The 220,787-nt window shown below is 42.4% G+C and overlaps 6 protein-coding genes, 1 non-coding gene and 1 pseudogene across 14 annotated transcripts; 5 read left to right on the top strand and 3 right to left on the bottom strand.

The window, feature by feature from the left end:
- Positions 1 to 24,408: 24,408 nt before the first annotated feature.
- LOC109874521 (nuclear receptor subfamily 2 group F member 6) lies at positions 24,409 to 46,383 on the bottom strand. Of its 4 annotated transcripts, none has more exons than XM_031810040.1 (5): positions 45,577 to 46,383; positions 44,025 to 44,785; positions 37,414 to 37,508; positions 31,238 to 31,813; positions 24,409 to 26,794 (listed from the first exon to the last, which is right to left on the bottom strand). In XM_031810040.1, the coding sequence occupies exons 2-5, from the start codon at positions 44,291 to 44,293 to the stop codon at positions 26,520 to 26,522; spliced, it is 1,215 nt and encodes a 404-aa protein (XP_031665900.1). In that variant the 5' UTR covers positions 44,294 to 44,785; positions 45,577 to 46,383; the 3' UTR covers positions 24,409 to 26,519. The 4 variants fall into 4 exon arrangements, with proteins under 4 accessions (XP_031665900.1, XP_031665899.1, XP_020322043.2 ...); XM_031810039.1 differs by having other exon boundaries at positions 31,238 to 31,816; positions 45,577 to 46,382; XM_020466454.2 differs by having other exon boundaries at positions 31,238 to 31,816; positions 45,687 to 46,374.
- Positions 46,384 to 69,951: 23,568 nt separating this feature from the next.
- Positions 69,952 to 75,756, top strand: plvapa (plasmalemma vesicle associated protein a). Of its 2 annotated transcripts, XR_002252735.2 has the most exons (7): positions 69,952 to 70,597; positions 71,065 to 71,155; positions 71,696 to 72,417; positions 74,247 to 74,565; positions 74,667 to 74,727; positions 74,921 to 75,011; positions 75,363 to 75,756. XR_002252735.2 is itself a non-coding variant. In XM_020466716.2 (6 exons), the coding sequence occupies exons 1-6, from the start codon at positions 70,208 to 70,210 to the stop codon at positions 74,931 to 74,933; spliced, it is 1,596 nt and encodes a 531-aa protein (XP_020322305.1). In that variant the 5' UTR covers positions 69,952 to 70,207; the 3' UTR covers positions 74,934 to 75,756. The 2 variants fall into 2 exon arrangements, 1 of the variants encoding a protein (XP_020322305.1); XM_020466716.2 differs by having other exon boundaries at positions 74,921 to 75,756.
- Positions 75,757 to 86,939: 11,183 nt separating this feature from the next.
- Positions 86,940 to 119,598, top strand: LOC109875330 (anoctamin-8). 2 transcript variants are annotated; one of them, XM_020467651.2, is made up of 17 exons: positions 86,940 to 87,479; positions 93,175 to 93,285; positions 94,232 to 94,364; positions 98,661 to 98,799; positions 100,071 to 100,167; positions 100,414 to 100,530; positions 100,716 to 100,843; positions 101,401 to 101,562; positions 102,707 to 102,859; positions 103,446 to 103,572; positions 105,858 to 105,913; positions 106,063 to 106,137; positions 106,247 to 106,903; positions 107,142 to 107,333; positions 110,645 to 110,776; positions 113,185 to 113,295; positions 118,310 to 119,598. In XM_020467651.2, the coding sequence occupies exons 1-17, from the start codon at positions 87,401 to 87,403 to the stop codon at positions 118,940 to 118,942; spliced, it is 3,102 nt and encodes a 1,033-aa protein (XP_020323240.1). In that variant the 5' UTR covers positions 86,940 to 87,400; the 3' UTR covers positions 118,943 to 119,598. The 2 variants fall into 2 exon arrangements, with proteins under 2 accessions (XP_020323240.1, XP_020323239.1); XM_020467650.2 differs by having other exon boundaries at positions 110,621 to 110,776.
- On the top strand, positions 102,275 to 102,347 carry trnak-cuu (transfer RNA lysine (anticodon CUU)). Its single transcript has one exon. It is a non-coding gene; the product is annotated as a tRNA-Lys (tRNA).
- A 1,607-nt stretch (positions 119,599 to 121,205) lies between the features above and the next one.
- On the bottom strand, positions 121,206 to 126,754 carry LOC109874922 (DET1- and DDB1-associated protein 1-like). Of its 2 annotated transcripts, none has more exons than XM_031809975.1 (5): positions 126,624 to 126,754; positions 125,690 to 125,770; positions 125,432 to 125,483; positions 123,413 to 123,474; positions 121,206 to 123,288 (listed from the first exon to the last, which is right to left on the bottom strand). In XM_031809975.1, exons 1-5 carry the CDS (start codon positions 126,651 to 126,653, stop codon positions 123,184 to 123,186), a joined length of 330 nt encoding a protein of 109 aa, XP_031665835.1. In that variant the 5' UTR covers positions 126,654 to 126,754; the 3' UTR covers positions 121,206 to 123,183. The 2 variants fall into 2 exon arrangements, with proteins under 2 accessions (XP_031665835.1, XP_020322577.1); XM_020466988.2 differs by having other exon boundaries at positions 121,211 to 123,288; positions 126,176 to 126,712.
- On the bottom strand, positions 121,212 to 129,904 carry LOC109875317 (uncharacterized; annotated as a pseudogene). The gene is made up of 5 exons (XR_004206271.1): positions 126,669 to 129,904; positions 125,690 to 125,770; positions 125,432 to 125,483; positions 123,413 to 123,474; positions 121,212 to 123,288 (listed from the first exon to the last, which is right to left on the bottom strand). The product of XR_004206271.1 is annotated as an uncharacterized LOC109875317 (transcript).
- A 16,295-nt stretch (positions 129,905 to 146,199) lies between these two features.
- Positions 146,200 to 167,731, top strand: LOC109875194 (protein ABHD8-like). The gene is made up of 6 exons (XM_020467426.2): positions 146,200 to 146,570; positions 155,243 to 155,294; positions 157,515 to 158,311; positions 158,952 to 159,122; positions 164,667 to 164,883; positions 165,115 to 167,731. Exons 3-6 carry the CDS (start codon positions 157,524 to 157,526, stop codon positions 165,328 to 165,330), a joined length of 1,392 nt encoding a protein of 463 aa, XP_020323015.1. The 5' UTR covers positions 146,200 to 146,570; positions 155,243 to 155,294; positions 157,515 to 157,523; the 3' UTR covers positions 165,331 to 167,731.
- A 6,583-nt stretch (positions 167,732 to 174,314) lies between these two features.
- Positions 174,315 to 208,565, top strand: LOC109874540 (lysine-specific demethylase 4A). The gene is made up of 22 exons (XM_020466492.2): positions 174,315 to 174,753; positions 180,021 to 180,177; positions 180,282 to 180,457; positions 180,776 to 180,890; positions 181,187 to 181,380; positions 181,602 to 181,651; positions 181,786 to 181,889; positions 181,989 to 182,126; positions 185,609 to 185,832; positions 185,974 to 186,125; positions 186,528 to 187,192; positions 187,426 to 187,690; positions 190,051 to 190,229; positions 190,429 to 190,648; positions 191,674 to 191,750; positions 194,108 to 194,163; positions 196,787 to 196,895; positions 197,921 to 198,109; positions 201,848 to 202,018; positions 202,699 to 202,818; positions 203,278 to 203,370; positions 206,696 to 208,565. The coding sequence occupies exons 2-22, from the start codon at positions 180,037 to 180,039 to the stop codon at positions 206,834 to 206,836; spliced, it is 3,579 nt and encodes a 1,192-aa protein (XP_020322081.2). The 5' UTR covers positions 174,315 to 174,753; positions 180,021 to 180,036; the 3' UTR covers positions 206,837 to 208,565.
- The last annotated feature ends 12,222 nt before the right edge of the window (positions 208,566 to 220,787 follow it).

The raw sequence follows: 220,787 nt of genomic DNA, 5'->3' as shown, positions 1-220,787 counted from the left end.
GTGTGATTCTATACTTCGTTTGACATGTTTCTACGAACTGTAATATAACTTTTCGTCTGAACTTTCGCATGGACTTGCCTGAGCATCGTGATTTTGGATTGTGTACTAAACGCGCAAAGAAAAAGAAGGTATTTGGACATAAATGAGGGGCTTTATCGAACAAATCAAACATTTATTGTGGAACTGGGATTCCTGGGAGTGCATTCTGATGAAGATCATCAAAGGGAAGTGAATATATATAATGCTATTCTGACTTCTGTTGACTGCACAACATGGCAGATATCTGTTTGGCTGTTTTGTTGTCCCAGCGCTATACTCAGATTATTGCAGGGTGTGCTGGGTAAAGCTTTTTTGAAATCTGACACAGCAGTTGCATTAAGGAGAAGTTTATCTAAAGTTCCATGTATAACACTTGTATTTTCATCAACATTTATGATGAGTATTTCTGTAAATTGATGTGGCTCTCTGCAAAATCACCGAATGTTTTGGAACTACTGAACCTAACACGCCAATGTAAGCTCAGATTTTTGGATATAAATATGAACTTTATCGAACAAAACATACATGTATTGTGTAACATGAAGTCCTATGAGTGTCATCTGATGAAGATCATCAAAGGTTAGTGATTAATTGTATCTCTATTTCTGCTTTTTGTGACACCTCTCTTTGGCTGGAAAAATGCCTGTGTTTTTCTGTGACTAGGTGCTGACCTAACATAATCGTTTGGTGTGCTTTCGCCGTAAAGTCTATTTCAAATCAAACACTGTGGTGGGATTAACGAGAAGTTTGTCTTTAAAATGGTGTAAAATACTTGTATGCTTGAGGAATGTTAATTATGAGATTTCTGTTGTTTTGAATTTGGCGCCCTGCACTTTCACTTGCTGTTGTTGAGGTGGGACGCTACCGTTCCGAATATCACAGAGAGGCTAAGGACAGATCAATGAGGTAAGATCACAACTATAAATTTTCACCAGAGAGTGTCACTTTGTTTTTACATTGCTATTTGGGACAGGCATGGTCCTCAGAGGCATCACTGTGATGTGCTAGACCTTTTTGTATGGCTGAGCCATGATATTTTTACTTGTATCATATAAGGATGCTGTTTTTTAAATTTACTGGTTTTGAGCTCCAGGCTCACGTTTGCCTTCATGTGAGAAATCGAATATAGGAATAGCGACGCAGGAAGTGTAGCTCCACTACAGGTGAGATTTGTGCTGGACGCGTTCAAGAACAACACCGGGGGGAAAAAGGGAACAGATTGTTTTGTTTTCTTTATGTTACAGTAATGTTTTCTGAGAGACGTTTGCTTTATATTATGTATTTGACTACAGGCTCACTGAAAATAGGCAAAAGAATATCCGACACCCTTATTGGACATATTCCTGGCTAAGACAGTAAATCATACATCATTGAAAGTTAATGGACTGAATGGACCTGTTAAATGAAAATGAGTGCTTATGTACTTGAAAAAGCTAAAGACTGATGTTGCGTTTATATAAGAAACACATCTAACAGGTGTAGAACATAATGGAGCAAACTGGAAACCACATATCCCGAGGCCGCATTTATTGTAGCTGGGGATTTTAACAAAGCAAATCTGAGGAAAACGCTACAGAAGTTCTACCAACACATTGACTGTAGTACTCGCATTGGAAAAATATTGGACCACTGCTACTCAACTTTTTGAAATACCTACAAGGCCCTCCCCGCCCTCCCTTTGGCAAATCTAATCAGAACTCTATTTTGCTCCTCCCTTCCTATAGGCAGAAACTCAAACAGGAAGTACCCGTGCTAAGGTCTATTCAACGCTGATCTGACCAATCGGAATCCATGCTTTAAGATTGTTTTGATCACGTGGACCGGGTAGCCTCTTAGAATAACATCGACGAATACACGGATACCGTGACTGAGTTCATCAGGAAGTGTGTAGGAGATGTTGTACCCAATGTGACTATTAAATGACTATTGCCCCATAGCACTCACATCTGTCATCTTAAAGTGCTTTGAGACGCTAGTTAAGGATCATATCACCTCTACCTTACCTGACACCCTAGACTCACTTCAATTTGCTTATCGCCTCATTAGATCCACAGACGATGCAATCACCATCGCATTGCACACTACCCTGTCCCATCAGGACAAGAGGAATACCTATGTAAGAACGCTGTTCATTGACTACAGCTCAGCATTCAACATCATAGTACCCTCCAAGCTCATCATTAAGCTTGGGACCATGGGTCTGAACCCTGTCCTGTGCAACTGGGTCCTGAACTACCTGACGGGCCGCCCCCAGCTGGTGAAGGTAGGAAACAACACCTCCACTTTAATGATGTTGAAATAATGTTTACATACTGCTATACTCTTATCATCTGTATATACTGTATTCTATTCTACGGTATTTTAGTCAATGTCACTCCGACATTGCTCTATCTAATATTAATATATTTCTTAATTCCGTTCTTTTACTTTTAGATTTGTGTGTATTGTTGTGAATTTTTAGATACTACTGCACTGTTGGAGCTAGGAACACAAGCATTTCGCTACTCCCGCATTTCTGCCAAATATGTGTATGTGACCAATAACATTTTATTTTATTTAGTTAAGTTAAAGAGGGAATGCATGGGACAGGTCTTTGCCTCTTCATTTAACACGAAGACACAGGGAGTAGCTGTGTTTATCAATAAGAATGTACCCTTCTGTGTACCGAAAACAACTATTGATCCACTGGGATGTTATATAGTAGTCCATGGCAGAATGTAGTCTGACCTTGCTAAATTTATAAGCACCTAATTATGATGAGCATATTTTCAGTCAAGATATATTAGCAGAATTTCAGGGAACACTCTTAGCTGGGGACGACTTTCATTTTCGTCTGTATCCGATTCTGGATAGATCCTAAAGCAACCTCATTGACTAAGTCATCCAAATATACTTTATAATTATGAAAGGCTTCCATTTGATAGACACATGGAGAAAGCTCCACCTGCAAGATAGAGATTACTCATTCTACTCCTGCCCTAATAATTCTCATGCCCGGATTGATCATTTTCTCCTATCAGCACAGTTAACCCATAGTTGTGGAAACTGAGTATTTATCCAGAGCTATCTCAGATCATTCTCTCCTCACGCTTTCTGTTTGGATGCCGGATGGAGTTCAAGGGACCTGTATATGGTGCCTAAACAAACTCTTTTGAAACAGACAGAATTTTGTCAATTTATCAGAGACCAAATTAAGTTTTTCTGTGAAACAAACTGTCCGTCCTCTCGCAATAGTTTTGTACTCTGGGATACATTGAAGGCCTTTCTTAGTGGTCAAATAATTTCCTATAGCAAAGGTCTCAAAAAGAAATACACTGCTGAATTGAATGAATTAGAGAACAAAATCCTATTACTACAAAAGGAACACCATAAATCTGGCTCTAAAGAAACACACCACTCATTGGTGAATAAAAAACTAAAATATAATAGCCTAAGTACTTACAAAACTGAAAAGGCTACTCTTAGAACTAGGCAAAGATATTTTGAATTGGGGGAGAAAGCAGATAAAAACTGAGGAGAATTTGAGAACCATCAACTCTATCGAAACTCAAAACGGTCAAGTGACTCACAACCCGGAAGAGATTAATGAGTAATTTAAACAATACTATTCTATACACTTCTGATGGAACAGAACAACAATGATAGACACAATTCTGTCTACTAATGAACTACCGCACCTCACACAGGAAGACCAAAACGAACTAGATCATCCCTTAACAAAAACAGAAATCGAAAAGGCAATTTCCTCTCTACAATCCGGCAAATCACCAGGAGACAATAGCTTTCCCCCAGAGTTTTAGAAGGGGTTTAAGGATTTGCTTATTACCCTCTTGATGGATGTTCTAAATTTAGCTGCTGTGACACAGAGCCTAACGGACTCCTTTTTCACGGCTATTATAAAAGTTATAAATAAGAAAAATAAATACCCCCTACAATGCTCTTCTTATAGGCTGATCTTGCTCCTCAATGCTGACTATAAATCGATTTCTAAGGCGATTGCGAATAGATTAGGCCAATAGTTGACTAAACCTGACCAACACCAATTAAACAGGCTTTATACAGAAAAGATCCTCCACCAATAATTTGCGCAGATTATTCAACGTAATTCACATGGCCAGTGTGAGGAGCGATCCTAGTACAGTATAGCAGCAGATACTCTCGATGCTGAAAAAGCCTTTGATAGGCTGGAGTGGCAGTACCTATTCTAGGTCCTTGCTAAGTTTAATTTTGGTCCTTCATTTGTCAACTGGGTTAAGATTTTATACTATGAACTGCAAACCAAGCTCACCACTAATGTCATGATGTCAGCCACTTTCCCAGTCTTTAGAGGTTGTAGACAAGGCTGTTCACTTTCCCCGCTCCTTTTTGTGCTAGCCATAGAACCCCTGGCGGAGGCCATAAGAACAGATCCTGGCATAAAGGGCTTTCAGATTAAAACATTTACAGTGGGTAGAAGAAGTATTTGGTACACTGTCGATTTAGCATTTTATTGCATGACATAAGTATTTGATCGCCTACCAACCAGTAAGAATTCCGGCTCTCACAGACCTGTTCGTTTTTCTTTAAGAAGCCCTCCTGTTCTCCACTCATTACCTGTATTAACTGCATCTGTTTGAACTCGTTACCTGTATAAAAGACACCTGTCCACACACTCAATAAAACAGACTCCAACCTCTCCACAATGGCCAAGACCAGAGAGGGTGTAAGGACATAAGAGAGGGTGTAAGGATAAAATTGTAGACCTGCACAAGGCTGGGATGGGCTACAGGACAATAGGCAAGCAGCTTGGTGAGAAGGGAACAACTGTTGGCGCACTTATTAGAAAATGGAAGAAGTTCAAGATGACGGTCAATCACCCTCGGTCTGGGGCTCCATGCAAAATCTCACCTCGTGGGGCATCAATGATCATGAGGAAGGTGAGGGATCAGCCCAGAACTACACGGCAGGACCTGGTCAATGACCTGAAGAGAGCTGGGACCACAGTCTAAAAAAAAACATTAGTAACACACTACGTCGTCATGGATTAAAATCCTGCAGTGCATGCAAGGTCCCCTTGCTCAAGACAGCGCATGTCCAGGCCCGTCTGAAGTTTGCCAATGACCATTTGGATGATCCAGAGGAGGAATGGGAGAAGGTCATGTGGTCTGATGAGACAAAAATAGAGCTTTTTGGTCTAAACTCCACTCGCCGTGTTTGGAGGAAGAAGAAGGATGAGTACAACCCCAAGAACACCATCCCAACCGTGAAGTATGGAGGTGGAAACATCATTCTTTGGGGATGCTTTTCTGCCAAGGGGACTTGACGACTGCACCGTATTGAGGGGAGGATGGATGGGGCCATGTATCGCAAGATCCTGGCCAACAACCTCCTTCCATCAGTAAGAGCATTGAAGATGGGTCGTGGCTGGGTCTTCCAGCATGACAACACCCGAAACACACAGCCATGGCAACTATGGAGTGGCTCCGTAAGAAGCATCTCAAGGTCCTGGAGTGGCCTAGCCAGTCTCCAGACCTGAACTCAATAGAAATTCTTTGGAGGGAGCTGAAAGTCCGTATTGCCCAGCGACAGCCCCGAAACCTGAAGGATCTGGAGAAGGTCTGTATGGAGGAGTGGGCCAAAATCCCTGCTGCAAGTGTGTGCAAACCTGGTCAAGAACTACAGGAAACGTATGATCTCTGTAATTGCAAACAAAGGTTTCTGTACCAAATATTAAGTTCTGCTTTTCTGATGTATCAAATACTTATGTCATTGCAATAAAATGCAAATTAATTACTTAAAAATCATACAATGTGATTTTCTGGATTTTAGATTCCGTCTCTCACAGTTGAAGTATACCTATGATAAAAAATGACAGACCTCTACATGCGTTGTACGTAGGAAAACCTGCAAAATCGGCAGTGTATCAAATATTTGTTCTCCCCACTGTATGTGGAAATTGATCAAAGTAGAAAGGTCACTGGTTTGAATACTTGAGCCGACAAGGTGAAAAATCTGTATGTGCCCTTGAGCAAGGTACTTAACTCTAGTTTGCTCCAGGGGTGCCATACTATTATGGCTGACCCTGTAAAACAACACATTTCACTGCACCTATCGGCGAATGTGACAGTAAAACATCTTTATTATTTGTGTAAATGTAAGGTTTGTTTACCTGCAATCATTGGTTTTTGTTTGACATACATTTTAAATAAAAACACCTGAGTCTCAGCATCACTCTGTTACCATGGAATTGCCTCAATGCTATAATTCTGCATGTAATACGTTTTAGAGATTGACTTCATAAGCACTACATAAATTGGCCACCAATGATTTATAACCGTATTTAATGCTCTGTAGAGGATTAATAAATGTGAAAAAATAAATGAATGGTTATGTCACACAGTTATGCCACATTATGAATCTTTATAGAGCATGATATATAGTTATAGATGATTTGTGAAGCTTCTATGTAGTGTTTATGAAGCCTTACTGAAAGCTTTATAAAGCCTTTATAAGATGTACTTCAAATGATGCAGGACCGGTATTTGTTTCATTAGTCGATTTTTGATATAGTCCCAAAATGTTTTGCATGTCAGCAGTCAAGTTTTCAAGATATACAACATAAAAAAATATAGAAAACAGCCGGTATGATGCGTTTTGCATCATATGATAATTTGTTAAGTTTCACCTCATTTTTTATTAAAAATCTATATACATCTGACCAGGAGTGCAGCTTTGGTTTTAGAAGTGGGGGGGACATAATATTATTATAATAATTTTAAAAAATCCAGTCGGATAAACATTCCAAACAGCCTACCCGACTGCTCGGAGGCGTCCGCATGGCCCTTAAGCACGCCGTTGCCTCGTTTGGTATCCAATTCCAACTGGGGGGGGGGGGGACAAAGATGCAATTTCAGTATGTGAGGGGGACATTAATGTTTTTAACCACTAAAGTTTTGCTTCATTACACGCTCCAATGCTTTGACTGGTGCAGCTAGAAAGCACAAATGTCTATCCTATAATGAAAAGTCACCCGCAAAAGAAATTCAAAGAACTTGTTTATCTATTGCGTTGTGTTGTTGTTACATTTGTATTCGTATTTTGTGTCCAACGCCCTCGGGGTGTTGATATCATTTGTTGCATGCGTCATGATCAATATGGAGGACCAAACCTGATCGAACATCTCTGGAGAGACATGAAAATAGCTGTGCAGCGATGCTCCCCATCCACCCTGACAGAGCTTGAAAAGGTTCTGCAGAGAAGAATGGGAGAAATACAGGTGTCCCAAGCTTGTAGCATCATACCCAAAAAGACTTGAAGCTGTAATCGCTGCCAAAGGTGCTTCAACAAAGTACTGAGTAAAGGGTCTGAATACTTATGTAAATGTCATATCATTATTATATTTTTTTTTTAAATAAATGTGCAAAAATGTCTAAAAACCTGTTTTTTCTTTGTCATTGTGGGGTATTGTGTGTAGATTGATGAGGGAAAAGGGAGGCGGTGGGGTGCTGAGGAGTATGTCTGTAATAAAGCCCTTTTGTGAGAAAAAAATTTTTTCTGATTGGCTGGGCCTGGCTCCCCAGTGGCTCCGTCCATGCCCAATCATGTGAAATCCATAGATTAGGGCCTAATGAATTTATTTAAATTGACTGATTTCCTTTTATGAACTGAAACTCAGTAAAATGTTTTAAATTGTTGCATGTTGCGTTGATATTTTAGCTATAGTGTAAAGACCAGCTAGTTACTGAATATTCAACAGTCTAAGTCAAACTACTTTGTTCCCCTGCCTGTTTACTGGTGACTGAACGTTGGCAAGAGAAATGCCCCTCCTAATTTCACTGCAAATAGGCTGTGTTGTTTTCAGACAATTTAGCTGATTAGACTTGTGCACATTTACATGTGTGTTTCATTACCTAATTATCTACGTTACCGAGTAAGATAATTCTTATTCATGTTTTTGTTGTATTTCAGGTGGAGTGGCATTGCTGACAGGCCAGCATGCTGATAAGCCAAGGCCCATATTCACAAAGAAGTACTGATTTTAAGATCTGTTTTTCCTTCACACTGAGTACAATTACATTGACAAGGGGGAGGTTATCCTAGATCACTATCCCTACTCTGAGACAGTTTGTGAATATGGGCCCTGGAAGAAAGCTGTTGCCCAATACTTTTCACAACAGTTGCGACACCACAAGACCCACAAGGAGGAGTAGGCAACCCTGTTCCTGGAATGCCGCAGGTACTGCAAGATTTTGTTCCAACCACGCCCTAAAATAGGGGTGCATTCAGTTCGTTTGAACGTTATCTATGTTGCGGAACGGTTTATACTGATTGACACACTTTCTCAAAACGTTCTTGAATAGACTTTTAGCTCCGTTTGCTCCGTTCAGTGGGTGTGTGGGGTGTGGCTTGAATCATCGAGTGACGTATTTTAAAGGGCACTGGTTCATTTTGAACCCACAACCCAACACTTCCCCATTTTCCAACTGGTCATTCACTACAGCACCACTTCCGTTCAATTGAACGTTCTATTGCTGAGCTAATTGATCAGTTCAGTGATAGCCTAAATTCAGCACACCTGGTCTTCCAAGTCTTAAATCAAAAACATGAAGCACTCCAGGACCAGGGTTGCCTACCCCTATTAGTAAATGCTAATGAACTGAATATTGTTTGTGAATTTCCATATTTCTATAACGTTTCAAGTAAGACCCAAATGTTTATTACAGCAACATGGGCAGGCAAACGACAGGTCAATGCAGGCAGGGGTCGATAATCCAGAGTGGTGGGGCAAAGGTACAGGATGGCAGGCAGGCTCAAGGTCAGGTCAGGCAGAGTGTTCAGGCAGGCAGGCTCAGAGTCCAGACAGGCAAGGGTCAAAACCAGGAGGGTGAGAAAAAGAGAGACTAGGGAAAGCAGGAGCTGAGAAAAATGCTGGTTGACTTGATAAGCAAGACGAACTGGCAACAAACATACAGAGAACACAGGTATAAATACACAGGGTAAAATGGGCGACACCTGGAGGGGGTGAGACAGGTGAAACCGATCAGGGCGTGACAATATCAATGATGCTAATATCAATGAGTTGAATTGTTCAACATGTGCAGTAAAAGTTAATACAGCATTGGTGATGAAAGGTACATAATGCATTGCCATCAGGCCACTGCATGCTGTGATATGTGCCTGGATGGTGACACATCTTCAAGGTTCCTGATTGAATACTGTGGCCTTCGGTGGTACCGGAAGGAAGGGCCTTACCTGGGAGTACAGCAACACACTCTCTCTCTCTCTCTGACTCACAGCCATTCTGTCAACCACAGGAGGTTGGTGGCACCTTAATTGGGGAGAACGGGCTCGCAATGGCTGGTGTGGTATAAGTGCAATGGTATCAAATACATCAAACACATGGTTTCCATGTGTTTGATGCCATTCCATTCGCTCTATTCTAGTCATTATTATGAGCCGTTCTCCCCTCAGAAGCCTCAACTGCTGTTAACATGTATTGTATGTAACAGCTCAAATTCATACAAACTGATACGGACACAATCACTGACTTATATTCACTTATCCCATTCACTTATTCCATTCACTCTTGTCTGGGATATACAGTATATATATACAGTGCCCATCCAAGAAGGCTCAAGGTCACAAATAAAATGATGTCAAATTACGTTATATCTATAGTAGCTTTGATTGGATTGATCATGTCAACATCACACTTTCAAAATCTTAGCTAGCAGTCATAATCATGAATCAAGCCGACAATCTACTGGCAAATCCTTTTTAATCCTTGTCATATGAAGAGAAATAATGAAGAGAAATGATAGATAAAACGTATCGGTGCTCATCGGCCATTAGACATAAACATTACACAAGTTGGAAATTGCAGATTCAACAATAAGTGGGTGTGTGGTCCCAATTCTTGGTTGAATAGGATCTGCTTTCCAAGTTTAAAATTATAAACATTCAACATTGGCCATGCTGTCAATCCAGCATGATGTCTGCTGCACTCAAAACAACTGTTAACACAGAACTGGGATATCTGACTTCAGTTAGTTCAAGACAACTGGGAACTCAGGAAAAAACGATCTCCGACTGGGAAAATACATTTTGAACAGTCATCCAACTCGAAACTCGAAACAACAGAGTTCTCAGTTGTCATGAAAATATCATGAATCCAGAGAATGCCAGACTTTGATGACAAAGTTTGCTGGCAAATTTGCCCACGAAGGACCGCCGCACCACCTTCCTGTTCAAGTGAGCACAACACAACAAGGTGAGTCCAAAAATGTATTGTATGCTGTTGCATAAATTATGTAATATGCCAGGGAGATATGTATACTGTAGCTAAGAAAGTAATACTAAGTGTATGTTGTGTAGTAAGCTGTTAGTAGCCCATGTGCCTCACCCTAATAATTTGGTATATTTTCCCCTCTTAATTTTGCCTAATGTTCTGACTTGGTGGTGCACATGTAGCCTATAACCTGTTATAAGAGCTTTCATTGTCTGCTTATATGCCCCCTTTATTTATCCTACGTCTGACTTGGTGTACAGGGAGAACACTGTAAGAACGGCCCATATTCTGAATTCTGTCGCTGTATATTTAAAAAGTGCTGTACAAATAGGTATATTGACTACATCTGCCCTAGCTCGCTCATTAATGTCTTAATCAAAATTACAGATTGCCTCTTATCCTTATGCCATAGTTTGTACATCTGAATTGTCAGTAGAAACCACATTTGTTTAAGCAAGTTAGCCATATCAGAGCTCACAAGTGGCACACCAGTCTAAGGCACTACATCTCAGTGCTAGAGGCGTCACTACAGAATCTGCTTTGATCCCGGCTGAAACACAACCGGCCGTGATCGGGAGTCCCATAGGGGCAGTGCACAATTGGCCCAGCGCCGTCCGGGTTAGGGGAGGGTTTAGTAGACCGTAATTGTAAAATAAGAATTTGTTCTCAACTGACTTGCCTTGTTAAATAAAAAGAATATCTGCTATGTTTTTAAAAAAGGCAATAAATGAGGCTGAATAAACTGTTTCGCTGCCAGACAAGGCTCCGCTGAATACTTATGTAAATAAAATAATAAAAAATAGTTTATAAAATTGCAGAAATGTCTAAAAACCTGTTTTAGCTTTGTCATTATGGGTTATTGTGTGTACAATGATAGGAAAAAATGTATTCTATACATTTTAGAATAAGTCTGTAACGTAATAAAATGTGGAAAAGGGAAGGCGTCTGAATACTTTCCGAATGCACTGTATTGGTGCATTTATTTATTTATAATTATGGCAGATTTGGTCATCCATAGAGCAAAGTCATTGTAGCATATCATTTCACTTGCCCTGTGAGAACCATAAGCATGGGCTGGCTTGGCTTTGCTGTACCGTGTCCATATAATGTAGAAAAATGTCTCTCTATCCCAAACCGTTCAATAGTTCTAAGTGTTCAAAGCGTTCAAAGTGTTCAAATTAACTTGATTGAGGTGTTTGCATAGCTCTACTGTAGCGTAATGCTCAACACCTACAGTGTAAAACATAACACTTAGAGCAAACTGGACTTTGAGTGTAAGAAATGAACACCTGAATTGTTTCAGTAAAAAAATGTGGGTGTTGTTTTAACGCTGTATGGTGTAAAGCCTAATTTGCACATTTCCCAGCATGCCTTTTGAATTGTAGAATTACTACCCATGACTGTATTTGTTGTGACAGAGACATGGTTATTAAATCATTTCCTTTTAAAGGCCTGTGGTAAATGCTATCATTAAATGTAAGCTCTATGTTGTCCCACATAGTGCAAACTAGATTAGATGGCGTATCACTGCAGAATGCTGTGGTAGCCATGCTGGTTAAGTGTGGCTTGAATTCTAAATAAATCACAGACAGTGTCATCAGAAAAGCACCCCCACACCATCACACCTCCTCCTTCATGCTTCCCGGTGGGAACCACACATGTTCACCTACTCTGCGTCTCACAAATACACGGCGGTTGGAACCAATAATCTCAAATTTGGACACATCAGACCAACAGACAGATTTCCTAAGCAAGTCTCTTCTTCTTATTGATGTCCTTTAGTAATGGTTTCTTTGCAGCAATTTGACCATGAAGGCCTGATTCCCTCAGTCTCCTCTGAACAGTTGATGTTGAGATGTGTGAAGCATTTATTTGGGCTGCAATTTCTGAGGCTCTAATGAACTTATCCTCTGCAGCAGAAGTAACTATGGGTCTACCTTTCCTGTGGCGATTCTCATGAGAGCCAATTTCCTCTGAGTGCTTGATGTTTTTTGAGACTGCACATGAAGAAACTTTCAAAGTTATTTTATGGAACTGTCGTTTCTCTTTGCTTATTTGAGCTGTTCTTGCCATAATATGGACTTGGTCTTTTACCAAATTTGTCTATCTTCTGTATACCACCCCTATCTTGTCACAACACAACTGATTGGCTCAAATGCAGTAAAAAGGAAAGAGATTCAGCATATTAACTTTTAAAAAGGAAAACCTGTTAATTGAAAGGCATTCCAGGTGACTACCTCATGAAGCTGGTTTAGAGAATGCCAAGAGTGTGCAAAGCTGTCATCAATGCAAAGGGTGACTACTTTGAAGAATCTCAAATATAAAATATATTTTGGTTATATACAATTAGAAAATATACAAATTAGGTGATCTCATTAAATAGGTGCATATTTGCAAATCACGCAAATACTTTTTCTGGAAGCTGGATAAAGTCAGCCTAAATATTTTGGTTTCATTTTGTTAAGATATTCCAAACTTACAAACTTGGAAAAATACTTTTTTTCCCCATCTTTCTATCTGTAAAATACTAAAGAAAACATAACAACAATTTTGGAGAATATGTCTAAGGACAACCACATGCAATTTGATGAATGCAGATGCTTCTGAGGCTGAGAAAAATTGGTTGGCATGTGGAAAGAGTCTGACTTTCAGGAAATGGCAGTTAAAGACAAGGACACTGAATGTTAGACTACCAAACTTCAAACACCTATTTAGACCCAATCACCATCTCTTCAAAGTAAGTTACTACATATAGTCCAGTTTGTAACATTCTCTATGAAATGTGTGGTTCAATGTAGTGAGTTTTGAAATTACAGATGTATGTCCATTTAAAAGGGATTCAAATGTATAACATTTGGATGAAGGTAGTATGATGAACTAATGAAAATATACATTTTCATTACCCTTTTGACATTTTACTTTTTACTTTTTGAAAATAATAATATTAATGGAACAAAATACTCCATGCAAAACTGTAATTTTGCAAAACTGTTTGTCTGTGGTGCCTGGCTTTAATTCCTTTTAGGTCTCAACCTATCACCTGGATAGTTAAATAGATAGAAAATGGATGAAGTCACGGTTGGGGGATAACATAAAGGTGAAATCAGCTCTCAAGATAGTGGTTTGAAGAATGAACATGGCCTTGTGTTGTGATCATTGAGTGGCTGTAGTTTATGGAGAGTCACATGACTTATTTTCATTGTCTCTCGGTTGTTTGTCTATGGCACAGTTGGTTTCACTCGGATTGAACATTAACCAGCCAACGGATAACAGGCATTTTGTTGACCCATATAGGATCTGGGGTCCTATTGTGATGTGAGACATATCATTGATAAAGTCCATTCGTAATATCATGGCTGTGTTATCACTAAATGGTTTCGGCCAATCCTGGCACTGAGTTGTTTAAACAGTTAAATGGCACCCATTGACCATATGGACATTAAATTAAAAGAGCCATTGACAGTTTGTGAAACACAAATCCAAACAGAAAGATGAAAACAGAGGAATGAAAAAAAATTCCCCTTATTCAGACATTCTATTTCTAGCACTAACAATTCACAGAGATACTATAAGCTCATAGCTCAGCATACGGTAGCAATATCTCCTTGTGAGGAGGAGCTGGTTTCATAAGTGACATGGGTAACACTTAATTTAATAACTATTGAAGTTGATTGTAATAACTCAAAGTTACCAAGTAACGAATGCTTGTTACCATACTTGTTATAAATCTGCAAGTTTCCACTAATTTAGTGTTCTGTTTCTTCTCAGCTGCATTCGATACAGTAACCAACTGTCACAAGGTTGTCATCTCTCGTGGACAGATGTGCGGGGTTCAAGATTACAAAGGTTGGAGTCTCAATAGACTCTAATTACCTCCTTGCGAATGCGCTCTTCAAAATCTCCCCTCAATGTTGTAACTAGCACTTGCCCCCAAAAAAGTGTACCATCTGGGTTAACTTGAGTGTACAGAAACAGTTTAGATAGTTTAGATAGTTTAGATATAGGTCAACCTCATACAGGTGTCATCCCAAATAACTCAGAATTAATGTGTATGTTACCCATTATGACAACCTGAACCTCATTGCCATCCAAGTGGCACAATTACTTGTAATTCATGTGTACTTATATATAGTACATTACCCATGCTGACAACCTGGTCCTCATTTGAAGGTTTCCGAAAGTACCATCCAAGTGGGAGGATGAACACACTAGTACAACACAGAGAACATGTAATATCTGCCTAAGTACAATGCAATTTCTAGGTACACAGGATTTAACTAGCTAAAATGAAGTGTATCTTGAGGGGTGCTTATTTGTAATTAATGCGTACTTATATGTACATTAACCATCCTAATTTCCTAGCCCTTATTTGAAAGTTTCTGGAAGCACTATCCAAGTGGGAGGAAAAAAACACTAGTACAACACAGAGTATATGTTATATCTGCCTAAGTAAAATGCAAATATTAGGTGTTACACAGGATTTAGCTAGTTGTAATGAAGTGCATCTTGAGGGCTTTTTGTAATTATTGTGTACCTACAGTACATAGTATGTTACCGAAATAAATAGTTACCTATGAGCAATTACCATATACTTACTGCTCACTCAGTGAAAACTCCTCAGAGGAGGAAGGGGAGGAACATCCTCCTCAGTGAATTTCATACAAATAAAAGTAGTGAAGCATAACAAAAGTTATCTTTTTTAGATAAGACTATACAAAATATATTCAGGTTACCAAATAATTATTCAGAACACATTGTTTTGGAATGAAGGTCTACAGCATCATGTAGCACCATCGTGTAGCCGGAGGACAGCTGATTTCCACCCTCCTCTGGGTACATTGACTTCAATAGAAAGCCTAGAAGGCCCATGGTTCTCACCCCCTTTCATAGACTTGCACAATAATTATGACAACTTCTGGAGGACGTCCTCCAACCTATCAGAGCTCTTGCAGCATGAACTGACATGTTGTCCACCGAATGAAAGGATCAGAGAATGAATCTAGTACTGAAAGCATAAGCTACAGCTAGCTAGCACTGCAGTGCATAACATGTGGTGAGTAGTTGACTCAAAGAGAGAGAAAGACAACAGTTTTGAATAAATTAATTTCTTTAAAAATGAATGACAAGCAAAAGAGAGAGATATTTTGTATCTTTTTCACTTTCACTTTAACTTAGCTAGCGAATGCAGCTAGCTAGTTTATCCTACTCAAACACCTGGCTCAAACAGAGAGGGATGCCATGTTAGCTAGCTGGCTATGGCTATCCAACACTGGAACTCTTCCAAGTCAAGGTAAGCTTTGGTTTTATTAATTCATTGCCACAGGGACCTGCTGCTAAACTGCTTGCTGATTGTACACTGTACTGCATGATTGTAGCAGGTTTACTAACCTCTTAGTTCTAGTATCTTTGTTGACTATGACGTTAACTACTATGGTGACAATGATGTAGGCTGTGTGTAGCGGTTAGCGGTCATGATATGAAGGTTTGGCTTGGAAAGGCCTGATTACAGACAACTGATGTGTATTGTGCTCTGAAGTCCACAGGCTAAGGGAAAAGGTGAGAGGAGGAGAGCACATAGATGCAAGAAGGAATTATACAATGAGAAAAATGACCATGCTGACCATGCTGAAGTGAATTGTGTTTGTGTGTGATCAGGGGTGTATTCATTCCGACGATTCTATTGAAAAACGTTCCTTAAATGGAAGCAAATGGATCGAAACGGGGATAAACATACCTGAATTTGTCCAAGAGAAACTCGTTTGTAAATGTTGGACTAATAATTACACCCTAGATCAGCTAGATGCAGGCAAGAGCGTTCAAGGCGCTATTGAATGTGTCACTGTCTGTCATCTTGATTATTCACATTTTTCTCTTGACCTATGCACCTACGTTGTAAGCTTTCATTCATAGGCTAGTTTGTAATAACCTCATGATGGGGTAAAGGGAAAATCTGAGTATCATGTAGCAGCCTAAACCAATTGACGCTACATTGAGCTGGGTGAATGGAATATGAATGACAGTCATCCAATATGCTGTAATACTCATTATAAAAAATTGTCCTCTGTCATCTTAAATGGCACCGACCACCACTGTACTCATCATTACCAATACCTACAAACAAAAGACGAGCTTCTACTTTCGTCAACTTTATTGCAGCATGTAAAAATACTTTACATTTTTTACTAAATAATATTGATTTGTATTGTTGGAATAATAATTAAATTAAACAAAGATATAGGCCTACTCAATAAGTGCTTACATATTTTGTATGTTAACTATGTATTTTTAGTGTGCTTTGTAACTTTCCCCAGGTCATTGCTATAAATGAGAATGTATTCTCTGTTAACTCACCTGGTAAAATAAGGAATAGATACAAAAATTCATACATTTTCTTTTAAATAACTACTTTAGGGGTGACTCAAATCTGCAGCCTATAGTATGGTGAGTAGCCTAGCTAGCTAGCTAATTAAGATAAAACAGTATTGTCTTTTTCTCACGTTTTTAGCATTTCAAGTAACGATGGAAATCGACAACATGATCTGTTTCTTTCTTGTAAGCATTTTCCCATCCTGGAGTCTGAGATCTTGTGGGAATCTGTGGTAAAGAAGAAGAATATATGACAATTTAGCAAAGACACTCTATTATTAGCCTACTAGCTAGCTATGAAGGTACCACGTTCATCTGTACAAACAATAGAGATGAACATACTTTGGTGTGAAAAGTGCAAATCAATCCCAGAAGAACAGCAAAAGACCTTGTGAAGATGCTTGAGGAAACCGGTCCAATAGTATCTACACTGCTCCAAAAAATAAAGGGAACACTTAAACAACACAATGTAACTCCAAGTCAATCACACTTCTGTGAAATCAAACTGTCCACTTAGGAAGCAACACTGAATGACAATAAATTCCACATGCTGTTGTGCAAATGGAATAGACAACAGGTGGAAGTTATAGGCAATTAGCAAGACACCCCCAATAAAGGAGTGGTTCTGCAGGTGGTGACCACAGACCACTTCTCAGTTCCTATGCTTTCTGGCTGATGTTTTGGTCACTTTTGAATGCTGGCGGTGCTTTCACTCTAATGGTAGCATGAGACGGAGTCTACAACCCACACAAGTGGCTCAGGTAGTGCAGCTCATCCAGGATGGCACATCAATGCGAGCTGTGGCAAGAAGGTTTGCTGTGTCTGTCAGCGTAGTGTCTAGAGCATGGAGGCGCTACCAGGAGACAGGCCAGTAAATCAGGAGACGTGGAGGAGTCCGTAGGAGTGCAACAACCCAGCAGCAGGACCGCTACCTCCGCCTTTGTGCAAGGAGGAGCAGGAGGAGCACTGCCAGAGCCCTGCAAAATTACCTCCAGCAGGCCACAAATGTGCATGTGTCTGCTCAAACGGTCAGAAACAGACTCCATGAGGGTGGTATGAGGGCCCGACGTCCACAGGTGGGGGTTGGGCTTACAGCCCAACACCGTGCAGGACGTTTGGCATTTGCCAGAGAACACCAAGATTGGCAAATTCGCCACTGGCGCCCTGTGCTCTTCACAGATGAAAGCAGGTTCACACTCAGCACATGTGACAGACGTGACAGAGTCTGAAGACACCGTGGAGAACGTTCTGCTGCCTGCAACATCCTCCAGCATGACCGGTTTGGCGGTGGGTTAGTCATGGTGTGGGGAGGCATTTCTTTGGGGGGCCGCACAGCCCTCCATGTGCTCGCCAAAGGTATCCTGACTGCCATTAGGTACCGAGATGAGATCCTCAGACCCCTTGTGAGACCATATGCTGGTGCGGTTGGCCCTGGGTTCCTCCTAATGCAAGACAATGCTAGACCTCATGTGGCTGGAGTATGTCAGCAGTTCCTGCAAGAGGAAGGCATTGATGCTATGGACTGGCCCGCCCGTTCCCCAGACCTGAATCCAATTGAGCACATCTGGGACATCATGTCTCACTCCATCCACCAACGCCACGTTGCATCACAGACTGTCCGCCACCTCATCAGGAGCATGCCCAGGCGTTGTAGGGAGGTCATACAGGCACGTGGAGGCCACACATACTACTAATTTTGACTTGTTTTAAGGACATTACATCAAAGTTGGATCAGCCTGTAGTGTGGTTTTCCACTTTAATTTTGAGTGTGACTCCAAATCCAGACCTCCATGGGTTGATAAATTTGATTTCCATTGATAATTTTTGTGTGATTTTGTTGTCAGCACATTCAACTATGTAAAGAAAAAAGTATTTAATAAGAATATTTCATTCATTCAGATCTAGGATGTGTTATTTTAGTGTTCCCTTTATTTTTTTGAGAACTGTATATCCACAACTAAACAAGTCCTATATCGACATAACCTGAAAGGCCGCTCAGCAAATAAGAAGCAACTGCTCCAAAACTGCCATAAAAAAGCCAGACTATGGTTTGCAACTGCACATGGGAACAGAAATCGTACTTTTTGGAGAAATGTCCTCTGGTCTGATGAAACAAAAATAGAACTGTTTGGCCATAATGACCATCCTTATGTTTGGAGGAAAAAGGGGGAGGCTTGCAAGCCGAAGAACACTATCCCAACCGTGAAGCACGGGGGTGGCAATATCATGCTCTGGGGGTGCTTTGCTGCAGGAGGGACTGGTGCACTTCACAAAATAGATGGCATCATGAGGAAAGAAAATTATGTGGATATATTGAAGCAACATCTCAAGACATCAGTCAGGAAGTTAAAGCTTGGTCACGAATGGGTCTTCCAAATGGACAATGCATAGTTCCAAAGTTGTGGCAAAATGGCTTAAGGACAATAAGGTCAAGGTATTGGAGTGGCCATCACAAAGCCCTGACCTCGATCCCATAGAAAGTTTGTGGGCAGACCTGAAAAAGTGTGTGCAAGCAAAGAGGCCTACAAACCTGATTCAGTTACACCAGCTCTGTCAGGAGGAATGGGCCAAAAATCACCCAACTTATTGTGGGAAGCTTGTGGAAGGCTACCCGAAACGTTTGACCCAAGTAAAACAATTTAAAGGCAATGCTACCAAATACTAATTGAGTGTATGTAAACTTCTGACCCACTGGGAATGTGATGAAAGAATAAAAGCTTAAATAAATAATTCTCTCTACTATTATTCTGACATTTCACATTCTTAAAATAAAGTGGTGATCCTAACTGACCTAAGACAGGGAATTTGAACTAGGATTAAATGTCAGGAATTGTGAAAAACTGAGTTGAAATTTATTTGGCTAAGTTGTACGTAAACTTCCGACTTCAACTGTACCTATTGTTCACCTAATACCTTTTTTGCATTGTTCGTTAGAGCCTGTAAGTAAGCATTTCACTGTAAAGTCTACACCTGTTGTATTCGGCGCACTTGACAAATAATCTTTGATTTGATATACTTCGTATTCTATCCATATATTGTCCATATTGTCTATGAATTCCATCACATATATATTTATACTCCGGACTCAGACATTGCTCGTCCTAGTATTTCTATATTTCTTAGTTCCATTCTTTTACTTTTTAGATTTGTATTGTTAGATATCACTGCACTGTTGGAGCTAGGAACACTAGCATTTCGCTACATCCGCAATAACATCTGCTAATATGTTTATGCGACCAATACAATTTGATTGGATTTCTTTCACTAGACAGTGCCTTTGAGGTTTTACACATATCCCTGTTGGGAACAGTAATGACACACAGCCCATCGGATCCATGTCACAGACTCCAAGTCTCAACAGACTGTTCAGTCTATCTGCTCCAAGTGATTATGTTTAAGAGAAGTAGGTTGTTGCTGGAAGTGTGTGATGTTGGGTTGTGGCATCCAAGGACAACTCTGGTGGACATTATGAATCTATTTGACAGCCTTTCTGAATTTATTAAAGGTTACTATAAGAAGCCTTGACCTTCAGCTCTTATGACTGCTTATAGCACATCTTAGAAGGTACTGTCTATAAAGCATGATACACAGGCTTTTCAAAAAAAAAAGTGTTATCAGAAAGTCATGTTGTATTTGTTCATTTTATCAGATACATTGGGTTGATGCTCTTCCGTGCTTACGCTTACTCAGTGGTTCTGGGCAACTCCAAAAATAGTTTCAACTTCACTTCTCTCTGCCCCTGGTGATGCAGAAAGACACTCTCCCTTTATCGCTCACATGACCCTTCCACCCATGCAGAAAGCAGTTCAGGGAATTTCCAACCCAGGTTTCTGTGCATCACCTTCCCCCTGAGTGCCTGTGACTGTGACTTCCCTTCTAAGAATAGGAGGAAAGAGAGACACTGATCATCCCAGACAACTGGAGGAAGATACTTTTGGCCCCTGAGTTTGATGGATGTGGGAGTTCATTTTCAGTCAGAATGTCTCACTTTGACTTGGGCTGTTTTGGGAAGTTGTGTGTGCATGTCCGTGTTCGTGTTTTCATTGAAAAGGGCTTGTGTTGTGTGTTCAGTGTACTGTTGAACATCCATTCAAAAAACAAGTTACCTTGAATGCCCTACTCTCCAGTTCTACTCTCTACTGCTCATGTGGTGTATAAGTGGTGCACAGGCTTTAGACCTGAGACATAAGACCTCATGAGACCCTTGACATTATGGTCAAGATGCATTTGCATGTCTACTGAGTCGTTCTGTCTCACAGCGTTCATGTTGAACAAAACACCCTCACAAGCACAAAAACGAATATGTATGAAATATTTAAACCATTACCAATGATATTGTGTTGGTTCAGGTGGACTGTGTTGCAGAGAACTACTGTGGTCCTATCAGAGAAGGCCGTCCCTGACCTTAGGACAGAGAACAGTGTTGTCTCTGACGGAGCCGAAACAGTCAGCATCTACAGTGAGGAGACCTACAATGGCAATGCGTGAGTAAAAAGGCTTGATACTGTATATACTGAACAAAAATATAAACGCAACATGTAAAGTGTTGGTTCCATGTTTCACGAGCGGAAATAAAGATCCCAGAAGTGTTCCATACACAAAAGCCTATTTCTCTCAAATTTTGTGCACAAATTTGTTTACAGTCCTGTTAGTGAGAATTTCTCCTTTGCCAAGATAGTCTATCCACCTGAAAGATGTGGCATATCAAGAAGCTGATTAAACAGCATGATGAAGACACAGATGCACCTTGTGCTGGGTACAATAAAAGATCACGTGTAACCACGCCAGTCCAGGACCTCCACATCCCGCTTATTCACCTGCGGGATCGCCTGAGACCAGCCACCTGGAAAGCTGATGAAACTAAGGAGTATTTCCATCTGTAATAAAGCCCTTTCGTGTGGTGAAACTCATTCTGATTGGCTGGGCCTGGCTCCCCAGTGGGTAGGCCTGGCTCCCAAGTGGGTGGGCCTATGTCCTCCAAGGCCCCCGCACAGTCATGTGAAATCCACAAAATAGGACCTAATGAATTTCAATTGATTGATTTCCTTATATGAACTGTAACTCAGTGAAATTGTTGTATGTTGCATTTATATTTTTGTTCAGTGTAGTTTAATTACAGTTACCTACAGACCTAAAATGAATAGTCCAGTCCAGGTAAATAGGCTAGTCTGGGGAGAATAGTCTCGGCCCAAAGTGACCCATAGTCTTGATGTAGAGTGGATAGTCTCTAATGGGGTTACCATAGTGTCTACCTACAGCGGATAGCTTCAACCCGGGGTGAATTGCCTCAGCTTAGGCTGAATAGTCTTGGCCTAGTCAAATAGACCAAAGTTGTATAGTCAATAGTATTGGTAACAATAATATTAGCCCAACCCTAGTGCTCATCCACAGCTGTAAAGTTTGATTAGAAACAGGAAAACTCTTTTATTTCAAACCAGTTCATAACAGTTTGAAAATGAATTCATGAATGAATCATTTTGAGATGTTCCAGTTCCATGTGTAACACGGGACCGATAGGTGTGCTAAGAAGTCCTGTGAATAACCATATAAATGCCAGCATACTCAAAGTAAAGTTCAACTAAACAATATCAAAACGCCCCGACCTCTGTTTTTATACGCATAAATAATCAAACGTAAAGAGGGACGTTAAAAAAGTTAACGACTTTAGTGACAGTTTGACATTATCTCCAGTTACTATGATAACACCAATGACCTACGGAGGCAGAGAGCCTGGGGAAGACCCCATTCACAGGGAGAGGGAACAGGACCCTACCCCCCTTTCACAGGAGGAGACCCAATGTGAGACCGGTTACACCACCGGTGGGGATCCTGGTAATGAACTGGACCAAGACCAAAATGACCACTTGCATAGGTGGGCCATATTTGATGGGTGGGGGGGGGATGGATGGAACAAGGGATTGAGCGATAGATTAAACATTAAAACAGCAAGACAGACAGCATTCCATATCTGCTGTGTGTGCTGTTTCAGCAATGTCACATGCTAGTGGGAAAGCATGACAGAAAGCCATTTTGTTCTACATTCAAGATAACATTCAAGAAAATTGCACTATTGATCCAAATGGCATTTCCTGTGTCTCTTTTTTTCCCTGTGTAATGTGTCTCTTCAGTACCCTGAGATAACATCAGACAGGCAGACAGAATATGAAAGAGTTCTACCTGGCGAGCGACAAGAGCCTGTGTGCCGAGATCGATGACATCAGCGACCAGGCTCAAAAACTGAGCCGAGAGCTGGACATCCTGGAGGATGGGACGATGAATTACCAGGTGCGGTGAGCACGAAAAAGCATCTGCTATTAGATTTTTGGCCAGAAAGAATATGGTTATTTTTTTGTCTTTACAGTCCACTATTCTGATACTTGTGTAGAAATGTGAAAAGTAACTTTTTTGTGATTCATTGAAACAAGCACCGTTACAGCACACACACACACACACACACACACACACACACACACACACACACACACATGCACACAGGCTTACTTTAAAAATATATTTGTAACTACCTTTTGAGTACAAAATTAGATGATAAAAATAAAACAGTAAAATGAGTCAATATTTTCACCTAGAATTTGTACTACTAAGGAGCAGGGGGTATTTTAACCTTTCTCTTTAGCTTTAGGAATCAGCTAAATGATACGCAAATAATAAAAAGCCCCGGTCACCAGCCCTATGAGTTCGAACATTTATTTGTGTGATGTTTCCTCTACAATTGTGGAAAAACTGTCTAACTTTTATGAATAACACCCTTTTGAGTACACTCTTGGAAAAAAAAGGTGCTATCTAAAAACCTAAAAATGTTCTTCAGCTGTCCCCATAGGAAATCCCTTTGAAAACTAGTTTTTGATTCCTGGTAGAACCCTTTTGGTTCCAGGTAGAACCCTATTGGATTCCATGTAGAACCCTTACCCCAGAGGCTTCTACGTGGAACCCAAAAGAGTTCTACCTGGAACCAAAAAGGGTTCTCCTATGGGGACAGCCAAAGAAGCCTTTTGGAACCTTTTTTTCTAAGATTGTAGTAGTATGTTTTAGCATTCTCCTCTACATCTCAGGGAGCGGCTGATGAATACAACCGGACTAAAGGACCTGAAGCGGGTGAGTGAAAACTGCGTTAGGGGGGCATACCTCATGTTACTGTAAAATCAAGGATAAAACACTACCCTATATTTTCCAGCAGCTCGACAAAAAGACACCAACTCATGCTCTCATGGAATATCGTATGATGGTGACAACAGGTAAAGAGCACGAACAGTTGTAACAGTTTGTCTGATGTCGCCTCACGCCGGTGCAAGATGCAACAGTGTAATGGTTCTTTCTTGGGAAATGATTTACAATAGGTAGATTGAAATGAGGAGGCTGTTTTCACCTATTCTACAAAATGTGTGCATTACCTTTTGCACGTTATTGTGCTGTCTAATATTCTCTCTTTAATGTTTTTAATGAAGAATAACAATTAACATGTTTTTTGTAATTAAATATTCTAAATTATTCTAGAATATAATGTTTTGCAATGTGATCATGCAACACATTCTTTCCCGACATTTGTAAAAAAACAACAACATATACAGTAGTTTTTCTTTGATGAAAGCCTATACATACGTACTGGTACTCCCCAGTAGGAGCAGTCCTCCATAGGAATGAATGGAATTCTACATGTTTCAATGACAAAATTACATATAGTTAAGTATTGTTTGTTCTAGTAGGGATGGTAACATTAGTCATCTCAAAAAATTATACACAATTTTTATTTTATTTTTGCTTACCTCACATAATATAATTTAAAAGCATGAATTAAGGTGTTTGTAATGGAATCAATGTGGCAAAAATGAACGTAGACATTAATAAATGCATTTCTATAGCTTCCAAAATATTTTTTTACAAGGTGGGGGAGTGCCAAGATGGAGGCACGGTGGCTTCAAAACATCACCCCAAAACTCATCTAGTGTATATACAAATCACTCATTTCATCTCTTATTAGCTTGTGAGTACAAAACATATTGCCCACATCTAACTGACATTCTTATGGCGGTAACTGACACACCTATGGAAAGAAACGATCCACACACTCACCGTGTCATTTTGGCTGCAGCAGTCACATCACCAAACAGCCATTACAACAAACTCCCATATTGCCTAAGTGTTCTGCATTGAGCTAGTGGAATGCATTGCTTTGTGGTGGCAACACAATTGGCTTAGGGGTAGCCTCTTGTTCTGCACCAGTGTAGTGTCATTTTCACCGCTATGGAGAATCGCATCTTTTTGACACATCTCGAGGAATGGTAGAGGTATTTTCACATGAAAATGTTCATGTTTTAAAAAAGAAACTGTTGACTCAACATAAAAAAAAGAACTTTACCTTCTAATCCCATTTCGTAGAGATGAAACACAGATCAATAACTAAATTGTGACATGCAGCAGGACAACCTTTGGTTCCCTAAATCTACAGTATATACACTTCTTAACACTTCAAATTAGTTTTGATGCGATTTCTCTGCATTTTGAAAGTACCAACTGTATATGCTCTTTGTTTTCAGCATGGTCGCAGGTCATAGGTGAACCGTTTGGCCACAACCTTTCAGCATGGTGATATGTCACAGGGAAACCATTTGGCCACAACCTTTTTGATTAAATACTTTTTTTTGTCACTTGAGAACAGCCTTGTTTCAACAATCAGCCTGTCACTCACATCAGCTGCATTCATCATCTTCAGGTGTAGTTTAAATATCAGTCCGTATATTAAAAAAAAACTGCATTAATCTTAAAGAATATGTCCAGTTGAATAATCTACTCAAACTGCAGTGTCCGAATTCATATTGAAAAGGCAGTTGTTGAAAAGAAGGCAGTCTGTGGTGAACAACTGTACAATGACAGAGAGGTTGCCTTTAGAAGAAATCCGTCCATAGCATTCTGCTGTCTTGTGAGGTATCGATCCATATTTGTGTGACTGTGGAGTTTGAAAAGTTGCCCAGTACAACAAGTAAGAGCCCTATGAGTGGTACATGGAAACTATCATTGAGTCCCTCTGTAAGTCTTTCCACTTTATCTGCCTGGCTGATTTAGTAGTTCAAATGTCATATCTATAACCTCTTTAAAGCTAGAATCCTTCATTGAAACAATAACAAAGCAGGCACCCCGCCTCTGTTTTGGTAAAAAGCTGCGGAATGGGCTTGGAGATACTGTAGGTACATTTAACAATGTAGTTTAAACGATGGTTTGAGACTATAAGTTATTTATAAGTTATATTCTTCAATAATAAATGGGTATATATAATTTATTTATAAGTCCAAAAATGGATGTAGCAAGTAAGGATTCTAGCTTTAAGGACAATTACGTTTTGAGTGAAATTTCAGTGGACGATGAAGATTCGGGTGAAATGTCTTGTCCCAGTTCCATTTCCTCTACCACTTCTGTGTTTGCATATATAAAGCTTTTCTACCAGAATTCTCCAGAATTTCACCAAGAGTGATCTCTGTCTTGGTTTGATGTTGATGTTGAAAGTCTTTGCACCAAAGGCAATGAGATGTGGAAAATGAGGCATGGTTCCAGTGACCTCTATTGGCAGGACATTAACGTGTGTATGTAAGTCACTATGGCATGCGGATGGCATAGCTGACTCAGGTTGCCATAATGGTGCACAGTAGGTGTGTTGGCACCAGTGTGCTGGCAATAGACCCAGCTGGCGCTAGGCTGGTATGGAGAGCTCAGTTCATGGAGGCAGTGCAACTTGTATGATGTCCAGCTGGTGCTAGCATAGGATCACACAGATGGATGAGTCAGAGGAACCTGTGGTCCTTGTCGTCACTGCCCAGACGGAGACTTCCTTTCGGGGTTACTGTCCAGGGACGTAGGGCCAGCTGATAGAGCTTCCGGAGAGCTGCATGTCGCGGATGAGAGTCTCGATGGGCGTCTTGCCCACCAGACGCATGAAGAAGAGCTGGGAGATGAGGTTGGCGGGCACCGCGCGGAGGGCGGGCAGGCGGAGGAGCAGGCGGCCAAATCGCTGGGGCTGACCTGGGTACTGCATCCGCTCGTACTCTGTCAGAGCCACCTGGGCCTTCTCCTGCAGAGACTCCACATGGGCTGGGTCTGTCAGGCCACACGCATCTGAGATGGAAGAAGGGAGGAAGAGATTGTTGAGGTGAGGACAAAGTGGGAGGGAGCAGTACTTTATTGAGACGGGACCCTAAATAAAGATGAAGGGTTGCTTTCGTTTTGCACCAACAAGAAAAAGATTCTAACCGACAACTAAAAAGGTTAGGTTGTACACCTAGAATTTTATTCTCTTCTGTTTTCCTGTTTTTTACACATTGTATCATTTCTATCTTTTGTTTATGTGTTTTTGATTTTGGTCATTGAAGCATGATAGTGCAAAATTGTTTCATTTACATGTCAAAATGTAAAAGTGTATTTGTCACACGCACCGAATACAACAGGTGTAGACCTTACAGTGAAATGTTTACTTACAGGCTCTAACCAATAGTGCAAAATATGGTATGGGGTGAACAATAGGTAAGTAAAGAAACAAAAACAGTAAAAAGACAGTGAAAAACAGTAGCGAGGCTAGATACAGACACCGGTTAGTCAGGCTGATTGAGGTAGTATGTACATGTAGATATGGTTAAATTGACTATGCATATATGATGAACCGAGAGTAGCAGTAATGTAAAAGAGGGGTTGGTGGGTGGTGGGTGGTGGGTGGCGGGACACAATGCAGATTGCACGGTTAGCCAATGTGTGGGAGCAGTGGTTGGTCGGGCCTATTGAGGTAGTATGTACATATGTACATGAATGTATAGTTAAAGTGACTGTGCATATATGATAAACAGAGAGTAGCAGCAGTGTAAAAGTGGGGTTGGGGAGGGGGCACACAATGCAAATAGTCCGGATAGCCATTTGATTACCTGTTCAGGAGTCTTATGGCTTGGCGGTAAAAAGTGTTGAGAAGCCTTTTTGTCCTAGACTTGGCACTCCGGTACCGCTTGCCATACGGTAGTAGAGAGAACAGTCTATGACTGGGGTGGCTGGGGTCTTTGACAATTTTTAGGGCCTTCCTCTGACACTGCCTGTTGTAGAGGTCCTGGGTGGTAGGCAGCTTATCCCCAGTGATGTACTGGGCCGTACACACTACCCTCTGTAGTGCCTTGCGGTTGGAGGCAGAGCAATTGCCGTACCAGGCAGTGATGCAACCATGCTCTCAATGTTTAAGCTATAGAACCTTTTGAGGATCTCAGGACCCATGACAAATCTTTTTAGTTTCCTGAGGGGGAATAGCCTTTATCGTGCCCTCTTCACGACTGTCTTAGTGTGTTTGGACCATTCTAGTTGTTGGTGATGTGGACGCCAAGGAACTTGAAGCTCTCAACCTGCTATACTACAGCCCTGTCGATGAGAATGGGGGAATGCTCAGTCCTCCTTTTCCTGTAGTCCACAATCATCTCCTTAGTCTTGGTTACGTTGAGGGATAGGTTGTTATTCTGGTACCACTCGGCCAGGTCTCTGACCTCCACCCTATAGGCTGTCTCGTCGTTGATCAGGCCTACCACTGTTGTGTCGTCTGCAAACTTAATGATGGTGTTGGCGTCGTGCCTGGCAATGCAGTCGTGGGTGAACAGGGAGTACAGGAGGGGACTGAGCACGCACCCCTGGGGGGGCTCTAGTGTTGAGGATCAGCGTGGCAGATGTGTTGCTACCTACCCTCGCCACTTGGGTGCGGTCCGTCAGGATGTCCAGGATCCAGTTGCAGAGGGAGGTGTTTAGTCCCCGAATCCTTAGCTTAGTGATGAGCTTTGAGGGTACTATGGTGTTGAATGCTGAGCTGCAGTCAATGAATAGCATTCATTCTCACATAACTGTTCCTTTGTCCAGGTGGGAAATGGCAGTGTGGAGTGCAATAGAGATTGCATCATCTGTGGATCTGTTTGGGCTGTATGCAAATTGGAGTGGGTCTAGGGTTTCTGGGATAATGGTGTTGATGTGAGCCATTACCAGCCTTTCATAGATCTTCATGGCAATGGACGTGAGTGCTACGGGTCTGTAGTCATTTAGGCAGGTTACCTTCGTGTTCTTGGGCACAGGGACTATGGTGGTCTGCTTGAGACATGTTGCTATTACAGACTCAATCAGGGATATGTTGAAAATGTCAGTAAAGACACCTGCCAGTTGGTCAGCACATGCCCAGAGCACACGTCCTGGTAATCCGTCTGGCCACGCAGCCTTGTGAATGTTGACCTGTTTAAAGGTCTTACTCACGTCAGCTACGGAGAGCGTTATCACATTCTCAGGGTAAGTGTGCAGGGCAGATCTTTCAATTACAATATCAACCACAACAGTTTTTTTTCTCATCTCGTCCTTGAGCACCCCCAAAAGTACACATTTTTATTTTAAAAAATGGGGCGCCCGATTCAACTCGTCAACTAATCATCAAATCCTCGATCAGGTGTTTTTGTTCGGGGGCTGAAATAAAATGTGTGCTGTCGGGTAGACTCCTCGAGGGCCGGAGTTGAAAAACACCACACTACCATACATCTACATAAGGCCTGTGATTGTACTCTGCACTTGTATTGTGGTGCCAGGAGAGGGTACCACACTCCTCAAGTCTACCAGTATAACCGGGTTCAGAATTTGTCCTAGTGATTTCAGTCAACAGGTGCTTGGTTACCGTTAGATAACGTAGCACAGTGCTCTCCAACACAGTTCCTGGAGAGAAACCCTCTCGTAGGTTTTTACTCCAACCCCAGTTGTACCTAATCTGATTCAGTTTATAAACCAGCTAATTATTAGAATTGGGTGCGTTATATAAGGGGAAGAGCAAAATGTATTGGACTGTACTGTAGCTCTCCAGGAAAAGGGTTTGGAAAGCCCTGATATAGAGTGATATGCTTTCCCATTAGAAATACACTACATATACAAAAGTATGTGGACACGCCTTCAAATGACTGGATTCAGCTATTTCAGCCACACCCATTTCTGACAGGTGTATAAAATTGAGCACACAGCCATGTAATCTCCATAGACAAACAATGGCAGTAGAATGGCCTTCCTAAAGAGCTCAGTGTCTTTCAACGTGGCACCGGCATAGGATGCCACCTTTCTAACAAGTCAGTTTGTCAAATTTGGGCCCTGCTAGAATGGCCCCAATAAACTGTAAGTGCTGTTATTGTGAAGTGGAAATGTCTAGGAGCAACGACGGCTCAGCCGCGAAGTGGTAGGCCACACAAGCTCACAGAATGGGACCGTCGAATGCTGAAGTGCGTGGTGCGTAAAAATAATCTGTCCTCGGTTGCAACACTCACTACCGAGTTCCAAACTGCCTGTGGAAACAACATCAACACAAGAACTGTTCGTCGGAAGCTTCATGAAATGGGTTTCCACGGCCGAGCAGCCGCACACAAGCCTAAGATCACCATGTGTTATGCTAAGCATCAGCTGGAGTGGTGTAAAGCTCGCCGCCATTGGACTCTGGAGCAGTGGAAACATTATCTGGAGTGATGAATCCCGGTCCCATTCCGTGCTTCTCCACCTGCATTGCTTGCTGTTTGGGGTTTTAGGCTGGGTTTCTGTACAGCACTTTGAGATATCAGCTGATGTACGAAGGGCTATATAAATAAATTTGATTTGATTTGATATGAATCACGCTTCACCATCTGTCAGAATCTGGGTTTGGCGGATGCCAGGGGAACTCTACCTCAATACATAGTGCCAACTGTAAAGTTTGTTGGAGGAAAAGTGGTCTGGGGCTATTATTCATGGTTCGGGCTAGGCCCCTTAGTTCTAGTGAAGGGAAATCGTAACGCTACAGCATTCAACAACATTCTAGACAATTTTGTGCTTCCAACTTTGTGGCAACAGTTTGGGGAAGGCCCTTTACTGTTTCAGCATGACAATATCCTCGGGCACAAAAAGAGATCCATACAGAAATAGTTTTTCAAGATCGGTGTGGAAGAACTTCACTGGCCTGCACAAAGCCCTGTCCTCAACCCCATTGAACACCTTTGGGATGAATTGGAACGCCAAATGTGAGACAGGCATAATCGCCCGACATCCGTGCCTGACCTCACTAATGCTCTTGTGGCTGAATGGAAGCAAGTCCCTGTAGCAATGTTCCAACATTTAGTGGAAAGCCTTCCCAGAAGAGTGGAGGCTTTTTATAGCAGCAAAGGGGGGACCAACTCCATATTAATGCCCATGATTTTGGAATGAGATGTTTGACAAGCAGGTGTCCACATACTTTTGATCATGTAGTGCATGTGTTAAAGTCTCAGCATGTTAGTAAAAATTCACAGTATGCAAGTCAATAGTTTGAATATGTACAGTAGTCAAAGGTCTCAAAATGTATCAGGTCAACATATAGGTCATCAAGTCGGACATGCATGCCAAAAAGTATCCGAATGTAGGTCGAAAAGTCTGACATGCATGCCAAAAAGTATCCGAATGTAGGTTGAAAAGTCTGACATGCATGTCAAAAAGTATCTGCATGTCAAAACAAATCTCAACAGACACAATCCGCATACAGTACAAGGTGGGAATAAAATAAAACGGACATCTCACCTGGCGAGAAGAGGACGATGGCCTTAAGACAGCTGTACTCGGCAGAGTCCACCTGGAGCCGGCTCAGCTTTTCCACCTGGTTCTGGAACACCCTCACCTGGTCCATGAAGGACACCACCCGCTCGGCCGACATGGGTGAGGAGTGGAAACCCGCAGCGGCCAGCAGTGGGGCCATGTGGAGGGGCAGGGCGGACTGGGCTGCGTTCAGGATGAACAACTCGCTCCAGCTCAACCTGAGGAGAGCTACCTGCTCTGACACAGGCAGCTCTGGGAAGTAGGGGATGTTCCTGGCCCACTCAATGGTGCTGAAGAGCAGCCTAGCTGCCAGCTCGCAGATGTTGTCGATGCCCATGACGGCCCCGCCTGCGCCGGTGGCCTGGCCCTGTTGGTTGTACTGGTGGCCGTAGCGGCTGCTGGGGTAGGGCTCGGCACGCAGCAGCTGGGAGATTAGCTCTGACACGGGCTGCCCACCATTGTTGTTGTAGAAATCAGCCCCTCCTACGCCACTACCGCCACCTACTGGGGTGCCCGTGGGGCTGAGGCTGGAGTGTGAGGGGGGGATACGTCCGCGCTGAACTGCTGGGGTGGGGATGGGGGCACAAAGGGAGGTTGGGGGGGAAGTTAAGAAGGGGCAGGGAAATGGGGAGGATGAAAGGGATTAGGATTTGGGTTGAAAAGTAGGGAGGGCAGGGGGGAGAAGTTGAAAGTGAGTCGGGCATGCTCTCTCACAGAAGGTGGTTTGGCAGATTAACAACAGACGGTCTTGACCAGATAAGGACCATCTAATTCCTGAGTGAAGCTGACACAAAGGGGCGCAGACAGATTCCTCAATAAAAGAGGGCAAAATGGAGGACTTGCATTCTTCGAGAATCCTCCAATTGAAGGTTATCCCGAAGAATAAAACAAAAGACAGCAGAATTATCCATTACAATTAAATTTCCTCCAATTAATTATCTCCTGGAGTTCATTTTTTACTATGTAAAGATTTGTATTACCAAAAGTGGGATAAAATATGACATTATGGCCTTTGTTTTCAGATTGATTGCTCTCAGGAAGAAAATGAAATTATTTTGCTTCTTTGTAAGGATGAAATAGAGCGTGGCTATATCAAATACTGCTATAATGCTCCCAACCATAGTTAATGTATTAAGCCATTGGGTGAGTCATTTAACCTTGAGAAACCTTGACTCATTTCAGGAAACTAGGCGCACTACTTCACAGTAGCACCATTTGAGCGTAACCTTTTTTTAAATCAAAATGCAGGGGCAGAAATGCCTTCTGGAACATGTGAACTTTCATGAGCCTTAATAACAAACTCGTACGCAATCTGTAAATACGAATAACATTTTTAAATTAAGAGCCTAGTTGGTTTAGCCACGGAAAAAGTTGGTTTAGCCACGGAAAAAGTCAGAAACCTTCCCGCTAGCCATGATTGGCTGAGATAATGAGTTGGTAGGACATGCCGAGAGATGAGATCGGATTGGTCTGCCATGTAGCGCGCTTCTGTCTATAACATGAGCTGGTCAGTATGTGTATGTAATCCTTTCTAACACCGATTTTTTTTAAAGATATCACATAGTAGAACTGCATCAGGGTTGCTCTCCACTTTCTGGAGGACCGAGTTTTGAAATCAGTGGAATTAGTGTATGATAGCTAAAGAGATGAAGTTCTGGGGTTTGATTACAAATATGCAGACGGAGTTGAAAAGAGAACACACAGAAGGCTGTTGTATAAAACACCTGTCTCCGGAATACATCTTCAAACTAAGGGCAACCATGACATCTGTGACAGAGAGGGAGAAGCGTCCATCCATGTATACAGGTAAGAAGGTCTACCTAGCTACATTTTCAGATGTTACACGTTTCTAATTTTGTCAGAAAGTTGTTTTCATTTCAAGTTAAAGTGTACTGTTAGCTAGCTAGCTAACGTTAACTGGCTAGCTAGCTAACATTGTGTGTATGATCTCTGCAGTAATATTATTCGTATCTCAGAGCCATTTGCATTGCTCGTTATAACCTAATATTAGCTAGCTAACATTGAACCTGGTTGGTTAGGTACCTGAAAATGCATGCAGGATAGTACCGTTATGAGTTGGGATTATGGTTCATTGTTTAGCTAGTTAGCTAGCTACATATCTAAACAAAAGATTTCATTATGCAAGTAACTATTTCAATAGAATGTTTATGTCACTGCAACAACTGTTGAGAGACGTAGCAGGTAAATTCACTCTGGCTATATACTCCAATTTCAGAGCACTCTTGTCTGAGTGTGCGAGAGCACAGAATAACGGATGAATTTATGAACGCTCAACACCTGTTGAATATGGCCGGTGTCAGTAAACGTTAAAAAACAGTAAAAAACGCGTTATTAAATTGTTGCCAGCAGCAGTACAGTTGCAGTCACCAATGCTCTGGATATCATAAAAACAGACTAACCAGCTCTGCTAGGGTGAGTAAAATGGTCAGTGAGCTGTTCTCTCATTTGTGTCTGGAAGTAGCTAGCAAGCTAGCCAATGTTAGCTTGGGTGCTTGACTGCTGTTAGGTCAGAACGCTCAGATCAACCCTACTCCTTGGCCAGAGTGTCCAGTGTGCGCTCTGAACGCTCCGAGAGCGAAGCGCCCTGAATTTACGAACTGACAACGCTCTGAGTTTACGAATGCCCAGAGCACAGGGTGTAGACAAAGAAGAGCTCTCCAGTAGGTATCAAAACATTCAAGGGCCATTTTCAGAAAAGTGAGGTGACAAGTTTATCAACTTTCAAAGCATAATTACTTTCCCATTGTTCCTCAACTGTTGTGTATGTTATACCATTCTCTAGCTAGAGTCTCTACTTTTACCCAATGTAAAAATAAAAAAACGCACAATTTCTAATGTTGCTACATAAGACCAAATCGAGCCAGTCGGTCACAGATAACGGAAGGCAAAGTCATCTATATTAGACTGAAGCATTTAGAGTTAAATTCCTCTACATTTTCTGCAACAGCTCAAGTAAATCATTGTGGGCTATATCACTCTGACCCTTTACCTTAGGCTACAATAATGCCTCATATCAACGACATAGGGATACTGTATTTTACTTAGGACTTCATTAGGCTATAGTATAAGATGGCATATAACCATGGTAACGGTGGAACAATCACTACCGGTACTACCAGACAGATAGAATGTTATACACAGTACCAGTCAAAACTTTGGACACACCTACTCATTCAAGGGTTTTTCTTTATTTGTACTATGTTCTACATTGTAGAATAATAGTGAAGATATCAAAACTATGAAATACCACATAAGGAATCATGTAGTAACCCAAAAAAGTATTAAACAAATCAAAATATATTTTATATTTGAGATAATTAAAAGTAGCCACTGTTTGCCTTGATGACAGCTTTGCACACTCTTGGCATTCTCTCAACCAGCTTCATGAGGAATGCTTTTCCAACAGTTTTGAAGGAGTTCCCACATATGCTGAGCACTTGTTGGCTGCTTTCCTTCACTCTGCGGTCCAACTCATCCCAAACCATCTCAATTGGGTTGAGGATGAGTGATTGTGGCCAGGTCATCTGATGCCGCACTCCATCACCCTCCTTGGTCAAATAGCCCTTACACAGCCTGGAGGTGTGTTTTGGGTCATTGTACTGTTGAAAAACAAATTATAGTCCCACTAAGCGCAAACCAGATGGGATGGTGTATCACTGCAGAATCCTGTGGTAGCCATGCTGGTTAAGAGTGCCTTGAATTCTAAATAAATCACTGACAGTGTCACCAGCAAAGCACCCCTACACCATCACACATCCTCCTTCATGCTTCATGGTGAGAACCACACATGCGAAGATCATCCGTTCACCTACTCTGGGTGTTATGCCTGCTCCGGTTCTTCCTCCCTGGCACTCAAGGGCGCCAGGCTGCCCTGCATTACGCACTCCTGCCACCATCATTTACGCACACCTGCCTTCCCTCGTCATGCGCATCAGCGATATTGGCCTCACTCAATCTCCTGTTTATTACCTCCCCTGTATTTGTCAGGTCCCCAGCTCTGTTCCCCACTGCTGCATTGTTTGCCGTCTGTCTTTGTGTTTCCCAGTTCTGACGCTGTTCCTGTCCTGTTGCATATCCGTTCCTAATTAAATGTCAACTCCCCGTACCTGCTTCTATTCTCCAGCGTCATTCTTTACACTGGGTCTCACAAAGACAAGGCAGTTGGAACCAAAAATCTCAAATTTGGACTCATCAGACCAAAAGGACAGATTTCTACCGGTTTAATGTCCATTGCTCGTGTTTCTTGGCCCAAGCAAGTCTCTTCTTATTATTGGTGTCCTTTAGTAGTGGTTTCTTTGCAGCAATTCGACCATGAAAGCCTGATTCACGCAGTCTCCTCTGAACAGTTGATGTAGAGATGTGTCTGTTACTTGAACTCTGTGAAGCATTAATTTGAGCTGCAATCTGAGGTGAAGTTAACTCTAATGAACTTGTCCTCTGCATCAGAGGTAACTCTGGGTCTTCCTCTCCTGTGGCGGTCCTCATGAGAGCCAGTTTCATCATTGCTCTTCATGGTTATTGTGAATCCACTTGAAGAAAGTTCTTGAAATGTTCCTCTGTCATTTCTCTTTGCTTATTTGAGCTGTTCTTGCCATAATATGGACCTGGTCTTTTACCAAATAAGGCTATCTTCTGTATACCACCTATACCTTGTCACAACACAACTGATTGGCCCAACTGATTGGCCCAAACGCATTAAGAAGGAAAGAAATTCCACAAATTAACTTTTAACAAGGCCCACCTGCTAATCGAAATGCATTCCAGGTGACTACCTCATGAAGCTGGTTGATAGAATGCCAAGAGTGTGCAAAGCTGTCGTCAAGGCAAAGGGTGGCTACTTTGAAGAATCTCAAATATAAAATATATTTATTTGTTTAACAGTTTTGGATACTACATGTTTCCATATGGGTTATATCATACAGTAGTTTTGATGTCTTCACTATTATTCTACAATGTAGAAAATAGTTTAAAAAAAGAAAGAAAGAAAAACCATTGAATGAATAGGTGTGTCCAAACTTTTGACTGGTACTGTATATTCAAATCACTATGGGGCTATAGTTACAGTTGAGATACAGACAGTGATGTGCGTGAATGACTGGTGCTCCGGGGCGCAGGTGGCTTGCTCCTGTATCCCTCTCATTCACTAGATTTGATGACAAAGTGCATGGCATCAAGACTGTACCCATGGCAAGCTTAGCTATGATAGGGCCAGGGTAGTTATTTGTGACATGGACTATGGCCCACATGAAAAAATACTATAGTATACTATGGTATAAATACTATAGTATTCACTGTATTTTTTTTGCGTACTAAAGTCTGCGGATACTGTAGTACTTACAGTTAACTATAGTATAAATACTGTAGTAAAATAAAACTGTAGTATTTACTATAGTAATTCAGGTAGTGTTTTTGCAGATTATGGTATACTGTAGAATTTACTGTTATGTTTTTATGGAAATTACTGCACAATTTAATATAGTGTGTTCGTTTTATTATCTTTGACACAGAAGTGAAGACTTTCTCCTTGAGAAACCTACTGGCAAAATACTAAAAGAGCTAATTTTCCATAACCTGCAGGTAGGTCTGCACTCCTGCTCTATTCTACAACCTGTAGGGAACACAATATATGATCTATACTTGGCATGTACAGTATGTTCCTCACTTATGGGTGGCACAACGTGTGATATGGGGGAGGGGAATAGGTATGTTAAAGTTAAAAGTAAAAAAAAAAAAAAATGGTTTCTACAGTCATTTCTGTAGTATTTACTATAGTGTTTTTTGGGGAGGATAATACTGTAGTATTTACTATAGTATTCTACAGTATACAACACATTCCTTAGTAAGTACTACACATATTAGAGGGATACTGCAGTGTGTAGCATAGTATTCTACTGTATACTACAGGTTACTATATAATTATATAGTAAGTACTGTAGTATTCTATAATAAACTGTAGTATTTTTTCATGTGGGGGGCCATGTAATGGTAAAAAAAAGTTGTTTTTTGGGGGCAGAAATCTATGGATAGTCCCTTCTTGACTGGAGTTCATGTCTCTTAAGTCAACATAAACATATTCTGCATGAATTTACACAGAAATATGGGTATGCAGGTGTTCTATTGTATGTGGACAGGAAAAGTACCTTCTTTGCGCATTCCTACACGAAAGCACTTCTCCAGGCGACAGTACTGGCACTGGTTACGATGATGTTGGTCGATCTGGCACTCTCGATTTGACCTGAAATATAGATCAAAACATGTGCTATGCCATACACAAATGATGAGGACATTTAGCTTAGCTGACACTTAGAATAGCTACATAACCCTTGGTAGAAATCTATAGTAGCATATACAGTATGTGTAATATCACTTTAATGGAGGAAGGTCACTTCAACGTGATGTAAAACATTTCCAGGCAGTTGTGAGTTACCACACCATATCTAAATGATTGCATAACATTACTAGAGGGTATAGGTAAAAAGCTGAAGCATAAAACACGATGTGACACAAAATAAGCTTCTATTTAAATATATTATAGATATAAGCTGGTTTACAGAACCCGGTTATATAACTGCACAGCAAATTCTCCACTTTAAATCAACACTGAGTTAAACTTAACACGGGGCCAATGTCAACAGGGGTCCACACTTTTCAGTGTTAAGTTAACACTGAAAAGTGTGCTGATTACACTACAATCGTGCTGGAGAAGAAGGCAGACGTTTTACGTGTCCCCAACCGATAGTATTTTTGATTGTTTATTTGCGTTTTTGTAACTTATTTTTTAACCTATTTTATACACAATGTTGCCGCTACCATCTCTTATAACCGAAAATAACTTCTAGACATAAGGACTGCGATTACTCACCAAGGACTGGCAGAATCCTTTTTTTCCTTTAACGAGTTTGACGAGCCAGACACAAATGATATACTGCTTTCTCGGGAACAGGCCCAGATCCCCGTGATTTGCGTGAAGAGGAGGTGGAGAAAAAGGGGCCAGTTGCAGGCTGCCTTCTGAGAATTTGTAGGTGATCTAATGAAACCCCACTTCCTTTCATTCTGCTAGCAAACGTGCAATCTTTGGAGAATAAAATCGATGACCTACGCGCAAGATTAAAGTACCTACAGGACATTGAAAACTGTAATATCTTATGCTTCACGGAGTCGTGGCTGAACGACAACACTATCAACATACAGCTGGCTGGTTATACGCTGCACCGGCAGGATAGAACAGCGGCGTCTGGTAAGACAAGGAGCGGCGGACTATGTATTTTTGTAAATAACAGCTGGTGCACGACATCTAAGGAAGTCTCGAGCTATTGCTCGCCTGAGGTAGAGTATCTCATGATAAGCTGTAGACCACACTATCTACCTAGAGAGTTTTCATCTGTATTTGTCGTAGCTGTTTACATACCACCACAGTCAAAGGCTGGCACTAAAACAGCATTGAAAGAGCTGTATTCTGCCATAAGCAAACAAGAAAACACTCACCCAGAGGCGACGCTCCTAGTAGCCGGGGACTTTAATGCAGGGAAACTTAAATCTGTCTTACCAAATTTATATCAGCATGTTAAATGTGCAACCAGAGGGAAAAAAACTCTGGACCATCTTTACTCCTCACACAGAGACGCATACAAAGCTCTCCCTCACCCTCTATTTGGCAAATCTGACCATAATTCTATCCTCCTGATTCCTGCTTACAAGAAAAAATGTAAGCAGGAAGCACCAGTGACTAGATTTTAAAAAAGGTGGTCAGATGAAGCAGATGCTAAACTACAGGACTGTTTTGCTAGCACAGACTGGAATATGGTCCGGGATTCCTACGATGGCATTGAGGAGTACACCACATCAGTCATTGGCTTCATCAATAAGTGCATCGATGATGTCATTCCCACAGTGACCATACGTACATACCCCAACCAGAAGCCATGGATTACAGGCATCACCCACACTGAGCTAAAGGCTAGAGCTGCAGCTTTCAAGGAGCTGGACTTTAACCCAGAAGCTTATAAGAAATCCCGCTATGCCCTCCGACGAACCATCAAACAGGCAAAATGTCAATACAGGACTAAGATCGAATCATACTACACCAGCTCTGAAGCTCGTCGGATGTGGCAGGGCTTGCAAACCATTACAGACTACAAAGGGAAGCACAGCCACGAGCTTCCCAGTGACACGAGCTAAACAGACGAGCTAAACTACTTCTATGCTCGCTTCTAGGCAAATAACAATGAAACATGCATGAGAGCACAAGCTGTTCCGGAAGACTGTGCGATCATGCTCTCCGCAGCCGATGTGAGTAAGACTTTTAAACAGGTCAAGATTCACCAGACGGATTACCCGGATGTGTACTGCAAGCGTGCGCTGATCAACTGGCAAGTGTCTTCACTGACATTTTCAACATGTCCCTGTCCGAGTCTGTAATACCAACATATTTTAAGTAGACCACCATAGTGACTGTGCCCAAAAACACTAAGGTAACCTGCCTAAATGACTACCGACCCATAGCACTCACGTCCGTAGCCATGAAGTGCTTTGAAAGGCTGGTCATGGCTCACATCAACACCATTATTCCAGAAACCCTAGACCCACTCCTATTTGCATACAGCCCCACAGATCCCAGATGACGCAATCTCTATTGCACTCCACACTGCCCTTTCCCACCTGGACAAAGGAACACCTATGTGAGAATGCTATTCATTGACTACAGTTCAGCATTCAACACCATAGTGCCCTCAAAGCTCATCAATAAGCTAAGGATCTTGGGACTAAACACCTTCCTCTTCAACTGGATCCTGGACTTCCTAACAGGCCACACTCAGATAGTAAGGGTAGGTAACAACACTGGAGCCCCCTCACAGGGCTGTGTGCTCATGCCCCTCCTGTACTCCCGGTTCACTCATGACTGCACGGCCAGGCACGACTCCAACACCATCATTAAGTCTGCCAATGACACAACAGTGGTAGGCCTGATCACCGACAACAACGAGACAGCCTATAGGGAGGAGGTTTGTTGTTTTTTTGTTGGGCCAACTACGCTAGCTAGCAGTCTTCTGCCTGTTTTGATTTTTGAAAATGTCAGAATTTTATAAAATGCATAGAAAAATTCAGAATAAAAATATGCTAGCAAGCAAGCTAGCTAGCTAGTTACCAATACATAATATACTTTCCATGCAATCTCTTGAGTTTGGGATTAGCTAGCTAGGTAGATAGTTTTTTAACCTTGACAAGCTAGCTACCTACCTAAAGCTGGCAAATATGCTATGGTCACTACTCACTAGCTAACCAGCGAGATAATGCCATCAATAATGCCAGCGTTTAAGAAATATATTACCTTCAACAGTGTTATCTTGTGAACAAGCCATCAATGTTTTGTGATTATTGGTGTCGTAAAAACACCAACAGCAATTAGGGTTAGCAATTATCATGTTTGACATTTCAGTGGAAATACAACTATCAGCTTTTTGATAAGCGGTTTAGCAAAAAAATACGTCACTTATTATCGGCATACTGAGTGCTGGTGGCAGGGAAGTAAGGCGCGGGAGAATGAACTTGGTATAAACTGAGCTGTCAAAGTATTTAAGTTTTCAAAACCCCCGAAAACCAAAATGTACAAAATAAAATAAGAGGGTGCAAAACCCGTTGCACACCAGAACATAACTAGCACACATACATACAACAAACAATCACTGACAAAGGCATGAGGGGAAACAGAGGGTTAAATACACAACATGTAATTGATGGGATTGAAACCAGGTGTGATGGAAGACAAGACAAAACCAATGGAAAATGAAAAATGGATCAGTGACCCGAACAAGGAGAGGTACCAACTTCGGCGGAAGTCGTGACACATACGGTTCCCCGTTATTGGCCACCTTACTATTTTGTTCAATTACAAGATATAGCCGTTTAATTTTGCACAATTGGTGGCTGACTAAAGGGCAGCCCTAAAGGGCAGCCCATACTCTGTGGCCTTTCAAAACAGGTGTATATATACTGAGATCATGTGACAGATCATGTGACACTTAAAGTGCACACAGGTGGACTTTATTTAACTAATTATGTGACTTCTGAAGGTAATTGGTTGCACCAGATCTTATTTAGGGGCTTCTTAGCAAAGGTTGAATGCACCACTTTTCCATTTTTTAAACAACATATTTGTTTCATTTCACGTCACCAATCTGGACTATTTTGTGTATGTCCATTACATGAAATCCAAATAAAAATCCATTTAAATTACAGGTTGTAATGCAACAAAATAGGAAAAACGCCAAGGGGGTGAATACTTTTGCAAGGCACTATGTATATGTATATATATTTGTTTAATCTAAGTAATACAATTATTAATATAACAATAAAATCCTTATTATTTTGAAAGACATGTAAGGTCTTTCTACATGTCGCAATAAAGTTGACTAAAGTAGGGGCTCTTTTTTTGTTTGTACGTATTTTCACTTGGTAATGAGTAATAAGTAATTATATAGAAATTGCTCACATGTAACTATAAAGTTACACCTCCCTTTAAATAGCTAAATCCTGTGTAAGAACTATCGACAACCTTGTACTTATTCAGATATTACAGATATGCACTAGTGTGTTTATTTTCTCATTTGGATGGCGCTTTCAGAAGCTGATGATTAGATCGCCAGAATGGGTAACGTACTATATAGGTACACATTTTAACTAGCTAAATCCTGTGTAACACCCAGTAATTACATTGTAATATGCAGATATTACAATTACATTGAGTGTAGATTTTGAAGACTGCGTATTTACGGGTAGGTAATTAGAGCCTTTTGAACTTCCAACCTTTGTAATCTCAGACACCCAGTGCATCTGTCCACAAAAGATTGCATCCTTGTGACAGTTATTACGGATATTATATGCAGCTGAGAAGAAACTAAACATTAAATTGGTGAATTTACTTGAAACCATTTCTAACAAGCATGGTAACATGCATTTGTTGTTACGCCTCTGTAATTACAAACCGCAATTACAACCAGTTACATGTTGTTATTACAGTATAACTATGAGTTATTACAATTAACTACAATACTTGTTACAGTATAATTACACATGTAATGACACTGTAATAAGGACTCCTTAAAATGAAGTGTTACCAAAAAAAAATCTACCTGCAGTAGAGCATGCTGGGAAATCTGATAGTGAGGGGTGTGGTTTTGAAAGGAATGTTTTACTCTCCACATAGTAAAACTGACACAATCACACTCAATACTGGTTATTAACACCAACACTGGGGTTATTTTACATCACTGAGTGTTATTTTCACAGAGTTAATTTACCTTCTGAATCAACACTAGAAATGTTACACTGAAAAATCAACACTAGGTAACACTGCCAATTTGCTGTGTATATACTGTATGACCCAATCCCTCTCTTTCCTTAGATGATCCATGGCATTAAATATTGCATCTTGCTCATGGATCTTTCATATGGGCAGAGTGGCTGATGTAAGAATGACAAAATCTCAGTGAGGAAGAAATTCAATCATCTGACTTCAAGGCCAGTTTTGTGGAAGCAAACATATGAATTTGTATGATATCTTCTGGGAGATGGGGAAAACAATGTAAATCAATAAATAGCATACCGCAAAACATCACAGTACATTACAAAATATCACAATATAGAGTTGAACAATACAATTAAATGCAATAGAGGTGTATATTCAACCCTCAATTTTTGCATATTGTTGTCTACCAATAATATGGACAATCAAAACATCTGCCAATAAACAATGGTGTGTAATACATTGTTTAATTCAGCTATTCTCTTCAGAGCCCTTTCATGTCATGAAAGGCTCTCACTTAAAGGAAAATACCACTCAAAAACTGTCTTTTGGTATTTGATTCATTAGTCCACTGTTGATACAGTCCCAAAATGTTTTGCATGTCAGCACTCAAGTTTTCAAGACATAGAACTTTCAAAACGCATCGTACTGTGACACTTTCTGTATTTTGAAAGTTCTATATCTTGACAACTTAGCTGACATATCAAAAATTTTGGGACTGTATCAACAGTGGACTAATGAAACAAATTCCCCAAATATCCCTTTAAGTGAGGGATGACTCAAATGCATTATGCGCACTGCTGTGGGAAATTGTAACAGCTCTGCACAGTCAACAATGTATTAATGCATGACTCATTCTAGCTATTTGCATCCATTTGCTTTGTACAAATGGGATATCAAGGATAAGGACAAACTAAGAGATCAAAAATAAAGGCTCAGTGACAAAGCTTTTACCCAGGTGTATGCTACAGTTTGGTGGAGAAAGAGGTGAATTCTCCTCTTACATTGTAAATCGCTTTGAGCACTTTAAAGATGCACTATGCAGAAATCGCTCCGACCACTTCCTGTTTGCTAAAATTCGAATAGTTGGCCTAATTTCAGTTTATGTGACATAACAAACAAGTATAGTCTAGAGAATTATTGTACTATTTAAACCGTTAAATATATTTTCCATAACCAAAAATATTGTATTTTCAGCTGTTTGAAGCTGGTGTACAAAACAGAAAGTAAAACACTCAAAAGGGAAACTTAAGAACAGGAAGCATAGAAATAGGGCACATAGAACATATCTACCACTTCTTAGACTTGCTTTCAATGAGAATGACATATCTATAACCCACATTTCTAGGGTTGGGTCTCCCAAAAAGTTACACATGCAGCTCTGTTATAATTATCCATCCACTTTGAGAATCCATAATTAAATCATCACAAATATTAATTAAGTCTCACCTGCAGGTATAGTTGAGGTTGCGACGGATGCTTCTCTTGAAGAAGCTCTTGCAGCCCTCGCAGGTGAACACACCGTAGTGCTTCCCACTGGACTTGTCCCCACACACCACACAGTCCACCACACATGCCTTGTCCTCGTCCCCAGCCTCCATGTCACTGCCCCCTGCCTGGGGCGAACCGTCCTCCTCCTCTCCCCTCAGATAGCCCTTCTCCCCCAGCCCGTTGGTGCCCCCATTGGGATCTCCCCAGCCCCCACTCACCATGGCCATTGTTTGATTAGCAGACCACAGAAGGAATGGGAGACAGCCAAAGCTTTCGGTAGCTGCCGTCTAAACTTTCTGACTTTCTTTTGTGCTCCGCTGTTCAGAGTTTAATATTTGAAGGTTCTCTGTCTTCTCATTTAATCATTTGTTTGGCTTTTTGGTCCTTAAAGTGTGTTGGAAACTAAAACAGTCTGTCTGAAAAATACCCACACCCTCTTTTAATTTATAGAACAGTATAAATGGTGTAGAATGTTTGTCCTCCCCCCAAAAAACAATAGAGCTGTTTTGTCTCCTCCCCTTACACTATGATCCGGAAATAGTTAAGCCTTTCACTTTAGAAACTTTTGTTTTGCATGCCTGTGGCTTCCAATGGCCCCTGTTTTTCTTTCTCCTTTTTCAGTTATTCACTCTTTTTGTGTGTTTTTTCCTTTGGCCCATGTCCTCCGACGGCTGTCTTATAGAAGTCGAATTGTTACCGCTTCAGCCACGAAACAGAACCTTTCACAGGAAACAATGAATCAAACACAAACTTTCAACAACGGACCAAAACACACCCCATTCTCTAGCTCTCGAAAACCCTTATTATCCGTAGGGTTTTTACTGGTAAGCTTCGCCCACGGTTGGCTGCGTGTGAACTGCAATTCAGACACTGTGTTTTAACGTTTAGAAACGTCAATAATCATGACTTGCGAAGCGGTTTTCGAAACATATGATATGCCCCTTATCTTTCATATCAGCAAGAAAGAATCTTTCAAATAAAAACAGATACACTTAACAGTAGCAGTTTCTCACACATCCATATGATGTGCGTGCCTCCAGTTGACGAAATATACTTCCTCCCCAGTTAACGCTTACACACAGGTGTTCTGAGCACGCCAGTCCTTATGTTTCCAAAACCTTACCGCAAGCGATGCGTTTTAACGTTCAGAACGAGCGTTGAAGCTCTTAAAAAAACTCCCAGGGAACAGAAGATACTATCTTCAATAGTCGCTGAAGGTAGTTGGCGTCTATGAACGAGTTACGCATTCACTAGCACTTTGCACATGATTAAAGAGGGAAATTCTCTCTCACTCCCTTCTCTCTTTGGCAAGAATAATGGCTGAAAAAGAAACCTTGCTAGTCCTTAGCACATGCCTGGAGACGAAGCAGTGGCCACCCCTCATAAAACAGTCATGCCGTTTGCTGTTCTGATAGTGTTCATGTAGAGACCTAGTCCTGCTGCCTTTCCGGAATATATTACTTATATCCTGGCATCAGAGAGAAATAATACAAAAGCCTTGTATGCTTACCTTGGGAAGTACACTCATATAAAATGTCAATGTCTTGTTTTTGCTAGATCACTCTTACAGCCACGGCGGGAGTGAGGGTACAGACAGAGCGAGGCAAGAGACGGGCTTACCAGCCATCCTCAGAGCACCAACAACGTTCTGGTTGACAAAGAGCTCTTCCAGGTCACCATTAGCAAAACAACTTGATGTTTCCAGCTCACTGTGTGGCAATATTATCAAGGCACACAGAAAACCACTATCACGTCTCAGCTGTGGTTACATCTACCCCCTCTGTTTAACTAAATCAACCAGTCTCTCTGGCGCTCTTCAAAATGATCTTTAGCTCAAGGAAGTGCCCTCTCTTCCTTGTTTGTTGTTGCAGAGGGCTAGGCTGTAGCAATATCATCGGTCGTTGTGGCTAGACCAGTCTCTGATTCAGACCCTCCAAAATTAGAGAGCACAGATGAGGTAGAAATCCAAAAAAGCCTCCTTTCCACCCCTCAGAAGTCAGTGGAGCTACTCTAAGCACTCACTCCAGTCTTTTGTCAGTTCTTTCCCACCGAGCACTAATGACTTGTGGCCTAGCCCTGTGCTCAGTCCGTGTGGGTGCTTCCCGTGGCTGAGGCAAGGGGGAAGGGACAGGGCTTTCTCTCCTCCCTTTGGCTGCAGAGTCCACAAATTTAATTAAGATTAAAAAAAATAAAAAAAGAAGGCTAGGCTCTAGACAGTGTTGCAAGCCGCCACACTGACCATCCTCTCTCTCTCTCTCTGTGTCTCTCCTGCTCCCTCAGTTTTCTTCAGCCTGTGTGTGTGTGTGTGTGTGAGTGAGAGTGAGAGTGAGAGTGAGAGTGAGAGTGAGAGTGAGAGAGAGAGAGAGAGAGAGAGAGAGAGAGAGAGAGAGAGAGAACAAGGGGGAGCAAAAGAGAGAGGGAGGGAGAGGGGGTCATGTGTGTGCTCAGGGATTTGACACTGCTATTCAAGCCCTACGGTTGCCATGGCACCAGCTGCCTTACATGGACATTGGAGTCAAAGAGCAGAGAGTGTGCTGTGGGGCTGACACACACACAGAAAAATAACGTGGAGGTTCGCTCTCCTTGGAGAGAGGCATGACCCCAAGGCCTGACTCTAAGCACACGGCAAGAGTTACCCCCGACCACGCCAAACAACTCGAAGCCATCCGACAAATAAACAAGACTACTCTTATCATGGCTCTGTATAAGCTCCCAACACATTGTGTGGGCTTTTTATGGCAAAATGTTAACCTACTTGTTTGTTTACTCTGTTCCCACAGGCAGGTTATGCAATAGGCTATATTACATTTTTACATTTCATAGCTGAAACAAAACACAGATTCCTCTACAAACATTGACTTCAGTAATATGAAGTAGTCCTACAAATGTTTTCTAAGTGTAATGCATTAACCCTGCAAATGATATTGCCTGCACTTTGATCTTAGCCCCTAGCCCATGAATAGACAGCTTAAGACCCATCTCATTGTGCAACAACAACAGCAAAAAAACGGCACATTTTTGGTCATCGCCGTTTCACAAAGGTTCTCTGTTCCGTAAGCTCCCTTGCTTTGTGAAGCGCCTGGTGATTTGTGTCTGAGGTTAGCCCCAAAGGTCACGCTGACTTTCACACCCCTGCCTGGCGAAACCCAGGGTCATCCTAGATAAAGAAACAAGGGCAGGAGAGAAGAAAAACTATCCTGGCTAAGAGTGCAGAAAAACATGTCATGAATCTGATCAGGCATATTACTATGATGTTATTTGAGAAATGTATATTTTACCGCTATAGAAAGACATTCTTAAGTACCTAAAAAAGTGTCACCAACATCACTTTTTTCCTTGTTCAGATCCAGATAATGTGTAGCATAATAAGGACAGTGTAGCATAATAAGGACAGTGTAGCATAATAAGGACAGTGTAGCATAATAAGGACAGTGTAGCATAATAAGGACAGTGTAGCATAATAAGGACAGTGTAGCATAATAATTCAAAGAAATTCCTGAGCCCAAACCCTTCCCCCTGGCAGTGTGTGTGTGTGTGTGTGTGTGTGTGTGTGTGTGTGTGTGTGTGTGTGTGTGTGTGTGTGTGTGTGTGTGTGTGTGTCTCACTGGGACAGTGTAGCATTGTCCTGGCAATTGTGTGGCTAATGGATCATCAGCGATGTGTCAAGCTGAATGAAAGTCCCTTTAATTAAGCCTGTGTGTCTGTTGATTGTCACCTCTATTGTTGGTCAAGACTATCCTCCCCAAATAATGGCCCCTTGTGAATGTGTGTGGAAGTGAATGTGTGTGGGAGTGGATATGTGTGGGAGTGGATAATGTGTGGGATTGTGTGTGGAGGGGGATGGGGGCGGCGAAGATATTGAAAGTGTTGACCTTCCTTTTCTTCCACAACATTTTCAAGATCCGCTATTACGACCAATCCTTTTGAGATGAATTCCTTCATGAAATAACAATCATTTATTCAAATCTGGCATATATTTTACATTAGCAAAAGCCTATTAAAACCACTATTCTTGGCTTCAACCTCCACAGCAACAGTTTGTCCAGCCAAGGTACTACTAACAGCCTGCTACCATAGCAAGGGCGTGGTAAAGTAATGCTGAAGAGATACATTTAGCCTTTACTTGATGTTTGGTATGTCTCTGGTGTTTGAGTTAGTGTGTGTCTGCACTCATGTGGTTTGTTTGTGTGTTTGCGTGTTTGTTTGCGTGTGTGTTTGCGTGTGTGTGTGTGTGTGCGCGCGTGCTTCAGAGTGTGAATCTATTTAGTCCTCACATGCTTTGTGTGTGCATGTGAGTGAGTGTGAGCGCCTGCATGTGTGTGTGTGTGTGTGTGTGTGTGTGTGTGTGTGTGTGTGTGTGTGTGTGTGTGTGTGTGTGTGTGTGTGTGTGTGTGTGTGTGTGTGTGCATTGGGGGTGGGGTGCTTTGGCCTTTGAACTGCCAGTCAGGAATGTGGTTGCTCTCTGCTAGGGGTCCAGTAAGGCAAGTCTGCAACGATATCTGCCCAGCTCCACTGACACTGAACCGACAGCCAGGCGTAAACATCACACGCACACATGCACGCACGCACGCACGCACATACACACAGAGTGCTTACCCAGTGGTAGTAGTATGGCCAAGTTACCTATTACATTGCTTTCCAGCTAATTGTAACCTGATATTAGTAATTCATGCAGGTTATTATAGTACTATTGAGAGTAGTACTATAATAATCCATACATTTGATCTGTGTCATTTGAGATACAGAGTAGCATGGCGGCTTCATTCCATTATTGCAGATCAAACCACTGACTGATCATTAGCTGAAGAAAGAGGACAGAACTGACTGAAGTTTCCTTCCAGAAATAGTTTGCTCCATTTGTTGTAAGGCGAGCTCTACATTGTTTTGACATATGAGAAACTCTTCACACAAAATAGCTTACTTGATGTTGTTGTAGGTGTGTGGGGAGGCCAGGGGTGTGTTGGTGGGGATTCAGATTACGTGGGTTCTGCTCACTCCCACAACAAACCAGGACACCCCTGTAAATGTTGTAAATAGCAACACTGGTCCAGCCTAAGGCACTCCCAATAGTCAATGTGATATTCGAACCCTGGGTGTTGGCGACGGTGAACTCAAGCATAGCGGCATATGGAAAGTACTAGGTTTTAACATAAACTGATCATGGACGTCACAGTGGTTACACGAGAGGGGCATTTTCATCGCGCTCCAATGATTGTCAAACCGTTTGACCTGCAGGGACAGCTTCTCTCTGAGACCGGCTTCACCTTTGAACCCAAAGGAATGGGCAAGCCTGGTAACAAATACAGGGCCTTTTGTCTGCGTCAAAGGAAAACATATGCTGGATTGAGGAAAGATGAAGTATTTTCTCTCACAGAAGACACTCCGATGAGAGTTAATAAGATGTTTGGAGGGAACCAATCCTGCCATTACAGATTTCAAAGCCCCATGGCTTAAAATGCATGGTTTGAAATATGAAATCTGCATACTGTATTCAAAATACCTCAAGTCCCTATGAACACAGTGTTCTTATCACAATCCTACAGAAGGCTGGCGCTTACCACAGCAAGTCATTTATTTTCAAATAGAATTTGGTCTGAACAAGTGGCCGTGGCCGTCAAAGCCTGATAGTTTCATTTTAAAAAGTATTTCTATTTTTTTACATTTTGAAATCACTCATGCTTTGATATCGCAGACTAATAATTCATGAATAGATATTCTCCAGACTCAACAATGGTACCATATCACAGAATGCAAATCCCATAATATATGTATAAAAATAAGGTATAAGCTATAGGACCAGCCTTGTTGTTGGCCAACGTCCTTTAGATTAAAGTGTGTTTTAGAGCACGATGACACACAAAAGGCAGACTCAAAAATTGCATTTTGTGGGGGGACGTGTAAAGCACAGACTTCCCGTACACACACACACACACACACACACACACACACACACACACACACACACACACACACACACACACACACACACACACACACACGTATTTAGCACCGCATTGTTTATTTGTCTCGGGAGGGGTAAAACAAGAGTCTGCTAACCAGTGTCATAACTCTCCTGTGACGATCTGAAGGATCAGGTTACAGGGGGGTCCGCTCTACAGCGTGCTCTCTCTCTCTCGTAGAGGGGGAGAGCGGGAAGTCAACTGTTTTATGGTCGGTCATAAAATACGCTGGCCCTACGCTCTGTAGTGTTCGAGGTTGGAATGTAAAACTGTGGAACACAGAGAGACCCTTGGATGTCTAAAGTTAAATTATTTAAACAACGTTTCTATTTTTGAGAATGCGGGAATGGTCCGTGGATACTTAAGGGATAGTCATGTCGAGTGTGTTTCATTCGGTGATCTCATACAGGACAGGAAACACACATAACAGTATCTTTTAAAATGTACATTTCCCAGCTGTCAGGTTTACATCTAAATATTGTGAAACGTATGTGATTAAACAAAAGATGTAATGTGATGTTAACCTAAATGAGAGTATGGATTTTCAAATAAAGATTAACTAGTCAGTGGCCACACCCCTGTGAACCCAGGCATCACATTAGGTGTCATAGAACCGCCCCTTCTTCCACAGAGTATACTGTATAAACTAATTCCTACAAAATATACATTAAATCAGAAAACGCCGGATGGAGTCCCCACGTTGGAATGGCTACAATTCTATAGGCCACAGAGCCCGGGTGGGTATAATTTGTGGAACGGTCCAACGGGAATCTGATCCAAAAACTTTTTAAAGTACAAGGATGCCAACAAACAACGCATACAAAGTAGCATGATCAATTCACCTAGTTAGCTAGCTCCCGAATAGGCATCAACTGTGAGGACAGACATTTTTCAAAATAAACATGGTGAGTGAGAAACGCAATTAAATTGCCCACTCCCTACCCGGTATCTTAATCTGCCGCCATACAACTTTGTTGCGTTGTTTGTTGGCAACCTTGTTATTTAAGAAGTTTTTGGAACAGATTCCGTGTTGGCTACACGGCTGGAAATGGTTCAACTCTGAGACTATCGATGACTACAGAATAAGAGCAAATCCTAGACGTAGAACTACTAGTCTGCAGCTAGAAATGACGTAAACCTAGGACAAGAATACTGACAACCGACAAAACATATTTAAAAAAATATATATTTATATATCTATATATATATATTATTTATGTGACACCCAACGTCTATCACGTTTAACAAGTGGTTACTTACAATCTCAACTGATTGGATATCAATGTCTCATTCAATTGAACTAAGAAGTTAAAATTGCATAACAAATCTTTTCAGGCGGATCTTTTAGATAATATCCAAAGTGATTGGTTTCTACAAATGAGACAATTGAAACTATTCCACATGAACCTAGATCAACAATGTTGTCAGTTTAATTCAAGTTGAATTCCCAAATAGCCTATACAGGTTTCATTTATCATTAACATTTGTGTTTAAAAGCATTTACCCCCACTCCCACATTACTGACCAGTATTGATGGAAGTCCCACCTTCGTGAGAATCCCATGTGGTTTCAGCCCTCAGGGATAAGTAACCCCTGGTGGTACAGAATCATGAATTTTTTATTTTTTTACAAATATTCCATTGAGGTCCACCGTTGTCCCAGTGTCAACAAGTGATATCCAGCCAATCTCAACTGATTGGATATCGATGCCTCATTCAATTGAACTCATAAGTGAAATTGCCAGACTTACCTTTTTCAAATGCAATTTTAATATCCAAATTGATTGGTTTCTACAAATGAGACAATTTGTACTTTTCCACATTAACCTTGATACAGCTACGCTCTCAGGTTAATTACAGTTTAATTCCCAAATAGCCTATACAGATTTGATTTATCATTAACATTGATTAATCAGTCAAATTTGCTTTTGCAAAGCTCATTCAGGACTACACAGTACTGAAGGAAGTCCCGCCTCCAGCGGGAATCCCACGTGGCTCCGGCCTTAGGCATAAGTGACCCAAGTGGTGAATGTACCCTTACATTTGAACTACTGGTTACACTTATGATAATCCAGACAATCTCAATTGACTGGATATCATTGTCTCATTCAATTTAATAAGTTAAATTATCAAACATACCTTTTCAGGTTCTTCCACTTAAATGATACATTTTAAACTTTCCCATATTAACCTAGATGAACCAACTTTTCAGGTTAATTCAAGTTTAAATCCCAGCCTATCCAGGTATGATTAATCATGATCATTGATTAATCAATTCAATTTGCTTTTGCAAATTCATTCACGTCCAATTCCCACATTACTGATGGTTCATTAACGTCTATAAATAGATTAAATTCATCTTTGTAGCTTCCAACGTATTCCAAAACCAAACTTTGAAATCAAACTTTGGGAAAAAAAGAAGAAAAAAAAGTCTCCTCTCAAATGTATCAGAGGGAGTGGTCTGCACTCCCCCGCTAATTATTGAACCCTCACCCATAAAAGGATTGATCGCTGACCTCAACAGTGATACCAACCCTTTTATTTTTTATTTTTTTATTTCACCTTTATTTAACCAGGTAGGCTAGTTGAGAACAAGTTCTCATTTACAACTGCGACCTGGCCAAGATAAAGCATAGCAGTGTGAACAGACAACAACACAGAGTTACACATGGAGTAAACAATAAACAAGTCAATAACACAGTAGAAAAAAAAATGAAAGAAGAGTCTATATACATTGTGTGCAAAAGGCATGAGGAGGTAGGCGAATAATTACAATTTTGCAGATTAAGGGCAGTTTTATTTCAAATGTAGTACCCATCGTTAGGTTAAGTTAACCAAAAGTGGACACGCTCCAATCAGTTTCTAGAGAACAATTGCCCAGACTTTGTAGACAGTTTAATAATGCTTAAACCTCATCTTTATCAAATTATCCATTAAAGATACCAACTCAAACCCTACGTACGTCTACGTATGGGTGGTTTAAATTATATCTAATTATATTCCCAGTATTAGTAATCGATTATACACACATACAATTTATCATATTTTCATATATTCACAGAATCCATATAAAACGTAAGAAATTCTTACAGGCTGACTACACCGCTCGCGTCGCAAAATAAATGTAGAAGTCTGTCACGCCTTGGTCATTGTATTTTGTGTTTTCGTTATATATTTGGTCTGGCCAGGGTGTGACAGGGGTTTATGTTATTGTATTTCGTATTGGGGTTTGTAGTATTTGGGATCGCGGCTGATTAGGGGTGTTGTATAGGCTTGGCTGCCTGAGGCGGTTCTCAATCAGGAGTCAGGTGATTCACGTTGTCTCTGATTGGGAACCGTATTTAGGTAGCCTGAGTTCGCTTTGTATTTCGTGGGTGATTGTTCCTGTCTCTGTGTAGTGTTCACCAGATAGGTTGTAATAAGTTTCACGTTCCGTTTGTTGTTTTTGTATTTATAAGTTCTTTCATGTATCGCCGTTTTCTTCATTAAATATCATGATTAACCACCACGCTGCATTTCGGTCCGACTCTCCTTCAACAAACGAAGAACGCCGTTACAGAATCACCCACCACACTCGGACCGAGCAGCGTGTTAACAGGAAGCAGCGAAAGGAGGACGTTATGGACAGCAATGGCACGGAGTATACGACGTGGGAAGAAATCGACAGGTGGGCGGCCGACCCAGAGAGAGTGCAGGAGCCCGCCTGGGATTCGCTAGTTCAGTGCGAAGAAGGCTATAGGCGAATGGAGTTGGAGAAACAGACACGGCGGCGCAGAGCGAAGCCCGAAAAGCAGCCCCAAAAATGTATTGGGGGGTGGCTCAGAGGGAGAGTGGCTGAGTCAGGAGATAGACCTGAGCCAACTCTCCCTGTTTATCGTGAAGAGCCAAGGAGGAGACCAGAACCAGAGCCGGTGTTGGAGGTGAGCGAAACAGAGACTGTGAAGGAGTTAATGGGGAAATTGGAGGAGAGAGAAATGAGGGAGTTGCTGTGTTGGTGCTTTTTGCATGGAATTCGCCCGACGGAACGTGTTGGGGATTTGATGGCACCTGGGTTAGCGCTCCATACTCGTCCTGAGGTGTGTGTTAGTCGGCTGGTGAAGTTGGTGCCAGCCTCACGCACCAGGCCTCCTGTGCACACCCCTAGCCTTGCACGTCCTGTGCCAGCACTGCTCTCAAGATCTCCAGTACGCCTTCACGGTCTAGCCCATCCTGTGCCACCTCCACACTCCAGCCCTCCGGTAGCAGCTCGCCGCACCAGGCTTCCTGTGCGTGTCCTCGGTCCAGTAACACCAGTACCAGCACCACGCACCAGGCCTTCAGTGCGCCCCGCCTGTTCAGCGCTGCCAGAGCTTTCCTCCTCTACAGCGCTGCTGGATTCTCCCGCCTGTTTAGCGCAGCCAGAGCCTTCCTCCTCTCCTGCGCTGCCGGAGTCTCCCGCCTGTTTAACGCAGCTAGAGCCTTTCTCCTCTCCTGCGCTGCCGGAGTCTCCCGCCTGTTCAGCGCAGCCAGCGCTTTTCTCCTCTCCTGCACTGCTGGAGTCTCCCGCCTGTTTAGCGCAGCCAGAACCTTTCTCCTCTACAGCGCTGCCGGAGTCTCCCGCCTGTTTAGCGCAGACAGAGCTGCCAGCCTGCAGGGAGCAGCCAGAGCTGTCAGTCTGCATGGAGCAGCTGGAGCTGCCAGCCTGCATGGAGAAGCCAGAGCTGCCAGCCTGCATGGAGCAGCCTGAGCTGTCAGTCTGCATGGAGCAGCCTGAGCTGTCAGTCTGCATGGAGCAGCCAGAGATGTCAGTCTGCATGGAGCAGCCAGAGCTGTCAGTCTGCATGGAGCAGCCAGAGTTGTCAGTCTGCATGGAGCAGCCAGAGCTGTCAGTCTGCATGGAGCAGCCAGAGCTGTCAGTCTACATGAAGCAGCCCGAGCTGCCAGTCTGCATGAAGCAGCCAGTCTACATGGAGCTGCCAGAGCAGTCAGTCTGCATGAAGCAGCCAGAGATGTCAGTCTGCATAGAGCAGCCAGAGCTGCCAGTCTACAAGGAGCTGCCAGTCTGCAAGGAGCTGCCAGTCTGAAAGGAGCTGTCAGTCTGCATGGAGCAGCCAGAGAAGTCAGTCTGCATGAAGCAGCCCGAGCTGTCAGTCTGCAAGGAGCTGTCAGTCTGCAAGGAGCTGTCAGTCTGCACGGAGCTGTCAGTCTGCATGGAGCTGTCAGTCTGCAAGGAGCTGTCAGTCTGCAAGGAGCTGTCAGTCTGTAAGGAGCTGCCAGTCTGCAAGGAGCTGCCAGTCAGCACGGAGCCGCCAGAGCTGTCAGTCTGTAAGAAGCCGCCAGAGCTGTTAGCCTATATGGAGCAGCCAGTGCTGCCAGTCTGCCCAGCGCCGCCAGTGCTCCCAGTCTGCCCAGCGTCGCCAGTCTGCCCAGCGTCGCCAGTCTGCCCAGCGTCGCCAGTCTGCCCAGCGTCGCCAGTCTGCCCAGCGCCGCCAGTCTGCCCAGCGTCGCCAGTCTGTCAGGATCAGTTAGATCCACCAGTCAGCCAGGATCCACCAGTCTGCCAGGATCCGCCAGAACTGCCAGTCAACCAGAATCTTCCAGATCTGCTAGTCAACCAGAATCTTCCAGATCTGCTAGTCAACCAGAATCTTCCAGATCTGCTAGTCAACCTGAATCTTCCAGATCCGCCAGCCAGGATCTACCGGAGCCTACTACCTACCTGGGCTTCCTCTCAGTACTGGGCTTCCTCTCAGTACTGGGCTTCCTCTCAGTACTGGGCTTCCCCTCAGTTCCGGGCTGCCCCTCAGTTCCGGGCTGCCCCTCAGTTCCGGGCTGCCCCTCAGTCCCGAGCTGCCCCTCAGTCCCGAGCTGCCCCTCAGTCCCGAGCTGCCCCTCAGTCCCGAGCTGCCCCTCAGTCACGAGCTTCCCCTCAGTCCTGAGCTGCCTCAGTCCCGAGCTGCCCCTCAGTCACGAGCTGCCCCTCAGTCACGAGCTGCCCCTCAGTCCAGTGGGGTTCTGGGTGAGGACTATTAGGCCATGGTCGGCGGCGAGGGTGGATTATCCCAGGACGCGAAGGGGAGGAACAAGGACATTAATGGAGTGGGGTCCACGTCCCGAGCCGGAACCGCCACCATGGACAGACGCCCACCCGGTCCCTCCCTATGGTTTTGAGGTGCGTCCGGGAGTCCGCACCTTAGGGGGGGGGGGGTTCTGTCACGCCTTGGTCATTGTATTTTGTGTTTTCGTTATATATTTGGTCTGGCCAGGGTGTGACAGGGGTTTATGTTATTGTATTTCGTATTGGGGTTTGTAGTATTTGGGATCGCGGCTGATTAGGGGTGTTGTATAGGCTTGGCTGCCTGAGGCGGTTCTCAATCAGGAGTCAGGTGATTCACGTTGTCTCTGATTGGGAACCGTATTTAGGTAGCCTGAGTTCGCTTTGTATTTCGTGGGTGATTGTTCCTGTCTCTGTGTAGTGTTCACCAGATAGGCTGTAATAAGTTTCACGTTCCGTTTGTTGTTTTTGTATTTATAAGTTCTTTCATGTATCGTCGTTTTCTTCATTAAATATCATGATTAACCACCACGCTGCATTTCGGTCCGACTCTCCTTCAACAAACGAAGAACGCCGTTACAAAGTCTATATTATTCAATCATTGTACCCACACTGCTCACGCGCGCCAATGAGCGTCTGCGTTGCCAATCACTAAAATAGAAGTCAGTTCTATTTGTTACGCAGATCGCGCTGCAAGCCTCTTCCATCTCCTCATTGGTTTATAAAAGCAGGTATCCACATGCCATCTCCTCATTGGTTATACCCACATGGGTGACTGAAAGATGAACGAGGTCAGTGGCGGTCATGCACCTAATTTATGAAAGTTGCCAATCACAGTATAAAGTCAAGAAGAGAAAAAGCCTGGAAGGAGGAGAGATGACTAGAAACGATTCGGTTGACCGTTTTATGTGTGGATTAATTGGTGGAGTAGAGGACCTTGTGCATTTCAGGTAAAATAACAACTCAATGTTCATATCCCAGGACAAATTAGCTAGCAACAGCAAGCTAGCTAAATAGGACAAATTAGCTAGCAAGTGCAAGCTAGCTAGCTAAATTGCCATAAATGTTTAATGCTTTCGACCTGTCCCCAAATGAAATGGTTCAGAGTTTGTTTTGATATTTTAACCTGCATGTCGTGATTGCATTTGGTGTGGGGAGACAAAATACATTTATGCACGATGGTGCACGATGGCGCACGAGCGGAGCCGGTTTGGGTTCCGTGTTAGGTACTCACACAACTTTAATGATCACCCACACAGGATTGGTCAGATGCTCACACAAAACTGGTCAGATGCTCACACAGAACTGGTCAGATGACCACACAGAACATCAGCACATAATTGAAAGGTTACCCACACAGAGTCAACCTACCGCGCCCAAACAGAACGCTCCTACAAAGATTACCCACACAGGATTTCAAACCCTGTCTATATGACCAGGGAAACCCTGTAAATGTTATCAAAATATTACCTAGTGGTCTAAAAACAAAACACTCACACAGAGTAACCAAGGGCATACCTGGCTAGCACATTTTAAATAATTGGATATCACCACATCTGAGGATCACTTAGAAGGTCTCACAGACACTTTTCAGAATGAGGTTCTTCTTCCAATAGGGTTTCACCAGGTACCATGTTTCACACAGAACCCACAGTCACCCTGGCCCCTCGCCTCTACAGACCGCACCAATCCCCACTGTGATCAATTCAGTGTCAGGACGGCTCTAGGTCGCCCGCAACCGACCAAAGTGTCTTTGAGTCTAATAGCTCTCAGATCATCCTCCACTGACTCTGCCCTGTTTACGCCTCCAAGGTGCCCCCCTAAAAACTTGACTTCACGTGTTTCGCTCACTTCTTAATTTATTTTAAAATTAAGTTCAAGATGTGGTATCCACTCGGCTCGCTGCCTCTCAGATCAAAGGTGGGTCCATCTGCTTCGTTCCCGAAGTGTGGTCTCCCTGAGATCCCAAGTTTGAGGGATCCCTTGTGCATTCTTTTTAGTTGCAAATTCGGCCTACAGTATTGTCTTTTTAGTGGAAGACATGCTCATTTGGATTTATACATACCAGTAGCTCTTTCTTTTGCTCTTAAGTCAGTATGCCTTACATATAGGATACAAATACTGAATATACTTATAAAAAGATAATCACACCATGATTTGTGCAATTCAATGTGGATGAAACATTTCTAAGCATACACAACTGTGTTCTTACTCTTGAGAACTAAACTCAAGCTAAATTGATATTTACTTATTTCTTTAAGAAGTCCTTTCATTCAGTCATTCCATAATAAGTCAATTTCTGAAATTCTTTCTGATGTAGATTGGTTGGAGGGAAAGTTGGTTTCAGGACTTGCTGTCACCGCTAGGTAGTAGTTTGTGTTATGGACATGAGTGGTTCCATTCTATTTCAATAATAATCCATGTTTTTGATCCTGTCCTTGTCGACTCACCCCGAGATCTGAAAGCCGTAAGCCCCGTTTCCCCTGGCATTTAAAATGAGGACAAAATAGCCTCCTGAGTGGTGCAGCCATCTAAGGCAATGCATTGCAGTGCTAGAGGTGTCACTACATACCCGAGTGCGATCCCAGACTGTGTCACAGCCGTGACTGGGAGACCCATGAAGCGGTGCACAATTGGCCCAGCATCGTCTGGGTTAGGGGAGTGTTTGGTCTGCCGGGATTTCCTTTTGCTCTAGCGAATCCTTTTGGTGGGCCAGGGAACTGCAAGCTGACTTCGGTTGCCAGCTGGACGGCGTTTCCTCTGAGACATTGGTGCCGGCTGGCTTCCTGAAGCAATGCAGCTTGGCAGGGTTGTGTTTTTCGGAGGACACATTGGCTCTCGACCTTCGCCTTTTCCGAGTCTGTAGAGGAGTTGCAGGGATGGGACAAGATTATAACTAACAATTAGATATCACAATAAAGGAGTAAAAGTACAAAAAAATATATAATTAGGGACAAATTTGAGCTGGCTCGAATGGAATCCAAAAATTAGAGCTGGGTCGAGGGAAACCCGGGTCAGCGCAGCCCAGTTTCACAACTGCTGCTAGCTCGATTGGAATTTGAGCTGGTGACACAAAGCTAGCTCATCTGGGCTTGTTTTTGTTGGCTAGCACATGGACAAGCAGTACTCAGACATGACACGAATTACCACCAAAGCTGGATCCTTCATTTATTTTTTGCACTACACCGTAAGCTGGTAGGAGAACAGTCAGCTCTCAAATGCTAGCTACCTAATGTTAGCTAGCAAATCAGAGTTGAAACAAGATAGCAGACATTTTAGCTGGCCAGGTTGTATTGAAAGCTAGTTAGCTACTACATCATATCAAATCTGTCATCTGGTTGGGTTGGTTAGCTAGCTAATAGCCAATGCATTGGCAAGCAAGCTAGCTAGCCTGTTATGCTAGCGATGACACTAACCATTTAGCTAGCTTAACGTCAGCAAGCTAAATATATGGCTTTGAGTCTGACGGGCACTGGCAGGAGTATGGGGTAACGTTACTTAAAGCATGGTGAGGGTGAATTAAATTCTTCAACATTTTGCTAGCTAGCTAGCAACATTGGTGAAGTCAGCTGTTGTCACATATTGGCTATCTAGCAACATGACATAATTCTAATTCTAATTTCTGGAGGTTCTAATTTCTGGAGGTAGTAGAAATGCAATTTGAGCTAGCCCACCAAGGCCAGCCCAACCTGGGTTGACTTCAAAGAGCCAAGAGCTGTGGTCATCATTAATGTATTACATTAAATAGATACAGTGCCTTGGGAAAATATTCAGACCACTTGACTTATTTCACATTTTGTTAGGTTACAGTCTTGTTTTACAAATTGATTAAATCGTTTTTTCCCATCATCAATCTACAGTACACACAATACCCCTTAATGATAAAGCAAAAACAGGTTTTTAGACATTTTTGCTAATTTATACTTTTAAAAACTATATAATTTACTTAAGGAAATATACAACGGGGTTTGCAACTATGTTTGGCCTCCAGCCAATTTGTTCCCGCACTTGTAGCTAGTTGGCGGGCCAGAACATAAGTAGTCTATTAGAAAATAGCCTACTAGCTACCCAATTCATAGCCCTACATTACACATTTAACACAAAGGGTTAGTGGGATAATCAATTCAATGACGCAATAATATAGATCTGATTACAATGTCTCTATTAATAAGGCTACCTAGGCTACTTTATTATTATAAGATATTTCTCCAAATGCCAAACCAGTGTGTTGTGTTTGCAACGAAACTGTTGCTGCATGCAAAGAATTCAATCCGAGATGTCAACTATGCCCATGGTACTTTCAGTAGATTTTCCACCCCAAACATGAGGCTCTGGTCCGACACATGAAGGAGGTAGGCCTATTAGGGGCTCCCGAGTGGCACAGTGGTCTAAGACGCTGCATCTCAGTGCAAGAGGTGTCAGTGCAGTACCTTGTTTCAAATCCAGGCTGCATCATATCTGGCTGTGATAGGGAGTCCCATAGGGCGGCGCGTAATTGGCCCAGCGTCGTCTAAGTTTGGCCAGGGTAGGCCGTCATTGTAAATATGAAATTGTTCTTAATTGACTTGCCTTGTTAAATGAAGGTTAAGGAATGCATGGTGACAGTATTGGAGGAAATGGCTGTACTGACAAAAATATGTGGATTATGTAATTGCGTCTGTCAAACATGTAAGCCTACCTTTTATTTCTTAGTGCTCCAACAAAACCCTCTTATTTGTACATTTACATTCGGCGATGTCCGTCTCGATTTTAGAAGTGGAGATCCACACGCGAGTGGTGGCTGCAACTCAACTAATCTTTTATCTAATTTATCCAATTATATTCCATTCTCTTGTTTTTATCATGGACATATTCCCACTAAAATTGTAATTTGGCTTTCACATGTGTGTTTTACACTTTCTATCAAGCTGTGGTGCTTGCTTCGATACATTTCCGCCGAACAATTTGACCTCTGTAGGTTGAGATTCTTGTTTCGTAATGGTATTCAATTACAATGTGTGTGTGACTCACATGAGTGTTTGAGTCTGGATTGAGAAGGAGTGCAACGTATAAATGAGAGAAAGAAGCCAATCAATCTAATCATAGAAGTTATTTTCAGTTTATGAGCTATCACTCCTTATGCCATGAAGGAGAAAATAATACCAGCATTAAACTTTGATTCATTGATGGAATTAAACGATATTGATGCATTTGAATCATGACGGTCATATGATGGAAAATGGAAAACAACATTTTGATTCAGATTCACGTTTGTCCTTCAAGAAGAAATCTTAGCTCTTCTCACATATCCAATGGGCCTAAACAAAACAGGCATATAGAAAACCCAGCAGGAAACAAAGAATAGGAAGTCAGACAAATACCTTTCCAACTCCCCCATGGCACCCCACCCCATACCTGCACTGTAAACCACAAGTATCTGAAATACTTCTAGTAAGTTGTACTCAAAGTCAATGAAAAGTCTTTATTATGTGACACACACAAATATGTATGGTCATATTTTTATGTTTTATTTAGTTTGCTATTTTATGGGCCATCCCTTTTATAATTTTCTAGGCCTTCTAGGTATTTGCTTTTAAATTAATGTAATATGAGTACTGCCACTAGGCGGAGCTGTGATGTCAAATGGGAGCGTTAGTAAGATTGTGAGATCTTGGAGGTTTCTTCTTAAATCTTGGAGGTTTCTTCTTAAATCTTGGAGAATGCCTACTACTGAACACCACTAACGTTTCTCCGTCTCATCATTTTATCCTGTTAAATCATGCATGTAATGTGCAAAAGTGCAATATGACTCTCAAAATATTGAAGCAACATGGTTAATTACATAATCCAGGAGTTTGGTGACGTTTGAAGGTTTTAATAGAGTGAAAAACTTGTTGGTATTTTCCCCATTATAAGTAATGGAGGTTGGCTAGGTTGCTCATGTTTTATGTGTAAGAGAAGGGATTAAGATGGCGTCCAAACTTTTTGTACTTGTTTTAAACAACATTTTAGCTGCTATTTGTTTTCTTTCCTATGAACGAAGGCTCAGTTTACTGTAGTTCGGGGAATATATGTAAATATGCCAGGTGATGATAAAATGTGTTAAAGTGTTAATATTTGTACAAGAACATGACTTTTAACAGTTCGCTAGCTTGATGCTAAACGAATTTAGCTTGGTTGGACACTAGCTAGCTCTAGGCTAGTTAGTTTGGTCAATGTTAGCTTACATTTTGGTGGTTTAGTGTAATTGTTATGGCATTGTTTAGCACCGGCCTCCAGTAATTTACTACTTTTCAAGATTGACACTGATAGTACATTAAGTTATATATAATGTGAATAGGTTGAAGAATGGTTGTAGGTTTTTTTGAACCTCAGACCTTTTGTTTTTTTGGAAACTGGAATATGGAATGGGGAGATTTAATACGACAATAGAATTGTCATGCATAATTGATTTTGACAACAACAAAATAAAGATGAAGAAAAGATAATATTTTAATCTTGGAGAATGCCTACTACTGACCACCACTAACGTTTTCTCCATCTCATCATTTTCACCTGTTAATTCAGGTTTATTTATCTGCCTGACACGTCTCAATCCGAGGCGTGTAACAATTACTGACAATGTGTATGTGGTAACGTTACTGACTCGAAACTAAACGAGAAGTCACACCAACAATTATTTTAAAAGATATGATACCTAATTCACTTTTTATGATTTATTTTCTAAACTAATCCAATTATTGAATTATTGTGCACATTACTGAAGTGGTTGTTCCAGTTTAAATGACTTAGGTAGTTTCCTCCCACTGTTCTTAACCCTGGCAGTCATGAATGCAGGTTGCAGGTGAATAAAATATTTATCTGTTGGATAGCCAAACGCTGGCTAGATTCCAATAGAAATTACACCTCACTTTACAAGCCAGCATAATGTCATTTATGGTTAGGGTTTCAAATTCCAGGTACATTTTCCAGAAATCCTGGTTGGAAAAAAATGTGCTAACAAAATTGCAGGCCTGATGTGGCTTGCAAACTATGAGTTTATGGCCACTGTATAAGGCCTTATTATAGACGTGATGGTTCAATTATAATGTTAATAATCACTTAGGGACACACCTGGTGAAGGCCACAGGACTAAAAATTTCATTAACAAATACAGTCATGGGTGGTAACTCTACAAGTCAATCGAAAAGGCAAGGCGCACTGGGAGATGATTGGAGGCGTGGCTTAGTGGGGCTGTTAAATTCATGTACACATACACAAAAAACTGCATTTGTATTACTCATATGAAGGTTGTACTGCTCACTTCAGCTATTTAAGTTTCTTGAGGATCCGCCCCTTTTTTTCCATTTTCGCCTAAAATGACATACCCAAATCTAACTACCTGTTGCTCAGGACCTGAAGCAAGGATAGGCATATTCTTGATAGCATTTGAAAAGAAACACTTTGATGTTTGTGGAAATGTGAATTGAATGTAGGAGAACATAACACATTAGATCTGGTAAAAGATAATACAAAGAAAAAACAATGTGTTTTTTTTATACCATCAGCTTTGACATGCAAGAGAAAGGCCATAATGTACTATTCCAGCCCAGGTGCAATTTAGATTTTGGCCACTAGATGGCAGCACTCGATGTGCAAAGTTTTAGACTATTCCAATTAACCATTGCATTTCTGTTCAAAAGTTTGTATCAAGACTGCCCAAATGTGCCTAATTGGTTTATTAATAACTTTTCAAGTTCATAACTGTGCACTCTCAAACAATAGCACGGTATTATTTCACTGTAATAGCTACTGTAAATTTTTCCTTTCCTAACCTTTCTGCCAATATCAGATATGTCTATGTCCTGGAAAATGTTCTTGTTACTTACAACCTCATGCTAATCACATTATCCTACGGACCCACTGAACCTGTAGAGGATAACTTGTTTTTTTTAGGTAATCGGTTTCTTCAAAAATGTGCGCATCTTGTCAAAGGTTTGAGTAGCCAGACCCTATCCAGTTTTAAAGTATGCCAAAATGGGGGGTTGTTCATAATAATCATAGCCCATGGGATGAAACTCCTCCCGAAGCACACACTGCGTGCCATTTAATTGACTGATTTCGCTGACCTGATGGGCGATCAGAGCAGTGGTGGAGTCAGTGGTCTAGATTGGAGTTCATGTGGCGGGCTTTGTGCTGTATAGCATGTTCGTTCAGTACGTCTGGGGGATCCAATCAGTTTAGATGCGATGAAAAGTGAAATAGTAGGCTTCATAGCCTATGCACTTTATTTTTATACAAACCTTTAGAAGCAGTAATATGTCTAACAACATCACTACCAAATTACACCGATGTTAGATCTTTAAAAAAAAAATTGCTATTGAAGTTGCACATCAAAATATTTAGAGTCATATGACGGTCTTCTCTGCCATTCCTCCCCTTCACACACTAGGACTGCAAAGAATATAAGGTTGCTATAGACTTAAATGGGAAAAGAATGGACCTGTGAAAAAAACTATAAAATAGCTCCCCACTACCATCAGAAAGTATTCATACCCCTTTACTTATTTCACATGTTGTTGTTTTACAGCCTTAGACCCATCTACACACAATACCCCATGAGGACGAAGTGAAAACATGTTTTTAGACATTTTAGCAGGTTTATTGCAAATGAAAAACAGAAATATCGCATTTACATAAGTATTCTTCACACCCCTTAGTCAATACATGTTAGACTCAATGTTTATTAATTATGAAATTATTAAAGATATTAATAACATTCTACCCATGAGGCCACTAGAGGGTGCTTCTGGTCATTCTACAACAGGTAAGGGATACTATGTGAAAACTGTAACTAGGCCATTCAAACATTCAATGTCATGTTGGTAAGAAACTCCAGTGTATATTTGGCCTTGTGTTTTAAGTTATTGTCCTGCTGAAAGGTGAATTCCTCTCCTAATTTCTGGTGGAAAGCAGACTGAACTAGGTTTTCCTCTAGGATTTTGCCTGTGCTTAGTTCTATTCTGTTTTTTTTTATCCTGAAAGATTACCTAGTCCTTAATGATTACAAGCATGCCCATAATATGATGCCGCCACCAGTATGCTGACAATATGGAAAGTGGTACTCATTAATGCATTGTATTGGATTTGCCCCAAACATAACACTTTGTATATTTAGGACAAAAAGTTAATTGTTTGACACATTTTTTGCAGTATTATTTTAGTGCCTAGTTGGAACAGGATGCATGTTTTAGTTTCTTTCTTTTCCCTCTGTCAATTAGGTTGGTATTGTGGAGTAACTACATTGTTGTTGATCCATTCTCAGTTTCCTCCTATCACAGCCATTAAACTCTGTAACTGTTTTAAAGTCACCATTGGCCTCATGGTGAAATCCCTGAGCGTTTTCCTTTCTTTCCAGCAACTGAGTTAGGAAGGACGCCTGCATCTTTGTAGTGACTGGGTGTATTGATACAACATCCAAAGTGTAATTCATGACTTCACCATGCTCGAAGGTGTATTCAATGTCTGCTCTTAAACCTTGTGACACTTCTGGTGCACGTTTACTGTGAACACAGAGGCTGTACCCACTTTAATTTACTGTTTTAACAGTGTCCAATCAGGCTACTCTGGCTATTTGATCATAATGTAGGCATACCAGAGTGGCCTACCATAAAAAAACTATGGAGAAAATGCTTCACATAACATTTTAATATGGAAATAGTGGTTATATCCTTCAGCCTACGGTAGCAACCAATGTGTGGTGTTCAATGTAGGCCTGCATTCCAGGAGACTTTGAAAAAACATGTAGGGCTTGACATGAACCTGTTTATCCACTTGTCCTTCAGATGAGCTGACTGAAAATTTTGTAGTGTTGTCTGATGTAAGAAACCATACAAAATGAAATTCATTATTATTCCAATACCATTTTTTTTTTTACAGAGAATCAGACACATTATGCTACAATCTACCTATGGCTACTTAGTTTATTCAAGCCTGTCTCAAAATACAACACTGCCCCCTTTAATAAGACATAAAAGAGCTCTTTACCTGGGTCGCTTTTCAATGATGGCTAGAAATGTAAACGTCTTGTTCTCTTCTAGGAAGCAATCACTCTCACATTGCTAACTACAAATTAGCTATAACTGCGCAAAATAATTTGAACGAATGTGCATACGTGGCAACATGCAGCTCTCGCTTTGATCGCAAAACAAGCGCATAATAATCGCCACCGCTCATGCTGTAAAACAGTCCACTTCAAAGTGAAAGGCACAAATCGATACATGGCAATGGTTTATTTACAGCTCTGATCGGTTATGGCACACCGGTCTGTGTAGAGTAGAGGCCTGAGTCATGCCTGTCAATGCAATTACAATCAGGGGCGCAACTTTGGTTTTAGAAGTGGGGGGGACATAACCTGGCAGGGGGTCCTCCCTCACAATTTTTTGGAGCATCTAAAGCTAATTTCCTGCATTTCTACTAGGGCTTACCCCGACAAAAAAAGATCTCTGCCCAAGAGTAGTATTTCAACCAATTGATTGGTCAAAATTTGAAAACATGTATTTTTCCGTATACTGTATAGATAGATACATTCTATGTGTTGTAATAAAACCATCTGTATGTACTGAACTTGTCTTATGCTTTATGCATGCTGTTTTATTAAATACTGAAGACAAACAAGTGACTCAAGAGGGAGCCAGAGATCAAGATAGCCTAATCAGAAGAAACAAAATCTGTTCCCTACCCTCCTACCACTACTGCTAGCCTTTGCAGATTCTGCCGTTATCCTCCTGAAGTTGCTGGTAATAGGTTACAACTGCGGTCTGCAACCTTTTTTATTTGCAGTGACAATTCATCTTACCATTTATACCAATCTGCATGCCACAAATTATTTTCATATGTAAATCTTCGTGGAACAGTTTTATTTAATTTATAATAGTCTTTGTATCTGAAAACCATTGTCAGAGGTTAATCTACATTCTATCTAAATCTAAATGAAAATGATACAAATCTAAAAGTAACTTTGTAATAATGTAACAATAACCTAAATAAAGCCAACACATAAAAACATTGCAGCCTGCAGGTAGAAAATACTTATCACTGGATCAGATCATTACATTTTTAATGCTGAGTGGTTATCGAAAGGGAGAGAGCTGGAAATATTGTTAAAATACTTTGAGGAACTATTGTCATTCTGAATTGATTCTAAAAACAGACTTCGATTACTTGCTGTTTGAGGTGAAGAATGGTGGTGAGTTAAGAAAATCAGAAATACTATCAGACATCCCCAAATGGGCACATTTATGGGCATACAGTTGCGTGCTTGCCAGGTAGACTAGTGCTACGTCTATATTCGTAATCAGGTGTGTGTCCTTGCTCAACATTGTGTTTCAAACAAAAGATGATGAATAAATTGACAAAACTCGGATGTGCTCTGCCTACAACTGTGAGGACAGACGCTGGAGATGAGAAACAGGTACAGGGTGTGAACATTTAAAGAAACACGGACAGAAACAGAATCTGGAAAACAAAAACGACAAAAATGCAGACACGGTTAACCAACGGAGGAACAGACAGACATAGATGGGGCAATCAACAAGGTGAAGAAGTCCAGGTGAGTCCAATGAGCGCTGATGCGTTAATGATGGTGACAGATGTGCATAATGAAGGGCAGCCTGACACCCTCGAGCACCAGAGAGCGGGAGCAGGCATGACAACAACAAAAACTCTTGCATACTAAGTCTTGCATCATTTGTTTTGTTTTGTTATGTTGCTTTGAAAGTGGATAATATTGCATTGATTTGATCACAATTCCCACAGTAAAGGGAAAAGTTGATAGTGGTAACTAACGATGAAAACTCTAAAAAGTGAAATTCAATCTCGAGCTTCTCTGTGTAACTGGGCTTGAACCAGGGACCCTCTGCACACATCGACAACAGTCACCCTCGAAGCACCGTTACCCATCACTCGACAAAAGTCACAGCCCTTGGAGAGCAAGGGAAACAACTACTTCAAAGTCTCAGAGCAAGTGACATAAACAATATTAGCACACACCCTGCTAACTAGCTAGCCATTTCACACAGGTTACACTCACCCCCCCTTTGATCTCCTCCTTTTCTACAGCAACCAGTGACCTGGGTCACTGCACCAATGTAACAGTGTTGCTTCCGTCCCTCTCCTCGCTGGGCTTGAACCAGCGAGAACTCTGCACACATCGACAACAGTCGCCCTCAAAGCACCTTTACCCATCGCTCCACAACAGCCATGGCAGAGCAAGGGAAACAACTACTTCAAGATCTCCGAGCGAGTGACATCACCGATTGAAACACTATTAGCGTGTACCCTGCTAACTAGCTAGCCATTTCACACCGGTTACATCTGCACAGGCTGATTTTTTCTGAGCCAGTCACGTGGGAGCAGGGCCACGTGCCACTTAGAGGAAACATTTGGGTGTGAATACTTTCTGCAGGCACTGCATATATTTAATGTATTAATTGAATAGTGACCACAGCCCTTCCGAAAATACATTTCAATTGTGTTTTAATGAAAAAAAATTCTCTGTACTCCTAGGTGGAAACTATAGGCTGAAAACTACACCAGTACCACGTTCTGTCATAGTCCATCTACAACAGTAGAGTGAAGGAGTTGAGTCGCCAGAATAGAATTCTAGGAGACAGGTACCCAAGGGGATGCACGTTTTTATTACACGTGTGGTTCGAACCACAATTTTATTCTGACAACATTTACCAGAATACCGGTTGTTTATGCTCCAAATAAACAACCCAATTCCTTCTCAATATTCAACATTTTGTGTGTACTTCTGTGTTTGTCCCTGATATCCTGCTTTTGTTCCCAAGCTTTATCTGTGATCTGTCCTGATGGTAAAAACTCGGAAATGGCCAATTCTAATACCTTGGTGAATTACTGCTTCCTCTAAAGACGGGGGTTGGCACAGCAACAATGGCTGCCCACGTCAGCAAGTTGGGTTGAGACGCACAGCATCAAAGAGTTGCTGGCTCTGATACTCTGTGGAACAACGTGTAGGCCTACTATTGTCCTGCCACTTAACTAGTGGAGCCATGCACAGGAAACCATGTTCATCATGGGGGGGGGGGGAAATTAGGTCTTTACAATGTGTCATTTTGAGAAAGGCAGTTATAGAGGAAGATAATATATACAGATCAAATCTTCAGAACAAATAATATCTTCAGAACAATGGTCAGCACAAAGGTCAGCACAAAGGTCAGAACAATTGTTAATGGATCATATACCTGTCAAGAGTGTGAACATGCATGTACCTACCTATGCTAAATACTTGTCAACAATAACCTCTCTGAACCTTACAACTAATCAGAGAGCGGGTAAGGGTTTAGATCGCTCAAGGAAAATGAAAGACCATTATATATGATGCCTACAAAAACCATCACATTTAAGTGTCCCTAATACCTATGTAATACATATTAGGTACATATACCGGTACAGTTTAGGTACACCTTGTTAAATAGTACTTAGGACTGTTATACCCAAAGACTTTTCCTAAGATTATTATCTCTTTCCCTCTTCGGAGCATGGAATTTCAGGATCACTATCTCTTGTCACGTGTGCTGACATGTTGTCAAACAAAGGGGTGGCTGACACCGTAGGGGGCCAGGGGTAAAAAAACAGTATGTTTTCATGTGTGCATGATGTTATATGTATGTGTGCGTGCGTGCGTATATGTGTGTACTTGATGGTGTGTGTGTGTGTGTGTGTGTGTGTGTGTGTGTGTGTGTGTGTGTGTGTGTGTGTGTGTGTGTGTGTGTGTGTGTGTGTGTGTGTGTAATGTTATGTTAACCTCTGACATGATGTCCAGGGGTGGGGAGGGGGTCAGGAAGGTGTTCCCAGAATGGGAAGTGTGGTGAGGTGTTTATAAAACTCATGACGATGTTTACACAATCCTGTCTTCTCACTCTCAGACAATGCTCAGGAGAGGAAACGGCTAGAACTTTACTGTTTGGACTGCCACTGTGCGCTACTTTAAGTCAGAAGGGGGATACTAATCGCCGAACCACACCAGTACCAGGGACTGAGTTTTCTATTTATTTGGTATTTCATTTGGTCCTCAAGAAGTAGTTCTGTCTGGGCTTGGCTGTAGTAAGGGTGTTCTGTACTGTACTGTACTGTACTGTACTGTGCATCTGAGGCTGAGCACCCATGTACAACAGTAGCTACTCCCAGGCCAAGTTTGGCTTGGAGGCCAGGAGGAAGATCCAGAAGCCCAGTGGGAAGAGCTGTGGCTACTACATGAGGGTTGTCTTCTTCTTCTCCTCTCTGATCCAGTCGCTCATCATCGTCAGTCTCGTTCTCTTCCTGGTCTACGGGAGGTCCCCGGACGCGGCAGCCGAGAGCCGGGTCCGAGACCTGGAGAAGAGCTTCAACCGCCTCTCCGTTGACAACATGAACCTCCGGCAGCAGAAAAAGAATCTGACGCTTCTCCTGAATGCCACTCAGACCGACAAGATGCGCAACAACAAGGAAATGATAAATCTGCGTCAAATGGCAAACAAATCTGTCATATTCATCACCCATCTCAGAGACCAAGCGGTAAGTGCTGAGACTGGTTCAGTGGTCAATGCTAGAGGGTTGCGGTGGATGTTTTTTGATATTTTGAAATACTTTAGAGAATAGTTTGTTTTTTATATTCAACACAACGACATCAGTACAGTACATACAGTGGATGGTTTATTGAATATTACAATGTCAGGTTAGTTGTATTAGTGGATAGACATTTTTTATGTGGTAACGGATTTAGATTTTAGTGTAATTGAACATGACATAACACACCTAACAACAAACACACCACATTCAGGTACATTATGTATATTATATGCATTATTATTTCAGCAAATGTATAACTGAAAAGGTTCAAACAGTGTTATTTCATAAACATTAGCAATCACTAGTTACGTTCAGATTTAAGTTTGTCAGTTGTATGAAATATATGTATAAAACAACTGTCAACAATAATTAGCTGACAAAATGTGATGCATATCTGTTATCAATATCCACAGAATCAATGCGATAACGATAAGAGAAGCTGTCTGATTCAACTTAACCTGAACCGATGCCCCAGAGCCATGACACCAATGATAACACTAAATGGTAAGACAATTGAACTTTAAGACAAACCAATGCTTTCATTGCTCTGCTCTGCACTAGTGTTACATATGTTCAAACGTCCACACAGAATCTCATCCTTGTAATTCACAGATGAGCTTTCCTATTCCTACTAGGTTTCCTAACTTTCCTAACTGGTATTTCTTTGGACAAGAATAAGCAAGTAGCAAATTACAACTTGGCAATGATATTTTGTCTTCACAGTTTTAGGAAAATGCTTGCTGTTGTAGTACCTAAGTATGAACAGAAATCGTGAAAATTGTGATTTATTCGCCGTTTTGAATGAACTTAAAACCAACACAGGGCTGGGGTTCAACCCAAGCCGCCTTGTAGCGTGCTTGGTTTAGAGGGAATTTTCTGTTGAGCCCAAATCTGCAGTGTTTACTGTGAATATTATATCCGCAACACAGGAACATTGTCGACAGCGCTCCTCAGATTGAATCCAGGACAAAATCTGATAGTGGTTCAGAAGTATTAACACAAAACATGTTTCTTTCTTTTTTTCTTCCTCAAAAACATTTCCAGGCAACAACAACAATATACATGAAAACCAGGTCCAGCGGCTAGAGCAATTGTTAAAGCTAGTGAGCTCCAACTTCAGTCAGACGGTGCAGTTCATGAGGATTGAGATAGAGAACACAGCCAAGGACCGGGACACCCTCACCTTGGATGCCATCTCCCTCCGGAGGGACAAGACCTCCCTGCTGAAACAGCTGGAGAGCTACAGGAAGAAGTGCAAGGAGGACTTCGTCCAATCCCTCGATGGTATCTCCAACGTCTCCAAAGCCTTCCTGTTGAAGATCGACACCCTCCTGCCCAAAGTCAGCCCCTTCCTGCTCACCTGTGAGAAGCAGCGCGACCACCTGGACCAGATCCGCAACAACTGCTCCAGTCTGTCCCGCGAGGTGGAGACCAAGTTCCAGCACTACCTGGACAACGTAGGCTCCCAGGTGTCGGAGATCCAGGGCCGTAGCGCCAGGCTGCAGGCGGAGAAAGACCAGCTAGCCGAGGACCACAAATGGTGCAGCCATAACCGCAGCGCCATGGCCCTGGAGCACCAAGAAAAGTTGCAGAAGACCCAGGAGAAATACGACCGAGAGATGGAGAAGCTGCTGACGGGCCGCATGAGGCTGCAGGGGGACAAGGACCTGGGGGAGACAGCGATGAAGGTGAAGGAGGGCGAGATCAAAATCCTCAACGACAAGATCCGGAGCCTCAACGCCTCCCTGGCCAACTGTGGCTCCAGGGTAAAGGAAGATATGTTCTGTGGTTTAGTACTGGGCTTTCATCCAGGTCAGAGATAAGGGGCGTTTAAATATAGACAGAAAATGATTTAGAAGTCAAACTTAGGCCAGAAATTGTTTCCGTCTTGCTGTAGGGATAGAGTTGAGACACTGGTCAAAAGATCTAATCATGTTAGATGGGATTTACGAAGATAATTATCTCTAGGAAAAGACTTTAGTTGAAAATGAAAGCTATGGGAAAGTCAAAAATGTATCCAGGTGGGGGGGGGGGGGGGGGGGGGGGGGGGGGGGGGGGGTCCAGAATAGGGGAGGGTTGTCTAACTTTAGTTTTTTCTTTGCGGAGGGTTGTGTGTTTTTTTATTGGACACAGGGAGGGTAGTGCATCTTTTCCCTGGTCTACATTCACACTTTTGCAGGTTTTACTATGTAATTTCTTCCATCCTAACTACATTTCTGCATCTGCTTGAATGCGCATCCCTGATATCAAGGTGTTTTGTTACTTCCCCTATGCACTACGCTTTTCTGCTCCCTAGCTATACCACAGCTCCCTAGCTATCTATACATAACAATATTCATGAGAGAAGAAGGGCTCTCCCAGCCAATGCAAAATGAAATATTTGAAAACATGGTAGGATACAGAAAGGCCAAGGGCTGTAATAGCAGAATTGAAATAGTACTACAAATGTGTTGGGGACACATGGGACAGACTACGATAGAGTCACAGCAGAAGAGCGCAGTGCATGACAAGTGTATGGCTCAAGGTATAATGTGTAGGCTTATAGTGCCAGTGCCCCTCCCACATGCCCACTGTTTGATAAATGGGCGATGCGTTTTCAGAGAAGTTGTGTGACCTACACAGATCATTCCTTGGAAACAGAGGGAAGATCACCTAGGACCATTTAACTGCTATCTCACCTTTCACACAGGACTCCACCTTATGTTGTGTCCTTTTGAGGGTGCGCTCCAAGCCTTCACCCCATCACATAGGACAGTCTATTGTGTTTCTTTTTTTTTGCCACAGGAAAGCACCCACTTTTCTGTCTACCCTACGCCTGCAAAGCGAGTGTGTGGGTTGCAAGTGCTGTCAGCCCCCCCCCCCCCCCCTCCCCCTGTTCGTGCTTCCAGTTTGCCCCGGGGTCCTCCTGGGTACCTTGGAACCCAAACTCTGCCTGTATGCCTGGGGTCAGCGGCAAACTGTGTTGTCTCTCCCTGGAGCTTGTGGTTACACCCGCTTCTCCAACATTTGTGTCTAGCATGCGCCTTGAGCATTTGATTGGATGAAAGCGAGAGTATTGCACGAGAGAGCGACAACAACTCCTGCATTTTTGGGGGGCACCTCCCTGGAAGAGAGGCCCCCTAACTAGCTAATGGCTATCTTTGGATGGTGGAGGCTATTGTATTGCAAAATATAATAGCAAAGCTTTACAGCCCAGAAAGGGTCGTTCCACCAGAAGTATCTGAGGAATCAAAGGGGTGCACATTTTTCAAATGAGCAACTCATAATCCTTTAGATACATTTAAAAAAATTGTATTTGAGTCATTCAGCATACACTTTTCCAGAGTGACTTACAGGTACAATTAGGGTTAAATTCCTTGCTCAAGGCCAGATCTACAGATTTTCCCCCTAGTTGCCTTGACTTTTCAGTTACTGGCCGAATGAATCAGGCCTGTCATGCCAATGCAAAAATAAAAAGGTGCATCCCTATGTGTCCCCAGCACCAGGATTGAGAACCACTGCCACAGTGAGATAGCTCACATACATTCTCATAGAACTATATTTAATGTCAGTATTTTCACCTAACATCATTCTCTTTTGTCTTATTATGTTTCAGACCGGAATGGGTAGCCCGGGTGCAGCCGGTAACACAGGGGTGGGCTGGGTAGGGCCGAGTACAACGGGGCAAGGTAACCGAGGGTCAACTGCTGGAACAGGATCGATGGCAGGAATAGGTGGGTGGGGCGCATCTGCATCTTCAACAGGAAACGGTAATACAGTGTTTGGCAACACAGGAATGGGCGGGCCAGGGTCAAGTGCAACAGGAGTGGGTACTAGGGGATCAGGAGGGACTGGACTGAGTGGTGCCGGGTCACCATCAGGTGTTGCAAAGAAAATTGGACCAGGCTTGGGTAGCCCCAACAGTTACAGTTTAGGTAAGACATACTAGTGCCAAGGCTTGATATAAACATCACTTCTTATTAAGACCGATATGCTATGGGTGATGGCTAATGACGTCGTTCTGTTGTTTCCACAGCAAATATCAATCAATACTTACGCGAGCTGCAGCAGTATTCCAAGCCCAACTCCGGCTCAGAGTGAGTTCAAACCCCTTGTACAGCAAAGTGACCCGTAAATAAATGTGTTTGTGCCAGAAATGACCGTGTTTCTAGACTTTTTAATTCAACACGGCTGAGAGAACGTTTAATGATTACGTTTAAATGTGATCTGCTGCCTGCAGTAGACACAATGAACTGAATAAATATTTATATTGTTTCTTCTTGTCTGCAGAGTATCTGGGTAATCCATGGCATCTCAGAGGAAAATGGAGAAGGAATAGGATCCTCTGCTATAAAACCCAGTCTCCTGATATTGAGTTATGGTATGTTAATACACTGAGTGCACAAAACATTAAGGACACCCGCTCTTTCCATGACACAGACTGACCAGGTGAATCCAGGTGAAATCTCTGATCCCTTATTGATGTCACTTGTTAAATCCACTTCAATCCATGTAGATTAAGGGGAGGGGACAGGTTAGAGAAGGATTTTTGAGCCTTGAGACAATCTAGACACGGATTGTGTATGTGTGCCATTCAGAGGGTGAAGGGGCAAAACAAAAGATGTAAGTGCCTTTGAATGGGGTATGGTAGTAGGTACCGGTTTGTGTCAACAACTGCAAAGCTTCTGGATTATTCACCCTCAACAGTTTCCTGTGTGTATCAACTTCACAGAACTGTGGGAAGCATTGGAGTCAACATGGGCTAGCATGCCTGTGGAATGCTACCTACACCTTATAGAGTCCACGCCCTGAAGAATTGAGGCTGGGGATGCAACTCAGTGCTGGGAAGGTGTCCTTAATGTTTTGTACACCCAGTGTATGTATAATACCATTTCTATCAGCAGCAGCTGCATTGTAATATATCATAAAAGAAGGTCTGTTGCTTCTGTGACATGTATTCAACTTTTTTGCACTTTTTGGGGGCTTGAATGTCATTGGTAAACAAATACGAATGCATATTATTTGAATATGTTGATTTATTCAGGAAAAAGGCGTGAAAGTCATAAATAATCTGTTTTTAATGTACTGTATATACTTTTATTAAAACAAAAGGGTAGGTATTGTAACTCCGGTTCTATGAATGATGCGTGACGACATCAGTGTTTAAGGCACGACTTTGAATTCCACACCGCTGATTTCAGAAACATGTACCCCATCCAAGACGGATATGAATTGTTTGTCCCCATTTGCGTCACCCATTGTGAGGATAATAGTCCCACGGCTGACAGTCCCTCCCCTTTGTCACGTTACAGACATCACTTACTGGAAGACAATTTTATCCGACCAAGATGTTTATGTTCATGTCTGCCAACCTGTCAGACCAATTGGAGCGGATGGGAGGGAAAGGTACAAACACTGGTGTATACAAAAACCCCAACACCAACAATACCCCCTGGGCTGGCTACAGACTATATATTTCCATACACTTAAACAACTCTTATAAAAAAAACTTTGAGAAACGGAAGGATAAAGTTATCCATCAAATCTTCAGTATGTTCTTTCCCCAAAACCAGCCCCTAAAATAGCCTTGGACACCAAGCAATGTTTTATTTTGTTATTGCTGTGTCTATGGGATATATAAACTATTGGAAATAGTATCCCAGCAACCCCTTGTCCAATAATACAAAACACTAACTGTATCAGTCTATAACAGCATTCTTGCCTCAATGGGAAAGTATCATGCTTAACTGACATCTAGGAACATGCCAACCCAGATATTATACAGTATGCCATTAGGCCAACAGCTTCTATCCAAAGCAATTTACAGTTACACATGCATACATTTTTTTTTTATGTATAGGTGGCCCTGGGAATCAAACTCACTATCCTAGCATTGCAAGAACCATGCTCTACCAACAGAGCTACAGAGGATCATCCATTGTGTACCACAGCTCCATTTCAATTTGTCTCAACGGAATCTCGAAAGCGTCCCATAAACCATTTGCACGGCGTTATTCTATTAAATTAGCACATCCTGTTCCATTTCTGAATCAAAGTCTATCTGGCACACCATCTGGCCTACATTTAAGCACAATTAAAGTAGAACAGTAGAACGACTGAGAAATGTTGGTGGCAAAAACCCCGTTGGAAACAATGCCCAACTGTTAATTCAAACAATTTAAATACGTAAAGTGGTTTGACTGTTTGCCAACTAATGTATGGTATAGTTCAGGACGGGAGACCTCTATCCTGTCTAAAGGAAATCCTTTGTTTAATTAACATCAAGTGTTTTTCCAGTCAGGACGATTGGACCTCCAATTCACATTGAGAGAAGCCATATGAGGAGATTGTATGTCTGTGTTCTGATCGGATTCCACTTGAGCACACTCTGCCAAACTGGACCACATAGTCTCTTAGACTCAATCCCATGGAAAATACCTGAGATAGAGACATCAACGCTGCAGATGTTGCTGATTTTAAATGAATAAATGAAACTCATCAAAAGTGCACTGACTTTAAATTTTCCATGTAATAGAGTGGGTTCAAACAGGGGTGCGCTATGCATTGTGCAAATTACACTACGGGTTACAGTACAAGCAGGCTTGAATATGAAGTGGATACGTCACAATCAACACAATGTTCATGAAGCAGTGTGACTGGTATCTAGCAAAAGAGTGTAGGAGTGGTATCTAACCTGGTTGACTGTATTTAAAAAAAATTTTAAATAACTCAAGCTACCTAGCTGGCTAACTTGACTAACTTTGGGGTGGAAATGTCCACTTACTTACAGGTAGCCCTGTCCAGCCCTGCCCAGAGGTGCGCTAGTAGACAGATGCTGCTGAAACTAACCAACAACAACCAGAATATGGACTTTAAAACTGGGTCAATCAACAACAACCAACAAAAGATTAGAAAATCTTTTATCCCTTTAAACCTGTGTCTAATCGTCTTAATTTGATATACAGTTGAAGTCGGAAGTTTACATACACCTTAGGCAACTACATTTAAACTCCGTTATTCACAATTCTTGACATTTACTCTGAGTAAAAATTCCCTGTTTTACATCAGTTAGGATCACCATTTTATTTTAGCTTTTATTTATTTCATCACATTCCCAGTGGGTCAGAAGTTTACATACAATTAGTATTTGGTAGCATTACCTTTAAATTGTTTAACTTGGGTCAAATAGCCTTCCACAAGCTTCCTACAATAAGTTGGGTGAATTTTGGCCCATTCCTCCTGACAGAGCTGGTGTAACTGAGTTAGGTTTGTAGGCCTCCTTGCTTGCACGCGCTTTTTCAGTTCTGCCCACAAATTTTCTATAGGATCGAGGTCAGGGCTTTGTGATGGCCACTCCAATACCTTGACTCTGTTGTCCTTAAGCCATTTTGCCACAACATTTTTAAGTATGCTTGGGGTCATTGTCCTTCTGGAAGACCCATTTGTGACCAAGCTTTAACTTCTTGATTGATGTCTTGAAATGTTACTTCAATATATCCATATAATTTTCTTTCCTCATGATGCCATCTATTTTGTGAAGTGCACCAGTCCATCCTGCAGCAATGCACCCCTACAACATGATGCTGCCACCCCCGTGCTTCGCGGTTGGGATGGTGTTCTTCGACTTGCAAGCCTCCCCCTTTTTCCTCCAAACATAAGGATGGTCATTATGGCCAAACAGTTCTATTTTTGTTTCATCAGACCAAAAGTACGATCTTTGTCCCCATGTGCAGTTGCAAACCGTAGTCTGGCTGTTTTATGGTGGTTTTGGAGCAGTGGCTTCTTCCTTGCTGAGCAGCCTTTCAGGTTATGTCGATATAGGACTCGTTTTACTGTGGATATAGATACTTTTGTACCTGTTTCCTCCAGCATCTTCACACGGTCCTTTGCTGTTATTCTGGGATTGATTTGCACTTTTCGACCCCAAAGTACGTTCATCTCTAGGAGACAGAACGCATTTCCTTCCTGAGCGGTCTGACGGCTGCGTGGTCCCATAGTGTATATACTTGCTTACTATTGTTTGTACAGATACAGATGAACGTGGTACCTTCAGGCGTTTGGAAATTGCTCCAGACTTGTGGAGGTCTACAATTTTTTTCTCTGAGGTCTTGGCTGATTTCTTTAGATTTTCCCATGATGTAAAGCAAAGAGGCACTGAGTTTGAAGGTAGGCCTTGAAAAACATCCACAGGTACACCTCCAATTGACTCAAATTATATCAATTAGCCTATCAGAAGCTTCTAAAGCCATGACATCATTTTCTGGAATTTTCCAAGCTGTTTAAATGCACAGTCAACTTAGTGTATGTAAACTTCTGACCCACTGGAATTGTGATACAGTGAATTATAGGTGAAATAATCTGCCTGTAAACAATTATTGGAAAAATGTCCTAACCGACATGCCAAAACTATAGTTTGTTTTAACAAGAAATTTGTGGAGTGGTTGAAAAACAAGTTTTAATGACTCCAACCTAAGTGAATGTAACCTTCCGACTTCAACTGCATGAAGAATTGCCTGCTTATCCCTCTGTAGTGTTGTAGGTTCAGTAACATGAAAGCATGATGGGTAGTATTCACAATAACCTTTTTAGGTTATCTCTGCTTGTCTTCTACTGCCGCGGGTCGTTTGCTATTGGGCGTCCCAAAGTATCTGAGGCCAATTAGGTCAAAACCCTTCTAGATGACGCAGATTGGTGTCACAATGGTGTCTGAGAATACTGGGTTCGCTCAGGTCTGGGAGACTTTAGGGGCCATTTGGAGCCCAGAAAGGCCTAGGGCGCCAAGTCTCCCCACTCCGCCCAAACTGCAGGAAAGGAATGGCCGCTTATTATTGCTACCTCCTTCCTACCCGGGGTTGCAGAACTCTGACCCCTTTTGTCTCTGGCTACTAACGTTCCCTCTTGACCATGATTGCTAATTACACTTCCTGTTTGGCTGGCCCCTTCAGTCCCGTGGCTGCCAGACTGGTAAAAACATTAGAGGGCAAAACCTTTCTCTTGTTGATAGTCGAGGCTGTGGTAAACAGTGGAAGCAGTTGGAAGGAAACAATGAGCCTCGATGGCGTCCCTGGATCTGTCCAACATAACCTAAGCTCACCTTGGCCTCTTATGCCAGGTCAAGCACTTGTCATTGCATTACTATCAGTTACATCGGCACATTTCCTTGTAGAAGACCCAGTCATCTATGTTTTTTTTTTGGGGGGGGGGGGGCCTTCATTCCTGTAGCGCTGCTCGGAAGTCTAGTATCTTTCCATATCTAATCGTAAAGTTATTGTAAGCAATTGAAAATGTATACTGGATTTCTCACTTGTATTTCAAAATAAATGTTTCCAATCCTATTCAAACTAAGACGAAACGGAAATGTACAATGAATACTAAATACACGATTGAAACCTTTTCCCCGGTACATAGACTCATGGCCTCTCCTCAACAAAAGGCTAATAAGACCATCAATAATCCTCAATGGCAATTCTGCTCAATTTTAGCATGTCGCCAGACTAGATTTACTGTAATCTATCGACCCCATTGATTATCCATCAAACTGAGAGACCCAATTGTATTCTGCTAGAGCAGGGAGAGACAGTGGACTACAGATAATTTACTCAGCAGAGCCAGTCAGATACTGCCCCATATCTGGGCCCGTTGCTGATCTAGGATCAGTTGAACCTTTTAGACCATAATTAATAAGATTATGTGGACATGGGGACCTGATCCTAGATCAGTACTCCGACTCTAAAACCCTTTATGCATACCGGCCCAGGTCCTTCACCCAGTGTTCCCTGGAAGAGGTTAGGGGCTCAAGGTAGCAAGCAGCCTGGCACCTCATCTGGGTGTTCTGTCTCTTGCCCTGTGTACAACCAATAAGAAGTGTATCTGCCTTTAGGCATCCGCATACTAAGTTCAGTTTGCTCCTAACAAAACGTGCCCAGGCAAAGTGAACATTTTTTTGCCACGCATACTCCTTTAATGGACCTTTGCTTGAAAAACTAGAGAAAAATAGTACTGTTTGTCCATCTTGAGATGCCGTAGCCAGTATACACTTCTTCAAGATAACTCAAGAAATCTGTGATTTTTGACATTTTTGCAGAGTGGATCTTAGTCAAGCAATTTTACACCTGGCTAATATGTTTGGTGCAGTATTTCTCAAGTGAAAAAATGTGCATGAAAAGTAGTTGTCTCTTGTTGAATGACAACAAACACTTAATTGAAGAATTCCTACTGTTGACCCATCACCGTAGAAAGGCCGTAGACTTGGGCTAACAAAAACATGTTGTGTGCACAAACAGCCCAAAAGGACCTTGCCAAACACCAAAACAAACAAAAATGTCACAACATGTCGTCATAATATATGCACAAACTGTTTTGGATGGGAAACATGCCTTTTCTCACACTTCAACACAACATCTCTCTAGCGGCTATTATATCTTAATGGAGGATCTGAAATACGGTATCTGATGGAATTGAGAAGTAGGATCTTCTACAAAGTGGTGCCTCCAATGGATTTCAGAGGAACTTTTTAAACACAAGCTATATCTATTGCAAAGACCGGTTTCTCATTGCCAATTGGTAAGTCCAAAGACTCACATGGTGAGCATTTATAATAATGACTTGCAGATCACAACATCAGCTCATGCTCACTATTTTCTGTTATGCACAATAGTTATGACAGGGTAGCCTTTTTGATGTGAGGTAAGGGGTCCTTTTGACATAAAAGTACTCTGAATGGCTCATGTTCTTTCTTATCTTACAGTTCAATACAAACGCGGTTGGTTTGAGTAAAATATATATATATACATTGGGGCAAAAAAGTATTTAGTCAGCCACCAATTGTGCAAGTTCTCCCACTTAAAAAGATGAGAGAGGCCTGTAATTTTCATCATAGGTACACTTCAACTATGACAGACAAAATGAGAAAAAAAATCCATAAAATCACACTGTAGGATTTTTTATGAATTTATTTGCAAATTATGGTGGAAAATAAGTATTTGCCCAATAACAAAAGTTTATCTCAATACTTTGTTATATACCCTTTGTTGGCAATGACAGAGGTCAAACGTTTTCTGTAAGTCGTCACAAGGTTTTCACACACTGTTGCTGGTATTTTGGCACATTCCTCCATGCAGATCTCCTCTAGAGCAGTGATGTTTTGGGGATGTTGCTGGGCAACACGGACTTTCAACTCCCTCCAAAGATTTTCTACGGGGTTGAGATCTGGAGACAGGCTAGGCCACTCCAGGACCTTGAAATGCTTCTTACGAAGCCACTCCTTTGTTGCCCGGGCGTTGTGTTTGGATCATTGTCATGCTGAAAGACCCAGCCACGTTTCATCTTCAATGCCCTTGCTGATGGAAGGAGGTTTTCACTCAAAATCTCACGATACATAGCCCCATTCATTCTTTCCTTTACACGGATCTGTCGTCCTGGTCCCTTTGCAGAAAAACAGCCCCAAAGCATGATGTTTCCACCCCCATGATTCACAGTAGGTATGGTGTTCTTTGGATGCAACTCAGCATTCTTTGTCCTCCAAACACGACGAGTTGAGTTTTAACCAAAAAGTTATATTTTGGTTTCATCTGACCATATGACATTCTCACAATCTTCTTCTGGATCATCCAAATGCTCTCTAGCAAACTTCAGACGGGCCTGGACATGTACTGGCTTAAGCAGGGGGACACATCTGGCACTGCAGGATTTGAGTCCCTGGCGGCATAGTGTGTTACTGATGGTAGGCTTTGTTACTTTGGTCCCAGCTCTCTGCAGGTCATTCACTTTGGTCTTGGCCATAGTGGAGTTTGGAGTGTGTCTGTTTGAGGTTGTGGACAGGTGTCTTTTACACTGATAACAAGTTCAAACAGGTGCTATTAATACAGGTAACGAGTGGAGGACAGAGGAGCCTCTTAAAGAAGAAGTTACAGGTCTGTGAGAGCCATAAATCTTGCTTGTTTGTAGGTGACCAAATACTTATTTTCCACCATAATTTGCAAATAAATTCATAAAAAATCCTACAATGTGATTTTCTGGATTTTCTTTTCTCATTTTGTCTGTCATAGTTGAAGTGTACCTATGATGAAAATTACAGGCCTCTCTCATATTTTTAAGTGGGAGAACATGCACAATTGGTGGCTGACTAAATACTTTTTTGCCCCACTGTATATCTCAATCGACATTAAAATTACTAAAACCAAATGGAAACTGTATAGAAATAATAATGGACACATTTATGGTCTTACTCTGTCCAGCTTGCTAAGAGTCAGCGAGCATCGAAAATTCCAAAGGTGATAGATAGACTATAGAGGATCATTTTCTGAAAATGATGACAATGAGGAAATAATCATTTAAGTGCGGCCCTCCGAATGTGGCCCGCAGGGAAAATGAGTTTGACCCCCCTGTTCTACATAGTAGGGGAGACCGCAGAACAAATTAACACTTCCAGTCGTTTGCTTATTTGTGAAAAGATTATTTGAGTTAGGTTTAATGATATGTTTATACCTTACAGAGAGCATATCCAACTTACAATCTCTTACAAGAGAATATAAACTATCACAACCAATAGTTAAAAAGAAAGTTGGATTATAACTAACAAAATTACAATTAATGAACATTTACACTTAATCCAGTATAAACAAATGTATAGAATGTATTATACAAGAGAGTAAATTCCCAAATTCTACAGCACAACGGCAGAGTAATGTCTTAAGTGTAAAACTAATAACACTTTAACTGAAAAGAGATAAAAACATGCAATTGCATGTGAAAACGTGTGATCACGTGAAGTTAAAAAATATATTTAGAAGTGAAGTGTTCCAGAAACACATATTTTTGCATGTGAAATGTGACGTGAAGTATTCCAAAAACATGTTTTCACATGTGAAATGTCACTTGAAGTGTTCCAAAAACAAAGTGTTTTCACATGATTTCACATGTGACATGTCGTTTTCACATGTCATGTGAAACAATGTGATTTGGTTTAATATGTGACAACATGTGTGCTTATCCAAATTATGGTTTGTGTGTACTGTATTGATGCAAAAACAAAACAAAAATTTAAGAGTTTTGCAAGAATTGTTTGCTTTTGCAAGAGATTTATCATGTTTTGCTGGCTTGGTGTAAGGTTTTGTGGTTAGTGTGTAGGGTTTTGCAAAAAATTGCCTATAATTTCAAAGATAGTGCCTAAGCAATCAGAAAAAAAACTGTAATTAATGTCAAGGACGCCTTTTAAAGTAAAGTATTCAAAATTACATTTGACTCCTCAGCTTTCACATGTGCTCAGATGTTTTCACATTTAATTTCATGGTATCGCATGTTGATAATAGGCTGAATCTACCACACACCCAAATCTTGAAGCAAAAGGCAAAACTGGAGAAACAGAAAAAAGTCTCTGCACACTTCCAGTTAGATGCAAATGTATTTTAATTATAGCTGAGCTTTCATCAGAGCATATCACCACAAACAATAGTGGGGACAGATATGTCCACACAGTGAGCCAGATGTAATTGTAGACGCCTGTGGTAATCTAAGGTACCCAAAAGGGCCACTAGATGTCGTAACATGAGATAGAAATACAGGATAGAATAGAACATGTTATAGATGTACAGTATTACTGCTAGAACAAAACACACAAACACAGGGGTATGTGGTGTTAGTATAAGGAACCCATTCTCTCAAAGAGCAATAAAGTCAAAAAAGCAACAAAAGAAAAGAAAGAAAAGGAAAACTTAGCTGCAATCTGAGGTGCAGTTAACTCTAATGAACTGATTCTCTGCAGCAGAGGTAACTCTGGGTTCTTCCTCTCCTGTGGCGGTCCTCATGAGAGCCAGTTTCATCGTAGCGCTTGATGGTTTTTGCGACTGCACTTGAAGTAACTTTCAAAGTTCAAAGATTGACTGACCTTCATGTCTTAAAGTAATGATGGATTGTCGTTTCTCTTTGCTTTTTGAGCTGTCCTTCCCATAATATGGACTTGGTCTTTAACCAAATAGGGCTATCTTCTGTATGCTACCTCTACCTTGTCTTAACACAACTGATTGGCTCAAACGCATTAAGGAAAGAAATTCCACAAATGCACTTATAACGAGGCACATTTGTTAATTGAAATGGATTCCTGGTGACTACCTCATGAAGCTGGTTGAGAGAATGCCAAGAGTGTGCAAAGCTGTCATCAAGGCAAAGGGTGGCTACTTTGAAGAATCTCAAAACTCAAATATATGCTGATTTGTTTAACACTTTCTTTGGTTACTACATGATTGTTATTTCATAGTTTTGATATCTTCACTATTATTCTACAATGTAGAAAATATGAAAATAAAGAACAACCTGTATCTAGACCTCGGGTGTCAGAACTGAGACTTTTTCGGTTCTGTTGCACTGAGCACAATTGCCATAAGGGTAGTTTACATCTCTCGGTGGAGTAAGGACGGTTTGTTTAGAGTCCATGTTGAAGCTGGCTCTGACTAGTCTACTGCGAAGATTGGGGCCCCGTTTGTAGACAATTAAAGGGGGTTCCTTGAATTCCTGGCCGAGCTCTGGGTCTGAGGTGAGCATATGCCAGTGCTTCATTACTATGTTTTTAATCAAACAGGCTTTGGGGGTGAATGTAGATATGCAAGTAGTAGAACTCCTTAGAAGTTTTAACACATTTTTTTTGTATATCCTGGCCAGGTTTAAGAGAGCGAAATTCGGTACGCATCTTCCGCACAAATGGGTGGAGTAACCCCTGTCCAGAAAACGTTTGTTTCACGTTGACAGCATTATCAATCAAGTCCTTTGTCGAATGACACACAAGTCTGGGCCTATAGAACTGGCTCTTGGGTAACCCTCTTTCAAGGGCACTAAAATGAGCGCTACTTGCTAGGAGAAAAGTGTAACTGCCAGTCTCTTTCTGATATAGAGTGGCGATAAAGTTCCCAATTAGCAACCTCTATCCACATGTTCAAGAAATGGACCCGCTTGTGGTCATATTCAATAGAGAACTTCGGGTCAGAGTTCATGCTGTTCAAAAAGGAAGTGAATTCATGGAGTTCTTGTTCAGTGCCAATCCACACAGAGAGAATATCATCAATATACCTGAATCATTTGAGGATCATGGAGAAGTAAGGGATCCTGGTCTCATCACAGATAAACTTTTGCTCAAAATAGCACACATATAACACATAATTAGGGGCAAAGGTGGAGCCCATAGCATTTCCACTAACTTGAAGGAAAAAGTGTTTTTCAAAGGCAAAGTAGTTGAGCTTGAGAACTTGAGAAGCCAATTCACTGATCTGAGGAAGGGTACACATTTCTGCAGCATTGAAGGTCCCCAAGAACACTGTGGCCTCCATCATTCTTAAATGGAAGAAGTTTGGAACCACCAAGACTCTTCCTAGAGCTGGCCGCCCGGCCAAACTGAGCAATGGGGGAGAAGGGCCTTGGTCAGGGAACTGTGGGGATGTTTTTCAGCGGCAGGGACTGGGATACTAGTCAGGATAGAGGGAAAGATGAACGGACTAAAGTACAGAGAGATCCTTGATTTAAAACCTGCTTCGGAGCGCTCAGGACCTCAGATTGGGGGCGAAGGTTCGCCTTTGACCCTAAGCACAGAGCCAAGACAATGCAGGGGTGGTTTCGGGACAAGTCTCTGAATGTCCTTGAGTGGCCCAGTGAGAGCCTGGACTTGAAACCGATCGAACATCTTTGTATAGATCTGAAAATAGCTGTGCAGCGACGCTCCCCATCCAAAGATCTGAAGAGAAAAATGGGATAAACTCCCCAAATACAGGTGTGCCAAGCTTGTAGCGTCACACCCAAGAGGACTTGAGGCTGTAATTTCTGTCAAAGGTATTTCAAGAAAGTACTGAGTAAAGGGTCTGAATACTTATGTAAATGTGATATTTCCGGGTGGGGGGGGGGGGGGGGGTTATACATTTGCAAAAATGTCTAAAAACCTGCTTTTCCTTCGTCATTGTGAGGTATTGTGTGTAGATTGGTGAGTGGAAAAAAAAAACGATTTAATCCATTTTAGAATAAGACAAAATGTGGAAAAAGTCAATGGGTCAGGAATACTTTCCTGAATGCACTGTACATACAGAATGTTCAATAAGTAGCAAATTGTCTGTGACGCATGAATCAAATACCTGAATGTAGGCTACAACACAGATAAAACTCCACAGTGCTTCCAGGATTGTTTTGTCTGATTAGCCTTTTATGTTATGTCTAGCCTACATGATGGATGGAGTCGCAATAGAAGATGCCCTTTTATAGCCCTTTCATGTCACAAAACCACCTCACATAATGTTTTACTGCACTCCAATGGAAGGTAGCAGATATTGATATATTTGTTATCACTGCATCATTGACGACAGATATTGCAAAGCAAGAAGAGATCCACCTTTGCTGTAGCTCTACCATCAGTTGTCTTCTAGCCCGAGGTCCGGCGCGCTATCGACTGCCGCAAAAGCATGCTCATGCGGCAGGGTCGATTTCCGCGCTTATAAACCCAGGGTCGTTACACTATATTGGACGGGACTTCGTGTCGACCTCCTAACTCCTTATTCACTGCTCATTCAAGGAAGACTGGCGTGTGCAGTCCATCATCAGGTAGGGTAGGCGGGTATCCCCAAATTTGTTCATACATGGAACATCATGTTCCATAGTTGCAGTGCTGTCTTTCCAGCACAGGACCTGCACTTGACAGTGAATTCATGCACCATACTTATGACGTGAGCGTGCGGCACCTAATATCGCCGCGTCTGTAAACACAACTGCACCGCAGACAGCGACAGTGCAGGGGAGAGGATGGAGAAGACAGTGCCCACCGAAGAGGACAAGATAACTAAGCAAGAGCAAATATCTTCAATGTCGTCAGGTGTACTGGGTAAGTGTCTTGAGGAACACAGCATTTTGTCTTCGTGACAGGGTGCGTAAATTCGAGATCGATGGTTACATAGAGGATTATTATCAATGATGATATTTGTGGTGGTAAACTATGATGCCGTATTCTCATACATTCACGAAACATGCAATTGACCCCAGCCTTCGAGGTTAATCCTATAGTTTAGCCTTCACCCTTCATCTTTCATGCCACATGTTTTATTGATTTGGTAGTGCATCGTGACCTATAACATTGTGCGCATTCCAATGAGAATGAGAAGGGCCAAGTTAAGGCTGGCTTTTGTACAACCGCATTTCCATTCATTATATTGTTTTAATGTAGCCTTTGTATTTTGATAAATGTTAGATGTTAATGATTTATTTCAGTGGTCTAGCTGTCAAAGTGGTAAAGTAATTGTCCAGTAAAAATCTCACTTTTAAAAGTTCAGATTCTGTTAAATCATACACAAATAATGTTGTTGACTCATCCTATACTCCTATTTGTGGCCAAAGCATAAATGTGAGTGGAAAAACACTTCAAAAGCCCAACCTCAAACTTGTATCTCAAACAGACTGTTTAAAAATGCTTGATATTTCCTCACAAAGGATGATGTCATCCTCCTAAGGAGCTGGCCAATCAGTGCTCTAATTGCATGAATATTTTTAATGACCGGTATACGCCCACACCATTCTGTTGTTGGAGTATGCCCACACCATTCTAACACAGAAAAATTGGAAGGAAAAATAATTTCACACATATTGTAATTAATTATAGGTCATATTTCATAGAAATCTGGAAACACTGGACAGTTCCTTTAAACAGAAACTGTAAGATTAAAAACTAAATATTTAATGTTGGATTTTAGTAGCCTACAGTGGTTATTTTATTACAACTTTGTTCTTCTGAAAAAGTGCATTGTGCATAACATTAAGCAACCACACACATGTCTTCCAAGTCCACATTTTTGTAGGCCTATACTTAAAGCTGCCATATCCAGGACAGAGTTTGGGGAACACTGTTGTACACTATACTTGCTTGTTTTGTCACATAAACTGAAATTAGGCAAACTATTAGAATTTTAGCAACCAGGAAATTATATAGCGATTCCTGCATAGTGCATCTTTAACGTTTACATTAAACTGAAACAACCGAACACACAGCCTACTCTGCATGTGTTTACTGTGGCGGCAGGTAGCCTACTGGTTAGCTAGGCTACCTACCGAGCTGACAAGGTAAAAATCTGTCGTTCTGCCCCTGAGCAAGGCAGTTTAACCCACTGTTCCCCAGGCACCAAAGACGTGGATGTCGATTAAGACAGCCCTCCGCACCTCTCTGATTCAGAGGGGTTGGATTAAATGCAGAAGACATTTCAGTTGAATACATTCAGTTGGACAAGTGACTAGGTATCCCCCTTACCCCATTCCCCTCTACCAGTGAACATGCTTAGCCTACTTTGCATGTGTTTACTCTACCAGTGAACACACACAGCCTAATCTTCAAGTGTTTACAGTACCAGTGAACATATACTCAGGACACAATTGGTGACATATCATGAAGATGTCAAGGCGAGAACATCACAGACACATTTTACTGCACTTCCTTTTGTTTAGCATATTCTGTCACAACTATGTGGTGGAGGTGAGAGCTGACTGACTGGTATTTCTTGCAATGGTTGAAGAAAGTCCTCAAAGAGCAGCAGAGGAAAACAGTATAGCACAGGATTTGGCCTTTCTGTGAATTTGGAGATGGAGGTCGATAGATAAGAATCCAATCATCTATAATCGAAGATATTATATTCTTGAAGTGTTCTGCTGCCAATGCCTAGCTGTCACTGTTATCTAGCAATGTGGGGGAAGCCTATGTGCAATGAGGTAATTGAAAATAATTACTGGGGTGATGAGGGTTAATGAGGTGATGCTCAGAGCTTGTATTCATAAAGCATCTCGGAGTAGGATCACTGATCTAGGATATGAATAGGGGCCCAATGTGCTATTGGATGAGGGGACAGCCCATTTAGAGGCTTTGGGCTGCATTTGTAAAAAATGTTACTGTTAGACTAAAGTATTCTCCATTCAGTCCACACACACACACACACACACACTTACACACATACAATTATCAAAATTGGGCAAAATTGAATTGGTCTTCAAATTATAGCTTTGGTTAGGAACATAACACCATAGTCAAGGCAGTAGGTACTAGGGCTGACCCCATTTAGTCGACTGATCAATTGTTAGGTCGATAGGCTGTTGGTCGACCAAGATTTCTTTAGTCGAGCAGTAGCAAAAAATAATAATTTCATGGTGTACAAGACATCTGTCTGATTCGCACCTGGACTAATCCATTGAGGAGGCCGTGGGGATGCCACAGTCCATTACTAAGACATGTCAACTGAAATTGTATATGGTTATATTACATAAGAACAATGGTGCAACACTAATAAAAATAATATATATATATTTTAACTTTATTTAACTAGGCAAGTCAGTTAAGAACAAATTCTTAATTTCAATGACGGCCTACGAACAGTGGGTTGTTCGTAGGCCGTCGTTCTGCCTGTTCAGGGGAAGAACGACAGATTTGACCTTGTCAGCTTGGGGATTTGAACTTGCAACCTTTCGGTTTCTAGTCCAACGCTCTAACCACTTGGCTACCATATAACAAATTCATTTTCTCCCGCGTTGGATATAGGTCGCTGTCCGCAGTTCTGAACCATCAGAGCGCAGTAGAATTGGCGCCTTTTCCTAGACCATGTTGCTATGTGCATAATAGCAACGTTAACCTGCATATACTGTTGAGAACAATGCAGCGGAGGCAGCAGCGGAGTTAGGAGACGAGAAAACAGCACTTGCCTTAATTGTCTAAGAAAAGTGAGAGGAGAAAGGAAACGCCAACTTAATTAGATGTATAATCAATGCCTAACTGTTAAATGTATCTGGCTTTATAAATCATACATATATATCTACAGAAATAAGACAGATCCTGCTTCTGATTGAGTGTTTGTTTAATAGCCTACTGATTCCGTGAGCACCAAGACTCACGCACCCACACACAACATGTCGGATAAACAATTTCACAAATTCGTCTGTTTTTAATCTTTGAAATGCTGTAATAAAGGCTTTACACATTTTTTTTCCATTAGAACAGCCTCTATGGTATTACTTAGAATGTATTTAGTGTTGTTTACACTCTTCCAAATAGTCAGAAAAAGTATTTTTATAATAATAACATTCCTTTTTCTTGATCTCCTTCTTATTGTTGTTACTACTATTATGACTGTCATTATAATAATAAGTCATGTCATTATCATTAGGCTTAGTATAGGCCAAAGAGCGCATCGTGTTTAGTCTTTATATCGTAACTTACTTACGCCTATATTTCAATACTTATATAGGCTACTGTGTAAATCAGTCATTCCTTCGTTCGTGTCATCACACACCATATGAGTCATTCCATATTTGAGATAAAATCATGCATTTTAGTTTGAAAATAAAATAAATAGACCCTTGAATAATTTGCGTAAATAATAAATAAACCGTTCCATTTCGGAAATTGCATTCAACTGTTTTTAGGTTTTGCTGTAATAAAGGTTAAAAAAAACATTTTGTAAAAACATTACAACAGACTCTCTGGTGCGCTTATCATATTTATAGTGTTGTTTACATTGGCCCAGCGTCTCCCGGGTTAGGGGAGGGTTTGGTCGGTAGGGATGTTCTTGTCCCATCGCGCTCTATCGACTCCGGTGGCAGGCCGTGCGCAATGCACGCTGACACCGTAGCAAGGTATATGGTGTTTCCTCCGACACATTGGTGCGGCTGGCTTCCGGGTTATTAAACTGGTGTTGTGCCAAGAAGCAATGCGGCTTGGCCGTGTTGTGTTTCGGGAGACGCACGGCGCCTGACCATCGCCTCTCCCGAGTTCGTACGGTAGTTGCAGTGATGAGACAAGACTAACTACCAATTGGATACCACAAAAATGGGGAGAAAAAGGGGGTAAAAGTATTTTTTAAAACACACACAGAAAAACACAAAAAAAACACATAGGATATGTCTATATACGGAAAAATACACGTTTTAACATTTCGACCAATCGTTTGGTTGAAAGAACAGACGACTCTAGGTCGACCTTTTTTTTTTTAGTTGGGGACAGCCCTAGTAGGTACAATCACAAAGTTACGTTTTCTATATTTTCTGATAGATGCATTTTACGTGCTGCTACTATACTGAACACAAATATAAATGCAACATGCAACAATTTACAGGTCATATGAGGAAATCAGCAAATTGAAATAAATTCATTGGGCCCTACAGATTTCTCATGACTGGGAATACAGATATGCATCTGTTGGTCACGTATACCATAAAAAAACATGGTCTGCGGTTGGATGTACTGCCAAATTCTCTAAAACTATGTTTGAGGCGACTTATGGTAGAGAAATTAACATTAAATTCTCTGGCAACAGCTCTGGTGGACATTCCTGCAGTCAGCATGCCAATTGCACACCCACTCAAAACTTTAGACATCTGTGGCATTGTGTTGTGTGACAAAACTGCACATTTTAGAACGGCCTTTTATTGTCCCCAGCACAAGCTGCACCTGTGTAATGCTCCTGCTGTTTAATCAGGTTCTTGATATGCCACACCTGTCAGATGGATGGATTATCTTGGCAAAGGAGAAATGCTCACTAACTGGGAAGTAAACAAATTTGTGCACAAAATTTGAGAGAAATAAGCTTTTTGTGCATCTGGAACATTTCTGTGATCTTTTATTTCAGCTCATGAAATATGGGACCAACACTTTACATGTTGCGTTTATATTTTTTGTTCAGTGTAGTGTAGCTATTAGTCCCTTAACAGTCCCAGCACTAGAAGTCCTGGGTATGGAGCTGTCATTGGTTTAAACATTGTAACTTGGCAGTGAAGATAAAAGTATAAGATGTGGTTGTGCAAGAAAGGGGAAGGATCGAGTACTGTATGTTGTTCAGAACACAAGCCCTTACAGTGGCGCCCTGTTAGAGTGACAAGATGCATTTCACTGCACAAGCTAAACACAAGGCTCACCCACTGCAGCCCAGTGGTGTTTGTGGGTGTCTGTATGCGTGTGAGAGAGAACAGGAGAGAGGGAAGGGGCGAGGAAGGTTAGAGGACTACTTCTCATGCCAGTAGTAGGTGACGTATGAGTGAGATCCCACTTCAGTGGGTAAATGCACTGACAGTAGCATTCCAGATTCTCATTGTTATCCTGTCCTTTGACCTGATTAAGTTGGAGCCTGTGGTTTGTACCTCCCACGTGGTGGTTGGTTTTCAAGAGCAGTTTTCAAAAGCTACCCTACAAGTACTGCAGCTTAGTGGAGTAAACACTTGTTTGGTGTTTATGTAATGGTGAGCCTCGTGTTCTGTTGCGCAGGAAGCTGCTTGAATTGCACAAGCCCTGTGCAATGTAGAAAAATGTCATTTCTGTGGCAATTTCAAATTGTCTGAGGAGAAAAAGGAGTAACAAACTGCTTTGGCCTTGTTGACGAGTAGAAAAGTGACAGAGCTGGCCGTGAGGATTTAGCACTTTGGCAGAATCCTCCGTCTCTCCCTCTGTCACCTCTTTCCCCACTACACGGCACTGATGAGAACTGTTCTTACCCTCCATCTGTCTATGCATCCCCCCTTTGCCCTCTCTCTCCTCCCTTCTACCTCTCCCCCTTTAGACAAATTGTTTGGGAAACGCCTCTCGCAGGCCAGACGGTACATCATGTCCCATAAATCCTGGCTGAAAATGGTTCCCACGGAAGACTGTGATATCCTAATGACATTCTCAGGTACACTTAATCGCCACATTCATCTTCTATGGTTCAGTCCCCTCAATCACGATGGGAAATGTAGATGGGAATCTTATTAGCCGTTGTGGGCAATGAGCCAATCACTCGGAGACGTGACATGAAACAGTTCACGTGGAATACTGAATCACATCCATTACCTCAGGGCTGCCCAACCCTCTTCCTGGAGATCTAACTTCCTGTGGTTTTTCAGCCCAACGTTAATTTAACACACCTGATTCTACTAATTAGCTGACCAACAAGACCTTAAATAGCTGAATCAGATATGCTAAATTAGGGATGGACTGAAAACCTACAGGACAGTAGATCTTAAGTAAGAGGGTTGGACTGAAAACCTACAGGACAGTAGATCTCCAATAAGAGGGTTGGACTGAAGACCTACAGGACAGTAGATCTCCAGGAAGAGGGTTGGACTGAAGACCTACAGGACAGTAGATCTCCAGGAAGATGGTTGGGCAGCCCTGCATTACCTGTATGTTTATTACAGAGTAAGGTACTCTAGGATTCTGCACATGCTGTGGGAATGCATGCTACACATGGATAAATTTCAGTAATCAAAGTCAAAATTGGATATTAATTATTGCACTGATTCCTGCTAGAAGGGATGACATTAATGCAGTGGTGCCTTGCCTCCATACACTCTCAGGTGTGTACCTTATTTGATTGGATTGACCTTTCCACGGCTCCGTCCTCCCACGGTTACTGCTGCTACTTCTGCCAAGCTCTGGAGAATGTCGTTGTTTCAACATCCTTATGTGAATACACTCATTAAGAGGCTCCAAGAGTGTCTGATGAATGACAAGAATATAAAGTGTAAAAAAAATGGTCACGCAATTGCGACAGGTTCAATATTAATGCATGGAAATTGGCTCCTACATAAAATGAATGCAAAAGCTAATCTAGAAACTGACTTTTTTTTTTTTTGTAGACACCATAGATGACCACACCTTGCTGTGGCTGCTGAACCATATCCGACTGGGAATCCCACAAGCGAAAATCCAGATCAGACAGCATCAACACACACAGGGATATGCGTTCTGCATTACAAGCACATTCGAGAAGTAAGATATCCCACTTCTGACCTGACATTTTTGTCAAAAATGAAATGGTTATATGTTAACTATCTGAGCTGACCCTTTTGCACGGTCTCTTTGCACACTTACAGAACTCTACACACTCTTGCACACTGACACTCCAACGCACACAAAACATGCACACCCATTTATATTGACACACGCACACGCACTCACATACTATCACATTTCAGGAGAAGACCCAGATGCAGACAGTGTCGAAGTAACAAAAGTGTATTACTAGAACAGGGGGCAGGCAAAATGACAGTTCAAGGGCAGGCAGAGGTCAGTAATCCAGATCAGAGTCCATAAGGTATAGAACCTTGGGAGAGGTGAGTGCAGACAGGGGAAAAGCCAGGGTGCTGTAACCCCGGAAAAAGCGGCGATAAAAGTTGGCAAATCCCAGGAAACATTGCAGTTGCACTCTGGATGTAGGCTGGGGCCAATCCGCCACTGCACGCTCCTTCCCGGGATCCATCTGTACACTCCCTGCAGCGATGATGTAACCCAAGAAGGGGATGGTGGAGCGATGGAATTCGCACTTCTCTGCTTTCACAAAAAGCTGGTTCTCCGGTTGGCGTTGGAGAACCTGTCGGATGTGGAGCACGTGTTCATGGGAGGAGCGGGAGAAAACGAGGATGTCGTCGAGGTAGATGAAGACAAACCTGATCAACATGTCACAGAGAACATCATTCACCAGAGCCTGGAACACAGCAAGGGCGTTGATAAGGCCAAATGGCATGATCAGATACTCGTAGTGACCGCTGGTCGTGTTGAAGGCAGTCTTTCACTCGTCCCCTTCCCGTATCCTCACCAGGTGGTAGGCGTTCTGTCGGTCCAGCTTGGAGAACATGGTGGCCCCCTGATGAGATGAGTGGTAGCGGGTAGCGGTTTTTCAAGTGATGTTGTTGAGGCCCTGGTAGTCGATGCACAGGTGCAGGGTTTTGTCCTTCTTTCCCACAAAGAAGAACCCTGCACCGGCGGGGGAGGCAGAAAGACGGATGAACCCTGCAGCTAGGGAGTCCTCAATGTAGGTCTCCATAGCCAGAGAATACAGTCGTCCCCTGAGCAGAGTGGTGCCAGGGAGAAGGTCGATCCTTACCGAACACCTCCGAGAGGTCCTGGTACTCCGCGGGAATGGCGGAGACGTCCGGGGCAACTTCCGAGCCGCCAGGAAGACGTCCCGTGGGCAGGCTGCGCTGACAACAGGCAATGAGAGTGGCAGGATGGGCTCCAGCCCATGTTGGCACCAGCAGAGGGATTGTGTCGCTGAAGCCAAGAGAATCCCAATACAATGGGAACATGAGGAGACTTAAGCAGAAATTGGATTCTCTCGCTGTGGTTCCCTGACACACGTAGGTTGATGGGGTGGTATTGTGGGTGACCCGGCCTATAGAGTGCCCGTCCAACGTTCTAATGTCCATGGGAATGGAGAGGGGCTGAGTGGGAATTCCCAGCTCGGATGCCATGGTAGCGTCCACAAAGCTCTCATCGGCTCCAGAGTTGATGAGTACCCGGAGAGACTTGGGCTGGTTCCCCCACAGCAAGATGGCATGAATCAATTTTACAATAAGGCTGTAACTTAACAAAATGTGGAAAAAGTCAAGGGGTCTGAATACTTACCGAAGGCACTGTATACATGCCCCTGCGCCCCTATGGGCATGACGCTTCTGAGTGGCAGCGAGGACTTGCAGTGTTTAAGCAATGCCACTTTAAATAATGGCACTTTAATAATGTTTACATATCTTACATTATTCATATCACATGTTTATACTGTATTTTATACCATCGACTGCACCTTGACTATGCCGCTCGGCCATCGCTCATCCATATACTTACAGTTGAAGTCGGAAGTTTACGTACACTTAGCTCATTTTTCAACCACTCCACAAATTTGTTGTTAACAAACTATAGTTTTGGCACGTCGGTTAGGACATCTACTTTGTGCATGACACAAGCAATTTTTCCAACAATTGTTAACAGACAGATTATTCCACTTGTAATTCACTGTATCACAATTCCACTGGGTCAGAAGTTTACATATGCTAAATTGACTGTGCCTTTAAACAGCTTGGAAAATTCCAGAAAATGATGTCATGGCTTTAGAAGCTTCTGATAAGCTAATTGACATCATTTGAGTCAATTGGTAGTGTACCAGTGGATGTATTTCAAGGCCTACCTTCAAACTCAGTGCCTCTTTGCTTGACATCATGGGAAAATCTAAAGAAATCAGCCAAGACCTCAGAGAAAATATTATAGACCTCCACAACTCTGGTTCATCCTTGGGAGCAATTTCCAAAGGCCTGCGGGTACCACGTTCATCTGTACAAACAATAGTACGCAAGTATAAACACCATGGGACCACGCAGCCGTCAGACCGCTCAGGAAGGAGACGCATTCTGTCTCCTAGAGATGAACGCACTTTGGTGCGAAAAGTGTGAATCAATCCCAGAACAACAGCAAAGGACCTTGTGAAGGTGCTGGAGGAAATAGGTACAAGAGTATCTATATCCACAGTAAAACGAGGCCAATATCGACATAACCTGAAAGGCCGCTCAGCAAGGAAGAAGCCACTTCTCCAAAACCGCCATAAAAAAGCCAGACTACGGTTTGCAACTGCACATGGGGACAAAGATTTTACTTTTTTGAGAAATGTCCTCTGGTCTGATGAAACAAAAATAGAACTGTTTGGCCATGATGACCATTGTTATGTTTGGAGGAAAAAGGGGGAGGCTTGCAAGTCAAAGAACACCATCCCAACCGTGAAGCACGGGGGTGGCAGCATCATGTTGTGGGGGTGCTTTACTGCAGGAGGGACTGGTGCACTTCACAAAATAGATGGCCTCATGAGGGAGGAAAATTAAGTGGACATATTGAAGCATCATCTCAAGACATCAGTCAGGAAGTTAAAGCTTGGTCGCAAATGGGTCTTCCAAATGGACAATGACCCCAAGCATACTTCCAAAGATGTGGCAAAATGGCTTAAAGACAACAGAGTCAAGGTATTGGAGTGGCCATCACAAAGCCCTGACCTCAATCCTATAGAAAATGTGTGGGCAGAACTGAAAAAGCGTGTGCGAGCAAGGCTTACAAACCTGACTCAGTTACACCAGCTCTGTCTGGAGGAATGGGCCAAAATTCACCCAACTTATTGTGGGAAGCTTGTGGAAGGCTACCTGAAATGTTTGACCCAAGTTAACCAATTTAAAGGCAACGCTACCAAATACTAATTGAGTGTATGTAAACTTCTGACCCACTGGGAATGTGATGAAAGAAATAAAAGCTTAAATAAATTATTCTCTCTACTATTATTCTGACATTTCACATTCTTAAAATGATCCTAACTGACCTAAGACAGGGATTTTTTACTAGAATTTTTACTAGAATTAAATGTCAGGAATTGTGAAAAACTGCCTATTTGGCTAAGGTGTATGTAAACTTCCGACTTCAACTGTATATGTATATATTCTCATTCACCCATGTGTGTGTATTAGGTATTTGTTGGGGAATTGTTATATTACTGCACTGTCGGAACTGGAAGCACAAGCATTTCGCTACACTCGCAATAACATCTGCTAACCATGTGTATGTGACCAATTTGATTTGATTTGATTTTGTGTCGCCTGCTGAATTGAATTGAAAGCCGTTTCGCCTCAGAGAATCATCTGGCCCCTGTATCTGTGAGACACGGTGCTGGTCTGCTAACTCACAGGGTCTCTTCGTGAATCGTTCTGAATACTTTCAGAAGGCACTGTATAGTATGCCCCTGTGCCCCTATGGGCATACTGTATAGTATGCTTACTTACTTTCTCATGTTCTTCTCATTTCTTCTTTTTTTTCTCTCGTGTGTTCTACTGTATGTAATTTTTAGTGCTACATTGATATTGATTACTGCATTGTTGGGGTTAGCTTGCAAGAAAGGCATTTCACTGTACTTGTGCATATGACATTAAAACTTGAAAACTTGATAATGACCTAATAAGTACTATTTTGTTTCTGTGTAATTGTTTGAAACAAGCACCACTATTTGGCAGCCGACGTACTCACATTGTTACCACATCATTCGTAAACATCAAATTCGTAAATAGTGACCTGGTTCCAGGTATTTTTGTTCTGTGTCGCAACGTTTGGTATCACAATGACCATAGGAGGAGTTGGCAAGACAAGCAAAGTCAGATATGAGATCAGGCTCGGTAAATAGAGACTGAAACAGGACTGTTAATTAAAGGCAATATCTGACCCGCTGAAATCCTAATCCCCCCCCCATCCTCCATTTCTCCTCAGCTTGCTGCGTGGTGCAGAGCTGTTGGGAATGCACAAAGTGGTGAAACCACAGTACGGAGGCGGAACACGCAGGTTTTCCTGTGAGGAAGATAACATCTATGAGAACATAGAGAGCGAATTGATCTTTTTCACCTCACAGGTTTGTATCCGTTATGGCCATAATCTCCAAACATATTTAAACATCTCTGATATACACTTAACATCCAAAAGTATGTGGACACCTGCTCGTTGAACATCTCATTCCAAAATCATGGGCATTAATATGTAGTTGTTCCCCCCATTGCTGCTACAGCAGCCTCCACTCTTCTGGGAAGGCTTTCCACTAGATGTTGGAACATTGCTGCGGGGACTTGCTTCCATTCAGCCATAAGAGCATTAGTGAGGTCGGGCACTGATGTTGGGCAATTAGGCCTGGCTCGCAGTCGGTGTTCCAATTCTTCCCAAAGGTGTTCGATAGGGTTGAGGTCACGGTTCTGTGCAGGCAAGTCAAGTTCTTCCACAACGATCTCAACAACCATTTCTGTATGGACCTTGCTTTGTGCACGGGGGCATTGTCATGCTGAAACAGGAAAGGGCCTTCCCCAAACTGTTGCCACAAAGTTGGAAGCACAGAATCGTCTAGAATGTAATTTTTTTCCTTTACTGGAACTAAGGGGCCCGAACCATGAAAAACAGCCCCAGACTATTATTCCTCCATCACCAAACTTTACAGTTGGCACTGCATTCGGGCAGGTAGCGTTCTCAGATTCGTCCATCAGACCGGCATATGGTGAAGTGTGATTCATCACTCCAGAGAACGTTTGACCACTGCTCCAGAGTCCAATGGTGGCGAGCTTTACACCACTCCAGCCGACGCTTGGCATTGTGTATGGTAATCTTCCATTTCATGAAGCCTCCGACAAACAGTTCTTGTGCAACATTGCTTCCAGAGTCAGTTTGGAACTCGGTAGTGAGTGCTGCCACAGAGGAGAGATGATTTTTACGTGCTAGGCGCTTCAGCACTCGGCGGTCCGGTTCTGTGAGCTTGTCTGGCCTACCTACCACTTCATTGTTGCTCCTACATGATTCCACTTCACAATAACAGCACTTACAGTTGACCACGGCAGCTCTAGCAGGGCAGAAATTTGACAAACTGACTGGTTGGAAAGGTGGCATCCTTTGACAGTGCCACGTTGATAGTCACTGAGCTCTTCAGTTAGGCCATTCTACTGTCAATGTTTGTCTATGGAGATTGCATGGCTGTGTGCTTGATTGTATACACCTGTCAGCAACGGGTGTGACTGAAATAGCCGAATCCACTAATTTCTAGGGGTGTCCACATACTTTTGCATATATAGTGTATGTCCTGTTGCTGACTTTTACCTTGTTACCTTAATCTATGTGGTTGTTCCACTCTTACCTTGTCTTTAGGAGCGTCAGAGTATCATCAAGTACTGGCTGGATAACCTACGTGCCAAACCAGGGGCGGTCCTTCACAACATCCACTTCCTGGAGGGACAACCAATCAGTAAACTGTTATTTTTGTATTTCATCAATCCCTTTCTCTACAGCATGACAACATATACAGTAAGACTGCTTCATTATTGACTGATAACTATGTTGATTGATCTCAAACGTTTAAATATCCTTGGAGAGTATGGACATGAATAATGTATTCCTCTATTGCTCAGTTGGTAGAGTTTGTAACATCAGGATAGGGAGCTCTGACCACACATACGTTAAAAAAGTGAATGGCATTCACTTTTTATTATAGTTCCAGAATTGGTGGCCAGAGGAGTAATCTGTCAAGTGTTTCCTCTACACGAGCAACGGATCCTCAGTCAGCTGATGACGTCATGGGTCCAAGCTGTCTGTGAGAGACAGCCTTTGGGTGAGCAGCAACTGTTGAGACAACACAGCATTACTTATTGTTACAATTATCTGCACTACAAATGCAATATCAATGGAAAGATGCACATTTCTTCAAATGATCATTCACTAGCTGAAACCAATAACCCATTTTGTCTGTCTTTTGTCCATGTTGTTGGTCCGTGCCTGCTGATCCTTGTGTGTTAGATGACGTCTGTGATTACTTTGGGGTGAAAATCGGCATGTACTTTGCCTGGCTGGGCTTCTACACCAACTCCATGCTGTACCCTGCCGTCGTTGGCTTCCTGATGTGGATCCTGGCAGAGGCTGACCAGGTAGGTGATCCAGCATCACATGCCTCAATGGAGACCACACACTGGCCAATCAACCTGTCAATATACGGTAACTAATGTATCATACACAATGTAGTTCAGCCTACTACCTAATCTGCCAGTGACAGTGACGTAGGAGTTGGCAAGATAGCACAAACAGATCGTGGATTAGGCTAAATGTAGCTAACATACACAATGGGATTTCACAGTTACACAATACAAATGACTCACCTATTGTGGGAATATGTGTAGGTGTTTCTTTTCACAATCACTGCATGAAACAGCATGTAACAAAACATGGATGTGTTGGGCCTATACTTCAAAAATGTATCCCCCGCCACAGCTCTTAATTCCCCAAGCCGACAAGGTGACAAAATCTGTCGACGTACCCTTGAGCAAGGCACTTGACCCTAATTGCTCATCTCATTCGCTCTGGATTAAGAGCGTCTGCGAAATGACTTCAATGTAAAATGATACAGTCGCCTTTGTTCTTTTGAGTTACTGTACAAAGGTCCCTGTGTTTTGTATGTATCTCATGTGGCTCACCCACTCCCTAACAGACCAGCCAGGACATCTGCTGTGTAGTGTTTGCCCTTTTCAACGTGGTGTGGGCGACGCTCTTCCTGGAGAGATGGAAGCGGAGAGAGGCCGAGCTGGCATACATGTGGGGAACACTGGACACCCCCGCCGAGCCCCTTGAGGAACCCCGTCGCCAGTTTCGGGTGAGTGTCCTATTATTGCATCCTATTCATTTCAGAGTTGAGATGAATCTCTCATGGACAGATCTATGTAAACATAACTGGTACCGTAGAATCTGTCGGGAAGGAATGTGGGCTAACGAGCAGCAGTCACTGGTTATTTAGACATATCATGATTTCAAAGGTGTTAGAATCTTTCGAATTTGGGAAGGGGGTGGAACATTCGGGATGTAACGTGCAAAGAGAGAGGGTGGAGCTCCTTGTTCTAGCATCTCTTCATCTCTTCTCTTAAAATGTTTGGACCCAGAACTTGATCGAGCAGCGGGCCAATTACGCAATACTTTAGATCTGGAGATTAGTCCGAGGTTCGTGATGGCGTGTTGTAGAGCCATTGACATTTAAAGGTACTTTCCGATTGAGCCGACATCTGCTGTGGGAACATTGCATTTAAAAGACGTATTGTCGATAGCGCTCTACAACACACCTTAGCTTGAATCCCAGCCTTAGATTACTACCAGAGCTGTTTGGTTCCTTCAGGACTATGGCCAGAGTACAAATTCCATCACCAGCCTCAAGTAGCTTTTCCAGGGTTGTTCCAGGGCCAGAGTTTACGGGTCTACAGTGATAAGTAATATGAGCTCGAGGCTTGGAGAGTGTTGTGTGAATTCCAAGGGTTGGGGCAGGGAGACATGCCCCCTGAGATTTCTAAACGGGCAGTTGTTACTGTTGCTATCAGGCCCGGCTAGCTCAGTCGGTAGAGCATGAGACTCTTAATCTCAGGGTCGTGGGTTTGAGCCCCACGTTGGGCATAAATGTTTTAGCTGGCGGTCCTGATCTTCTCAACTACCATTGTGTCTTTGGGGGGGACACATGCCTCCTGTGGTTTCTAAACAGGCCGTTGTCACTGTTGCTATCAGGCCTGGCTAGCTCGTGTGGGACTCATCTCAGGGTTGTTGGTTTGAGCCCCACGTTGTGCTGTAATCTGTTAGCCGCTTCTCAACTACTGTCTTATATTTTGGGGGACACATGCCTCCTGTGGTTTATAAAGGCGGAGCTAGCTCACTCAGTAAAGCATGCGACTCTTAGTCTCAGGGTCGTGGGTTCAAGCCCCAGTTTGGGCGCAAGCATTTTAGTTGGTGCTCGACCAAGTCTGTATCTCTGTGTGCAGGGTGTGAAGCAGTGCAGTCCAATAACAGGCTGTGAGGAGTTATACTACCCACCCTGGAAGAGGACAATGTTCAGGTGGATGGTCAGCCTCCCCATCTGTCTCCTCTGTCTCTGCTTCGTCTTCTTGGCCATGCTCGTCTGTCTGGAGATGCAGGTAAGAGACAGCTAAGTCAACAGGAAATAGCCTCATCCGACATATTCCCAAAAGTCATGATCATCAAACACGGTCCGGTATTGCAAGAAGGTTCAGGGTGGCAGCTTAATTCCCGTTAATAATATGTATTGCTGACACGTTTAGAGGGGAGCTCCTTTCGTCAAAGCACTTGGTAGTGTTAATGTCAGGTACGATTAGTGTTTTAAAAAATTTTTTACAGAGATTTTTTTTATTTTAACGAGGCAAGTCAGTTAAGAACAAATTCTTATTTACAATGACAGCCTAGGAACAGTGGGTCAACTGCCTTGTTCATGGGCAGAATGACAGATTTTTTTTACCTTGTCAGCTCAGGGATTCAATCTAGCAACCTTTCAGTTACTGGCCCAATGCTCTAACCACTAGGCTACCTGCCGTCCCAACACTCTAACCACTAGGCTACCTGCCATCCCATTTAAATCACATGTAAACCAATTCACTTTTGAGGAGTAGGCACTTTTAAGATAAAAGAGAATGGCTACAGTGTTAATTAACCTGTCTTTCTGTAATTCAATATGCCGATGTTGTGGTTTATCTCCTTTTTTTATAGGAGTTTGTGATGGAAATTAAGGAGTTACCCAGTATCACAAGATTCATTCCTAAAATGTTGCTGGCCATCGTTGTGACTGTATGTGATGAGGTGTATAGGAAGATCGCCCATTGGCTCAATTATATGGGTAAGCTGTGCAGCTGAGATTCATTAATATCAGCACCAGGTGAGGAATGATTGGAACAGTGAGCACCCATCTCAGAATAGAAGTACGGATCAGGTCCCTCCCTGTCCATGTAATCTTATTCATTATGATATGCAAGGCAAAACTGATCCTAGATCAGCACTCTTAGTCTGAGATGCTTTAAGAACACTGGCTTTGATCTCATCAGTGGGGTATACTACGATGCAAGCTAGATCTACTCAGGGTTTTCAAAAGATAGCCAGCTTCAGTTAGCTTTTCATCCATATTACGACTGTGGACAATGGTGTAGTGGAGGCTATACGCAGGTATACGCCATATACCCACTCTTTTTTCAGTCGGCATTGCATATACTAATTTCTTAATCTCCACTGATGGGTATCAAATTAGTGATGTGGAGGTACACGGCGTTTAAATGAATAAAGCTGATGGAAAAGATCTGAATGTTTCGCTTAGAATTGGGATAAAAATAGTCTTTTTTCACATTTTAAGTGCAGCAATGTGCACATGGTGGTACTGTAGGCCTACACGTGAATAGGAAAACACTGTTCTAAAATGCTCACCGCAAGCAAGCGGTTTCATGGACAGAGATGAAAATATCTGTTTGAATTTTAGAAAGGGGGAGATCTAAAGATGCAACAACTATCATGGTTTGCTAATACTGTGTGACTAGGATAATGCCTTTGGCTGCTAGACAATAGACAAGAAAGTTGATATGAACAGGAGAGCGCATATGAGGAAGTGTTTTTTTTTTTTTAAATCCCTCAACATTCCTATGATCGGTTTTTGGCTTGGCTACATTGAAACAAGGTAGGACATGCCTCACAATATGAAGTAAAATGTCCATGTTTCAAACAATTAAGGAACAGGACAAATATATTGGCGCTAATGATAGGAGTAACCGTCTTCTGGTAGATGGAAAGGCTTTCCCAAAAATCTTCTCAGTTAAAGAGCTATAAAGTAGCCTATGCCTACCTGGCAGAATAATATCTTGATTATTTGCATCAATACAGTGGCCATTTGTTTTGCAAACTCCATTTCATGTGCGCTACTGAAACACGGCTACCCAAACAACAGTGCTAGGTGCCAGCACACTTGAATAAAATGTAACAAAACACAAAAAAAATTAATATCTCAGATTTTTCCCAGACCTCAAAAGTGGTCACCTGATGTGGTTTAAGCATTGTTGTGGACTTAGAACATGCAATTTGTTGTTTTTCTATGAATAAAAGTGTGACTTTGAGAGCGAAAACCAGAAGGAAAAAAAAAAAGTGAATTTCTGACTCAGTTGACAGCCTCATTTATCTATTTCAATAGTGGGCCTACTATTAGCCTTCTTGCTCAGTACAGCTTGGGTTGGCCTGACTGTGAAACACCAATATGGAATTTATCATTTTAGATCATTCAGAGTATGTCACGGTTTCTCCGAATTTTTCACACAGGGCGCCTTTCCTTCACCGGGCTGGCCGTTTGGATTTCTTTAAGCAAAATTTGAGTATACACACTTCTCCAGGCACCGCTACGCCACTGACGGTGAATATTGCTCGTCCACCTGCCACTAACTCTAGCAGACTTGAAACTGTGCGTGCATGTCGCACGTGGCTAGTCGAATGCCGAACTCTTCATTGTGACAATGCTGAAACATCCATAGGCGATTCAGTGCCACATTTTCATTTGTGCCGAAGTCCAAATTTAACAAAAGTGATCTTGCAGATTTAGCAGGCTATGGTGTGAAATCGGCTTTTACAAGTCCCGTCTTTATTTTATTACTTATTGTTAATGTCGTCTTTGGTGTGCTTATTAATATGTGCTTTTATTCCCCCATTCCTATCGATAAAAATATTTTCATTTAGTATTTTAACATTACTATTTCTTAAACACACACAGAAACAATATTTAAATCAGTCGTTTTCCTCAAATGAAGATGTCTATGACGCAATCTTTGTCAAAGGGGAGGAAATCTGTTTCAATTGGTCCTCAACTTGCAGCTCAGGCATTTCATTCATGATTAGTAGAGTTAGCCCTGAGTTAGCCTGCCCTGGAGCAGGTTAGTTCTGAAGGAATCGTTAAATGTAAATGTACCTGTCTAAAATGTGAGCCACTTCTGTAGCCCCGGTTATCCCGAGTTGAACTCAAAAATTGACCAAAATCAACTCGCTAACTCCTCAAACCAGGTACGTAGTGTTGTACAAAGTGATCACACAGGTTTGTTCAGTAATCAGTATCAAATGGAGCAATGTCTTTTGATGATTGGTATTATTTTCTTACAGAGAACTACAGACTTCAGAGTGCCTATGAGAATAATCTCATCATTAAAATGGTTTTTGTAAGTTAGATATTTCTTCTTCTTTTTTTTTTCGACCATACTAACCACTGTTATTCACGGGGGTGTATTATTGACTAACACTTTTGTAAATATATGTTTAGAAATGCCATGTCTGAGTCTGATTTAAAGTCCTTCTCTTCATTTTGCAGTTTGAGTTTATCAATTCTTACCTTAGCCTTTTCTACATCGGATTCTACCTCAAGGACATGGAGCGACTGAAGGAGGTAAAATCTGTCAATTAGATTTGGATAATGGAAAACATGATTGAACAAACAAACAAACAAAAATCCCCCAAGGAATAGCAACTGAATCACTCACACTGTCTCCTCACAGACGCTAGCCACTCTCCTGATCTTCCGCCAGTTCCTCCAGAACATCAAGGAAGTGCTCCAGCCTTATCTGTACGAGCATCACAAACTAGGAGTATTTACCCCCAAGGTCGTGTGGGAGATTCTCCAGGCCATAGTGCTCAAATACAGCCGCCTGGCTCTAGGAAAGTCCCAGGCTTCATGGACTATCCAGTCCCTGCTAAGCCCCAAAGGCCCTGCCACACTTCCTGGACAGACAGAACAGAAGAAGAGAGGAGATCTAAAAGCTGGCTATAGGTTTACAGAGGAAGAGTGGGACATAAATTACACACTGAGGCAACGGAAGATTAGCTTCAATGAGAAGGTGCATGTTGCCAGGGACATTGCCTTGGCGACCCAGCCAGAGGACAGCTTCTTGGAGGACAGTCCCACGTTGGTGGAGGAGGGCATGGATCCTTCCAGCATCTTTGAGATAGTCTCTGACATTGTCACCTATGAGTCCTCTGAGACCAAGGAGACTAGTGTCTCCCCACCAAATGGCTATGACACGCTAGTATGTCAGAGATGGAAGAGTCCAATCCCAGAGAAAAAGGCCACAAAGTCCTGGATTGACCCGCCTGATGAGCCCAAGTCTGTCATTCTCAGCCAAGCAGAGGTTGAGAGCTGCATGCAGACATATGAGGTGTGTCTTAGTCATCAGATCTGTTGTTATGCACTTGACCTGCTGTCAGTTTATATTGGATACGTGTTTAGTTTAATTTAATGGACTTGGAGAGTATTTCTGGCTAGTGTTAGTAGCTGGTACATGCAGCAGTACATTCAAATTTAAAGTAAAAAGTTATTTGAAACACCAATGCTATTCCATGTGACTTTGTGATTATGTGACTTTGACCTCATACCTTTGACCTCTGACCCAACAGGACACCCTGCAGGACTACCAGGAGATGTTCATCCAGTTTGGCTACGTGGTGCTCTTCTCCTCCGCCTTCCCGCTGGCTGCCATGTGGGCCCTCATCAACAACATCATCGAAATCCGGAGTGACGCCTTGAAGCTCTGCACAGGCCTGCAGAGGCCCTTTGGCCAGAGGGTGGAGAGCATTGGACAGTGGCAGGTCATTGGTCGCTCACATCTGGGCCCGTATTCAAAATATGTTTCATAGTAGGAGTGTTGATCTAGAATCAGGCCCCCCTTGTTCATATAATCCTATTCATTATGATCTAAATGGCAAAAATCATCCTAGGTCAGCACTCCTACTCTCCAATATGAGTTTATCCTGGAATAACCCAGGACATACAGTATATTCACATAATTTAGACATACAGTATATAGATTTACACTGAGTGTACAAAACATTAATAACACCTTCCAAATTATGAATTGCACCCTCTCTGAACAGCCTCAATTAATCTGGGCATGGACTCTACAAGGTGTCGAAAGCATTCCACAGGGATGCTGGCCCATGTTGACTCCAATGCTTCCCACAGTCGCGTCAAGTTGGCTGGTGGACAGTTGAGTGTGAAAAATCCAGCAGCGTTGCAGTTCTTGATACAAACATGTGCGCCTGGCACCAACTACGGTACCCCGTTCAAAGGCACTTAAAAAAAAAATGTGTGTTGCCTTTCACCCTCTGAATAGCGCACATACACAATCCATGTCTCAATTGTCTCAAGGCTTAAAAATCCTTCTTTAACCTGTTGTCTCCTCCCCTTCATCTACAATGATTGAAGTGGATTTAACAAATGACATCAATACACTCCATGTAAATCTATATACTGTATGTTTAAATTATGTGAATATACTGAAAAACAAGATGGCGCCGACAGAGATGATCGCCTCGCTTCGAGTACTTAGGAAACTATGCAGTATTTTTTTTTTTTTATGCATTATTTCTTACATTGTTACCCCAGGAAATCTTAAGTCTTATTACATACTGCCGGGAAGAACTATTGGATATAAGAGCGACGTCAACTTACCAACATTACGTCCAGGAATATGACTTTCCCGAAGCGGATGCTCTGTTCGGACCACCACCCAGGACAATGGACATAATCCCAGAAGCTGACCTAAAACAACGGCGCCGCAGATGGAGCGACCTCCAGGTCAGGCTCCGTAGACGTGCACATCGCCCACCGCTCCTGAGTATACTACTCGCAAATATCCGGTCTCTTGACAACAAGGTAGATGAAATTCGAGCAAGGGTTGCCTTCCAGAGAGACATCAGAGATTGTAACATTCTCTGTTTCATGGAAACATGGCTCTCTCGGGATCAGTTCAACCACCGGGCATCTCCATGCATCGCGCCAACAGAGTTAAACTCCTCTCTGGGAAGATGGTGTAATAATAACAACATACAGGAACTCAAGTCTTTCTGCTCACCCGACCTATAATTCCTTACAACCAATTGCCGGCTATATTATCTCCCAAGAGAATCCTCATCAGTTATCGTCACAGCTGTGTACATTCCCCCTCAAGCAGACACCAAGACGGCCCTCAAGGAACTTCACTAGACTCTATGTAAACTGGAACCATATATCCTGAGGCTGCATTTATTGTAGCTGAGGATTTTAATAGAGCAAATTTGAGAGCAAGGCTACCTAAATTCTATCAGCATATTGATTGCACTATGCACAGGTGTAATACACTCGATCACTGCTACTCTAACTCCTGTGATGCATACAAATCCCTCCCCCACCCTTCGGAAAATCCGACCACGACGCCATCTTGCTCCTACCGTCTTATAAGCAGAAACTCAAACAGGATGAACCAGTGACTAGAAACATTCAACGCTGGTCTGACCAATCGGAATCCACGCTTCAAGATTGTTTTGATCACGCGGTCTGGGATATGTTCCGGTCTGCCTCAGATAACAACATCGATCTATACGCTGACTCTGTGAGTGAGTTTATAAAGAAGTTCATTGGAGATGTTGTACCCACTGTGACTATTAAAACCTACCCTAACCAGAAACCGTGGATGGATGGTGGCAAACCACTGCATTTAACCATGGAAAGAGGTCTGAGAATATGGCTGAATATAAACAGTGTAGTTATCCCCTCCGCAAGGCAAACAAATAAGCGAAATGCCGGTACAGGGACAAAGTGGAGTCGCAATTCAACGGCTCAGACACAAGACGTATGCGACAGGTTTTACAGGAAATCACGGACTACAAAAAGAAAACCAGGACACCGACGTCAAGCTTCCAGACAAACTAAACACCTTCTTTGCCAGTTTTGAGGATAATACAGTGCCGCCGTCACGGCCCACTAACAAGGACTGCGCCCACCCCTCTCCTTCTCTGTGGCCGACGTGAGTAAAACATTTAAACGTGTTAACCCTCGCAAGGCTGCTGGCCCAGACGGCATCCCTAGCTGCGTGCAGACCAGCTGGCTGGTGTGTTGTGCTTACATATTAAATTGCTCCCTATCCCAGTCTGCTGTCCCCACATGCTTCAAGATGGCCACCATTGTTCCTGTACCAAAGAAGAGGTGCAATAGCGCCTCTTCAACCTCAGGAGGCTGAAGAAATGTGGCTTGTCACCCAAAACCCTGACAAACCTTTAAAGATGCACAATCGAGAGCATCCTGTCAGGTTATATCACGCAACTGCACCGCCCTCAACCACAAGGCTCTCCAGAGGGTGGTGCGGTCTGCACAATGCATCACCGGGGCAAACTACCTGCCCTCCATGACACCTACAGCATCCAATGTCACAGAAAGGCCAAAAAGATAATCAAGGACAACCACCCGAGCCACTGCCTGTTCACACCGCTATCTTCCAGAAGGCGAGGTCAGTACAGGTGCATCAAAGCTGGGACCGAGAGACTTAAAAACAACTTCTATCTCAAGGCCATAAGACTGCTAATCAGCAATCACTAACTCAGAGAGGCTTCTGCCTACATTGAGACCCAATCACTGGCCACTTAATAAATGGATCACTAGTCACTTTAAACAATGCTACTTTAAATAATGCCACTTTAATAATGTTTACTGTATTTATACCATCTATTGCACCTTGCCTATGCCGCTCGGCCATCGCTCATTCATATATTTATATATTCTCATTCACCCCTTTAGATTTGTGTGTATTAGGTAGTTGTTGGTCAATTGTTAGGTCCCTTGTTAGATATTACTGCACTGTCGGAACTAGAAGCACAAGCATTTTGCTACACTTGCATTAACATTGATTTGATTTGAATAAGGGATCATAACTTTCATCTGGATTCACCTGGTCAGTGTATATCTTGGAAAGAACAGGTGTTCATAATGATTTGTACACTCAGTGTATATTTACCCCACCTGCAATTAAGGTCAGAGAACCATTTTAGAATCATACATTTCAAGCATCTCTGCAAAAAAGCATGCTAACTGTTATTTATTTCATAAAGTTCTTTTTCCTCAGAGATTTCACTCTCTCTGTGTGCAGACAGCAATGGAGGCCATGGGCTTGATAGCCATTATGGTGAACTGTTATCTCATTGGCCAGTGTGGTCAGCTGCAGCGACTCTTCCCCTGGCTGAGCCCTGAGATGGTCATCATCTCCATCGTGGTACTGGAGGTAAAACGTAGCCAGCCATTGTGTCTTCACTCTGTGACACCTAGTGGATCAATGCCACAAATACAGACAACAATCGTAGCAATTGTAGTACTTTTTATATACTACCTTTATCAAAACCAAGGACACTGTACATAGATCCACAAAGATTACAGAATATAAAACAATGGACTATAGCAAAAAAAGGAGGAGGTGTTGTCTAAACACAAGTAAATAGCCTTCACTCAAAGATGACATCTTGTTTTGAATATCAATTGCAGCATTGTACAAGAGGTTAGATCCACATTGTGCTGTCTTCAAAATGAAAAAGGAAAGGACAGGTAACTGAGAAACTATTGCTACAGTGCTTGTGCCCAATGTGCAGCTCAAGCCCATGACCCTGAGAGTAAGAGTCTGACGCTTCACCGGCTGATCTAGCCCAGGCTTGAGAAGAGCAAGCAGCTCCCTCTACACACCACACCCAGCATTGCAACATCACACATACTCTATCCACTCTGGTATAGGTTAAGATCACATTATTCATCAATTGTGCGCAAGGTCTATCCAAAATTTGACATCCACTTTATCCCAAACCCTCCGTAAGACACACATACATACAGTGCCTTGCGAAAGTATTCAGCCCCCTTGAACTTTGCGACCTTTTGCCACATTTCAGGCTTCAAACATAAAGATATAAAACTGTATTTTTTTTGTGAGGAATGAACAACAAGTGGGACACAATCATGAAGTGGAACGAAATTTATTGGATATTTCAAACTTTTTTAACAAATCAAAAACTGAAAAATTGGGCGTGCAAAATTATTCAGCCCCTTTACTTTCAGTGCAGCAAACTCTCTCCAGAAGTTCAGTGAGGATCTCTGAATGATCCAATGTTGACCTAAATGACTAATGATGATAAATACAATCCACCTGTGTGTAATCAAGTCTCCGTATAAATGCACCTGCACTTTGATAGTCTCAGAGGTCCGTTAAAAGCGCAGAGAGCATCATGAAGAACAAGGAACACACCAGGCAGGTCCGAGATACTGTTGTGAAGAAGTTTAAAGCCGGATTTGGATACAAAAATATTTCCCAAGCTTTAAACATCCCAAGGAGCACTGTGCAAGCGATAATATTGAAATGGAAGGAGTATCAGACCACTGCAAATCTACCAAGACCTGGCCGTCCCTCTAAACTTTCAGCTCATACAAGGAGAAGACTGATCAGAGATGCAGCCAAGAGGCCCATGATCACTCTGGATGAACTGCAGAGATCTACAGCTGAGGTGGGAGACTCTGCCCATAGGACAACAATCAGTCGTATATTGCACAAATCTGGTCTTTATGGAAGAGTGGCAAGAAGAAAGCCATTTCTTAAAGATATCCATAAAAAGTGTCATTTAAAGTTTGCCACAAGCCACCTGCGGAGACACACCAAACATGTGGAAGAAGGTGCTCTGGTCAGATGAAACCAAAATTGAACAATGCAAAACGTTATGTTTGGCGTAAAAGCAACACCGCTCATCACCCTGAACATACCATCCCCACTGTCAAACATGGTGGTGGCAGCATCATGGTTTGGGCCTGCTTTTCTTCAGCAGGGACAGGGAAGATGGTTAAAATTGATGGGAAGATGGATGGAGCCAAATACAGGACCATTCTGGAAGAACACCTGATGGAGTCTGCAAAAGACATGAGACTGGGACGGAGATTTGTCTTCCAACAAGGCAATGATCCAAAACATAAAGCAAAATCTACACTGGAATGGTTCAAAAATAAACATATCCAGGTGTTAGAATGGCCAAGTCAAAGTCCAGACCTTAATCCAATCGAGAATCTGTGGAAAGAACTGAAAACTGCTGTTCACAAATGCTCTCCATCCAACCTCGCTGAGCTCGAGCTGTTTTGCAGGGAGGAATGGGAAAAAAATTCAGTCTCTCGATGTGCAAAACTGATAGAGACATACCCCAAGCGACTTACAGCTGTAATCGCAGCAAAAGGTGGCGCTACAAAGTATTAACTTAAGGGGGCTGAATAATTTTGCACGCCCAATTTTTCAGTTTTTGATTTGTTAAAAAAGTTTGAAATATCCAATAAATGTCGTTCCACTTCATGATTGTGTCCCACTTGTTGTTGATTCTTCACAAAAAAATACATTTTTATATCTTTATGTTTGAAGCCTGAAATGTGGCAAAAGGTCGCAAAGTTCAAGGGGGCCGAATACTTTCGCAAGGCACTGTACGTAGGTTGGAGAGGTTGGAGCAAGGGGCTGCCACATTGGATGCCCGCAGAGCAGTTGTTGTGGAGGGGTTTAAGTGCCTTGCTCAAGGGCACAACGGCAGGCAATGGCATCTAGGATTTGATACCAGCAATCTATACTTTTCTGTGTTCTCATGTCAGTGTTTGTTTCCTTTCTTGTTTTGGGATATACAGCATTTTGCCATCCTCCTCAAATACGTCATCCATGTGGCCATCCCTGATATTCCTGGATGGGTCGCAGACGAGATGGCCAAACTAGAGTACCGTCGAAGGGAGGCTTTCAAGGTACAGTCGCATAGCTCTAAACACTTTTGGCTAAATCCACAGAGCATATAATGTACTTCGCATCTCACCCTTGTCAATCACTAACATCCTCCAAGTTTGTGTCCTTTTGGTGGATTTTCTTTGCATTTTCTGATACATATAGCCACTGAAGGGCATCCTTTTGTACTGAGAAAAGTATGTATGAAACTTGAAATTTCGACCCCTCTGGTAACGTTGGCCTTCATAATAACATAATGCTGTCATAATGTCATGACATAACATATTTCATACAGTCATGAAAGCTGATGTCAGCATATGGCATCTAACTTTACACAGTCATGAAACAAACCAAAGCTGTTCACAAGCTAGGTTTCCATCCAATTGGTGACAGATTTGCATGCGAATATTCTAGAATCTGCATAAAGAAAATATGTACATTTCCCCACCAGTGGTATGTTTCCACCAAAAATATATTTTTTTAAACAGTGCGTGATGATATAGTGTACACAAAATGTACTTTTTCGCGTAAGTTTACAGTATCAGTCAAAAGTTGACACTCCTACTCATTCCAGGATTTTTCTTTATTTTTACAATTTTCTACATTGTAGAATAATAGTGAAGACATCAAAACTATGAAATAACTCATATGGAATCATGTAGTAACCAAAAAAGTAAAATAAAAAATATAAATATATTTTATATTTGAGATTCTTCAAAGTAAGCAACCCTTTGCCTTGGTGCCAACTTTGCACACTCTTGGCATTCTCCTAACCAGCTTCAGGAGGTAGTCACCTGGAATGCATTTCAATTAACAGGTGTACCTTGTTAAAAGTGAATTTGTGGAATGTCTTTTCTTAATGTGTTTGAGCCAATCAGTTTTGTTCTGACAAGGTAGGGTTGGTATACAGAAGATAGCCCAATTTAGTAAAAGACCAAGTCCATATTATGGCAAGAACAGGTCAAAATAGCCAAGAGAAACAACAGTCCATCATTATTTTAAGACATGAAGGTCAAGAAAGGAAGACTCAGAGTTATCTCTGCTGCAGAGGTTAAGTTCATTAGAGTTTCCAGCCTCAGAAATTGTCAATGAACTGCACCTCAGATTGCAGCCCAAATAAATGCTTCACAGAGTTCAAGTAAAAGACACATCTAATCATCAACTGTTCAGAGACTGCGTGAATCAGGCCTTCATGGTCGAATTGCTGCAAAGAAACCACTACTTAACGGAACCAATAAGAAGAAGAGACTTGCTTAGGTCAAGAAACACGAGCAGTGGACATTAGGACGGTAGAAATCTGTCCTTTGGTCTGATGATTCCAAAAATTTGAATTTTGCTTCCAACCGCGGCTTTGTGAGACGCAGGGTAGGTGAACGGATGATCTCCGCATGTGTGGTTCCCACCGTGAAGCATGGAGGTGTGATGGTGAGAGGGTGCTTTGCTGGTGACACTGTCTCTGATTTATTTATAATTCAAGGCACTCATGGCAGCATGGCTACCACAGCATTCTGCAGCGATATGCCATCCCATCTGGTTTGCGATATGCCATCCCATAGTGGGAATATCATGTTTTTCAACCGGACAATGACCCAAAACACACCTCCAAGATGTGTAAGGACTATTTGACCAAGAAGGAGAGTGATGGAGTGCTGCATCAGATGACCTGGCCTCCACATTCATCCGAACTCAACCCAATTGAGATGGTTTGGGATGAGTTGGACCGCAGAGTGAAGGAAAAGCATCCAACAAGTGCTCAGCGTATGTGGCAACTCCTTCAAGACTGTTGGAATAGCATTCCAGGTGACTACCTCATGAAGCTGGTTAATAAAATCCCTTGTAGTAGGCTATCTTATCACATGCAGTCATAAGGAAGCATTCTGCGGCAGGGCCAAGAGTGGCAACAAATCATTTTGTTTTGTACAGTTATCTGTACAAAACAGCGCTTCAAGGCAAGATGTCGTGCTGCTCTTTTTGACAATTTAGTTGATCAAATTTGATCAGCGGAGAACAAACACTCTACTCTAACATGCTGACCAGACCGCTCGCGCGCATGTTGATTTTGTCCACCTACACCAGACGTGATCAGGACACGCAGGTTGAAATATCAAACCAAACTATGAACCAACTATATTAATTTGGGGACAGGTCGAAATGCATTAAAGATTCATGGTAATTTAGCTAGCTAACTTGCTGTTGCTAGCTAATTTGTCCTGGGATATGAACATTAGGGTGTTATTTTACCTGAAATGCACAAGGTCCTTTTTGTCCAAGATATTTGTAGAATTTTGACCCATTTTGAGTCAAAATTGTGTGTTTTTTACTCCAACAGTTAATCCACTGGAAAAAGGGGACATTTTGTTAGTTTCTAATAATCTCTCCTCCTTCAGACGTCTTCTGTGGACTTTATAGGTGCATTGCCACCACCAACTGGACTAGAGTATGGACCTCAGTTCAGCTTTCAATCACCCACATGGGTATATGCTCCTTAAATCAACGAGGAGTTGGTAGAGGCGGGACTTGCAGCGAGGCGGAACTTGCAGTGTGTCAAGCGTCAAAAATAGAACCAAGTTATATTGTAGCGCCTGGCTGTGCAGACGCTTGCGAGCAGTTTGGATGAAATTGTTGAATAACATGTATTGTGTACATTTATTTTGCAATGCTCGCACACGTAATGAGAGTGGTGTGGTCAGCATGTTATGGGGATGTTTTCACGCACCACTGATGTTTGTCCAAAAATCCGCCGAAATTCAAAGTTTGAAGTAGGAAAGACGTCAAGAGCAGCTGTCGAGAGGAAATCACGGCTCTCGATGTAAAGTCCAGAGCAGACGGAAGTGCATGCATGTAATGTCATATGACTTGTTCAGAATGAGAAGTAAAATGTTGCTAATCCATGGATAAAAGTGGACTAAATGGTGAATGATATCCAAGGCCTAAGAAGAAGACTTTCTTGGGCTGTTGTGTTTTTGAAGGAAGACATGGCTGGAGTTTGGGCGTGGAAGAGTGAGTCGGAAATGGCAGCGAGTAGTGCGGACCTAACAAACTGTAGTGTAGCCTAATAAACTGTCTCCCGAGTCGTAGTGGGAGGACCACATACCATATCATCGGGTGTCTCCAAATTTACGATGATGTGATGGTTATTATATCAATATTTAAGTATAAAGGCATTTCCACCGCCATTTCCAGCAAAATACATTTTACCGACGCAAAAAGATCCCATCATGTCGAATTAACAAATTATCTGCCGGCATTTCGAAAATTACACTGAAACTTATGATATAATATACAGTGCCTTGCGAAAGTATTCGGCCCCCTTGAACTTTGCGACCTTTTGCCACATTTCAGGCTTCAAACATAAAGATATAAAACTGTATTTTTTTGTGAAGAATCAACAACAAGTGGGACACAATCATGAAGTGGAAAGACATTTATTGGATATTTCAAACTTTTTTAACAAATCAAAAACTGAAAAATTGGGCGTGCAAAATTATTCAGCCCCCTTAAGTTAATACTTTGTAGCGCCACCTTTTGCTGCGATTACAGCTGTAAGTCGCTTGGGGTATGTCTCTATCAGTTTTGCACATCGAGAGACTGACATTTTTTCCCATTCCTCCTTGAAAAACAGCTTGAGCTCAGTGAGGTTGGATGGAGAGCATTTGTGAACAGCAGTTTTCAGTTCTTTCCACAGATTCTCGATTGGATTCAGGTCTGGACTTTGACTTGGCCATTCTAACACCTGGATATGTTTATTTTTGAACCATTCCATTGTAGATTTTGCTTTATGTTTTGGATCATTGTCTTGTTGGAAGACAAATCTCCGTCCCAGTCTCAGGTCTTTTGCAGACTCCATCAGGTTTTCTTCCAGAATGGTCCTGTATTTGGCTCCATCCATCTTCCCATCAATTTTAACCATCTTCCCTGTCCCTGCTGAAGAAAAGCAGCCCCAAACAATGATGCTGCCACCACCATGTTTGACAGTGGGGATGGTATGTTCAGGGTGATGAGCTGTGTTGCTTTTACGCCAACATAACGTTTTGCATTGTTGCCAAAAAGTTCAATTTTGGTTGCATCTGACCAGAGCACCTCCTTCCACATGTTTGGTGTGTCTCCCAGGTGGCTTGTGGCAAACTTTAAACAACACTTTTTATGGATATCTTTAAGAAATGGCTTTCTTCTTGCCACTCTTCCATAAAGGCCAGATTTGTGCAATATACGACTGATTGTTGTCCTATGGACAGAGTCTCCCACCTCAGCTGTAGATCTCTGCAGTTCATCCAGAGTGATCATGGGCCTCTTGGCTGCATCTCTGATCAGTCTTCTCCTTGTATGAGCTGAAAGTTTAGAGGGACGGCCAGGTCTTGGTAGATTTGCAGTGGTCTGATACTCCTTCCATTTCAATATTATCGCTTGCACAGTGCTCCTTGGGATGTTTAAAGCTTGGGAAATATTTTTGTATCCAAATCCGGCTTTAAACTTCTTCACAACAGTATCTCGGACCTGCCTGGTGTGTTCCTTGTTCTTCATGATGCTCTCTGCGCTTTTAACGGACCTCTGAGACTATCACAGTGCAGGTGCATTTATACGGAGACTTGATTACACACAGGTGGATTGTATTTATCATCATTAGTCATTTAGGTCAACATTGGATCATTCAGAGATCCTCACTGAACTTCTGGAGAGAGTTTGCTGCACTGAAAGTAAAGGGGCTGAATAATTTTGCACGCCCAATTTTTCAGTTTTTGATTTGTTAAAAAAGTTTGAAATATCCAATAAATGTCGTTCCACTTCATGATTATGTCCCACTTGTTGTTGATTCTTCACAAAAAATACAGGTTTATATCTTTATGTTTGAAGCCTGAAATGTGGCAAAAGGTCGCAAAGTTCAAGGGGGCCGAATACTTTCGCAAGGCACTGTATGATATATGACTTTACTCGCATAAAAACTGTGGATGGGAACGTGGTTACAGATAGTGTTGCCTGCCAAGTCTGTTTTCTTTCTGCCACATATTATACATACAGTATTACCTTGTTCATATGCAGAAGCACGAGCGTCAGGCCCAGCAGCACTCCCAGCAACAGCTGAGGAGGCAGCTTGAGGAGGAGGAGCTGCAGCGTCAGGTGGAGCTCCAGGCCGAGGCCCAGCAGGAAAGCGAGTACCACAAGGCTGACAACCAGCACCACCATGAGAAGACCCAGTGGAAGCCTGTGGAAAAGCCCAAGAGAGGCAACAGCAATGTAATGAAGCTCAAGCAGATCTTCCCCCAGCAGGGGAAGTTCTCCTCAGGCACGGCCCTCTCCCCTCAGTCCCCAACCGGGGGAGAAGCCAAACTAGCAGGCTTCCTCAGCTTCAAGTTCCGGAAGTCTCCGGAGTTGAAGAAGGAGCCGTTGTCGGTAACACCAGCACCGGGGACCGTGGTGACGGCTGCGTCCGTGAACCAGGAAAGGTCCCAGTCCCCCAACAGGACCTTCAGCCCAGGGAAGCTGTTCAGCTTTAGCAGATCAGAAGGGGCAGTGGTGTGTGCGAACGGGCCTCAGCTGTCCAAACCAGGCGATGCTACCCCACAAACGACTCCTAACAGTCAGCCCACCAGGCAGGACCTGAATACAACTCCCTCAGGCGAGTTGTTACCCTCGTCTGAGAGCGAGAGGAGAGAAACAAACAAGACAATCTAACGATACTGACACTTCTGGCTCCAAGTGTTAGTCAATCATCATGGCAATATGTAAAATGTAAGAAAGGGATGCAGAGAACAATAACTTGTTATTCTTGTTAACATATCAACATGGTTTAGGTCATACTGAATAAACTAAATAAGCTAAGATGTAAGGTCAGAATGTAGGGTCAGGTTTTGGGTTCATTCTCCACCATCCAAATGATATGACAGTAAATATAGGCTATATCTGTTCTATATACTGACACCCTAAGTGTATGTACAAATTGTAACAGTTTACCCCCTTGAATGAGGCCCTCCCTAGTACCATAACTAAATGCAGTTATAAGACTGCATGACTTGTGGTTCTGATCATCGTGAAGCGATCAAATCTGGATGGCAGTTTATTCCATCCCATATTTTGTCTTTCCATTCATCAGATTTGATGTGTAAAAAGCATGGTGAAACATCTGCATGCCTGAAATAAATGTCTTATTCAGCACCTTATAAGCCAAAGACATCTTATATTCCTGCAATAGTACAGAATGAGCAAATTCACAGTGACTGAAAGATATTTTATTTTTCTTAACTTTGTTTTTCTATTAATAATTTTAGCACATGAAATAGTGAATGTACCGTCGATGCAAAACAAACTCCAATAAACTTCATGAGACCAGAGGAAATGTAATGCATCATGTTTTGAACACATTCTACCACACCAAGGATGATAAATATGATATAAAATAGAATACACTATGTATATATATACATATACAAAAGTATGTGGACACAGCCATGCAATCTCCATTGACAAACATTGGCAGTAAAATGGCCTTACTGAAGAGCACTATCATAGGAGGCCACCTTTCCAACTAGTCAGTTTATCAAATTTCTGCCCTGCTAAAGCTGCCCTGGTCAACTGTACGTGCTTTTATTGTGGAACTGTGAAGTGCAACAAGTGGAAACATCTAGGAGCAACAAAAGCTCAGCTGCGAAGTGGTAGGCCACACAAGCTCACAGAATGGGACCGCTGAGTGCTGAAGCGCTTAGCGCATAAAAATCGTCTGTCCTTGGTTGCAACACAAACTCCCGAGTTCCAAACTGCCTCTGTAAGCAACATCAGCACTATAACGGTTAGTCGGGAACTTCATGAAATGGGTTTCCATGGCCAAGCAGCCGCACACAAGATCACCATGCGCAATGCCCTACGTCGGATTGAGTGGTGTAAAGCTCACCGCCATTGTGGCAACAGTTTGGGGGGTGACCTTTCCTGTTTCAGCATGACAATGCCCCGTGCACAAAGCGAGGTCCATACAGAATTTTTGAGAGAGGTGTGTAAGAACTTGACTGGCCTGCACAGAGCCCTGACCTTAACCACATCAAACACCTATGGGATGAATTAGAACACCAACTGCGAGCCAGGCCTAATCAACCTCACTAATGCGCTACTGGCTGAATGGAAGCAAGTCTCCGCAGCAATGTTCCAACATTTAGCAGAAAGCCTTCCAAGAAGAGTGGAGGCTGTTATAGCAGCAAAGGGGGGACCAACTCTATTTTAATGCCCAAGATTTTGGAATGAGATTTTAGATGAGCAGGTGTCCACATACTTTGATCATGTAGTGTAGCTTAAAGTCTGGGTAGGAGGCAAGGCAATGGATATGTCTGCCAGAACACAAGGAGAGGGTAGCCTGATGACCTTTTATTTAATCGATTGCGCCTTTGGTCTTTGTAGGTGTAACCAGTGTGAACTGGCTAGCTAGTTAGCAGTGCGCGCTAGTAGCGTTTCAATCGGGTGACTTCTCTCACTCAGAGACCTTGAAGTAGGCCTAGTGGTTTCTCTTGCTCTGCAAGGGCCGCAGATTTTGTCAAAATGATAGGTAACGATGCTTCGAAGGTGACTGTTGTCGATGTGTGCAGAGGATCCTTGGTTCAGGCCCAGGAGAGGGACGGAAGCAATCCTGTTACAAGGGCTTCAGACGGTGTAACTGATGATTTTATAGATCTAGCGAACTGGTACTGTAGTCAATAACTCCTCTCTAGTGGTCCGTTTGGTTGAGAAAACATAATCACTGCAGACAGGTAGGAGGGGATTCGCACATATAACTCTATAACATGACCTAGCATGGCGACTTCTTTGTCATGTAGCCTGCCTATTCCTACTGTCTGTAGTTAGATTATTTACTAGCCACCTTTGTGTGTATACGAAATATGTTTCAGTGAATTCCAACATGAGAAAAAAAACATACCTCACGGATGCTCAGTAGAAATAAACATTCACAAGAAAATCAACATAATACCCAGGTAACTTTATTGAGAACATATTTTCAGAGGGTCATTTCCTTATGAATTCAGTCTAGCTGACGATCAGCTACCATTCTGTTCCTTGGTGGTGCGAGCTGTCTACGTGTTAATGTTGAATGTGTTAGTTTTTTTTATACAGTAAGATGAAGCACTCCTTCGTTCAATTCTCAATAGTAAACAGCGTGATGACCTTAATAGACATTGTGTGCTGTGATTTTAACTGTGTGAATGTGCCAGGCCCCACATCCACACAGTTTAAATCAGAGCACAATGTCTATTAAGGTTAACTTACTTTATCAAAAAATAAATAAATAAAAAACAACACTTTTCTACCTGTGGAAAGAATTCTCAACATGAACACATGTAGACAGCTAGCATCACCAAGGAACATAATGGTAGCTGATCATCAGCCAGCCTCAAGATCACCTCAAACAAGATGAGCCGACGCCACCTAAAACATATGGCCTGCAGAGTTTATACTGTACATGCTTTCAAACAAGAATTAAGTGTGACTGTTTCAGGTAAGATATGATTATCTAATGATCGAAAGGTTCTGGACACTGCGAGTCCTTAAACTATTACCTGATAATGGTCTAAGGAAACAAACCATGTATACACAGCCCATAGTTTGACAGGATTCACAACTACACTACCAGATCATTGTAAATAGCAACAGAGGGATATAGAGAGCATATCAGGAACAATACGCCCCATTTTAGTATTTACATTTGTCAAACTATGCCCCACATTAAAAGTTTAACATCAGCTGGTTACTTTTGAGACAAGATTCTATACACCTGAATGGCACATTTACCTCACATATTGACTTAAGTCCTTTTAGCAAGGCGTATCCTATAGGTTCACACAGATTGATTGAGCTAAGTTGCAACTCAGCAGCTATGCTTTTACTTGTGGAGCCATGCCATGTTAACAGTCAGGTAAGTCCACTTCCCTATACTATCCAGACACTTATCTGCATCAAGATAACTTTTCTAGATGTGACGACAATCTAGCTGCTAGTGGTAGATTGTAGCACGTCTACGGGGAAACAACGTTTATGCACATTGACAAACATCGAGCATCGTGTGTTGCTGCAAAATTGGTCTGTTTTTATACTGTCAAAGGGTTTGCCCCAATATGAACCTGTGGGAGCATCCTCCATATTCACACCATTTAATCCCCTCGTTAACTCAACAGTGTGTGTGCATTTCCTCCACTGTTGTCACAATGTAAACAGAGGGAGGGTCCCTAATTGATCAAGAAATGTTTCCATTAAGGCAATTCAATCACTCAAACTAGGAGAAGTCAAAACTTTCAGGAATGCAGCCTTCTGAGGCAGCATTCCCCATAACAACCTGAGACGAATTCAATCTTAAGTCTATACACAGTCTTCCCTTTTCAGTAACTGTAATAATTGTTGGGGATGTCACAAGCATCCTTCAGTGTTATGGTATACCGCCGTCATCATATTTATCACAAACTAAAATAAGAGGCTGTGGAGACAATATTCTATTTACTGTGGAGACAATATTCTATTTACTCCAAGCCCAGAAGGATGTACATAAAATGGTATAGAACCTAATTGATTAAATGGACATGACTGTAAATCATGCAGGTCAAAATACACATATAGTACAAGTAAACTAATGAAAGCAAACAAGGGCACTGAAAATGCTCCTCATGTAAAAACATGGTCAAGCAACAATTAAATATGAGTCCTAGGGTGGAGGAGGTAATGTTATTGTTATGAAGACAGAGCTTTTCAGCTATGTGCCAATCGAAGACTTAAAAAAGGACAGTTAAGGAAAAAGAAAAAAATGCTAAAGTAAATAAAATACAAAAGACAAAACTGTCAACATCCCAAGATCATGTTGTACGATGTAGGAAGTGGTATGTCCTGTCTGTCAAATGCAACTTTGCCTGTGTGCTTCTTTATCTGTAGTTCTGTGTGTGTACAGCACTCTATGAGTCCTCATTTAATTCCCGACTGTCGGTTCTGGCAATTTTCCGCGGGGGTGCAGTGTTCTCTCCCTCCGCTTGCTCCTGCTCCCGCTTTTTGGCCGCATTCTGTCGAGACAAAATACAGAGAGGGGTTGGAAAACTAGCTGACCTACAGTAAACCGCAATACAGTGTCTATATCGTGTGAAGAAACAATGCATTAGGAAGGTATCAACTTTCCCAATATTTTACCTTTTTGTCCCACTGTTGGTGAAGATATCTCAATAGGATATTTGTCTTCTCTGTGACAATGACTTAAGAAAAAATATCAGATCAAAAAACAATATAAATCACAAGAGAATGTACAGTAACAGTCAAAAGTTGGACACACCTACTCATTCAAATGTTTCTTTATTTTTACTATTTTCTATACTGTAATAAACTTTGCTGGGTCAGCAAATAACACATTTGAATACCGGAATTGGAATATATGCATAAAGCAGTTTTATCTGCTGATGTTCAGAATTTGTATGGCACGGATTACACAGGTGGCCATTTCAGTTACAGTACCAGTCAAAAGTTTGGACAAACCTACTCATTCTAGGGTTTTTCTTAATTTGGACTATTTTCTATATGGTGGAATAATAATGAAGACATCAAAACTATGAAATAACACATATGGCATCATGTAGTAACAACAACAAAAAACTGTTAAACAAATCAAAATATATTTATATTTGACATTCTTCAAAATAGCCACCCTTTGCCTTGATGAAAGCTTTGCACACTCTTGGCATTCTCTCAACCAGCTTCATTAGGTAGTCACCTGTAATGCATTTAAATTAACAGCTGTGCATTGTTACAAGTTCATTTGTGGAATTTCTTTCCTTCTTAATGCATTTGAGCCAATCAGTTGTGTTGTGACAACGTATGGGTGGTATACAGAAGAGAGCCCTATTTGGTAAAAGACCAAGTCCAAATTATGGCAAGAACAGCTCAAATAAGCAAAGAGAACCCCATCATTACTTGAAGACGTGAAGGTCAGTCAAATCGGAAAATGTCAAGAAAGGAGGAGATAGAGGAGGTGTGATGGTGCTTTGCTGGTGACACTGCAGGTAATTTATTTAAAATTCAAGACACACTTAACCAGCATAACTACCACAGCATTCTTCAGTGATACGCCATCCCATCTGGTTTGCGCTTAATGTGACTATAATTTGTTTTTCAACAGGATAATGACCCAAAACACACCTCCAGGCTGTGTAAGGGCAATTTGACCAAGAAGGTGTGATGCATCAGATGACCTGTCCTCCACAATCACCCGACCTCAACCCAATTGAGATGGTTTGGGATGAGTTGGACTTTGGAATGAAGGAAAAGCAGCCAACAAGTGCTCAGCATATGTGGGAACTCCTTCAAGACTGTTGAAAAAGCATTCCAGGTGAAGCTGGTTGAGAGAATGCCAAGAGTGTGCAAAGCTGTCATCAAGGCAAAGGGTGGCTACTTTGAAGAATCTCAATATATATGTTGATTTGTTTAACACTTTTTTGGTTACTACATGATTCCATGTGTGTTATTTCATAGTTGTGATGTCTTCACTATTATTCTACAATGAAGAAAATAGTTTTAAAAAAGAAGAAAAACCCTTAAATGAGTAGGTGTGTCCAAACGTTTGACAGGTACTGTATACCAATGAGCATTTAGATCAGGAAAGTATACTCTACAAGACAGAATGTTTAATAAAATGAGTTTAACTTACTTTACTGGTTGTCCATGTGGTTGGTCCTTTTGCAGGTAGGAATGAGAGACAATATATCAACAGGAAAGTATAATTAAGTTTTTCAACTTTTCAACCGCTGGTAATGTGTTCAGATTACTATCACCTGAAGCATGCATTTCAGGTGATAAAAATACATGCACGAGACACATGCATACTTTCCGAGCTCGTGCACGTGTATACATGGTTCTGCGCATGCTTCAGGTGATCGAAATCTGAACACACTGCTAGCGCTTTGAAAAGTTGATGTAGTTATACTTTCCTGTGGATATATTTTCTCACATTCATATCTGCAAAAGGACCAACCACGTGGACAACCAGTTAAGTTAAACTATCCTTCTATTGAATCCAATGCAATTCAACGTTGGGTCTTCAGGCTAATCAATAATGTTAACCTTTATCAATCAAACTACACAATATTCAGATCAGAAGTACACACTAGCACGCATATACTGTGAGAACAGAGTATTGTTTGAATCTGATGGGACACTCACTCTGTTCTGATGGATACTCCCGTGTTGGGAGATACACAGAGGGCCTCCGGTTCTGAAAGACAGACAGAAATAGGTGATGAAGTCTAAATCAAGTATGTGTCCACTAACTGACTAACCCAAACAACAGGCGAGAAATAAAGTCCAATTACAATATGCATTGTTTGGCACTAAATTCAATATCTATGTTGACCATTAGCAATTCATGCTCTCAGGTGAAATTTCTTTGACATACAGAACTAAGGGCAGGAAGACACTTACTGACGCTTTGCAGACAGAGTCTGCATGAAATCTGCTGAAATTGCTTTTGTTGTAGACAGGTAGTCCTTTTAAAAACTCTGCCTGTTTAGGAAAGATTGCAAAATGTGAGAAATTAACCTAGCTGACTAACGTTACTCTAGCTTTTTAGGATACTTAAATTCTGAACATTGGGATTGGGAAATATCTTCCTGGGTAGCCAACTAAACAATTGCTGTACCTACCTAAATGACATTGGCCTAGCTAACTAGATAATACATTAGATAAGTAGCTATCAAGGGACAACATAACGTTAAGCATATAATATTAAACTTTATTTTTTCTAGCTGTCATATTCTGTTAGCTAAGCCAGCTTGATGACGAACAAGTAAACACAGGGCCAAAATTGAACTAGTTCATAGTCAAAACAGGGTAACTTAGTTAGCTAGCAGTCAACTGTAAACATAATATTTTTTAGCTTGAAAGCTATATAAAAGAAAAAGACGTTACCTTATCCATGGTGGCTTTATACCACAGAAAGACAGACTAAAAGATGATGCGTTAGCTGATGCGCGTGGAAAATGTTAGCTACAGTAACAAGAACCTGCGTAGTTTACTAGCGTAATTAAAGCAAAATACGCTGTAATGCGTTGGCTATCTGAAATATTCAAGATTACACAAAGTACAAGGAATGTGTGCATCAATTCTTAGTCATTTACAAGGATTCTATAAGCTAGCAAGAACACCAGTTTGCTAACTAGACAACCCGTTATATATATCTAGCAACTCACTAACGTTAGCTAGCTTGCTACTAGACAGTGTTTTGTCGTAGCTAAGAAACCGCTGGTTGTTTACAAGTTCGGGTTGACTATGACACAATCAAATAATTATATATATTTTTTTTGTGAAATTAGGTTTGAGATAATCAAACTATGTTGAATCGAATAATCAAGCATACTTGATGGCTATAGAGCACGCAAGTTAGCATAACAATTCCATATACTCCATATTTGTTGCTCGTCCGTGTATGGGCGTTCCTCTTCTTCTTGACTGGTGCTCCATTGGCTACAGGAGAGGATAGACCGTCGTAAAAGAACAATGCTCACTGGGTCACTAGTTTTTACACGAGAAACCAGCACGCCAATAGGAAGAGGGGCTCCAGATCCCGTCACGTGATTTGATGGCGGAGAGGCAGTGATAAGCAGTAGCTAGCCATGGCACACAAATTCCTTGTTATTCAGTATCAAAGTTTGTGAAATTATTTTCACAAGGAGATATTAACACAGACATTGAGATATAAAATATGTTAACCATGGTTTTCTGATCTTCCATCATCTCCAACCCTACTGATTTCAACCAACAACACTCACTCATGCTAATAAAAATGGTTATTCCCCCCCTGAAACACAGTGCTTTTTTTTGAGCAACACACAAACTTGAATGACAACTGTGTATCAGCATGGTATGAAGGTCCGAAGATGTGTTTATTTTCGCAGCAACTAAATAGCTTACACAAGCAGCACAGATGCTTATATCCCACCACTTACATATTAAAAGTCCAATATTCAAATTCAGGAACTAGTTCAACCGCACCACTGCATGTTGACAGGTGCATACGTAAAACTACTTTTGTCACAGTTGATTCCCTATGCCATTTAAGCTAAATTGACTTACTGCACCAACCTACCGAGCCTTTCCAAGATTGAGTCTGAAATAGATGAGAAAGACATTGAGAATCCATTTCATGGTCAAATACATCTGCAAATTCATCTTCCTTCCAGTAGAGGCTACTCATAGGATGAAGGGAGGACCATCCTCCTCAGTGAATTTCATTAAAATAAAAACTGTAAAACATATAAAAAGTTATGCTTTTTAGATAAAATACTAAATATTTTCACATCACCAAATAATTTATTAAAACATACTGTTTCGCAATGAAGGTCTACAGTAGCCTCAACAACAATCTGTAGGATAGCACCACGGTCTAGCCGGAGGACAGCTAGCTTCCATCTTCCTCTGGGTACACTGACTTCAATACAAAACCTACGAGGCTCATGGTTCTCACCCCTTTCCATAGACTTACACAGTAATTATGACAACCTCCGGAGGACATCCTCCAACCTATCAGAGCTCTTGCAGCATGAACTGACATGTTGTTCACCCAATCAAAGGATCAGGGAATACATCTAGCACTGAAATCATAGGCTACAGCTAGCTAGCACTGCAGTGCATAACATGGTGAGTAGTTGACTCAAAGACAGAGAAAGACAATAGTTAAAACTGTTTTGAACAATGTATTTCTTCCAAAATGAAGAAGCAAGAGAGATTGTCAATTTTTTTTCTCACTTTCAATTTCACTTACTTAGCTAGAAAATGCTGCTAGCTAGTTTAGCCTACTCAAACAGTGGGATGCTACGTTAGCTAGCTGGCTATGACTATCCAACACAACTCTTCCAAGTCATGGTAAGCTTTTGGTTTGACTAATTTATTGCCACCATGGCCCACCAGTGTAAGTGCTAGACTGCTTACCTTTTCCCGTCACACTTTTCCCGTTACACTGTAACGTTACTGAATGATTGTAGCAGGTTTACTAACGTGTTAGTTCTATTAGCTATTTTGACTATGACGTTACTTTAGCTAATATGGTGACAAAGATGTAGGCTGTGTGTAGTGGTTATATGGTTTGGCTTGGAAAGGTTTTTTTCAGCTGATGTGAAGGGAAAAGGTGAGAGGAGAGTGTATAGATGAGAGAAGGAATACAACGTGGCTGCTATGAAAGTGAACTGTGTTTACGCTTGATCAGGTTGTGTATTTATTCCGCCGATTCTGTTGAAAAGCGGAAAGGGGATAAACATAACTGAATTTGTTCATTAGAAACTCGTTTGCAACTGTTGGACTAATGACTACACCCTATATCAGCTAGATGCAGGCAAGAGTGTGCAAGGTGTGTCACTGTCACGTCAAATTTTTCTCTCGATCTGTGTGCACCTACATTGTAAACTTTCATTCATAGGCTAGATTGTGCAACCTCATGATGTTTAGCCTAAAGCTATCGCTGTTACACTGAACTGGGTGAATGGAATATGAATGAGTCATTCAACATGGAGTAATAGAAATAAGGCCACGCTCATAAATTATTTGCTTCCTCCCTCATCTTAAATAGCACTGACCGCCACTGCTGCCTTCACATATCCAATAACTCAGACATCAAGCTCTACACAAAACTGTACCAACAAGTCTGCAGGTTCTTAGATTGCCTAATAAATCAGACTTTTATGTGAAATCATCACGTTTTCTTTACAAGCCAGAATGTTGAATAAAATGACATCTGAATTTACTCTACTGGTTGTCTGTGTGGTTGGTGCTTCAGCCACTCAACATTTTTGACAAAATATACATAGGAAAGTGTTGTTTACCCCACTTTTTAGAGCGCAGGTACTGCCGTTGAAATTTATATCTCCTGGAATATGCGAAAAACCATGTCAACACCTGCAGACGTTGGTTACATGCATGCATCACGTGCATGTACTTCCATCTTGTGCATGTGCCTTTGGTCATGAGCAAACAAATCTTGATTGCTACACACAGAGACTGACGTTTCGAAGTCAGGTTAATAAGACTTTCCTGTGGATATTTTGTCTAAAATTTCTAACAACACAACAGACAATCAACAGAGTAAGTTCAATTAAGTTTATTCAACATTCTTACTTGTAAAGGGACTGTTTGGAATGTTTTATTGTAAATGTGCATGGTGTTGCTTACATAATTGGAAGGCTTTGCCATGTTTCGTGCCTATTTTTTGGGGCATCTTCCACATGGTAGTAAAACCTGGGCAACTTTGCACCACAACTTCGATACGTTTACTGACAAAATAGTCCATTGGGTGGTTAGTGTGAGAGGGATTTCCGTCCTTTTAGCATCCTACGGAGAATCACCTCGATGCCACCCTGCGTGCTGATCCTCTTGATCCAGCCGTGGGTCCGCTTCCGCTTTATATTCTTGGGCTGGTACTCTGTGCCCCGCTTCCCTGTGCGAACCTGCTGGTGGTGCCAGGGGAGTTGCTGGAACACTCCTGCCCCCTCTGCCTGTGATGTGAGAGGACCACACCGAGAGGTCAGGGGAGGTACACTGGCCCAGGACAGAACCCAACCACTTAGTGATCGCGGCTGTGCGCCACTGGATCCTGGAAGCTCTAGTGCAAAATTCCTGCTGGATAATAGTATGAAATGTCAGTTTCATGATTTAACCATGTAAACTATTCAGCTGAGTGCTAAAGGCATTCAAGCTTTAGGAAAATATGACTGTTGGTTTGTGAAAGTTTATAACTTGCTAGCTTAGTTGGCTTTTTAAAGCAGACTTGGTCATAGGGGTTAGTTAGAATGTGTTCATGGATAGCTAGTTCACTCAAAGTTCAATCATTGGAAGGAAAATACAAGCAGGCAATATTTGTCTGATTTATCAGGTTGTAATTCACAATTAATTGGTATATACAGACTGAAACACTGGCATGCAAAATCATGTAAATGTACCTAACAAGCCAGAATGTTGAGAAAAATAATCATTTTAACCTACTATACCGGTTGAAATTTGAGACCAAATATCCACAGGAAAGTACTCTAGCTACAGATAGGTACACCAGATAATGTGATATAACCAAAGATTTTTGGTATCCATTACTGGAAGTTACAGGTTTGACTATACAAAACGGTGCTATAGACTTTTCAACTAACCTGTTATTGGTGATACTATATTCATTCTCGATTCAGCCAAATATGTATCTTCAAACATGTCTGTGTCAAGTTGCATTTGAATTTAGGGAGAAAAAAAATAAGAAAAAAATTGCTCCAAGAAGTAATCCAACATTGTCCATTTCAAAAGACAGGTATCATGACATGCAGCCCTTTGGAGTGGACACCCACCTGTCTCAAACAATGAGACAGGTGGGTGTTTTGAAATAGAGAAGCTGGCGGTGTGCACATCGTTAAATTACTTCATAATTTTTTTTTGTAATGGAGCAATTTCTAAATTCCAATTCACCACCTGCATCTGGACAGGCGTATTAAATGATAGTAAGTTCAAATTTACATTTTAATCAACATACTTGGCTTTTGATGAAAATGAACAGCCTGATTAAATCACACAAGCAACGTATTTAATATGGAGTGGTGGGTGTAATTAAACTAGCTTCGTTACAGTCGAAGCCACAATCAAACGCGCAAAGATAGCCTGCAACACTGCGGCAGCACCATTTAGGTACAGATATAGCCCAAGAATATACTGTTAAGGTGTACATATCCAGAGTTAGCCTAGCTAGCGCTAGTTTGCCGAGGTTGAACCTCAAAATACCTTGCCATCAAGCATTCCATTTTATATTAATTTGAAGAACGCAATTACCTAGTGGAACATATCACTCCATGAAACCGGTAAACCGACGACCTTATAGTATTCATTATATATAATATTCACGTTTTTTCACTGACATTGAAACAACATCAACGCACAGGTTCTAAACCATGAACGCAATCGAATTGCGAAATAGCCTCCTTCCATCCAGAGCTATGATTGGCTTGCGTTTTTCATCCAATCGAAATGTGTCTTACAGATACTAGCCAAATATTTCACCGGATGTATAATGTATTTTTTATTATTTTTTAATTCCGGATGTATAAATATGAAGTACCCGGTTGGCGTTTTTTATGTTATTTAATTTTTTTATTTTTTTATTATCAACACAACAAATACAAAAAAACAGACAGCGAGGGGTATTACATATCAAGATTAATTTTCAATTTGTTAAATACTTTTATGGTGCATATTGCTTTTTTTGTTATTACATTTACTGATAATTTCAAAATAATATTTCAATTATATCTTAAATAATGTGAAAAGGGGTTTGTTCTCTGCCCACTTCATTTTATGGACAAAGAATCTTCCATGAAAGATAAACAAATGAACAATGGAAGTTAAATCAGGGTCCATATAATTTGGTTCAAAATAAAACATAATATCAGAGTCTTTGAAATTAACATTAATAGTTGTTTCTTTTAAAATAAAATCTTCTAACTCACACCAAAATAAGAGCAGTCCCAAAATAAATGGTCAAGAATCTCTGGGTCACAATCAAAGTACACATTTGTTATCAATAGCTATTTTAAATCTGTGTATAATAAAGGCCTTTACGGGGTAGATTCTATGAATGAGTTTGTATGATACTTCTTTCACCTTATTAGATATGCAATATTTACCAGATAACAATGACATTTTGTTCCAGTTCACTTGCCTAGGGCTGCATTCCAGTACATTTTAGCAGAGGGAATAGTAACATATTGACATAGTTTCCTTATATACATGTTATTACATTTATAAATTTAAAATGTAAATTCCTTCTAGTTGTATTGAGGCTACATAATCCTCAACAGTTGCACTTGGAGTACTGTTATATTCTCCTAAAAGAAGAATAGCACCTTTAGGGACAGCTCTAACAACAAGTTGATACTCCTCAGGAGTGAATGTAACATTGTGTGTTCTAATAAATACTTGTCCATATAGTTGTCCATCATTATTCAATAATTGTTTAACCCAAATAATGTTGTTGGAAAAACAGTTCTGGAAAAACAAAGACTTGTTTTTGAATTTTATGTCTTTATTATTCCAGATTGAATACCTAGGTGGGGAAACATTGTGTTTGTACATGAGGTTCCAAGTTAGAAGTACATGTTTATGAAAGTTTGCAGCTTAATAGGGATTTTACCCATATCAAAGTTGCATTTGAGTAAGAATTCTAGACCACCAATTTGTTGGAATATTACATTAGGAATGATATTCCAGATGCAATCCTTATTTCTTAAATAGTTTTGTATCCATTTAAACTTAAATATTATAGTAGAGGTTTTAAAATCAAGAGCATTCAACCCTCCCTCACATTGGGTGCTACATATTATCGCTTTTCTTAAATAATGAGGTTTATTCCTCCATATGAAGTTAAATAATTTAGTATCAACCATTTTAGTTACTGACAGAGGAACATCCAAGGCAAGGGAGGTATAAACTAATCTAGACAGACCTTCAGATTGTGATAAAAGTACACATCCAGATAAAGACAGATCTCTTAATAACCAGGAGTTAAATCGCTTTCCAATTTCCTCTACAATAGGAGAGAAATTTAAGTTGGCCCTTTCTTTCTGGCCTTTGCTACCTGTAATACCAAGATATGTGATCACATCTTTTACAGGGATATTACATACTGAGTTTAAGTCACATCTTTTGAATGCAAATAATTCACCTTCCTAATATTCAGAGATTAACCTGATACATGTGTGAAGGCATTAATACACTCAATAGGTTTCTTGACTTCATTATGATCTTTCCCCAAAAAATGGTGGTGTCGTCAGCCAATTTTGAACATTTTATCTCTTTGTATTGTATCTGATACCCCTAAAACTATCCTTATTTATTATGAAGTGCCATAACTTGTGTGACCAATAAAAATAAGAAAGGAGAAATTGGGCATCCTTGTTTAATTCCACGTCTAATGTCGAATCTTTGTGAAGTTCCATGGGATAATTTAACAGAGCTGTTACTATTATTGTAAAGTGTCTTAATTACACTTTGAAAATATTGACCAAAACCAAAAAAATCGAAGAGTCTCAAAAAGATAATAATGTTCAACTGTATCAAATGCCTTGTAAAAGTCTACAAATAAAATAAAGCTAACTTCCATAATGTGCTCAATGTAGTCTATCAAGTCCAATACTAGTTGAATATTATTACATATATGTCTGCCCTTCATAAAACCAGACTGGGTATCGTCAATGATTTGGTCAATACCTTTTTTAAGTCTTTCTGCAAAGATGGATGCACGTATATTTCCATCATTGTTCATTAATGTGATTGGTCTCCAATTTTCTAACATCATAGAATCTTTGTTTGGTTTGGGTATTACAGAATATAGGCCCTGTGTCATGGAAACAGGCAGGACCCCTAAATCAATTGCCTCCTTAAAAACGTTCAATATAAATTCTATAAAATCCTCCTGAAAATATTTATAGAATTCACTGATAATGCCATCAATCCCTGGAGATTTGTTTTCTTTAACTTGCCGATGCATTTTTTTATTTAATTAATATAAATAATTTCATCACAAGACTTTTGGAAGTGTTCATCTATGAATTTTGCACAGTCTTTGACAGAGTCTAAAAAGGCAGATATGTCACTAGTAGGACAGGCATTACTGGTAAAGGTTACGATTGAATTCTGAAACTTATTTTGAAATATCTTTGGGGTTTTCATTTTCTTTGCCATCTATATTGAGTTTATGAATAGATGTAAATTCAGAATTCTTTCTTTCTTAAATTGTAAAAGTATTTTGTATTTTTTTCCACCTTCCTCCAACCATCTCCTTCTTGATCTTACAAATGCCCCTTTTGCTTTCTCTTCATACATTCGGTACATTTCTAGTTGTAAAGAGAATAACTGACCCTTTGCTTCTTCATCAAGGTCCTCCATAGAGATTAGAGAAAGTATTTCCTTAATCTTTTAAATTCAGCAATTTCTTTACCTCTCTTCATGGCTGTTTGTCTAATTTCATACTTCATTAATTCCCAATATTTCCCATAAGACTTAAAGAGTTGGGCTTTCCTCCAAATGTCTTGTATAATATCTTTGGCATCCATCTTGAAATTCTAATCTTCCAACAGTCTACTATTGAGTTTCCAATAACTCCGATTCGGTTTAACTTCAGATCCATTCATATTTAAAGATAAGAATATAATTGTATGATCAGTAAGAATTGATGTTTCAATTGATACCTTGACTAAAGAATTATCTAATGAATTAGAATACAACCAGAAGTTGGCGTTTCCACTCGCCACAAAATATGCTCCATGGTCGATGATGAAGTCAGTGTACCCAGGGTAGCTGTAAAGTGATAAGAGGAAGCCCAGTGGCAGTCAGTTGGAGAAGATGAAGCGAGATGGATTTTTGGCCGACATTCTGCAAATCTCCATACAGTTTTCTGTTTCCAACACTAGAATCTGTAACAAACAGAGTGGACTATATTTTGTAGACTTTACCCATTGCCAAAATAAAAAAGAAATGCGTTGTTTAGAAGGAATTCAAGGGCCAATTGTTATCGCACACGAGCACTTAATAAATGCTAGAACCTGCCAATATGATCTCACTAGTGCGTGCTTGGCTCTGTCCACTATGGGTGCGTTCGTAAATGTACTTCTGGCTATCTACTAACACAGCCTATGATTAATTTGAAAATCTGTATTTTCGTGAAAACGTCTGGTGCTTCCAAACGGTTTGGCCGAAAAAACTAATATGGCCACTCTATGGAAAGGGGAGACTCAGGAACCCAATGGTTTTCTCCGGACTCGTCTGAAAGTAACCCAGACAAATGAATGGAAGTATGGAGGTAGATTTGTGCCAACAAAAGTAAGGGGCTAAATAGGTGTCTGGTCTAAATATGTGTCCTGTCTGGTCCCTACACATGCTTAGGAGCCTGGGAGATCGTCACATTTTCTGTTGTCAATAACCCTTGCAAATTTACATTGTAGAATAATAGTGAAGACATCAAAACTATGAAATAACACATATGGAATCATGTGGTAACCAAAAAAGTATTAAACAATTCAATTCAAAGTACCCACCTGTTGCCTTGATGACAGTTTGCACACTCTTGGCATTCTCTCAACAGCTTCACCTGAAATGCTTTTCCAACAGTCTTGGAGTTCCAGATTCCAGGACAGATTTCCACTGGTCTAATGTCCATTTCTTGTATTTCTTGGCCCAAGCAAGTCTCTTCTTATTATTGGTGTCCTTAAGTAGTGGTTTCTTGGTAGCAATTTGACCACGAAGGCCTGATTCACGCAGCCTCCTCTGAACAGTTGATGTTGAGATGTGTCTGTTACTTGAACTCTGTAAAGCGTTTATTTGGGCTGCAATTTCTGAGGCTGGTAACTCTAATGAACTTATCCTCTGCAGCAAAGGTAACTCTGGGTCTTCCTTTGCTGTGGCGATCCTCATGAGAGCCAGTTTCATCATAGAGCTTGATGGTTTTTGCGACTGCACTTGAAGAAACTTTCAAAGTTTTTGAAAAGTTCTGCATTGACTGACCTTCATGTCTTAACCTCTTGAAGCTAGGGGGCACTATTTTTATGTTTGGAAAAATAACGTTCCCAAAGTAAACGGCCTATTTCTCAGGACCAGATGCTATAATATGCAAAAAATGTACAGATTAGGATATAAAACACACTAAAGTTTCCAAAAGTTCTGTGAGTATAACAGAACTGATATTGCAGGCAAAACCTGAGGAAAATCAAACCAGGAAGTGGCTTCTATTTTGAAAGCTCCATGTTCCATAGCCTGCCTCCGCTCCATTTAAAGGGATATCAACCAGATTCCTTTTCCTATCGCTTCCTCAAGGTGTCAACAGTCTTTAGACATAGTTTCAGGCTTTTATTTTGGAAAATGAGCAAGAAAGATAACATTGCGTCAGGTGTTCGCATGAGTTTTGCTCGTGCAACAGAGTTTGGGCAGCCATTGTGTAACGGTTTTCTAGGTGTGGTGAAGGAGAGTCGGACCAAAACGCAGCGTGTAGATTGCGATCCATGTTTAATCAAACAAACGTAACACGACTCAATACAATACACTACAAAACAAAGAACGTAACGAAAACCGAAACAGCCTATACTTGTGTAAATAAATAAAGAAATAGGAACAACCACACTAAGGACAATCACCCATGACAAACTCAAAGAATATGGCTGCCTAAATATGGTTCCCAATCAGAGACAACGATAAGCACCTGCCTCTGATTGAGAACCACTCCAGACAGCCATAGACTTTGCTAGATAACCCCACTAGCTACAATCCAAAATACATACACACCAAAACCCCAAGACAAAACACACCACAATACAAAAACTCCATGCCACACCCTGGCCTGACCCAATACATGAAGAAAAACACAAAATACTTAGACCAGGGTGTGACAGAACCCCCCCCCCTAAGGTGCGGAATCCCGAACGCACCTCAAAACAATAGGGAGGGTCCGGGTGGGCGTCTGTCCATGGTGGCGGCTCCGGCGCGGGACGTGGAACCCACTCAGTCAATGTCTTAGTCCCCTCTCCTCGCGTCCCTGGATAGACCACCCTCGCCGCCGACCATGGCCTAGTAGTCCTCACCCAGAACCCCACTGGACTGAGGAGCAGATCGGGACTGAAGGACAGCTCGGGACTGAGGCAGCTCGGGACTGAGGGGAAGCTCGGGAGTGAGGGGAAGCTCGGGAGTGAGAGAAAGCTCGGGAGTGAGAGAAAGCTCAGGGGTGAGAAGAAGCTCAGGGGTGAGAAGAAGCTCAGGAGTGAGAGAAAGCTCAGGAGTGAGAAGAAGCTCAGGCAGGTTGATGGATCTACCAGATCCTGGCTGGCTGGTGGTTCCGGCAGATCCTGGCTGACTGGCGGATCCTGGCTGACTGGCAGATCCTGGCCGACTGGCAGATCCTGGCCGACTGGCAGATCCTGGCCGACTGGCAGATCCTGGCCGACTGGCAGATCCTGGCCGACTGGCACTTCTGGCGGATCCTGGCTGACTGGTGGATCCTGGCTGACTGGCGAATCCTGGCTGACTGGCGAATCCTGGCTGACTGGCACTTCTGGCGGATCCTGGCAGACTGGTGGATCCTGGCTGACTGGTGGATCTAACTGATCCTGACAGACTGGCGACGCTGGGCAGACTGGCGGCGCTGGGCAGACTGGCGGCGCTGGGCAGACTGGCGACGCTGGGCAGACTGGCGACGCTGGGCAGACTGGCAACGCTGGGCAGACTGGGGGCACTGGCGGCGCTGGGCAGACTGGCGACGCTGGGCAGACTGGCGACGCTGGGCAGACTGGCGACGCTGGGCAGACTGGGGGCACTGGCGGCGCTGGGCAGACTGGCGGCTCCTTGCAGACTGACAGCTCCTTGCAGACTGACATCTCCTTGCAGACTGACAGCTCCTTGCAGACTGACAGCTCCTTGCAGACTGGCAGCTCCTTGCAGACTGACAGCTCTGGCTGCTTCATATAGACTGACAGCTCTGGCTGCTCCTTGCAGACTGGCAGCTCCATGCAGACTGGCAGCTCCATGCAGACTGGCAGCTCTGGCTGCTCCATGCAGACTGACAGCTCTGGCTGCTTCATGCAGACTGGCAGCTCTGGCTGCTCCATGTAGACTGACTGCTTCATGCAGACTGGCATCTCTGGCTGCTCCATGCAGACTGACAGCTCTGGCTGCTCCATGCAGACTGACATCTCTGGCTGCTTCATGCAGACTGACATCTCTGGCTGCTTCATGCAGACTGGCGGCTCTGGCTGCACCATGTAGACTGACAGCTCTGGCTGCTCCATGCAGACTGACATCTCTGGCTGCTTCATGCAGACTGACATCTCTGGCTGCTCCATGCAGACTGACAGCTCTGGCTGCTCCATGCAGACTGACAGCTCTGGCTGCTCCATGCGGACTGACAGCTCTGGCTGCTCCATGCGGACTGACAGCTCTGGCTTCTCCATGCAGGCTGGCAGCTCTGGCTGCGCTGAACAGGCGGGAGACTCCGGCAGCGCAGGAGAGGAGAAAGGCTCTGGCTGCGCTAAACAGGCGGGAGGCTCCGGCAGCGCTGTAGAGGAGGAAGGCTCTGGCTGCTTCATGCAGACTGGCGGCTCTGGCTGCACCATGTAGACTGACAGCTCTGGCTGCTCCATGCAGACTGACATCTCTGGCTGCTTCATGCAGACTGACATCTCTGGCTGCTCCATGCAGACTGACAGCTCTGGCTGCTCCATGCAGACTGACAGCTCTGGCTGCTCCATGCGGACTGACAGCTCTGGCTGCTCCATGCGGACTGACAGCTCTGGCTTCTCCATGCAGGCTGGCAGCTCTGGCTGCGCTGAACAGGCGGGAGACTCCGGCAGCGCAGGAGAGGAGAAAGGCTCTGGCTGCGCTAAACAGGCGGGAGGCTCCGGCAGCGCTGTAGAGGAGGAAGGCTCTGGCTGCGCTGAACAGGCGGGAGGCTCCGGCAGCGCTGTAGAGGAGAAAGGCTCTGGCTGCGCTAAACAGGCGGGAGACTCCAGCAGCGCAGGAGAGGAGAAAAGCGCTGGCTGCGCTGAACAGGCGAGGCGCACTGAAGGCCTGGTGCGTGGTGCTGGAACTGGTGGTACTGGATCGAGGACACGCACAGGAAGCCTGGTGCAGGGAGCTGCTACCGGAGGACTGGAGTGTGGAGGTGGCACAGGATGGGCTAGACCGTGAAGGCGTACTGGAGATCTTGAGAGCAGTGTTGGCACAGGACGTGCAAGGCTAGGGCTAGGGATTCACCAGCCGACTAACACGCACCTCAGGACGAGTATGGAGCGCTAACCCAGGTGCCATCAAATCCCCAACACGTTCCGTCGGGCGAATTGCATGCAAAAAGCACCAACACAGCAACTCCCTCATTTCTCTCTCCTCCAATTTCCCCATGAACTCCTTCACAGTCTCTGTTTCGCTCACCTCCAACACCGGCTCTGGTTCTGGTCTCCTCCTTGGCTCCTCACGATAAACAGGGAGAGTTGGCTCAGGTCTGACTCCTGACTCTGCCACACTCTCCCTGAGCCCCCCCCCCCAAGACATTTTTGGGGCTGATTCTCAGGCTTCCATCCGCTACGCCGTGCTGCCTCCTCATATCTGCGCCTCTCAGCTTTTGCCGCCTCCAGTTCTTCCTTGGGGCGGCGATATTCTCCAGGCTGAGCCCAGGGTCCTTTACCGTCCAGTTCTTCCTCCCATGTCCATTTCTCCAGGTGGTGCAGCCTCTCACACTGCAGCTGCTGCTGCTCCAGCTGCTGCTGCCTCTGTTGCCTCTCCTGTGGCTCCTGCCTGTTAACACGCTGCAGGAAACAGCAGAGGGAACACCCCCCCATCCACATCGATGGAACAGTAGTGGAGAGGGTAGCAAGTTTTAAGTTCCTCGGCATACACATCACAGACAAACTGAATTGGTCCACTCACACAGACAGCATCGTGAGGAAGGCACAGCAGCGCCTCTTCAACCTCAGGAGGCTGAAGAAATTCGGCTTGTCACCAAAAGCACTCACAAACTTCTACAGATGCACAATCGAGAGCATCCTGGCGGGCTGTATCACCGCCTGGTATGGCAACTGCACCGCCCTCAACCGTAAGGCTCTCCAGAGGGTAGTGAGGTCTGCACAACGCATCACCGGGGGCAAACTACCTGCCCTCCAGGACACCTACACCACCCGATGCTACAGGAAGGCCATAAAGATCATCAAGGACATCAACCACCCGAGCCACTGCCTGTTCACCCCGCTGTCATCTAGAAGGCGAGGTCAGTACAGGTGCATCAAAGCTGGGACCGAGAGACTGAAAAACAGCTTCTATCTCAAGGCCATCAGACTGTTAAACAGCCACCACTAACATTGAGTGGCTACTGCCAACACACTGTCAATGCCACTGACTCTACTCCAGCCACTTTAATCATGGGAATTGATGGGAAATGATGTAAATATATCACTAGCCACTTTAAACAATGCTACCTTATATAATGTTACTTACCCTACATTATTCATCTCATATGCATACGTAGATACTGTACTCTATATCATCGACTGCATCCTTATGTAATACATGTATCACTAGCCACTTTAACTATGCCACTTGGTTTACATACTCATCTCATATGTATATACTGTACTCGATATCATCTACTGTATCTTGCCTATGCTGCTCTGTACCATCACTCATTCATATATCCTTATGTACATATTCTTTATCCCCTTACACTGTGTATAAGACAGTAGTTTTTTTTGGAATTGTTAGTTAGATTACTTGTTCGTTATTACTGCATTGTCGGAACTAGAAGCACAAGCATTTCGCTACACTCGCATTAACATCTGCTAACCATGTGTATGTGACAAATAAATTTGATTTGATTTGATTTTTGATTTGATTTGATTTTGATTTGGTCCGTTGGTGGTGGGTGATTCTGTAACGGTTTTCTAGGTGTGGTGAAGGAGAGTCGGACCAAAACGCAGCGTGTAGATTGCGATCCATGTTTAATCAAACAAACGTAACACGACTCAATACAATACACTACAAAACAAAGAACGTAACGAAAACCGAAACAGCCTATACTTGTGTAAATAAAGAAAGAAAGAAAGAAAGAAATAGGAACAACAACACTAAGGACAATCACCCACGACAAACTCAAATAATATGGCTGCCTAAATATGGTTCCCAATCAGAGACAACGATAAGCACCTGCCTCTGATTGAGAACCACTCCAGACAGCCATAGACTTTGCTAGATAACCCCACTAACTACAATCCAAAATACATACACACCAAAACCCCATGACAAAACACACCACAATACAAAAACTCCATGCCACACCCGGGCCTGACCCAATACATGAAGAAAAACACAAAATACTTAGACCAGGGCGTGACACATTGCCTCTCCCTCTCCTACTGATAAAGACAGTTGCGGTTGATATATTATCTATTATATATTTAAAAAACAAGGATTGATTATAAAAAACGTGTTTCTATGGAAATTACGGATATTATTTGGAATTTATCTGCGTTGTCGTGACCGCTCTTTCCTGTGGATTCCTGAACATAACACGACAAACAAACGGAGGTATTTTGGATATAAAAATAATCTTTATGGAACAAAAGGAACATTTATTGTGTAACTGGGAGTCTCATGAGTGAAAACATCCGAAGATCGTCAAAGGTAAATGATTAATTTGATTGCTTTTCTGATTTTCGTGACCAAGCTACTTGATGCTAAGTGTACATAATGTTTTGTAGAGTGATCGATACATTTACACAAATGCTTGGATTGCTTTCACTGTAAAGCAGATTGTCAAAATCTGAGACGACAGGTGGATTAACAAAAGGCTCAGCTGTGTTTTGCAATATTGCACTTGTGATTTCATGAATATAAATATTTTTATATATTATTTGAAAGTGGCGCTATGCAATTCAGCGGTTGTTGATGACAATTATCCCGCTACAAGGATGGGTAGCGTCAAGAAGTTAAAGTAATGATGGACAGTTGTTTCTATTTGCTAATTGGAGCTGGTCTTGCCATAATATGGACTTGGTCTTTTACCAAATAGGGTTATCTTCTGTATACCACCTCTACCTTGTCACAACACAACGGCTCAAACGCATTAGGAAATAAATTCCACAAATTAACTTTTAACAAGGCGCACCTGTTAATTGAAATGACATAATACCTTGAAATGTATTCCATGGACTGTCACTTCTAACCCCGCTCCTCCCCTCCGGCATTCGACGTCGCCGGTTTACTAACCACCTGTCCTGGCATTCATCATTACGAGCACCTGGCATTCATCATTACGTGCACCTGTGCTTCATCATTAGGCACACCTGGACTCCATCACTTCACTGATTACCTCCCCTATATCTGTCACTCCATTAGTTCTAGTCCTCAGGCAGTATTGACTATGTGTTTCATGTCTGTATGATACTTGTGGTTGTTCGTTTGGGCCAGGGTCCGGTTATTATTAAATGCACCACCTGCACTTGCTTCCCGACACCCAGCGTCTATGTTCCAGAATACTGCCTCACCAAATGGAAGAAGCGGGAAATCAGGACATCTCCCAGATGGTCGACAAACAGGGATACCTACTTCGTAAGCACCATGACCAGCTAGCGCAACTGGGGACGGCTATGGAAGAGGTTCTTCAATGTCTTGGAAATGCCTGAGAGGCGTTGCCTTCCACTAGTGGAGGATACTCTGCCACCAGTTGACCCAGCACATCAGTCTGCCCAGGTCAGTGATGCCCGTGGGTCTTTCCCAGATAAAAGATTGAATTCATATGCCGTGGCTACCTACTCCAGTGCTCCCTCTATTTTGTGCATCAAATGGGAGCTGGCAGGTCATGATGACAGCCTCTCATTGGATGCACTCATCGGGATGGCCATCCGGTTGGATAATCTACTTCGGGCACGTCGGTGCCCACATCGCTTCTCTCCCTCCCTCAGTGAACACTGTAGCAGAGCCTGAACCTATGGAGGTAGGGGTCACATGCCTCCCCATGATGGAGACAGCTGAGGCTCTGTCTCTATTGTGGTCAAGGGGGGGCTTCAGCAGTGTCCGGTACGTCCCAACTTGGGATCCACAAGAGCAGAGGGACGGTCGTAGGATACTCACATCTACCCCAGGAGGTGGAAGATTACATCTTCATCAGTTTATTTTAAACCCTTTATAGTGTTGCTCACACTAGCTGGCTGTCCCTCATGTACTGTTTCTACAGCGCTAGTGGATTCTGGTGCCGTGGGGAACTTTACTGACCAGACCCTTGCCTCCTCTCTGAACATCCCCTCATACCTGCTCTCCTTTCCGGTTCAAGCCCCTGGTAATCGGCCACTTGGATCCGGAACCATCACACACACCACATCCCTCACCCTCGCCATGGAGTCCCTTCATCAGGGAAACATCCCCTTCATCACTAGTGCACCAGCTCACAAGATCATCCTCAGCCTCCCATGGCACCAACGCCATAACCCCACTATCTCATCGAGGATGAGAATCACGGACTTGTCACCTGAATGCAGGATGACCTGTTTTCCTGTTCCCTCTCATGTCATGTCCCAGACCACAGGGGTGGTCTGTAGATGTGGACATTTGCCAGGCTCTGGAGAGGGAACCCGCTCCCACTACCTGTCCTCCTGAGTGCATCTACGTTCCCATGGGGGTAAGGGAGTGACTGTTGACCTGGGCACACAGCTGTCGTCGCTGGCCATCCTCACCCGTACTATACCCGTACTATACAATCACACTCTGAAAAGTATTGGTGGCCCACCTTGGTGCAGGACGTTACTCGCTACGTCAACTCCTGTTCTGTGTGTGCCCAAACTGTCTCCCTGGCACGCTCCAGCAGGGCAACTCCTCCCCGTGCCTCAGCATCCCTTGTCTCATCTGTTCTTTGACTTTGTTACTGATCTCCCCTCTGACGGTTTCACCACCGGTGGTTGTGGAAAGATTTTCTAAATCATGCCGGTTTATTCCTCACTCTGGTCTCCATACCCCTCTCTAGGTTGCTGAGGCACTGTTCCAGCAGGTCTTCCAAAGAATATTGTCTCTGACCGTGGCCCCCCATTCACGTCACAGGTATGGAGGGCTTTCATGGAGAAATTGGGGGTCATGATCAGCCTCCCTTCTGCGTACCGGCATTAGTCCAACGGGCAGGTAGAGAGGATTAACCAGGAGCTGGGGAGGTTTCTGAGGAGTCACTACCTGGACCGGCATGGGGAGTTGGTCCTTTTTTTCTCTCTCTCCTCCTTCCCTGGGCAAAATGTGCCCAGAATTCGTTACGTCACTCCTCCATCGGGCTTATTCCCTTGTGTGTCCTGAGTTATCTGGCTGGCTCCATGGATTCTGAGCCAGACCGAGGCCCTGGCTCCATGGCTCCAAGGCCCTTGTGGTGGACGACTGGTTCGGGCATGCAGAGGTTTGGAGTGAGGCTCCAGCGTGCCGTCCGTCGCCAGAAGGAGCTGGCGGATCACCACTGCAGTGAGGCTCTCCACCAGGAACCTCTCACTCTGCCATCCCTGAAAGAAGCTGAGCCCCGGTTTGTGGGGCCTCTCAAGGTTCTCCGGAAGGTCAGTGAGGTGACGTATAAGTTACAGCATCCCAGTGACTACCGTATCTCACATTCATTTCATGTCTCCCTTCTGGTGGTTCCTGGTCCCCTGGCTGATGCTGTCCCCCATGACACCCCTTCGCTCCCCTGGACCAGTACCTGGTGGACTGGGAGTTCCGGTGGAGGACACTTTGGGCCCCAACATCTGTGATTTCCATTTTAGCCATCGTCCTGTGGCTGGAGCCATGCTTCGGGGGTGGTGGTACTTTCACGTCTACTCCTGCTCCTCCCCTCCGCCGTTCGACATCGCCGGTTTACTAACCACCAGTCATTACACGCACCTGGCATTCACCATTAGGCACACCTGGACTCCATCACTTCACTGATTACCTCCCCAATATGCCACTACCTTACCTCCATTCCCCAGGCAGTCTTGACTGTCATGTCTGTCCGCTACTCGTGTTTCTTGTTTTGTTCTGTTTATTATTAAATTCACCACCTGCACTTGCTTCCCGACTCCCAGCGTCTACGTTACAGTGACTACCTCATGAAGCTGGTTGAGAGAATGCCAAGAGTGTGTAAAGCTGTCATCAAGGCAAAGGGTGGCTACTGTAGAATAGTACAAATAAAAACCCTTGAATGAGAAGATGTGTCCAAACCTTTGACTGTATGTTAATGCATTTATGTATTACCATATATTAAAATATTTTCCATAGCCTATGACAGAGATTCTAAGATTATTTTATTAGGGCTACTATTAGCCTCATCGAGCACTTCGGGTACATGAAAACAACGAATATGGCTACGCCAGACTACTGTAGCCTATTACACATGTGTGAGCCTAGTTTATGCTAATTTAAATAAAATGTTATGCCTTTGTCTTTGAGTCATGTCTCAGAATAATTTAGGTCTGAAACGTCAGGGTGTTTCATGGCCTCCAGTAACAGTTTGACAGGCAGATGCTTTTCTAATGACTCTGAAATCTTTCGTAACATTAGAACAGACTAAGAATAATGCAATTTCATACTTTAAATCCTGCATTTCTAGTATTGTAGCCTACTTGTCAGTTTAATTTATTGTATGTGCACAGTGGATTTTTCTCATATTACACCACTAGGGTAAACTATTTGAATTCAATCACTTTTTGACCGCACCCCTTTTGATTTGAACAAAACCTTCCATATTTGCCCATTGTTAGAAGCATTCCGAAAATTGCTTTTTGGATCTGAATGCCAAAACATTCACGATTAAGGTGCTCAAAGTTTCCTTGGTCTCCCCTGCTACAAGGCTACTTCGAAGGAGTGCATGTTTCCACCAGTGGTCAGCACATCACCATAGGCTGCTGCAGTGGGGCCTATACCAGAAGCATTCCATCCTGAGGGGCCACAGAGCTTACAAGCAGCTCTCTAGGGGAGATGGAGGGAACCCCAGATGTTTTGGTGTCGATGCTGCTTATGGAAGTGAATCACTTGTCAAGGTCATCTAGGTTGAAGGTTAAAGAAAACTCTCCACCCCCTAAGTCTGGACTGAAAGAAACACCATGGCAACACATAAACAAAAAACTGAAAGAAACACCATGGCAACACATAAACAAAAAACTGATTTTGGCGTTACAAACCAAGAATATTATCATCCATTACTTTTTTCTTTCAGATATCAATAAAAAAGTATTGATGCATATAAGGCTACATTCAAAGTTTTGCATTTGTATTCTAGCCTATTTGGTACAGTTAAATTGCTTGGTAACACACACACGGTATGGGAATCTGTGACCTTACCCACTCGGGTTTAGCAACTGGAATACAAGAAATCCTATTGGCTTTCGTAGGACTAAGGTTTGTAGCCTATTCGCTATCTTTCTGGTCATTCAAATGTAGAAGGAAGTTGACAGGAAAATTCCGAAGATGCTGAGTACAACCAGAATACAACAAGACCAAAAGGGTTGGTAGAATCTCGCCCGTGTGCGCAACGCCGAACGATGTTGATCAAAAGAGCATTAATCTATCATCAGCATGGGCATTTTCAAATTTAAATGGGCACACCTACCTAGTGTGCTTTAATTCGATTTAAAGCCTTATTATATTTGTTGATTAGTAAGATGTAAACCATCTGCAGATGCCCAATTATCATATTGCAGATTGCGTTTGAATTATACCAATGCAACAGATTTTCAACTGCAGTTAATTATTATCAACCTATTGACTAGCGTATTATGGGAGAGGAGCATCCTATTTCTCATCCTTAATCATCAGTAAGGTAAGGATTTGGTTAGAAAATAGGCATATGCATCAGCAAACGTTGTATGGCAATTACTGGGTATGGGGTTTTATGTTGATACCATACCTAAAACAGAATATTTGAGATTTCATAATGGGAATTCAGATAAATAGACGTCATAATAATAATAATCATAATCATAATGCGTTGGCATTGTGACATACATTGCGCAACACACCCACTCAATATTGATTTATGTTGTTGGCATATATATATATATCACGTCCCATAGGCAAGTAGTATCCAGTCCAGCTTGCAAATGGTTAAATCTTTCATAACAGTTTTGAAAAAATATTGTATACATGCTCATTTGGCTAAGACTTAATTTGTCTGCTCTGAATGGTACATTATGTCATTTCTGATGTCTACAGGTAGTGTTATGCCCTAGTACCAACATAATTCAACTAGTTATGAATTACACATTTGTATTTTGAATACTGTACATATATGTATCAGAATGTATTGATGTACTGTGTGGGTGGAAAAGTAGAGCACATAGTGTACCAAATGTTTGTTAAACATGACGCTTGGATAATCAACCTAATTCTGCATTGCAGATCAAATAGTAAAATGGCTGAATAACATGGTTGAGAGCATTTAGGGCAGTCCACTGGAAAACTCAATCATATTCAATTCTCATTTTCATATTCAACCTTAATATGACAGTGGAATTTATATGGCAAGGAACGTTGAGTCGGATGGCCTTTTGCATTTTAATCTCTGGTTGTGGAGTAATGTAGTGATCTTGGAGGGTAGTGCAAGTCTCCTCTCAGTTTAGCAGTCATGCGCTGGTTCATTGCAAGAGGGGCCACCTCATCCCCTGGAGGGAAGTCCACCTCCAACATACTTTCTGTTCAGGCTTATATCAAACCTTATATGATTGGATGATGATAACCTCAATATGATATTGGTTATTACATGAGATAGATACAGTATCTGTGTATAGACATATATGCCTGTAGGTCATGTCTGGGCTTTCATAGTGCTTACACACATATATCCAGTATCCTGACCCCTAAACGTATTGCAATGATTTAGAGGCCAGCTGTGTCTAATGAATATTGTGATGGTAGCATTTGATCGTATGATTAATGACGTCCTCACTGCTCATAGAGGCCCACCATTTTGATCCACCAAGGAAGGGACATCTCAAAATTCACTTGGTTCATGAAACAGGATAGTACAGGATGCACCGACCTTCACAACATTCTCAGTAAATTCTCTCTCTCTCTCCCCTCCCTCCCTCCCTTTTTCCTTCTCTCCTTGTTCTACCCCTCTCAGCCAGACATTGATCCCTGTGTGCCATTTCAATACGTTAATGAGCTCCCCTGTGTGTGTGGATGCATAGAAACAGTGAGCAGTAAACTGCACCTCATGCAGAGGCATCATTTACCAGGATCAATGCCCCCTCCTCTCTCCCCATTACCATGACCTGCTTTCCGATTTCCCATATGTGTGTTAAAATGAACTTCGTTAACTTTCCTTTGCTCACTTGCCTGTGCACCTAATTTTCATAGTTTTTCTCGATTGTGTACAAGCATTTTCTGGAACAATGTTGTCGATTTTCTGAACAAAGTGCACAAGACACAGGGCTCTGTGGCCTTTTGCCAAATAGCAAATGCGCTATGATGAAACTGTTTCTCATGAGGATCGCCACAGGAAAGGAAGACCCAGAGTTACCTCTGCTGCAGAGGATAAGTTCATGAGAGTTACCAGCCATGTACCCTAGTTACCAGAAATTGCAGCCCAAATAAATGCTTCACAGAGTTCAAGTAACAGACGCATCTCAACATCAACTGTTCAGAGGAGACTGCGTGAATCAGGCTTTCATGGCCGAATTGCTGCAAAGAAACCACTACACCAATAATAAGAAGAGGCTTGATTGAGCCAAGAAACACGAGCAGTGGACATTAGACCAGTGCAAATATGTCCTTTGGTCTGATAAGTCAAAATTTTAGATTTCTGGTTCCAAACTACCGTGTCTTTGTGAGACGCAGAGTAGGTGAACGGATTATCTCCGCATGTGTGGTTCCCACCATGAAGCATGAAGGAGGTGGTGTGATGGTGTGGGGTGCTTTGCTGGTGACCCTGTCTGATTTATTTAGAATTCAAGGCACAAGTAATCAGCATGGCTATCACAGCATTCTGCAGCAACACGCCATCCCATCTGGTTTGCGTTTAGTGGGACTATCATTTGTTTTTCAACAGGACAATGACCCAACACACCTCCAGGCTGTGTAAGGGCTATTTGACCAAGAAGGAGAGAGAGTAATTGGGTGCTGCATCAGATGACCTGCCCTCCACAATCACCTGACCTCAACCCAATTGAGATGGTTTGGGATGAGTTGGACGAAGTGAAGGAAAAGCAACCAACAAGTGCTCAGCATATGTGGGAACTCCTTCAAGACTGTTGGAAAAGCATTCCAGGTGAAGCTGGTTGAGAGAATGCCAAGAGTGTGCAAAGCTGTCATCAAGGCTAAGGTTTGCTACTTTGAAGAATATAAAATATATTTTGATTTGTTTAATGCTTTTTTAGTTACTACATGATTCCATGTGTTATTTCATAGTTTTGATGTCTTCACTATTTTTCTACAATGTAGAAAATATAAAAATGTAAAATTTTCTTTTAATGAGTACCCAGTGACTGGTAGTGTAGATGTGTAGAGATCAATGAGACTTAAAGGCTCTGCATGGCCAATCTGATGTCTGCACTAGCCGTACTGCATTTAGTGCGATGCAGAAGTCAGAGCAAACCTACTTTTTGCTCTTCACGTAGCAGAGTTGTTGTGAAAGAAGTATTCAAGGAAGTGAATTTATGTTTATACAGGACCTCTCTCCCCCACCTACCGTCAAACAGTCATGTCAATGTGGAGCTATACGGAGCCCTCCACATTATTAAAACATTATGGGATGCTCACGGCAATGCGGTACGGAGCTCGATTATGCCTCCGCAAGCCTCCAGAGGCTCCACAATTGCGTCACACTATTCGTGAGGAGGCTCCGGATCACATTCTCAGAGTAAGCATACAATTAAAGTCGGAAGTGTACCTTACTCAAATACATTTAAACTAAGTTTTTCACAATTCCTGACATTTAATCCTAGTAAAAATTCCCTGTTTTAGGTCAGTTAGGATCACCACTTTATTTTAAGAATGTGAAATGTCAGAATAATAGCAGAGAGAACGATTTATTTCATATTTTATTTATTTCATCACATTCCCAGTTGGTCAGAAGTTTACATACACTCAATTAGTATTTGGTAGCATTGCTTATAAATTGTTTAACTTGGGTAAAACATTTCGGGTAGCCTTCCACAATCTTCCCACAATAATTTGGGTGAATTTTGGCCCATTCCTCCTGACAGAGCTGGTGTAACTGAGTCAGGTTTGTATGCCTCCTTGCTTGCACACACTTTTTCAGTTCTGCCCACACATTTTCTATAGGATTGAGGTCATGGCTTTGTGATGGCCACTCTGTTCCTTGACTTTGTTGTCTTTAAGCCATTTTGCCACATCTTTGGAAGTATGCTTGGGGTCATTGTCCATTTGGAAGACCCATTTGCGACCAAGCTTTAACTTCCTGACTGATGTCTTGAGATGTTGCTTCAATATATCCACATAATTTTCCTACCTCATGATGCCATATATTTTGGGAAGTGCACCAGTCCCTCCTGCAGCAAAGCACCCCCACAACATGATGCTGCCACCCCGTGCTTTGCAGTTGGGATGGTCTTCTTCGGCTTGCAAGCCTCCCTCTTTTTCCTACAAACATAACAATGGTCATTTTGGCCAAACAGTTCTATTTTTGTTTCGTCAGACCAGAGGACATTTATCCAAAAAGTATGATTTTTGTCCCCATGTAGTTGCAAACTGTAGTCTGGCTTTTTTATGGCGTTTTTGGAGCAGTGGTTTCTTCCTTGCTGAGCGGCCTTTCAGGTAATCTCGATATAGGACTTGTTTTACTGTGGATATACTGTAGATACTTTTGTACCTGTTTCATCCAGCATCTTCACAAGGTCCTTTGCTGTTGTTCTAGGATTGATTTGCACTTTTCACACAAACGTACGTTCAGAATGCGTCTCCTTCCTGAGCGGTATGATGGCTGCGTGGTCTCATGGTGTTTATACTTGCGTACTATCGTTTGTACAGATGAACATGGTACCTTTCCAAGCTGTTTTTAAAGGTACAGCCAATTTAGTGTATGTAAATTTCTGACCCACTGGAATTGTGATACAGTGAATGATAAGTGATATTATCTGTCTGTAAACAGTTGTTGGAAAAATGACTTGTGTCATGCACAAAGTAGATGTCCTAACCGACTTGCCAAAACTATAGTTTGTTAACAAGAAATTTGTGGAGTGGTTGAAAAATTTGTTTTAATGACTCCAGCCTAAGTGTATGAAACTTCCGACTTTAATTGTATATAGAATTTTTTTCTATTTCAAAAGAAAAAGCGAATATTAATAATTGCAAGATGGCGCTGATAGAGATGGCAGCTTCACTTCAAGTCCTTAGGACACTGTGCAGTATTTAGTTTTTGAATGTATTATTTCTTACATTGTTAGCCCAGAAAACCTTAAGTGTTATTCCATACAGCCGGGAAGACTTATTGGATATCAGAGAGACGTCAACTTACCAGCACAACCGGCACTACGACCAGGAATACGACTTTCCCAAAGTGGGTCTTTTGTCTGCACCTCCCAGTGCATTTGAACTGATTCCAGAGGCCAACCCAAAACAATGCTGTCGGAGGAGAGATTGCTGGAGCGGTCTTCTAGTGAGGCTTCGGATGCGCTCACACCACCCAACACCACCCGAGTATATTTCTCGCTACTGTCCAGTCCTGAAATTAAGGCAAGAGTTGCTTTCCAAAGAAATATCCAGGATTGTAAATTACTCTGTTTCGCAGAGACATGGCTAGCTGGGGACACGCTGTCGGAGTCCATACAGCCAACAGGATTTTCAGTGCATCACGCCGACAGAAACTAACATCTCTCTGGTAAGAAGAAGGGTGGGGTGTATGTTTCATGATTAACGACTCATGGTGTAATTGTAACAACATACAAGAAGTCATTTTGTTCACCTGAACTAGAATTTCTCACAATCAAATGCCGACCATATTATCTCCCAAGAGAATTCTCCTCGTCACATTCGTGTATATCCCCCCCGCAAGTGGTTACCAAGACGACCATCAAGGAACTTCACTGGACTTTATGCAAACTGGAAACCATATATCCTGAGGCTGCATTTATTGTAGCTGGGAATTTGAACCAAGCTAATCTGAGAACAAGGCTAGCTAAATTCAATCAGCATATCGATTGCAGTATACGTGCGAGTAACACACTCTACCACTGCTACTCTAACTTCTGCAATGCATACAGGGCCCTCCCCCACTCTCCTTTTGGCAAATCTGACCATGACTCCATCTTGTTGCTCCCCTCCTATAGGCAGAAACTAAAACAGGAAGCGCCGTGGTTAGGTCTATCCAACTCTGGTCTGACCAATTGTATTCCACTCTTCAAGATTGCTTCGATCACGTGGACTGGGAAAAGTTCCGGGTAGCCTCAGACAATAACATTGACGTATATGCTGACTCGGTGAGTGAGTTTATAAGGAAGTGTATAGGAGATGTTGTACTCACTGTGACTATTAAAACCTTCCTTAACCAGAAACCGTGGATTGATGGCAGCATTTGCGCAAAACTGAAAGCACGCACCACCGCATTTAACCATGGCAAGGCGACTGGAAACATGGACAAATACAGTGTAGTTTTCCCTCCGTAAGGCAATCAAACAAGCAAAGTGTCAGTATAGAGACAAAGTGGAGTTGCAATTCAACAGCTCAAATATGAGACGTATGTGGCAGGGTCTACAGACAATCACGGATTACAAAAAGAAAACCAGCCCCGTCGCGGACATCGACGTCTTGCTCCCAGACAAATTAAAGAACTTCTTTGCACGCTTTGAGAACAATACAGTGCCACCGACATGGCCCGCTACCAAAGACTGTGGGCTCTCCTTCTCTGTGGCCGGCGTGAGTAAAACATTTAAACATGTTACCCCTCACATGACTGCCGACCCAGACGGCATCCCTAGCTGCCTCCTCAGAGCATGCGCTGACCAGCTGCCTGGTATGTTTATGGACATATGAAATCAATCCCTATCCCAGTCTGCTGTCCCCACATGCTTCAAGACGGCCACCATTGTTCCTGTTCCCAAGAAATTCCCTGTTCCCAACTAAATGACTATCGCCCTGTAGCACTCACTTCTGTCATCATGAAGTGCTTTGAGAGACTAGTCAAGGATCATATCACCTCCACCCTACTTTTCACCCTAGACCCACTCCAATTTGCTTACCGCCCCAATAGGTCCACAGACAATGCAATTGCCATCACACTGTACACTGCCCTATCTTATCTGGACAAGAGGAATACCTATGTAAGATGCTGTTCATTGACTACAGCTCAGCATTCAACACCAAGGTACCCTCCAAACTCATCATTAAGCTTGAGACCCTGGGACTCGACCGTGCCCTGTGCAACTGGGTCCTGGACTTTCTGACGGGCCACCCCCAGGTGGTGAAGGTAGGAAACAACATCTCCACTCCGCTGATCCTCATCACTGGGGCCCCACAAGGGTGCCTTCTCAGCCCTCTCCTGTACTCCCTGTTCACCCATGACTGCATGGCCATGCACACCTCCAACTCAATCATCAAGTTTGCAGACGACACTACAGTGGTAAGCTTGATTACCAACAACGACGAGACAGCCTACAGGGAGGAGGTGAGGGCCCTCAGAGGGTGATGTCAGGAAAACACCCTCTCACTCAATGTCAGCAAAACAAAAGAGATGATCTTGGACTTCAGGAAACAGCAGATGAGCACCCCCCCCATCCACATCGATGGGACAGCAGTGGAGAAGGTGGAAAGTTAAGTTCCAGGGTGTACATATCACCGATAAACTGAAATGGTACACCCACACAGACAGTGTGGTGAAGAAGGCACAACAGCGCCTCTTCAACCTCAGTAGGCTGAATAAATTTGGCTTGTCACCAAAAACCCTCACAAGCTTTTACAGATGCACAAATGAGAGCATCCTGTCGGGCTGTATCACCGCCTGGTACGACAACTGCACCGCCCACAACCGCAGGGCTTTCCAGAAGGCACAACGCATCATCGGTGGCAAACTACCTCCAGGACACCTACAACACACGATGTCACAGGAAGGCATATAAGATAATCATGGACAATAACCACCCAAGCCACTACCTGTTCACCCCACTTCCATCCAGAAGGCAAGGTCAGTACAAGTGCATCAAAGCTGTGACAGAAGCTGGTTTTCAATCTCTCTATCTCAAGGCCATCATATTGTTAAACAGCCACCACTGTTGAGTGCCACAGCACAGAGAGGCGGCTGCCTACCTACAGACTTGATATCATTGGCCACTTTACTAAATGGAACACTAGTCACTTTAATAATGCCACTTTAATAATGTTTACATATCTTGCATTACTCATCTCATGTGTATATATTGTATACTGTATCCTTCACTATCTATTCTATACTATCTATTGCATCTTAGCTGCTCTGTCACTGCTCATCCATATATTTTATACTATTTTATACTTTATACTTATGTTCTCATCCCATTCCTTTACTAGATTGTGTGTATTAGGTTTTGTTGTGGAATTGTTAGATATTACCTGTTTAGATACTGCTGCACTGTTGGATCTAGAAGCATAAGCATTTCACTGCACTCGCAATAACATCTGCTAACCATGCGTATGTGGTATAAAATAAAATGGTATTTGATTGAATTTAGACATCTCCCCTCACTGTGAATAAATAATGTATGAATCTAGAATATGAATCCGGGGTTGAAGGTGATTGGAGGTGGGTGAGTGAGAGAGGGATGGACATTAATCAGAGCTCTGCCATTATTAGTGTGTTTGTGTGTGTGGCTTGACATGTATATAAGTCAATGGTGTTTCTTGGAGTGAATACCAGGAGAGAAATATATGTGTTGATTAAAGCCAGTGTGTCAGGTCAGCTTTTATATGAAGGGTTTCCACAAACTCATCATTAGAAAAGCCTCCCTTCTCTGTAGCCAACACTTTTCTGAGGATTGAAAATGGCTGCCGCACTTTTCCCCAGGCCTCGCCGACTGTAGCGATGAGCATGATCTAATAATATCGGTGAACCTTGTTGACTAGAAATGCAATTCAATCAGATGTCTAGCATTGTAGGGATCATAATCTGTGAGCATAGATAGATCATATACTCCAACTTTACATAAGATTGAATAATAATAATAATTGAGCAGCAGTTTATATTCTGTTTAGTTAGTGGAGACACAGTAACATAGGAAACCATGAAGCCTTTATCTAAGTTCCAAAACATACTATAGATATGACACTTCTGCTCTGCTTCCCCTTGATAATCTGTGTGTCTATATTTAAACCGTGTGACATGAAATTCTCAATTTACCAGACTGCCAAAAACCTCTTGAGCCATGACTGGACATTACCATCCTAGGAAACACCATCGTGTGCTGGTGTACTAATAACCAAACTCCATTGGCACATGTAATACAAAGAGTGAGCAGTTGGCATGAACCCCGCTGTGCCATTTCTGACATTCTATTTATACTCTAGGGACCAGGGGCCATTTTGGAAGAGCCGTGACCATTCTTCGTTTTTTGACTAGGTCAGTATGTCAATTGTTTCTGCTTCTTCACACTGAAACTAATTTCAACGCAGGTATTGTGTTACTGTTGTCTATGGACTGACTTTGAACCCAATGTTAAACTGGTCATTTATGCTGGTGAGTATTTTAATTGAAAGCTTAATTATTGAGAAACCCTAGCGTGTTTATCATGGAGCATATATCAGGTTCAAACAACTGTTATTTTTTTCGTGTGGTGAATTGTTGTGGTGAGAGCCATTGGGATCTTTTAGTTGAAAGATGTCTGTTGATCTTTGTTGTCTGTTAAGCCTACCAGGTCGTTCCTATTATGTGTTGTGATGTATGGGGAGAACATGTGTACGGTCAGAACAATAATGGAAACTCACAGCACCCCTTCTGGGGCACTTTTTACTGTTTTGTTCTTATACACTGCTCAAAAAATAAAGGGAACACTAAAATAACACATCCTAGATCTGAATGAATTAAATATTCTTATTAAATACTTTTTTCTTTACATAGTTGAATGTGCTGACAACAAAATCACACAAAAATTATCAATGGAAATCAAATTTATCAACCCATGGAGGTCTGGATTTGGAGTGACACTCAAAATTAAAGTGGAAAACCACACTACAGGCTGATCCAACTTTGATGTAATGTCCTTAAAACAAGTCAAAATTAGGCTCAGTAGTGTGTGTGGCCTCCACGTGCCTGTATGACCTCCCTACAACACCTGGGCATGCTCCTGATGAGGTGGCGGATGGTCTCCTGAGGGATCTCCTCCCAGACCTGGACTAAAGCATCCGCCAACTCCTGGACAGTCTGTGATGCAACGTGGCATTGGTGGATGGAGTGAGACATGATGTCCCAGATGTGCTCAATTGGATTCAGGTCTGGGGAAAGGGCGGGCCAGTCCATAGCATCAATGCCTTCCTCTTGCAGGAACTGCTGACACACTCCAGTCACATGAGGTCTAGCATTGTCTTGCATTAGGAGGAACCCAGGGCCAACCGCACCAGCATATGGTCTCACAAGGGGTCTGAGGATCTCATCTCGGTACCTAATGGCAGTCAGGCTACCTCTGGCGAGCACATGGAGGGCTGTGCGGCCCCCCAAAGAAATGCCACCCCACACCATGACTGACCCACCGCCAAACCGGTCATGCTGGAGGATGTTGCAGGCAGCAGAACGTTCTCCACGGCGTCTCCAGACTCTGTCACGTCTGTCACGTGCTCAGTGTGAACCTGCTTTCATCTGTGAAGAGCACAGGGCGCCATTGGCGAATTTGCCAATCTTGGTGTTCTCTGGCAAATGCCAAACGTCCTGCACGGTGTTGGGCTGTAAGCACAACCCCCACCTGTGGACATCGGGCCCTCATACCACCCTCATGGAGTCTGTTTCTGACCGTTTTAGCAGACACATGCACATTTGTGGCCTGCTGGAGGTAATTTTGCAGGGCTCTGGCAGTGCTTCTCCTGCTCCTCCTTGCACAAAGACGGAGGTAGCGGTCCTGCTGCTGGGTTGTTGCCCTCCTACGGCCTCCTCCACGTCTCCTGATGTACTTGCCTGTCTCCTGGTAGAGCCTCCATGCTCTGGACACTACACTGACAGACACAGCAAACCTTCTTGCCACAGCTCGCATTGATGTGCCATCCTGGATGAGCTGCACTACCTGAGCCACTTGTGTGGGTTGTAGACTCCGTCTCATTCTACCACTAGAGTGAAAGCACCGCCAGCATTCAAAAGTGACCAAAACATCAGCCAGGAAGCATAGGAACTGAGAAGTGGTCTGTGGTCACCACCTGCAGAACCACTCCTTTATTGGGGGTGTCTTGCTAATTGCCTATAATTTCCACCTGTTGTCTATTCCATTTGCACAACAGCATGTGAAATTTATTGTCAATCAGTGCTGCTTCCTAAGTGGACAGTTTGATTTCACAGAAGTGTGATTGACTTGGAGTTACATTGTGTTGTTTAAGTGTTCCCTTTATTTTTTTGAGCAGTGTATTATGTTTGTTCCAACCTAAGACTTTGTCTCCAACCAAAATGGGGACTGTGTTGTATTTTAATATGAAATAACTAATGTTATTCACAATATTATGCATACAAAACACTTACCTCATGTTCTTACCACAGTACATAGCATAACATTTTGTTCTTTTTTCAAGCATAATCAATCACGCCGTGTTGGTTTTGTTAAGATTGCTCATTGACATTCCTCATGGGTATGTGTCTCTGCAGGCAGGCACCATGCTGACCAGCATTACCGACGGGATCCTGTGCTGTCTGACTGGGAAGGCTGCCAGCCTGGTGATGCCCGTCGAGTCCTCTGAGCCAGCTGACACCTTTGAGTTTGTGGAGGTGAAGCCCGGGAGAGTCCTAAGGGTTCGCCACATCATCCCTGAGCGGCAGTCATCGGTGGTAACAGAGGAGGACCAGGTAAAGGAGCCAGAGCAGGAGAAGGGCAGTGGAAGCAACAGCAGCAGCAGTGTGCACTGCAAGCGCAAGATCACTGTCTACCGCAACGGCCAGCTAGTCATTGAGAACCTTGGTGACGTGCTGCACTCGCAGATCCTCCAGTGCCAGGATGGTGACCTAGAGCCCTATAGCACTGTGGAGGTGGAACTGGCTGACTATAAGGAAGTGCCCACCTCCCCTGAACCCAAACCCACGCCTCCTCTACCCACGGTCGGGGATCAGAAACCCGCGGCACCTCCTCGCCGGCGGCATCGCAAGCCTAAGCGCATATTGATGATTGACTCGGAGAGGGAGATCTCCAGCTGCAAGGGGACACACTCGGATGTGGCACTCTTTTTCGTACATGGGGTAGGCGGCTCGCTGGACATCTGGGGCAGCCAGCTGGACTTCTTCTCGCGGCTGGGGTATGAGGTCATCGCCCCTGACCTGGCGGGCCATGGGGTCAGCAAAGCGCCCCACATCACGGCGGCCTACACCTTCTATGCCCTGGCAGAGGACATGCGCGCCATCTTCAAGAAATACGCCCGTAAACGCAACATCCTAGTCGGGCACTCCTATGGGTCAGTATGCTTGCTTCTCTGTTAAAATAAATGGTCAAGTATCATCTTATGTCTTAGGTCAATTAACAGAAGGAATATCATGATAGTAAAGGAATTACAGTATTTGTGTCACATGGAATGACGCTGGAGAGACGAAGCAGGTACGGGGAGTAACATTTAATAAATAACAGACATATCACGAGACAAGCACAGCATCAGCAAACAGAACACAGCAAGGGAACTGACAGATATAGGGGAGGAAATAAACAGGAGATAAGGGAGTCCAGGTGAGTCCAATAATGCTGATGCGAGTGACGAGGGAAGGCAGGTGTGGGTGATGGATGGCAGGAGTGCGTGATGCAGGGTAATCTGGTGCCCTCAAGCGCCAGGGGGTGGGAAGAGCAGGAGCAGACGTGACAATTTGAACATGCCCTGAAACACACCATAAACTGGTCCTGACTATGTCTGAAGAAGAAGAACCAATCAGAGAGCAGGGTTATGACGATGGCATGATGTACCAATCAGAGAACTGTGTTATGATGAAGTCATGATGAAGCGACCAGTCAGAGAGCAGGGTTATGATGATGTCAGGATGAATGGACCAATCCGAGAGCAGGTTCCCAAGATGTTATTTTCACTTGTTTGATTATATCCCTTTCAGGGTATCGTTCTGTACCTTCCTGGCCCATGAGTATCCAGACCAGGTTCACAAGGTGGTGATGATCAATGGAGGGGGGCCCACAGCTCTGGAGCCCAACCTCTGTTCCATCTTCCAGCTGCCTTCCTGTGTGCTGCACTGCCTCTCCCCCTGTCTGGCCTGGAGCTTTCTCAAGTAAGTAAATCATCCCATCTCTTTGTAGACAAAACAATATTGCAGTGCAGACAAAACAACAACCCGTTGCTAGACAAAACAACATTTTGTAGACAAAATAACAACACATCACTTAACAAAGAGAACACCAATCTATCTCTGTAGACAAAACAAAACCAAGAAACTCTTCATGCAGAAAGTATACTGTACACTGCGGTTTCCGAATAGTCGGATTTTATTTGTCACCCCCCCAAAATAGACTGTAAAACATTTGTGCGCCAGTTCACACAGAAGTTGACGTGAACATGTACTCACATGGTTGATGATATTACTAGGTTAACTAGCTTGTTCTGCGTTGCATGTAATCAATACGGTGCCTGTTAATTTATCATCGAATCAGAGCCTACTTCAACTTTGCAAAACGGATGATGATTTAACAAAAGCGCATTCGCGAAAAACGCACAATTGTTGCACAAATGTACCTAACCATAAACATTAATGCCTTTCTTAAAATCAATAAACAAGTATATATTTTTAAACCTGCATATGTAGTTAAAATAAATTCATGTTAGCAGGCAATATTAACTAGGGAAATTGTGTCACTTCTCTTGCGTTCAGTGCAAGCAGAGTCAGGGTATATGCAGCAGTTTGGGCCGTCTGGCTCGTTGCAAACTGTGTGAAGACCATTTCTTCCTAACAAAGCTGTACATAGTCTATCGGTAAATAGCCCACCCAATTTTCCTACCTCATCCCCATACTGTATATATTTATTTACTTTTCTGCTCTTTTGCACACCAGTATCTCTACCTGTACATGACCATCTGATCATTTATCACTCCAGTGTTAATCTGCAAAATTGTAATTATTTGCCTACCTCCTCATGCCTTTTGCACACACTCTCTTTTTTTTCTACTGTGTTATTGACTTGTTAATTGTTTACTCCATGTGTAACTCTGTGTTGTCTGTTCACACTGCTATGCTTTATCTTGGCCATGTCACACCTTGGTCTTAGTATTTTGTGTTTTCTTTAATTATTTGTTCAGGCCAGGGTGTGACATGGGTTATTGTGTTGTCGTATAGTTTTTTTTTGTAGGCATTGGGATTGTGGTTGATTAGGGGTGTGTCGAGTGTAGGCTTGGCTGCCTGAGGCGGTTCTCAATCAGCAGTCAGGTGCTTCTCGTTGCCTCTGATTGGGAACCGTATTTAGGTAGCCTGAGTTCGCTTTGTCTTTCGTGGGTGATTGTTCCTGTCTCTGTGTAGTGTTCACCAGATAGGCTGTAATAAGTTTCACGTTCCGTTTGTTGTTTTCGTATTTTGTATAGTTATTTCATGTATCGTCACTTTTCATTCATTAAAGACATGAGTAACCACCACGCTGCATTTCGGTCCGACTCTCTTTCAACAAACGAAGAACGCCGTTACAGGCCAGGTCGCAGTTGTAAATGAGAACTTGTTCTCAACTAGCCTACCTGGTTAAATAAAGGTGAAATAAAAAATAAATAAAATGTACATGTAGGTATCATTAAAGTGACTATGCATATATGATGAACAGAGAGTAGCAGAAGCGTAAAAAGAGGGGTTGGCGGGTGGTGGGACACAATGCAGATAGCCCGGTTAGCCAATGTGCGGGAGCACTGGTTGGTTGGGCCAATTTAGGTAGTATGTACATGAATGTATAGTTGAAGTGACTATGCATATAAGATAAACAGAGAGTAGCAGCGTAAAAGAGGGGTGGGGGGGGGGTACACAATGCAAATAGTCCAGGTGACCATTTGGTTACCTGCTCAGGAGTCTTAAAAAGTGGTAAAAAGTGTTGAGAAGCCTTTTTGTCCTAGACTTGGCACTCTGTTACCGCTTGCCATGCGGTAGTAGAGAGAACAGTCTATGACTGGGGTGGCTGGGGTCTTTGACAATTTTTAGGGCCTTCCTCTGACACCGCCTGGTGTAGAGGTCCTGGATGGCAGGCAGCTTTGCCCCAGTGATGTACTGGGCCGTACGCACTACCCTCTGAAGTGTCTTGAGGTCGGAAGCCGAGCAATTGACGTACCAGGCAGTGATGCAACCGGTCAGGATGCTCTCGATGTTGCAGCTGTAGAACCTTTTGAGGATATCAGAACCCATGCTAAATCTTTTTAGTTTCCTGAGGGGGAATAGCCTTTGTCGTGCCCTCTTCACGACTGTCTTGGTGTGTTTGGACCAATCTATTTCGTTGTTGATGTGGACACCAAGGAATTTGAAGCTCTCAACCTGCTCCACTACAGCCCCGTCGATGAGAATGGGGACGTGCTCGGTGCTCCTTTTCCTGTAGTCCACAATCATCTCCTTAGTCTTGGTTACGTTGAGGGATAGGTTGTTATTCTGGCACCACCCGGCCAGGTCTCTGACCTCCTCCCTATAGGCTGTCTCGTCGTTGTCGGTGATCAGGCCTACCACTGTTGTGTCGTCAGCAAAAGTAATGATGGTTTTGGAGTCGTGCATGGCCATGTAGTCGTGGGTGAACAGGGAGTACAGGAGGGGACTGAGCACGCAACCCTGGGGAGCTCCAGTGTTGAAGATCAGCGTGGCAGATGTGTTGCTACCTACCCTCACCACCTGGGGGCGGCCGGTCAGGAAGTCCAGGATCCTTAGCTTGGTGATGAGCTTTGAGGGTACTATGGTGTTGAACGCTGAAGTGTAGTCAATGAACAGCATTTTCACATAGGTGTTCCTTTTGTCCAGGTGGGAAAGGGCAGTGTGGAGTGCAATAGAGATTGCATCATCTGTGGATCTGTTTGGACGATATGCAAATTGGAGTGGATGTAGGGTTTCTGGGATGGTGTTGATGTGAGCCATTACCAGCATTTCAAGCACTTCATGGCTATGGACGTGAGTGCTACAGGTCTGTAGTCATTTAGGCAGGTTACCTTTGTGTTCTTGGGCACAGGGACTATGGTGGTCTGCTTGAAACTTGTTGGTATTACAGACTCAATCAGGGACATGTTGAAAATGTCAGTGAAGACACCTGCCAGTTGGTCAGCACATGCCCGGAGCACACGTCTTACTCACGTTGGCTATGGAGAGCGTGATCACACAGTCATCCGGAACAGCTGATACTCTCATGCATGCCTCAGTGTTGCTTGCCTCGAAGCGAGCATAGGAGTGATTTAGCTCGTCTGGTAGGCTCGTATCACTGGGCAGCTCGCGGCTGTGCTTCCCTTTGTAGTCTGTAATAGTTTGCAAGCCCTGCCACATCCGACGAGCGTCGGAGCAGGTGTAGTATGATTCAATCTTAGCCCTGTATTGACGCTTTGCCTGTTTGATGGTTCGTCGCAGGGCATAGCTGGATTTCTTGTAAGCTTCCGGGTTAGAGTCCCGCACCTTGAAAGCGGCAGTTCTACCCTTTAGCTCAGTGCGAATGTTGCCTGTAATCCATGGCTTCTGGTTGGGGTATGTACGTACAGTTGCTGTGGGGACGACGTCCTCAATGCACTTATTGATAAAGCCGGTGACTGATGTGGTGTAATTCTCAATGTCATCGGAAGAATCCCGGAACATGTTCCAGTCTGTGATAGCAAAGCAGTCCTGTAGTTTAGCATCTGCTTCATCTGACCATTTTTTTTATAGACCGAGTCACTGGTGCTTCCTGCTTAAATTTTTGCTTGTAAGCAGGAATCAGGAGGATAGAGTTGTGGTCGGATTTACCAAATGGAGGGCGAGGGAGAGCTTTGTACACGTCTCTGTGTGTGGAGTACAGGTGATCTAGTATTTTTTTCCTTCTGGTTGCACATTTAACATGTTGATAGAGATTTGGTAGAACTGATTTAAGTTTCCCTGCATTAAAGTCTCTGGCCACTAGGAGCACCGCCTCTGGGTGAGTGGTTTCCTGTTTGCTTATTTCCTTATACAGCTGACTGAGTGCGGTCTTAGTGCCAGCATCTGTCTGTGGTGGTAAATAAACAGCCACGAAAAGTATAGCTGAGAACTCTCTAGGCAAGTAGTGTGGCCTGCAGTTTATCACAATATACTCAACTTCAGGCGACCAAAATCTAGAGACTTCCTTAGATTTCGTGCACCAGCTGTTTTTTTTTACAAATATGCACTGACCGCCCCCCCCTCGTCTTACCGGAGTGTGCTGTTCTATCCTGCCGGTGCAGCGTGTATCCCGCTAGCTGAATATCCATGTCGTCATTCAGCCACGATTCTGTGAAGCATAGGATATTACAGTTTTTGATGTCCCGATGGTAGGATATTCGTGATCTTACCTCGTCTAGTTTATTGTCCAATGATTGCACGTTGGCGAGTAATATTGACGGTAACGCAGCTTTCCTAATAGTCTTCTGCGGGTTCGGACGAGGCATCCGGATCTTCGCCCTCTGCGTCGCTTCCTTTTGCGAATAATTGGGAAGTCTGCCCTGTGGGGTGTTTGGAGAATATCGGAGTCCTGCTTGCTGCTGTTGTTGTTGTTGAAGAAATGTTTGTCTAATCCGAGGTGAGTGATCGCTGTCCTGATATCCAGAAGCTCTTATCTTCCGTAAGATACAGTTGCAGAAACATTATGTACAAAATAATTTACAAATATCGCGAAAAAAACACATAATAGCACAATTGGTTAGGAGACCGTGAAACGGCGGCCATCGCCTCCGGCGCCACTAATAGTCCTATAATTCCTATAATAACTACAACCTAAAACTTCTTACCTGGGAATATTGAAGACTCATGTTAAAAGGAACCACTGTGTTTTTGCATTATTTAAACCAAATTGAAAATGTTTCATTATTTATTTGACACTAAATTGATTTTATTTATGTATTATATTAAGTTAAAATAAAAGTAGTCATTGTTCATTTAGTATTGTTGTAATTGTCATTATTACAAATATATATATATTTGTAATAATGACAATACATACACATACATACATATCTTCAAAAAAATCATCCGATTAATCGGTATCTGCTTTTTTTGGTCCTCCAATAATCAGTATCGGTATCTGCGTTGAAAAATCATAATCAGTCGAACTCTAGTGTGCGCCAAGTTGAAAAATCTCATTATTTTTCAGAAATTACGCATGCAGATATTTACGCAAATGTTATACATGAGGCTCCAGGAAATCAGCTCAAAGTTATTTTAATTCAGGAAATCTGTTCCCAAAGTAATCAAGATTTGAAATGATTCTGTTTTTGTAAAATAATATATCTGTTTGGGGTTCTTGCGGTACCTTTTTTGTAGTGCACAAGTTATTTATAACAATGTTCTGGCTCCCTGACCATTCAAGGTAAAATCGTCCCACGGCTGAATGTAATTGGGAACCCCTGATGTACACCGTCAATGCTTAACTACTACTGCATACACAAAGTAAGGGGAATTTACACAGAATTTAGAATATCAGATAATACTGATGGCTTCCAATTGGCTCATTCATCCCCCCTCCTCCTCTCCCCTGTAACGATTCCCCAGGTTGTTGCTATAAATGAGAATGTGTTCTCAGTCAACTTACCTGGAAAAATAAGGGTATACAATTTTTTTTAAATATATATACATATATCATTGGGCTATGAGTCTGACCTCTTTTTCCAACATGTTCAGGGCTGGGTTTGCCCGTCAGGGAGCCAAAGAGAAGCAGCTGCTGAAGCAGGGCAATGCCTTCAACGTGAATCCATTTGTGCTGCGAGCCATGATGAGTGGGCAGTATTGGCCCGAGGGGGATGAGGTGTACCATGCTGAGCTTACTGTGCCCATCCTGTTGGTGCACGGCATGTACGACAAGTTTGTGCCTATGGATGAGGACCAACGCATGGCAGAGGTAAGGAGACATCAATGAATGAATACCAATCCATGTGAATTTAGTTCAGAAGCTCTACTACTCATGAATGAAAGATAAATTGATATAATTTATGTTTTATGATATGAATTATGAACAGTTCCTATCATATCACAAGCCTCTCATCTAATCTAATATTAGATTGAATATGGTCAACGTAATCTGTACCACTGTTTTGTATCTTGATTGTAACTATTATCCTTTTCATTTCAGATCCTTCTGTTTGCGTTCCTGAAAGTCATTGAGGAGGGCAGTCACATGGTGATGATGGAGTGCCCTGACACAGTCAACACCCTCCTGCACGAGTTTTTCCTATGGGAGCCCGACATGTCCAAAAAGGACACAGCTAAGACTGATCCTGACAAGACTGTTACGGTCAATGGCGTTGTCGTCCAGACACCAAAACCAAATAAGCCCATGGACAAATAACCAGTAAGGAGTTTCATTTTACATGAGCAAACCCAATCCGAAGGCCTGTCTTTGACAGGTGGCATGTGGTCTTAGGGCTGCTCGCAGGCTGAGAGCTGTTATTAACCGGGCCAGAGTTGGTTGTTGAAGTGGAGGGGAGGCAACTGGTGCGCCAAGCTTAGAGTGGCATTTGAAATGGGACTTGGGACTGTCAAAAGAAGACAGGAAATTATGGAAAGAAGAGAGGCGGAATCGAATACAATGACAGAGATGGGTGTTTCTGTTTCCCCTTTGACAGCTGTCTGTGCTGTTTGTAATGTGGTGTTTGTAATCAGATAGACCTTGGGTCCAGAGGACGTTTTTAAAACACAATATCCATTCGTAATGCTCGGAAGTACCAAACTTGGGTTGGTGAGTGGGCCATTGTCAACCAAAGTGAGGAGGGCATGACTATTAAATGGTCTGTGGATTGCCTTACTATCTATCGTCCATTCTCTTGTGAATAATATATCACTGCTTATTGGTGTCCTTCTGTCATCAGTTTAAAGTTAAAGATCTTACAAGACTGGGTCCATATTATGAATTCTCTTCAAGTGAACCATAAACTAAATAGGATAACTGATAAACTATCCAGATAATGCTAGCCAATGGGTGACTGTGGTGTGTTATGGGAATAAGATCGCCCAGTTTGCATGAGGTCATCCTCAGTAATCATCCCCTATTTTTATTTTTTTTATTTGATTTTACCTTTATTTAACTAGGCAAGTCAGTTAAGAAAAATTCTTATTTTCAATGACGGCCTAGGAACAGTGGGTTAACAGCCTGTTCAGGGGCAGAATGACAGATTTGTACCTTGTCAGCTCGGGGGTTTGAACTTCCGGTTACTAGTCCAACGCTCTAACCACTAGGCTACCCTGCCTCCCGCAGATTAAGCAGGTTATAGACTCAAGTGTTGACTGGATGGAAGTAGTGGTGAATGGATTGGAAATTGTTATGGCAAATAAACATGCAATAAGTAATTACATAAAGTATGTTGCAGGCATAATAAAGACATACACCACACACCTAAACAAATTCACCATACAATTTCAACAGCCTCATCAAATATCATCAGGCCAAAGGAAAGCTGTTAAAACATATCCTTGAGCAAACTACGTATCTGTCAGTTACAGTCAGCATCGGTCAACTTTGCTGTACACTGTGCATTAACTCACGCTTTAAATTTAGGGTATCGGTTTGCTTTTGAAACCTAACGATTCATCTATGCACAACATGGAGTGGAGTATTTTGCCTTTAAGAACATTTTTGCGGTGTTGTCCAATGTTATGTATTTAGAAGCTTATGCTTACTGTATGTGTCTACACTTGCGTATGCATTATCTAACCTTCCTAGACCATTTGAAGTTGTTTCATGAATGGGCTTTTTAAAGATATTTCAAGGATTTTCTTGACAACATACTTTGACAGTCGAGAAATCCAAAAACCTCCCGTGTCCTCTGAGTGTATAATCTAAGGGACATTATGGACAGAGAAGAAGTTGGACCAAAGCTTTAGTGATAAAGTAGTCATCGAAATGATGTAAGAGTATTCCATAACTATTATTTAATAATAGTGATGCCAGTTATTAAACGTCCAATCTTGCAAGTTCAACTCGTTTTACCAATTTGATGTAACATCATTTAGAATGATGTTGTTCTCCAGTCTACAAGCTAGTGTAGCAAAGCATTTTCCTTCACTGCCCTCCAGTCAATCTGTATGTGCTTACTGCTTGCAATGTCAAAGGTCAAACATGATAATAACTTAAAGGACATAACATTATCAGGTGCACATTTGTGAATGTTTTCGTGTCTCATAATGAGAATGTGTGATTAATCTGCGATTAAGAAGTATGTATTTTTCCGGTTCGGTCTTTTCGACTGCTGCACACTGTTTATTGCATATGCATTATTCTGAGAAAAGATGTACGATGATAATGCAATTTCAACAGAGAAAAGAGGAGTTATGAACTGTAGACTAAGATAATGTACTAATAAGTAATGGAAACAAATAGGTTGAGGAACAAACTAGTTCGACCCAGCTGTTGAAAAGAAAATGAATTCATGTGGACTGTCCACCACCTTGAAGTGCTTCTGATGCAATGTCTGTTTTTGCACTGTATAGATTGATCCAACAGCAATATGGACTGCAGGGCGCTCACATTTGCTTCCTCCGCTAAATGTATACAAATCGGTCAGTGTTCCTATCCAGTGTGCTATCATTTGTGGTTCAAAATGTTTAAATGTAATTGATACATTTATTGATGGACATCAGAACTCATGCACTGCCTGAATGTATATGCATATAAAATTCCGATATATCGAACTGTTCAATTGAGTGTATGAATGTGCCTTTCCTGGCATGAATTAAAACAAATGTTTGCATTATATGGTTGTTTTTGTTCTTCTGTGAATGACTGTATGAACGAGGACAATTTTGTTGTGACAGACAAAAAAAAGTAACCATGACTTTTTGAGTGTACATTTCTGGCTCTGAGGCCTGGGGAGCCACCTCTGTTTAGGCTACTAACAACCGGATGATCCCGTTTTGGAAAGAGAGCCCGTGACGCAACTTCCGCTTTTAAACGTTAACCACTGATGATCCATTATATTGACCAGATACCCCAAGTGGCCAGGTTTCCAGTCGGGAAGCACGCCATCCCAGGTACACCATTGAGTTATAATAAGAACTAGAGAGAGCCTTCAAGATGGCCCGACCGTTGTTTTTAGCGTAATCTACTCACGGTCGCCTACGTCAATTCTTGGGGGCTGACATCTTGCTAGTTCCGGTATCAGGATCGCATTACTACATGCCCGCTAGCACTGGAGGTCAGCTGAGCCCAGCCTTTGAGCCCAAGCCCAGCATGTGCAGGAGCAGGGACATGCATTCCAGCGCAAGCTAGAGCGGGGTCGTGGATCTTGATTAATGGGGGAGGGGAAATCTGCAGCTGCTAAACACCACCACGCAACCGTGACACAACCACTGAAAAAATTAGATTTTTTGTTGTTGTCTGCAAGTAAATTATTCAGGACTAAGAGGAATGTACTCTGTTTCTCTTTCCAAACAGCCTAACTTGTCTATGTATCTGGAAACAGTGGAGGTGTATGGGGTGAAGAGGACGGTGGACTCAGTGGAGGACATCCCAGCCACTTGGCAGTGAGGTTGTTGATTAATATCGCCTGGGCGCCCGTGAAGGTGTTTTGCAAAGGCTGAAAGTTGATTGCACTCAATTTGGAACCAGGCTGCCTCCCGGGCATCAGCCAAGTGCCCCGCTCTGGCCGACATCGAAGTCCGCTCAAAACAAAAGTGACGTAGGTTAAGCACACGGAGTAGTGAGTAGGATTCTGTGCTTTGACATGCAAAAGTGATTGCTTTTGATAAACACTTTATCTGCCTTCCCAAAGAAAAATGAATTAGAAAATTCTAAGACATATTTCATGGAAAAGAGATGTATGTTTCTGAACGATGCACCATGCTGCCTTGTTGACAAATCAAAATGTATTGGTCTAATACACATGGTTAGCAGATGTTATTGCGAGTGTAGCGAAATGCTTGTCAAATCAAATCAAATTTATTTATATAGCCCTTCGTACATCAGCTGATATCTCAAAGTGCTGTACAGAAACCCAGCCTAAAACCCCAAACAGCAAGCAATGCAGGTGTAGAAGCACGGTGGCTAGGAAAAACTCCCTAGAAAGGCCAATACCTAGGAAGAAACCTAGAGAAGAACCAGGCTATGTGGGGTGGCCAGTCCTCTTCTGGCTGTGCCGGGTGGAGATTATAACAGAACATGGCCAAGATGTTCAAATGTTCATAAATGACCAGCATGGTCGAATAATAATAAGGCAGAACAGTTGAAACTGGGGCAGCAGCACAGTCAGGTGGAAGTTGAAACTGGAGCAGCAGCATGGCCAGGTGGACTGGGGACAGCAAGGAGTCATCATGTCAGGTAGTCCTGGGGCATGGTCCTAGGGCTCAGGTCAGTTGAAACTGGAACAGCAGCATGGCCAGGTGGACTGGGGACAGCAAGGAGTCATCATGTCAGGTAGTCCTGGGGCATGGTCCTAGGGCTCAGGTCCTCCGAGAGAGAGAAAGAAAGAGAGAAGGAGAGAATTAGAGAACGCACACTTAGATTCACACAGGACACCGAATAGGACAGGAGAAGTACTCCAGATATAACAAACTGACCCCAGCCCCCCGACACATAAACTACTGCAGCATAAATACTGGAGGCTGAGACAGGAGGGGTCAGGAGACACTGTGGCCCCATCCGAGGTGCTTCTAGTGCTTCTAGTTCCGACATTGCAGCAATATCAACAAGTAATCTAACAATTCAACAAAAACTACTAAAAGGATGGAATAACAGTATGTACATATACATATATCAAATCAAATGTATTTATATAGCCCTTCGTACATCAGCTGATATCTCAAAGTGCTGTACAGAAACCCAGCCTAAAACCCCAAACAGCAAGCAATGCAGGTGTAGAAGCACGTATGGATGAGCAATGACCGAGTGGCACAGGCAACATGCAATAGATGGTATAAAATACAGTATATGCATATGGGATGAGTAATGCAAGATATGTAAACATTAATAAAGTGACTAGTGATCCATTTGTTAGAGTGGCCAAGGGTTTCAAGTCTGTATGTAGGCAGTAGCCTCTCTGTGTTAGTGATGGCTGTTTAACAGTCTGATGGCCTTGAGATTGAAAAATAGCTTCTGTCTCTCGGTCCCGGCTTTGATGCACTTGTACTGACCTTGCCTTCTGGATGGTAGCGGGTTGAACAAGCAGTTGCTCGGGTGGTTGTTGTCCTTGATTATATTTTTGGCATTCCTGTGACATCGGGTGCTGTAGGTGTCCTGGAGGTCAGGTAGTTTTCCCCCGGTGATGCGTTGTGCACCACCCTCTGTGGAGCCCTGCGGTTGTGGGTGGTGAAGATGCCATGTCAGGCGGTGATACAGCCCGACAGGATGCTCTCAATTGTGCATCTGTAAATGTTTGTGAGGGTTTTAGGTGACAAGCCACATTTCTTCAGCCTCCTGAGGTTGAAGAGGCGCTGTTGCGCCTTCTTCCGTGATGTGTACACCGAGGAACTTTCCACCTTCTCCACTGCTGTCCCATCGATGTGGATAAGGGGGTGTTCCCTCTGCTGTTTACTGAAGTCCACGATCATCTCCTTTGATTTGTTGATATTGAGTGAGAGGTTGTTTTCCTGACACCACACTCCGAGTGCCCGCACCTCCTCCCTATAGGCCGTCTCATCGTTGTTGGTGATCAAGCCTACTACTGTTGACCAAGCGGTGCAGATTACTGTTCGACTTGAGAAGGGCACTCCTCCCTCACCACTTTTTCTTGTTCATGTTACGGGCTGTAGCCGGGTGCACCGTGGCTCAGGTTAATAGACCTCCCTCAGTGTTGGCACTGTTACTAACTACCTGACAGGTAAGAGGACAACACACACACTATTAAGAGTAGAGGTCGACCGATTAATCGGAATGGCCGAATAATTAGGGCCGATTTCAAGTTTTCATAACAATCGGAAATCTGTATTTTTGGGTGCTGATTTTGCCGATTTTAATTTTTTATACCTTTATTTAACTAGGCAAGTCAGGTAAGAACACATTCTTATTTTCAATGACGGCCTAGGAATGGTGGGTTAACTGCCTTGTTCAGGGGCAGAACAACAGATTTTCACCTTGTCAGCTCGGGGGGGATCCAATCTTGCAACCTTACAGTTAACTAGTCCAACGCTCCAACCACCTGCCTCTCATTGCACTCCACGAGGAGCCTGGCTGTTACGCAAATGCAGTAGAAGTCAAGGTAAGTTGCTAGCTAGCATTAAACTTTTCTTATAAAAAACAAACAATCAATCATAATCACTAGTTATAACCACACATGGTTGATGATATTACTAGTTTATCTAGCGTGTCCTGCGTTGCATATAATCGATGCAACGCTGGGGGATAATTTAACAAAAGCACACTTGCTAAAAAAAGCACAATCGTTGGACGACTGTACCTAACCATAAACACCAATGCCTTTCTTAAAATAAATACACAGAAGTATATATTTTTAAACCTGCATATTTAGTTAGAAGAAATCCAGGTTAGCAGGCAATATTAACCAGGTGAAATTGTGTCATTTCTCTTGCGTTCATTGCACGCAGAGTCAGGGTATATGCAACAGTTTGGGCAGCCTGGTTCATTGCGAACTAATTTGCCAGAATTTTTAATAATTATGACATAACATTGAAGGTGGTGCAATGTAACAAGAATATTTAGACTTAGGGATGCCACCCGTTAGATAAAATACCGAACAGTTCGATATTTCACTGAAATAATAAACGTTTTGTTTTTGAAATTATAGTTTCCGGATTCGACCATATTAATGACCAAAGGCTCGTATTTCTGTGTGTTATTATGTTATAATTAAGTCTATGATTTGATAGAGCAGTCTGACTGAGCGATGGTAGGCAGCAGCAGGCTCGTAAGCATTCATTCAAACAGCACTTTTGTGCGTTTTGCCAGCAGCTCTTCGCAAGCACACCACTGTTTATGACTTCAAACCTATCAGCCTAATGGCTGGTGTAACCAATGTGAAATGGCTAGCTAGTTAGCTGGGTGTGCGCTAATAGCGTTTCAAACGTCACTCGCTCTGAGACTTGGAGTAGTTATTCTCCTTGCTCTGCAGAGAGATGGGTAACGTTGCTTCGAGTGTGGCTGTCGTCGATGTGTTCCTGGTTCGAGCCCAGGTAGGGGCGAGGAGAGGGACGGAAGCTATACTGTAACACTGGCAATACTATAGTGACTATAAGAACATCCAATAGTCAAAGGTATATGAAATACAAATGGTATAGAGAGAAATAGTCCTATGAATACTACAACCTAAAACCTCTTACCTTGAAATATTGAAGTCTCATGTTAAAAGGAACCACCAACTTTCATATGTTCTCATGTTCTGAGCAAGGAACTCAAACGTTAGCTTTTTTACATGGCACATATTGCACTTTTAAATCTCCAACACTGTTTTTGCATTATTTAAACCAAATTGAACATGTTTCATTATTTATTTGAGGCAAAATTTATTTTTATTGATGTATTATATTAATTTCAAATAAGTGTTCATTTAGTATTGTTGTAATTGTCACTATTACAAATCGGCCGATTAATCGGTATTGGCTTTTTTTGGTCCTCCAATAATCGGTATCAGCATTGAAAAATCATAATCGGTCGACCTCTAATTAAGAGTGTTCCCTTATTTATATGTTTGGGTGTACGTGTGTCTGAGGTGATGGATGATAAGCCAGTGTTTGAGACGAGGTGTCTGGTGTGTTTAGGAGGACATGCAGATGCACTTTCCTGGACAGAAAGGTGCCATATTATTATTATTTCCCTATACCCTACCATTACTCCCCTACTCTCACCCTGGCCTAGCCCCTTATTCTCAAACCACTAACCCCTATTTTTCCAACATGACCTGACTTATGTGTGTGTTATACATGGTGTTACAGGAGGAGCTGAAGGCGGAACACGTCTCGTACTTACGGCAGTAGCCGGATCTCCGCCGCCACGATGGCCGACTTCTTGCAGAATACTTCCGGTTACTACAAAAAAACGAGCGACGTCATCATGTTCGCCCACAAGGACTTCTCTCCCTTCGCATCCTGCCGATCCCTGGGGGGCACATTCAACACCTCACCTTGAGGACACACACTGGGGCTACGTCTCAATAGTCTAGTAGCTTCTTCTCACAGGCACTTTAGTGAGCACAATACTCTTCTGGTTAGCAGTTGTCACTAGTATGTACAGTGGCCCTCAATATCTAGAGTATTGATGAAATATGAATGCTTTTATGGTGTTTAGATTTTTACTGTGTACTGTTCTAATTTGCATGAGCTGTGTTGAAACAAAGTCCAATCAACTCTGTTGATATAGCAATCGCAAGAGTTACATGTCAGTTGGGGTGAATGAAAGAAAATGTATTATTCAATGTACACAACGCAATCACACAACCACGACTTGACAGCTTCAGGTGTACTCTGGGAACTGTAGTCCTCTTAGTTCAAAAATCACAAAGGTGTTTTTCATTTTGTTTCATTTTTGTTGTTGTTGAAGACTGATCTCACCAAATCAGAAAGACAACAGTTCATCAGACTTTGGTGTAGGGTACAGTACATTCTGACTTGGTTCTCCTTCCCGGTGGCTCAAATTAGTTTTTTAGATCATAACACATTCCCTTAACCTGAAACTAACCTGAAACACTCAAAATTACATTTACATTTTCTACATGCTTTAGTTTCAGGTTTATTGGTGTTAAATTACTCAATTTATGCTATCTTGGACCACCAGGCTGCTGATGACATGCAACTTATACAAACATGTCGATAGATGTAGTTTTAACCGGCCTTTAGTCTTGAAATCTTTGGTTGTTTAGTAAACTGCCATACTCACTGTTTAGCACTTGGCCGCACATGTGAATCCTTAAAGAGATGTCTGGGGCTAAGGCTTTAGATTGTGTGAACCATGCTGGATGGTTGTGTTGACAAAGAAAAGCTCTACAGTAGATGCACCAAAACATTCAAGGGCAATTTTCTCAAACGTGTTGTTACAAGTTTATCAAATGCAAAAAACGACATTTAAAATGTTGCTACATAAGACCAAAAAGAGTCGGTCGGTCACATACGTGCACTTCAGGAGACAGTTGTATGATATTTTCTGTTCAACACAACGCAATCACACAACCACGATTTGACACAGTCGTAGCTTGGTAACATCAATTGTACTTTGGGAACTGTAGTCCTTTTAGTTCAGCAAATCACAAAGGTGTCAGCATGGCCACTGCCCTTTAAATACGCAACTCGTTGCTTCAAACCACACCCACCCACCAAACCGGAGCAAACGTACCCCAAAGTCTGTTCAAGAACTGTGGTTCGGCAACGTAGCAAACGTTTAAGCGAACTGAACGCACCTCAGTATGTGGCCGATCTAGTTTCAGGTGTTTCGCTGGTTACGTTAGACTACTTACTGTATTCTTATCATACCGTTTTAGAACGGTTAGTGTTCCTTCATCAAGAGACGAGTATTTTCACATCAGATGCCACCATGCATCAACCAACGATAATCTCGTTTTTTAAACCAGTCTCTTTCTATATTTGTGTAGTGATAATAATCTAATTTATTTGGGATAAAATGTTGGCTGATATTGCACGTCGACAAAATCGTTCACTGATTGGCTCACTAGCTACGTCTGAATTTATGCGTATGATGGTAAACATCTGAGCGTGCGCTTGCGTACTGGTAGTAATGGAGGACAGGTCCTTCTCTTCGGGGTAAAATCGGAATTACCATTGATATCAAGACAACAACTGCCCAATGATTATCGGTTGAAGCTGTTTAACATTGTTGGTAAGTTATATTATTTTAAAGTTGCAACTTAACGCCGTATGTGGATTTGTAGTTAATTGAACACGTCGTTAAAATTGCAATGGCTAGCTAGCTAGCAGACGTTAGCAATAAAATGGTTAGCTAACTTAGCTATTTTCTATGTATTGTAAGCGAGATTTAGTTAGCATAAAATATGATTTCTTATTGACTTGTTATTATTTATAGTGTTTATGACACGCATAACATTAGGCTAGAACATTTGCTTTAAGCTGTTAGCCGTTAACTAGAGCTGTTAACTAGATACACATCAGGGTAGGCCGAACTTGACTTTAAGAGACGCTGATCTCGACCAATCAGGCTGCTGCTTTTCTTTTGGTCCGTTAGGTACATACAATTATAATACTAGAATGGCCATGAACCGTCTTATGATATGATAATGTCAGCCATGTTGGTCAACTATGGTTGGCCAATGCTGTATATTGTGTAAAATATATTTTTTTAAAGGCCCACCTCAGAGGAAGTTGCCACATCTATTTTGAGTAATTTCAGTCCTAGAGCTTGAATTCTCGTTTAGGATTAATATATTGCTGATGCTATGTATTGGCTAAGGAGAGGCTTTGAAGTCACTGGTCGGTCATATTGGCAGTCCTCAGAAAAGTATTTCTCCATAGGAATAAATAGAATTCTACAGTATTTAAATGCTTGGATAACATTACATGTATTTTTGTTGTTGTGGTGGAGACCGTAACAATTGCACATTCTAAAGTATACTTTAAGAAATGTATTTATATATTTTTATTTTCATGTTTATCTCTGTAATAGAATAAATATGCCAAAAACAAATGTATACATTTATAAATATATTTCAATAGCTTCCAGAAGTATTTTTTACAACGGTGGGGGAGTGCCAAGAGGGAGGCACGGTGGCTTCAAAACAACGCCCCCTGTCAGTCATCTAGTGTATATAAATAATTGGTTTCACCTCAAACACTGACACAGGCTGCAAATACATATTCATGAATTTTGGGTGGGAATGTTCTGGTGCTTTTCACTTGTAGGCAGAGACATGTCAACACATAGGGCACTGAATGACAGCTGTCAATGTAACTAGCTAGCATGCTAAACTAACCATAGCAAGTAATTTTTTTTATTGTTTAAACAATTTATTTAACTAGGCAAGTCAGTTAATTAAGAACAAATTCTTATTTACAATGACAGCCCACCGGAAAACAGTGGGTTAACTGCCTCGTTCAGCAGCAGAACGACAGATTTTTACCTTGTCAGCTCAGGGATTCGATCCTGCAACCTTTCAGTTACTGGCCCAACACTCTAACCACTAGGTTACCTGCCGCCCCAAAAGTAAAGTGAGCACCATTTCAGTTAAGACAGGTATACTGTTAAGGCATCCGTGTGTTTCTTACTGAAACAGTTCGGAAGAGTTGGAGCATATATTATGACAACGTTTTTGTTAATTTTGGTCTTCGGTAAGGGTATTAAAGCTTTTCTGGCACATTTTTTTTTTCTTGAGGGAAGCTGAAGTCAGTAGCCCGAAGTCTACGCCCCTTCATCAGTGATTGGTCAACAGTAGGGATTATTCAATAGTCTTTGTTGTCATTCAGTGAGAGTCGACTTGTTTCCTTACACATTTTTTAGTTGATGTAAAATTGAGCTACTGAGCAAAAACGTCAAACTCTCCTCAGCAAAAACTGCAAAATTAATGACAGATTTCTTGAATTCTTATATTCATTCGGATTATTTTGAGTAAGTGTCTACTGTCTCAAAATGGACAAACTAATATTTAGCCTTTTTTCTAGTTTTTCAAGCGAAGGTCTTTTAAGGCAGTATGCGAGCACACTCGTTCAGTTTGCCAAGCCGAACGCGGCTAGGCGCCAGCCGTACTGAAGCATGCCTTAAGTCAAGTAAAAATATATATTTCAGAAAAAGACTACCAGCCTACGTGTCAAAAGATGAGTCTCAGCTAAACCATGCCTATATGTGCTGTTGACATGTTAAGATTTGACATGTCTGATTTGACATTGCCCTTTGGATAATTCTAGTGAAGCTGTGTCGGATTCCACACGTTATTAATATTTGGACATGCACACAGACATCAAATAGCCATGTTCTTTGTTCTCTCATTTCAGCGAGCTAGCTACGGTGCATTCAGAAAGTTTTCAAACCCCTTGACCATTTCCACATTTTGTTACGTTTCAGCCTTATTCTAAAATTGATTAAATTATTTGTTTTCCCCCTCATCAATCTACACACAATGCCCCATAGTGACAAAGCAAAAACTGTTTTTTAGAAATTGTTAGCAAATTTATAAACTGATATCACATTTTACATAAGTATTCAGACCTTTTACTCTGTACTTTGTTGAAGCACCTTTGGCAGCAATTACAGCCTCGAGTCTTCTCAGGTTGGCACACCTTTTATTTGGGGAGTTTCTCCCATTCCTCTCTGCAGATCCTCTCAAGCTCTGTCAGGTTGGATGGGGAGCGTTGCGGCACAGCTATTTTCAGGTCTCTCCAGAGATGTTAGATCGGGTTCAAGTCCGGGCTCTGGCTGGGACACTCAAGGACATTCAGAGACATGTCCCGAAGCAGTGTCTTGGCTGTGTGCTTAGGGTCGTTGTCCTGTTGGAAGGTGAACCTTCGCCCCAGTCTGAGGTCCTGAGCACTCTGGAGCAGGTTTTCATCAAGGATCCCTCTGTACCTAGCTCCTTTCATCTTTGCCTTGATTCTGACTAGTCTCCCAGTCCCTTCCACTGAGTAACATCCTCACAGCATGATGCTGCATCCACCATGCTTCACCGTAGTTATGGTGCCAGGTTTCCTCCAGACATGACGCTTGGCATTCAGGCCAAAGAGTTCAATCTTGGTTTCACCAGACCAGAGAATCTTGTTTTGCATGGTCTGAGAGTCTTTAGGTGCCTTTTGGCAAACTTCAAGGGGGCTGTCGTGCCTTTTACTGAGGAGTGGCTTCCGCCTGGCCACTCTACCATAAAGGCCTGATTGGTGGAGTGCTGCAGAGATGGTTGTCCTTCTGGAAGGTTATCCCATCTCCACAGAGGAACTCTAGAGCTCACTTAGTGACCATCATCGGGTTCTTGGTCACGTCCCTGACCAAGGCCCTTCTCCCCCGATTGCTCAGTTTAGCCGGGCGGGCAGCTCTTGGAAGAGTCTTGGTGGTTCCAAACTTCTTCCATTTAAGAACGATGGAGGAGACTGTGTTCTTGAGGACCTTCAATGCTGCAGAAATGTTTTGGTACCCATCCCCAGATCTGTGCCTCGACACAATCCTTTCTCTGAGCTCTATGGACAATTCTTTCAACCCCATGGCTTGGTTTTTGCTCTGACATACACTGTCAACTGTGGGACCTTTTTATATAGACAATTGTGTGTGCCTTTCCAAATCATGTCCAATCAATTGAATTTACCACAGGTGGACTCCAATCAAGTTGTAGAAGTATCTCAAGGATGATCAACGGAAATAGGATGTACCTGAGCTGAATATTTATGTAAATAAGCTATTTCTGTTTTTTTGTTTAATACATTTGCAAACATTTCTAACAACTTTTCGCTTTGTCATTATGGGGTATTGTGTGTAGATTGCTGATGGGAAAAATATATATATTTTAGAATAAGGCTGTAATGTAACAATGTGGAAAAAGTCAAGGGGTCTGAATACTTCCAAAGGCACTATATATATCAATGCTTTATTCTATGGCTGTGAATCTGCCATATAAATATTATGAGCTCCGGTAATATGGATAGCCTAACTATTGAAGCAATAGGCAAGTTAGTTTTGCATGGCCTGGTGCCCCATGTGGGTGAAGATTTCTTTGGGGGGAGTGGGGTTCTAACATTTTTTTTAAATAAATGGTTGTAATTTTTTTTATACAGATAAGCTGTAACTTGACATTATGTTAATTTCCAGGGGAAAATAAGTGGGGGCGCACAAGTTTACACCCCCTATTTTAATTTGTTCCATGGCTCAGGCAGCCAAGTTAAGTAGGCCACACCCAGCTGCTATTGCATTGGTGTCTATGGGAGACCCACCCCGTTAATTATACTGGAACCGACTTTTTTTTAAATCGTAAAAGGCCTGAGTGAACTATTTTCATTTATCCACCGTCTTTGCTGTAGCCAAAGATGATCTATTTTATTGCTCAGTTGTGACTTGTGATCTTTCCAGGAGGCACCATTCAAATGAAATCCAGCACATAAATGAAACAGACTAAAAATGATTTACATGTCATTTATTAGGAAAGCTCACATCATTGGCACGAATTTGCATGAAGCGGGCAGTTCGGTTTTGTCACTTCAAGCCCAAAAATATCATACTTAAGACTAAGACGATTACTTATTGATTTACATTGTTGTGCAACTTTGTGGGTAAGCTCTGGCCATTGTCTTTCACCTCTCAAAAGTGGATTTCCACGGATGTGGGCATTTTAAGATTTACATTTTTGTTAGCTAGCTTGCCAGCCAGTTTTACAGCAATGATTCCATAATTTTTTCAAATTAACTGACAATATGCCAACGTTCCATTCAAACAATGCAGTCAATCCACAGCCATACACTGGCTGAAATCAGTTGATGATATTATTTAGGACAGCAAGTACTGATATTGTATCAATAGCACTCACAGCTTTCCAAGAAAACAAAAATGGTCTGTTTACATATATTTTAGAGGTTATTTTACTGAAAATTGGTATAAAACTCAAACTATATTTTATAAATATATTACAATATTTTAGGTTGACAATAATTCTATTACACCATTTCTGATATCACATGCCTTTTTATTTTCCTGCGTAAGTAAAATCAGTATTATGCCTCTACTGCCATTCATTCCAATTAGACTGGTTTGGATTTCTCCCAGACCAATATGGCTGCCATTTTGACCTCATTCTGGGACTTTGAGGGATTATGACATAGCCCTCATATTATTTTAATAGGATCTCAATGGGAACATGCATGAGACAAAGGACTAAATCAGCTTCGACTGACTTGTTGTTTACATAGCTATTTACAACTGACCTACACATTGTAAACACTCAGCAGCCGAACAAAGGGCTGTGACTTGGTCATGAACCAGTATTTTGGCAATATTAAGCATCACGCAGATGTTTTTCCACCATCTGGCCACCCAGTCACCACAGATTTTTCTTCTTCCCCAACGGACATCCTTAGCATTATCAATAGCGTGCATCCTCCCGGACTACTGTTGTTAAACTGTCGCTATTCTTGTGATCTTGAAACTTGTTTAATTCTGATCTGCAGGGCCATTCTATTTAGCATGGCATCCGATTCGGGGCCTCAGGCTCCCGGCTCCAAAGGGATCATGACCTTTCACCCCACCGCTGAGGAGTTCCAGAACTTCAGCCGCTACATTGCCTACATGGAGTCCCAGGGAGCACACAAAGCCGGTCTGGCTAAAGTAAGCAACGACACAACTCCTTCTACCTTGTGACGATTATTTTGCATTACCTTTACCTGCTTTCAGAACTGTAACTTTGTGGTGCAAAATGCTTGTTTTTACAGATCGTGCCACCGAAGGATTGGAAACCCAGGAAGTCCTATGACGATATAGATGACCTGGTGATCCCAGCTCCCATCCAGCAGGTAGTGACAGGCCAGTCAGGTCTGTTCACCCAGTACAACATCCAGAAGAAGCCCATGACCGTCCGAGAGTTCCGCAAGACGGCCAACAGCGACAAGTGAGTCTGACTGCACCAACACTGTAACATCTGTAACGTATATTTTTATAACATACTGAACCTAGTGTATGAATAAGCTATACTGTATGTTCGGTCTGTGGTTAGGAAAGCCACTCTGTGGCCATGCTATATGATTGAGGAAATGATACAGCTACAAAAGTTAATATGGTTGAAAGTATGGGGTTTGTATGATCATCTTTATGTTAGAAAGATTCATTCTTGTTTCTCAAGAAACCAAACTATGGCTTTACAGACACATTTAAAAATGTCTACTCAGCTGTGCCGATTGGCCCTATTTCCCCCCCCCCCCCAACATAGGTTCTGCAGTCCTCGCTATACCGACTTTGAAGAGCTGGAGAGGAAGTACTGGAAGAATGTGACTTTTAACCCGCCCATCTACGGGGCTGATGTAAACGGAACGCTCTATGACCCCGTGAGTAATAATGAATCCCCTCTGGGTTGTTTTTAATGTTCTATGGTGTTTACAATGTTAACATGTTGTTATCGTTCCTAGTTATAAGGATGTTGGCTGATGAGAGTGAGATGTTTTGTGGTTGTGTAGACGGACGGTTGTGTAGATTACTTGTAAGTGTTTCTCTCAGAATCATGTGTTGCACCCGCAATTTGAATTCACTACAAATACACAAGGTTGCAATGGTTTTGTTTCACTGCAGCGATGACAATGAATCTCCAGCGACAATATTTACGTTATTCTGTCGTTCTCTCCAGGATGTGACCGATTGGAACATCGGCAAACTGAGCACCATCCTGGACACGGTGGAGCACGAGAGTGGCATCACCATCGAGGGGGTGAACACGCCCTACCTGTACTTTGGCATGTGGAAGACCACCTTTGCCTGGCACACCGAAGACATGGATCTCTACAGTATCAACTACCTCCACTTTGGAGCGCCCAAGTCCTGGTAACTAACTACACTCTTACTCACATAATACATTTACCTGGTAGTTTTGTGTGTGTGTGTAAGAGCCACATTATTAAGCATCAACATACAGACGATGGTCATGTAGGTAAGGTTTGGGGACTCTGTCGTTATCGGAGCAACACTCAACGAGTAAAAATAAATGGCAGCTGTTGTGATGTCCGTGTGATAACTGATTTGGTGACGTTATGACGCCCTCACAGGTACTGCGTTCCTCCAGAGCATGGGAAAAGAATGGAGCGCTTGGCTCAAGGTGAGAGGGATGATAATGTGTGACGTTTTGATGCTGGTTTTTTCTTTTTCTTTTTTCTTCTCCGTCATATTAGAAAACAACTGATTTTTAACAAGCTTTAATCCAACACACTGTTTTCTGTTGTTCCCCTGCAGGGTTTTTCCCTGGAAGCCACCAAAATTGCGAAGCCTTCCTGAGGCACAAGATGACCCTCATTTCTCCCTCCATATTGAGGAAATATGGCATTCCATTTGAGAAGGTAATATTAGCCTAATGTGTGATGTCAAACTCTTATGCTGATATATAAAGCATTATACAGAGTCTAGTATATCATTGATATTTCCTATTTGTTTTCCAGATCACTCAGGAGCCAGGTGAATTCATGGTGACGTTTCCCTATAGCTACCACGCCGGCTTTAACCACGGCTATAACTGTGCAGAGTCCACTAACTTTGCCACTGAAAGATGGATTGAGTATGGAAAGCGAGCCATACTGGTAAGGAAGAGATTCATTTTCTTTGTGTTCCTCCTTTATAGGTGCTATACATAGGATTTGTATATTTTGGGGCATTTCAGAAATTTCTCATATCTGCAGTAATAGTGGAATGATAGTGTTTCACCGTATTACTTACCTGCCAGTGTGTGATTGGCTGTGATATTCGCCTATTGATTTCTCCCGCCAGACCGGCTCATTTTATCAAAATGGGGTGGTTGTGTTATCTAGTGGAAACCAGGGCAAGCAGCCAATGTAGAAATCCCTCTGTCATTTCCTGGTTTCTAAAATTCTACACTGTTCACTCAATTTCAATTGATGTGAGAAAACAAGCACTGAATTCTGTAGGGAATCATTGTTAAATATCTTATCAATAACAAAACAAAAATATACACTGAGCAAAAATATAAACTCCACATGCAACAATTTCAAAGTCACAGTTCAAGGAAATCAGTCAGTTGAAATCAATGAATTAGGCCCTAATCTATGAATTTCATGTGACTGGGAATACAGTCACATATGTAAAAAAAAGTATTAAAAAAATTAATTAATTAAAAGTTGGGGCTTTGATCTGAAAACCAGTCAGAATCTGGTGTGACCACCATTTGCCTCATGCAGCAAGTCACATTTCATTTGTGTAGAGTTGATCAGGCTGTTGATTGTGGCCTCTGGAATGTTGTCCCGCTCGTCTTCAATTGCTGTGCGAAGTTGTTGGATATTGGTTCGAACTGGAACACTTTGTCATACACGTCGATCCAGAGAATCCCAAACATGCTCAATGGGTGACGAGTATGCAGGCAATGGAAGAACTGGGACATTTTCAGCTTCCGGGAATTGTGTACAGGTCTTTGTGACATGGGGACGTGCATTAACATGCTGAAACATGAGGTGGTGGGGGAGGAGGAATGGCATAACAATGGGCCTCCGTATCCCGTTACGATATCTCTGTGCATTCAAATTGCCATCAATAAAATAGAATTGTGTTCGTTTTCCGTAGCTTAGTTTGTGCAGAAATTCTTTGGTTGTGCAAACCCAGAGTTTCATCAGCTGTCCGGGTGGCTGGTCTCAGATGGTCCCACAGGTGAAGAAGCCGGATGTGGAGGTCCTGGGCTGACGTGGTTACACGTGGTCTGCGGTTGTGAGTCTGGTTGGACGTACTGCCAAATTCTCTCAAGAAATTTTCTGGCAACAGTTCTGGTGTACATCTCTGCAGTCAGCATACCAATGACACGCTCCCTAAAAATTTGAGATGTCTGTGGTGTTGTGTTGCGTGACAAAACTGCACATTTTAGAGGGGTCTTTTATTGTCCCCCAGCTTCTTAACATGCTGCACCTGTCAGGTGGATATGGATAATCTTGGCAAAGGATAAATTCTCAACGGGGATGTAAAATAAAAAAATATGCACCAGAATAGAGAGACATTTGCTTTTTGGTTCATATGGAACATTTCCGGGATCTTTTATTTCAGCTCAGGAAAAATGTGACAAACACTTTACATGTTGGGTTTTATATGTTTTGCTCAGTATAGTTTTTACAGGTGTTTGACGCTGGTGGACCAAAAATAAAAGGCTTAAGCATGAGTCTCCGACGTGTTACGAGGAAATGGGATGCGGGGGAGGGGGAGATTTGTTTGGAATGCAGCCTAGTGCTGTTGCAATCCCCTACCTTCCACATAGGGGAGACATTTTGAGATTCTACATGTAGGACTTTTAAACAACCATGTACAGTGGGGGGGAAAAGTATTTAGTCAGCCACTAATTGTGCAATTTCTCCCACTTAAAAAGATGAGAGAGGCCTGTAATTTTCATCATAGGTACACTTCAACTATGCCAGAAAATCACATTGTAGGATTTTTAATGAATTTATTTGCAAATTATGGTGGAAAATAAGTATTTGGTCACCTACAAACAAGCAATATTTCTGGCTCTCAGACCTGTAAGAGGCTCCTCTGTCCTCCACTCGTTACCTGTATTAATGGCACCTGTTTGAACTTGTTATCAGTATAAAAGACACCTGTCCACAACCTCAAACAGTCACACTCCAAACTCCACTATGGCCAAGACCAAAGAGCTGTCAAAGGTCACCAGAAACAAAATTGTACACCTGCACCATGCTGGGAAGACTGAATCTGCAATAGGTAAGCAGCTTGGTTTGAAGAAATCAACTGTGGGAGCAATTATTAGGAAATGGAAGACATACAAGACCACTGATAATCTCCCTCGATCTGGGGCTCCATGCAAGATCTCACCCCGTGGGGTAAAAATGATCACAAGAACGGTGAGCAAAAATCCCAGAACCACACGGGGGGACCTAGTGAATGACCTGCAGAGAGCTGGGACCAAAGTAACAAAGCCTACCATCAGTAACACACTACGCCACCAGGGACTCAAATCCTGCAGTGCCAGACGTGTCCCCCTGCTTAAGCCAGTACATGTCCAGGCCCGTCTGAAGTTTGCTAGAGAGCATTTGGATGATCCAGAAGAAGATTGGGAGAATGTCATATGGTCAGATGAAACCAAAATATAACTTTTTTGTAAAAACTCAACTCGTCGTGTTTGGAGGACAAAGAATGCTGAGTTGCATCCAAAGAACACCATACCTACTGTGAAGCATGGGGGTGGAAACATCATGCTTTGGGGCTGTTTTTCTGCAAAGGGACCAGGACGACTGATCCGTGTAAAGGAAAGAATGAATGGGGCCATGTATCGTGAGATTTTGAGTGAAAAGATGATTAAACGTGGCTGGGTCTTTCAGCATGACAATGATCCCAAACACACCGCCCGGGCAACGAAGGAGTGGCTTCGTAAGAAGCATTGCAAGGTCCTGGAGGGGCCTGGCCAGTCTCCAGATCTCAACCCCATAGAACATCTTTGGAGGGAGTTGAAAGTCCGTGTTGCCCAGCCCCAAAACATCACTGCTCTAGAGGAGATCTGCATGGAGGAATGGGACAAAATACCAGCAACAGTGTGTGAAAACCTTGTGAAGACTTACAGAAAACGTTTGACCTCTGTCATTGCCAACAAAGGGTATATAACAAAGTATTGATAAACTTTTGTTATTGACCAAATACTTAATTTTCCACCATAATTTGCAAATAAATTCATAAAAAATCCTTTGATTTGATTAAAAATCCTACAATGTGATTTTCTGGATAATTTTTTTTCTCATTTTGTCTGTCATAGTTGAAGTGTACCTATGATGAAAATTACAGGCCTCATCCTTTTAAGTGGGGGAACTTGCACAATTGGTGGCTGACTAAATACTTGTTTGCCCTAATGTACATTAATGTCATTATCAAGGACTGCTACAGTAGTAACATTGTTATATTAGATGAGAAACTGGGAAAAGACAGTCCTTTTATCAATACTGTCTGATAAAGCTCTATCAGACTGACTAGTTTTACTTTTGTGTTTTTTTTTTAACCTTGATTCTTTGGGGGCATGATTACTTCCCTAGCACTTATAGTTCCTTCCTCTTGCCTCCAGTGTTCATGCAGGAAGGACATGGTGAAGATCTCCATGGACCTGTTTGTGAAGAAGTACCAGCCGGAACGCTACGAGCAGTGGCTGGCTGGTCGGGACACGGGGTCCATTGACCACTCACGACCCACCCCAGAGGCCAAGGAGTTCCTGGGGGAGGAGGAGGGGAGATGCAGTCCTTCCCATGAGCCCTGTGTGGAGGAGCTCAACACGGAGGGGGAGAGAAAGAGGTCAGAAGAGATCTGTTCATTTTTATGTTAGTTGAGCAGATTTGAGTTTTTTTTGTTTTACGGTATATGGATTTAAATTCCCATTCTAAAATGCTTGACATGAAAAACTAATGAACTTTTTAATGTTTTGTTGCCCATCAGCCCCACACAGAGGATAGGGACCAAGAGGCACAGAGTGTGTCTCGATGTACCTGACGAGGTGGTCCCTAAAGATGAGGAAGAGGAATATGGAAAGAAAGCCAGACTTGGGCTCACCACTCAGGGCACAGGAGCAGAGGAGTGCAAAGATACAGGTAACCTCACTGACCTCATCAATTTCACAATTTAAAACTCCACACAGATGACGCATGGTATGATACTTTTCATGTTACCTCTGATTTGACTAATGTATCACGTCAGCGCCTCTGAAGGCTTGTGTTCAAATCCCACCACCAAATGACAAATTGTTTGAATCTTTTATGTTTGTATTAGGGCAATTCTCCTGTAGCGGAATTTCACTGAGACTGTTAAAACTAGTCCTTGTGCATAGAATTCTATGGTTTGTTAAACTTTGAAATCAATGGTTTTTGTTTGTTATAAAAAAATTAAGTGAAAAATAAGATTATTGTAGTAAATAGATCAGTGATTCTCAATGGGACTCTGATACTTGGAAATGCTATCCCCATTGCTTCTCCTTATACATGTTTGTATTTCAGTCACCTTGATGGACCTCCCTAATGTAAAGATGGACCCAATGCAGGGCAACCGCAGCAGAAGCACTACTCCGCAAAAAGTCACAATACCCTCCATCAGCAATCATGCAACGGCCATTTTGGCTCAACCCCAGTCGCACAGAAACAGGCACCTTCCAGTAGTGGCTCCTCCAGCCAGGACCGGCCCCTCCACCCAGACTATTAGAAAGCTAGGGGTGGCCAGCCTTCTCTTTCATAAGACCCAGAGTCCTAAGGAGGCCCTGCAGGGCCACAGCTACGCCCGTGAGAACCAGCAGCAGATTCACCACACCCACCTCCATGTGCACAGTTACGCCAGGGAGCACCTGCCACGGCACCTCCAACCCCACCTCCAACTCAAGGCCAAGCCCCAGGCCCAAGTCAAGGCCGAGCAGCAGGAGTCCCACGTCCCATCTACCAAAGGAGAGCAGAACCAGGCCGACGCACAGATTCCCTGTAAGGGAGAACCGGTTGAAACCAAAGCCCAGACCCAAGGTCTCGGTAAGTGGCGGCAGCATCCTGGCGAGGCCCAGGCTTGGGAGGAGAGGTCCGAAGCCAGGTCCCCTAGCAGTCCAGAGCCTGTCCAGACCCAAGCACACACCAGGGCAGCCAAGAGGGTCGAGGCGGAGGTCCGAAGGGACAGGCGGAAGGTTTGTTTGCCCTCTTTCATGGCGTTATCTTTTTTGAAGTTTATTACTGTTTGGTTATAAGTTAGTAGTGTAGTTTGTGATGATAGTTGAGTGATTTTAAGAGGTGAATATGTTAAAAATGAAAATGTGACATGGATGTTTCCACACTTGCCATACAGCAGAAAATGTAATTAGATGTGGATCGACACGAGCCAGCTGATGGCTACTCATCCTCTTCCCCTCTCTTTCCACAGCAATGTCTTTCCCCTGTGCAGGCGGAGGTAACTTTAATGAAGCAGACAAACGTACGTCCAAGTAAGCCGACGATCTTACGTCCAAGTAAGCTGACAAACTTAAGTCCAAGTAAGCAGACGGACTCAAGTTCAAGTAAGGAGACGGATTCCAGTCAGAGTAAGCGGACGGAATGCAAGAGCATGAAGAGCAAACTGCATCCTCTCCTCCGCAAGCTGCCCAAACAGCACCCACTGCTCAGGCCCAGGGAAAGCTCTAGTGATGACGGTGAGTACCTGGATGTGTTGCCGTCATGGACTTTTACAACAAGCAACCATTTGCAGGGCTCGATATTAACTCGGGGACAAGTAAAATAAATTGTCGGACAAGACTATAGATGAAGTTTTTTTTTAAATGCACACATAACAATTACTCCGATCAGAATTGGATCAGTGAGGCCAACATTTAAATAATATTCAAATCTATTTTTAATACAAAATCCTACATGTCAAAGTGTAGGTGATCCATATTGGCTACAGCCTCATGTCGAAACCGATGCTGACATGAGGTGCCAGAAAATGTAGCCAAACTTTAAAGAGGCTTTTAATTACAGAAATATAGGCTAAACATCTCATGTTTGACAAATATAATGAAGGATACTTAACATTATCCAAAGGCTTGATTCTGTTGACATGGTGTTTTCGGAAAGTATTCAGACCTATTCATTTTTTCCACATTTTGTTACGTTACAGCCTTATTCTAAAATGTATTAAATAGTTTTTTTCCTCTCATATTTTGGAAAAGGTCAAGGGGTCTGAGTACATTCCGAATGCGCTGTACTTGAGGCACGGTTCATTCAGATTTAATGGTTACAAGACCGGAGAGTGAAGGACGGTGCCTGCTGCGCACCGCACATCATCTACCTTGAATCTGAGCGGAGGCAGTCAGCATTTTGAAACTATTTAACCATAAACGTACAGTTGAAGTCGGAAGTTTACATACACCTTAGCCAAATGCATTTAAACTCAGTTTTTCACAATTCCTGACATTTAATCCTAGTAAAAATAACCCGTCTTAGGTCAGTTAGGTGATTTATTTCAGCTTTTATTTCTTTCATCACATTCCCAGTGGGTCAGAAGTTTACATGCACTCAATTAGTATTTGGTAGCATTGCCTTTCAATTGTTTATCTTGGGTCAAACGTTTCGGGTAGCCTTCCACAAGCTTCCTACAATAAGTTGGGAGAATATTGGCCCATTTCTCCTGACAGAGCTGGTTTAACTGAGTCAGGTTTGTAGGCCTCTTTGCTCGCACACGCTTTTTCAGTTCTGCACACACATTTTCTATAGAATTGAGGTCAGGGCTTTGTGATGGCCACTCCAATACCTTGACTTTGTTGTCCTTAAGCCATTTTGACACAACTTTGGAACTATGCTTGGAGTCATTGTCATTGGAAGACCCGTTTGCGACCAAGCTTTAACTTCCTGACTGATGTCTTGAGATGATGCTTCAATATATCCACATAATTTTCCTCCCTCATGAAGCCTTCTATTTTGGGAAGTGCACCAGTCCCTCCTGCAGCAAAGCACCCCCACAACATGATGCTGCCACCCCCGTACTTTACGTTTGGGATGGTGACCTTCGGCTTGCAAGCCTCCCCCTTTTTCCTCCAAACATAACAATGGCCATTATGGCCAAACAGTTCTATTTTTGTTACGTCAGACCAGAGGACATTTCTCCAAAATGTACGATCTTTGTCCCCATGTTGTAGTTGCAAACCGTAGTCTGGCTTTTTTATGGCAGTTTTGGAGCAGTGGCTCCTTCCTTGCTGAGCGGCCTTTCAGGTTATGTCGATATAGGACTCGTTTTACTGTGGATATAGATACTTTTGTACCGGTGCCCTCTAGCATCTTCACAAGGTCCTTTGCTGTTGTTCTGGGATTGATTTGCACTTTTCACATCAAAGTTCGTTCATCTCTAGGAGACAGAACGCGTCTCCTTCCTGAGCGGTATGACGGCTGCGTGGTCCCATGGTGTTTATAATTGCATACTATTCTTTGTACTGATGAATGTGGTACCTTTTTAGGCATTTGAAAATTGCTCCCAAGGATGAACCAGACTTGTGGAGGTCTACAATTTCTTTTTTCTGAGGTCTTGGCTGATTTCTTTTGATTTTCCCATGATGTCAAGCAAAGAGGCACTGTGTTTGAAGGTAGGCCTTGAAATACATCCACAGGTACACCTCCAATTGACTCAAATGATGTCAATTAGCCTAGCTTCTAAAACCATTACATCAATTACAGTCAACTTAGTGTATGTAAACTTCTGACCCACTGGAATTGTGATACAGTGAAATAATCTGTCTGTAAACAATTGTTGGAAAAATTGCTTGTGTCATGCACAGAATGGTTACAGACCATTTTTTCTATGTGACTTGAGCTTTTGGGCAAGTAAAAAATCAGTTCTACTTGTCGGAAGGATAAGTGGCAAAAAAACAAACTAATCTCAAGCCCTGATTTCAACGCAAGTTCTGTACATATTCAGAGTGTTCGATCAGAGCCCTACTCTTTGTTTCTCCTTTCACTTAACCACCCTCGTTCATTTCTCTCATGCTGTTTCTTTCTCTCTCCCTATTATTCTCTCCTACAGATGAGCTGTATGTGAATATGGAGGATGAACCGGAGGAGACGGAGGAGTGGGCCAAGCCCCTTGCCCAGCTCTGGCAGAGTAGACCCTACAACCCCCAGGCGGAGAGGGAATACAACCAACTCATGGGTCTGCAGGCCCCCTACTGCTCCATCTGCCTGCTTTTCCACACATATGACCAGGTAAGAACTCCATTGTCTTGCTTGAACTACAGTTCAGCTGTTGTTCATAGGCACCCAAAACAATGTTTTTATTTGACTGATAACGCAAAACATAATAATAAGGTCCAAAAAATGTTTTATACCTGTCAGCATAATAACAATCATATAAATTACTATTTAACCCTACTAATACGGGTCCCTTTTCCCTCCTCCCCGACAGTCGGAGTCTAGCGGCAACCCCAGCTACACTCTAAAAGGCCGGCGAGGGGGCAGACAGAGGTCCAAGCCCCTGATCCCGGAGATGTGTTTCAGCACCACCAATGACAAGACCAACAACAGCAGCAACAGCGGCGAGGGCCAACTTTCCACCCCTCACCTGGAGGAGGACGGTACCAGCCTCCTGGTCAGCTGCTCCCAGTGCTGTGTCCGTGTTCACGCCAGTGAGTACAGCTTCATTCACCATCGCCATGTTTTATAGCCTGTTAGATTGAGCATTTATTTCATTAGTAATTGATTGTAGTGTTGTAGGCTACGCTTTCAATGAATTCTATTTCATTTACACCGGGTTCTTAGCACAGTTTTCCATTGATAACGAATGATTTGCTCTTGCTGAATCCCAGTTAATTCATGCCTGCAGTCCGTTTAACACCATTGTTTAGTATTGGACGCTGTTTGGGTCTTTGTGTGTCAAAAAATATAAATGTTAAGTAACACCTACGTCAATTAAGCTTTTAATTTGACACGTCAGTAACGTTCTATTGTAGAATGTTGTGTGTGCTGAATTTGCATATGCAAGCCTGTTTAAAAAAAAATTATAATAATTTGGGGGGTGGGTATTTTAGATGACACCTAGCAGGAGAACTATAGCTACTGAAAACAGATTGTCGTTCTGCTATGTTTTGGGGGGAAAACATGGTTTGCATCCATCAGCTAGCTAGCTTTTTTATGACCGCAGTCCCAGAGCTTGAGGAAGTTTGTCTGCGCTCGTGTGGCAGCGACAGGTGTGCTAGACACAACTTTACCAGCATCATAGCTTACATATCGGTGAATTGCAGTGACATATGAAATACGAGTGATTGTGTAATAACTACGTAAAAAACATAATGTGACCACTTTAAAGTTATATTCAGGTCCTGATTGGTCAACAAGCTTATTTGACTCGTCAAATACTGTTGTTTAACGTGTATATTTTTTGCCATGCAAAGACCCAAACGGCATGCCCTAGTTTAGAGGACAGTGCACGTGTTCAATATGTTTGCTGTAATCAATGATATGCCCTCGGGGAAAATCCAGTTAATTACATAGTTCAGAATTTACAATTACAAAAAAGCGTTCCAAAATCGACATAAATATTAAACAATAATTTGCACTTTCGTCAATGGATTTACCATACTAATAAATTATGTGAAAAGACACCTCTTTAAATAGGAAAGTGGCCTCTAAATGTTTTTCCTGGCCCCCACAGGTTGCTATGGAGTTTCTGCAGACCAAGTGTCAGATGAGTGGATGTGTGCACGCTGTGAAGCCAACGCTTTAACTGAGGTCAGTAGTACTGCAATCAAGTACACCTGAAGCCATATCACTAGCCCCACTAACACTTTTAAGAAAAGAGTGTTAGGTCTGTAGCCCTTTCACAAATTTCTGAATAAGGTTCTGATATTTGGCACGTCACTCAGTTTCACCCTGGGATTAGATGTGAAAACAGGCGCCAGAGTTGAAATGCACAACATAATAACAAGCTGCTACATCATTCCTTGTTTTGGGTAGAGCAGGCCAAATCGGATTTCAGGGTTCTCCCCAGGAGTCGTATTACATAGTGTGGCAGCCAGTCCACAGGGTGGCGCAGCGCCCTTCCTACATTATTTAGGGAGAACCCTGGATTTAACCTCATTAAATTTGCTGACCCCATATTGGATAGTTCAATTCCTATGGTTCTTGATTATTGGACTATTTAGTGAAACGTATTTCTGCCTCAGAATACAAGTACTTGTCAAGCTGTGAAATATGTCCATTTTGGATGAAGTCCCAACTTGTTACAACCAAGTTTAACCGCTAGAGGGCAGTGTTTTATTTCAAAGGGGAGAAGTGATTTACATTCTGGCTTTTGTCTCTGTGTACCCAATGTATTTAAGCAGAATCGCTGATCGTATTCACATGAGTAATTAGTTGGAATGCAAGGTGATTTCATAGGTCTGTGTTGTCTGCTCACACTGCTATGCTTTATCTTGGCCAGGTCGCAGTTGCAAATGAGAAGTTATTCTCAGCTAGCCTACCTGGTTAAATAAAGGTGAAATAAATAGAATAAAATAAAAATTTTGCGCAGTCCTGACTGCAGGTTAGGCAATCTGAAACCTGCACAAATGGTCTCACTTAGTACTTGTCTCTGGCAACCCAAGAGTTAGCTTCCTAGGTCCATAAAAGTCACCACCGCCAGGCATCACAGCAAGGACCTTAAGTTGCAGTACTCTGGCCAGCTTTGTTTGCAAAAGGGTATTGCCATAGACAACGTGGAGAAATGAAATTATATATTTTTTTTTTATTGTTTTAAATTAAAGAGTACATTCTGGTAATGACTTGAAGGAATTTAAGTTGGTAAGTAACTGACTGGCACCACGTTGCATGAAATGGGGATGTTTTAACTTATGGCTGCAATCCTGAAATCGGGATAAGTGTCATCAACAACCGCTGAATAGCATAGCGCTACATACAATTAATATTACTATAAATATTTATATTCAGGAAAACACAGCTTAGCCTTTTGTTAATCCACCTGTCGTGTCAGATTTTGAAATTATGCTTTACAGCGAAAGCAATCCAAGCGTTTAAGTTTATCGATCGCACGATAAAACATTAAGTACACTTAGGATCAGGTAGCTCGGTCATGAAAATCAGAAAAGCAATCAAATTAATCGTTTACCTTTGTTCTTTGGATGTTTTCACTCCCAAGACTCCCAGTTACACAACAAATGTTCCTTTTGTTCCATAAAGATTATTTTTAGATCCAAAATACCTCCGTTTGTTTGTTATGTTCAGAAATCCACAGGAAAGAGCTGTCACGACAATGCAGACGAAAATTCCAAATAGTTTCCATTTTGTCCACAGAAACGTGTCAAACGTTTTTTTATAATCAATCCTCAGGTTGTTTTTAAAATATATAATCGATAATATATCAACCACAAATGTCTTTCACAGTAGGAGAGGGAAAAGCAATACCTATCCAAACTCTGTTGCGCAAGCAAAACTCATGTGACCACTTGACCCGATGTTATCGTTCTTGCTCATTTTTCAAAATAAAAGCCTGAAACTATGTCTGAAGACGGTTGACACCTTGAGGAAGCGATAGGAAAATGAATCTGGTTCATATCCCTTTAAATGGATCAAAGGGAGGCTATGGAACATGGAGTTTTCAAAATAGAAGCCACTTCCTGCTTTGATTTTCCTCAGGGTTTTGCCTGCAATATCAGTTCTGTTTTACTCACAGACAATATTTTGACAGTTTTGGAAACTTTAGTGTTTTCTATCCAATACTAATAATAATATGCATATATTAGCAACTGAGACTGAGGAGCTGGCTGTTTACAATGGGCACCTTTTCATCCAAGCTACTCAATACTGCCCCTGCAGCCATAAAAAGTGAATGAATCCCAAATAAACACAGGTGATAATTGTTTTTATTTAACTAGGCAAGTCAGTTAAGAACAAATGATTATTTACAATGACGGCCTACCCCGGCCAAACCCTAACCCGGACGATTATCAGGCGAATTACTTTGTAATTACATTACATATGCCATTTTTCTATGTACTGTAAATACTAAGCAACGGGCTATAAAATCATGTGTAACCAAAATGTGATGTTTAACACTAGGTCAGTCATCTGTGTGTCTTTCTCTCCCTCAGGACTGCTGCCTGTGCTCACTGCGAGGGGGAGCTCTACAGAGAGCCAACAACGACAAGTGAGTAGTGCAGCGATTTGAGGCGCTACCGATTTTTTTTTTTAATGGAAGGCATCCAGGCTAAATGCATGTAGTTAAACACAACACTACAACCACTCTAGTCTACAGCCAGTGGTCTCACTTTACTCTACCCGCTGCAGCTAGGACACATCAGTCAATCTCAGTAAAGGTAAAAGGCAGAAAATGCCTGCAGACCAAGCTAGCTTTCTCCTCTGTCTAGTCAAGTGTCTGGTCAACTAGTCTAAAGAAGGCCAGTTTTTATTTTATTTTATTGCTTCTTTAAATCAGTACGACAGTTTGAAAAATGGTTTTCTAATGATCGATTAGCCTTTTCAAACGATAAACTTGGATTAGCTAACACAATGTGCCATTGGAACACAGGAGTGATGGTTGCTGATAATAGGCCTAAAAACTCGACTGTTTCCAGCTACAGTAGTCATTAACAATGTGTACACTGTATTTCTGATCAATTTGATGTTATTTTAATGGACAACAAATGTGCTTTTCTTTCAAAAACAAGGACATTTCTAAGTGACCCCAAATCTTTGAACGGTAGTCTAGATAGAGTTATTAATGTGAATATGCATAGTTAATAACTGAGAGAAGCAGCAGTGTAAAAGGGGGGGTGGCAATGCAAATAGTCTGGGTAGCCATTTGATTAGATGTTCAGGAGTCTAATGTCTTGGGGGTAGAAGCTGTTTAGATTTCTCTTGGACCTAGACTTGATGCTCCGGTACTGCTTGCCTTGCGGTAGCAGAGAGAAGTGTATGACTAGGGTGGCTGGAGTCTTTGACAATTTGTAGGGCCTTCCTCTGACACCGCCTGGTATAGAGGTCCTGGAAGGTTGGAAGCTTGGTCCCGGTGATGTACTGGCCGTATGCACTACCCTCTGTAGTGTCTTGCGGTCGGAGGCCGAGCAGTTGCCATACCAGGCAGTGATGCAACCCGTCAGGATGTTCTTGATGGTGCAGCTGTAGAACCTTTTGAGGATCTGAGAACCCATGCCAAATCTTTTCAGTCTCCTGAGGGGGAATAGGTTTTGTCGTGCCCTCTTCACGACTGTCTTGGTGTGCTTGGACCATGTTAGTTTGTTGGTGATGTGGACGCCAAGGCACTTGAAACTCTCAAACTGCTCCACTACAGCCCTGGCGATGAGAATGGGGGCGTGCTCAGTCCTCCTTTTCCGGTAGTCCACAATCATCTCCTTAGTCTTAGTCACGTTGAGGGAGAGTTGTTGTCCTGGCACCACACTGTCAGGTCTCTGACCTCCCTATAGGCTCTCTCGTCATTGTTGGTGATCAGGCCTACCACTGTTGTGTCATCGGCAAACTTAATGATGGTGTTGGAGTCGAGCCTGGCCGTGCAGTCATGAGTGAACAGGGAGTACAGGAGGGGACTGAGCATGCACCCTTGAGGGGCACCAGGTTGAGGATCAGTGTGGCGGATGTTTTTACCTACCCTTACCACCTGGGGTGGCCTGTCAGGAAATCCAGGATCCAGTTGCAGAGGGAGGTGTTTAGTCCCAGGGTCCTTAGCTTTGTGGTGAGCTTTAAGGGCACTATGGTGTTGAACCTTGAGCTCTAGTCAATGAATAGCATTCTCACATAGGTGTTCCTATTGTCCAGGTGGGAAAGGGCCGTGTAATAGAGATTGCATCATCTGTGGATCTGTTGGGGCAGTATGCAAATTGAAGTGGTTCTAGGGTTTCTGGGTCGGTTGTCATTTAGGCAGGTTACCTTAGTGTTCTTGGTCACAGGGACTATGGTGGTCTGCTTGAAATATGTTATTATTACAGACTCAGACAGGGAGAGATTAAAAATGTCAGTGAAGACACTTGCCAGTTGGTCAGCGCATGCTTGGAGTACACGTCCTGGTAATCCGTCTGGCCCTACAGCTTTGTGAATGTTGACTTGTCTAAAGGTCTTACTCACATCGACTGCGGAGAGCGTGATCACACAGTCATCCGGAGCAGCTGATGCTCTCATTTCAGTGTTACTTGCCTCGAAGCAAGCATAGAAGTAATTTAGCTCGCCTGGTAGGCTCGTGTTACTGGGCAGCTCTCGGCTGTACTTCCCTTTGTAGTCAGTAATAGTTTGCAAGCCCTGCCACGGGATTTCTTATAAGCTTCTGGGTTAGAGTCCCGCTCCTTGAAACCGGCAGCTCTACCCTTTATCTCAGTGCGGATGTTATCTGTAATCCATGGCTTCTGGTTGGGGTATGTACGTACAGTCACTGTGGGGACAACGTCATCGATGCACTTATTGATAAAGCCAGTGACTGATTTGGTGTACTCTCAATGCCATCGGAAGAATCCCGGAATATATTCCAGTCTGTGCTAGCAAAACAGTCCTGTAGCTTAGCATGAGGGCAATGTCCTATATACAAGATCTAATATGAAACCATTTTTGTCCAGACTACATGTGACGCAAACGTTTTTGTATTTATACAAATAAATATGTTTTAATATAGCCGAGCCATACTGATAGTTATTAATAACGTTTCTACGTTGTCGTTTCCTTGAGTGGTGGAATGAAGGCCCAGTAAAATTCCTCAGTGGATACTCTCCCCTGCTGTCACACACATACTCTGTGTTTGATGTGCTGTCCTGTTTCCTGTGACACAGGTGGGTGCACGTGCTGTGTGCGCTCGCGGTCCTGGAGGCGCGGTTCGTGAACATCGCCCACCGCAATCCCGTGGACCTCAGCTACATCCCTCTGGCCAGGTTCCAACTGGTGAGCTACTATTCCACCACAGACAGTCAAGACTACAACAGGGCCCAAACATGGTCAAGGTTACTTCTACGTGACTGATGTGTATCAACTTCCTGTCATTGCAGTTTCGGTGTTGAGTCATTTGACACAGTTTTTTTTCAACTGTTGAGAGATACTGAATTCAAGTTCCCTATAGACTGTATGTTGTGAGTTTAGGACTACTTGTTTTCCTTATTATGAGCGTAGTACACTCGGTTCTTTCTGTTTTTTGTTGTTTCTTCAGTATTCTTCATTAGCCCAGCACCTATGTTTTTAAGGATGTACCACAAACTTACATTTTTCATACTAAAATCATACTTCTGCCATGTTGCTATTAAGTCTCTTTTTCATGGCTTTCACTTCTCACTCTGGTCCTGAATCCCTTCTGTATGGTTCCTTTGATTGTCCATGTTAGTCTACAGTGCGTCCTCTCTCGCCTCCTTTTTGAAAAAGGTTAATGGTAATTGAAGAGAGCCGGCGAGGAGAGGGAACTTGATTGAAAGTATGCTTGTATGAAATTACTCTCCTTCTCCACTCGCACATCGTTGAGCAAATTAGGTTTACATGGGTGGGGTCCCAAATAAATGTGCAAAGTGCTAAAAACAAATTTAGTTGTGCAGGACATTTTTATAGATAAAATGTTTTTAAACGTGGCAGATTTCAACTCTTCTGCGGAGGACTCCGGTGTAGGATAAACAAGAGTATCTTCTATGAAAGATTGCAATCAAGGCGGGGAGGACACTCTTCCGTTTGCCTACTAACTAACTGACATCTCTTTGACCACTTATCGGCTCGCAGACGACAGGCTTTTGCCCAGATGAGAAAAGGCAATTTTCTAACTGGACTGGGAATGACAGAAAATGTGGCACCTGGGAGTTTGAAACAGTGAGAAAGGAGACATTGTAATCTTCTCAATGCCCATGTCTCCTTCCACCTCCCCTCTGTTTGTTTTTTCCCTTCTCCTTTTCCAACTCCTGCTGATTCCCCCCCCCCCCCCCCCCCCGCAGAAGTGTTTCTACTGTAAGCGCCGGGTGAAGAGGGACGTGGGCTGTTGTGTGCAGTGTTCCCATGGCCGCTGCACCACCGCCGTCCACCCCACCTGCGCCCAGGCTGCTGGCCAGCTCATGCAGCCTGACGACTGGCCCTTCATCGTCCACGTCACCTGCTACAGGCACAAGTCACCTGTCCTGCCGGAGGTAGCTATTACAGGGGAGGGGTTCATGTAGTGCAAACATGATGATACACTTTTGGGGCATTTCAACAAAAAAAATATATATATACATTGCTCAAAAAAAGGGAACACTTAAACAACACAATGTAACTCCAAGTCAATCACTTGAAATCAAACTGTCCACTTAGGAAGCAACACTGATTGACAATAAATTTCACATGCTGTTGTGCAAATGGAATAGACAACAGGTGGAAATTATAGGCAATTAGCAAGACACCCCCAAAAAAGGAGTGGTTCTGCAGGTGTTGACCACAGACCACTTCTCAGTTCCTATGCTTCCTGGCTGATATTTTGGTCACTTTTGAATGCTGGCGGTGCTTTCACTCTAGTGGTAGAATGAGACGGAGTCTACAACCCACACAAGTGGCTCAGGTAGTGCAGCTCATCCAGGATGGCACATCAATGCGAGCTGTGGCAAGAAGGTTTGCTGTGTCTGTCAGCGTAGTGTCCAGAGCATGGAGGCGCTACCAGGAGACAGGCCAGTACATCAGGAGACGTGGAGGAGGCCGTAGGAGGGCAACAACCCAGCAGCAGGACCTCTACCTCCGCCTTTGTGCAAGGAGGAGCAGGAGGAGCACTGCCAGAGCCTTGCAAAATGATCTCCAGCAGGCCACAAATGTGCCTGTGTCTGCTCAAACGGTCAGAAACAGACTCCATGAGGGTGGTATGAGGGCCCGACATCCACAGGTGGGGGTTGTGCTTACAGCCCAACACCGTGCAGGACGTTTGGCATTTGCCAGAGAACACTAAGATTGGCAAATTTGCCAATGGCACCCTGTGCTCTTCACAGATGAAAGCAGGTTCACACTGAGCACATGTGACAGTGAGTCTGGAGACGCCGTGGAGAACGTTCTGCTGCCTGCAACATCCTCCAGCATGACCGGTTTGGTGGTGGGTCAGTCATGGTGTGGGGTGGCATTTCTTTGGGGGGCCGCACAGCCCTCCATGTGCTCGCCAGAGGTAGCCTGACTGCCATTCGGTACCGAGATGAGATCCTCAGACCCCTTGACCATATGCTGGTGCGGTTGGCCCTGGGTTCCTCCTAATGCAAGATAATGCTAGACCTCGTGACTGGAGTGTGTCAGCAGTTCCTGCAAGAGGAAGGCATTGATGCTATGGACTGGCCCGCCCGTTCCCCAGACCTGAATCCAATTGAGCACATCTGGGACATCATGTCTTTCTCCATCCACCAACGCCACGAGGCACCACAGACTGTCCGGGAGTTGGCGGATGCTTTAGTCCAGTTCTGGGAGGAGATCCCTCAGTAGACCATCCGGCACCTCATCGGGAGCATGCCCAGGCGTTGTAAGGAGCCTCATTTTGACTTGTTTTAAGGACATTACATCAAAGTTGGATCAGCCTGTAGTGTGGTTTTCCACTTTAATTTTGAATATTTCATTCATTCAGATCTAGGATGTGTTATTTTTGAGCAGTGTGTGTGTGTATGTGTGTATAATATATAATCAGCAATTATTCCTACACACAGGTTTACCTCTGTATATTGAGTTTGTGGAGGCAATAGAAAATGGCAACAATCAAGTACCTTCAGAAGGTATTCCTCCTACCCTTTGGCTTTTTCCACATTTTGTTACAGCCTGAATATTAAATTGAGGATTTCTCACACACAATACCCCATAATGTCAGTGGAATGATTTATTTAGACATTTTTAGAGTCAATAAGTGTTCAACTCCTTTGTTATTGCAAGCCTAAATAAGTTCAGGAGTCCAACTTTGCTTAAGTCACATAATAGGTTGCATGGACTACAGTTATCTGTAAGTACAGATTCAACCATAAAGGCCAGGGAGGTTTTCCAATGCCTCGCAAAGAAGGGCACCTATTGGTTGATGGGTAAAAATAAAGCAGACATTGAATGTCCATTTGAGCATGGTAAATGTATTAATTACACTTTGTATGGTATATCAATACACCCAGTCGCTGGTGTTCTTCCCAACTCAGTTGCCGGAGAGGAAGGAAACCTCTCAGCGTTTTCACCATGAGGCCAATGGTGACTTTCAAACATTTAGTTTAATAACTGTGATAGGAGAAAACTGAGGATAGGTCAACAACATTGTAGTTAATCCACAATAATAACCTAAATGACAGAGTGAAAAGAAGGAAGCCAGTACGGAATACAAATATTCCAAAACATGCAACTTGTTTACAGAAAGTTACTAAATCGTTATGTTAGGGGAAAATCCAATTACCACTTCATATTTTCAAGCATGATGGTGGCTGCATCATGTTATTGGTATGCTTGTCATTGGCAAGGACTATGTCTTTTGAGCTGATAAAAATAAATTAATATAGCTAAGCACAGGCAAAATCAGAGAGTGAAAACCTGGTTCAGTCTGCTTTCCAACACACTGGCAGACAAATTCACTTTTCAGCAGGACAATAATCTAAAAGACAATGCCAAATATACACTGGAGTTGCTTACCAAGACCACACTGAATGTTGGCTTAATTCAGCTTGAAAATCTATTGTAAGACTTGAAAATGGCTGTCTAGCAATGATCAGCAACCAACTTGACAGAGCTTGAAGAATTGTAAAAAGAAAAATGCAAACATTCTGCTCTCCAGGTGTGCGAAACGCTTATTAAAGACATACCCAAAAAGACTCACAGCTTTAATCAATGCCAAAAGTGATTCTAACATCTGTGACTCTAGGGCGTGAATATGTATGTAAATGAAGTATTTCTGTATTTCATTTTCAATAAATGTGAAAACTTTTTGAAAAACATGGTTGACATGGTCGACTTGACTTAGTCGTTATGGGGTATTGTGTGTGTGTGTGTAGATGGGCGAGGGAAAAAAAAACAATTTTGAATTCAGGCTGTAACACTACAAAATGTGGAATAAGTCAAGGGGTATGAATACTCTCTGAAGACACTGTTGTTTGCACAGCAGACAATACCTGCAGTATGATGTCCTATCCCTTACAGTGAGACCTAGAATGCCTGCAAGCAGGTACAGTCACTTTGACATGATGAAGAAAGAATTCTGTGATTCTTGGAACCTGTGTTTATATTCTTATTTTATGTCAGCCACCTTATGTGAAGTGTTGTTGCGAGCATTGCATGAGTGAGTCCAAAAAAGTTTCAGATACAATCGGTGGCATACACGCACCTGGTCTCCAGTTTTTATCGTTGTGTGTGTGTGTGTGTGTGTGTGTTAGCCTGTCATTCATTCTCAGCTCGGGTAGAGTTCTAAGGTTTGTTTACAGTCGTATAGGCCATCGGTTTAAACCTCTGTTCATTCAGCTCAGTGCTGTAACGCAACACTATATTCAATTCAGTACAACTTTATCTCCTCGGGCCATTACAAAAGGTAAGTCCGGTTATAAATATGAATATAGTATACAGAAAACACTTTCAGAATCCCATACGTTATACAGATATCACAATGTGTATGTGTTCTGTATAAAAAAGCTGTATCTATGAACGATTGAATATTCCGGACGGTTTATGTTTCTTTTGTACTAATACTCCTGTAATTGGTGACGGTTGGAGCGAAGATCAACACTTCTGCTCTGCTGGTTGTCTCTGTGCCTTTGGCTGCTCTGATGTAGTCAGTCAGTGCAGCGGGCTGCACATTAAACAGAAAGCTGCGGGGGGGGGTTGCCTTAATCCACATCATCGCCACCGGGGAGCAGTTTTTGTGCTATTTGGAGTGGTGTGTGATTTATTGTCCTCTTATCTCCTAGCGCAATAAGGCGGCCATGCGAGAGCTAGAGGCAGGCCAGAATGTTATCTGTAAGCACAAAAATGGTCGCTACTACCAGTGTGAGGTGCTGGAGCTGACCATCGCCACCTTCTACGAGGTTGTCTTCGATGACGGCTCCTACAGCGACAACCTCTTCCCAGAGGACATTGAGGTGAGGAAGCATCACCTGTATCGTTGGTTGCTGGCGTCATAAAATGCTATCTGGAGGTGTTGACAAGGAGCAAAAGACACATTTTTCGTTCGCTGTAACAAATGGACCATAAAGTTTTATTGAATATAAAATATATCTATATATATGTGCTTAATGAGCTGCAGTTGCCATGGCAACAAATGCTACACAGTTTCTGTAACTCTACCTTTCTCAATGTCATTGTATTACAATGAGGAGCCCTAATGCAGCAGTGCCAATAGATCAATCTGTTTTTATCAGTACAAGCTGTGGGCTACTGTGGTATGGCAAAAACAGTGGTAGTATTTATCATAGAAATTCACCAATCCTAAAAAGTGGAAACAAATCAATCCATTTGGGCTGTTGACTATATTGACATGCTTTTAATGGTCCAGACAGGTATACTACAAAACAGGATCAATGAGTTAGCCAGATATCTTGCTTAAATGTTTTGAAATATATTTTTGAAACGGGTATGGTCTCATTGTCTCAACAACTAAAACGCATATCTATGTTTAGCTTTTCTTAACAAACCAGAAAATCAATAGTTGGTTGTTCAGCAGTTAGCTAGCTGACTCATTGATCCTGCTTTTTAGTGTTACCCCTCTGGTGTATTTAACCATATGGCCTATATGATGACCCTGTCTATGGTTTGGTTTCAGAATCGGGACTGCGTGAAGCTGGGCCCGCCAACAGTGGGCGACGTAGTGCAGGTGCGCTGGACCGACAACCTGCTTTACGGGGCCAAGTTTGTCGCGTCGCACTCCATCCCTATGTACCAGGTAATAGGGACCACATTAACTTGCCTCGCCTCAACCACGTTCATCAGATTTACGGGGTTTGAGCTTTTACAGGGAAAGCGTGGGTTGTAATAAGGGTAGCAAGTACAGGTGTTCTAAGAACACATCAAACACAGATGTGGTCCACAGTTTCAAGCTCTGTAGCAGCGCTCTCCAACCCTGTTGCTGTAGAGTTACGGTCCTGTAGGTTTTCACTCCAGCCCTAATCTAGCGCACCTGATTCTAATAATTGGCTGGTTGATAAGCTGAATCAGGTTAGTTACAATTGGGGTTGGAGCGGAAACCTCAAGGAGGGTAGCTCTCCAGAAACAGGGTTGTTTTCTTCTTTAATGTAAACATTTAGCTTATTCTTGCTACTCTTTTCACATATTCCCATATTTTACATGCACTTAAATATGAAATTGTTGCGCGACGTCATCATTGTTTTGTGTGCTGACTCAGATGGAGTTTGAGGACGGGTCGTCGCTGTCTGCCAAGAGGGAAGAGGTCTACAGTCTAGACGAGGAGCTGCCCAAACGAGTCAAGTCCCGAATGGTGAGACGCGCCTCTCCCAATGTTCCTTTTATACGAACTGATTTATATCAGATTAGGTCATATGAAATGAGATCACAAATCATCAATTTATCAAAGGAATATTGGATCCGGTCCATGTTTATAATACCCACTACAGTACCAGTCAAAAGCTTGGACACACCTACTCATTCAACGGTTTTTCTTTCTTTGAGCTATTTTCTACATTGTAGAATAATAGAAGACATCCAAACTATGAAATAACAGATATGGCATCATGTAGTAACCAAAAAGGTGCTAAACAAATCAAACATATTAGATTTTTAGATTCTTCAAAGTAGATACACTTTGCCTTGATGACAGCTTTGCACACACTTGGCATTCTCTCAACCAGCTTCATAAGGAATGCTTTTCCAACAGTCTTGAAGTAGTTCCCAAATATGCTGAGCACTTGTTCGCTGCTTTTCCTTCACTCTGCGGTCCAACTCATCCCAAATCATCTCAATTGGGTTGAGGTGGGTAATTGTGGAGGCCAGGTCATCTGAAGCAGCACTCATCACTCTCCTTGGGCAAATTGCTCTTACACTACCTGGAGGTGTGTTGGGTCATTGTCCTGTTGAAAACAAATGATAGTGACACTAAGCGCAAATCAGATGGGAAGGCGTATCACTGCAGAATGCTGTGGTAGCCATGATGGTTAAGTGTGCCTTGAATTCTAAATAAATCAGACCATGTCACCAGCAAAGCGCCATCACACCTCCTCCATGCCTCACGGTGGGAACTCCACATGCAGAGATCATCCGTTCACCTACTCTGCGTCTCACAAAGACCAAAAACCTCATTTGGACTCATCAGACCAAAGGACAGATTTATATTGGTCTAATGCCCATTGCTCGTGTTTCTTGGCCCAAGCAAGTCTCTTCTTATTGTTGTCCTTTAGGAGTGGTTTCTTTGCAGCAATTTGACCATGAAGGCCTGATTCACTCAGTCTCCTCTGAACAGTTTATGTTGATGTGTCTGTTTCTTGAACTCTGAAGCATTTATTTGGGCTGCAATTTCTGAGGCTGGTAACTCTAATGAACTTATCCTTTGCATCAGAGGTAACTCTGGTCTTCCTTTCCTGTGGCGGTACTCATGAGAGCCAGTTTCATCATAGTGCTTGATTGGTTTGTGACTGCACTTGAAGAAACTTTAAAAGTTCTTGAAATGTTCCATATTGACTGACCTTCATGTCTTAAAGTACTGATGGACTTATTTGTGCTGTTCTTGCCATAATATGGACTTGGTCTTTTACCAAATAGGGCTATCTTCTGTATACCACCCCTACCATGTCACAACACAACTGATTGGCTCAAACACATTAAGAAGGAAATAATTTGTGGAATATAACTTTTTAACAAGGCACACCTTTTAATTGAAATGCATTTCAGGTGACTACCTCGTGAAGCTGGTTGAGAGAATGCCAAGAGTGTTCAAAGCTGTCATGAAGTTAAAGGGTGGCTACTTTGAAGAATCTCATATATAATCTATTCTGATTTGTTTAACACTTTTTTTTTTTTTTGGATACTACATGATTCCATATGTGTAATTTCATAGTTGTAATTTCTTCACTATTATTCTACAATGTATAAAATAGCAAAAATAAAGAAAAACCCTGGAATGAGTAGGTGTCAATTTTTGACTGGTACTGTCTGTAAATGTATTTCTTTAATTATATTTACAGTGGGGCAAAAAAGTATTTAGTCAGCCACCATTTGTGCAAGTTCTCCCACCTAAAAAGATGAGAGAGGCCTGTAATTTTCATCATAGGTACACTTCAACTATGACAGACAAAATGAGAAAAAAAATCCAGAAAATCACATTGTGGGATTTTTAATGAATTTATTTGCAAATTATGGTGGAAAATAAGTATTTGGTCAATAACAAAAGTTTATCTCAATACTTTGTCATTGCCAACAAAGGGTATATAACAGAGGTCAAACGTTTTCTGTAAGTCTTCACAAGGTTTTCACCTGGTATTTTGGCCCATTCCTCCATGCAGATCTCTAGAGCAGTGATGTTTTGGGGCTGTTGCTGGGCAACACGGACTTTCAACTCCCTCCAAAGATTTTCTATGGGGTTGAGATCTGGAGACTGGCTAGGCCACTCCAGGACCTTGAAATGCTTCTTACGAAGCCACTCCTTCGTTGCCCGGGCGGTGTGTTTGGGATCATTGTCATGCTGAAAGACCCAGCCACGTTTCATCTTCAATGCCCTTGCTGGTGGAAGGAGGTTTTCACTCAAAATCTCACGATACATGGCCCTATTCATTTTTTCCTTTACACGGATCAGTCGTCCTGGTACCTTTGCAGAAAAACAACCCCAAAGCATGATGTTTCCACCCCCATGCTTCACAGTAGGTATGGTGTTCTTTGGATGCAACTCAGCATTCTTCATCTGACCATATGACATTCTCACAATCTTCTTATGGATCATCCAAATGCTCTCTAGCAAACTTCAGACGTGCCTGGACATGTACTGGCTTAAGCAGGGGGACACGTCTGGCACTGCAGGATTCGAGTCCCTGGCGGCGTAGGGTGTTACTGATGGTAGGCTTTGTTACTTTGGTCCCAGCTCTCTGCAGGTCATTCACTAGGGCCCCCCGTGTGGTTCTGGGATTTTTGCTCACCGTTCTTGTGATCATTTTGACCCCACGGGGTGAGATCTTGCAAGGAGCCCCAGATCGAGGGAGATTATCAGTGGTCTTGTATGTCTTCCATTTCCTAATAATTGCTCCCACAGTTGATTTCTTCAAACCAAGCTGCTTACCTATTGCAGATTCAGTCTTCCCAGCCTGGTGCAGGTCTACAATTTTGTTTCTGGTGTCCTTTGACAGCTCTTTGGTCTTGGCCATAGTGGAGTTTGGAGTGTGACTGTTTGAGGTTGTGGACAGGTGTCTTTTATACTGATAACAAGTTCAAACAGGTGCTATTAATACAGGTAACGAGTGGAGGACAGAGGAGCCTCTTAAAGAAGTTACAGGTCTGTGAGAGCCAGAAATCTTGCTTGTTTGTAGCTGACCAAATACTTATTATCCACCATAATTTGCAAATAAATTCATTAAAAATCCCACAATGTGATTTTCTGGATTTTTTTTCTCATTTTGTCTGTCATAGTTGATGTGTGCCTATGATGAAAATTACAGGCTTCTCTGAACTTTTTAAGTGGGAGAACTTGCACAATTGGTGGCTGACTAAATACTTTTTTGCCCCACTGTATGTGTTGATACTACCTTTTTTAATGGCGCCACCTTAACTCATAGCTAAGCCGTCACTAACGTTCTCATGGCCTGTGTCTCTCACTCCTTCAGTCCAAGGCATCAGACATGCGCTTCGACGGGATCTTCACGGAGAAGGAGGTGAAGCAGGGCTCCAAAAGACAGCGAGTCATCAACTCCCGTTACAGAGAGGACTATATCGAGCCTCTCATATACAGAGCTATCATGGAATAACCCTCTTTCTCTACTTCCTTATAAACTCACCACACACCCAGAGAGTGGGGCATCTCTGGGCACCCACAGCCTTGAAAAGTGGCTCCAACTCTGGGTACCAGTACGAACAAACTCTCCCATGTCCCTTGGGCATTTTTGTAAACCAGGGCTGGGACTTTAAGGGAGTTTCTGCTCTTCATGAACCCTCCCCTTATTTCTGTGAATGCTATCTTTATCCTCTTTTGCTGAAATAGTTCAATAAAATATACAAGTTGGAATTGGAACTACTCATTGAACCGGAACCGCAGGTTTTTATTTATATACATATTTCGATGACGACCTGCTCAACTCTAGAATTTCATTTCTGCATTATCTCCTGCCCTCTTTGGACAATTTGTTTCTCTGAACTTGAGGTGGCATTTTAATCTCTAGCTTTACCCATCCAAAAGCATTAATTGGTCGACGAAAACAATGGTATTTCACAATGCAGGCCATTATTCAATCCGATTTTCAGTAATATGCTGTTGAGTGATTTATTTTTAATCCCCAAACATGTTTTGCTTTATACTCTTTGCAATACATACATTTATGGACTTCATAGGAATGTGCAGGTTTGATAGTGTCTACTGTGACAATAGGAAGAAGTTAGTAGCCCAAGCCTTAAGTTCAAAGGGCAGTGTTTTCTTGTTAAGTTTAGCTTTACAACTTTACAGCTTTGGATTTATTGCATTTAATTTATGTAAGTTGTATGAGTTTGAGAATGCAACTGTTTGATACCACAGCTCACTGTGCTTACAATCTCAGAAAATACCCAAGATGTATTTATTTGTTATGTGGATAGGTTTTTGGACGCAAGTTGGTTCTCGATTCTTGTTATAGTTTTTTTCTAAGCCATCCTGGGTTGCATTGGTAGTGTGTGTATATATGCCATAGAGAATGAACGAGAGCTTCCCTACATAGTTCCCATTATGGCATCTTAGATTGCCTCAATGGTGTTCCCTGTGCAATCTCCATTTTGAAGTAGTACATTTTCTTCACGATTTGCTGATCCCTCCTGATGACCTGGCTGGACATGGCTCCAACAGGTTCACCAGGAGGAATCGGCCAATGAAGTTCGAAGTCCCACTCAGTTCAATACATTTTGATGAGGCCCATGCTAAAATGGCCTTGTGGCCGCTAGAAGCCTCTGTCATTCTCTATAGTATATGCCAACATGGGTCAACCTCCTACTCCCTGCAGAAAAAAGCACTTATTTCTCTCCCTAAAGTACCCATGGCGTGTATCATTGCTTTTGCAGGTGGCTGTTAAGTTCAGGTACATAACTGAGCATGTGCAGAAAAGTTAGTTGGTCAATTACAGCCTAGGTGTATACTAGTTGGTTTGTGGTCCTATCACAACCAGTGAGAGAACTGCAGAAAGTTTTTATAGGAAAAATATATTTTCATATCATTAGAAGAATGTTCTTCCTCCTAATGCTTTGTCGAAGTTTCTCGTTGACATAAATCGTTACCATCTTTGGATAGTATTGTATATGTAGCTAATTTAAAGCTGTAAAGTCTATCTCAGGAGGACGCACACACACACACCTCCCCCTCCACCTCTTGAGGCGCACCGCCGATTTACGTTTTGTTTCCATGGCTACTGTTTGAGCGCTTGGATTGATTTGGTATGTACACGGGAAGTGTCAACTCTGTGCATTACATTTGTAAACATCAACTGTTGCAGTAAAGACCGGACTAAGAAAAGCTCATTTCACGTCTCTTGTTTCCTGTCCCCTTCATACACTAATTTCAAACATCCTGTCAGACATAGTTCACTTGAGTAAGATCCTATTGAAAGATATACACTCACCGGCCAGTTTATTACGTCTAACTGTCTATACTGAACAAAAATATAAATGCAACAATTTCAAAGATTTTACTGAGTTACAGTTCATAAGGAATTCAGTCAATTTAAATGAATGTGTTTGGCCCATATCTATGGACTTACTCATTCAATGGTTTTTACTATTTTCTACATTGTTGAATAATATTGAAGACATCAAAACTATGAAATAACGCATGGAATCATATAGTAAGCAAAAAAAGTGTTACAAAATAGATTTTAGATTTCTTCAAAGTAGCCACCCTTTGCCTTGACAGCTTTGCACAAGTCTTGGCACACTCTTGGCATTATCTCAACCAACTTCATGAGGTAGTTACCTGGAATACATATCAATTAACCGGTGTGCCTTGTTAATTTGTGTAATTTCTTTCCTTAATGCATTTGAGCCAATCAGTTGTGTTGTGACATGGTATGGGTGGTATACAGAAGATGGCCCTATTTGGTAAACGACCAAGTTCCCCCTAAAACAAAAAAATATCAAATCCATATTATGGCAAGAACTGCTCAAATAAGCAAAAAAAAGACCCAGAGTTACCAATGCAGCGTGAATCATGGCAGAATTGCTGCAAAGAAACCACTACTAAAGGACACCAATAAGAATAATTAGTTTGGCCAAGAAACATGAGCAATAGACATTAGACCCATGGAAATCTGTTCCAACCACAGTGTCTTTGTGAGACACAGAGTAGGTGAACGGATGATCTTCACATGTGTAGTTTCCACTTTGAAGCGTGGAGGAGGAGGAGGTGTGGGGATGCTTTGCTGGTGACACTGTGATTTATTTAGAAATCAATGCACATTTAACCAGCATGGCTACCACAGCATTCTGCAGCGATATGCCCTGCCATATGGTTTGCTATCATTTGTTTTTCAACAGGACAATTACCCAACACACCTCCAGGTTGTGTAAGAGCTATTTTATCTAGAAGGAGAGTGATGGGGTGCTACATCAGATGTCTTGGCCTCCACAATCACCTGACCTGAACCCAATTTGAGATGGTTTGAGATGAATTGGACTGCAGAGTGAAGGAAAAGCAGCCAACAAGTGCTCAGCATTTGTGGGAACTCCTTCAAGACTATTGGAAAAGCATTCCTCATGAAGGTGGTTGAGAGAATGGCAAGAGTGTGCAAAGCTGTCATCAAGGCAAAAGGTGGCTACTATGAAGGATCTAAAATCTAAAATATATTTGGATTTGTTTAGCACTTTGCTTTACTACATGATTCCATATGTGTTATTTCATAGTTTTGATGTCTTCGCTATTATTCTACAATGTAGAAAATAGTAAAAATAAAGAAATACCCTTGAATTAGTAGGTGTGTCCAAACTTTTGACTGGTACTGTATGTGGTACCGACGATCATACACACTCAACGTTGCTTAGGTCACTCATTTAGCCAAGTCTAACAATCAATTGAACAGTAACTGAATGCCTCTACGCATGCTTTACCAAGCAAGCCACGTGACTCACTGTCTGTAGGAGTGATCCATTTTCATGAACGGGGTAGTGTACCTAATAAACTGGCCGATGAGTGTATATCAGAAGATATACACTCGGATCGTATCATATCATTGCACGAGATGAGTGTTCCTCCAAAGGTGGCTTACCCGGTGCATGGCAGCTCACCCTGGCCCGAGGCTAAAGAGCCAGAGAAGCTGCCAACAGAATTACCAAGCCCTACACATTAGGTCCCATGAGATAATTGCATATAAGAGCGTAATAAGAATAGAAGCATCCAAGGCCAAGCTGTGGACTCGATTGTTACCACTCTCCATCTCCTCTCTTCATGTCATTCACTCTGGTCACAGAGGCCACTTCATCCTTGCAGGACCACATTTGGCTAATAACAACCTTGAAAATGTTTTCATAAGCCAAAGACTTTGAAACATTAGTTATCATCTTGGGTGCAAGGATTATGGATTGCAATTGGTACTGAAACGGCATGAAGGAGAGACCGAGATTTCATAGTTGCTAGTGTTATTACAAGGACTGTGTTTGACTATGTTAATATGGCATATCAGCACAGTTACTACTATACGAAAATAAAGTTATTCAGAATAATGTTTTTTCCCTCTCGTTGAAGATAACAGTTCTCTGGTTCTTCTCCTTGTCGGAAATCAAGATCAGTGTCTCAGAACATTGTGTTCTTTGAACGGGAAATTTAGGGTGCTATTTTCTGCGATGTTTCTTATCTTCTTCGATGAGCAGTTTACTCTAGCTTTCTAGGCGTATCAGCTGCTGTACTGCCATGGTGCCAGTAAAAGTATTGGGCAGCCATAGACTAACTCTGTGGGTATGTAAAGGAAATGACTCAAACTCTGCAAGTGAGTGACAGACAATCTTCTACGGGAGTGGAATCGTTTTGTAATTGGTTCATTCAGTGTGTCATTATTCTACAAGCAGGGGATGCGATATGTAATAATCATTCATTATATACTGTACATTTTTTTGGGGGGGGGGTTGGCCTTTAGGGTAACAAAACGTATGCCATTATAGAATAAAACTTTGTCCATCCATGATGGCCATTTTTCTTTGGCATCACCTTACATTAAAAGCATCATATACACATACTGTACATTATCACATCACACACATTTAAAACTGTCAGTCCATCAAACTGCATACAGTAAAAACATAGAGAACATTGATACGTTCACTCTCAACTGACTGCTGCCCCAACTTAAATTGATTTATGTCCTGGGTCGACCTCTGAATGCTTCCCAGGTATTGTGTGTGTTCTACTCAGTTCTAGTTCTATCATAGTAGTCATGCCATGGTCCCATGCACCACACTTCCTGAGCTCACCACACTAGGCCATTGTGCTCTTCCTCCCCAAGCCTGATTCCACTCCCCTCTACCACTGAAGCAGACCTGGCATGATGCAGCTACTTCAGCTCCAATTACCACCCACACCTTGATTCCTCACCTCACTTTCTCTCCCCTCCCTCTTTCCCTCTCCAGGCCACTGTCGAGAAAAACTAGCACTGAAAACCCAGGAAAGCAAACCTTTCATGAGATTTACAGGCACTACATAAATGGCCTCAATACCACAGAGAGAGTTCTGTCATGTTTCTGTCTCTGTAGGGCAGAGAGAGACCTGCTGTGAGAACTATGTTCAGATGGCAGGGAGGGAGGCAGGCAGGTGGCTGGTTCATCGACTCTGCTCAGCTCTGTTCTCCTCCAGGAGACTGACAGAGAGCCACCTGCAGCCACACGACTGGCTGATGAGCTACACCGTTGGGCCGTGGGCCCTCACTCCTCACCCCTCCCCCAGCCTTGGCGGAGGATCATAACATCTGCTGAAGGACGGGCAGAAATGCCAAGCCTTGAACTGTGCAGCTTTGTTTGCCTTTTCCATGTGTCTCTGCCAGATGGAGAAATGTATGTGGTTATTACTTTAAGAAGGATTTAGTTATCATAAGATCACCTGCGTCTGAGAATTCTAAAATGAGAGGAAAACCCCAATATGTCCACGTGAAAATACTTTTCGAAGTAAAAGTATATTGCCGTTTCAATTGATATCAAAACCCCTAATGCTGTTGGATGACTTATGTTGTGTTTCTTGAGCAAAATTTGTAATGACTTGGGCCTACTTAATACACTTTACATTTTACATTTTAATAAAATACATTTTAATTTAGGCATCATCCCAAAATAGGCATCATGTTACATTGGAAAACCTTTCATTAAATATTGTTGCAATGAGGATATTAAGTAGGGCAACTTACTAAGTGTACGCTCCCTACTCATACTGTAGGCCATATGCATCTTTTTGCTCAAACCCACTGGATTACTCGATAGGTATCAATGTGCCTGTGTTATTCATTACACTGCTTACATTCAGTAATACTAACATAAACCAGTCATTGACGAAGCCATCGATCAAGGGAAAACATCATCCATATTATCTTTAATGCCCAGTTTCCTGTTTCACAGACAGCACTAATTTTTATGATTTACAATGAATGCAATATCAAATCAAATCAAATGTCTTTATATAGCCCTTCTTACATCAGCTGATATATCAAAGTGCTGTACAGGAACTCAGCCTAAAACCCCAAACAGCAAGTAATGCAGGTTTAGAAGCACGGTGGCTAGGAAAAACTCCCAAGAAAGGTCAACACCTAGGAAGAAACCTAGAGAGGAACCAGGCTATGAGAGGTGGCCAGTCCTCTTCTGGCTGTGCTGGGTGGAGATTATAACAGAACATGGCCAAGATGTTTAAATGTTCATAAATGTTCAGCATGGTCAAATAATAGTAATCACAGTGAACAGGTCAGGGTTCCATAGCCGGAGGCAGAACAGTTGAAACTGGAGCAGCAGCACAGCCAGGTGGACTGGGGACAACAAGGAGTCATCATGCCAGGTAGTCCTGAGGCATGGTCCTAGGGCTCAGGTCCTCAGAAAGAGAGAATTAGAGAGAGCATACTTAAATTCACACAGGACACCGGATACGACAGGAGAAATACTCCAGAGATAACATTTGACTGACCCCAGCCCCCCGACACAAACTACTGCAGCATAAATACTGGAGGCTAAGACAGGAGGGGTCAGGAGACACTGTGGCCCCATCCGATGATACCCCCGGACAGGGCCGAACAGGCAGGATATAACCCCACCCACTTTGCCAAAGCACAGCCCCCACATCACTAGAGGGATATCTTCAACCACCAACTTACCATCCTGAGACAAGGCTGAGTATAGCCCACAAAGATCTCAGCCACGGCACAACCCAATGGGGGGAGGGGGAGGGGGGGGGCGCCAACACAGACAGGAAGACCACGTCAGTGACTCAACCCACTCAAGTGACGCACCACTCCTAGGGACGGCATGGAAGAGCACCAGTAAGCCAGTGACTCAGCCCCTGTAATAGGGTTAGAGGCACGGAATCCCAGTGGAGAGAGGGGAAGTGGCCAAGCAGGGACAGCAAGGGTGGTTCGTTGCTCCAGTGCCTTTCTATACACCTTCCCAATCCTGGGCCAGACTACACTCAATCATAGGACCTACTGAAGAGATGAGTCTTCAATAAAGACTTAAAGGTTGAGACCGAGTCTGCATCTCTCACATGGGTAGGCAGACCATTCCATAAAAATGGAGCTCTATAGGAGAAAGCCCTGCCTCCAGCTGTTTGCTTAGAAATTCTAGGGACAATTAGGAGGCCTTGTGACCGTAGCGTACGTGTAGGTATGTACGGCAGGACCAAACCGGAAAGATAGGTAGGATCAAGCCCATGTAATGCTTTGTAGATTAGCAGTAAAACCTTGAAATCAGCCCTTGCCTTAACAGGAAGCCAGAGAGGGAGGCTAGCACTGGAGTAATATGATCAAATGTTTTGGTTCTAGCCAGGATTCTAGCAGCCGTGTTTAGCACTAACTGAAGTTTATTTAGTGCTTTATCCGGGCAGCCGGATAGTAGAGCATTGCAGTAGTCTAACCGAAAAGTAACAAAAGCAATACACTGTATTTCTGAAGAAAAATGTTTTTATCAAAGGAACTTTGCTCATAGCCAAGTTTAACAAAGAAATCAGAGCCACATATAATGGTTTTGGTTGAAACCTCAATTGCCAAAGTCTCTCAAGATTAACCTCTGGGGGAAACCAAGTGGTTCATTAGGCTTGATGGACTTATTTGAGCTGTTCTTGCCATAATATGGACTTGGTCTTTTACCAAATAGGGCTATATTCTATATATATAATTGAAATGCATTCCAGGTGACTACCTTGTGAAGCTGGTTGAGAGAATGCCAAGAGTGTTCAAAGCTGTCATTAAGGCAAAGGGTGGCTACTTCGAAGAATCTCAAATATATAATCTATTCTGATTTGTTTAACACTTTTTTGGTTACTACATGATTCCATATGTGTTATTTCATAGTTGTGATGTCTTCATTATTTTCTACAATGTAGAAAATAGTAAAAATAAAGAAAAACCCTGGAATGAGTAGGTGTGTCCAAACTTTTGACTGTTATTGTATGTAAATATATTTCTTCAATTCTATTTATGATGTGTTGATACTACCTTTTTAATGGCGCCACCTTAACTCATAGCTAAGCTGTCACTAACGTTCTCATGGCCTGTGTCTCTCACTCCTTCAGTCCAAGGCATCAGACATGCGCTTAGACGGGATCTTCACGGAGGAGGAGGTGAAGCAGGGCTCCAAAAGACAGCGAGTCATCAACTCCCATTACAGAGAGGACTATATCGAGCCTCTCATATACAGAGCTATCATGGAATAACCCTCTTTCTCTACTTCCTTATAAACTCACCACACACCCAGAGAGTGGGGCATCTCTGGGCACCCACAGCCTTGACAAGTGGCTCCAACCCTGGGTACCAGTACGAACAAACTCTCCCATGTCCCTTGGACATTTTTGTATCCAACTGTGTCCAAACTTTTGTCTGCTACTGTATATGTTAGTAATATGATCCTTAATCCCTCTTTTTTTCTCCTTACGCCTCATTTGCCTTTTTCTCTCTGTCTCGATCTCTCTCACTCTCACTCTCTCTCTCACTCTCACTCTTTCTCTTGTTCCCAGAGCTCTCCTCTATCTCAGAGTGGTATTAGTTGCTTGGGGGGCCTTGTGCCAATCACATGGTGGTCAGGTGGTAGAGCTCAGTTTACCTCATGCCTTTTAACAACTGACTTAGGATCAGCCCGAACCTACCTTTAACCATATTCAGCTAAGCAACAAAAGCAGCCATAGAACAATGGCTAAAGGTTTTAAGTAACCAGGCATGATGATAGTGTGACGCTGTAGACTCATACTTAAGCCTGTTTTCTGTGTCTCGTCTGTCTTGTTCTTTGGCATTAGAGCACGGGGACTGACTGAAGATAAGGTGGGTTTCTCCATCCATGAGGCAATCCATACAGTATTGCTGTCCACTGTTAGATTACAGACCCAAGACAACGTGGCTCAAGCAGATATGGTGTTTATTACAGCCTATCTGCTGCAACCACAGGAGGCGTGGTGAATTGGTCAGATCACTGGTAGCAATGTCTCCTCAAAGTTTGAAGAAAATGGAGTTGAAGAACAATAGAATTTAGGAGAAACTACAAATTAAAACCTGGAGTGGTTTAGGTTTTTTTGTGTTGTTTTTTGCTTTCATGATTTGACTCGGTTTTGGTTAGAATTTGCAAACTCATAGAACTTCCCAATTATAATTGTATATTGTTAATGATTTCTAAGTGAGTTAGCAGTGGTTATCTTATTAGGAGGAACTTACTACTACATGGCTTGGTCACATCCCGATTAGTGACTGCCCACTGTACACTCCCTTCTGATCTCAATTTCTCAACTGTTTCACTTTGGCACTGAATACTGGTCATAACTCCTGCAGTTTAACCATGATCATTTTGCACAAAATTACCTGGGGAGGACTTTTGTACTGAAACGTCTTTATGCAACATGAAAATCAAATCTACACCAGTCATCCATCTCTTGATAAAATCTACCTTGTGCTTTTGCTCATGCACATTTAGACTGCTGCCATAGCAACCACTGTCGTTCAGCCAATGGGATGATTGGGTGTGAGGGCTTAGTGGACCAGTGTTATGGTGCGATTATCCTTCTGGCGCTCAGGTGAATTTAAGGACAGCACAACCGGTGTGGCTTTTAGCCTCTGTGAGTAACTCAATTTGTCTCTCATTTCAGGTTGGTGGACTGTGGATGCTTTAGCTGAAATTCAATGAAACCTGTTTTAGGACCCTGTACTGAGGGAAAGTATGTTTGTAATGTTTTAACAAGGATTTACGTTTCAAGTAAATCAATGTTAATTGGATGAAATTAACTAAACAAAAGTTATTCCAAAGGTGTATTTTCTCAGTGCAATTACAAAATCATTTGAGTTTCAGTTTGAGTGTGATGAAATTCCAATGACACATTGAGGATGGCAGCCTCAATTTCCTTATTGTCCACAGGCAAAAGTACAAGGTACACTGTATAAAGGGGTCAATTTACCGCTAGCAAATACATTGGATATGGAATGGGTCTTTTTTTGTTTCATCTTCTTGATAAGACTTCATTTAAAAGAGCACTCTTTCTTTTGAAGTGGATCGAGTTTGACTGTGGCTAAGTTCAGTGACATTCTCAACTGTTTCTCAATTGAATTGCCTGTGTAAATGCAGTCAAATAAAGCAGGGTTTACCAAACTCAGTCCTGTTTTTTTGCCATAGCACTACACAGCTGATTCCAATAACCAACTCATCATCAAGCTTTGGTTATTGGAATCCGCTGTGTGGTGCTAGGGCAAAAAACTAAACGTTCACCCAGGACCGAGTTTGAGAAAACCTGATATAGAGGATATGATTTAGGGGTACTCCCCATCACCAAGCTGTCATCAAGCAGTATGCCAGACTCATCTCACACTTTTTTAAATATATTTTTTTATACATAGATCAAGACTCTCCGATGCCCATCTGGCTGTGTGACACAATATCCACCTTTAGAGAATAGTTTAATTGAAACAGACATCAATGTCCTGCAAACAGTATAGCTTCCTCCACTGTCCCTGTCCCCATATCAAACTCAAACCACTGATTTTCTGTTCGCTAACACACGTGACCGCCCCCCTCCTTGACAACATACCAACCGTTTGAGCTGTCGGAAAATATCTAATTCGATAGCTCCACCGGCGACATTTTAAGCTAGCTGTGGAGTGAGTTTACAGTACATTCTTAACTCTGTTACATATTTCTTTAATTTGAAAGAGAACAGGACAATAAGATCCTGGAATATGGTTACCAGAGTCCTGTTATTGCTTAACCATTAGACATTTTAAGTGCTGGACAGCGCCACTTTGTCATAAATGTCTTTACTTTACTTTGTAATAGCTAACCCATTGGGCACAAACTGGTTGAATCAATGTTGTTTCAACTTAATTTGTCAATGTATTGCGACGTCGAATCTAAGTAGAAAATACACTGGATTCGAAAAAATTCAGCAACCATAAAAACTGTTGTTTTGAGGGTGAAATTTCAACCACAGGATTATGGTCACCAAATTTCCACAAAGACATTCTATTACAGGCCATTCTAAAAAAGTAAGCCTAAAGGCTAATTGAGAGTGAAATAGTACATTGAAGGCCACTGATGATGCTCTCCCAAGATCATGTGATAAAGAGAAGGGTTAGGGAGCACAAAGCCTAGAGGCCAGTTGTGGCATGAGTCATGAGTGTTGCCAGAGCATACATTCCCTAAAGCATAGTAAAGGGCAATATCTGCCTGCCACCAGAGAATACTTCCATGAGGGCAGTTCTGATATATGGACATGATGTTGGACATTTGAGTGCATGTGTGTTTTGGTATAAATACTTCATCCTCCCACTAATCTGGCTGGCCCTGATGGAAAACAGTGCTTGTCCGGATTGTGTTTCCTGGTTGATTCAATTTGGTTAGATCAACCAGATTCATGAGGAATGCTTTTCCAACAGTCTTGAAGGAGTTCCCACATATGCTGGCTGCAGAATGGATGCATTTTTCATCCTAGCCCTGATCCCAATATAGGATAGGGCCTATGAATGTCACATACAAGACGTGGCTGCTCGGAGGACAAGCAAAAGAAGTGCATTCTGAGCAGGTGAGGGTATAGATCTGCTGAGCTCCAACAATCTATGCCAACAGTAACATTTGGGCAAATAGCCTAAGTTGTGGCTTCTACCGAGAGTGTACAGCCCACCACAGAAGTCACTCTTCTTATAACTGTATGCAAGAATTTACATACAGTGTCGGGGACAATACAACTATCTATATTGTTGAAAGTCGTGAACTATTGAGTTCGACAAAACTTTGAAAGGACGAGGGGGACAATGAAGGGATTTTGATGGGACCACCCCCACCACACTGCATATCCAATAGCCAAATATAATGTAATAGCTGACAGGGAGAGGGCCACGTGAAGGTTTGAACAAATGAAAAGGTGCATTCAGCTCAATTGAAGTACTGGAGATAATCTCAAGTGCAATAGAACCATCCTACACAGCACAAACTGGTTGAATCAGTGTAGTTTCACAGTAATTTATCACCGTATTGTTAGGTAGAATCTATGTGGAAAATACGGTGCATTTGAAAAAAGTAATCAACATAAACTATTGTTTTGAGGGTGAAATTTCAACCACAGGATTATGTCATCATGGTCACCAAATTTCCACAAAGACAAACCTTGTATCAAATATATTGAACTTGTACCTTTAAAACAATGTCAGCTCTTCAATGTTATATCCACTATCAGAAAAAAAAAATACGCCGGGTAAAACCTCCTAATGGAAAATGTATTTAGCTTCAGCTAACTTTTGGTCTCCCATCTAGGATTTTAACCAAACCCAGCCCTGCTTAGCTATGACATTTGTCACTGACACTAGCAATGTGATATCGTGAGAATAATTGATGCGCTGTCTTCACTTAAAAAATAAATAGATTCAATGTTGCCAGTGGCAATTTTAGCATGGGCATCTTGGTGGGGCAAACGAAACAAAAAAATTGGGATGCATGCCAGCAAAGCCACAACACAACACTAAACAATACATGAATTGCACTATAACGGTGACAAACTGTTAGAACCAACATCATGCTGTCCCAATAGCAGAGCTTTCTTTTCAGCACCATGGAGTGAATCCTTACCACTGCTACACCTGGCTACCAGAGGAACCTTGTCTGACAGCAAAACAGTTCGTTCAGCCTTATTTACTGCCTTTAAAAAAACATACAGTTGAAGTCGGAAGTTTACATACACCTTAGCCAAATACATTTAAACTCAGTTTCACAATTCCTGACATTTAATCCGAGTAAACATTTCAGGTCTTAGGTCAGTTAGGATCACCACTTTATTTTAAGAATGTGAAATGTCAGAATAATAGTAGAGATAATTATTTATTTCAGATTTGATTTCTTTCATTACATTCCCCGTGGGTCAGAAGTTTACATACACTCAATTAGTATTTGGTAGCATTGCATTTAAATTGTTTAACATGGGTCAAATGTTTTGGGTAGCCTTCCACAATCTTCCCACAATAAGTTGGGTGAATTTTGGCCCATTCCTCCTGACAGAGCTGGTGTAACTGAGTCAGGTTTGTAGGCCTCCTTGCTCGCACACACTTTTTCAGTTCTGCCCACAAATTTTCTGTAGGATTGAGGTCAGGGCTTTGTGATGTCCATCCTATACCTTGACTTTGTTGTCCTTAAGCCATTTTTCCACAACTTTGGAAGTATGCGTGGGGTCATTGTCCATTTGGAAGACCCATTTACAACCAAGCTTTAACTTCCTGACTGATGTCTTGAAATGTTGCTTCAATATAGCCACATAATTTCCATCCTCATAATGCCATCTATTTTGGGATGTGCACCAGTCCCTCCTGCAGCAAAGCACCCCCACAACATGATGCTGACCCCGTGCTTCGCGGTTGGGATAGTGTTCTTCGGCTTGCAAGCCTCCCCCTTTTTCCTCCAAACATAACGATGGTCATTATGGCCAAACAGTTCTATTTTTGTTTCGTCAGACCAGAGGACATTTCTCCAAAAAGTATGATTTGTCCTCATGTGCAGTTGCAAACCGTAGTCTGGCTTTTTTATGGAGGTTTTGGAGTTGTGGCTTCTTCCTTGTTGAGCGGCCTTTCAGGTAATGTCGATATAGGACTCGTTTCCTCCAGCATCTTCACAAGGTCCATTGCTGTTGTCCTGGGATTGCACTTTTCACACCATAGTACGTTCATCTCTAGGAGACAGAATGCATCTCCTTCCTGAGCGGTATGACGGCTGCGTGGTCCCATGGTGTGGGAGTACTTGTGTACTGTAGTTTGTACAGATGAACATGGTACCTTCAGGCCTTTGGAAATTGCTCCCAAGGATGAACCAGAGTTGTGGAGGTCTACAATATTTCTTCTGGGGTCTTGGCTGATTTCTTTTGATTTCCTCATGATGTCAAGCAAAGAGGCACTGAGTTTGAAGGTAGGCCTTGAAATACATCCACAGGAACATCTCCAATTGACTCAAAGTATGTCAATTAGCCTATCAGAAGCTTCTAAAGCTATGACATAATTTTCTGGAATTTTCCAAGCTGTTTGAAGGCACAGTCAACTTACTGTATGTAAACTTCTGACCCAC

Source organism: Oncorhynchus kisutch, linkage group LG30 (genome assembly GCF_002021735.2).
Source record: "Oncorhynchus kisutch isolate 150728-3 linkage group LG30, Okis_V2, whole genome shotgun sequence".
Classification (NCBI taxonomy): domain Eukaryota; kingdom Metazoa; phylum Chordata; class Actinopteri; order Salmoniformes; family Salmonidae; genus Oncorhynchus; species Oncorhynchus kisutch.
Note: the sequence above shows the minus strand (reverse complement) of the source record. Positions and strands in the feature narration are given on the sequence as shown.

Bases quoted from the DNA above. Each gene is read 5' to 3' on its own strand.
- LOC109874521 (XM_031810039.1), bottom strand. From the start codon at position 44,293: ATGGCCATGGTGAGTGGGGGCTGGGGAGATCCCAATGGGGGCACCAAC. The intron at 37,509-44,024 runs GTGAGACTTAAT...TCTATATTTCAG, and splicing joins AACCTCAACTATACCTGCAG to GTCAAATCGAGAGTGCCAGA. The intron at 31,817-37,413 runs GTACTTTTCCTG...TCCCCACCCCAG, and splicing joins TGTAGGAATGCGCAAAGAAG to CAGTTCAGCGCGGACGTATC.
- plvapa (XM_020466716.2), top strand. From the start codon at position 70,208: ATGTACAACAGTAGCTACTCCCAGGCCAAGTTTGGCTTGGAGGCCAGG. The intron at 70,598-71,064 runs GTAAGTGCTGAG...CAATATCCACAG, and splicing joins CCCATCTCAGAGACCAAGCG to AATCAATGCGATAACGATAA. The intron at 72,418-74,246 runs GTAAAGGAAGAT...ATTATGTTTCAG, and splicing joins TGGCCAACTGTGGCTCCAGG to ACCGGAATGGGTAGCCCGGG.
- LOC109875330 (XM_020467650.2), top strand. From the start codon at position 87,401: ATGGAGAAGACAGTGCCCACCGAAGAGGACAAGATAACTAAGCAAGAG. The intron at 107,334-110,620 runs GTCATTGGTCGC...CTTTTTCCTCAG, and splicing joins AGAGCATTGGACAGTGGCAG to AGATTTCACTCTCTCTGTGT. The intron at 113,296-118,309 runs GTACAGTCGCAT...GTTCATATGCAG, and splicing joins GTCGAAGGGAGGCTTTCAAG to AAGCACGAGCGTCAGGCCCA.
- LOC109874922 (XM_031809975.1), bottom strand. From the start codon at position 126,653: ATGCTAACTTGCGTGCTCTATAGCCATCAA. The intron at 125,771-126,623 runs GTATGCTTGATT...TTTCCTAAACAG, and splicing joins GCGTGCTCTATAGCCATCAA to GCAGAGTTTTTAAAAGGACT. The intron at 125,484-125,689 runs GTAAGTGTCTTC...TCTGTCTTTCAG, and splicing joins ACTCTGTCTGCAAAGCGTCA to AACCGGAGGCCCTCTGTGTA.
- LOC109875194 (XM_020467426.2), top strand. From the start codon at position 157,524: ATGCTGACCAGCATTACCGACGGGATCCTGTGCTGTCTGACTGGGAAG. The intron at 158,312-158,951 runs GTCAGTATGCTT...TATCCCTTTCAG, and splicing joins CTAGTCGGGCACTCCTATGG to GGTATCGTTCTGTACCTTCC. The intron at 164,884-165,114 runs GTAAGGAGACAT...TTTTCATTTCAG, and splicing joins AGGACCAACGCATGGCAGAG to ATCCTTCTGTTTGCGTTCCT.
- LOC109874540 (XM_020466492.2), top strand. From the start codon at position 180,037: ATGGCATCCGATTCGGGGCCTCAGGCTCCCGGCTCCAAAGGGATCATG. The intron at 194,164-196,786 runs GTGAGTAGTGCA...CCTGTGACACAG, and splicing joins CAGAGAGCCAACAACGACAA to GTGGGTGCACGTGCTGTGTG. The intron at 203,371-206,695 runs GTGAGACGCGCC...TCACTCCTTCAG, and splicing joins AACGAGTCAAGTCCCGAATG to TCCAAGGCATCAGACATGCG.